Source organism: Heloderma suspectum, chromosome 4, assembly GCF_057233095.1.
Source record: "Heloderma suspectum isolate Gila_16-S chromosome 4, 16-S_ref, whole genome shotgun sequence".
NCBI lineage: Eukaryota > Metazoa > Chordata > Lepidosauria > Squamata > Helodermatidae > Heloderma > Heloderma suspectum.
In genome coordinates, this window is record NC_139461.1 from 170,356,951 (window position 1) to 170,645,308 (window position 288,358).

General features: G+C 42.7%; 4 protein-coding genes across 13 annotated transcripts in view; 3 read left to right on the forward strand and 1 right to left on the reverse strand.

Annotated features, from left to right (window-relative positions):
* RASAL2 (RAS protein activator like 2) overlaps positions 1-7,615 on the forward strand; it is a 280,500-nt gene extending 272,885 nt beyond the window's left edge. For 5 of the 7 annotated variants that reach the window (XM_084851229.1, XM_084851226.1, XM_084851227.1 and 2 more), the window contains one exon: positions 3,352-4,516. In XM_084851229.1, coding sequence (XP_084707355.1) covers positions 3,352-3,516 — 165 coding nt within the window. In that variant the 3' untranslated portion in view covers positions 3,517-4,516. Of the gene's footprint in view, positions 1-134; positions 166-3,351; positions 4,517-7,214 lie in introns of those variants that run through there. The other 2 variants (XM_084851228.1, XM_084851233.1) reach the window with 2 other exon arrangements.
* Positions 7,616-64,249: 56,634 nt separating this feature from the next.
* RALGPS2 (Ral GEF with PH domain and SH3 binding motif 2) lies at positions 64,250-241,202 on the forward strand. 4 transcript variants are annotated; one of them, XM_084851235.1, is made up of 21 exons: positions 64,253-64,576; positions 98,437-102,475; positions 111,745-111,879; positions 114,318-114,425; positions 120,778-120,828; positions 133,645-133,728; positions 151,133-151,222; positions 152,556-152,648; positions 156,311-156,437; positions 193,599-193,736; positions 197,432-197,522; positions 198,663-198,730; positions 200,277-200,412; positions 202,036-202,187; positions 211,040-211,094; positions 227,534-227,611; positions 229,033-229,138; positions 229,839-229,931; positions 235,731-235,836; positions 237,251-237,342; positions 238,639-241,202. In XM_084851235.1, exons 3-21 carry the CDS (start codon positions 111,823-111,825, stop codon positions 238,666-238,668), a joined length of 1,755 nt encoding a protein of 584 aa, XP_084707361.1. In that variant the 5' UTR covers positions 64,253-64,576; positions 98,437-102,475; positions 111,745-111,822; the 3' UTR covers positions 238,669-241,202. The 4 variants fall into 4 exon arrangements, with proteins under 4 accessions (XP_084707363.1, XP_084707361.1, XP_084707360.1 ...); XM_084851234.1 differs by lacking the exon at positions 98,437-102,475; XM_084851237.1 differs by lacking the exons at positions 98,437-102,475; positions 151,133-151,222 and having other exon boundaries at positions 64,250-64,576.
* Positions 142,855-151,109, forward strand: LOC146347738 (uncharacterized; the record flags this gene model as incomplete). Its single annotated transcript, XM_084848269.1, has 1 exon — positions 142,855-151,109. A coding segment is annotated over one exon (1,278 nt), but the record flags the coding sequence as incomplete, so codon positions are not given.
* ANGPTL1 (angiopoietin like 1) lies at positions 162,863-191,377 on the reverse strand. Its single transcript, XM_084851238.1, has 5 exons — positions 191,051-191,377; positions 176,585-177,420; positions 170,321-170,514; positions 167,746-168,016; positions 162,863-163,489 (listed from the first exon to the last, which is right to left on the reverse strand). Exons 2-5 carry the CDS (start codon positions 177,408-177,410, stop codon positions 163,302-163,304), a joined length of 1,479 nt encoding a protein of 492 aa, XP_084707364.1. The 5' UTR covers positions 177,411-177,420; positions 191,051-191,377; the 3' UTR covers positions 162,863-163,301.
* Positions 241,203-288,358: the final 47,156 nt, after the last annotated feature.

Consider the following 288,358-nt stretch of genomic DNA (forward strand, 5'->3'; position numbering starts at 1 on the left):
AGTCTGTGTTTGCTGGGTGAGGAGGGGGAGCCTGGATGTCACTGTTGCCCCCTCCCATGAATTAGCAGAGCTTCACTGTGCGCTAAGCTTCCATTTGTAATTGCAAGTGACATCACCACTGTGTTAAATTACAGGTCTTAAATGGGGATGAGATAATTCAAGCAGGCAAGTACACCCAATCAGTTCTTTAGCTGAGCACCGCCCTGCCCTGGCCTGGCGCACTCGCCTCCCCTTACACATTCCAGCTCCTGCCACTCCCTGAACCTCTTCCAGATGCTGTTGGAAACATCCTTGGATTGCCCTGCACTGGCTTTTTGAGCGAGGAGGTGTCATCGGGGCTCCCTCTTCTTGAACTCCCAAGTTCATGCCTTCCAGATCAATTTTCCTTTCTAAAAAATTGTCCCGTCACACACACAGATACAACAAAAGCCAAAGCAGTGGTGGAAGGGGAAAACATGCCCCCACGTTCAGATACTAAGAAAAGCAGGCTTGGCGTTAAAAAGAGACCCGCAGCATTATCTCAGTAAGAGTTTTTCAACTGGAATATACAGTCATTCTTTCCAGTTTGCTCTGAGTCTGCAGTGAAAGTACGTTGTGTTGAGGGAGCTCCCCTCAATAGGACTTGAAACTGACCTAGAAAAGCAGGCTGGACTAATCAAGGTGATAGTCATGGGACATCCCGAAATCCAGTTTTCTCCAGATTGTTTGCAATCCAGGCCCCTTGCACGCCTGTTAATGTTAAGGGCTTTTCGGTAGGACACCAGAATGGGTCTTAATATCATCAGACCACCTAAAAATCCAGTTTGTGGACTCTGCATTCTGGGTTCCAGTGAGACCTGTAGCATTGGGCATTCTCACTTGGTGTCATAAACATTTCAAAGTATTCTGTGATACATATTTTAGAAAGCTTGAGAATGCAATGATATGTTTTGGCAGGGAGGAGGAGGAGGAGGAAGACACCAGTCAGACACAGAATTGGATGTACAAACAGAGCTGATCTTAGCCAGGCCTCTTTTATGTGTGGCATATAGGTAGGTTTGCAGACTGCACCCCCAAAAAGTGTTGTGGCAACACAGTGGCCTTAAGCAGTGAGACCGTGCCTTCACAAATGCATCCCATCTATGTATTGCACATACTCCTTCCAGATGGCCACCAATGGCTAACCCTTCTCCATGGCTGGCAGTGACCAAGATCCACTTTGGACGTTCCAGAGCAGCAGTGAGAGAGGAAACCTGGGTGATGGGTGCGTCCCTTTCACATGTTTCCAGGCTTCATCCAAACTGGGAAGATGTGTAACGGACGTCTTCTCCCTTTGCATGAAACCTGGAAGTGTAGTAAGAGGAAACACAGATCCCTCAAGCTTCCTTTCACAATGCCTCTCTGCCATGCTCAAAGCAGCTCTGAGGTTATTATTTCAGTCATTCCCAGTCTGTGTGCTGGAACACACTAGTGTGCAGGGAGAGAACCGCTGGGAAAGTAAGGGCGTAATCCTGTCAGAATAGGCGTCCGCCTCTGAACTCAGAGGCAACCACCTATCCAGTGCAGGGCAGGAGAACCACGGAGGGGATCATCCCCTCCACACTTCAGCTGCCCTGCATTCTCAGCCAGACAGCTGATTTCGGCTGTCTAGCCACAGGAAGTTGGAGCCGGGGGGCCAGATGCCGGACGATGCATAGGAAATGGCACTTCCGCCCAGCACGCCCCCAGGATCTCCCCGTTTTTGCCGCTGCACACTCCTCTTTGGTGTGTGGGGCCGTTCTGCGCTGCCTACGAGGCAGCGCGGGAGGGGGTGGAGGTCAGTTCTCAGGGGACCGACCTATCCTGTGGCCGTCTAGCTGCTGACAAGCAGCCATAGGATTGCGCCCTAAATTAGTTAAATGAAGGCGCCGATGAGTCCAAACTACCCACCCCACTGAGAGCTCTGTGATAAGAACACCTTGCTTGTACTTAGGCAGAAGTGTTGAACCTGTCATGAAAGTTGGTAACTGGGAACCACTTCACATGTATCCTGGGTACATAGATCAGCGACAAACATATATGTCAGCCCTTTTCTCCCCTCCCCACAGACCACTTGCTGTGTTTTAAATTGCACATAGCCACCCCACATGGGAGGAAGTGCTGGAAGCTCCCTGGTTAAGCGTGCACTGTATAGCCGCTGTGCTGGAACCCTTTGAAGGGTGTAACTGAACCGCCTCGCTGCAGCGGGGCTCTTCGTTCCTATAGGGCTTGCACAATCCCCATCAGCACAGATGGCACATCAGTAGCAGCCCTTAGTGGGTTTAGTGCCTTTGCCGCCTGAGGGAACTGACTTGTTCATTCCTTCATGTTTGTGCCCTCTGTACGTTGTTTCTCCTTCCTTCATTTCCGTCATGCTGGGCAGAGCAATTGCATGCTGCATCAGTTGCTGCTGAGGTGGGAATGCTGTAACACAGCTTTGATTTCCCGCGAAAAGGCCCACCAGCCCCACGCTGTTGCTGTTTTTGGTTTTACATTCAGGTTAAACCAAAGCAGGTCCTTGGGCCTCTTTGATTTGGGCCTCCCCCTCCTACCATGCATATGGTTTACACGTCTGTTGTTCATGTGCTCAGGCATCCATTCCTGCAATGCAGAAGCCCCCAGTTTTGAATCAAAACCAAAAAGGGCTTTTTGATTCTGCAGAGTCCTGGAGTAACTGAGCTGGAATGGGTCTAAGGAGCCAGGTGCCCTGTTTGGTTTTTGTGTCTTGTCAATGGCATATTTCCCCTCATCCCCCATTCACATAAGTTTCCACTTTCTCTCCCCTTGCTCTCCCCACTCATAACTCCTTATTTCCAGCTTCTGGCTGCCGACCCCCCGACTCCCTCCCATGTTGCTCCTGCACCCTTACACTGCTGGCATCTGTTTGCAATTATAATTTTTGGTGTACCAGGGGTGTACTGCAAACCCCCTCCATGAGGGGGTCTCTGGAGGTCTCAGTCTGTACACACTGCCTACACTCTAGAATGAATCTGCACTCTCATTCCCTTCTACTGCCTTTTTCTGTTTTCCTGTCTGCAAAGACTAACCCTTAAACCTCTAGGAAGCTCCCTGCTCGCTTCTGCCTCAATGTTCCTACAAGATCCACCACTAAATTAATTTTCAGTACTGGCTAATTAATTGGCAGTTTCCACAGAACAGATGCTGGACAGCAGAAAGAGGCAGGCTCATTCCGTTCTTCTGCAGAGCATTGGCCAGGCTGGATCGGCCTAGGAAAAGCTCCTTAAAGAACTGATGGTCACCTTGAGACACAGATGTTGCAGGTTCTGAAGCTGTTAAGGCCATACAGCAGTGAAGCTGGATAGCTCTGATCTCATTCTTAGTGTTTTCTTGCAGGAAAAAAGGATCCTCTCTCTGGATTCAGCCAACACACGGCTGATGAGCGCCCTAACGCAAGTGAAGGAACACTACAGCATGCAGGCCCGGAACGGCATCTCCCCCACCAACCCCACCAAGCTTTCCATCACGGAGAACGGTGAATTTAAAAACAGCAGCTGCTAACAGCAACTTCTCGCACCAACAAAATTGCCAGCTTCTCATTTCTCTCCCCTGTTCCATGCCTGGCCCCCCAGCTCCCTCAGTGTTCCCCAGAGCTGCCTGCTTCAAAGCAGGAGGTTTCAGGGGAAATTGGAGGATAGGGATGCAGGGACTGTGACACCAATGTGGTAATTCCCCAGCCGGCTGCCACCACACACCCAGACACAGACCTGCCTGGTGTCCCTTTCAAGGTTGCAACTGATCATCAGGACCACCTTCCCAAGTTTGACCTTGCTGGATTTCCACCCTGCCTCTCAGGTGTTTGGAGCATGGCAGCAGCCTCCAATATGCTTGGTTGCAACCTGGGGCAGAATGGGCATCAACCATCACCTGCCCAGAACAGGTTGCTAAATTCTAACTGGGGAAAGGGGCTGTGGGAAGTCACAGCCTGCTGAAGAGCAGGGTAAACATACTCTACACACACTACCCAGTTAGCTTTGGAGGATAACTCTTATCTTGGTTGTAACATTGAACAGAGGGCCTATGAGGACTGGATGCATGTGTGACTATGCAGTGATAGCAGGTTCAGGGGAGCTCCAGCTTTTAAAATGCTGCATCAGTTACTGTCCTCACATCCCCATTTCCCAAACATCTCTGGAGCCTCCTGCTTTAAAGTGGGACACTTTGTGAAGATTTGGGGAGAGCATCTGTGGAATCTCCCCTCCTGATCAAAGGATGATGTGAGCATCTTTCTTCCCCACCCCAACCCTGGTCTCAAGACATTCACCCAAACTGTTTGCACATTGTCAGGGGCAGTTCCTTCCACTCCACTGCTGCAAAGCATTCCCCCCTCCAAATATGAAAGGCTGTTTATCTTTTTATTTATTTATTTTTTACTTTTATTGAAAATATTAAGGTTTTTAGTGATATAATATGTAAATTGCACCCATAAAATGAACAAAACCCTTCTGTTATTTTAGTTTGTTAATTACCTACATTAAAGCAGTATTTGTGATTGTACCCTATCTTCAGGTTTGTTTTCATTCCAAAAAAACTGAATAGCTGCCAGTTTTCTAGAAATATATGTACGGAATTTTTCTTGTTCACCCACATCTGAGTCATAGCAGTAAGCTTGCACATTAACCAGCTTTCCTACACCATTCCTCAGTGGACTGTTTCCACTAGTTCTTACTACAATTTTTTTACAATAATAATTTTGGCAGCTGTTAAGAAATGTCTGACTAATTCTCTGTGTTTCTTTTTAATATTCTTCTATGCATCATTTGAGGGCCAAATTAGACGTTCAGTGGGGAAACCAAGTCACCACTGCACAGCTACGAACGGTAGTGCACTTACGTCAGGAGTGGAGAGCCTCAGCCCAGGGGCCAATCCAGCCCACTGGGGATCCTCAGAGGGCCATGCCCCCTTCCGCTGGCCCCACCCCTTTCCTCCAGCCACTGATTTTTTGGTGGTTTAGTGGCTTTTGTGAAGTTTTCTCCCATTCTAAAAGGCTGGAATGCCTCTCCGAAGGCATCATTACTGATAGTACGAGCTTTCAGCTACATTGTGCTGGTATGTTTTGTGATTTTGCCCCACCCCTTTTGCTTTTGGCCCTGACCCGCACCACTGGAATGCGGCCCCAGAGAGCTTTTCCAAAACGGAATCCAACCCTCGGGCTGAAAGAACTTCCCCACCCCTGACTTAGGCCTTACAGCCCACCCCACCCCACCCCTTCAGATGGTAATGTGCATTACTTCACTCACTTCAAAACTTGTTAAGCCAGCCCTGTTGCATTTGGGGAACCTCCCGAGTGTCTGCCCTCAGTCCTGCTGTGAGTCTGTGGCTTCAAAGTGATGGGGGAAGGGTGCATTTGGAACAGAGAAGCAGTCTGTAGGTGCTTAACCCTTCCCCTGCCCACTGCTTTTCTCCTGCATCCCCTCTTCCCCCCACCCCACTCCCCAAACAGGCTTTTGGCCAGCTTGGGTTCTGGTGGGTGTTTGCCGCATTGCAGGAGAAAATGACAGGGAAGGAGGCTAGAGAAAAAGGGTGGGTAGGAGAAGTTTTCAACATCCCACTTACTACATTTATGCTGCAAAATTCCCTCACCCAACACTTTGGAGCCATGTATTGGTGACCCAACTTTGCAGATGTGGGTCTGTCACCAGACATCTGATTTGGCCTTAAGAGAAAAATGTGTGATACAAACAAAAGTACATCCCATTCTTTCCTGAATAACCTTTTGCAGCCCCTTTCACTAACATCTTACAATTTTACACAGTCACCAAATATGCAAGAATTAAGCCTCATTTGCTTGACACTTTCAGCATCTACCAGTGGTGATCCTACATTCTTTTAATTCCTGTAAGCATATTAGTACCACTAGAAGAGAATCTTACACAATTTTCCTTTTATTGCTACATTTAATTATACCATTGACCTGCTTTACAAATGTTTTTCCAGTGTTCTTCCGCTATTTTGGTTTGCAGATCCTTTTCCCATATCCATCACCTTGAAGTAATTCAAATTTTTGGAGATACACGTTCAAATTCACTCAGATCCCTTATGTCAACATTCTTTGCACTTTTAGATAGCTAATTCCTAGCTTGTAATACTGGAAAAACAAGGGAGATTGGTCTTGTATTTTATATCACTTCATTGTATGTGAAGTATTTTCCCAATATGTAAATCGTAAAACGTTGTTAGCTTAGCATTTTCCCATGCACAAAGTTACACAGTCTTTCTAGCTATAGAAAAATTGGTTTGATAAATTATAGAAGAGTGCAGTGATGGGATAGGAGTGCTCTTATATATGTTTATCCCAGTTTTTTATTATAAAATTATGTGCATAAAAATGTTTCTCTAGCATGATCCATTCTTTTAAGGGTATAATGAGACCTTGCTCATCTATAGGTGAACTAAGATTAATGCCCTTCATTTCGCCCCACTGATGCGTGCGCAGGCATACACTCACACACCCCAGTCAAAATTGCAGCAGGATGCATCTGGGACTGCCAACCCTTCTTTTAGTGCCTTCTGCTGCTTGTTCTTTGCCCCTTGGGACCTTATTCTTCCAAATAAAACAATGCATTAAAGATTGAATTAAGTCCTTAACTTCTGCTGTGGTATTTTTACAACCATGGTAAGAAAAAGGACAAAAATGTAGGCAATAAGTTCATTTTTATCATCACAATCCTACCCAGTCATCAGATGCTTAGTTTAAACCATATATTTTAAACTTGTCTTAATACGTTAACCTGGGAGTTAGCAGCCTGCTCCGGGGGGGGGGGGCAGGGCGGGGGGTAACTCTTAGCCTTCATCTGTACTTTGAAGGGAAGCCCCAACAGTCCTGTAGTGTTGGATTTGTGGTGGTAGCAGGTTGGAGAAGACAGAACCATTACAGTCCCTGCATCCCCGTGTTCCATATTTTCCTGAAGCCTTCCACTTGGAAGTGGAATGCTTTTGGTAGCATTGATGGCATTCATAAAGGGGAGGGGATCTTTGGATCTCTGTCAGCATGATGTCTCCAAGTGGGGTAGGGCTGAACTGGAGAAATGTGTTCCTCTTTTAGCCATAGGAAAGAGTGTTGGGTTTCCAGAAATACAAAGCTGTAAGCCACTCTGTGTTCATTGTGATCATGGCCCTAGCATCCCCTCACCCCCAATTACTTTGATTTTGGTATAGTGAAATCACTGTCCTTTCATTCGTTTTATCTCCTATAACAGAAGGCAGGGCGGCAGGAGAGGGTGAGACCTTCTTTGAATTCTACCTGTACAGTAGATCTGCTATCTCCAGGGCCTTAACAAGAATGTTATCTTACCGGACTCTTTGTTTTTGCAATGCTTGCTTTGAATAATTTATTTCAGTTTGGTTTAACCCTTAACACAGTACCCTTTTCCCTCCCCTTCCCTCCCCACCGCGTGTCTTTTTATGCCAGTAGTGCTGGACTTTGTGGGTCTCAGAGATCCACTTCTGCATTTCATTGTCTGGGTTTGTTCTAAAGAAGATTTATTTTTGTTCTGTGAATATTTTTGGACAGTTTCTTGTATATGTACAGATATAGATACATTTGAGGTCTTTTATTGGTATTCCTACAAAGAATTACAAAATAAACTTTAACTTTAAACAGTTTGGACTCAGCCTGTGTCTGCATTAATGAAAGTTTAAGTAGTTAAGAACTCAGTTTGGGATGTGGGTGATGGGAAATGTCTTTCCTAAGAAATCTCAGAATTGCAACCTCAGGCATTCATTCAATCAGGAAGCTGAAACTAGGAGTTTAAACCCTTAAAATGAAGATTCCATGGGAGACGGGAATAACAATTTAACAGATTGTATTAATGACAGGATGGAAAACCTGATAAGACCGCTCTTAAAGAAGCCCTTCTTGGATCCTCAAGTTCTGAACAACTTTCGCCTAGTCTCAAATCTGCCATTTTGGGGCAAGGTGATTGAGCGGGTGGTGGCGGTGCAGTTGAAGGCACACTTGGAAGAAACTGATTATCTAGACCCATTTCAGTCGGGCTTCAGGCCTGGGCATGGGACAGAAACGGCCTTGGTCGCCTTGGTAGATGATATGAGGAGGGCTCTGGATAGGGGTGAATGCTCCTTCCTTGTTCTCCTCGGCCTCTCAGCGGCTTTTGATAGATTTGACCACGGTATCCTCCTGGACCGCCTGGAGGGGTTGGGCATTGGAGACATCGTATTGCGGTGGTTCCGGTCCTTCCTCTCCGGCAGGTACCAGAGGGTAGTAATGGGAGAGGAGGTTTCGGACCCGTGGCCACTCACTTGTGGGGTGCCACAGGGTTCTGTCCTCTCCCCCATGCTATTTGACATCTATGTGAAGCTGCTGGGGGTTATCATCAGGAGGTTTGGGGTGCGGTGTCATCAATATGCGGATGACACGCAGCTCTACCTCTCGTTCAAATCTTCACCAAGGTTGGCCGTAGAAGCCCTGTCCAAGTGTCTGGAGACGGTGAGTGGCTGGATGGGGAGGAATAAGCTGAAGCTGAACTCCGACAAGACCGAGGTACTTTTGGTGGGAGACAAGAGGAGGCTGGGGGATGTTGACCTGGTGTTGAATGGGGTACGGCTACCCTTGAAAGACCAGGTCTGCAGCCTGGAGGTCATTTTGGACTCCCAGCTGTCCATGGAGGCTCAGGTGTCAGCTGTGAGCCGGACAGCGCTGTATCAGCTCCATCTGATACGGCACCTACACCCCTTCCTTCCTGACCATCTGCTCCCATCGGTAGTACATGCCCTGGTCTCCTCTCGTTTAGACTACTGTAATGTGCTCTACGTGGGGTTACCCTTGAAGATGGTTCAGAAGCTGCAGCTGGTACAGAACGCGGCAGCTCGCCTGATTAAAGGCAGCCGCTGGCAAGATCACATCACTCCAGTGCTGAAGGAGTTGCACTGGTTACCAGTTGTTTTCTGGGCCAAATTCAAGGTGTTGGTTTTGACCTTTAAAACCCTATATGGTTCTGGCCCAGCTTATCTTAAGGAGCACCTCCAGCAACACCAGACAGACCGCTTAACAAGATCAGCCTCGGGTGGTCTCTCTGTCCCATCAGCCAGGACAGCTAGACTGGTGGGGACGAGGGAGAGGGTCTTTTCTGTGGTGGCCCCCACTCTGGAACTCCCTCCCTAGGGAACTCCGCCATGCCACCTCTTTAATGAGCTTCCACCGTGCATTAAAAACGTGGTTGTTCAGGCAGGCATTTGGGGTGGGTTAGGGTATTTTAGAAAACGTTTTTGTAGAATTTTATTGTTTTAAACTGTTTCATTATACGCTGTACATCGCTCAGAGTGGCTGGGTGACCAGCCAGATGGGCGATTAATAAATGTAATAATAAATAAAATAAATAAAAACAAATAAATATCAAGCAAAGTCTGTTGGTCAATGCAGTATTACTTATGGTAGGAACTTCTTTTGTGTTTTCTTTTCTTTTTTTACTCTTCATAAAAGACCAACGTTTTTCAAAAGAAAATAAAGACAGTCCCAGGCAAGCCTCTTCCAGGAGGACATTCCATAAATAGGGTGCTACAAATGAGGAAGCCCCTATCTCCAGTCACCCTCCACCTTACTTCAGTTGGTGGAGGGACTCCAAGGCTGCTCTTTATGACTGGGCAGGCTCACAATATCCAGCATAAGACAAGTGCATCATTAAAAGGTCTGGGCATACTGAAATTTCATCCAGACAAGACAGACATATGGTTAAAAGGGAAAATAAGAACTGTCATAAGCAACAGCAGCTTCCACCAGGAATGCTATTTTCCTGTGCTAGCTTGAAGTTATATCTGATTTGATAGCAAAAGTAACATTGTGAAAGTGTATTTTCATTTTTTAAAGACTTGATTGATTACTGCTGGAAGAAGATCCAACACTAATTTGAAACATCCAAAGGGAACTGTGTGAAGTAAGGATGATGTACAAATTCGAGTGCCCTACAAAACAGCAGCGTTATCTACGCTGTTTTACTCTCTTCAGAGGCTGTGGATTGAAGAACCAATCCTTAGCACAAAACACACTGTCTTGGTGTACAGTGGAAGAAATTAACAACCGAAGAGGAAAAGAGTAATTAACACAGAGGAAATGTAAACAGACCCTTCATTTAAGGGGGGGCACACATTTTCCAACACAAAAAGGTCTGATATACCCAAATTCTGAGTACTTCTTAAAATGGAATCTTAGGGCTGAACTAGATGCACTGGCAAAGATTCATGAATACATTACCCTCTCTTCAGTTGTTTTCCAAGTAGTAGCTGTAGGGCGGGGGAGAAACCCAGACCAGAATCGCCACATGGCTTTCCTAATTAAAATCTCTCCCCCTGCCCCCAAGCTGCTATTTGACCTTCCAGGAAAACATACATGCACCTGTATGATTTTTCCCATTGGCTCAAATAGCAGATTCTGGGGAGAATTTTCATCAAGTTAAACCCCACTCCCTCCACTGTCCTGATCTGAACTGAGCCTATCCACAGTTGCTATTTTAAAAGAGAGGGAGAGATGCATTGAAGAATCTACATCGTGTCTAGCTTGGCTGTTAATTTTCTTCTAGCTTTCTGCTGCGTTTAAGTTGCCTGAAATAGCACAGCTACATAATAACTATGTATTATAGAGATGGGGTGACACCTTGTGGTAATCCAAGTAAAATACATTTTCCCTTTCTGACCTTTTCCACAAAAGTTGAAGTCATAGCTAGTGTCAATTTTTTAAGAAAGCACTAAAAATTATTCTTGCTAAAATCCCATTAAGAAATCAAGCCAACCAAAACAGTAATTTGGGGGGATCAGGGCAAATTCTTGCAATTTCAGTGCCCTGGAAGGGATTTACTTTTAACAGTGGTAGTGTGACTTCTGTGCATTCTTCTGTGAGAAATTTGGCCACTACCACTTGCAGTGACCCAGCTCCAAATCAGTGTTGTGGTGACCCCTCCCAATGCTTTGGAAATGATGTTTCTCCAGGACATAGAGTAACTTCAGAGGCATTCCAAGTTACGAGATGGCGGTGTGGGCCGCTATTTTTTAAAACCCGCACACACTGGCCAGGGCTTCAAGTTTCTAGCCTTTGTGCACATGCAGCAAAGTTCACACATGTACTGTCATTGTGCATTTTACACTGCTATTCCTGCCCTTTAAGTGTTCTCTTTCCATGAGAGAATATTGAAAGGTTTGAAGCATTCACGGTGCCTACTGATGTTTGAGATTAGCACTTTCAAACTGTGTTGTGAATTAGTCCATGCAATCCTACTCTTGATGAAAATGGTTTTCTTTCATGTGCCATAGCATTCTATCACATTAGGTTTTCTTGTTACACATTTGAAGATAGGGAACTGCTTGTTTACCTCCTGAAATACAGATAGTTTTAACTGTTGCAAACACAGGTTTAGAGATTTTTCTTGGACATGCGTCACCTTGGGTGTGGCTGTGCCACTTTACTGAGCCGTTAATTATTGGGCATGTTATGTGCTCGTTCTGCATTTCTGCCTCCACACAATACCCTCTAAATCTCTGGCTCACTCATCTTGAAATGAGTCAGCTCCACTGTTCCTCTTGTTGGGAGTTGCCCAGGTGGCATCTGAGCAAAGGCCTTTACTGAGGAGTATGTCACTCTGCTCTTGTTTCATAGGCAGCCCAGCTTAGCTGGAAGCTCCCTCTGGGGAATCCTCTTTCCAGCAGCTGTTTCACCTGGCACAATCAAAAGAAAAGCATTCAAAGAGTCATGTTTGTCCTAAAACAAACGCTTCAGTTAGACAGAGGTTCACATCATTTTTATTGTTGATTTCTTCCTGGAGTGCTTCCCGTATACCAAGCAATTCCACAGAACCTTTTTCTTACTAATTAGTCCATCCTTTGATATATAATTGAAGATTCCCCGCCACTCTGCTGCCATTAAGTCCAACAGGCAAAGATGTAACAGCCAGAAAGAGAATTAATGCCGATAATTGTCAGTATATGTAAAAATGAATAAGGACATGGTGGTGTACACTCACAACTAAGCACGCTGGGCTGTTGTTGTTGTTCAGTCATTCAGTCGTGTCTAATTCTTCGTGACCCCATGGACCATAGCACGCCAGGCCTTCCTGTCCTGCGCTCTCTCCCGGAGCATGCTCAAGTTCATATTCATTGCATCAGTGATGCTATCTAGCCATCTCATCCTCTGCCGTCCCCTTCTCCTTTTGCCTTCAGTCTTTCCCAGCATCAGCGTCTTTTCCAGAGAGTTTTCTCTTCGCATTAGGTGGCCAAAATATTGGAGCTTCAGCTTCATTATCTGTCCTTCCAATGAGCACTCAGGGTTGATTTCCTTTAGTATGGACTGATTTGACCTCCTTGCAGTCCAGGGGACTCGTAAGAGTCTTCTCCAGCACCACAGTTCAAAAGCATCAATTCTTCGGCGCTCAGCCTTCCTTATAGTCCAGCTCTCACAGCCATACATTACTACTGGGAAAACCATAGCTTTGATTAGATGGACCTTTGTCAGCAAGGTGATGTCTCTGCTTCTTACTATGCTGTCTAGGTATGCCGTAGCTTTCCTCCCAAGGAGCAAGCGCCTTTTAATTTCATGGCTACAGTCACCTGGGTGATCTTGGGTGATCTTGGAGCCCAAGAAAATAAAATCTGTCACAGCTTCCATTTCTTCCCCTTCTATATGCCAGGAAGTGATGGGGCCAGATGCCATGATCTTCATTTTTTTAATGTTGAGTTTCAAACCAGCTTTTGCACTCTCCTCTTTCACCCTCAACAAGAGGCTCTTTAGATCCTCTTCGCTTTCTGCCATTAGGGTGGTATCGTCTGCATATCGGAGGTTGATATTTCTCCCGGCAATCTTAATTCCGACCTGTGATTCATCCAACCCGGCGTTTCTCATGATGTACTCTGCATATAAGTTAAATAAGCAGGGTGACAATGTGCAGCCTTGTTGTACTCCTTTCCCAATTTTGAGCCAATCGATTGTTCCATGTCTGGTTTTTACTGTTGCTTCTTGACCCTCATACAGGTTTCTCAGGAGACAGGTAAGGTGGTCTGGTACTCCCATCACTTTAAGATTTTGCCAGAGTTTGTTGTGATCCACACAATCAAAGGCTTTAGCGTAGTCAATGAAGCAGAAATAGACGTTTTTCTGGAATTCTCTTGCTTTCTCCATGATGCAGCGAATGTTGGCGATTTGATCTCTAGTTCCTCTGCCTCTTCGAAACCCAGCTTGTACTTCCGGTAGTTCTCAGTTCGCATACTGCTGAAGCCTAGCTTGTAGGATTTTGAGCATCACTTTGCCGGCATGTGAAATGAGTGCAATTGCGTGGCAGTTTGAACACTCTTTGGCATTGCCCTTCTTTGGAATTGGAATGTAAACTCGCCTTTTCCAGTTCTTCAATTATGTTCTTCAATTTAAGCCGGAATTTTGCAACAAGAAGCTCATGATCTGAGCTACAGTCAGCTCCAGGTCTTGTTTTGACTGACTGTATAGAGCTTCTCCATCTTTGGCTGCAAAGGACATAATCAATCTGATTTCGATATTGACCATCTGGTGATGTCCATGTGTAGAGTCGTCTCTTGTGCTGTTGGAAAAGAGTGTTTGCTATGATCAGCGTGTTCTCTTGGCAAAACTCTATTAGCCTTTGTCGTGCTTCATTTTGTACACCAAGGCCATGCCTGCCTGTTATCCCGGTGATTTCTTGACTTCCTACTTTAGCATTCCTATGATGAAGAGGACATCTTTTTTGGGTGTTAGTTCTAGAAGGTGTTGTAGGTCTTCATAGAACCGATCAACCTCAGCTTCTTCGGCCTCAGTGGTTGGGGCATAGACTTGAATTACTGTGATGTTGAATGGTTTGCCTTGGATTCGTACTGAGATCATTCTATCGTTTTTGAGATTGTACCCCAGTACTGCTTTTCCCACCCTTTTGTTGACTATGAGTGCCACTTCATTTCTTCTAAGGTATTCTTGCCCACAGTAGTAGATATAATGGTCACCTGAATTAAATTCGCCCATGCCTGTCCATTTTAGTTCGCTGATTCCCAAGATGTCGATGTTCAATCTTGCCATCTCATGTTTGACCACCTCCAGCTGACCTTGATTCATTGATCTTACATTCCAGGTTCCTAAACAATATTGTTCTGTACAGCATCAGATTTTCTTTTCATCACCAGACACATCCACAGCTGAGTGTCCTTTCGGGTTTGGCCCAGCCGCTTCACTCTTTCTGGCGTTACTTGGAAATACCCTCTGTTCTTCCCCAGTAGTATATTGGACACCTACCGACCTGAGGGGGCTCATTTTCCGGCGTCATCTCTTTTAGCCTTGTGATACGTTCCATGGGGTTTTCTTGGCAAGAATACTGGAGTGGGTTGCCATTTCCTTCTCCAGTGGACCACATTTTGTCAGAACTCTCTGCCATGACCTGTCCGTCTTGGGTGGCCCTGCACGGCATAGCTTATGGCTTCACTGAGTTACGCAAGCCCCTTTGCCACAACAAGGCAGTGATCCATGAAGGGGTAGGTCCAGACTAATAATTGCCAATTTATGTAGAAATAAATAAGCAGCTGGGACTGTGTATCCTAAACTTTGGGCTGGATGTGCATATCATGGAGGATACTTGTCCTGGAAAGGTGGGTGGGTGGGTGCTTTGGGGTCACGCAAACCTTAGTTTTGGAGTTCACCACCCCAGTTCCTTATTCATGTATACATATATTATTGGTATGGAGGGACCATACGTCACAGTGCCCAAGCAAAGCATAGGACTGATCGCGATGCCAGGGCATCTGGTATAGGGCCCTCTCCAGGTTCTGTCAGTGTATGAATTGGGGTAGTCTGAAGCTTATTGTAGGGTATATACCCCATACATCACATGCACATACATTAAATTATTGGCAAGGGGGTATGATGCTTCTCAGAGTCTTGTGCCAAAATGAAGCATCGGGCCAGATATTTTGCTAGGGTATCTTATAGGGGACATGTTCTTGGAGGTGTAGGTGTATGATTTGTGCTGAACCCAAACTTAATTTGGGATACACACCGTATTTGTAAAGGAAAAGTGTTAGGGATGTTATGCAAAAACAACAGTTTTGATGGGGGAGAATTCTTCAGGACCTCAAAGGGGATAGTCCTTCAGTCATGGAGAGAGGTGGAATGCAAGGGGATATAAACTTAAATTCCTTATTGAAGCTGCTCATTCAGCTGCCTTTTGAACATTTGTGGGAATAAGGAACTGGGAATTATTACCCAACCTCAGCCTTCTATCTCTTTCCTTGGTAGAGTCTGTAAGTCACGTTTAGCAGAGCTAGTCTACTTAACCTATGCTTTCATGTTACTTTTTTAATAGCCCAGAAAGGGCTGGCCAATTTGATGTGGAATTGTCAAAGGTTAGGGGTTCTGGACTACAGAAGAGCATTGCACAAGCCTGAACAGAAACAATGTTCTATGTAACAGAAGCAATGCATGACACATGGGTGAAAAGTAACTTCACAGAGGTGTTTTGCAAGATTCCGTGGCCAGTGCATAGCCCTTTTGGAAGGGAGAGTTCTGGGGAGTGACAGTAGTATTGGGAAAGGATCTAGAAATGGTAAGGTGGGTCCAGAGGAGTCCAGAGCTACGCATGCTACACAGATCTGGAATAGATTGCATTGGTTCACATCTTCACATTGGGCATCTCTACACCAGCCTAAAATCATGCAATTAAAATGGGGCTTTCTGCTTCCGTTTTAAATGCAGGACCATAACAACTCCCTTTTTCACATGCTTCCTTCCCCCCCCTTCTCCCCATATCTGAGTCTTCCATTATCTTTCATTGATCTCATTCCTCCTCTTACCACTTTTACTCTTTTCACGGAAGAAACTGAAGCAGAACACAACGGGATAATTTGATAGCTCATTATCTGCGATCTACCTAAAAACAGAACGAAGGGCATTTAGTGAAGCAGGGTCACGGCATCATGTAAAGAGCCCGCAAACATCCATGAAAGAGCCATCTCAATCGCAGGATAAAAGCTGTGTGTGAAGAAAGCTGTAGTATTTCCCCCTTTCCCATAAATCTACTTGGATTTAATTTGACACATGGAGAAACACCACTTGGCCAAGACCTTGTGGAAGGCCAAGGTCTACCATTGCCTCCTGCCAGTGGCTTCCCCTGCACCTCACCCAGGAGTGGATCAATCAGAGAACTGTTTGGTGGGGTAGAAGAAACCAAGTCGACTTTCACGATCAGGTACATTGTACCTGTATTGAGAGCAACAGCAAAAAGAGCAGGATTAGCTGCCATGTGGAGTTCAGGGCTGGTGGGTCCCTCAGCCCTCTTTGGTATGGGTGTGCTGTGCAGAATGGTGGGTGCTCTTCTGCCCACTTTGTTTTCCTCCCCAGTGTACAAGGGTGCAATTCTATCAAACTAGGTTTATGTTGTTCACACACAACACTTAAGCATCTATAACAGGGATGCATACCCCATATTCAGCCCCCCCAGGCCTCGTGCGCAGCCCTCCTGCTGCTGCCGAGTCCCTCCCCGCACCCCAATTTCCTGCGAGTTTCACACAGATTGCTCTTTCTTCACTGCTCCTAGCAAGGAAGCAGATCTGTATGAGGATTGCAGGGCGGGGTGGGTGGGGGGGGGAAGGCTCTCCACACCCTCCCAGCAAGCAAAGAGGCTTGCTGGGGTTTGTGTGTGGCCCTCAACCCACAAGCCAGGCTCACATCTGGTCCTCAGGGATGAAAAGGGTTGTGCACCCCTCTTCATGAACCTAACATGTATAGAGGAAGCTAGTTGAAAAAGGAAGGTTCTCCAAATACCTGGCTGGGAATTGCTTTGTGCAGGATTCACAAATGGTCCAAAAAAACCACAGCCACCACCCAAAGCAGCTCCTGGGCCTCCGAAGGGACTGCTGAATCCAGAACTGGCTCCGCTTCTGATGCCTAGCCCGGAAAGACATTGAACAGGTGGGGGAGGTCTGGTAAATGGGACCACACACAGGGATGTGCTACAGTTTGGTTTAATGTGTTGTCAACAATAATCATATCCAGAGCACATACGGAACCCCCTTCCTTTCCATTTTACCGAGGTCGGGCGTGCTGCACAGCGAAGCTCGAGTCGCTCCTACCATCTTGCTGCCCTCAGAGTGCCTCTGAGCCCACAGGGCGCTCAGAGGCTCTCTGGGGAAATTAAGAAAGCAGGCACCACGGATGCTTTGCTGCACAGGCTGCCCAACTTCAGTAAAAAGAAATGAAGGAGGGATGAAAGGATGTTGCAGCATCCAGCGTCAGCCCTGGTATTTCCAGGCTGACTGCTGACATAGGGCCTCTTTGTTGCTGTGCTGCCACCCCATCACCTGCGACTGTGTCATCTGAGGGCCCTCTGGGCTTCTGGCCCCCAGACTTTGGCCCCGAGGTCCAGGCGTAATGGAGCCACTGTACCTAGAACTCATTTCTCTGGTCTGTCCCTCCCAACATGCGCCCCACCCTGCTTTCCTGATGTCTTAATCCAGCTTCATCACACTGGTGGAGGAGACAGGTCCGTGATCACTTTTCTGACTTCAGCTATCAGGTAGCAGGGGAGTACCTTTTTCTTCCTGGAGTTTCCTCACAACAGTTTCACAACTTTGGTCACACACACAGCATGCCTGGCAGGAAATTCCCTACAGACGCCCTTGAGTTTTCCCCTCCTCACAGATCAACTTGTTAGATAGTGTTGTAATTTTCTAGTTGCTATATATATACATATGTGTGTGGGTGGGTGTGGGTGTATTTCTACCTGAACTCGGTGCTATATTCTCTGGAATTCACAAGGTAGGGATGAATCTCTGGCTATTTACAGTTTGGGGCTTTCTCATCACTGAACAGAATTGTAGATTCGGGGGGGGGGGGAGTCTTCTGCCTGACCATGTGAACAAACTAGTAAGTATATCAGCTGAAGGATCAGAACAACTGGATGCACAAGCAGCAATTGAAAATGAATGCACTGCATTTGAGAAGTTAATTAAGGCTGCAATCCTATTCCCACTTACCTGGGAGTAAGCCCCATTGTACTCAATGGACTTACTTCTGAATAGACATGTATAGGATTGTGCTACAAGACTTGTGCAAAATTACAACAGAAAAGAAGGGTGCAAATGTAGCTAACTTCAATTTAAGCTTGTTAAATCTGTGACAGTAAGCAGTATATAAATATTAATAATTGTGGGATTATTGTGCAACATTTTTCTTTTTCTTTTTTTACTATGGTGCCATACAGCCTGTAACTACATTTGCCAAGGCCAAAGGGTCTCATCCACCCCAGCAACAGCCCCCCTGAAAATTCAAACATCTCTCCCCCCAAATTCAGTTCCTGGGAAAACACTGGTGCTGATCAGCCACAGGTACAGCCATCATTCCTCTCTCTTGTGTCACCTGTGGGGGGATCCATCAGAGACCGGCTCAGTCACTTGGCAGATGCACGCTCAGAAATGTGACCAGTGTACATTCAGCTCCTTTTAAAACTGTAGTGCCTCAGAAGTAATGAAAAGGTCAGTAAAACATACCCTATGTTTGGAGTCTCCTAAGCAAACATGCATCTACATCCAGCCCCAACACATTTGTGGGGAGTCACACCACACCACCACCCCAGGCCAGATCAAATCAGTTAAAACTGAGCTGGCTCAGCCCAGTCCCAAAGCCCAGCTCCCAGAGAATCTCTTCTGTCATACCTGCCAGACACAGCAAGATAGGCAGCAGCTCCCAATGCATCATTATGCCAGTCTCCTAGTTTTTTAGGACAGCAGACAGGAAGGCTGGATCTCTGTGTTAAGTAACGTGAGGGAGATTTGACTGACAGAGTCATGCCCACAGACAACTGAATCGGGCTGTCTTTGACAATCACTGTCCCTTGTTGTCCCTACATCTCCCTTTCACATCCCTTACGCACCCTGTATAAAATTACAGGCAGCTGCTGAGATTTGGTTCCCAGGACCAGCAAGAATTGACCCAGCCAACTCCCACACTCACCTGAATCTTTCTTGAGTTCAATGGGAGTTACTCCCAGGTAAGTGTGCATAGGATTGCAGCCCAAGCCAGATGTCTTATCTGTTAATTTAACAGCCAGCCATTGCTCCAGGCTGCAAGGGAGGGAAAAGTCAGCCCACCTGGCTCAAAAAACAGCTGCCATTTGGTTCCTCCTCCCCTCCCTAAATTATTGCCATTCCAGCTGGTCATGATTAGGACAATTATGTCACTTTAAGAACTGGGGCCTGAATGTGCATGTTTGTCTCTCCTGCTCTCCCTTTCCCTGTGAAAAGTTTTTAAAATCTCTGTATGATGCATACACAATTTGATGTGCTTTTAAAATGATAAATAATAACAAAAAATAATTATCATTTTGGGTTTCCTGCTGGAACTAGGAAGAAAAAGAGGGAGGGACTCCAGATGCCAAACAATGTATTTGTTGGCCCAGTGTGTTTTGGAAATCCTTTCTCAGGGGCATTAATAAAATATATACAGAATGGGCTAATCAGATAATGAAAACATAAACTACTGTAACCTTTTTGGCATCTGAAGTTCCTCTCTCTTTTTCTTTTCCTGATTGTGGTCCCATTCCATTTTTGTTATGGGTTTTTTTTGCTTCTACTGGGTCTAGGGACAGACAATTAATCACAAGCACTAAGAAACTGAGAGTGCCATCCTGTCTCTCGGCACAATCATCCCTTGATCGTGTGGGTGATCTTGGATCCCTTTTTTATGTCCTCCAGGTATCTGTGCTCTTCAGTGTGTTCTCTTCTCCAGTCATGAATATTTATAACTCTACCAGCCAAACAGCATCGATTGACATTTAATTACTCTCTAATTGAGAAACACCCTTTTCCCCCAGAAACTGCCAGCTCATGGGAAGTTCTGGAAGTTCAGGCCATTTAGCCTTCAAGTAAGTGATCTTGCATAATATTGCTGCATGTCTACAGAGAGGGCCAAACAGCAACCTGTCAACTTATAATTTGGCAGTGTGTTTGGTTAGACAAATGTGGGGTTTGGATTATGCTCCTACACTGTATAAAGGCTACTTACTATTTAGCTGCAAACCAATAGGTTTTAATTGTTATAACAACCAATTCAGCTTGTTCAAAATTATATTAATTTCCAAGTAGGAAACCTGATTTAAATCTGTCATTTAAATCAGTCATTTTCTTGGTGATATATATATATATATATATATATATATATATATGTGTGTGTGTGTGTGTGTGTGTGTGTACAGGGGTGAGCTACATCTGTGCCCCCATCTGTAAATATAGCCATAGTTATAATATGTTATTAACAATAAAATCATATACATGTCTATTCAGAAGTAAGCTCTCTAGGATTTCAGCCTAAGAGGCATAAAAGTGAGCATATGATATGCCCTTAAAAGCAACAAAGTGTTTTGTGTCCCCTTGAAGACTAACATGTTAGGGCACAATCCTATTGGGATAGGCGGCCGCCTATCCAATGCAGGGAGACGACCGCCTATCCATTGCAGGGCAGGAGCAGTGTGGAGGGGATCTTCCCCTCTGCGCTTCAGCTGCCCTGCATTCAGGGCTAGATGGCCAATTTCAGCTGTCTAGCCATGGGAAGTCAGAGCAAGGGCGGGAGGGGGGACACCGGGCAACACATAGGAAGCGTCGGACCGGCACTTCCACCCTCCCTGCCCTGGCATGCGTGGATCGTTTTGCATAATGATCCACGCTGCCTACGAGCCAACGCGGGAGAGGGTGGAGGTCAGAGGCTCTGAGGTTGGTTCCCGGGAACTGACCTATCCTCTGGCTGTCTAGCCACTGACTAGCGGCCATAGGATTGCGCCCTTATTCTGGCATACGATTTAGTGGACACTCTTCACTTCCCCCTGATGAAGCGGACAGTGTCCACGAAAGCTGATACCAGAATAAATGTATTAGTCTTTAAGGTGAAACAAGACTCTTTGTTGTTTTCGCTGCAACAGACTAACATGGCCACCCCTCTGGAATATGCCCTTAAAATACACTTTTTTCAATTTAATCCTCAATTTATTAATCTAATTTTTAAATTTAATATATTTAATTATCCTCTTCTGCATCTGGTTAGCTTTGTAAGACTGTACAGGAAAGCCTATTTTTTTTTTACTTTTTTCCTACAGGACTGAAAGCAAATACACAACAATGGGCACTAAATAAAGAAAATAAAATAATGCCTAGGCGTGCTCTGATTTGTCAGGCCAAAGAAGAAGAGGATGTCCACTGATCCTCACCTATGGAGGATAAATCCTTAAAAAAAAAAAGCACCATTTATTTGCTATGGAAAATTGGCTCCTGTTCTAACCTATTGCCCTGTCATGGGTAGCAATGGTTTGTTAAACTTTTTTTTTCCAAATATGGAAAATAATCAAAGGATGTACAAGCAAAGCCAGAGCCAAGCACTGCCTCTAGGGCTCCAATTTGCATCTGAAAACTCGGTAGAGAGCAGAAAGGGAATAACTCTAGAATTTCCATGGCTCAGGGGCCCTGCTGCCCCAAGGGAAAACATCTGTGGCTTTGAACAAGGAACATATTCAAAGCAAGCTGTTTGCTTCCATCAGCCCAGCCCCAGCTCTGCGCTAGGTGCACAGCTCCAAGGCAGGAGAGACATACAGAGCAAAGGAACTCAGACTCCATCCACTCCATTCAAAAACAAATCAGGTAACTCAGCAGGCCTGGAGCCTCTGTTCAAGGCTTGCTCTTGGGGGCAAATGCTGATTTGTTAGGAATATACATTGCTTTGATCACCCCATGCTGAAGTGTGCAATACGGGATCCTGAGATTTATTTTGCTGCAGATGAACAAAACATGAGAGCCTGAGACAGCCTTCCCCAGCCTGGTGCCCTCCAGATGGGTTGGACTACAATGTCCATCAGCCCCAGACAGGATGACCCGTGGTCAGGGATGATAGGAGTTATAGTCCAACACATCTGGAGGGCACTGGGTTGGAGCAGGGTGGCGTGAGGACAGCAGCTTGTTTCTGCTAGACAGAACAAATGGGAAGGCCCGGGCAAGGCTCCCTGCTTGTCCAGAAGTAGGCTTTGGTTCTGACAACAGGGGTGAGCTATGTCTGTGCCCATCTGTAAAGATCTCACTTCAGATGGCAGCTATCAGTCACTCGGGGCCACGTTTGTTGTGGCCAAAATTCCCAAAGGTTAGAAAAACGGTCCAGATGTCTGCAGAATCTGTCCAACAGGGGAAAAGCTGGTCTGCTGAAGAATCACTGGGTTGAATTCATAAAAATCTGAACTTATTTGATTCCGTTGCAGATTCCTGTGATATCCCTATATCCCACCTCTTCAAAAACTTTTTCAAGCGAGCTAGAAGCTATACAAAATAAACAGTAAAGAATCAGGTAGCAGATAGCACACTAATTTGGTCAGTTTCCAGGCAGCTTAGCATCCTGTTCTGGTTGATTATGGCACCCAGGTCCTACACCTGTGGCATTAACTGAATTGCTTGGTTGCATTAACAGGGTTTGATATCAGTCCCTGGCCAGCCTCTTAACACAGACCTGCAGCATAGTATAGTTTCTCTGAGGCCAAGGGGGAGTCTGGAGGTTGGGTTGTACTTCAGAGGAAAATGCACTGTGCCCAAGTACACAGGCATGTTCTCGACATGTTGCTAACATGTTCTATAGGACACATTTTCCCTTCAAACATGACAGGTGCATGGCCCAACAGGCATGGCCTGCTCCATGTGAACTGGCTGCACACAATCCAGCTGCCCCTATTGACTAGGTACCGTCCCTATATTCTGCTTCCTTGATCTAGTAAATCCCTCTCATTTGGCCCTTGGATAGGGATGTCAGATAATTCTGCCGCGGACTCAAATGAGGCTGGATTCCAGAGAATCCGACCTCTGGATTCTGTGGCGGAACGGCATCACTTACCTCCAGCTCTGGAGGATTTCCTGCGCAGCAGCTCTCTGGAAGGCAAAACGCTAATGGCGGCTGCCAGTAGCCTATCGCTAGGACAAATACAGACAAATGCCTGCTGATTGCATCTCATGCCTCTGCGTTTCTCAGTCGGAGGGAGAAGAGGGTAAAATGTCTCCCTGCAAAGAAGGGAGACACATCTGATCCCCCACCCCACCAAGCTCAGAAGCAACGTCCTCTGTTGTTTCAGAGCACCCTATTAAGTTCAATGGGGCTTACTTGAGGGTTGCAGACTTACAGGGTGATCTTATGTCTACTCAGAAGTAAGTCCCACTGAGTTCAATGTGGCTTACTCCCAAGTAAGTAAGTTCCCAGGATTGGGGCCACTAGAAAACAGTACAGCAGAAGTTAAGCTACCAGGAGAAGGGGGGGTAAGGGGAGAGGGGTAAGAGAGTGTGTGTAAAGGCAGTCAGTTGTGGTCCTGCATTTAAAACAAAAGAGGAAAACCCCATTTTAAATGCAGGATTTTAGGCTGGTGGAAGATCCATATTTTTTAGTCAGTGGAGGCAGATGTGCTCTGTGATTGGATACTGGTTTTGTGGCTCTCCCCTTTAAAAATCATATGAAATTATGAGGATCCCTTTTTTGATTTTATGTACCCTTGTTTTACCCAGTACCTCCCAACACATTGGCTCCCTGGGTGGATGGGGGAGTCTTCTTTTTCAGCCAAGCAGGAGAAAGCCTTCAAAGTTTGGATTTCACTGGCTGTTTAGGGCACAACCCTATGCATGTTTTGACAGAAAAAAGTCCCACAACCCCCAGCATTCCCCCGCCAGCATGGCTGGCGGGGGAATGCTGCGGGTTGTAGGACTTTTTTTCTGTCTAAACTTGCATAGGAATGTGCCATTCATGCAATTCATCTGGTAGAGCTTGGCATCTTTTAAGATATTTTTTTTAAGCAGTTGCTTTAGACACTACTGCTTGGGTGGGAAAGCAGCGTCTGTCACCTCCAATCCAGAAGGTAATTTGCTTTCAATGGGATTTCCCTCCCTCCTTGAAAAGAGGCAGACACAGGCAAACCTCTGGAGTTTGCAAACGGTGAACGGGAAACCCAGATCGGATTCAATACACTTTCTCAAATCACTGTGGATGACGGAACAAAAGATCCCTAACAAGCTACGAAAAAGAAACGGAACGGATTTCATAACATTCGTACATCACTACCTTTGGAGAGGTATTCCAAAACATTTGATGGCATGCACAGTTGTGTAGTCCCCGAATGTCTATAAGTTATATGTCAGGAAGGGGGGAGGGTCTAGTGCGCATGCATGTAAAAGTATACTCTTGAACACAAAAGGTCAGTATTTTCTGCCCCTTCCCAGTCCCTACTACCTATCCAAGTAGTCAACAATCCTGAATATGTCTGAGTTGCAGCTACTCCACAAGTACAATCAAGTAAAACATTGTTTTAATTTTTTTTTTAAAGAACAGGAAGCCAGTAACTATCAGTTTGCTCACCTGCCCTGCATTAGAAGCCAGTCCTGGACAGGCTATTGCAGAATACACCTCATATGGGAAAGCGGAAGGCAGCAACGAGGGAGAGGGTCTTCTCAGTGGTGGCTCCCCCATGGAACAATCTCCCCAATGAGGCCTGCGTGGCACCAACATTGTTGTCTTTTCAACACCAGATTAGGACCTTCCTCTTCTCTCAGTCATTTGGCAGCACATAATGAGTTTTTAATCAGGCCTGGATCTGCCTGTGGTTATGACTGACTGTTCAAAGTTGTTTTTAGTTAGATGTTGTCTTTGTGTATATGGTCTGTGTGTTTTATGTAAATGGATTTTAAACTTTGAAGATTGTATTTCAGTGTTGTAATCTCTGTAAACTGCCCAGAGAGCTTCAGCTATGGGGCAGTATAGAAATGCCATTAATAATGATAATGATGGTGATGGTGATGGTGATGGTGATGGTGATGGTGATGATGATGATGTGGTCATCCCAACACCTGCACATGCTCTCTTGACCCTTAAGCAGGAGCAACCATCCACTTCCCGCGCAGAGCGTCAGTTTCTGGAAACGCGGGGGAGGAGGAAGACACCGGAAGGACCTGAGTGCACATTGCACCATCTTCCTCAAAGGCCAAGGCTGCTTCCTTTTCTTGGGCACACTGGAAATGCATACAGCCCTTGCCCCCACCAAACGCCCCTCCTGGCCTCCCATGGCCAGCTGCGTAGTTTTCCCCTTACCCTGCCATCGCTGAGGACACTGCTGCCTGCCGTACATCTTGGGGCAGCAGCTGTCCCTCCTCCTCCCGCTCCAGGATCAAGGACTTCAGCTCCAAGGACTCGGCCTGGCTGGGTCCATCCCACAGTGGCCCACAGGCCACACTGCTCAATGCCACTGTCAACATTATGGGTTGGGGTGGAGAGGTTGCTCCAATCTCCGAAGGCACATACCCTACCTGCCAGTCACCCACCGTACAGAACCCCTTCGCTGGAGAATGAGCTCCAAAGAAAGGCACGTCCTTTGCCTCAGTGGCGCAGGAACGGAGAAGGCCATGCTTCTCTGACTCTTCCAGCGGCCTGGAAGACTTTCTGTTCCAGGTTGCTTCTAATTGACATTTCAGTGCTGCCTATTCATTTGCTACTATTTTTAATCTTTTAACTTTTCCGGAAGCTTCATTTTCTATGTAAACTATTTTGTATTGTTTTAATTTCTGCTGGTGTAATATTATTAGATGGTGCTTTTATATATGATCTAATGGATTCTGCATTTGCAATATGTGGTAGCTGCCTTGGGAAGGTTGGTCCTGAAACGCGGCATATAAACGTTGAAACACTGAGGGATTAAAAAAAAATTAAAAGAGTGAGGGTGATTTAGGAGGGTCACATACCAGAACACTGGGATGGGTTCCTGGTAAAACAGAGCCAGTTGGTACATAAACCAGTGACAAGACTGGATTGCTTCAGGGGAACGCTGCAGGGCCCAAATGTTACCCCAGTAGACACTCCTGTATTCCATCCGTTTTCTCTGTCTTCAGTCAGCAGCGAAGCCAGTGCTGACATGAAATTCAAGAGGAGGCCAAAGTTCGCCCTCACAAGGTCCAGCACCAGGACCAGCTGGTTAATTATTTTCAAGGGCCTCAGGAGAAAAATGGTTAAGAAGGGAGACGCAACTGGCATGATGCTAAAGAGGATTGTGAGGGTGGACGGAGATAAGTGCTCCAAAGTCATGATTGCCCTTGGAGCTCCAAGGCGCTGACTAGCACAGGAACAAGCAAGGCCCTTCTGACCACCACAGTTTGGATGATGATACAGGCCTTCCCTTGATCGTTTCTTCTTTTTTGCTTAGAGCTTCCAGGAGTTGGGGGATTCTCCACTACATGGCATGCAGGTGGAAAAGCGGGGCCTGCCTTACAAGGATAACTACATTCCATGTGAGCCTCTCTTCAATTCAGCAGCCTTTTAGAATGCTGGCTGTTTTTCTTACACGCAGCAAATACAGCAAAACGTGTGTGGTCCAATTTGTTTTTCTCTTTCCACTGGATGGAGCCAGAGCATTTCTTACTGTGGGGTGGAACATACTTTTTCGTTATTTAAGAGATCTTTCCAGGGTGTTGGGTTTTTCTTTTTTGCACAATCATTACTCATTTGTTATATGGAATCCAAACGGCTTTCCTCCAGTGAGTGCTTTTATGGGAGGGATAGTTATTTCCCCAGCATTCAAACCAAAACATGCTATCGCTGGGAGAATGTGAGTTTCTTCCTCATAAGCAAGTCCATTGCTGCACGTAGAATGAAGTACACGAGAGTCGTGGACACCTGCGAGGGAGCCCCTGTGACATCACTCGTGGTACAAATTCAGCAGCGCAACTCCAACGCCCACAGCTTCTCGCCACTTCTGTCATTTTGTGGGTGACTCTCTCCAAACCCTGAGGAGCCAGCCCGCTCTCCCTTGGCTTTCTCTCTCTGGGGGCCTTGCACAAATTGCACAGTGGCAAATCTGGGCATGCCAGCAAATGTGCCCTTTCCTGAGAGGGGAGCTGCAGCCAGTCCCAGCCTGAAATCAGAGCCACCAGCCTATTTCCAACCAACGGAGGCTGGACGCTCCAATTTCAGTGAGGCTGCAAATCGAAAATGAGTTAAGGACCGTGGAGAGCTCCTTTAGAGTTCTGGCTGGTTCTGACTGAAACCTAGAATGAATTCAAAGCCCCACTGAAATCAGAGCCACCAGCCTCCACTGCTTCCAATGCATATTTTTCTTACACATATGTTACACTCTGATAGTATACACTTGAAAATATTTAGGCCTAAAATCTAAAACCATATTCAGGCCTAAAACCATATTTAGGGCATAAAAGCATATGTTTATTTCTTTATTTAAAACATTTCTTGGCCACCTTTCAGAGCAGAAGCCCTACCAAGGCGCCTTACAGCAATAAAATACATAAAAACAATTAAAATATTACAAGAGCTAAAAACATAACAACACAAACAACAATAAAAACCAACAATAACAACGATGACGATAACGGTGTAACAGCAACAATAGCAGTCATTTCAAGAGAAGGCCAAGGTAAAATATGTGCTCATACATTCATATTTTAACATGAAAAGTGGGAGGGGGGCTGAGGAATATAGAACCCTCCCTAAAGTAATTCACCCAACCTACTTCCCATGCTCCAATACTGGAACTAGAAGTGAGCCAGACTGAGAGAAAAGCACCGGAATCAACCGAGCACAGGGAGGGAAGGCAGGGGAGGGGGCTATTTTCTAGGGCGGGGTTTTGATACTATCTAGAAGTACTAGTTTGGTGCTGCCATACAGGGCTGGTGTCAAAGGCAGGCATGCTTGGGCACCAGCTGAAGGCCCACCCTGCAACAGGGCCCCACTCACAGTAGCCCCCTTGCTCCTCTTCTTCACCATTACTTGCTCGCCTCTCGCTCTGGCCCGGACAATGGCGGTGGTGGTGAGGAGCAGCAGTGGATGCCTCGGCCTGCTTGCTCCCTGGCCCTCTGCCTGCCGAGCAAGCTGGTGGCAGCAGTGCTGAGAAAGCGGATGAGGAGCGATAGCAGCTGGTGGCAACGGCGGTCGGAAGGCTGACTCACTGCGGGAGGGGGCCCAAGGGCCCTCGAAAACCTTGGAGCCAGCACTGCCCCCTAGCTGCTGCCCAAGTGACAACATTCCCCATCTATTTGGATTGGCGTTGCGCTGCGTGGGAGCCCCATGGCGCTCGTCATACCCAGCTCCTGTCATGCTGGAGGGAAGGGAGGAGGCAAAGTGGTCTTCTGCAGAAACATAGCAGCAGAGTTCCCTTGCTGCTCAGGAACCAACGAGACTTGATGTGGGAGACTTGTGACGCGTCCCCAAAGGTGTGCAGAGGGGGGTGTTTTCTTTCAACACAGCTGCAACTGCTTGGGAAAGTTCCCAAGGGGCAGAGCTGGCCCCTCTAAGCCATCCTCCGTAGCTACACTATCAGGCCAAAACAGCACCCATCCTTTCAAGGCATCGCAAGAGGATCTGGAGGTGTTCTGAATCAAAGGATGGGAACATTAAAACCAATGGGGCCTCAGAGTCTATATGGAAGGACATGGAGTCCACCATTCATCAAAAAAGAAGAAAAGAAAGCTTCAGATCACCATCCCAAACAAAGTCAAAACTTCCATCTTATCATGATTCAGGCCGGGTCTCCACGACAACATATGGAGAAGGGAGGAGTGGCTTACCCACATTTGTCTAGGAGCCGGTTTTGCTCCAGGCAGGGCTCCACGAGGGTGTGCATCGCCCCATTTTAAGTCGCTTCACATAACATACGTCCGGGGCCGTGTGTGTGTGGAGAGAATGTCATCTGAGTGGCAGGGGCTGCTCAACCAATGCGAGAGGCTTCCCCCCATCCCAGGTGCTCCCCTCTTTCTCTGTAAGGAAGGTGTGAAATTAGTTTCTTCCTCTTGTGTGCATTTTGGGGACAAGCCTTGTAAGGAGCCCCAAGCTTTTTAAGCTATTGCTGCTCTTGATCTCCGCAAGTGAGGTGGGGAATTAATTACTTCCCATGTGCGCATTTGGGAGACAAGCCTCATTGAGCACAATGGGTGTTACATCTGAGTAGACACTAATTGGCTTGTGCTGGGAATCACAGGGACGGGAGATGGGAAACACCCCTTCACTGGGGTCACGATGAAAAGCACACTCCTGGGCAGGGCTGCCATACCCAAGGTCAATGCGGGGGGGGGGGAGTTGGGGCACACAGCAACTATACCAGGGAGAACCTGACCTGAGGAAAAGAATGGGACTTCAAGCAGTCTCAGGAAATCCAGTTTTTCCCTGATAAGCTCTGGGGTGGCTGCTGGATGGTTATGATGTCAGGTATCCCTAATGACCTCAACATGCAGCCGGCTCGGAGTAAATTGCTGGTGGAGACCCTCCCTCAGGTTTCGTTCACCTTCACCAAGACCATAACAACATCCAGGCATGACTTCAGGGGCTCAGCTGCTCCTCCTGAATTTTATTCAGAAAAAGAAAAAAAAAAGAGCTGGGTGTTATCAGCCTATTGATGATGCCCACTCCAAAACAAGAAACAATCTAACAGCTGCATGTAGCGGTTGAAGGGCCCTGGCCGGGGGGGGGGGGGCAGAACAAAATGTTGAGGCAGACCTCCCCAGGCAATTCCCAAGTGGTGGAGGAAAGGTCACCCGTGCTACTGTCTGCAACAGCAAGCAAGGGGAGGTCCGAACTAAAGGTGACCATGGGTCTTCCTGTTTGCTTCTTATAACAGAGGCAGACTTGTTGCTCTCCTGTTTCACACTCTTTATTCCTTCAGAGATGACCATTCAACTACTACTAGGGTTGCCAACCTTTGATTTCATCATGACTGGTCCTGCTGGATGGGGATGGGGACAGGATCAAGGTAGAATCTGGTAGATCAGCAGTGGTTCTTAAGAGCCAGGCTCCACGTGGCACTGCCTGCACAGAATGCTTAAGGCTCCTCTACCAATAGGCAGAGAAAGCCACAGGGGACACAAACCACACACACACACACACACACAGTAAGGGCGCTGTGCTGGCTGCCTTTCACCTCAATTGTTTTACCTCCAGAAGTGCGGACCTTCGTGACTGGCAGCCAAGTGTGTGAGTGATTTCCACTGGGGCCATAGCATGTTGTTTTTTGTTTTTAAGGGCGCACTCCTATGCATGTTTACATGGGGAAATGTCCTACAGCTCCCAGCATTCCCTGGGAGATGTAGGACTCCCCCCCCCCTCGCATATCACTGTGCCCTAATTCTGTTTGTTTTTTTTTAAACAACAATCACAACCACTTATAAAACCAAGAGATTCTTGGCACCATCTCAGAAGAGGCATTCTGTCTTCTCACTCACTCAGACGGGCGTGCCTCTTCTAAAGTGGCGCCTGCTGTGACATGGGTTTGCACTATCTCTACCAACAAGGAGAGTCTACTTCCTTCTTCGGTATTATTGTTTTATATTATAAGCAAATGTACAGAGATTCAATGGCTAAATTGAAATTCAATTGGCTAAAATGCATAGTGTGAATCTACTACAGTTTCTTTAATCTGCCCTTGTTTCTGCTGAGTTGACATCACATTGAGCAGTATGAAAGGCCTGCCTCTAGGTATTAGGTGGCAAGGGCTTATTTACACATGCGAGACGTAAATTCATTTTATGTTCAACAAGCGATGAACATCCATGTGTGGAACCCCTGCCCCCACCCCACCCCCTGGCGTTTGCAGTTAGTGTTATAGCAGTTAGTATATTTTTGCATTGCTGAATCATTGGATGTCATCAGAAACAGCAAAAAGTTTTGTGGCACCTTAAGGACTAACAAAAAATATCTGGCATAAACTTTCAAGAACAGTGTCCAGTTCAACAGATGCATCTGCTGAAATAGACAAGTGCCCATGAAAGTTTATGCTAGAATAAATTGGTTAGTATTTAAGATGCCACAAGACTCTTTGTTGTTTTTGCTGCAACAGACTACAATGGCTACCTCTCTAAACATGATTTCATCAGGTGTTTTCAGCTTGAAATGTCCGGCATTTGCTTGCTCAGGGTTTGCTTCAACACAGATGAAGCAAGAGTGAGCTTACGACACCTTTTGAAGCAAAGGGATCCAATTTACAGCCAACTTCTGCTGTTGATGAGGATGGAGGATCAGTGGTTTCTATAAACATCCTGCTTGTGGGTGTTGCACAGGGGTTGATGCAAGGATTTCTATGACTAATCGTGGGTTACTGCAATATACGTTTGCATGCAAAACAAGACATTGCACCCTCTCTGTTCCACAAGAATAATTGTCTGAAATTGTTTTGCCTAAGTTCTGTGCCGTATAGTGTTTACTCTAAAGTAAATGCCAACGATTTCCATGGTACATATTCCCAAGTGTGCTTAGGATTGTGCCTTTAAATTGTGCCTGGATGCTGGATGTCCAACAATTTCTAAAGTGTAGAAGATTTGACCGGTAGTAAAACATTAGATCTGTGATGAAATAAGCACGTGGCTGCTGCACATGGCAGTTGTTGGTACAATTCTGCTCCCTGACAAAAGAAGGAGAAAAAATATACAGAAAAGCCTTCTTTTCTACCAGTTCTATTTTATACCAGTGCAGTGTCTGAAAAATAGTTTGATAAGATTTGAGGGGTATAAATTAAAGAAGCCCTGCTAATTTATGTCCATATTAATATGCATATTTGTCCAAGTATTAAAAATTACTTCATGGAAAGTGGGTGTTGCACAAATAAAGATCTTCCTTGCATGCAGATGTACAAGCTCAATTAATATTGCACATAGGATGTACAAAGTTTATGTATGTATCCACAGGTGGATTTGAGCAAGTGATATTTCTTCAGTTTCCAGTCCTGTAAATCCTTGGGTGCTTCTAGATGAGGCTTTTATTGTGCAATCGCCCTGCCTCATTCATCAAATTCTACAGGGGTCCAGGCGGCATCATCTTCCTTTCGAACCCTCCTGTGTTTTCCAACTGCTTCTTCTGTTTCTTTTCTTTTCTTGCTGCAGAAAACCCATCAAGGAGGGAAAGACAGAAGAGCTGCATTATATGACAGCCCCCTTTATGCTAAATTTTACACAAAAAAGAAAGGGGGAGGGGGAGATAATCTTATGTTGCAAATGGCTCCCAAACAAGAAATGGGGTGGAAATGCAGGCCATCTTGTCAAAGAGCATTTTTACACAAGGCTTTTATTGCACGCTCATGACTGGTGGCTCATGGAACTTTGCGGGTCCTTTACATGACATCACCAACCTCTAGAGCGTCTCCCACGCTTTTTGAGCTTTATCCCGCTTTTTTAAAGATCAGAGATAAGCCAAGAACAAATGTTAATGAGAGATATTGGCAGTGTGTAATGACAGTGTTGCGCTATAGTACAGCCACTAGATGGTGCTATATAATGAAACATATAGAACATTGCAGAGAAAGGAAGTTTTCAATTCAAATCACGTGTCCCCCATGTAAAGGCGCCCATCATAATCCCACAAAGAAAGCAGAAGCAGAAAGCTTCATGTGATGAACCTCAAAGACAATGCAATGGAAAGACAGTCATGAACTCAATTACATAAGCAAATGGCAACCCCTGACAGCCAGCTACACACATAAGCATTCTGGGAAATTTCTTTGTGTAAATAAAGTATTACTAGGGCCAAAGTATATGTGACACTCAGTCACACATAGTTTGCCCCCAGCATGTTTTTGCTTTCCAAAATGCTGTAAACCAAACCGGAACACTGGTAGAGGGCGGGAAGGGGGGTCCTTACTCTTTCTCCTCATGTTGCTTTCTTGCTGATCTCCTCTGTACAGGGCTCCCCAAAACATTTTGCTGCCTGAGGTGAAGCACCAGATGACGGCCCCTCCCATCCAGGTACAGAAGCTGACTGGACTGGCAGATGACTCTTTCTTCGACATTGGTGATGGGACAGCATCCTCCGCTGCCCCTGAAGGCAGCAAGCCAGTTTAGGAGGTATAGGGCAGGCTGTATGGCCCACCCGCCCGCCTGCCCGCGCCCAAATAATTTTTTTTTGAAGTATTGTACACAGGAGCTTGTTCAATTGCATTCTAGGCAGCTGACTTTGAATATTGTTAAAGTTTATGAAACTGCAGGCTGATGTGAAATGGATGCTGCTCTGAGCAAAGTCGCTGAATCCAAAGCGCTAAATTCCACACTTCTGACACTATTTTGACTTTTCCTGGAAACCTCTTGAGGCAAGTTCAACTTCATTAAATGAAGTGCTGTGCTAAAAAATAGTTCAGCCCTGCTGCTGCTTGGAGTTCACAATGCTAAAGACGAGCCAAAAATGGTGATTGTTTGACACTACGACAAACTGCAGTGATACCCGTTAAGTGGTTGGCTTTATCCTAATGTTAACAATTGTTAACCAGTTTTGTGATTTATTGTCTTCTTTCATTACTTGCAGGGCTATATTCCCACAGCAATGTATGACAAGATAATGTGCTCAGATCCCAGGGAAAGGAAAGTCCCCTGGTGCTCAGGATGCAACTGTAACCATGCCTGCTGGAGTAACTGTTAGGCTCTCAAAGTCATAGCACAGGACCCGAACTATATCTCAAGCACTTGCTAGTCACAGACAAGTTGGAGGTTGGACATTAGATTAGTGAGGCCCAAGAGTGTCTCTGTTGTGTTATCCAATCAGACAAGCTACTCAGAATGCCAAACCAGCCTAAAAGAAAGGGTTTTATAAGGCCTGGTTCCTCTCCGCTGGGCTGCAAGGTCAGCTGGCCACTATCAAGCTATGGCATCACCTGTCAGAACCCAGGACAGTACCGCAGCCTAGAGGGTGGCACAAGAGGGAAGGTGCCAATGGCTGATTGCTGGAGGCCCTGGTTCAACACAAATACAGGATGCCTTCTACATGTACAGTGTCAATAAAAGGTTTGTGAACCCCTTAGGATTATCCCATATTTCCAACCTATAATGTTATTGACTCTTAATCTAACCCCATAATCCTAGATAAAGAACAACAGATATCCTGATTAACCAAATGACTCACAAACACGATGATTTTTCAACATTTATTTATCCACAACTGATTCAACATTCAATATCGATGTGAACCCTTATGAAAAAGTATGTGAACCCTTAGATTCAGTACCCCCTTGAGCAGCAATGACTTCAAGTAAGTGTTTCCTGTAACTGTTGGTCAGTCTCTCACATCGGTTTTCAGGAATTTTGGCCCATTCCTTCATACAGAACTGCTTCAACTTAGTGACATTTGAGGGCTTCCTTGCACGAACAGCTCGCTTCAGGTCCTGCCACAACATTTTTTGGGGTTTAGACTTTGACTAGGCCATTCTGACAACTTCATGGATCACTGCCTTGTTGTGGTGAAGGGGCTTGTGTAACTCAGTGAAGCCATAAGCTATGCCGTGCAGGGCCACCCAAGATGGACAGGTCATGGCAGAGAGTTCTGACAAAATGTGGTCCACTGGAGAAGGAAATGGCAACCCACTCCAGTGTTCTTGCCAAGAAAACCCCATGGAACGTATCACAAGGCTAAAAGGTATGACGCTGGAAGATGAGCCCCTCAGGTCGGAAGGTGTCCAATATACTACTGGGGAAGAGCAGATGGTATTTCCAAGTAGCGCCAGAAAGAGTGAAGCGGCTGGGCCAAAGCCGAAAGGACACTCAGCTGTGGATGTGTCTGGCGGTGAAAAGAAAATCTGATGCTGTAAAGAACAATATTGTTTAGGAACCTGGAATGTCAGATCAATGAATCAAGGTAAGCTGGAGGTGGTCAAACAGGAGATGGCAAGATTGAACACCGACATCTTAGGAATCGGCAAACTCAAATGGACAGGCATGGGCGAATTTAATTCAGGTGACCATCGTATCTACTACTGTGGGCAAGAATCCCTTAGAAGAAATGGAGTAGCACTCATAGTCAACAAAAGGGTGGGAAAAGCAGTACTGGGGTACAATCTCAAAAACGATAGAATGATCTCAGTACGAATCCAAGGCAAACCATTCAACATCACAGTCATTCAAGTCTATGACCCAACCACTGAGGCCGAAGAAGCTGAGGTTGATCGGTTCTATGAAGACCTACAACACCTTCTAGAACTAACACCAAAAAAAGATGTCCTCTTCATCATAGGGGACTGGAATGCTAAAGTAGGAAGTCAAGAAATAACTGGGATAACAGGCAAGCATGGCCTTGGTGTACAAAATGAAGCAGGACAAAGGCTAATAGAGTTTTGCCAAGAGAACACGCTGATCATAGCAAACACTCTTTTCCAACAGCACAAGAGGCGACTTTACACATGGACATCACCAGATGGTCAATATCAAAATCAGATTGATTATGTCCTTTGCAGCCAAAGATGGACAAGCTCTATACAGTCAGTAAAAACAAGACCTGGAGCTGGCTGTGGCTCTGATCATGAGGTTCTAGTTGCAAAATTTTGGCTTAAATTGAAGAACGTAGGGAAAACCACTAAACCATTCAGGTATGACCTAAATCATATCCCTTATGAATATACAGTGGAGGTGAGGAATAGATTCAAGGGATTAGACCTGATAGACAGAGTGCTTGAGGAACTATGGCTGAAGGTCCATAACATTGTTCAGGAGGCAGCAATTGAATCCATCCCAAAGAAAAAGAAATGCAAGAAAGCCAAGTGGCTGTCTGATGAGGCTTTACAAGTAGCTGAGGAAAGAAGGGAAGCGAAAAGCAAGGGAGAAAGGGGAAGATATATCCAACTGAATGCAGAGTTCCAGAGAATAGCAAGGAGAGACAAGAAGGCCTTCTTAAATAAACAATGCAAAGAAACCGAGGAAAATAATAGAATGGGAAAGACTAGAGATCTTTTCAAGAAAATCGGAGATCTCAAGGAAACATTTTGTGCAAAGACGGGCATGATAAAGGACAAAGAAGGCAGGGACCTAACAGAAGCAGATGAGATTAAGAAGAGGTGGAAAGAATACACAGAAGAACTATACAGGAAAGATCTGAATGTCCCTGATAGCCATGATAGTGCGGTCACTGAACTTGAGCCGGACATCCTAGAGAGTGAAGTCAAGTGGACCTTAGGAAGCATTACTAACAACAAAGCTAGCGGAGATGACAGTATTCCAGCTGAGCTATTTAAAATCCTAAAAGATGATGCTGTGAAAGTGCTGCACTCAATATGCCAACAAATTTGGAACACTCAGCAGTGGCCACAACACTGGAAAATGTCAGTTTACGTTCCAATTCCAAAGAAGGGCAATGCCAAAGAGTGTTCAAACTACCGTACAATTGTGCTCATTTCACATGCCAGTAAGGTGATGCTCAAAATCCTACAAGCTAGGCTTCAGCAGTATGCGAACCGAGAACTACCAGAAGTACAAGCTGGGTTTCGAAGAGGCAGAGGAACTAGAGATCAAATCGCCAACATTCGCTGGATCGTGGAGAAAGCAAGAGAATTCCAGAAAAATGTCTATTTCTGCTTCCATAACTACACTAAAGCCTTTGATTGTGTGGATCGCAACAAACTGTGGCAAATTCTTAAAGAGATGGGAGTACCAGACCACCTTACCTGTCTCCTGAGAAACCTGTACGAGGGTCAAGAAGCAACAGTAAGAACCAGACATGGAACAACCGATTGGTTCCAAATTGGGAAAGGAGTATGACAAGGCTGCATGTTGTCACCCTGCTTATTTAACTTATATGCAGAGGACATCATGAGAAATGCCGGGTTGGATGAATCACAGGTCGGAATTATGATTGCCGGGAGAATTATCAACAACCTCAGATACGCAGACGATACCACCCTAATGGCAGAAAGCGAAGAGGATCTAAAGAGCCTCTTGTTGAGGGTGAAAGTGGAGAGTGCAAAAGCTGGTTTGAAACTCAACATTAAAAAAACTCAGATCATGGCATCTGGCTCCATCACTTCCTGGCATATAGAACGGGAAGAAATGGAAGCTGTGACAGATTTTATTTTCTTGGGCTCCAAGATCACCACAGACGGGGACTGTAGCCATGAAATTAAAAGACGCTTGCTCCTTGGGAGGAAAGCTATGGCAAACCTAGACAGCATAGTAAGAAGCAGAGACATCACCTTGCTGACAAGGGTTCGTATAATCAAAGCTATGGTTTTCCCAGTAGCAACATATGGCTGTGAGAGCTGGACTATAAGGAAGGCTGAGCGCCAAATAATTGATGCTTTCAAACTGTGGTGCTGGAGAAGACTCTTACGAGTCCCCTGGACTGCAAGGAGGTCAAATCAGTCCATCCTAAAGGAAATCAGCCCTGACTGCTCTTTGGAAGGACAGATACTGAAACTGAAGCTCAAATATTTTGGCCACCTAATGCGAAGAGAAAAGTCACTGGAAAAGACCCTGGTGCTGGGAAAGATTGAAGGCAAAAGGAGAAGGGGACGGCAGAGGATGAGATGGCTAGATAGCATCACCGATGCAATGAATATGGACTTGAGCACACTCCAGGAGAGAGCACAGGAGAGGAAGGCCTGGCGTGCTATGGTCCATGGGGTCATGAAGAGTCGGACACGACTTAACGACTGTACAACAACAACAGGCCATTCTGAAACACAGCATTTCTTCTTCTTCAGCCTTTCTTTTGTAGGTCTGCTTGTATGTTTAGGATCATTGTCTTGTTGCATGACCCACTTTCAGTTCAACTTCAGCTCATGGATCGATGGCCTGACATTCTCCTCTAGAATCTACTGATATGCTGCTGATTTCATGGTTGTGTCAATGATGGCTAGCTGTCCAGGTCCTGAAGCAGCAAAACAGGCCAAAGCCATCCCCACCCCCATGCTTGACAGTTGGGATGACGTTCTTCTGTTTGAACTAAGGGTTGTTGTTGTTTTTGTGAAATATAACATTTCTCATTGAGGCCAAAAAGTTCTACCTTTGACTCGTCTGTCCAGAGAACATTGTTCCAGAAGTCTTGGGGATCATCTATGTGGTCTTTAGTGAACTTCAGACGGAAAGCAATGTTCCCTTTAGAGAGCACTGGTTTCCTCCTGGCTATCCTCCCACGAACACCATTCTTGTTCAGTCTTTTTCTGATCATTGAGTCATGAACAATCACATTAGCCAAGGCGAGAGTGGCCTGCAGATCCTTGAATGTTGCTCTGGGGTTCTTTTTTACTTCCTGGATGATGTGCCGGTTTGTTCTTGGATAGATTTTGGTAGGATGACCACTTCTGGGTAGAATGTCTGTGGTTTTGAACCTTCTCCATTTGTAGGGCATCTCTATACCAGCCTAAAATCCTGCATTTAAAACAGGGCTTTCTGCTTCCATTTTAAATGTAGGATCACAACAACTCCCTTTTTCACCCGCTTCCTTTCCCCCCTCCCCTTTCCCCCTCCTTCGTCCTGTATCTGAGTCTTCCATTATTTTTCATTGGTCCAGCTCCTCTTCTTGCCACTTTTCCTCTTTTCACAGAGTAAACTCAAGCAGAACACAAGGGGTTAATTTGATAGCTCATTATCTGTGATCTATTTTAAAATGGAACAAAGGGCATTTAGTGCAGGAGATGCCCTGGAGGGTCACTGCATCATCTAAAGAGCCTGCAAACTTCTGTGAAGGTGCAATCTCGATCGCAGGATAAAAGCTGTGAAGAAAGCCATAGACTGTCTGACAGTGGATTGGTGGAGCCCCAAATCCTTAGAAATTGTTTTGTAACCCTTTCGAGACTGATGAGCAGGAATAGCTGCTTTTCTGAGGTCCTCAGATATGTCTTTTGATCGTGGCATGACATGTTTCCACACAACCATAAGTTGAAGACCCAACTCACAACATTTCTGATCCTTTTATATGGTGGGGCCTCCCAAACTCACCCCTAAAGATCTACCTAATTACTTAAACACCTGATTCTAATTATTCCCTTTAATTGACCTGATGCAACCAGGGGCATGTTTCCATGGTATTGGCTTCATTTTGTTTGCAACATTATTATGATGTTTCCACAGTGCTTAAAGTCCTGGCTTATCATCACTGTAGCCTGGGGCTCTGTGCTGTTTCCACTGGGCTCTAATCGAATTATTTTCTTGATGGCTGGGTGGAGTCTGAGTGGAGTCTGGGTTGGGTCTGATTACCTCATCAGTGTTCCCGCCTCCTCGGCCCTGTTTCTGGACAAAGGAAGGAGAAACTAATGGAGGAGCATGGGATTTTTTAAAAAAGGAATCAGCATTGCTATGAAGAGAGGCTTTCCCCGTCTCCCCCCCCCCCTTTCTCCTTTCCCCTGAAAGTCCTGCATTTCAGGAGCAAGCCTCACTGAACACAATGGGAGTTACTTCTGAGAAGACACACATATGCTTGTGCTGGGAAAGCGGGGAGAGAACACAAAGAGGGAAACTAGCCCCCATTTTAACCCAGAGGAGCTCATTGACCACAACGGGAGTTACTTCTGATGAAATAGTAATGGGTTTGTTGTGGGAAAGAGAGCAAAACCAGCCCCCATTTTAACGCACAAGATCTCTGTATGGAAGCTGTGAACGAGTTACATCCTAAGGCAATGGACCAAAGCTTTGAGATAGTGCTTAATTGCATTTAAGGAATTGGGCTTTGATATGTGCAGTGTCAGTTGAGGGCCTTCTCTTATTATTTCTGTGGTGATTGAGAGGGCAAGTCTCGTTCAGCACAATGGGAGAAAACACCCCTTGACTGGGGTCATGGGCTGTGTTCTAGTGCTTATTTTCAATGATGTTTTAAAACTTGGTCCCTTGGTACCCTGCTCCAAAACGGTGATGAAACTTCTGGAAAACAGGGAGGGAAAGGGTTGGGTCACTGAGGTCAGAGTGACACACCCATAAAAGCTGGGCTACACGCCTCATGGGCAGGACTATGATACCAGACCCACTGCGATTATGGAAACAGGTCAGTAATGGAGCCGCAGTAAGCTGGAAAAGTCAGACTGTAAGCAGTCTCAGAAGAAGCGGTTTTTCAGCGATAAAATGCAGGGCTGGTGCTGAATGGCCACAACATCATGGAAACACAGAGACCTCACCGCACAGCCAGGTTGGAGTAAAATCATTGGTGGAAACAGCCCAGGAGTTCACTTACTTTTGCACATACCCTGACCCTTAAGTGCTCATTGTTTGCGTAATGTATACATTGTTTTATTTCATGAAACATGGAATTGGTTGATATAAACTCTACTGGATATTTAGAAAAGGTCTGGGTTTGCTTCACAGGGGCTATCATGGTAAAAGTATAGAATTTCCATGATTATCCATAATTATTAGGGTTCACAAACTTTTTCTCACCACTGTAATCTGATCACATGATTTTCATGAAAATGTCACTCCATCCTGAGTGGGGCTGCTTTGTGGCATCACTATTGGCCCATTTGAGCATAAGTTTGCATCAAATTAGTGGTCTGTTTTACTGCAAATGGGTGCCTGCCTTGCTCATGGGATGTTGTATTGAATGACCCTCCTCTACTTAGCTGAGTTGGGCAAGTTCCTGGAACATGAGAATACCAAAGTCCTGTGAAACAGGACAGGGTGGAGATGAGGGAATAAAGACTTCACATACCTGGGTAAGCAGGTGTTTCTCATAGAAACAGTAGGGTAACAAGCCCATGGATGGGCCTTGTCTGATCAAGAGATTAGCTCTGTCAGGATTCTGCTCTTGGATATGTGAAATAGTAAAGAACAGAGAGCTTCTGAGCATGAACAAAGTATCTTCACTGACTGATCATATCCACCCTTCACATTTCTGGGATTAAGGAGAAATGCATTCAGACCTGAAGACTGGCTTCCAGGCAGATGTGAGCCATGGCACATTTTTGTATTTTCTTCTCAGTAAAGAGGATCCAGGAACAAGGTTTGGATGTAAACAGAACTTCACTTTATTTCTAAACTCTAAATTTCTATCTGTCTTTTTTTCCTCACATCCCCCTTCCCCCCTTTCTCTTCCCTCCTCCTGGGACCCTCTAGGGACAAACTTATTGATAACTCAAAACAAGGAAGTGCACACAACTATTACAATACAGCACATCTCTCTCCTTCAAAATAAAGTTACAATTAATAAGAGCTGGGTTCAAAAGTTAGTCACACAATCTTCAAATCTTCTAGGCAGTTTCTTTTAACTTGTACTTCTCACATTTGGAGAAACAGCTGAAGAGCTGGAGGGCAGAATGCCCTCTGGAATCCTGTCCAGATCTTCCTCATTGATATCATCTAGGCTTTCTAATCCAAAAGAGAGACCACTATCTTCTTCATTTGTTGTCTGTTGGGCCTTAGCAAGTCTTGAGATGTTCCATTTCTTTCCATCCTCAAGAACAACCGAATCTCCTCTCATGTCAACAATCTGTAAAGGACATGAATACTTGGAGTGTCCTTTCTTGACTCTGTAAGGGAGTTTAACTTGTACAAAGTTTCCAGTTTCAAGATTATGAGCATTAACTCCTTTCTTTTGATCTACATATTGTTTTTATTTCTTTTGTTTATCTGTGACAAGTTCATAAAGTGCCACATCAGGAGGTTTGCAAGCTAGGTTGTGAGCTGGACATGTAGTTAATCTTGTGTTGGCTTTGCATCCTCTTAAAAGCTCAAAAGGTGATGCCCCTGTTGTTGAATGTGGAGTAGTTCTATAGGCAAACAGTGTGCTTCATAAATTATCTTCCCATGGTACCTTTTGTTGACTGGCCAGTTGTAGATTCTCTTTTACAAGTCCATTCATTCTCTCATCAAGCCCATTAGCTCTTGGATAGTTTTGTGTTTGACATTGCTGTGAAGATATGTCTGAATCTCTGTGGATGTTAACTGAATGCCATTGTCTGTTACAAGCTCTTTCAGGAACCCTTCTCTAGCAAATATGGAAATAATAAATGTAATCACCGTATGTGTAACTTCAGTGCAGTATGTAGGATTGATTCCATGCAGTTAGGATTTAATATCATCTGGAGATCTCTTTGATGGTTCCATCCTAGTATAGAGACACCTCTTTGGGTTCCATACACTTTCCCTCGTGTACTGCAATCTTCATATTTCAAATTTGCCATGAAATAGCCTTCAGTATTGATGAGAGACCCACCATATCCTTCTGGGCGTACATCTGGAAGATGCAAAGATGTAGCGGCAGCAAATAATACAGAATATAAATCTGAAGAAATAATGGTATATGGTGAGCCTGAGTCTGCTGGCATCCTTATCTTATGACCATTGGCTTGCATGAAGCAATGAGGCATGGAACGGTTTTGTGTGACACTGAGGACTGTGGCTGAAAGTTTTTCCACATGCTCTGCTTCATCCTCATCAGTAAGGCTTCCTAACTCTCTATACACTGCAGATCTACACACTCTGGAAAAATGTCCCCTTTTAGTGCATTTCTTGCATATTGCTGCCTTAGCAGGACAGCCTTTAAAGTCTGCCTTATGATTAGGATTTCCACAGCAGTAGCACTGGTAGTCAGTTTGCGGTTGCAAAGGTACAAAAGCAGTGTGCATTGGCTTGGCTTTTGGGGGGGGGTAGCTGTCTTATGTTGGATGGCATGTGCCTCACCTGGGTCTGAGCCATCTACTCTAATGGAGAATGATTTAGCACACTGGAGGGCACTTTCTACCCTCCGTGCAATTTCAGTTGTTTTTTTCCAGAGTTAGGTCCTTTGTCATTAGAAACTTTTCATGGATTTTACAATTGTTTGTTTTCATGACAATTTGATCTCCTCTGCAAAGGCTGCAAAAGCACAAGTAGGACTCAGCTCACGCAGAGCAGCTACATTCTGGTCAATGGGCTCTGGAGGTAACCGAGATCGAGAACAGAACGTAAAGTGTTCTGATACAACATTCAACAATGGATTAAAATGGTCATCCAGGGCTCTTATGGCAGCACCACATGGAGTAGTATCTGGTGGCAAATCAGGGACTGTAGATATCGGAAGATCCTTTGGCCTTCAGGGCCTGGGCAATGTAAAAGGAGAGCTTTCTTTTTTTCTGATGTAATGGCACTACTAACTAACCTAACCAGGGCTGACCCTGCTTAGCTTCTGAGATCAGATGAGATCAGGCACATCCCCTGACATAATTATTGAAATATGATTTCCCTTGCTTCCATGGAAGTGGCGGATCTCCAGGAGTAGGCAGAAAGAATGATGGAGGTGGAATCTGGGACATGGTGAAAATTTCTAGAGAGGTATGCACTCAAACACTTGAAGAAATGGGAACTGTAGAAGCAGCACAAAATGAGGCACTGTGCCTTTAATTGTGTAATGGTAAAGCCCTGCAACCACTCCAGGCAAAAACGAGAGTAAAAATTGCATGCCAGCTCACAGGGTCCAATGTCTCGTAGCCAAATCGTTTTGTATTTTCTTCTCAATAAGGAGAATCCAGAAAAAAGGTTTGGGTGTAAACAGAACTTCACTTTATTTCTAAATTGTAAATTTCTATCTATTTTTTCCTCACATCCTCCTTCCTCCCCTTTTTCTCCTCCCTCCTCCTGGGACCCTCGAGGGATAAACTTCTTAATAACTCAGAACAAGGAAGTGCACACAACTATTACAGGACACACATCTTTTCAAAATTGAGCTCTACCATAAACAGCTCCAGGGTGTGTTGTGTTCATAACTGGTATAACGGAGTCCCTGTGTTGTCTTGCCACTTATCTGATTTGGTATCCGATCTGCTGCCTTAACTCTAGGAGTAGAATGAAAATAATATTTGCCTTAAAATGATGTTTTGGGGATTAACAAGGTAATGCGTTTAAATTGCTTTGTACACTGAACTTACAGCGCAAATTGTCAGGATTCCACCTCACCCAGTGATCTCTCACTGACTGGCTGGGATCATCAGTTCTCTATCTCCATAGTGATGGGGTTGATGTAACAGTTTGCTAGTGAGTGACACATCACCAATGCAGGCATTAAGCAACAGGGCTTGTAGCCTAAATCCATTCTTGGAGTAATTTGATATACCCTTGACTTGTCAAGCCCGCAATTTTTTTAAACAAGATGATGTTAAAAATTGCCCCCAGTTTTACTGATAAGGGGGAATCATCACGTTGTGAAACATAAAATCCTTGACAATTATTACACCTCATCGGGTTTTATATGTAATTAAATTACCCAGTTATGCCGGAGCATGCTCCATGACCCTGAAGCCCAAATTAATGGTGCCTGAACACTTGTGACAAGGTCAGTCTGCGTGGCAAAACACAGTTCCAGGCCCCAGACCATTGCCTGGTGAATGGGCTGGCCACCAAGAAGACAGAAGTCAGTTTTCCCTGAAATAGGGCACAGGCGCCACAAGTCACATGGTGGTGCAGTTTTTTGGTATACCAAGACAGGAGCAGGTCCTGATTATGGCATAGTCAGGCCTGTGGAAAATAACTAAGGCAAAGCCATGTCGTCTTGGCTTCTTCATGCCTATGTGGCAGATTCCTCAAAGGCCTAGAACTGTCGTCTCTGTTTCTTCCATATTGAGGGAGAAACTGCTAGGACAGTAGAGACAAGTTATCTTGTTGGCACAGCAACTCACCCCACACCTGTGGATCATCGTGCTTCCAAAATAATTGGGTCATAAGTCCTGGGAAAATTGCAGGACTCTCAGGGAGGAACGGGGAGGTGGTTCAGTAAAAGCTCAGTTGATAATGACCAGACATGCGCGCTAGGCTTGGCTGATGTCACTTATTTAGCCACACTATGATTATAAATGTAACTGGTGAGTGTTGATCTGGGCTGCCTCTGTGTTGGCAGAGCTGCCTTCATTGTACACGAATAAACTCGAGTTGGATCTTACCCGTGTCTCCAGAGCTTAATTGGAGAACAGCTGGGCATGGACCTCTAAGTCCAGTTTTGGACTTTTCCCACAGGCCTACACTTGGGCCTGCCTTGCCTGTGTCTGTCTAACTGATTGTCTGTGTGTGAGTAACCTGTAGCATCTGTCATACTTTAATTATTAGAAGTTTGAAAACCAGCTATTGTGTGGATAGTGTCATTACATAGTTTAATCACTAGGTGGCCCTGGACGTGTATCTGGGTGGAGTTCTGTTCTTTTTTAAGAGTGACAGTGAAAGGTCTCCAGCTTTTTGACTGGCGTGTCCTCTAACCTTTCCATGACATAAAGCAACAGACAAGCAGCAACATGACAGCATGTAATAAGAGCCTTCTTGTGTTTATAAAATGCTGCAGTGTTGATGGATTGTGTCTTAGATTTCCACAGGAGCCTCTCAAAGATTTAGTTTATTACTTGGCAAATGTATAACTGGCAATTCAGGCTGCAGTTTGGAGCATTTGTGGCCCCAGCAAGTCTAGCACAAGTAATTATCTCAACAACAGGATCCATACACTGTCTTTTGGTATGCACTGGTCTGTTAATTCTACATATATTTAACACATATATTAGTTTAGCATCTGCATAAGACACAACTGGGAATGGGTGTAACCCGTGCATTACTGTACTAAGACATGCTGATGACCAGAGATGAGTTCAATTGTATGTCTTCAGTTTAGAAATCTCCAAGATATGTGAAGACAGGAGCCCTCCAGCTTTTAAGAGAGGAGTCAAGTGGCCAGACAAAGGAGGACTGGGCTCCCATGACTAGCTCCAGAAGATGACAAGGTGTAGCAAGCAATGACTGAAGCCCTGAGGCCAAAGAAGAGCCCCCATCCCCGAAGGTCTTAAGAAGCTGCACAAAACCTAAAGGTGCCATGTAGTCGTAGTGTTCCCCTTATGCTTAAGTAGGCTTATTGTTGCACTCGGACCAAAAAAGAGAGAGAAGGATGTCAAAATTGAATATAATCCTCCAGGGTAAAACTATATTGGCATGTAAGTTGGCTTCCAATATTCTCCTTGGTTTGCACATATCTTTGCTGGCTTTGAGGGCTCCTATACCATTAACAGGTACATTTTGGCAAGTGCAACTTGTCACGCAGAGGTGAGAAAAGTGGCATCTGCCAAATTTTCCTCTTCCTTACAAATGGATGAAGGGCCACTTATATTTATGAATCTATACCGAAGAATGATCAGTGTTTTCTAAATTTGCAAATCAAATTGTTTTCCCTCTAAACAAGGGCTTTTAATTAGATTTGCACACTGTGAATGCATTAGCGCTTTGTCACTGAAGTGGTCACACTTCCAGAGTGTTATTTTTGTTAAATCTAATTTAAGTTGTCACTGGAAGATCCAACTATAATTTTGAGAATCCTAAGGGATGATGCATTACAGAAACTATTCTGATGGATTTTGGATCTGAAGTATCTTCTTCGCCCTCCCAATATTAGCTCAGATGGCTTCTTTTTTTTTAAGTTTGGACAAATTAATGGAGGAATAGTCTTGCTTCTATGAAGTCTAGGAGGGAGGATTCTGTGTATATTGGGAATAATTATGAGTGGATGCAATGGAAAAAAAGGAGTTACAACAGAAAATGAAAATGTATGCAGAATTGAAGATTTGGGCAAAATGCAATGAGCAAATATTATTGTGCTGGGGAGGGTTGTTAGGGGTTATACTTTATTCAGATTATTTTTTGAAATATTTAATACTTATGTGTAAGTATTAAATTGGGAAATAATATTTTATGGAGATAAATACAACCAATGAATAAATCTTACACAAAATTCATCACATAAAATAGACAAGCATTATAGATGTAAACATATTGGGGTAAATCCAATGTTATGTGAGTGGACTTCTGCTCATGCAATGGAAATTTTCCTTCCTCTCCTTCCCTCTGCAGCCTACCACACGTCTGCTCTGGAGGCCCCCCCCCCCAATCTCTGGAGCAGATCTGTGGAGCACGTAGGGGCTGCAGGTTGGAGCAGAAATTTGCTCCACCAGCACTGTTTGTAGTGCTGGCAGAAGGACACCATTGGATACAACCATATTGATTACACTGGGCTGCAATCCCAGCGTCCTGCTTTCGGTTTCTTTGCGGGATTAGGAAGGGCTTCTTTACACAGCAGCCACCTGGTTTGAACTGAGGGGATGCCTCCCTCCCTCCCTGGCATGTATGCAAAGGAGCGGGTGGGTGGGGAGTCTTGTTTTCGTAGCTTAACTTCTGCTGTACTGTTTTCTCGCAGCCCCCAGGAAACCTCTGACTTACTTCTGAGTAGCCATAAAATGTAAGATTGTGCTATAAGTCTGCAATCCTTGGCACACTTATGTGAGAGTAAGCCGCACTGAACTCAATGGGACTTACTTCTGAGTAGACATAAGATCACCCTGTAATTCTGCAACCCTCAGCACACTTACTTGGGAGTAGGGTGCTCTGAAACAACAGGGGACATTGTTTCTGAGTTTGGTGGGGTGGGGGATCAGATGTGTCTCCTTTGGTTGCAGGGAGGCATTTTACTCTCTTCTCCCTCCAACTGAGAAATGCGGAGGCAGGAGTCGCAATCAGCAGGCGATTCTTGCCCTCGCGCCTGTCAAATCTGCTCCGGTCTCCTTCCATGCAACCCCGCTCCCATCCTCAGTGCCTTCGTCATCCTGACCGTGCCTCCAACAACTGTAAACAAATGCCCACAGCAGGCAGACATAGTAGTTTCTTCCGCTATTGGAGAATTTCACAAGGAGGTTATGGCGCTCCTGTTCCGTGGGCTGGAAAAAAATACCACATTTGTTGCATCTGGGGAAAACACAAGATAGGCTCAGGGAAATTGCGGGAGATGCCTTGGATGGTAACGGTGTCGTGTAAAGAGCCCACAAACTTCTGAGAGAGAGCCATCTCAACAGCAGGATAAAAGCTCTGTGTGATGAACCCCATTGGCTCTATGCCCTTCCATTTTATCTGTATGTTAAGAAATTGCTGTTGTGCCACCAATTACGTTATCCTAAACATCATAAGAAAACATCTCCTAAAGCATCGGGTGAGGAAAACTGGTCATTGTAATATACTGAGGTAAGTGATGATAGCCCTGGACTCAGCTTGTTTTTAGTCTATACCAAACATCAAGTATGCTTCTGATTGGAACATTCAGAAGGAATGTTCTGAATGTTCAGAAGGAACATTGTGTTTTTTTTAATCTTCAAACCATAATAAATTAACTAATGGAGTTCTAACTCCAGCTTGTTCCAAGTTAATTCTTTTGTGGTAAGAACCAGTCATCTAGTGCTACAAATTCTGAAGAAAAATAAAGTACCCTTCAGTGGGGAAAGGTCAAGGACTGAGGGAACAGGGCTGTTGGATGATGGTGGGGCTTCTGTGCACACCCATGTTTTTTTCCCCCTTTTAGCCCTCATGTGAGCAGGCTGAACACCTGCATAGGGCTCCTGTCTGCTGCCCTTAATGGCACCCTAAGATTAGGTGCTGGAGGCAACCACCCCACTTTGCCTCTTGGCAGTGCTGGCTCTGAAGGCCTCAGCAGATTTGGTGCAATATTTTTTCAGGAAGATTTCTTGTCTCTGCCATTTTGGATGACAGGATTTATGATTGTTTACTTCTCCGTTTCAAGTGGAAGATAAAGGGAAGAGGCTGAAGCTTCCCCCAAATCCATCCCTGTTGGGGCTGTTGGGCATGTTATTGTCATTTCACTTTGTCACCCACTTTATTCTATTTTGTCATTTTTATTCACATTGTTATGGGTCAGTGGCTATCTGAGCACAAGTTTTCCTGTGCTACAGCTACATTTTGCTGCTGCTGGCAGATAAGAACGGCATGGCTTCCCCATGTTAAATCGTTTAATGGCTGCCAACCTATCAAAGGCTCTGGTCTCTTGAACATGTATCCAACCTTCTTCCTTGTCACACGCCTTGTTCGGCAGCGTTGCTTTAAATCATGAGTAGCCTGTTGCCTAATCGAGTAGAGGTGGGGTAGGGGAGGGGAGGGAAACACTGGAAGAACAAGATTCATTCAGAATGAAGATGTCTTGAAGGATAATGCCTGCTTGAATTCAATGGCACTAAAGATAAATGGATCAGAGAATGCTGGAGCTATGAAGGAAAACAGAGGAACTTTTTGTCTGCTTCTGAGCCATTTAGGAAGAATCTGAGAGAGCATGCATACATAAATGCTTCTGGTAAGTTACAAAAAATGTTTGTTGCAGAATTTGCCTTTCAGTGACATCATTTCCTTGAAGCTACTAAGTCGATGATTCTCCAGAGCAAAACTAGGGCAGTAAGTGGTATGAAATGATAGTATGAAATTTTCAAAAGAAATGATGATGATGATAATGGGGATGGGGATGACAACAATGCCACATATGCTCATGATTACGCCTGAAGTCTTGATTATATGTTTTGGGTTAGACCGTCTAGAATGAGGAGTGAATGCAAGAATTGGGAACAATATTCTCTGGAATACACCAAAATGTTTAATTTTTGTTTTCCATAGGAATTTTTCCTTTCCTTACAGAGCACAAGAGTTATCACTTGCTTGCAATATCTGGTTTATGGTGTGTTACTAAACTTCTCCATCCAACCAGGAACATTTTAAATCTCTTATAGGATTCACTTTCTTCTCTTTGTAATTGGTACATTTACTAGATTCCAGCATCTGGTTAATAAGAACTGGTATAGCATAGTGGCTAAGAGACTGGGCTACAAATCAGGAAGTCCCTCATTTTAATCTCACCAGGCGGCCTAAGGCAAGCCACTCTCAGCTTCAGTGTCCTCTCTCATCCCCCAGTCTATAACATGGGGATCATAATACTGACATACTTTGCAGGCCTGATGTAAGGATAATGTCCTAAACATTATTACATGCTCATCTGTTAACCTTCAAGGGGTTGTAGTAGGTTACTTTCAGGAGTTGTACAGCCTTATGATGCTATTGCAGTGATCCCCAAATTTGAGGATCACAGTGTGCTATGAGAGGGGCTGAAGCGTGCCTTAGAAAAATTAATCCATCATGTTGGATGCATCCACCACCTTTGGAGTGGTGGACTCTGTCCAGCACTGATTCCATCCTCCCTGCCACTGTTTGGGCAGTGGAGTCACCCAGATAGTTGCACCAGGATTCCCAGAGTTAGTTCACACTAAATCTGACAGGTGTCAGGGACTCCAAGAAACATTGCCATGTTCCAGAAACTTAGGAATGGCCCCATCCCAGAGTCCAGACTGATTGGACAAAGGAGGAGTGCAAGGTGCAGAAGGCAATGCACTGGACCTAAGAAGGATGTTTGCCCATTATTCAAGGAACTGATTGAGAAAGAGAGAGAGAGAGAGAGAGAGAACTTTATTGAGTGTAAGGGCAAAGTATGGCTCTAGTTTTAAATCCAGAAAAAATGTGTCCCAGGTCACACCATTTAGGAAACAATGGTATATACCACCACCATTAAGCATTCAAACAATGTGCCAAATAACATTAATTTCCTCTTAACGCTAGTCATCAACCAGCTTATATGAAGGGTCAGAAGAGTTATATGCAGCCAAATCTGTATTCTTATGCTGTTAACTTACTTGGGATATCTTAAAAATATTGTTGAACATTTTCCTAGTGTACCCTTCATCAGGTACAACCACAAAGAATTAGACATGTTGTGCTATTTCTCTCTCTCTCTCTGGGTGTGTGTTTTAAATCCTTCTATCTGTTCTGTCATTTGTTGTGTTTTTTAATGAGTTACACAGCAAACCAAAGATTTGCCTCATTTGACAATGGCTGATAAGTATTTAGATCAGATTTGCAGCTTTTCAGAATAGCTCAAGAGAATAAGACAAGTGTTTGATCAAAATATTGTTGTGGGGCTTTTCTACCAATAAGGTAAAACAGGATTTCTTCCCATCCCAAATGCAGGGGCAGGGGGAAGACAGGGCTCATTCATAACACTGGGAGAGAAGTGGGATGCACAGTCTCAAAAACTGGGAAAAAATCTAAATGTTTCACAAAATAGGAGCACATTGCTGGGACTGTGTATGTATGTATGTGAGTGCGTGTGTGTGTGTGTGTGTGTTAGCCTTATATTAAGGGGAAAAACTGGGTGGGGGGAGAGACCCCAAAACAGCCCAACGAGGTCTCAAGATGCTCAGTGGCCACAGAATACTGACTGACTGTTAAGGCGGCGGGGGGGGGGGAGAAAATCTGATGGGAGGGTGAATGGAATGGAGTATCCTGGAGGAAGGCGTGGCTGACTGATTGGAATAATGAACAGGAGCACTCTGCGCTGTAACATTTTGTTGCAGGTCTCAGTTGTAATTTAAAATGTTCGCATAGTAGTGTGGACATGAGGGAGCAGTGGAATTGCATAATTCATTATTAGTAATGTCAGAGAACTGTCCAGCACTTGTCCGTGATATTAATGCAACCCCATTTCACACAACAATCTCAATCACAACTGATGTACTAAGGGTGCGGGGGCAGAGAAGTATATGTTTGTAGTAGTTGCAATGGCTACAGGAAGCAATATTGCAGTAGTTGCAATGGTTACAGTAACAATTCTTATTTACTGCTCAAAACAAAAAGTAAGGAAAGGTCTTATAAATATTTGCCTATAAAAACAATCAATCAGTTCCTTATAGAAATACATGAATATTAACCTTTCCCAGCCCTTGAGATCTTAAGCGCCACTTTGCTATACATTGTTTTCAAGTGTCAGAGTTTACATTTCTAGAAGACAAAATGCCCATTAACTCAACTGCTTGGGAGTCTAAATTGACTTTTAAATGCTCTGTGTGTAAGTACCAGGTGGCCCCAAAGTAGGTATACGGTTGTTTAGAATGTTGATGGGAGGGGGTGTATGTGTGTGTCCCCAGACACTGGATTAGAAGAGAGACAAAAATATATTTTGATGGCAGGGACTGGATTTCAGGAATTCATTTGTGGAGAATGTTTTGAAAATTTTCCAAAGTATACAGGAAGAACCCACTGCTAACCTATTTAGCAGCTGTCCCCAGTGGAGATTAGAAGTTAGGGCTCTAAGAACTTTTTGCTCAGCTGTTGCATATCGGATTACATTCTCACAGTATATACTTCCATCAACCACACATGTTCTTCTTTATGATTGTTTTAACTTTAGTGCCATAGATATGCCATTATACATTAGAAATCAGTTTGGCATTATGGAGAGATTTCCGTAAATAACAGTCAGTATAGGGTGGCCAGCAGCACCACTTTTTAATGTACAGTAACATTTTAAATTTAAACTGTGACTAAATATCAGTAAGTTCTAAACATGCATCCTATTGACTTGGAAACTGAAATGCCCATTCAGTATCCAGAATAGTGTTCCTACAATACGATATTCTTACATAAAATTGGTTCCATCTGTGTTTCTTTTGAATCTCTTCTAATGCTTGAACAACAACAACAAGCTTTCAGACAAAATCTGTACTCTCTGGCTAAAATAACTTGTTTCCCCAGTGGCATTCTGCCTAGTTATGGTACTTTGCCTTCTTATTTGATTTCTCTTGAGAGTATACAAATTCTCAGAGCATTCATACTTGCAAGACAAGCATTCCTGTGGTTCCCAGACCACATCCAGGGAGCCATAGATGTGTGATGGTTCTTTAAAAGACAATCTGAGATAGGTATTGGACAAATTCCAGCAGACACTGGTAAATGTTAGCAATATTTATCAGTGTTAAGATAATTACAATTTTATGAACATTAACCACAAAGCTAAAATACTCTAATATCCCTGTAACTCCTAATAACTCTTTAGCTACTTTATTGTAACAGTTCACTTTCTGGCTTTCTTTGTCATTGAAGATCTGTATCTTATTCTTTAGGACAGTTGATGATCTGTGTCTTTTTCTGGCTCGTTCTTTAGCTGCAGATCTTCCAATCTACCTGCTCCTCACAGCCATTCTGTCCCACATCATTCTCTCCATATCCAGTTCTTCACTGTCCACAGTCCTCTCCAAAGACAGTTCCTTCCCAGTCCTTCTGGCCAGTTCAACTCCCTCCTCACCCGATCTGGCTCAACCCTCCTCCCTCCTTCTAACCACCTCTTCTTACCTGTCCATCCTCCTCCTTCCCAGCATTCCATTATTGTAGTACTTGCCATTGTAGTACTTGCTGCAGATTTATTTTTATTAATTAATTAAATTTCTTAAACGCCCATCTGGCCAGTCACCCAGCCACTCTGGGTGATGTACAACAGTACAATTTAAAACGGTAAAATTACACATTAAAACATCATCTAAAAATACCCTAACCCACCCCAAATGCCTGCCTGAACAGCCAAGTTTTCAATGCGTGGCAAAAGCTCATTAAAGAGGCGGCATGGCAGAGCTGTGACCATGGAAGAGGAGATCTGATCGTGGCTCTCCCCGCCCGCCATTGTGGAAAGCTCTGCAGTGGCTCCTCTTCTCAGGTTGCTGTTGCAACTTTGGAAGAGGACAGGGAAGATGGAAAGGGGGGGGGGTGCCAGTAGGTGGGGAGGAGAGAAGAAGTGGATCTGCTGGATCCACAAGCCTCTCCATTTCTACCCCCACCCCCAGGAATGTAGGAGAGTTAGGTGGGCCTCTGAGCCCGTCTAGCTCAAAATGTGTTTATGAAGGAATGGGAGGCTAAATAGCCTATATTATTTCTTTAGCCCTGCCAGGCAGGACTTTGGATAGACAGAGGGCTCTGAGATTGGAGCCCTCCATCTAACGAACCTCAATCCTTTAGGATTGCACTCCTAGAGCTAATCTGGGCAATATGATTTACATTAGTGCTAATCCACTTGCACACTGGCACTAATGTAAATTATACTGCACTAGTATAAAGGACCTCAAGTACAATGCAGGGGCAACATAATTCATCTTAGTACTAGTGTCCAGTTGGATACTGTCCATAACGGTCTACCAACAGCAGTACTTCAAGTCAGATTTTTAAAAATTCCATTTCAAAGCAGATTATGTCCACGTAAGGCAGGAGTGCTTGAAACTCTAACACATGTACACTTATATTGTAATTTCTACACTGATTTCAGATGTTGTATCATTTATCCTCATCAGACTAGTTTTCCAGGGCAGCCAGATGAAAGATTGGTAATGCATTGGCTTGCAGATAATACTACATATTACTGAACGGGTGGCTATTTTTTTCTAATTGCCATGTGTATAAGAGTTCAACTGACTGACTGTATTAGCTAAACTGGAGACATTGTATTTTTGTGTTCTGTTATTCCTGTTTTGTATTTTAACCTGAATGGGTCATATGATCATAATAAAGTATGTATGTATGTTTGTACTGTCACTTCGAACCATTCAATCAGTGGATTCGTAAAATGGTTATTTTGAGTGTGAAGGGTTTGCATTTCCAGGTATTAAGGGGCAGTAGTAGGGGTTGTTTCCATTCCTGTAAATGTTTTCAGTAGGAGAGAGTTACAGTTTAATACTAAGGAGGTCTACTTGGAAGCATTTCTTTGCCATGGTCAGATCATTTCCTGTTGAGATTGAGGCTGGTGGTAACTATTGCTCTCTGCAGTGGTGCAGGACCTGTTAGGATGGTCCACCCTCAAAGTTACATGGATTCCAGAGGGCTCTGGGGGATTTTCCACCTAGTATGGCCAGTACTCTTGTCGAAGCCCTGGTCACTCTGTAGAATACACAGATGACCAGGCAGTTGACACAATTGCTCCACAGCATCCTCTCTTGCGAGGTCAGCTCCTTGGTATAACCTGAGCTGAGGGCAATGAAACGAGATGGGAAACTTCCAGTTTTTAAGCCCTGAGGATGCGAACAAGGTGTTTGGTCAAGTTCAACCCCTTGCTTGCTTCATGGCTTGTTACATCCAGTAGAGAGGGGATGAGCGACTGGATCCAAAAGCTTATAAATCCCTCTTCAAGACAGAGTAATCCTAGTCTCTTTAAAGAAGCTGGTAATGTGGCCACTTCTGAAAAAACATTGTTGGACCCAGATGACCTCAGAAAATATAGGGTGGTGGCGAACATCCCCTTCCTGGGCAAGGTGCTTGAGTGTGTGTTGGCTGTTCATATCCCGGAACTCTTGGATGAAACTGATTATCTAGATCCATCTCAATTGGGATTTAGGCTTGGTTTTGGCACTGAAACAACATTGATTGCCCTATGGGAAGACCTTTGCTGGGAGACAAGAAGTGTGACCCCATTGGTTCTCCTGGACTGCTTGTTGGCTTTCAATAGCATCAAACATGGTATCTGTCTCAAGAAGTTGCCTGACTTGCTGGTGCGAAGTATGCCTTTGCAGTGCTTCTGCTTATTTCATCTTGACCCCATAATATGTATGTTTTTGAGTCCCTCAATATTCCATCTTTTCCCCTCATGCTATTTAACATCTACATGAAACCGCTGGGAGTTTTACAGCATTGGTCTCCAAAGTGCGGTGCGTGCACTCCAGGGGTGTGCAACACGATCCATGGGGGTGTGCGAGCTGCCTGATCATTGAGGAGCCTCCCGCTGCTCCTACGAGGTGCGCAGTGGTGGCAGCAGGATGGGACAGGAGCCAAGAGGGAAGCTCTCTCTCGGCTCCCGTCCTATCCTGCCTCTGCTGTGGCCACCAAGAGCAACTGCTCAGGGCCGTGGTGCCTTCCTGCTGAAGGAAAGCGGGAAGGAGATTAACCCTTCCCACTCTCCTTTTGCAGAATGAAGCTGAGAAGAAAGGGCACTTTCCTTGGCCAAGCCACCAGTCAGCCAAGGAGTAGGGACTCTGCACAGGGTGCGGGGCTGGCGACCAGGACTCCTGGCTCCGCCATAGGAGTCCTTTCCCCTCCTTGCAAGTTGACAGTGGTGCCCTTGTGGATTTACAGATTATCTAGTTTTACCTAAACTAACCTTCACAAAATGGACAGGTGGCTTAAAAAGATTCCTGCAAAGAAACCATGGATTGAATATAATACAAATAATGTGAGCACGAGTGAGCAACAAGAAAATGGCAGAGCTGACACTTCTCCTCCTCCTAGTACGAGCTCTTCGTCAGCCACTTTACGAGGTAAAAACAATGATGATCTAATCAGTTCTGACATGTCGGCCAAAAACATTCTAAATTATTAAGAAGACTATTTGAAATATGGATTTACATCTACTGTCATTAAAGATGAACCACGCCCTAAGTGTATATTGTGCCTTGAGATATTAGCTAATGATAGTTTGAAGCCATCATGATGAGCAAGACATTTAAAAACTAAGCATCCAGAACATGAAGACAAACCTCTACAATTTTTTCAGCAATGTTTAAAGTCATGTGATACTCAATCCAGTACTTTACAGAATTTCATTACATTTAATGATAAATGTTTAGAAGCCTCTTTTGAGGTTTTCTACTTAATAGCAAAAGACAAAAAGCCACATACCATTGGGGAAACACTTGTTCTTCCTGCTGCAGTAAAGATGGCTGAAATAATACATGGAAAACAATATGGCGACAAACTAAAATGCATTCCTTTGTCAGCAAATACTATTGAAAGGTGCATAGAAAATATTGCTGAAGATTTAAAGAAACAAGTATTAGAACAAATTATGCAGTGTGGGAGGTTTGCTATACAGTTGGATGAAAGTACAGATGTTTCTAACATGTCTCAGCTTATGATATTTGCTAGATTCTGTTTCAATAATGAAATACACGAAGAACTACTTTTTTGTGAGCCACAAAATTAAAGATGTACCAGAGAAGACATATTCTCAACAGTAAATGACTTTTTAAATAAAAAACAATGTTTTATGGAAAAACTATGTAAGTGTAACCACTGGGAGCAGCTGTTTTGACTGCAATAAAAAAAAGGATTCCGGGGTAAGGTTACAGAGATAGCACCACACATGAAATTCATTAATTGTATCATTCATAGGCCAGCTATTGCAGCAAAGAAGTTGGAGCCAGAAGTGCACAAAGTGCTACAGGATGTCATAAATGTGGTTAATTTTATAAAAGCAAGACCTTTAAATAGTAGAGTCTTTCCAATACTTTGTAACGAGATGGGGACTGACCATGAAAAACTTTTGTTCCACACAGAAGTTCACTGGTTATCTCATGGCAAAACCCTTAAAAGAGTTCTTGAACTTAAAGATGAGTTACGCATTTTTCTTTTACAAAAAGACAACTGTTCCAAATTTGCTGACCTTTTCTGTGATGACAAGTGGCTGTCAGTAGTATGCTACCTAGCAGATATTTTTGAGAAATCAACACACACAGGCCGCAATCCTATTGAGATAGGTGGCCGCCTCTGGACTTGGGGGCAACCACCTATCCAATGCAGGTCAGGGGAAGCGTGGAGGGGATTGTCCCCTCTGCACTTCAGCCACTCTGCATTTACGGTTAGACAGCCAATTTTGGCTGTCTAGCCATGGGACCTCAGAGCACGGGAAGCGGCAGCCGGATGACACATAGGATGTGTCATTCCAGCATTTCCAACTTCCCCGCACCGATACGCCCCCAGGAATGTCCCAGTTTTGCTGCTTCGTGTTCTGCTTGTGAAGCAGCGTGGGAGGGGGTGGAGGTCAGTTCTCAGGGAACCGACCTCAGAGTGCGGGCTCTGCGGTCAGTTCCCGGGAACCGACTTATCCTATGGCTGTCTAGCCGCTGACTAGCGGCCATAGGATTGCTCCCTCCATCTGTCCCTTCAAGGTAAAGGTGATGTTTTAATGAGTGGGAAAGTAACTGCTTTTCAAAAGAAACTCACTTCTATGGAGAGAGCATTTTGAAAACTGATGTTTGGAAGTGTTTCTATTGGTATGTGATTTTGCTGCAAAAACGATGTAAGTGTGTCACCTATAAAAACTGTTATATCTGCACACTTAAAAAACTTGGAAGCAGAATTTTCTAACCTGTTTAAATATCTTCCAAACAAAGAGTTTCAGTGGGTTTTGAACCCATTTGTTAAAGATATAAAAATGAAATAACTTCCAATTCGTTTGCAAGAACAACTGATTGACATCAGGGAAGATGGAAATTTACTAGCTGAATTTCAAGGAAAAACCTTTGCAAAATTGGTGGATGGGACTGAAAAATGAGTATCATGATTTAGTAAGTGCAGGCAACAATGTACTTCTTCCATTTGGATCTACGTATCTTTGTGAGGTGTCTTTTTCAGCTATGACAGCCATTGAAACCAAGTATCGAAACAAACTGAACTTAGAACCAGACCTTCGAATCGCTGTATCACAAAGTGTTAAACCAAGATTTTCAAAAATAATGAAACATATTCAATCACATTGCTCTCACTAAAAACATTATTATTGATAATATTTTTTGAGAGCAAAAAGGGGGGTTGCGCCATTAATAAAGAAACAATATTTTTAAAATAGTTTTTTCAAATTTCATCTTTATCTCATCCTGTTTAATTTTTATTTTTGTGTATGTTTTATAATGCACTTAATACATTAGTACAGTAGTACATGTATATAATTTATAAATAAATATATATATATTGGGGTGCATGCTCAAAATTTTTTCACTGATAGGGATGCACAATCAAAAAAGTTTGGAGACCACTGTTTTAGAGTACAGTGTCATCAATGCAACGCGATACATGTTCTTCCACAATACACGAAATCTTGCTGTCCCCCCTCTGCCACAGGCTAGAATGAACAACACAAAAGCACCACACAACAATTGGGCCATAACTAATGTCCAAATGCCTGGAATAAATAAATACATCTTTGTCTGGCACTGGAAAGATGACAGTGTCGGCACCAGGCAAGCTTCCTGATGACACGCATCTCTCTCCCTGTCCTTTTCATCAGATCCACAGAAAGAAGTAGAAGTACTTAATCAGGCCTGGCCACAGTAAAGGACTGACTGAGGGTCAATAAAATGAAACTCAGTCTGGATAAGACAGAGGTACTGTTGGTGGGTGGTTTGTCTACTTGGGATAGTGGTATTCAGCCTGTTTTGGAGGAGGTTATGCTCCCTCTAAAGCAGGGATGGAGAACCTCTGGCCTAATCCAGCCCATGGAGGTTCCCCATTTAACCCATACTCCTCAACCTCATGCTTTGTCATTGGGGGGGGGGAGCATGCAGGGGAATCCCCACTGATCAGAGATAACAGCAAGATTGCCCTTACTGACTTCTACTTACTAAGTGGTTCACCTGCCCTGCATCCTCCTCAATGACCAAAGCATGGGGTTGAGGACTATCCCTCCAGCTGGCACCTCAGCTGGGGCTGCTTTGCGGCATGCGGGTTTTCCTTTGCTGGGGAAAGCCAGTGCGCAGCAAAGCCGGGTCTCCAGCCAGTGCTTTGGCTAGGGATCAACTGATGCCTGGGGCATGGACCCCCCCTCTGACTTCAACAGGCCCATGGAGGGCTGGGTGGGGGGTCATCCAGTCCCCGTCCCCTTCTAGTTCCCAACACCTGCTTTAAAAGTTGAAATTTGCTGTTTCAGGGTGTTTGTGGATCCATTTTTGTCTTTAGAGACCCAAGTGCCCTCTGTGGAATGGAACACCTTTTACCAACTTAGCCTGGGACACCAACTATGACCCTACCTGGATGATGATAGTTTGGCCTCAGTTATCCATGATAACCTTCTGCTTAGATTCCTGCAATACATTCTTTGTGGGGCTCCTTTGAAGATGGTCCAGAAACTTTAATTTGTACAAAATATAGCAGCAAGAATAGTGACTGGAACTGGTTGTTATGATCATATTATGCCAATAACGTTGACCATCTTCACTGGCTCCCAGTTCATTGCCTGGCCCAATTCAAAGTGCTGGTTTTAACCTATAAAGCTCTTTATATGGGATCATGGTTTCTGAAAGACTGCCTCTTCCCATATATTCCTACCTCTGTTCTGAGACTGTCATCAGTGGCCTTGTTCCAAGAACCCTTGCATACCGAGATGTGGAAAGTAGTTACCCAGGAGCGGACCTTCTCAGTGGCAGCCCCTCCAGTTATGGACTGCCCTCCCTAGAGAGGTCTGCCTGGTGCCTATTTTGTTATCTCTTCAGCACCAGGCAAAGTCCTTTTTTAAATCCTCTGTATATTTCTGCTCCTATGTTCTATTTTAAAGTGGTTTTTAACTCTGTATTTTAGATCTTCCTGGTGCCGATGCTTGTTAAATTTTAGTCACTGCTTCTTTTAATGGATTGTTTTATTACAATGCTTTTTGACTTTGTGTATATGGATTTGTAGATTTTGTGTTTTATTTTACATTGCCCTGAGAGCGATTTGCTATAGGGCAACTATGTGATCATACATTTGTTTAAGGTGTCACAAGATCTTTGTTGTTTTCAATAAATCTTATAAGCCCCATTGAGTTCAATGGGACTTACTCTCATGTAGAAAAGGTACGTATTCTTACCTTTCTACTGAAATCAATGAAACTTGATAAGTATTTAACTTTGCCTGGGTCATGCCCATGTGAAGTTGTCCTAAGGTCATTCCAAATTTCCCAAACCTGGAAAACTACAGCAATGCAAAGTTCAATTTACAGGATTTTAATAGGATCTTAATAAACCATACAAACCATGATTGTGTATCTGCTATAATTATTATGTTTGAAGTGCTTTCCATATATTCAACTTTCTGTGTATCCTAGAAACATTTTTCTGTGAGGTAAGAACACAAGGGTTCTTAATGCCACTTCTTGCTGGAGCCTTACGATGGAGCAAATGTTACTAAAGTAGCCCCTGAGATTTGGCTGCTCATATTCCATAGTGAGGAGGTCTTGGAGTTTGAGACTGTCTTCATAAAGAACCACAAGAATAGCAGCAGCCTTCAATTTTTAGATGGAGAAATTACCTTTATCTCATCTCTGCAATATAATATGGAAAATATCACCAAATCACTATCTATTTTCATCAGACCACAACTGAGAGATAGTTTGATCCAGTGTATTACAATGCTGGACCAACCTAGGAAACCTAAATTTATGCTTCAACTCAACCTCATTCCCCAGCTGAATTTTTTTCCCATTCCCTGTTACAATAGCTTACCAAAACCAAAATGGTCTATATAAATAAACAAGCATTCCCTTAAAAAGCTAATTAATTTACTTGCAGCCCTATTTGTTAACAATGTGAGGGGTGCAGAATGTGGAGGCTGAAATCTTCAGGGACTTTGAGCCCATACTGCCTGGCATGAGCTCCCCATCCAGAGGAGTTTGGTCATCTGTATTATTCTGCCAAGGAGACTTTTACCACACATCAGGTGGAGATGTGTGATAAAATGCTAACCTGATTGGCAGTACCCACCCTCTTGAATTCTTATAAAACGTAATGTGCCCATGTCTTATTTTCCTATACAGCCATAAGAACAGCAAATGTTGATGACTCCAAATCCAGGACAGATTACAAGTACTTGGTTTCATGTTAAAGCTGAAAATTAGTTCAATGGTTTCAGGAAGGAAGGAAAGAAAAACAAAAGCAGAAAACAAGAGTGGGAAGGAAAAGGTTTTTAAAAAAGAGAGTGGAAGGCAGAGGACAGCATGGACCAACGTACCTAAAATTTAACATGATATTGTAATACAGTACAGATGCTGAAGAGCTGAGGCTGAAGGTTATTGCCACAGACTGACTGTCTCTAATTAATTAAGGGAGCAATCCTATGACCACCAGACACTGTTTAGAGGGCCATAGGATATGCTAATTTCTGGGAACCGATCTCAGAGCCTGTGCTCTGAGGTTGGTTCCTGGAAAACTGACTGCCCCCCTCGTCTGCGCTGCCTCGGAGGCACCGTGGAGAAGCCCCGTCCTCCACATTCAGAAGAGGAGTGCGGAGCGACTGAAAAGGGGCATTCCGGGGGGCGTTCCGGGGTGGGGAGAGCGGAGCTGTGCGTATGACACATCCAATGTGTCGTACAGTAGCTTCCTCTCCCGGTCGGCTCCCCTGCAACTAGACAGCTGAAAACAGCTGTCTAGTGAAAAATAGCAGGGCAGGAGAGACGCAGAAGGAAAGATCCCCCCCGTACCTGTCCTGCCTTGCTTTGAATATGCGGTCACCTCCGAGTTCAGAGGCGGCCGCCTATCTTGATAGGATTGTACCCTAAGGGTGCAATCCTATGTGTATTGAGACAGAAAAAAGTCCTACAACTCTCAGCATTCCTCGCAAATCCAGTGAAATACATCTTCAGTCCTGTTGTCTATATAACCCAACTAGAAACCAGCTATATGTGGTCATTACAAAGCAGTCATTCATGACAGTAAGCTTATGCTTGATTTATTGTATTGGTTAGGTTGTAAAACTAATTTTCAGTATTGTAAGGCACAACGTCTTTTAATTTAAGAACCAACTATAGCCATGAATTAAAGGAGCAGGTGTTTTTCACAGTAGCTGGTTAATCACTGCCAGAGACTGGAAGAGTATGTGAGAACAGATGGTAAGGATTTAAGCAAAAGGACAGATGCTTTCATATCAGAGAGCTTGGAGGATAAATCTCTAGAATTCTTGTGGCAGACACAGTCATCACTTTGTTTACTTAAATGGTGAGCCATTACTATGTATGACTGGCAAGAGCTGTTGCCTTTGGGATCTGGCCTTCAGATAGTTAATACATCCTATCATATGTAATTATGTTAGTCCCTTATCTACAGGGTACATATCTGTAGGGATGCTACTATCTGCAGCCTTTATTAATATCTGCAGTTTTCAACACATAAGCTTGTATATGACAGCTTTCATGTATTTTTCTGTGGGGCATTCCTGACAAAAGGGCCAATCTGCATTTCACACTTTCTAGGCAAAAATGGTCCTCATGGTGCCATGTGAACATATATGGAAAATATTGAGCTCACTGAGTATGTGTGAATATGCTGATTCACACATACACATTCATTACTTGCAGCCGTAACAGATCAAACATCAGTGATGGAACGTTCATATTCATAGAAATTTAATAATAAATACATATAACAATTTAACTAAATAAAAAAGCAATACCTTTCAACATTCAGACATTCATTCAGCTAGTGTCAGGAAATAATCAAGTGGTGTACATGCATGTGTGAACAAACCCTCAATAATCTTTACATAGCTCCTTCATCCTCTCCCCGCCCCGTTTCCAATTTCTTAGGTTACCCCCAGGCACAGAACTGTAGCCTTTTTCTGTTTTTGCAAAAGCAACACCCTCTTGTGATATCTCAAAGCCTCTTTGTTGTTATTTACTTAAAGGCTCATTTTGTTTGAGGCAACTTGAGGTGATACAAAAGTTCTGTCTGGTGCTTGGTCTGGGATGGCTTATTCACACATTTAAGTCACCACTCGATGTGCAGCTATTAAATGATACACATATATGTGTGGAGAAGGGCCCTAGCTCAGCAGTAGATGTGTCGCATGCAGAAAGTCCCAGGTTCAATCCTGGGAACTTTAAGTAGTGCTGGGAAAGTCTCCTGTCTAAAACCCTGGAAAAGTGCTGCCAGATGATACTCAGCATGATGGATTCCTTATTCAATTCAATATAAGGAAGGTTCAAATGTACCCACTGATTAGAAAGGCAGCTCAAAACTTTCTGATGGTAATCTGGAGGAACATATTATGCCCATAAGATGGAGTACCTTCTGTGCATATGGTGTTGTAAATGCCTATGGGATCAATGGGACTCAGTGGAATCAGCAAAAGTCAGCACTTTGGAGCCTCGCTGACTTCAACAAAAGACATGCCAGATTCTCTTGTTGAAATCTGCAGGAACCATTGTGGACTGGGATGAGTATGTACAATCATGTACCAATTCTGTAATTTCTTCACCTCCATCAAAATACGCACACATTTAAAATGGCTTTATACATGATTTTGTTACAGAATATGCCAACTTTTATTTGGCCAAGTCTTCCCATTCTAGTGCTTATATAGCCAAAACCACACCAAGCACAAGTAAATAGTATCAGGTTTGCAAATGCTAAAAAAAAAGCACCAGACACCCCCCCTCCCACTTATTGTGGAACCAAATACTGATATTATCTTTAGTAGATTGTTTTATGTAATAAAAATATATTTTAAAAAGATAATTTTCACGTTATTAACAACACACTATGCAGTGTATATTTTTTTTAAGTATATAGCATTGTGTTTTAGTCATATTAATTTTAGATGTGTTAACTGATGAAAGCATATGGAATACTTATACATTCTCACATGAAATATGTTTTTTTTAATGAAATATGCCTTCTTCAAAATAGAGGAAGAGCTGTTAATAATAAACGTCATTGCTATTTTTAAACTGCATCTATTAAAACTATTTTTAAACTGCGTGCATATACAGCACGCGCCACGCTTGTTGTACGAGGTTTGCCACCCCAATCCCACGGTAGCGGCGAATTAGGAGGCCATGTTTACAGGCAATCCTACACATGTCTCCCGAAAAGCAAGTCCGATTTAGTTCAATGGGGCTTACACCCAGGTAAATGAATCCAGGATTGGAGCCTAAAAACTTTGGTGACTTTGACGGCAATACCGTGTAATAATGAATAAAAATTACTAAATAAGCTGCGGCGTAGTGGCTGTGAGAGCTTTAACGCACCTTTGCCCCTCAGGCCCGAGGCTTTCAGCTCTTGGCGAGAGCCGTTACAACCGCCGTTATATCTGTTAAGTCATTCAGAAAAACGGCTATGAGAAAGAGCGTGGGGGGAGAGGGAGGTCTTAGCCGCGACCAATCAGACGCCCGTGCACCCCGGCTCGCTCGCTCGCATTGCCTTCCCCGGGAGGCCTATATGGGCTCGGCTGCGCCTGCGCGCTCCTCTTTCCCGTCCGGCAGAATTCCGGGAGCAGGAAACGTGTGCGCATGCGTTTCCTTTGCCTCCCTCCCCTCCCGCCTTGCACGGGCGCGCGCAAGCGCCGGTATACGCGAGTGAGCGTGGAGGGAGATTCCTCCCCCCGTCGCTACAGAGGATCAGCGGCCACCGGCGCTGAGTGAGAGCGGGCGGCGGCACCAGCGACTGAAGCAGGCGGGCGAGGGCATCCAGCCGAACGGGAGCCGGCGGGGCGCCAGCGCTTTGCCTCCTGTCTGCTCCAGCAGCGCCTGGCCGCTTCTCTCTCGCCTCAGGTGAGCGAGCGAGCGAGCCGGAGAGAGCTGCGGCGGTTGTTGGCACCGGCGTGTGGGCGAACGCCGGCCCGTGGGCGCCTCACGAGGCCCTCAGGGCTGGCAAGGTTTTCCGGGTCTTCCGGGCGGCGGCTGGGGGTCTTCAGCCCTCCTTTGCCCTCTCACCCGCCCCGGGCTGCTTTCTGGCGTAACGTGCCTCGCTCGTCTCCCCTCTCCAGGCGAGGCTGGGGTCTGCGGGCAGCAAGCAGCCGCTTCTCCCACCTCCCCTCAGCGCCGTTCCTGTCAGCATGCTCTTGGGTCCTCCATTTAACCCCACTCAATCCCACCCTTTCCCCCCAACGAGCGCAGGCTCTTGAATCCCTGAGGAAATGGGGCGGACCGGGGGGGGGGGGGCTTGCAAAGACCTGTTGGCCCCTCTGAATCTCTCGCTCATGGGACGGACATGGAATTTGTTCGAGTTTTTCATCAGTTGGAAAAACAGTTCAGTTACGTGGATACAAATTAGAGCAACAGCAGCGCCCCGCCCCCACCCTTTTCTGGCTGTAGCCATAAGTCTCTTACCTGTAGGCTCTTAATCTTTTGAAGGCTAAATTAACAATTTGCCAAGGGAAAAAGAGACCGTCAGATATTTCATCTAATTTGAGTGAGAGTTATTAGCAAAAGCTTGAGTTGATTCTGTATTCATTTATGATATGTGTAATTCTGACACACCTACTACTGGCTCTTGCATTGGTTGACCTTTTGGCCTCACTTTGTAAAAAAACAAAACTCTTAAACAACCTAGTCCGGTTTCCTTTTCTCTGTGCTTAGGATGGGTGTATAAAATAAATATACATACACTTACCCACCCGCTTAGGTGGCCTGTCATGCATTTGATGAAATGGGCTCTGGCCTATGAAAGCCTAAGCCACAGTGAATGGATGTGTTTTTAAAGGCACAATCCTATGCATGTTTAGAGAGAAAAAAGTTCTAGCTGACTAGGGAATGCTGGGGAGTTGTATGACTTCTTTCTATCTAAACATGCATAGGATTGAGCCCCAAGATGCCAGAGGATTCCTTGTTTTTGCTGTTAGAGACTGACCCTTTAATGCTCTGTTTTGGGCAGGGTAAAGTGTTCTTTCCTATGATCTACATATTTAATTTACCCATGTATACATATACTTGGAGCCCTCTCCAAATTACATGGACTAACAAGTTAGATTCCACCCTCCCCTCCCCCTACTTGCCAGTATAAGACACTGAACTTTTATCCTGTCTTTCCCAAGCTTGAGGTAGCTCACAATTGTATAATTAGAATTATGGGCCCTATGTTGCTCTATATTGGGGTATGTGGTGGTTGGTGGTTCTGCATATGCCATGATGGGAATACAGTCTAAGCTCTCCCTGCTCCCGCCCTATGAAACTAAGGACCAAAAGAGGATTGCCAGTTGCTTCCTTCACCATTTTTAGGGCTAAGGGCTCCATCTGCCATGCACTGAGGAGGGGAGCCTCCAACTTCCACAAAATCCCACTGCTTCCCAGAGTCAGAGTAACCACTGGTTTAGCATCCACTCATCCCCATAAGTATTTGTTTTGCAGGCCAGCAGCTAGTTTTATTGGAAGGTAATTTTGAATAGGGATGGACAAATAATTAGGCCTATCCTTGCTCATCTGCTCCTAGAGATGTTATGAAGCCAACCCATGGATTCTGCAGCGAACCAGCTTTTCTTCTTAGAAGGATTCTGCGGATTTGCAGACTGTTTTGGGGAATTTTGTGCAAATTTGTTGTAGAAAAATAGACAAAAATTTTTTAAAGGCCAAAAATTAGCATTTTCCCCATAGGTGTAAGTGTAAAAATGTGTGTTTTGTGGGAATTTGCACATTGTGTGGGAATTTGCACATTTTTGCATGTGCAAATTGCACAAATTCAAATTTGTGCAAATTCGGAAAATACTTTCATTGATGGGCAGATGATGGAACCTGATAACCCGCGAAACACAGATGGAATGGAATTTACACAATCTGTACATCCCTATCTGCTTCCTTGCCAAAGTGCACTCATAGCAGGTTCCATAGACACAGTTGCTGCTTCTCCCAAGTGCTTGTTCTGCCTCTAGTTTGGCAACTTGTGTGGGCCTGATGATTCCCCTCCTGAAGCTGGGTGTGCTGCAGAGGCCACTAGTTGTCAGTACATAATAGAAAGCTGTAGCTGTATAGATAGTCCCAGGGAATTAGAGAAACCTGATTTATATTTTATTAAACTAGCTTGTGTTGGTGAAATATGTTCTTAAGGGAGCAGTCCTATGGGGATAGTCGGCCGCCTCTGAACTTGGATGTGACCATCTATCCAATGCACGGTGGGAGGAGCGTAGAGGGTATTGTCTCCTCCATGCTCCAGCCGCCCTGCATTCTCAGCTAGATGGCCGATTTCAGCTGTCTAGCTGCGGGACATCAGAGTGTGGGGTGGGGAGGCCAGACGACACATAGGAAGTGTCGTACTGGCACTTACGAATGCCCTGGCCCTGGGAACGCCCCCTTTCCCCCGCTCCATGCTACTCTTCCAAGCATGGAGCAGAGGGATGATCTGCACTGCCTACGAGGTGCTGGGGGAGGTGGTGGGGAGGTGGTTCTCTGGGAACTGACCAATCCTATAGCCATCTAGCTGCTGTCTAACAGCCATAGGATTGCACCGTAAGTTGCTTTTTGTAATGAAGAATTCTAGGGGCATTCTTCACAGTAGCTTCCTATGCTCTTGATTTGGTGCGTTGGCACACTGCTGGAGGTGCAGAAAACAACACCAAGAAAAACAGTGTTGCATATACTTTGGCACATCCTTCTGAATGAATGACCCCACATAATTTTGATTCTATTGATTCTGTCAGTTTGCCATATAGATCACTGGGGAGAACAATTTTACTGTAGCTACTGTAAAGCTTTTGCACTCAGTTGCTCTGAATTGGTGCAGGTGAACCCAAAGAAATACTTTGTTTGTCACTTCAGTTCACCAACAGACCCTTGTCCTGACAAAGTATCACCAGATCTGTATCTCCATGACTGAGTGGTTAAGAGAACAAGGTGGTAATGGAAGGCCCATTGTTGGAACAGAAGCCCTGTTCTGCTCTGTGCTTCTGGTGTGTGGGTTGGCTAGTTATACAGGCAACATGAAAGTGAATACAGAAGAACTCTCCCACTCTCAAACACAGGGCAGCTTAGTGCCAGTGGGCTTTCATATACATCCTCTCCCATGGTTAGGATGGAGTTTAGCAAGTAGAGGGGAGAAGTATGGATAATGGAGACTCAGGATATGTTAGCAGAAGCAGTTGCTCTGCGGGCTGAAGATTAGCCCACTAGGCCTCTTATCTTTGGCGCGATAAGCAGGAAGTTAAGCGAAGTACATGAGGAGAGAATGCTCCTCCTTAGGCATGTGCTCTTAATGCATTGGTGTGATAAAGGACTGAATTTCTTCCCTGACTTTTTGGTGTATATTTATGTACAGGCTGGTGATTTAAACAAAATTAACCTCCATTTCAGTAAAATATTTCCAAAATGGGAGTGTTTGTTACTGAATACTGAACCACAGAATAGTAGTTATTTCATATTAATGTCTGCAGAAAAGGGGAGATAGTCTTGTGGAAGTGCCTTTGAATCCTTTGTGCTATTTTTTACTTGATAATTTTGTGCTTCTGTATGTATGAGTAGTGGGAGAGGATCACCAAAAAATGAGACCATGTCCCAAGATGCTCAACATATCATTAGCATCTTGGAATGTGGTCTCGCTTTTTGGTGGTAGTTTTAGTGGAGGCTTTCCATGGTTTTTGGATTTGTTTTGTGGGAGAGGGTGTAATAATTCTGCTTAAATCTCCAGAAATGCTTGTAACTGTATTCCCTGTCCCAGTATATGATGAGGCAGTCAACAACATACCTCCAGGATGGAATATAAAGTTCAACATGGAGGAGAATTAGTATGGTGTGGTGCAAAGTGTGTGTGTGGTTGGGGTGAATGTGATCTGTAGGTGGGTGTAAAAACACATACAAAGGGAAAACAGAAGGTTTTAATCAATATAGAACTTGCATTAGTGTGAAGTATAATGTATCTTTGTATGGGAGTGTTTGGGATTCTTTTAGGATGTATTATACTTTGGCGACTGGGATTTGGGATCATGAAGTACATAGAGAATGGACTGAAGTATCACTATATCTGAAAGGGTCTTCATGGTTGCAGTAGGGAGGTATCGAACAGTGTGGTTATTTAGCAAATAGGAGATTGGAAGAGTACTATATGTACAATATGAAATTGTGATTGCTGATAGTATAGAGCAATCTAATCCTGTTACAAGAACTGACTACCCGTTTGGAAGAGATCTGTAGGACATACATAGCTCTGAATTGTTTGTGCAGAAAGGCTGCAACCTTTGCTCTTTAATGTGTTGTATGAACCTGCTATTCTACGTGTAGATAGCAGGTTTGCTTCTGAGAGATATCTTCCTTTTTCCAGCCCATTCTAATCATAAATATATGTGGACTTGATTTTCACTTTAAGTGAAAATACAAAGTCAGGGTTAAGACTGTAAGAAGTAAACTCCATTAATTTCAAAGTTGACAAATTGCTGTAGGGCAGGGGTGGGCAATGCACGGGCCACATGTAGCCCACCATGGCTGTTTGTATGGCCCCCCTAGTTCCCACTGCTGACGATATCCCAGCGATTCTGCTGGGAAACAAGGTATGCAGAAAGTGTGTGCCTCATTTCCCAGCAGAATTGGGCTCTCGGGAGTACGATTTTGTTGGAATTGCTAATTTTGCAGAGAAACAGGGTGCTTCCTTTGCATGCCCTGTTTCTCTGAAGAGCCGTTTCTCTGCAGAGTTCAAGCAGCTGTTTGGTGGGCTGCCAGAAATCCAATTCTGCTTCCTGCACACCTTGTTTCCTAGTAAAATTGCTGGGATTTCGGTGGCAGCAACAACATGCACTGGTGGACACCTCCAGCATCATGGGAGGGATGTGGCTCCCCAATCCCCAGGTGTTTCTTTGGAGAATTTTTTGAAAAGTGTAATTTTATTTTCTAACCAGTTTTTATTGGTCTGAGAGGTTGTTTTCAATTGCTATAATTAGTTTGCCATTTCCTTCAGTCGCTTCATGAGTTGCGTGGACTGAAGCAAGCTAAATTTTTGCCTTCACTATGCCATACATACACTCAAAGGAACAATAGGTATTTCTTACACCTTACCGATTGACTTTCTGCTTCAGTAAGGCTTCTATGACTGTTATTGCTTCAGCATGAACTAGGCAATAATTGATCTTCCTTGAAGTTTTAAACCCACAGCTTTTGTGAATTGTTATTGGTATGTAATGAGGTTGCTCAGGAGAATAAGGATGAACCATCAGGGCAACGTCTGCCTTAGCTTCTGTGATTCTTTCTGGCTATCCAGCTCCCTGGTGCTGGTTATTGAAAGAGGAAGTTAAGAAGAAGTTTCCCTGTAGCCTTGGGAATACTGTTTGAGCTAGGGCACAGCAATGCAGGTGAAGAATTTCCTATATTGCTGCAAGATTAATTAGCTCACTGTGGTTAGCTTTCCTTATCAAACGCAGGAAAAACTAGAGTGAATCTGGAGAACTGTATGTTTTCATGTGTGCACACTTCCTTTTTAGAAGATCCTCCTGTGTGAGGGAAAAGGAAGAAAAGTAGGAACAGAACTATGAAAGTGGAGGTTAGTGAACATGGTGGTTTCTGTTCGCACACATACCAGTACAGGCTGTAAGAACTGAGTTGCTGCTACTGTAAGAGACTTTTCCTCTCTCCCACCAAACTTTACATTTGTTGCTGGTTACAAATAACGATGCTGCCAAAACTCAAAATTTAGTCATTTTGCAAGTCAGATCTAATAGGCTTGTCATTCTCAAATGTATAATGAGACCTCACTTTGAACCAACAAGCTTTAATATTTTCATAATTCAAAGTGAGACTGATTCCAGATTAATTTATATGTATTGCATCTGTGCAGTCAGCATAACTAAGCAGCCAAACTCAGCCATCTCCTACCTCACAGTGTCAGCAACATGCCAAGTCCTGTAACAAACAGGCATTTTTCTGATTCTGAACTTGACACCTCTGCCTGTGGCTCGGTGTTCATCTACAATGGTAAACAAAGCACATGTGATAAGAGCCACTCAGAGAAGTAAGTATCATGACATATAAAACCATGATGCACAGGGCAGAAAATAACGTTTTATGCATGCCACATTACCAAGATGCACTTTACTGATGTACATGTGCAGAAATGCAAAGTTAACTTTAAGATCTAGTAATAACAGAGAACTTCTGTCCTAGTTTATAATGTTGGATTTCTAACTCGGAGAGAGCAAATTACAAAGTTGGGGTCAGTTTACCCATAACTAATTGCAAGAAGGTTACAGTAGTTCCCCTTTGCAAACCAGCACGCTCATTTTTCCTTGAGATTGAAAGATCTACATGACAGTCCAGCCTTTGCTACTATAATAGATTTCGTAAAAGATAATATATGCTTGGACAGCCCCATCTATTTCTCTTGTTCCTTGGTTATCATGGTTACAGTTCAGTTTGGTTTCTGTAGCCTTCATTCCTCTTGAGCCTTAACTGTGTCAGTGCTTCACCTCCTTAGGGAGCTTCATTTTTCTCAAATTTCATGGAAGTAATGACTTTTATACAGTTTATTAGTTCATGATTTCTGCAGGAAATTAATTAGAATTCAGTACTGTCTCATACAAACAATCCAGAGATTACTCAAGTGCTCAGATACAGGGCTGTGACAGAAAGGTGCCTCTGTGAGGTGTGTTTTGCATTTTGCCTAGAATCAAATAGCAGGCATCTTAAGTCTATTTATATAAAGCCTGAACCAGCTCTTCATTTTTAGAATTAGGATGGATTTGTGTGTGTGTGTGTGTGTATACTTAGCATGCCTAAGTTGTTTTTCGTCTAGGAATGCTAGCTCATAGCACAGGCTGACATGCCTGTTTGCATGTGTCAATGCATATTATTGTGTGCTAACATGCTATCAGAAATTACCCTCATCTGTGTGTTCTACTGGCATCTTATCACTGTCCGACATCACCTTGCCGACAAAGGTCCGTCTAATCAAAGCTATGGTTTTCCCAGTAGTAATGTATGGCTGTGAGAGCTGGACTATAAGGAAGGCTGAGCGCCAAAGAATTGATGCTTTCGAACTGTGGTGCTGGAGAAGACTCTTACGAGTCCCCTGGACTGCAAGGAGGTCAAATCAGTCCATCCTAAAGGAAATCAACCCTGAGTGCTCATTGGAAGGACAGATAATGAAGCTGAAGCTCCAATATTTTGGCCACCTAATGCGAAGAGAAAACTCCCTGGAAAAGACCCTGATGCTGGGAAAGACTGAAGGCAAAAGGAGAAGGGGACGGCAGAGGATGAGATGGCTAGATAGCATCACAGATGCAATGAATATGAACTTGAGCACGCTCCGGGAGAGAGCGCAGGACAGGAAGGCCTGGCGTGCTATGGTCCATGGGGTCACGAAGAGTCGGACACGACTGAACGACTGAACAACAACAAAATGTGTCCATGCGCTTTTATTCAGAGTATGGGCTAGCATTCTTGGAGAAGAAACATGTCTGAGTTGATGTACAAATTCACCCTTAGCTTGCATCCTCCTGTGAACAAGTGTTTTCTTTATAGGTGTGAACAAGTGTTTTCTTTATAGGTGCATCTTGAGTAAAGTTGGAAGAAACGATTTGTTGGCTTTGTAGAAGTGCAGTATGTTTGCTCTGCCTCCTCTGCCAAAATATGCCCTTTTCTTTGACTCACCAGGGTGCATTGTCAAAGTCAAAGATAGAAAAACAAAAGTGAGGTGCATATCAAACAATGCTGTAGAATAAATATCTCAGCCCCCCCCCCCCCATTTGCTGGTGCTGTTTGAACTTCTTACCTAGTTGCGAGTAGCCTATTTGAACTTGTCTGCTACTGTGTGTGTGTGTGTGTGTGTGTGAGAGAGAGAGAGGGGGGGGGAGGGAGGGAGGGAGGGGGAGAGAGAGTGAGAGAGTTTGCATTGTTAAAATGTATACCCAGCTTGATAGACAGTAGCCTACATTGGACTGTGGTAAAAGCTGGACACTGCTTACCTGAGGAGGGGACAGGGAGTCTGCTAGGTTACCTGACAGCATTCCCTGCTATAGTGTAGGAATCTTGTCTTCCTTACAGGATTTCATCTTTTATTTTATTATTTCTAAAACTTACATTTTTGCCTTTTCAATAGTCAATTGGCATTTGCCAATTGAGCATCTGTAAGGATGAAGGACAATTTATAAATTCCCCAGCAGCTATTGATATACTGCATCGGTGGGCAACACACGACCCATGGACAGCATGCAACCCCGTTCTGCATTGTCAAATTCAGCTGTGGCCACTTTTAGCGCTACAGAGTGCTGAAAGGGCAAATTTAGCTTCAGAATAAACTAAATCTAACCCTTTTAGTGCTATGGAGTGGTATGCTGCTGAATTTCAATGGCAATCTGCTGATTTGTTTTGGATTTACTATATAAGCTTAGTGAAAACTCTTTCAGCACCATCAAAAACAGATATTGGAAAGCAATCTTCCCGTGACATTCAAGTTATAACATTAGAAGGGCTCATTCACAATTACGCAGAACCGTAGAGAGCAGAAGTAAAAGAATCACTGTAAAAAGGTGGCTCATAGATCTTTCTTATGCTGAGATCTGTGACAACTTTACACACCAGAGCTGCAGTGGAAAAAGCAGAATTGCAAATCTCTTGCACTTTGCTTTCTCTAGTTCTATGTTAATGTAAAAAACAGCTCTTAAGGATCCACATTTTCCAAACAGATACTTCAGCTTATGGTCTTATTGCAATATTGATCAATGTTGGAATTTCTGATGCCAGGTCTCCCATCAGCATTATACTTGTGTATGTCTGAGGCAAGAACTCCACAAACCTTGTATTTTGGAGAACACTTAAGTATCTCCCTAAGGAAAGTTTGAGCAATGCAGCAGTTTGTTTAGACTACAGATGAAGCTTTTAAAACAGCCTCATAGAATGGTAGAATCATAGGGTTGGAAGGGGCCTACAAGACATAGTCCAACCCCTTCCTCAGTGGAGGAAGCCTGATTCCCAGGCGGTCTCCCATCTAAGTAATAACCAGGGCTGACCCTGCTTAGCTTATGAGATCAGACAAGATCAGGCACATCCAGCCACTTAAGGCCTCCTCCTCTCCATATGCATTTCCTGAACCAAAGCAGTATTTTACTTGACAAAACAATTTTATATTATAGGTCCCTTTTCCACACAAAAGCCTTCAAATCCACTTATAATAAAATAACAATATTAAAACACCAGATAACAGCTAAACGCACAAAGCAGCAGGATAATACAGCAATAAACCAGTATTGGGGGGGGGATAGAACAGGGTGGGCAACACCTGAGCTGTATGCGGCCCTCTGTGCTTTCGCAACTCCTGCTACTGCACTGCAAAAATTGCCCCTGCTTCCCCTCAGCAGCAGAAAAGAATTGTACGGAAAACTACTGCAGATCCTTTAAAAGGATAAATTTAGCTCTATTCAAGTTAAATTGGTACTTTTTACTTTTGCAGACCATTGGGGGGGTGTCTAGGAGTTGGAAAGCCCATGAAGTTGCCCATCCCAGGGTAGAACAACAGGAGACAACTTGGTATGCAGCATCCATCCCATGTACTTCATTAGCTTCTCTATAATCAGTCTTGGAATGGATATTTACTTGATGCATGTATTGTGCCTAGGATTGGGATGGTGCATGTAAGAAATGGGACTTGTTGGAACACTCTGCTGATATAATTGCATTAACACTGGGAGGTGTGTTAATACAAAGGCAGAAGTTTATTATCGAGTTCAGGTTGGCCAGAACGAGACACGACCTCTGTATGTAAAAATATTGTGCTAGTGCAACCATGGAGGACAAACATGTCTATTTCTGCAGAACCATGATTTGCCAATTTGGATATAATGGCAAACTATGTTCTGCCTGAAACTTATGAAAGCAGTTAGAACACAGGAGGACATTCCTTCAGTCCAGTGCTTGGACCTGTTATGTACCAATCAGTTCAATATATAAAAACCAAATATTATGGAAATTGTTACACTTACTTGTTTTCCCCAAGGGCTGTGTGAATGATGTACAAATAAAGGAGTCCCAGCCAGAGAGCAAAAGGAGACCTTTCTCTGTGTTATGCTGTGGGCAGGATGCAGACTCCTAAACCTACATCTCAAGGAAATCCACAGTCCTATTTATGTGGGAAAACTTACTCTCGGGAATCTTAAGTTATCTTACAGTCATTAAAAAACCCCCATAAAGGCACCTGATTACATTTCAGAACAAAACAAATGACCAGTAGTTGAGTCACTGGAACTACGTTATCATTTATCAGGAGGTGATCTCCTTGCTCAGGAAATACTTGCACATTAGTGTGATAGAGGAGGATGGTTTGAACAAAGAGAAAAGATATAGTAATAGTGCAATCCTATGCATATCTACTCAGAAGTAAGCACCATTGACTTGTGAGGCTTATTCCCAGGTAAGCGGGTATAGAATTGCAGCCTCAGTGGCTTAACCCAGCCTTCTTGGCCTAAAAAGTGTGAGCAGCCAATGTGGTATTAGTTTGACTAACTGACTAATGTTGACTAAGACAGTACAACCAAATGTATTTCTATATTGTTAACAAACGTTTCTTGTTTGTTATCCTGGTATTATCACTATCTAGGTGTAAGAACATCATAGTAATATTTGACAGGTGGTTTTATAAAGGGGACTACACCAGATGTGGGATTATAGAAATGAAAATTTGAGTCCAATTGCATATTAAACTCAATTAAAGGGGGAAAACCAATTATGAAATTACAATAGCACTGGGATTCAAATCAAATAAAAATCAGTGTAGTATATTCCATATACTGTAAATCCACAAATTCTCTTTTGAGGTGGCAGTGTTAAACAATCTACCTTTTTCTCTCCTAAACTCCATGAGTCAGATGATTTTTGCATAGATAGATTGTGAGGTGGTTACTTTTATGGCCACAGAAACTAAAGTGGGTGAATGCCCATATATACCAGTCTGAGCTCTTTGGAGAAAAGGGGTGAGATAGAAATGTAATAAATATGAAGCTTATGTTCTGTTAGTTTTGTAACCTTCTTGCCTGTAAAACCTATGTATCATCAACGGTGACTTTCAGAATAAGCTATCGTTTGTTGAAACAGTTCTCTCCTATTGTTTGCCATGTCTTAGATGTACAGCGGAAGAATTTTACAGGGTGCACTTAATTCAGTAATTGTAGCAAGGTTTAGCTAACAAAATTCTAACATATTTCTTCTGCTTTTGAGGATTGTTACTGAATGTGCTCCTCATGTACAAATTTGCACACATTCTCAGGACTAGCATTCATTAGACCATAGCAATAGCATGTCTTTGGCAAAGTGGAACCCAGTAATCTACACACATACACAAGCTTCTTCCAACGATAGGGAATTTATTAAATACAAGCAAGAATTTCAATAACATGGTAAAGCAGTTGTAATTCAAACAAAAGCATACAGATCAGCAAGAACCCTTAGAACCTGCGGAGTGAACTGGATTATGGGGAAAATAGCTTAGTTCTTTGAGGACTGTGTTTGGAGCTTGAACTAGGCCACTAACAATTCATCCTGCAATGGGATGGGCTTCTCAGTGTGAGATGTCAAAGAGTTGGTGCTAAGTAAACTGGAGCCCATAACGCTCTTGGGAACAGAAAATAAAGGTTTAGGATGAGGGTTGGGGGGGGGGGAGAAAGAAAACGGAGGTTTGTGCTAATAAACCAGGGCGGTTTGTGCTAACAAAAGAGGGTGTGATCAGGCTATTCATGATGCTTGGTGGCACTAACAAAAAGGGGTAAGGGAAGGAGGTTGTCTAGAGCTCAGACTGCATTGACTTCCAATTGATAGTGCTTTCTGTGCATTACTCCCTTCCCTTGAAATTACCACCCTCACTTGACCAAATGTTCCAGAGGTTCTAGACAAGCTAGGAGGGGCATGGAGAGGGAACAGGGGGAAGCAACCAGAGGTCTCAGTTGCAGTCCTTCCCATTAGTTCACCAGGGAAGACTGCACAAAGTGGCTGGAGCTTTGATCAAGTCCAGTTCAAAATTTGACCATATCTGAGCATATACACACACACACACACACACACACAGAGGATAAAGGGTGGAGGCTACCCTTTGTAGAAAGACTTCTGAAAACAGACCAGGGTTTAAAGATACCTCTCACTGGGTTGGCGTGACCTGTTCCTGAAGGTGAAGGCTGGGGTTCATTGAAACTCCTGAGTATCAACGGTGAAGAAAAAACATGTCAATTTAAAATTGAGCTTTTGCAGACCTTCACCCGTATGGAGGTGAGGACCTAAGTGGCCAGTCTGGGCAAAATAAGCAGTGGATGAGGGACAGAACCACAGTATCCAGCACCTTTTAAGCGGTTCTACCTGTGCTTATCTGAGGGTAATGGGACACAGTGCTTTGTTTCTACCTGAAAAGAAATTAGTTGGAGCTCTTGCCAGGACTTGTGTTGGCCAAGAGTCCAAAGCATCTAGCGAAGTCCCAGATGGTAAGGTCTATCAGCTATGGTTGGAGTCCACCACAAGCCGACACACTGAGGGCACAAAACTCAGGTTTTTTTATACATTTTAAACACAGACTTTGATGTCATGTCTATTAGCACCAAAAGCATAAAAGTGGAAGGAAGATTCTCAAATACCAAGAATGGCAGTTCCTCACTAAAACAATGCAGTTGACAGTTGATCACCCTCTACCACAGGGGTGGGGAACCTCAGGCCTGGGGGCCAAATTCCTCCTGAAATCCCAATCTGGCCCTCTAAATTTCCCCAGATAGCTGCGTCCCTTCCCCTGGCTCCCCCCTCTTTCCCCCAACCACTGATCATTCGGTGGTTTTCCACCTTTTGCGCGTTCCCTGCTTTTTTTCTAAAAGGTTGAAATGCCTCTTCAAAAGCTTAGTTACTGGCAGTAAGAGCTTTAAGCTATAATATGCTGATATTTTTTATGTTTGGCCCCACCCCCTTTTGCCTTTAGCTCCGCCCACCACTGGAATGCAGCCCCCCAAGAGCTTTTCTGAAATTGAATTCAGGCTTCATGCTGAAAGAGGTTCCCCAACTCTGCTCTACCAGAGCCTTCAATAAACACAAAAGAGGATGCTTCTGGGAGATGGGTGCTCTGCAGAACAGAGCTGTTTTGCAACTGTCAAAGTTGTGAAATCTTTATAAACTATAAATTTTCTCTTTCTACACCTGGATGGTGTTTCCTGTAATGCGTGTGTGTGTGTGTGTGTGTGGGGGGGGAATTACTCCAGGACTGGTTCTTTGCACATTTGATTTATGTTATCTTTTGCCTGCCTTGAGGCACTTCAGATATATGGAGCTTCGATTGATTTGGTAATGTTAGATCTAGCCTTGCACACATGATCTGAAGCTGCTGAGTACTCTCTGTTTATGCCAAACGTTTTTTAGAAAGACACCATACCTATGGCTGCCAGCATCAGGGAGGGGGCAGGGCATGCCCTGCTGCCAAGCAGTCTGCTAACAGAATAGAGCTAAATAAATAACAGGACTGGGACTAAATAAATTACCTGTTGTCTGATTTGTGAGAGGTTATGGTGTCAATTCTTACTTAAAGAAATTCTTGCCTTGATATAGGGGATGCTTCTGCAGGTCAGAGCAAAACATATTTCTGCTTTCTAAGAACTACCTTGACTATGAATTTGGCAACTGAGATTTTGATTTTAAACAGCAACAATTTACCATCTACAGGACATTTTTTCTACTTATCACATCATGCTGTATCCTTCTGTTGCCTCAGGTCACCGCAAAGTGAGTTTCCATTTAAAAAATCCTTAAAATGCATCCCTCTGAATGCATTTATGAAGTCTTTGGCTCCAGTATGCAGGACCAAGGGATAATGGTTGACTTGGAAAAATATAATATGCAGAAACAACTGGAAATATGTCATAAAGTTGTAGTGGTTAACCTGAAAAGCAATCAATGCCGTAAAAGGTAAAAGTGTCCCCAGCCAGTCGTGTCCGACTCTAGGGTGTGGTGCTCATCTCCATTTCTAAGCTGAAGAGCCAGCGCTGTCCGAAGACGCTTCTGTGGTCATGTGGCCGGCATGACTGAACACCGAGGTGCACGGAACGCTGTTACCTTTCCTGCCGAAGCGGTACCTATTTTTTATCTACTTGCAATTTCTTGCTTTCGAACTGCTAGGTTGGCAGAAGCTGGGACTGAAGACGGGAGCTCACTCCGTCACGCAGCACTCGGGTCTCGAACTGCTGTCCTGCCGACCTTCCAGTCTGCAGTTCAGCGTCTTAACCACTAAGCCACCGCGGCCCCAATCAATGCAGTAATCCTTTATTAAAGCAGCCAGGAGGCAGAATAAGTTCTTTATTTTTATTGTGGACAGTTCAAGGTCAGTTACATTTCGTAGAATTTGATACAATAAACTAAGAATCTAGGAAGGGGGCAAAATGTTGATGATCATCCCTTTTTAATAACTTCAAACTACTAATATCAGGCACTTACCGTAAACATGGGTAAACCTTTTTATGCCCTTCCAGATGCATTTAACTACTTGATTTTGAACAAGTTTGTCCAACTTCTGATACGTCTAGGGGGAAAGTGAGAATATATCAACTCTTGTTCTATCTGATTCAGGTTTCGAGTATAATCCAAAGTGCACATGATGATCAGAATGCACATAGGGACTTATCATTTCTCTTTCTGGCAGCAGTCCCCAAATGTCAGGTCTCTGGAATATTTCATGAAGTGTAAGGGGCTACCTCCCTACTTTATTTGCTTCTCTGGGCCCTAAAGACAGTGATCAGAATCGAGATATTTCAGTTTCCTGCTTTACAATTTTGTTGTTGTACATCTTTGTAAAAACAGGCAATTGGGCTTCATATTTCTGTTTTGGATTTCTTCATTTCTGAAACAGAATGATTAAAAACAATGTAATTGTGACGTTGCGGTTAGAGTGTTACACTGGGACTTGGGAGATCTGGGTTCTAGTCCCCACTCAGCCATGAAGCTCACTGGATGACTGACTCTTAGCCTAACCTATCTCACAGGGTTGTTGTGAGGATAAAATAGAAAGGAGGAGGACCATGTGAGCTGCCTTAGGTTGCTTGCAAGAGGAAAAAGGGTGGGATATAAATGTAATAATAATTTTAAAATGTAATAAAATTGTGTGGTCTTATCTCTAGAACTGAGGTCTGAGTATTTCTCTGCAGGATGGATTGATTTAAATCAAGTTTCCCACTGAATCTTTTTCATATATTTCCTGAAGAATGGTACAAATCTGACTACTAAGCCATGTTGATTTACAACTAAATAGAGTATTACTTACCCTGTTTCATTCTTACAAGTAGGCTTTGCATCTTTTTGTCTCACTGTATATATTTTGTGTGCTTTCCTTTTTACCTATAGAGGGAATGTCTTTAAAATATCCCCATATAGGGTCTTTCTTATGACTAGCACTCATGACAGAGGTTAACAGCACAACCCTATACTTCCCACCAATTAAATATGTTCCATTGAGTTCAGTGGGGCTTACTCCCAGGTAAGTGGGTATAGGATTGCAGGCTTAGTATGAGAATACAGGAAAATGCAGATGGGACAGTTTTGTCTTCTCTTTTTTTTTCCAGTGTTGCTCCTATCTGCTTCACTCTGTCTCGGCCTTCACAGAAAACAAAGTATCTAACACAAATGAAATGGCCATAACTGATAGATCAGAGCAAGGTTTGATAGTTACTGGGCTGAAAAAAGTCCAATTTATTTTTTTAAAAAAATTCATTTATTTTAAAAGCACCAATTTCTATCCATCCTGCTGTAGTGTCTTTCTGTCTTAACTAACGTCTTCCTTGCTTGGCCCAACTCCACCACGATATAAGCACAGAACAATCATATCTAGCCTGTGTCTTCATACATGTGACTTCAGTCAGAGAAACTGAAAGCCCAGAACTTTCAAGATGCAAGAGCTTGTTTGTTAGGCTGGACAGAAGCATTTTCATGAGATGAGAAACTGAAATTAATTACCATGTTCAATTGGTAGATAACTTCAGTTTTATGAGACTGTAAGTGTAGGTTTAGCATGTTTACAATGAGATTTAATTGTAACTGTTATTTTTTAAACTTGGAGATAAATATTTTATTTATGACTTTTTATAAAATAATTCCATTACAAAATCTGATTTAAATTTTAAAAATCTGTTTTTTTATTTTTGAAATCATCAGGTTTTATCCATGCTGCTTCTCTGCCAAAATGAGAGGCAACTATTAGATTGAATCTCTTACATGAGAAAATGGATGGGATCCACCACAGTAGCTTGTTGCATGGATTGCTGTTTTTTTATTTCAGACTTGTGGAGGCTTCTATGCTGGGCTATTACTTTTGCCACAGAGCAACATGTATTACTAGTTATAATGGGATTAAATATAAAATAAATATGTCTTATCGTTATGTTTTGTTGGAGTAGAGCTACCAGGCATAGATAGAGATGGCAGTAAATTTCTTTGATCATTTGTTCTTAACAAGGTACATCACTGAATGATTTTTTCTATGTTTTTCTTAACCAAGAAAAGAATTTTTTTTTACTGAAACAAACATAAAATTATGCTGGCATTGGTTGCAGTGTTCCTTATGCTCTTCATACATAAAATATGTGGTTTTAAAAATATCCAAACATGAGTTATTTAGGGCACAATCTGATGTATGTTTAGACAGAAAACGGTCCTACATGGCTGACTGGGGCATGCTGGGAGTTGTAGGACTTGTTGCATAAACATGCCCTTAATTTACTCCATCCCCTTTTTCACTGACATAAGCTGCTTTTCACTTCCTTAATTACTTCATTTCTGCTTCTTGCTGCCTGAAATATCCATTGGACTTTCTCTTAAAATACCTTAATTACAGGTACTTTATTCTGGGGGTTTTAAGAGTGCAAATTATAACAACTTTGAGGATTGTAACTTTTTAAAACTTAGGAGAAATCCTCAAATATAGGCACCACTGAAACAAGATCATTTTGTCTTGGAAATGAGTTACAGCACTGAGCTTACCTTGGCTAGTTTAGGAATGTGTGTTTCTCTGTGAAACATTCAAAATATAAAAATTACTTCGATTACCAGAAATAATAAACATCTGGAATGTATTACAGCTCAGTCAGAATTGTCTTATATTCTCTGGCCCAGTCTCAAAGGATGGAAGAGTATGTGTTTTCACGGCTTGCTTTTAGTTATGTGTTTGTTTTAAAGTATTTCTATATGATCCTTCATTGAGAACAATTTCCTGGCAGTTTACAGTACAGACATTTAAAAATATACAATTATAATAAATATTCACAAAAACAATATGATAAAACCAGCAGATAAAAGTTTACTTACTCGATTAGACATTGTAAAACATCTTAGGGTCCCATTCTAAAGCTGTAAGTGCTGTTCTGCTGGTGGAGAAGGCCCACTGGCAGGATGACACTTAGGCTGTAGATCCTTCAGGTATGTCTGTGGAAAGCTCTGTGGCTGTAGATGTCCCACTTGGGAGGGTGTGTGTGTGTATTTCCAGGGCATGTCAGGGGTGGCCAAGGATCCACAGAATCCTAAGACTTTTCATTCCCTCAACATGCCTTCAAAAGGAGCTGCAGTGGGAGGGAGGAAAGGTGAGAAAAAGCAACCCCTAAACTTCCTGCCCTTGTTAAAGGGGAATGGAATCTCTCCCCTCTAACTATACGTTTGTTCTGCTAAAGTATTCAAATATCTTTAAAATGTTCTAGCTCTCTGACATTTAACTATGCCTTTATTGCTTTTTGTGTTATGCATTCTTTTAAGTTTTATTTTTTTGTAAATCACCTTAATCGTTGGATATAAGGCTGTATAAAAATGTTTAAGCATTTTATTTATTTTAATCTGCTTAAACTGTCTGGGGAAATAAAAACATTTTTTGCCTGATTCCTAAAAGAAAGTAATGCTGGATTAGAAACTCCTTGGGGAAGATGTTTCATAAATGGAGCACCAGAATAGAAAATGCCCTCTTGAGTCCCCCCCCCCCCCCGCATACATCTTGCCTCTGAGAGGGAGTGCACAAAGAGAAGGGCTTCTTATGATGACCTTGGAGTATGGGCAGGTTGGTATGGGAGAAGGCACTCCTTCAGGTACCTGGAGTTTAAATCCCCAGAATATTCTGTACCAACCTATTTTATGCATGTTATTTATATTACTCAATATGGCTACTTAGTGGCTACTAAGAAGAGGGCTTTTTCTGTCATGGGCACCTGGGTTGAGAAATTAGCTTCCCAGAGAGTCTTGCCTGACGCCAACATTGTGCTCTTTTTGGCACCACGTGAAGATCTTATTTTCCCAGGCATTTTAGTCTTTGCAGTTTTGGTTTTAAATTTGTTACAGTGTTTTAAATCTTTGTACTGCTACTAGGTTTTATTTGGTTGTTATTTTTATTTTATACTGTAGTTTTATACTTTTGAACTTTTATATTGTATTTCATCATGTTATATTTTACAGTTTTAATTGTTGCAAACCACCCAAAGAGCTTCGGCTATTGGGCAGTTTAGAAATGTAATAAATGAATTAAAAATTAATAAAATGTACTCACATAAGCAAGATCCTATACCCTGTAGTATAGCAGGCTACTTCCTATCTGGCCAGGTAAGTCATACTCCATCCAGGTTTATATCATACAGGGTAAAGATATTCCTATAATTTTGGAGAATTTCTTTTCTACCCAGACTCTGAGTACTTTAGATCCTGCACTTGGGAAAGGAGCAGAAGCAACTAATATTCAAACATTATTGCAAGAAGCAAATACGACTTAGTAGAACCTGTTATTTATAGTGCACACAGATTCTTACATAGTGCCAAATTCATAACTAGAAAACTCTATAAGTTAGAAGTTGTTCCTCAGATTGTACATTTGGAATGTTTTGACAGTTTCTGAGAGACATAGGGGAGTAGTCAGAGGTTGTTTCCTTTTATTTTGCATTTTGTTTCCAAATCTACTGGGGTTTTGAACTAAAACCTTATAGAAAATTGAGATGCTCTGTAAACTAACCCCATGTCATGTTTCATGAAATTTAGTCATACATTTTAAATGTAAAGTTTTGTGTACAATGCTCGCAGCAAGATTCAGTGTATGGCCTATCTCCAGATAGATACCCAGGGCCAGTATGCTTGTGGGAGCTTGCTGTTCTCTTAAGGAAAAATCCCAAATGCTGGATGCCTGGACATTTAGAAATTCCAGATACTTTCCAACCGAATTGTCTAATGTTTTCAAAGTGCTCTTAACATAAATTAGCTTGCTTTATTATTCATGTTGTACAATTTGATTGGTATATAGAAGTAAGGAGAAGGGGAGCCAAGAGTTCTGTAAAGTGTCCTGGTCCTGTCTTTGCCTATGGATTCTCCATCCAGAACCTTCTTTCTACATGTAGCAGAAACTGCCAGACACGTTCAGGCTTTTGTTGACAAGCCTGGGGATTCTATTTGAGTTATCATGGGCTTTTTTTAAATTAGAGGACATTTCCAGCAGTGGTTAAAAATAATGTCACATGTCTTGTGAAGGTGCCATGAAGAAGCTGGTACCTAGAAATTTGAAATATTTTTCAGCCCTGCAGTGCAGCAGCAACAAATGGATTAGACTTCAAGATAGAAACCACCCATGCTAGCCTTCCCCAGCCTGGTGCCCTCCAGATGTTTTGGAATACAAATCCCAGCATCCCTGACTGTTGGCCATGCTGGCTGGGGCTGATGGGAGTTGAAGTCAAAACATCTGGTGGGCAGCATGTTGGGGAAGATTGAGCTATACATTAGAGATGCCGTAAAGGTTGTACTACTTGAATTGTCTCAGTTTATTCAGAAATTAATTTTGGATCTGTAGTTAAAGAAAATTTCCCATGTTTTCCAGGATATATAGCTACATTTCTGTGTGTAGTTGTGATCATCACTGGCTAACTGATTATTGCACTAGCACTACTTAAATGCCAGAACACTGCTTGCTGTGTAGCATAAGAATAATCATGTTGAATAATTCTTACAGTGCAAGTATGCTCTGTGCGTGTATTTGCAGCGACCAAACACTGATTAGTACTGTGAAGGACTGCAGAGTTATCATCACTGATGTAAAATAGCCACTTGAGGTTTTGCATTACTGGCTTGTAAACTGCCCCACCACAGAGTTTCTGAATCATGTAATGTCTGAAGAATGACTTACCCTGCAGAATGCTTAAAAAAAATATTGACCTGAGTTTTGGTGTTGTTCTAACATGTTTGGACGCTGATGTGGAAGTCTAGTACTTGCTGCAGGTATTCAGGTTTAGCTGCTATCCCATTGCTGCTACTATTCTGATGAATGCTCCTTAACTGATCAATGCCTTACTGAATCTATCTGTAAGTGGATTCAAGAAGATAAACATTCAAAATTTGAATCTATTGAAATATAGCTACATTTCACACAAGAAGAGAGTGTGACAGGAATAAAAGCAGGCACATTGTTAACCATCCTCCGCCATTCACCTGCAGGATTGGCAAGTACTCCCTTGGTCAGAGCTGGGAGGACTGGACTGAGTGTGATCATCAAAATGCAGGGCACAAGCAGGTGGAGAATGGGGAGGGGGACTAATCTTCACCAGGACCTGGAGATTCAGCCCCACCCCCCTGCCGACACAGGCTGCAACCCCATTAATGTAAGCAAACAAACTGAAGTAAAATTGCAGATCTTATTTGAGGATATTTATGGAAATTTATTTCTCTGTATCTGGGTATCTGTTGTCCAGATCTTGTGAGATTTGCTGGAGCCAATCAGAAGCCATGTTAGAGCAGAACAAGCAATGTTCTGAATAGTGAGTTCCTGGCCCAGGCCCTTCTCTAGACCAGAGAAAGCATGCTTGTGCAGTTACTAGTTACTAGACTTGTAGTTGGAGGGGCAGAGTTATTTGTGCTTCCCTGCGTGACATGCACTCTCATGAACTTACAAGTCCCAGAGTTTCTTGTGTAGGCAGCAGGGTTGGTGGGAGGGACAACACATCACAAGTACTGTTTGAGAATCACCTAGACAGTGGCACAGATAGGTAATTTTAGACTCCAATGTAATAGCCTTGCAGGGCCCCAGTCCTTAAATGTTAATAATATTCTCCCTTGATAGGGAGAGTGAGGCTTGAAGAACCTGACCCCACACTTGAGTGGGCTCCAGCAATGGGGTCCGGAGTGACACTGCAGGTCTATCTAAGGATAGACTTGATATCTGAAAAAACACTATCCAGTACTGCCGAAGTGATGGGAAAGAGAATGTCCAGTGCAGCCTAAGGCAATACAGGTGGAACACCTGGCCTGCCTCCTGGAACCCACCCTGGGGAAGCACGGGTATCCTCAGCCCATCCAGAGCCTTGTACGGGAGGTATTCAGCCTTTGTATGTGTGATGCACAGCTTCTTCTGGTCTGTGGGTTACTCTTCTGGTTAGTCCCAAAGATCATAGAATAGCAGGATTGGTAGAGGCCTATAAGTCCATCAAGTCCAACCCCCGATTGTAGTCTTTGTAAAGAGCTGGGTCCTGAAGGGGAAATGATATTGGAACAACTGACTTGGATTCATTCTGTAGCTTAGCAGGAGAGGTAGGCACCATTTTCACTGGACAAGCACCCTCATATATTCCTTGAGATAGTGGCTGTGGGAGACTGTCACCCAGAGGACAGAAAACATGGCTTCAGAGAACACAACTCCAGACATTGGGTACTCTCCCACTAGTACAGACTGTGTAGCAGTACAATTAAAACTAGGACTTGTAGTTTGAGAAGTAGAGATTTATGCTTGGTGACATGCTCTCTCAAGAACTATCAGTCCCAAGAGTTCCTTGTCTATCGGTAGAGTGGAGGGATAGCTGGTGGGAGGGAAAAAGCACACAATAAGCAAGGACATTGGTCCTAGGGATAGTGGAAGGTAATGGTGCTTCCCCAAAAGATATGTAAATATCTAATTCACACGCACCATGCTGTCATGTCTGGTGATATGTTGACACATTGATTTTTAAAACATATTCGTTGCAGTTTTAACTGCATAATAGCCCAAATTCTCTGGACGGCATACAATACATTAAAAATATACAATGCAAACAATGAAATTTTTAAAAAGTCCATAATAAAACCAAGATAAAACCAGCAGCCAAATAAAAGAGTGCTAAGATCTAAAAGCATTAAAAAGTTCTTAAAATGCCTGGGAGAATTAAAAGGTCTTTACCTGTCACTGAAAAGGCCATAATGTAGGTGCTAGGTGAGCCTCTTTGAGGAGGGCATTCCACAGATGTGGTGCCACCACCAAGAAGGTCCTCTCTCTTGTAGCCACCTGCCTAGTCTCATTTGGCAGAGGCACCTGGAGGAGGGCTTCTGATGATAGCTTTATGGTTTGCATAGGCAGATATGGGAGGAGATGCTCCTTGGGTAGCCTGGCACAAGCTGTATAGGGCTTTAAAAGTGACAATCAGTCCTTTGAATTGGGCCTGCAAATGTCCTGGTTGGCAGTGCAAATGGCAAAGTACTGGCATAATATGATCACATCAGCCAGTCCCAGTTAGTAATTTTGGCCTAATTAAAGTGTGTGGAGAGTTTTCAAGGGCAGTCCCACTTATAATGCATTTCAATAATCTGAACAGGAGGTTACCAGAATTTGAATATTTGTTGCAAGGCCATCTTTTTTTCAGGTAAAGCCATAGTTGGCATATCTGTCTAAACTGATAAAAGATGCTCTGAGCCACTGAGGCCACCTCTGCCTCCAGTGACAGTCTAAGAGCAGTCCCGAACCATGACCCTGCTCCTTTATGGGGAGTGCAAACCTGTACAGAACAGGCTGAATACCACAGGGATGACAGGCTAATACCTTTATTAGGACCAATCAAAATGTTACAAAATAGTCAGCAAGCTTTGTAACACTCTTCTTCAGGCTAGATGTTATGTTAGCCAAAAATAGCAAAGGTGTGTGTATTGGGGGGGGGGGGACATTTTGAGGCATGGTGGAAAAGCCTCAATGTGGGCCAAGGTGTAATTTCAGAAGTGTAAAAAACTTTTTTCTTTGTTTCTAAGGAGGACTTGTATAACGTTATTCATTTAAGAATCTGCCATGATGATAGAAAGAGGATGAAGTATGAATTAAAAACAAAATATAATTGTTGAAACTGTCATGATCTATTTAAACCTCTGCTTACCATGCGAACAAAGAGCCATCGGTGTGGTGGCTCCCCTTCCTATGGAATTCCCTGCCTTTGGAAGTTAGGCAGGCGCCAGTGTTGTGTTTCTTTCTGCACCTTCTGAAAGCACTGTCATTTCAGGAAGCCTTCCTCGAGCCATGGTTTATCAAACTTGGTTTTATCAGAATTCTGTCTCTTTTTAAACAATTAAAATTATTTAAACATGGTGTTTTTATTCTTTATCCTGTCTGCTATTCACCACTCCAAAGTCTTTGGATGTGGATCGGTATAAAAATATTATAAATAATGACAACAACAAGAAGCCTCCTGCTTTGCAATATGGTTTAAAAGACCACTGAAGTATGTTTCCACTTTAGTAAGGGAAAGTGCACTATATAGAATTCAGATGGTATTTAACGCCATTATGGCTATGGTATATTTGTAAAACTAATTCACATCTGTGTTGGAGAGGTTGTGGGAACTTTGGGTCATACTTCCTCATGTGGTGGGAATGTACACTAGTGACTAATTTTTGGCAGTTTAATACACAAAGATTGTTCTGCAAAAATGTTGAATTAAGAAACTGTTGAACTAATCTAGATGAGTCTTTTTATATATAAGGCTAAACTCAAAAATAGTAGTTCAGTTGTAGACACATTGGCTGTGTTAGAACATAATACTAAATCACTGTTTAGCATTACAAGAACGCTATGCAGAGAGTCTTGGTGCACACTCCCTGCTCCTCTGCAGCGAGTTTGGAAGGTTTAGCTTTAGATTAAACGCAGCTTGTTGTGATATCTGAACCCAGACAAACTGTGGTTGATCTTAACTATGACTTAAAAGCCAACCTGTAGATTATGAAGCTGACTCGTTTCAACAAAACACAGTTAAGATTAGCTACAGTTTAGAGTTTGGGTGATATGCTAAATGATGATTAAGCTGCAGTTGGAGTGTCTGCTCACCTCTCCGTGGTTATGCTGGAGAGTGGAGTAGGAGCAGGTGTGTGGGAGCCAAGGCTTGCTGTGGTTTATCCTCATAACACTAAACTATGGTTTACCATTGCTTACAGATGAAGCCATAGAGATATGTTAGTAAAATTCTGAACTTCTAGGATAGTTTTAAATACCATCCACTAAAGGTATATGTTAATGGTAGGAGGCACTGTACCGAGTGATATAGAATGAAGAGCCATCAACAAAAATTAACTTTTAAGAATCATACCAAAGCCCTTGAGGGCTAAATGCATTCCCTAGCACATTGTTTTAACTGTTTTATTATTTTAGATTTTAACTGGTATTAGTTTGTTTAGGGTACAATCCTATCGAGATAGGTGGCCACCTCTGAACTCGGAGGTGACCGCCTATCCTAAGCAGGACAAGACAAGCATGGAGGGGATCGTGCCCTCCGCGCTTGCCCTGCCCTGCTTTTTTGGCTAGACAGATGATTGCGGCTGTCTAGCCTCAGGAGCATGGAATGGGGAAGGAGGCTGTTGTATGACACATTGGTTGTGTTGTACATACAGCTACACCCTCGCCGCACTGGAACACCCCCTGCCACGCCCCTTTTTGGCCCCTCTGCACTCCTCTTCCGAGCGTGGAGGATGAGGCTGTTCCATGCGGCCTCTGAGGCAGTGTGGAAGTCAGGGGAGGTCAGTTTTCTGTGAACCGACCTTGTAGCATGGGCTCCGAGGTCGGTTCCCGGAAAATGGCATATCCTATGGCTTCTAGCCACTGTCTAGTGGCCATAGGATTGCTCTCTTAATAGTTCAATACGTTTTTAAGTGTCTAAAGTATTTATTGTTTTATACTGTTTAAATTGATTTTATCTGTAAGCGGCCCTGAGATCTTAATGATATAAGGCAGGATAGAAATGTTTTGAATGAATGAATGAATAAATGTAGAGGCCGTTTTCTAGCAAAACTACTTGGGGTTGAAGACCATCAGACTACAGTGATACAGAATATCAGTAGTGTCAGCTTTTTAGATCTTATAGAAAAAGAAACATTGAGGTGTAAAGAAATATAATTAAACTTAAATTTGAACTCCAGTGGAAGGGAAAGATCCTCCTTTTGTCAATTACCTTCATTAACGTGTGAGGAACTTGCATGGCTGTTTAGACAGAAATTAAAGTATTGGTAGGTATTCGTGTTCTTTAGTCTTCTGGCAATGATGTAAAAAATTTTTGGGTAGATGACCCTGCTGGTATGTATTGTGTGTGCGCGCATGCACACATGCATGTGTGTGTACACATGCATGCGTGCATATCACCCCTTCTCCAGAATTTATTTTATTAACCTATTTCTTTTCTGTATACATAGGTGGCAGTCCTTAAAACAGTATTTAAATTGTAACTATATACCATGTCAGCATATCCATTGATAAAAAGCATTAGGAATAGTGCAGACCATAAATTCCTACTAGTGGCATATATCCCAAATCGTGCTAGCTCCAATAATCCTGTAACATCCATGTGAACTTATGTCTAATTGAGAGCTTTTCTCTATCATTGGACCCTACAAGGGAGGAGTATTTTGTGTTTGTGTGCTTGAACATTTTTTCATCTGCAAGGCATTTAATCTCATGAATTGATACTGATTTTTATTGTTGATAAAAATCAATGATTTTTTTAAATAATAGAAATGGATTTTTAAAATTTAAATCGGATTTCAAAATTTTCTTAAAACAATTAGTAAAAAAAGAGCCTAGATGGAAGATATCATCATGAACACTAATTATATAATTTCTAATTATATCCTATGAATATATTAACAGCAGTTTATGGAGATGGGAGATAACTTGATCAGTCCTATTCTGCGCTGCAGGTGGTGTAGGAAGTGCATGTTCTCTCTCTCTCTCTCTCTCTCTCTCTCTCTCTCTCTCAGTTTTGCCTCTCTCTAAGTGCAAAGATAGAGAAAGTTAATGAACAGAGAATTTGGGGAGATGGAGTAGATCTGAACAAGGTGGAGTCTCGATTTAAATGCAAGGGATAGGGGAGCGGAATAGAAAGTGAAACCAAAAGTGAACAGATCGTATTCATACAGTCCTGGTGAAACTTCTGCTGCATGTATCCTCCACTGTGTATCTACCTTCTAATGAAACCTACATCTCTGCATATTTATTAAGGTTATATGAACGATACTTCTACTAAAAATGATTAAATAGAATCTTCCTCACTAGTGATTTCAGCTGTGGTTTAAGTCACTAAAATTGAGTCCTTCAGAGAAGCGATTTAAATCAATTTGATTTAAATCAAATAAACCCTGTACTGCACTGTAGGGTTATAATGTTGATAGTTATGTTTGATTCACCAGAGGTTCACAAAGCCATAACAGTCTCTGAGACCTTGTTATGCCTACTTTAACTTTACCTAGATACTATGTTAAGTACATATTTGCAAATTGGAATATAATTCAGTTGTTTAGGAAAGCTTATACTACCCTGAACAAGTTTTTATATCCAAGATTAGTTGTCAGTGCAAATTAGTGCTGTTTGTGCATTCCATTAATTTTAATGTGCCATGGAGATATCTTGTCTGTAATTCTAATGTCTGAAGGCTGCTTCACATGTTAAAACATGGGTACATGAAAAAGATGTATGTGTAAAAACAAAATTCTTCATAGCACAGAGTAGTAAAAAAAAGTGTGCCATACAGGGAGGTAGAGTTGGTCACAGCCTGCATGTATACATTTGCCATCACTTAGCTATTCTTCAAAATAAGAATAAAGCAGTAGCCTACTCATGATGTGGAAATGCAAGATGTGAATGGCATGTTTGTTGTTTCCAAGGAGTTTGTGTTTTCCTCCAGATAGTACATGCAGCCACTTGCAGTTAAAGTAAATATCAAAAATTGCCTAAGAGAAGGTTGTTAGCACTTGGGATACAATACACATACAATTTCAGGTTACAGATTGAAACTTGTTTTATGTGTTAGATTAATCTAGAAAACAATTTTTCCTTTTCATGGCTTTGATGTAACAACTTAACTTTACATATAAAAAGTATACATAAATAAAGAATGTATAAGTGCTTAATGTTTGAAATCAGCATATTTTAGAAACAGCCTTAAGAACTGCAATAGAATCTGTCACCAAGGGAGACAAAGAGATAATAGGGTTGAAAAACTGAGGGAAGGCAGTCATCACAGGCTGTTGCATGTTTCCTTTGGCTTGGTGCAGTTTTAAAGTTTCAGATCTCTTGATCATGGTTAGGAGATTGGGAGTGCATTGCAGGGTCAACTTCTGCTTCCCTCCCCACCCCTTTCATCAGATTTCCCACTCTTCCCTGGTTTGTTTTGCAAACCATGGCTATGTACACAGTACATGTAATTGCCCTGTGCAGACATAATGCTGTTGACCTCTTAATCACAAAGACATGGTAATGGGATAGGTGCCTCTCTCCCCTTCCATGGTTTTACTGTGGTTCTGCATTACATGTGCAGCGATAGAAACCATGATTGTCTTTATCAAACCATGGCTTGAAGTGGGTTTGCAATTGGTGTGGTAGTGGAGAATACTACTTAGGAACAGACGGGATGAATATGAAGTTTGTCTTTACATTTCTGTTGCCGCAACATTGTGTTTTTCCGGTGTGAGCATTGTAGAAGATTTAGAATATGTATGAAGTTCCAGACGTTGCCAGTTAATCTCAAACAGTTGAAGAAAGCGGTCCGGAAGTTTAATAGTCTGCTCCTTCAGAGTGGTAAGAGGGAATTGGAAGAAACTTGAGAATAGCAGAAGGAGGCAAAGGATTGGAAAAGCTCTGGTCAGTAGAAGGATAATTTTCCTTTATGAATTCATTTATATAGCAGCTCTTCTTCATACTGCACTTCTCTCTGTAAATAAGCTGCTTTGGGGTCTCTTATTTAGGCTGTGCATTCTGCTTATTTAGGAAGCCAAAATTCTAAAAGACCAGATGACCCTAGTGATGATTTTGAAGAAACCTGATTTGTGTTACCCATGATGTACATTGATGCACATGTGATACAAAACTGTACCTACCCTAGCAAATGAGAAATTATAAAATAAATTAATATTGCTTTGTTGCTCATGTGTGTCCTATGCCCTAATTTGGTATATGCCCTTTTTCTAAGGACTTAACATTTTTGGAATTCCTGATTTGAGATTACTTCTAGTCATATGTTATATGGATGTGCTCTAACCATTTGCTCCTTTATCTTAAAACTGTCATGTTTCTTTGAGAGTGGGCTCTTTCATGAAGTTGCTGATCTTCTAACACAAATAGGTAACATGTCCCTAAGACTGTCCTCTGAACCAGAGGACTAGAAAGTGGCCAATCCAATGCCAATTTTTTAAAAGAGATCTGGGGATATCCAGGAAATTATAAGCCAGTTAGTTTAATATCTGTTCCAGATAAAATGGAAGATATTATTAAATATAAAATTTATCAAGTAAATAGAAGAATGTGTCTTGCTGAGGGGGAATCAGCATGGCTTACATAAAGGGCAACACACTATTCATCAATATCCTGGTTTATTTAAGCCAGGATTTTTGGCTTAGCATTATATGTGAATGCAGCCAATGTAATTCAATGGAATGAGAATCTATTTTTGTGTGCCAAGAGAATATACTTATAATGGACTTCAGAAAGTAAAGTATGTTTGCCAAGAGGAAGAGGTTTGATGGCAATTATACAGCTATAGATTGCATAAATGATTATTGGAGTATTGATATAAATGCAAGAACAGCTTTTGGGAACAAAGAGCTCAGTAATGGTGAAATCTCAGAGGGATTCACAGTCAAGTAGAATGAAATTCTTATTTCTGAGTACGACAATGCATTATTCAGTTACCAAAACCTTTTGATTTAAACATATTTTGTTAAGGGCTTTCCATGTTCACTCAAGCTACAGAATGCTGGGAAATTATAGCTGTAAAGGGCCATGTACTTAATGGGCACATTATTTTGGCAATACACATATGGTATAGTATCCTGTGCTATGGCTAGTTCTAGTTTCACCACGGCTTTGGAGCTGGATGCCTGTCAGTGGCAAAGTGGTGGACCTAAGTCGAAGACTTGTCTGTTCACTGGAATAGATACATGGCATCTATGCAACTGAAGCTACCATTCCATATTACAAGTGGACTGCCTCATGCCTCTACTCCAGAGTAAAAATGAAAAGACAGGGAAAGAAGCAGCTGCTTCTTGTTGTTGTTCAGTCGTTAAGTGTTTTATCTCTAACACACAATTCAGAAGGGTAAGAATTCACATAGACACACTCATTTTATTTATTTATTTGAAGTATTTTTATGCTGTTCCTCTGCCAAAAGAAGAGGAGCACTCTTCTTAACATGCACTTTAACAGATTTTAAAGCACATTTATTAAAACAAAGAAATATCGTGATGTATGTATTTTAATATGAGCTGCTGAATATTATTTCAAGAAATTTAGCACTGTTGTATAAATGTGCAAAATTCTGAAATAATTTTTATCACAAAATCTCTGATAGGCTTATAAACCTGTAAATTAAGGATAGCTTATTTAGGGCGCAATCCTGTCAAGATAGGCAGCCGCCTCCGAACTTGGAGGCGACTGCCTATCCAAAGCAAGGCAGTAGAGGCACAGGGGGGGGGGATCGTTCCCTCCATGCCTCTCCTGCCCTGCTATTTTCCGCTAGACAACCGTTTTTGGCTATCTAGCCATGGGGGGCCGACTGGGAGAGGAAGCTGCTGTACATCACATTGGATGTGATGTACACGCAGCTTTGCTCTCCCCGCCCCGGAAAGGCCCCAGCCCCACCCCTTTTCAGTCGCTCCGTGCACCTCTTCCGAGTGCAGAGGACAGGAGCCAGCGTGGACGTGGGGGGAGGTGAGTTTTCCGGGGTCGGTTCCCGGAAAAGAGCATATCCTATGGCCCTCTAGACAGTGTCTAGTGGTCATAGGATTGCTCCCTTACTCACATATCTTCAGGGTAAAAAAAAAAGATTTCTGAGCCCTAGAAATTTAACAAAAGAAGTGGCTCCTTGCAAGTGCACAGAAAATGCCAGCATGAACTAAGGGACTGGGACGTGTAGTTCTTAAGAGAATATATCTCATAGGATAGCACACTATTCTCTGTCTCTCAAAAATGATGTCCTTGAGTTTCAATAAAGAAATATAATTCTATATACAGTCCTAGAGAGTGGCTGTATCAGGGAAAATACTGGGAAAATTGCATTTCAGAACGTGTTAAGTTTTTAATTATACTTTTAGGAAGGCCCATAGTTCGATTCCTCACCCCTCAGTATAATAAAGTAACATCATAAATAACTTTTTAAAGTAGAATTAATGCTGCAGCTATTTTCCCCAAAACCTCTGTTTCCCAACTACCTTAAACCTTATGTGACGTAATAACTTCTCCCTCTCCTGCTCCCTCTCCTCCCCTTCTGTTGCATCTCCCTGGTAACTAGTCATAATCCCTCTCATTCTACCCCCTTCCTCCTGCAAGATCATTCTGGGCATATCCAGGGAAGGATCTTATGAACTCTCATAGGATAAAATGTGGCTGGGGTTGGGAGGAGAAATCACGTTTTAATTAAACAAAAACAAAAAAACTCCATCCATGTTACAGTACTATTAGGGCACAGTATGTACTAGACCTTCCCCCTGACCTGACACAACAGTTTCCCAAAAGATGCTGTACAGATCAAGAAATTGGCCGATAGTTTCACTCTAGTGAAGTCTGTGAGAAAGTCATTCCTCAAACTTTAAGCTCCCATAAACAAGCAATTTTTTAACCTTTATACCTCAAAATTGGCACAGACCATTCTCAAACTGACCTCTCCTATGCTGCCAAGTTTTAGATAAATTATCTGAGCTGATTTCTGAGTGTAAGGAATAGAAGCTACTGCCCCCTAATTTCTGGTTATAACAGAACGTGGTTTGTCTGACTGACCCTTAACAGAGGGCCACAACTGTGGCCCCATAAGTACAATGTAGCTCTGGATTGCTATGATCAATGATTCATACTAGCCAACATTTTTTATTTTATTATCAGCATTTCTGATAATAAGAGAGCTGGTGTGGTATAGTGGATAGAGTGTTAGACTGGGAGTTGGGAGATCTGGGTTCTAATCCCCACTCAGCCATGGAAGCTCACTGGGTGACTTTGGGCCAGTCACAGGCTCTCAGCCCAACCCACCTCACAGGATTGTTGTTGTGAGGCTAAAAAAGAGAGGAGGAGGATTATGTAAACTGCCTTGGGTTCCTTAAGGAGGAAAAAAGGTGGGATATAAACTCAATCAATCAATCAATCAATTCTCTTCTGCTTTTCTATAGAAGTAAAAACAAGGTGGTTAACAAGCCAAAAATTAATAATCAAACAATAATACAATGTAATAAATTGTGTCTACATTTTGTGACATAGGGTGGATTCGGACATTTGGCATGCTTAAATGTCTTTCTTTTCCCTTGGTGTGGACTGATACCATGCGTTAGTATACACGTCTGCGTGTGCTAGCTTGCAGTTTCAGATGCCGATGACCTACTACCAGAAAATATCAATACAGCTATTGGGATATGATGATATCCCATGAGGGCTCTACCACAAAAATATGGCTTAGATAAGTATGTATCAGTCTTTCTGTAGGCCACTGCCTTTTTGCATTGATTAAAATATTTGCATAGTAGTTAGGGAAACATTTTTTAAACATCTTTTCTATTCATTTATCTACAAATACAATAGAATAAGAGACATATGATATAACAAATACAGTTTATATGCAATTCATATACAACGTTTTAATAGAAATAAAGAAGAATCTACTTTTACAACATAATAAAATAGGTATAATATTTTATATTTTGTTTTCCAAAAATCAGTGCCATTCTGTCACAAATGCAGGATTCTGTTGCCTTCCATCTTCCTTGCTTAGTTTTTACAATTGAGCTAACTGTCGTACTTAGCCATTCTCTGTAGATTGGTATTTTTGAAACTTGTCTAATATTTTTGCAATAACAATTTGTAGCCGTTAATACATTTGAGGCTATTGAACAATGTTATTTTCAGATAAATAATTTCTAATAGTATCATTTTGGGATCTAATAATTCATATCCATTGCTCAGTGTCTGTGTATTTGAATCTAAAAAGTTTGAATAGCAGGGCATGACCACCTGCTGTAACGTCCTGTTAATACATCACGTTTCCAACATGCATATATATTGGTATTGTATATCCTTATTTTCCTTGGTGTCACATTCCAACAGTATAACAACTTAGGATAAATATTTCAAATTAACACAAATTGTTGCTTTTCCCAACCCTCCCGTGCTTCTTCACTTTCCGTTCTGAGTCATTAATTGTAAAATGTGTCATCTGCTTCCATTGGACCTTAAAGTATTTATCTTCTGGTAAATATTTATCAGTATTTGATATATTCTTGACGGTAACCCTTTTGAAATTATATTATTTTTCATGGTCTCTGTTAACCACACATATCGGCTCTGCACTTGCGCTGAGCCTCAATTTGGGAAACTTCTATAGCTGAGGAATTTTCTGGGAACCCCTCCCCCACCATCCCACCATGCATATTCCAACAGGTTCCCGCTCAATCCATCAGTTCCTCATCGACTGCCATTGTGGTAGAACTTGACAGATGGGACTTCTTAGTCATGTGACTGTGCCGAGAGGATTTTCATGGTTTTTCCTACTTTCTCTTCATTCTTCTTCTAGTTTTTCTGTCTTTATGGTTATCTGTTTTGGTTTATTTTTGTTTCTTTCGGTTATAGGCAATCGTTTGATCATGTGTTGCCTTAGGGCATATGGCCGTGAAGGTTCCTTTTCGAAAGTGCATTTGTTGAGGGGTAAACTGCCTCCCACTGATGGTCACTCGCTGTGCCTGCGCTGCTTGAGTGAAGGACATATCGTGGAGGCTTGACACGATTGCATGTCATTTAGCAAGCAAGCTAGAAAAAACCATGCTGATAGACTCAAGGCAATTCTTTGGGAGAAGGCTTTGAAGGCAGCAGACACTCCTAAGAAATCTATGGCGTTAGGAACAGATCAGTCAGTAAGCGGGGCTAAGGGTGCAGATAAGCCTCCTCGGGAGGAGATTGTAGAGAAATCAGTGACTTCACCTTCTCAGCCAGCTCCGGCTCTAGCCAAGGGCCATTCTGACCCTAGCAAAGAAAATATTGAAAAATGCAAGGCTTTCCCGTTCTTCAGAAGTGCAAAAGAAAAAGAGGAAAGAGTCTAAAAAGATGGCTTCTCCAATTAAATAGCCCGTTCGTTTGCCTATTCCTCCTCCAGTGTTAGATTTGCCGATTCCAATGGTTTCCGCACCTTCAATATTGACATCGGTACCGGTGCCGATGGCGTCTATTTTGGAAGGAGAGATAAGAGGCTCAACACCGACTCGGGATTGAGGGGCTGTCAGGCAGGCTCCAGTATGGGAGCGTCACCATGAATTATCCCCGCAATCAGTCCGCAAGGCTTACTCTCGTAGGGGCGAAGGGGCAACTGCCCCTAGGCAAACTTAAAATCGGGAGAGATCTCAATCTTCCCATTCTGACTGGGATCGAAAATCAGATTTGTCTTTTCCCCCGAGACATTGCTGTGATTGGGCCTATTGGAATTACTATTTATTTATTTATTTATTTATTGCATTTATATCCTGCCTTTTTTCCTTTTTTCAAGGAACTCAAAGCAGCTTACATTATCCTCCTCCTCTCCATTTTATCCTCACAACAACAACCCTGTGAGGTAGGTTGGGCTGAGAGCCTGTGACTGGCCCAAAGTCACCCAGTGAGCTGCCATGGCCGAGTGGGGACTAGAACCCAGATCTCCCGGCTCCCAGTATGGTCACTATCCCTATCAAGGAGTTACACGACATCACATCTCTCCTCCAGCTTGAGCATCGGTTGCAGAAGTTTTTATGCCATCACCACCTCCTCTGCCAGTTGCGAGGGCACAACCTCCTGTGTTGCCAGTGCCTGCTCCTAAGGCTTCTACACGTCCTCTTCAACCATTGATTCTCCAAGGCTTCCAAGATGCAGACGGTAGATGGCCATAGAGTATCTTCTCTGCTTCCTCAAGCAGAGTCTTCTAAGGGTGACGAGAGAGAAGTTCAGAGGGAGTCCTCTTGTTCCCTGAGGGAGGATTACCTATCTGTCTCTGCTCAGTATCATCTGTTTCATTATTGCTTTTGTTGCCTGATGGTACAGTGGGCTCTCAAGATCCATCCTCACCTTCGGAGGGCATGGGACATTTTTCTAGACAAGTCTCTAGAATGGCCTAGTCACTTCATCTTGAGACTCAACAACTGGTAGAGAGAGTTAAAGAACTGGTATTAGATGTCCTTCATACCAACTGTAGTGCTCCAGTGGCTATTTCTTTTTTGCCAACTTTACTCCAGACTGTGCAGCTTTCCTGGAAGGCACCGTCCTCCATGACTCCAACTTCTAAAAGGCTGGAGACCATGTTTAGGATTCAGGAGAAGGATGTGAGATTTTTGTTTACTCATCCTCCACCTAGCTCAGTTATTGTGGAATCATCGCAGGGAAGATCTAATCGGGTTCATTCTTCTCCAGTAGACAAGGAGGGCAGGAGATTGGATTTAATGGGCAGGCGAATATACTCTTCTGCTTCCCTTGGTTTGAGCATCACAAATTACCAAGCAGCCATGGCGTTATACCAACTTTTTTTATGGTAGAAGATTGGCTCCCTGTGTGACTACCTTCCAGATGATCAGTGTGAGCACGTGTATTTCAGTCTAAGGTGACTAAGCTAGCAAGACAACAAATTAACACTGCTCGGCACCAAGCCAATTGTTCACCAAGGTGATGGTGGGAGCGATAGTGCTCCCGACAGCATGCATGGTTGAGATCGGCAGGCCTCACACAGGAGACACGCTACCAAATTGAAGACCTTCCATTCGACGGTGAAGATTCATTTAACTCTGATGAAGCCATGGACACTGTCCAGAAGGCGAGAACCACAGCATGAAAAATGGGACTGTCACAGGCACAACCAGCCCTTTGACAATGCTGCTGGTACCGTTAGTCGTCTTCCCACCGGCCGCGAGCTCAACTTAGATCAGCAGGTGCGCCAGCAACTAGTCTCTGAACAAAAACGTTAAATTGCCTTGACATCGTGGTTTCAGTTGTCTCATAGGAGAACAGACTATGCGAAGAAACAATGTCTTTTACTGCCTGCTTTCGTTACCCCTTCTCTTGGACCACTCTCCTCTCTGTGGCTTCTGTCTCACAGCCTTTTTTCCAGCATGGCAGCGAATAACAACAGACTCCTGGGTCCTCGCTATTATTTGTAGAGGTTACAAAATTGAGTTCAATGCTCTTCCACCCTTTTCAGGCATCGCAGCCATGACTTCATCTCCACTGCTTCTAGAGGAGGTGGACAAGCTTCTTTTAAAGGGCGTGATCAGACTGGTTCTTCCGTTGGAGATGTATGAGGGGTTTTATTCCCGTTATTTCGTGGTGCCCAAAGAAGACGGTGGGCTTCTCCCAATTCTGGATCTCGGAGGGGTCAATGTGTTCACTCCACCCCAGCAGTTCAGAATGACTACATTGAGTTTGATCCTACCCTTGCTGCAGAGAGGAGATTGGTTTGCAGCCATCGATCTGAAAGATGTGTATTTCCATATTGTAATAGAGGAGTTCAGTCAGCGTTTTCTCCAGTTTGCAGTCGATAGTCTTGCTTACCAGTTCAGGGTGCTGCCTTTCAGACTCACAGCAGCTCCATGGGTCTTCACAAAATGCATGGCCGTGGTCTGTGCCCATCTCAGGCTTCACGGGGTCCAGATGTATCCTTACATTGATGATTGGCTTCTAGTTGCTCAGTTGAAGGACTGTTTGCGAAAGGCAAGCTTGCCTATGTTAGATTTGTTGGAAAACCTTGGGTTGTATGTGAACACAGAGAAATTGTTTTTGGTGCCATCCCAAGTTGTCCATTTCATTGGAGCCTCCATAGATTCCCAGGAAGGTTGGGCATTCCTTCCTTGAGATCGAATACGAGTGTTCGTGCAGCTTGTGACAGATGTTCTAGCTTGCCATACCTTATGAGCCTACACGATACAGAAGCTACTTAGGCTGATGGTGGCTATAACTGCGGTGGTCCCATATGTCTGCCTTTGCATGAGGATGTTACAGAACCAGTTCATCAGAGCATTCAACCTGGGGAAGATGTCCAAAGAATCATGCTATGGCTCCCTTCTGCTGTCACGGCTTTGCTTCTCTGGTGGACGGTGTCATCAAACCTCCTACGAGGCTTACCTTTCCAGCTTCTGTATTGCCCTGGCCGTGGGCTGCTAAGGTTTGGAGGTGCCTAGATAATACTAAGCCAGACCCAGGTTTGCTTACAAGGAGCCTTTACTGAGTACTTACAGTACACAGGTGTACCCAATGGTTGGATCAGACAGCTTCTCTGAACTCAGAGCCGTGGGGTAAAATGGGTTTTATACCATACATGTCAGCAGTGAGGCAGCATGACAGCAGCAAGTGTTAATTAGCATTCATCTGCAGCTTTCCCAGCATAGGCTAACAGTGCTTGTTCAGAAGGAAAACAATCAGAACTTTCCCAGCACAGACACCTGTAGCTCGGCATAAACATAGCCTCACTACACAGGCACATCCTAGGCCCTGATAAGATACTAGCCTTTGTTAGCATGGAATGTGCTGAGGTCGCACTATCGACCTTTGACTCATCTCACATGCTCAGAGGCCCCTTTACCAAGGGAATTGCACTAATAATGAATCTAAGCAAAGCATTATGGATCTTTAGGCCCCTTTAAAACTAAAGGTGACTTGGTTACAGGCCTGGGGCCTGTAACCTTCCCAGCTTCTCACTCCCAACATTGATGGTCACGACCGATGCCTCAGTGTTAGGTTAGGGCGCTCAGTGCAAGCACCTCAAGGTACAGGGGCTATGGTTGAAGGCAGAGGTGAACAGTCACATCAGTGGCCTAGAGCTTCTTGCTGTCAACAAGGCCTTGAAGGTTTTCGAAATGGTCCTTCATGGTCATTGTATCCAGACAGCTTCTGACAACACGATGACGGTGTTCCACCTCAACAGATAGTGGGGGACTCATTCAGTGGCATTGATTTGGCTGATGATACAGATCTTCGAGTAGTGTATTGCCTGGGACATCAGCTTTACTGCAATTCATATTGCTGGCGAAGACAACTCCCTGGCCGATCATTTGAGTTGCTCCTTTCCAGCCTCCCATGAATGAGACCTCAGTCCAAGCGTCTGCAACCATTTGTTTCGTTGGTGGGGTCACCCCTCCTTTACGATGGAGGAGAATGCAGCGTGCCACAGTTTCTGCAATCAAGCGGGCAGAAGTGTGAGGTCTCTCGGAGATGCCTTTGCCAGGAATTGGAGGGGAATTTTCCTCTACATGTTTCCACCATTTCCCCTTCTCACCCGAGTGATAGCGAAGATGGAGAAAGACGAAGCGGAGGGCATCCTGATTGTACTGTTGTGGCCCAGGCAGCCTTGGTTTGCCAAACTCCTGCATCGGTTCAGAGGGGACTATCTTCGGCTCCCGTCAACACCAACCGTGTTGTCCACAGACAGAGGCAAGATGAGACATTCAGATCTACTTACTTTGCATCTCATGGTATGGAGGCTCCAGGAGGTGATCGAATAAACTTACCTGCTTCTCTGCAGTCTGTTCTTGGGGCAGCTAAGAAACCTGCTACCAGAAAACCTTATGCAAGTAAGTGGGCACGTTTTACTCTTTTCACTATAGACAGTTACTTCAATCCTGTCTGTTGTACTGTACAGGATATTCTGAAGTTTTTATTCTTCCTCCATGAGCAAGGACTTAAAAGTTCTTCTCTGAGAGTTTACATAGCAGCCTTTTTGGCTTCCTGTCTTTTTAATAAGTGTGGTAGGTGGCAGTATTGCAACCGAAACTCTCCCCATGACCTGAGTTTGATCCCAGCGGAAGCCGGGAGCCAGGTAGCCAGCTCAGGTTGACTCAGCCTTCCATCCTTCCGAGGTTGGTAAAATGAGTGCCCAGCTTGCTGGGGGAAAGGTAGTCACGGCTGGGGAAGGCAATTGCAAACCACCCCGCTATAGTCTGCCATGAAAACGCCAGCAAAAGCGGCATCCCTCTAGGAGTCAGCAATGACTCGGTGCTTGCACAGGAGGAATCTTTCCTTTCCAGTTTCCTTGCATCCTCTGATTCGTCAGTTTTTGAGGGGAGTTAGAAATCATGCTCCTCCTGTGAAACCTCCAGTGCCAGCATGGAGCATGTCTGTAGTATTGCATGCGCTTACCCAAAAACCATTTGAGCCACTCGCTACAACGGATTTTCGCCTTCTCTCACTAGAAGTCATGTTTCTAGTAGCCATTACTTCAGCCCAGTGCACTGGAGTGGACGCTCCATGCTTACGCTTTCATAGGGACAAAGTAGTACTTTGTTCTGACATTGCCTTCCTGCCTAACGTGGTTTCACGTTTTCATTTGGGTTAGTATATAGTTCTTCTTGCCTTTTTCGCCTCGCCCTTGACAGTGATTGAAAAGACGCTGAACGCCATAGATGTTTGCGGGGCTTCGGCTTTCTATAAAGCTAGGACGGAGTTGTTTCATCGATCTCAGCGTTTGTTCGTCTGTTATGGGGGACCCAAGAAGGGACTCCCTGTCTCTTCCCAGCGCCTGGTGTCTTTCACTTTCATATAACATTTGAAAGAGGGGTGTCAATACCAGATGTCTGTCAAGCTGCAACCTGGTCTACCCCTTCCATCCTTGTCAAGCATTATTGTCTCGATGTTCAAGCCAGGAGAGACTGCTCATTTGGCTGGATGGTGGTGTCAGAGGTTCTTCGATAAGGACACCGACCCACCTCCTGGTACATAACCCAGTTATTCCTCCATATGTGTGATGCACAGAGACCACAAAGAAGAAAGTCAGGTTGCTTACCTGTAACTGGAGTTTTTGAGTGGTCATATGTGCATTCATACAATCCACCCACCATCCCCATTTTGGAGTCAATGTCATGTTAGTGTTGGTACTGGGTTCCTTGGTTTTAAGGGGGCCACAATTGGCGGTCTCCTTGGAACTGAGGGATTGAGTGGGAACCTGTTAGAATATGTGCAATCGGATGGTGGGGGAGGGGTTCCCACCAAAATTTCTCAGCTATAGAAGTTTCCTGAATTGAGACTCAGCGCAGGTGAACAGATGACTACTCGAAGAACTCCAGTTACAGGTAAGAAACCGGACTTTTTTCATAATTTTTCAGACTGTGTAAGTTGGGTTCTAAGAAGGTTTCTCCTGGTTTCATTTTTAATATTTCTTAGTCGCAGAAATTGAAACTATTGTATTTGATGAGGTTCAAGTCTTCTTTGTATAGAACTCCAGGCTGGCATCTTAACACTGATAGAAATGGACATGATTCCTCATTTTGAGTATTTTCATTCAGTTTTGAAATTGTACAATCAGTTGTAATGGTAAACTTCATGTATCTAAACAAAAGCCATTGTGTTTGTCTCACTTCAGTTTGAGCTAGCATATCAGAGCACATGTGGTGTCTTGAGTTTTTTGTCTAATGCAACATTAACAATAGAAATTGAGTGAAATTCTGAAATACCTTTTATCTTGATGCTGTTTGTACATAACAGCAGCATTTGGTGACAAATCTTGGGTTAATTAATTAACTAATTAAACTCACAATTTGCTAGGGACGCGAAGAATACACAAACAACTTCCCAGTTACAAAACTACCTATAAAATGCTAACGTCTGAACCTGGACACTTTGGGTTATTGGTGGGTTAAATAAACGAAAGTTGACCTAAGAACATATAGTGGTTAACTTCGGGTTGCTTAACTCAAGACCAACCCAGTGTCCCATTTTGGGGATGTCACGCTAACAACTTATGAATGAGCTGATCATAGGTTGTTCTTTAAAAGTGGAAGAGGCAGGCGGGCAGGAGGCAGTGCACCTGCTGTCTCCCATTTGTGCATAACAACTCATGGGTTGCCATTACATGCGAACCACATCCTTGGGACTTCACAGCTTTTAGTGCAGATTCCATATAACAGCACCATGGTATACTGCCTTGAGAGGAAAGGCTAGGTACAAAGAGAAATGGTAATTTGTGCTGAAAGAAATGCTTGCTGTGTATAAAAGCGAGTAAGCTATGATGATGCATGCAATGAAGGATATGACTAGATCTTTGTATAATGACATATTTGTATCTAATTTTCATGACTAAACTATCATGTTGGATGTAATCCAGTAGTATTAATCATATCAGGTATCAGGCCATACATTTTCTCCACTGGGTATGCTAGTAATTGTAATATACTAATGTATTTTTAAAAAGATTGAGTGATTTCATTCCTCTGAGGTAATTGTGAATTGCCTTGCAATGAAGGTTTGCAAAGTACATTCTAAAATTAGAAACATCCCTTGGGACTTAAATAATGGCTTTGTGTTCCTTTTCTTGAAATTAGCTGAAGCAGCCTTCACCAAGCTTGTGACCTTCAGATTTATTTAGTTTTTACAACAGCTCCCAGCATTCCTGATCATCAGCCATGCTGGCTGGGGCTGATGGGAGTTGAAGTTCAAAACATCTGGAGGGCGCCAGGTTGGGGAAGGCTGAGCTAGGGGATGCCCTGTCAGTTCTGCCTGAATAGAATGGTTTACAAGCTCAAGATATATTCGAACTGTGAAAAATATTGAATATTTAAAATATGCTAATACATATTTTTTTAAAAAAAATTGCCACCTGTCTGAAGGACAATAAAGAAGGAGCTGACTTATCCTTCCTGGGCAGGTAATTCCATTTCCAGGGTGCTGCTACATCAAAAGCTATGTCTCTTGATACCCACCAACTTCACCTCTCTGGGTGGTGGGACATGTAATTGGGCCTTCGATGACAAATGCAAATTATGGGCAGATTCATACAAGAAGAGGCTATTTTTCAGATAATTGTGGTCCCCATCTGTTTAGGGTTTCGTAGCTAAGAAACTGGAAGCCAGTGCAGCTGTTTCAAGGACAGTGTTAACATGGTCTGTAAAACACATGCCAGAGAGCATTATGTTTTGCACTAACTGTAGTTTCTGAACACTTTTGAAGGGCAGCCTCACGTAGAGCATGTTACAGTAATCTAAATGTGAGGTGATTAAGACTTGTATCACTGTAACAAGATTTACCTTCCCCACAAAGGGGCGCAGCTGGCACAATAGCTGAAGCTTGGCAAAGCCACTCCTGACCACAGCTGCCATCTGATCATGTGCAGTGTGCAGATGTGCAGCTGCATTGATCAAGTCAAAGGTAATTTTATGGGCATGAGGATGTCTCAGATGGTTTTCTCATTATTGCATGTGACACCAATTTCCTGCATGCATTCTGAAATTTGCCATTAAGGAGTATGGTAGAAATATGAAAAATGAACAAACAAAATAATACCTCATACAAACAAGGATGTTGAAACTTAAGATGTTGGCATCCAGAACTAGTGATGGTGTCATTGTCCCTGTCATGTTCTCTGGCTTCAATCCCCTCTCACTCAGAAGAAATCTCAGAGGGGGAGGAGGCATTGGCCAATGAACTATTGCTAGCTGCTCGAGGACCTTCAAGACCGGAGGACAGAAGAACATAAGACCCATGCTGGATCAGACCAAAGTCCATCTAGTCCAGCATTCTGTTCACACAGCCAACCAGGAAACCCAGAACCAGGACATGAGCGCAACAGCACCCTCCTGCTCATATTCCCATGTACATAGGGACACTGCCTCTGATACTGGAGGTAGCATATAGCCATCAGGACTAGTAACTTTACCAGAATCTTCAGACTTAGAGGGAACTCCACCATGCAGTCTTCACTGCCCTTATGTTGAAGGAGCCAGCGGCTGCAGAATCAGGCAGTGGCCCTTTAAAAAACACACAGCTCATCAGAGGGTGAGGGGTTAGCAGGAGATCCAGGCCAATGAGCTTTCATAAGTCCTTAGAAGGCTTCTGCATGTTGCTGAGACAACTCCTTGGGTGAGTTCCAGCTAGCACCTGCCACAGTGATATGCCCAAGGTTGTGACAGGCCATGCCCTGTCTTGCCTGTTGTGATCCCACATAACTGAATATGATCATGCATAGCTTGATGTGAATCTGCCTTTCCAACAAGTGCTGTTGCTTCACATCAGCCTCCCTTGTGAACCTTGAGCTGAGCTAGGACATGACAGGCCCAGTTCAGACCTACATCTCCTAGATTGTAGCTGTCAGGAATTAATGTCAGGATACCCCCCTCGCCTCCCCAGTCAGCCAGTCTTGGTTAGCTTACATTACAGTTCCCTATATTGTCCAAAAGAGGGAATTGTGGTTTAATATTGGTTTACTAACCAGGATCTTAAACCACTTTTAGCAAGTGGGGATTATTCATCCAAATCAGGCCTTTCTGCTACACCAACACTTTGATCTCCCATGTACAGAAAACTTCCTTCCAAACATTTCTATGAAGATAAGAATATAGTCTGTTGCTTACTATTCACTATCTGCGAACTTTGTTTGGAATGATTAGTTGTGTATATTTGATGCCTGTGAAAGTGTGTGTGGGGGAAGATGAAAGATTTATTGAGGACACTTGTAAGATACAAGCCTCACAGTTTGCTGTTGGTTCAATATTTTGACTTGTTCTGAAATTGGTAACCATAGATTCCTGCTTTGAACAATGGTTAGAGTCTTCTTTGTTTGCTTCGACCTGTGGAGGAGATGTATGCATGAGCAAAAGACCTGTTCGTATCTTGGCTTATGATCATCCGACTGTGGCCAATATCTGACTAAAAATAAATGCATAAAGAATCATCACTGTGGTTGAAATAGGATGAATAAAACTTGTAAGGATCTGTTCTCAGCACAAGGTGGCACTAATGCAGCATCAAATGGAAGGCAGTCCATTTTTTTTTAAATAACTGCAGTTATCAAAGGTTTAAATTCTCCTTTTAAAGTGATGTCTAAATATCTGCACAAACATGCATTCTGTACAGTAATTAAAATAAACAGCACTCTTAACATAAATGATTCCATGTGTAAATGGGCTCTAATTAGCTGAGCAATTGGTGATAATCAAGCTAGTGTATGTTTTGCTTTTTCTTTAATTTCATCAAAGATATATATTTCCAACTACATATAAATTGCTATTCTGAAAAAAACCCTGTGAGCAGATGGAGATTTTGTGTATTTGTGGATGAACACTTCTCATATTGTATTATTTTTAGATTATGTTTTTATGGTATTTTTTTATTTTTTTGCTGATTATGGTTTATATTGATTTTGGGGTGTGTTTTTTTAGCCCATTATATTAATCATGGATTTCTGTATTTTGTGTGTAAGTCGCTTTGGGACTGCTTTTTGTAGTGGGAAGTGACACATAATTTTAATCAACAACAACAATAATACCCTAACCAAAGCACATCATAATATAAAATGACAAGAAACACAGAAAAATAAAGCTACACATAAAACAAAATACTGCAGCTGCCACATATCTGATGGAATGTGTAGGTTTTTTGTAAATTTCAAGGCAGAAGTAATTAACAGAAGACCCTTAGCAGGCTACTGTTGTGGAAGGCCGTGCCATAATTGTGACATCACAGCCAAAGACAATGTTTCTCAGACTGCCATAGAACAAGCATGTTTTAAAGATGCTGCCTTCTTAAAACCTATATGTTCATGCTTAGTATTTTTTTAATTATTTATTACAATTATTGCCTGCCTTTCAGGATACAAATCCTTTCAAGAAGGTTTATAAATATCATCAAAATACATTAATAAAATCACAATTAAAACTATATCAAAACATAACAACCCATCAGGATCATTCCCACCCACAATGTAGCTCATGTCAGTTGGCCTAGGGAAGGGAGAAGAGCAAAGCGTACTGGAACAAACTTAGAGATGGTCTCTTCTTGCCTCCCCCGCGCCGCCGTTGTTCTTTCCCATAGGTGAGTTGATGGTAAATGCCCCTGGTGGGAGGGGAGTCCAGCTGCAACAGGAGCAGGCGCCTACTTTTAATCTTGTTTATCTCCATCACCCTTTCCATCTCCATATAGAAGGAGGTGTTTTCTAATTATTTTAAAATCAAAATGAGCACCTCAAAGCAAGCCCAGAATCCATTTGGGACAGCTTCAAGGCTGCTAAGTGTGGCCTACAGCCAGTCAAGTCAGGTAGCCACGTACAGGATAAACTGAGGCTTCTTAATCATTGCGAAAGACAGTATTGTATAGTGCACATAGTGAATCCATCAATTACAAGCCCTTGGATGATAGTCGGATCTCTGTCTTAAGGATAAGGGTACAGTCAGCTATTTGGATGTCTCTGATGGAAAGCAGATCTGGCCACAGCTGCCATCTGGGTATCCAGGATCAAAGCAAAATCCTGATTTTAACCCAGACTGCAAATCTGCTTTGCAAGAGGAAGTGTTACTGCCTTCAAGAATTGGCAAACTCATCTTCCTGAGATGAAGCTTAGATATTCATATGGGACAGAATTTACTACAAGAAACTGACACTTTTTGTAGCTGTTTTGCTTGGTATGTCCAATATACTCTTTTTCTGGACATGTTACCATTTTAAAAGCCTTATCTGATATATCTGTTTTTGCACTGTACCCCTTCAGATTGTAGGTGGAGGATGAAATTTATTTACTGGCATTTTTATCTGCTTTTTTTAGGCAAGTAAGTTCAAAGCTGTTTACAAACCATAAAATCAAACAAAAATTAAAATTATCCAAACAGTTGCAACAGTATTTTAAAAACAAAAATCCATAAAGCCAGTTTAGAATGACAGTGTTTTGAGAACAGAATAATACCATTTTCACTACCTTTCTAAAGTTTAAAACAAAGCAAAACCCCCAAATAGCCGCTGCATGTACAAAATGAGTAGGAAGGAGGTTCAAGCCTAGCCTCCAACTCACGTGGCAGTTTTGTACATCAGAGAATTATTGTGATATGGGGAGCATTCAAGTGTTTGATACATTCTAGCAATATCTGTATTACAGGAGGATACTGATCATGTGCTATGTTAAAGGATTGTTGTATGCAGCCTTCTCCAGCCTGGATGTTTTGGATTAAAAATCCCATCAGCCCCAGATAGCATGGCCAGTGGTGAGAAATGCTGAGAGTGCTAGTCCAAAACATCTGGAGGGCATCATGTTGGAGAAGACTGTTTTAGACAATATAAACTGAACAGCTTATGCCCATCAATATGAAGCGACCATACAGATTTGGAACTGACCCTCCGCAATTTCTGTTGTTTCAAAACCCAATCCCAGCACACAACTGCTTTTAGTCCTTTAAATTTCACCTATGCACCTTATTTGGATTAAGCACCCCTTACCTCACATTCTGAAAAGTTATAACATTTACATTTTTCTAAGAAAAAGAAAAAAAGAAGTTACGTTTGGCAATAAGTAGCGTTTAAAATTCCATTCTCCAGGCTCACCATGGGAAGTGTCTAGTGTCAGGAATTAATCTGAGCGTGTGGAGATAGTTAACAGCTCAGACTCAGAATGGGAACAGCCTGAACCGGGGGAGGCTCCCTCCCTAATGAGCTCAGATATGGCAAGGCGTTCTTCTCAAGATTTTGGCACATAGATAGTTTGACCTGAAGGGCTCCCCTTCTCCTCCTCCATGAGAACCCAGATCTTCAGGGAGGAGGAGAGGGAGGGGTGCTTCCAGACAGAGGGCTCCTAGCACTAACAGAAGGCATTGTGAGCTATTCTTTCTTTCTCTCTTTAATTGAGTTTCTGTGACAAGAAAAATGATGAAAGAAGTGGTGAGAAAACACCAGAGGGTTACAAGTGGAACGTGATATCATCTGGACTCCTCCCATAAAATGTCATGAATGAGGCAGGACAATGGCACAATAAAACCTACGTCTGGAATCGCCCAAGGTTTCTATAAATGTGAACAGTATACTGAATAATTCTTCTCTTTGGCTGTCATCCTGAACACCAGAGTCAACCTACAGTTACAAAATAAAAGAAAAGACATTAAATCAGAAATAATGCAGAGCAACAGTAACTATTAAAAAACAAGTGTCAGTTTTTAAAGACACCTGTACCTCATATACAGGTCAATTCAAGCATCATAGCTTCATGGAATACTGCAGCCAACTTGGTGGTTAGTTGGCAATATTGTAGCATTTACTTGATCAGCATGTCAGTCGTACAATCCCTCCCATGTTCTCAGATTCTGACTTTTAAATCCATAGTTTAGCCTTTCTTATTGATCCAAGGGGCTACTTGAGTGATATTTCAATGAACTGTTTTTCCAAGCATAATCAAGAATGTACTGCAACATCAAATGATCCTGTTATCCATGTTTTGTGCTATTTCATAACAGCGCATTGAAGACTGAGCATGCTTGATGGACACTGGGAGCTACAGAATTTTGAGTGTCTATTGGAAAAGAAAAATGGACAACTGAGCAGGAGGGTGAATTGGCTTGTTTGAGACCCAAACAGTTATGGTATCCCAGAGGAGGGCATGACCAGCTGGCTGGAGCCCTTAACAGGAGCACTCATGTTAGGGGATGAGGAGACGCTGCAACATTTTGTTGAAGATCCCACCTGTATAAATTCTACAAAACCATCAGAAATTGAGATATTCCCTCTTAAATTAACAGCTCATATGTACACAGATGGAGTTCAGGTCTTTTACCATTTTGATATCCAAACACCTAACTATTTTCTTATTGCACTAAAAATTAAACTTTTAGATCATTGAAGGAAATGTCAGTTAAGTCCAATTTGCTGTTATGTATTATCCTGATATTTTTCCATAATCCTAAATGCTTCCAAAGAGTTAACTGTATTATAACAGAAAATCACAATGCCATGTTGCATAATCTGAAAATTTAACTCCACTCTGTTTGCTTTAGTTTAGGTTCTTTTTTTTAATTCTACAGTTTGTCAAAGATTCTTGTAGGGTTTCGTTGATCCTTGACTTCCTTGGCTTAAGGAACCCTATCTTTTCATTTTCTTTTAGGAATGATGACTCAGTTGAAGATGAATTAATAAAGCTGCTGCTGCAAATGTAGGGCAGAACACTAATGGTGTGGGCAATATGGACCTAATGAATGGGCAGCCCAGCAATGTAAATATTGCAGCTACTGCTTCAGAGGTAAGGAGTCAATAAAGAATCGCTTGTTTAGTCAACTTTTTTAAAAATGCAGGAGCATAATACATATATAGAACAACACAGTTTGAAATAAGTTTTTGCCTTCTAAAAATATGGTATGTAGTCAATTCTTATGTATTGGAATATTTTGCGCAGGGATCATGCAGCTTCTATAAACTTCTTGAATTACATAATTGTCTTATGTTCTACTTTAACTGAAGTTGCCTCTTATTTCCTGCTTGCTCTTTTGCAGCTGTTCTTGGCCAGTAAAAATACCTAAAGAAATATTGAATTGATTTTTATTGTACAGTACTCTCTTTTAAAACTTGCCTGGTTAGTAGCCACTCACCTGGTCATCTGTGGTAAGAATGTCATCCAAATAATCGGGCAGGAAAACTTTTACAAATTGGCAAGGTGTTATGTCAGAAATGACACATTTGTGTGTGTAGACAGACTAGTAAAAATGTTTGTGGATTTCTCTGCAAGGTTGTTCTAAATATCAGTTGGGTTGGGGTATCCTTTTTGCAAATCCCAGGTAACCTGTATGCAACTAAAAAAATAAGTCGCCATTAATGGGAGAGTTGGCTGGAACATTAGATAAATGTGTAAGAGCACTTCAGACCAGAAAGAAAGGCAACCTGAATTGCCAACAAGGGGAGAATTATTTCATGTTGTCCAATAGCCCCTGGCGAGTTCAGTAGACATGCAATAGACATTTTTATTTTCTCTCTTACAAATATATTCTTAGCATTTGATGGAAGGTTCAACTTCACACACCTCAGTTTGCAACAGTTCATTTATTCTCTTCCAAACGTTGCATTGGGAGCTTCCCTATAAACAAGAGATGCCCTGTTTGGCTGTTTTGGGACAGATGCTGATACAAGGGCTAGACTGGACATTCCTGGCTTAATAAACCATGGGTTATTAAGCTGGGAACGAGCCTTGGGCCTGCACACCCTTCCCCTCATGTACTGGCTTCTTTAAACTCCAGTTCCCCATTACGTCTGAAACAGAAAACTGTGGTTTAATGTTGGTTTACCAACCTGTTTGAGCCTGATTAGTAAACCAACACTAAATCACACTTTCCCATTTTGAATGTAATGGGGAACTGTAGTTTAAAGAGGCCAGGACTGAAGCACCATAGCTGTGGGAAGGAGTGTGTGGGACCAGTGCTTGCTCCTGGTTTCCTAAGCCATGGTTTATTGAGCCAGATATGTTACGTCTAACTAGGTCAGTAATAATATGTTTAACTGAAACTTATGAAACTTTGTGATCCTGCATCTTTTGGAGCCTCTCTTTTGGTTGTCAGATCTGGAGCCAGTGTTACGGGCTCCCAATCTGGTGGTATAACTACACCAACAAACATCACAGGATCATAGAAGCTTGCCTTATACTGAGTCAGGCCGTTCATCCATCTAGCCTAGTATTGTTGACACTAACAAGCAGTGGCTCTCCAGGGTTTCAGGCAGGAGTCTTTCGCAGTCCAACCTGGAGATAAAGGGGATTGAACCTGGGGCCTTCTGCATGCAAAGCAGGGGCTCTGCCACTGAACTATGGCCGCTCCCAGAGTCAGTTAAGTCAAACTAAAACTCAATATGAGAAGCTTGGAATGGGGAATTAGGTAGCCCATTATCTCTCAGCATGTGGAAAGTGGCATGGGAGTTAATCAAAATATAACTTGATTTCAGTTGGAAAGTAATTCCAACAAAAAGGTCTCTTGTACTTGTTAAACAGCCTCTGAGAAGTTTAATAATTAACATGAAGTAATCTGCATGTTGTTGGCCAAGATTAACCAAAAAGAAAAACGGTTACCAATAATTGGAGAGCTGCCTTGGTGGCCAAGAGATATTAATCACTAGTATGTTCTTACACAGTGGTAGCTTCTTTCAGGATGGAGTCTTATTATTCATTCTTGACACTTCATGCAGTATAAACACAGAACTCTTTATTGCATTAACTACTCTTGTTGTAGGGATAGCAAGCTTCCATATTGCACAAGAAGTCTTGGCCAAGCTGAGAGAGGTCTGAGTAATGCAAAAGCTTGAGTGGTTTGATACCACCAATAGTTGATTTGATTAAAACAACTTTCCCACTCCATCTCTTTCTGGGACTAAAATTAAATTTTTCCATGCCAGTTTTTAATTAGTGTGTTTGATTTATACATATATGAATATGATAATGCTCATGCCAGAAACACTTTTAAATGGTTTCTTAAAAGTTCTTTTTTTTTTAAGAACTGTTTTTTAAAGTAACTTTCTTTGAAAAAAATTGACATTTTAAGATTTCTTGTATGAGATGTCTGTTTCTAATCATCTTTGAATTGGACATTATCTGCTGGTTCCTATCTATTTCTATGTGGCATGCAACAGACTTGGTTATTGGAGCAGGTACGTAGTCACCTTTCAACCTTGTACTGAAAGAACGTCTTTCTGTTTTGACAGAAAAGTAGCAGCTCAGAGTCATTAAGTGACAAAGGTTCTGCTGAACTGAAGAAAAGCTTTGATGCAGTGGTATTTGATGTTCTGAAGGTTACACCTGAGGAATATGCAGTAAGTAATTAACAAGTAGATGTTTCGCTAATCTAATAGCCTTAGGACACAATCCTATGCATGTTTAGACAGAAAAAAATCCTACAATTCCTAGTATTCCCTGGCCAGCCATATTGACGAGAGAGTGCTGGGAGCTGTAGGACTTTTTTCTGTCTAAACATGCATAGGATTACTCCCTTAATTGCTTTCTCTCTGCCTGTCTATTATCTCTTCTCCCAATGTTTGTCACATTGATTGTAGCAATTGTGTTGAAAATCGGATCTCAGTTATATATTGGAGAAACAAGCCTTTCTTCCCTACCTTTGGCAAGTTGCAGTGTCTGCATTTCAGTTTTTTTCCTCAAATGAGCAGAAGGAAGTCCTAGGGGATACTGTATAGGACAGGGATGTAGAGTCAGTTCTGTTCTTATATAGAGTCTCCCACAGGGAAGGTATTTTAGCTGCAATCTGTTCTGGCCAGGTGGATGCATCAGTCCCGTTCTGTTAGTTTTGTGGATACAGAGGATCTGCGTGAGTATGGGGAGAGAAGATATTCTCCATGTCCTTGAAAAGTCCTGTCTTCTGTTTTTTGAGGCCCGTTTATCAGTCATCCAGGATAATCCTGCCCATGTTGTCATGTTCCCACACTATGTGGTGGAGTGCAGTTGCTACAGTAAATATGGTATATGCCTGGAGATTCCACTTCCATCAAGATTGACATTAACTTGAGCACAGTACTGTGCCCAGTCTTTTTTTCTTCTTTCCCTTCATCCCTGAATGTTTCTTAGGCTTTCAATGTTCCTGTAGTCGAATGCTTTGCAGATGCTAACATTATAGTCCACATTATAAAAAAAAATACTTATTCATATTTTTCAACTGAAGTGCCTACCATTTCTTAATTATAAACATTCATACTTATTTATTTTTATTTACGACATTTGTATGCTGCCCCATAACATAACCTTTTCTGGGCACCTTACAGTGCTTTAATTATGGAGATAAATGAGAAGTGAAGTTTCTGAACAGTTCAACTGTATTTCCAGAAAGTGATTTGTTAGAACAAATGAATTGATGTATCTGCGTGTTCATAACCAATTGTGCATTCATAATTTAATCTGGAATTGTAAAAGCAGGGCTAGGCAACCTCGTGTCCTCCAGATGTTTTTGACTACAACTTGCATCAGCTCCAGCCAGCATGTCCAATGGTCAATGATTATGGGAGTTGGAATCCAAAACATTTGGAGGGCACCAAGTTGCCTCTCCCTTATCTAAAATATGGTTTGAGATTTAGTAGGTCATGGACAATGAAAAAGAATATGGTAATTTAATTTATCACTCTTCACCTGTATAGTATAACTTTAGAAAATAATTTGTGTTTTATCTCTAGTTTGGCTGTTAAATCAAATCTAAGAAGAATGTTCCTCTTTATGACCAACCTGAGGATTCTAGGAGGAGCATAAAACAAGATATATTTCAAAAAATATATTGACTTGCATCCAGATTTCCATAAGCAGAAGGCTGCCTGTGTAACTGGGTGGGCTTCCCTCCACCCTCCTCAAAAGCCATTCCACAGGAGCCTTCTGGAGCAGTGTGGAATTCAGTGTTGGGGGCTGCAGTGGGAGGGGGAAATTGGCAAAAGCTGGGCAGAAGCAGCTTTGTACAAACTATTTTTTGGGACACGTCTCTCCTCCCATGCTTCATTCCATGCCATTCTAGAGGGCTCCTCAACCATCAGGAGTCACTTTTTAAGGGGCATAGGGTGTTGCAGTGGAGAGGAGTGAATGAGAAAGTCTTTGTGCAAGTCTGACTCCAAGCCTTTGTCTGCAAGGAATTCTTGTGCATTTTCTGTTGTATCCGTAAAAGGATTTTAAAAATCTAACAGATTCCTGTCACTTCTATTCCTCTGCAGCTGAGGTTTGTCTTGTTCATTCTTAGGAGCTATAGTTCCTGTGGAGGAAAGTATCTGTGGCTTTCTAAGACTGGTTTTGCAGTACAGCCAAGCTTAATTTTTTTTAATCTATTTCTCACCATTGCAGAGAGTTACATCATCCTCACTCTTGAGTAGTCTAGACAATGGCCTTCCTGTAGAAGCGCTAACTGGAATTTCGTTACGCACTTCTAGGGCAGAAAAATATTTCTCAACTATATCCTCCTTGAGGAACTTAAGCATGAGAGTTCTGTGCTTCATTTTGATTATGTGTGGGAATATCCCTTGGTCCCCTCCACATGGAACTATAGCTTAAAAATGGGAACAGCTTTTGTAGGCTAGGGGTAACACCAATGGGTTATGATATTTCCATATTGTGTTTTCCCATTACATGTAAAATGACTTTTGCTCTTTGGAACACCTAAGGAAGGGTACAGTGGTCGGTATTACCCCAATTTTACAAATATGAACAACAGAAAAGATTAATGCTTGGCCAAAGCTATCTAGGAACCTGTATCATATACAATGTTTGAACTTAATGCCCCCAATTCAAAATACCGTGGTCTGAATCAAATTAATATTCCAAATAGTAAACGCATCTAGAGTTGCTTTCGTTCATCTTTGAGCACTGCATAGTAATTGCTTTTCATGTTAATACCAAGAGCATACAGACACTACGCTGAATGTCAACAACTGGAGGATCCAGTGCCAAATCTGGTCCAGTGAGGAGTGCTGCCTAGCCCTCTAATTGTTTACTTAGGAGCGAAAGGAGTGGGTGGAAACAGGAAGTTCCCCAAATCAGCATGGGACACTTTGGGAAGTGGGAATAGTGACACCCCAAGTGGCCATCCAGGAAATCTCGTTCCTGACAAAGGTTATAAACTAACTGTAGGACCATTAATGCCGCACTTGATGATGACTGTTTGAAAACAACAAATAGCATGGTCAGTTAGATTTTTTCCCGTGTCCAGCTTATTTGCAAGGGCTTTGTCAAAGTGAGCACCACTTAAAATCATAAACACAAAATGAGTGTATAATTATAAACATTATTGTGAAATACATAAGCGGCACTTGCAAAATAATCACTTGGCTAATAAAGGTATAAAACGGTGTTTTATGCTAGTGATTCTGTAATTAATTTAGTGATTTAAAAATTCACAACATATTGTCCACTCCAGCCAGTGTTTCAGCAATCACTGGGCTAGTTCTTACGACATGGCCAGGCCATTGTGGGTTATTTAACTGGTCAGGCAAAGCGACCCATGGTCCATGTCTATAAATACTTATTGGTAAATGGTAAATCAAATAAATGCTAAATCAAATAAATATGTTATACAGGGTTTTAAGCAGGAATGGAATAGAGAATAGGATTGTCCCATTCTGCCTAATCAGTGGATCGCTGCTTTGGTGTCTATACCTCTCGTATCTTTGGATCTTAGGCTAAGTCTTATTCAGCAAAAAAGTTATGTTTCTTGGACACCACAATGTCTCTTTAATAAATGATTGTCTAATTTGGCTAATTGCTGGTGGTACAGTGCAGCCAGTGATTCTTTTAAACATACGTTTTGGCAATATCCAGTAGTAGTTGCTTCTTTTGGGGAGGACATTATTATACAGATAAATTTTGTACTGGAACAGTCTTTACTTGCTGATGTACACGCTCCTTTCAATTATTTACCTGCTTCATGGAAATTAATGAATAGTAAGCAAAATGGATTCTCCATGCCCTCTTGACAGCTAAAAGACTGATATTACGATATTGGAAGGATAAATACTCACCTCCTATAATGTAATGGATTGAGGACTCCATAACGCTTTCAACATTTGAGTTGGTGGCATATATAGATCCATATTCAAATGGATACTTATTTGGATATCTGGTCCACTTTTGTTGAAGCCTATGTATAATTGAGAATAAGTTCTATTTTCATATATATGCCTTTCATATGTATTCATTGCTATGGATATATACAAATTTATGTATGTATAGTAAAGAATTTTTTAAAAATAAAAAGAGAAAAACATAAATACATTTGGGGTTATGTATGTTTTGTGTTGGCTTACGTTGTACCTGTAACCATGCCGAACTTAATTTCAGTTGCATATAATAAGTATGTGAGGCATGTTTTAGAAGATATTGAAGGAGTGATCAGCTGAAGAGAGTCTTCAAAGCCTGAAAAATATGAGATTTTCTAGTGTACCAGAATTATCCAATTATATGATGCAGGTTTAACCTGAAATCCAGGAGAGAACTTTGCTCTCTGATAACACATACTGAACTATCCCTAGATGTTAAAAGTAGAGGGAAAACAAGGTGGATAAAAATCAATCATTTAAAAATAAAAACCAGAGGTTTGATTTAAAACGGATTTTTTATTTCAAATCAGTACAATACTAAATTTCTCTCTCATAACATAGTTATAATTAGTTTTCATCACAAATACGCTGTATCTACACTTTCAGTCTAATAAAAATATAGTTACCTACCAGTCAAACATGGGCATTCATTTCAGTTTTTCATCTCATGAAAATGGCGCTGGCCTTCCTAAGTACCAGCGCTTGCATCTTGAAAGTTCTGGGCTTTCACATGTGCAAAGACACAGGCTAGATATGATTGCTGTTCTGTGCTTGTGTGGTGGTGGAGCTGGACCAAGGAAGGCAGAAGTTAGTTAAGACAGAAAGACAATATAGGAAAGGACAGTCGGAGGCTGAGTAGAAAGAAACAGTGGAGTGGAGTGGAAAGAAAAAGTGTGTGTGTGTGATTTAGCTATTACCATTCCTAATGTACTGCTACAGCATCTGCAGCTTGGCAGAGGTAATGAGTATTGTATACTATTTCCTAAATTAATAAAAACCAAGCTAAAAATAGACAAAGTATTTCATCCTTGATTTTGTAAAATGCTTTATTGAGTTGAAAACTAACGTGTTTTATTGATCTATTGTTTAAGAAATATGTGAAGAACTATCACTGGCGAACTTTAAATCAGGGTTTTCTCATAGTGATTTAAGTCAGTGATTCAAATTGCCTTGAGTAAATCAATCCACCCTGAGGGGAAATGAGACTGGCTTGCCATTTTTGACTGCTGCACCATGTCATTTGTAACTTCTGGTTCTTCCCTGACTTTCACACATTATATAAATGGTTTGTGTATTCAAAATGCTGGTTATGACCTGTAAACATCTTAAACAGCTCAGGACCAGATTACCTGAAGGCCAGTCTTCTTCTGTACAAGCCTGCCTAGGTGTATATATCTTCGGGAGAGGCCCTTCTCTCTGTCCTGTCAACATCTAGCATGGAGGAGCAAGAGGGAACGAATGGACTGCGTGCACTAGCACACAGCTTATTTACAATAAGCCAGGGTTCTCTGTGCTTTAGTCTTAAAGGAATTCCCTTTAAGACTAAATCAAGTTATTTTTCCTCCTTTGGGTTTTATTTTATTTATTTATTTATTAAATTTATTAATTGCCCATCTGGCTGGTCACCCAGCCACTCTGGGCAATGTACAATAATAAAAACAGTTTAAAACAATAAAATTCTACATTAAAAACATCATATTTCTAAAAATACCCTAACCCACCCCAAATGCCTGCCTGAACAACCACGTTTTTAATGCGTGGCGGAAGCTCATTAAAGAGGAGGCATAGCGGAGTTCTCTAGGGAGGGAGTTCCACAGAGTGGGGGCCACCACAGAGAAGGCCCTCTCCCTCGTCCTCACCAGTCTAGCTGTCCTGGCTGATGGGACAGAGAGAAGGCCATCCAAGACTGATCTTGTTAAGCAGCCTGTCTGGTGTTGTTGGAGGTGCTCCTTAAGATAGGCTGGGCCGGAACTATATAGGGTTTTAAAAGTCAAAACCAACACCTTGAATTTGGCCCAGAAAACAACTGGTAACCAGTGCAACTCCTTCAGCACTGGAGTGATGTGATCTCGCTGGTGGCTGCCTTTAATCAGGTGAGCTGCCACATTCTATACCAGCTGCAGCTTCCGATCCGTCTTTAAGGGTAACCCCACATAGAGCACATTACAGTAGTCTAAACGAGAGGAGATGAGGGCATGTACTACCGATGGGAGCAGATGGTCAGGAAGGAAGGGGCGCAGCCGCCATATCAGATGGAGTTGATACAGCGCTGTCTGGCTCACAGCTGACACCTGTGCCTCCATGGACAGCTAGGAGTCTAAAATGTCACCCAGGCTGCTGACCTGGGCTTTCAAGGGTTCTCAGCATCCAGGTCATTGCCACTGTAATGATGGTTTGGTTCTTCTCAAAGCTATCCTTGCCTCTCCTTTATCCTTGTAGTGGCAGCTGAGATGACACATTGTGAGGTGGGGGACCGTGGGGAAGGCATGCCATCATTCAGATATGCATTTTTCTAGTATGAAATGTTAAAAAACATCCCCAGTCTTGAATACTGCATTTCAAAGGAATTTTCTTATATCTTTTCTTAAAGGGCCAGATAACACTAATGGATATTCCTGTATTTAAAGCTATTCAACCAGAGGTAAGTGGTTCTTATAAAACTCTTTTTACCTTGCATAACAGGGTCAAATTTCCTTATGACGTCGTCTTATACAGGATTGCATCGAATGTTAGTCCTACTTTGAGTAGACCCATTGAAGTGAATGGGACTTAGATTACTCATGACTAACCTCATTCCCATTCACTTCAGTGGATCTACGCTAAGTAGAACTAGCATTGGATATAATCCAAATTCTGGAACTGAAAATGTGTATATTTGTGCATGCACCAATTATTTGTTTTCCAACTCATAATTTTTAAACAGATTGTTTTAGAATGTTTTGATGTCATCCTGAGTTGATAATAAAGGTAGCAGTTTAACTGTCAGTAGGTAGCTAAAGAAGGTAATGGTAGAATGAAATGTATTTTGGGGATGGAGTATGCTAGAAATGTGAAGTTTTTTATAATTTTCCTGTATGTGTTTGCATAGGAAAGAAACGTGTCATAAATGAAGGTAAAATATTCTATGATAACATAACAAAGTGGAAAATTACAGTAACAAAAGCATTACGGTTATTAGCTAGCCATAATTTGTCATAATCACTGACTCTTCTACCCCAAGTCTTCTGTGTGTGCAAGAACTCCTGAGGCAAGGTAAGGGTGCTATGAATATCATACTAAACTTTGGATTAGGTAGAAACATCACACATTGCTTCAATTCGCTGGAAAGCTAGATAAGATAAGAAATATTTGAAGCAGGCAGTCTGCTTCAAAGCTCAGTGCAATACGAGATGGGTTTCCAGTTTAAGAAGGTAGTTGTATATCCATCTATGACAGATCTGGGAATGGTGAGACATTCCCTCCTGTATCCTTTGTGTACTTTTTGTATTATATTAAGCAGTAAGGAGCTTTGGATTTACTTTCCCAAAGCCTGGAGGGCACAGGACTTAACATGACTTTGTGAAATATCCTAAGAACACAAGGGTAGCTTATCTATTGTGCATTTTTAGTGAATTGGGAAGATTTCAGTGAGAAATATCAGAGAAATCTGATTTTTTAAAAACAAGCTGTGTGTGTGTGTGCACGCATGCGCAAGTTCACATAGAGGGAAATGGTGAGGGAGGGAGGAGTAAGAAAAAGAGCAAGCACTTCTCTCTCTCTCTCTCTCTCATGCACGCACGCACGCACACACGCACGCACACACACTGATGATTGCAAACAGAACCAATAAAGTCAATCTAATTTGGCTACTTAAATTTTATCTGCTTAAGTGGAATATTGGATTTCAGAGTATGTGCAGAGTTCCTTGCAGGCAAGCGGCCAAAAGGGAAATGGCTAAGTGGGCAAGGGTAGTGGTGAATGCCTCTTTACAAGAAGGCTTGATTCCATCATTCCTAAACGAGGCAGTGGCAACACCTTTGTTCATTTTTTTAAAGCCCTGCATGAACACCATATTGGATAATTTCTGGCCAGTCTCCAATATTCTATTCTTGGGCAAGGTGCTAGAGTGGTGTCTTAGCTCCAGGGGTTTCTGGATGAGGCAGATCGTCTAGATCAATTTATGAGACAGAGACTGCTTGGTGGACAAGGGGAGTGTGTCCCTGTTGGTTCTGCTGGACCTCTCTACAACGTTTGGTACCAATTACCACGGTATTCTTGTGAGACATCTTTCTGGGATGGTACTTGGAGGTCAATTACTATATAGTAGCTCAGGTTCTTTTTGGAGGGGTGATTTCAGAAGGTGGTGCTGGGGGACTCCTGTTCAACACTATGGGTACTGGCCTGTAATGTCCCCTCAGGGTTCCATCTTGACTCCCATGCTGTTTAAAAAATACATAAAATCACTGGGAGAGGTTGTCCAGAGTTTTGATATTTGGTGCCACTAGTACACTGATAATAGCCAACTAGAGATGTGAGGGCCTGAAGAAATGTATTTCCCCAAATTTACAGAAATGCCTGGAAAAATGGCTTTTTCAAAATTTTCCTTTCCTCCCCCAATTTCCCCCCAGTTGTTCTACCCCTTCACATCTTTACACCCACCTCTATCCTTTTCCATCTAAGTCCAAGGTAGCTGTTCCAGTTCTCAATCAGTATCTGATGTCCATAATGGACTGGATGAAGGTGAGTGAACAAACTGAAGCTTAATGCAGACAAGTTAGAGATTTTTCTGGTCATTCGAAAGACAGATCAAGGAATAGGGATTAAATGTGTACACTCCCCTTAAAAACTCAGGCTTACAGTTTGGGTGTACTTCTGGATTCAGACCTGAACCTGGATGCCCATGTTTCAGCGGTGACCAGGAATATGTTTACACAGCTGAGGCTAATGTGCCAACTGTGCCCATTCTTAGAGATGTCTGATCTGGCCATGGTGATACATGCTTTAGTTACATCCCGTTTAGACTACTACCCCACATCGAGCACATTGTTTTAGTCTAAATGGGATGTAGTCTAAATGAGATAGTCTTTGAAAACTGTTTGGAAACTTCTGCTGGCCCGGAATACTACCGCCAGATTGTTAACCAGGTTCAGTTATGGGGGCATGTGACTCCCTTGTTAAAACAGCTTCACTGGTTACTGGTCTGTTTCTGGGCACAGTTCAAAGTGCTGGTTATGAGATACAACTTGGGACCAGGTTATTTGAAAGACTACATTCTCCCATACAAGCCTGCCCAAGTTTTAAGATTTTCAGGGGAGGCCCTTCTCTTTGTCTCACCACTCCTAGAGGCATTTTGGTGGGGATATGAGAATGCGCCCTCTTGGTGGCTGCTCCCAGGCTCTTGAACTCCCTACCAAGGTTCCCAGTTTGTAGTTCTTCCACTGGCAGGAAAAGAGGTTTTTATTCAGGCAGGCCTTTGGCATGTAAGCTGGTTTGTTGCTGAAGGGGTTTTTAACTGCTTAAGTGCTGTTTATTTCTTTTTATTACAGTGTTTTTAATTGTGTTTTTATTTGATTTGTTTTAATTGTATTTTAACTGACTTGTTTTTATGTTTGAGCTGAGATTGTGTTGTTTGTATTTTATTGTTAACTGCCTTGAATGCTATTTTTGGTGGAAAGGCAGGGTATGAATCAAATAAATAAATAAACAAACAAGCAAATAAATGGGTCTGAGAGAGGGTGAGGATATATTTTTGGACTCCTGATTTGGATCGTTTCAGGAAGACACAGACTGTGGGTGAAGCCTTTTATATTTATGGGAATCTGAAGCCAGTAAAAGCTGGCCTTGTGAAGACAGGTTCTTGTTTGGTCCAATAATGAGAGAAACTACATCTCTGATCTAAATGGGGCAAATAGCCAATCAGAAATTTATTTAGAGGTTGGTCTCACCTCTTTATACTACTGGGGAAGAGCAGAGGGTATTTCCAAGTAGCGCCAGAAAGAGTGAAGCGGCTGGGCCAAAGCCGAAAGGACACTCAGCTGTGGATGTGTCTGGTGGTGAAAAGAAAATCCGATGCTGTAAAGAACAATATTGTTTAGGAACCTGGAATGTCAGATCAGTGAATCAAGGTAAGTTGGAGGTGGTCAAACATGAGATGGCAAGATTGAACATGGACATCTTGGGAATCAGCGAACTCAAATGGACAGGCATGGGCGAATTTAATTCAGGTGACCATCATATCTACTATTGTGGGCAAGAATCCCACAGAAGAAATGGAGTAGCACTCATAGTCAACAAAAGGGTGGGAAAAGCAGTACTGGAGTACAATCTTAAAAACGATAGAATGATCTCAGTACGAATCCAAGGCAAACCATTCAACATCACAGTAATTCAAGTCTATGCCCCAACCACTGATGCCGAAGAAGCTGAGGTTGATCGGTTCTATGAAGACCTACAACACCTTCTAGAACTAACACCAAAAAAAGATGTCCTCTTCATCATAGGGGGTTGGAATGCTAAAGTAGGAAGTCAAGAAATCACTGGGATAACAGGCAAGCATGGCCTTGGTGTATAAAATGAAGCAGGACAAAGGCTAATAGAGTTTTGCCAAGAGAACACGCTGATCATAGCAAACACTCTTTTCCAACAGCACAAGAGACGACTCTACACATGGACATCACCAGATGGTCAATATCGAAATCAGATTGATTATGTCCTTTGCAGCCAAAGATGGACAAGCTCTATACAGTCAGTCAAAACAAGACCTGGAGCTGACTGTGGCTCAGATCATGAGCTTCTTGTTGCAAAATTTCAGCTTAAATTGAAGAACGTAGGGAAAACCACTAAACCATTCAGGTATGACCTAAATCATATCCCTTATGAATACACAGTGGAGGTGAGGAATAGATTTCAGGGATTAGACCTGATAGACAGAGTGCCTGAGGAACTATGGATGGAGGTCCGTAACATTGTTCAGGAGGCAGCAACTCAATCCATCCCAAAGAAAAAGAAATGCAAGAAAGCCAAGTGGCTGTCTGATGAGGCTTTACAAGTAGCTGAGGAAAGAAGGGAAGCAAAAAGCAAGGGAGAAAGGGGAAGATATATCCAACTGAATGCAGAGTTCCAGAGAATAGCAAGGACAGACAAGAAGGCCTTCTTAAATGAACAATGCAAAGAAATCGAGGAAAACAACAGAATGGGAAAGACTAGAGATCTCTTCAAGAAAATTGGAGATCTCAAGGGAACGTTTTGTGCAAAGACTGGCATGATAAAGGACAAAGAAGGCAGGGACCTAACAGAAGCAGATGAGATTAAGAAGAGGTGGACAGAATACACAGAAGAACTATACAGGAAAGATCTGAATGTCCCTGATAGTCATGATAGTGCGGTCACTGAACTTGAGCCGGACATCCTAGAGAGTGAAGTCAAGTGGGCCTTAGGAAGCATTAGTAACAACAAAGCTAGCGGAGATGACAGTCTTCCAGCTGAGCTATTTAAAATCCTAAAAGATGATGCTGTTAAAGTGCTGCATTCAATATGCCAACAAATTTGGAACACTCAACAATGGCCACAAGACTGGAAAAGGTCAGTTTACATTCCAATTCCAAAGAAGTGCAACGCCAAAGAGTGTTCAACCTACCGCACAATTGCGCTCATTTCACATACCAGCAAGGTGATGCTCAAAATCCTACAAGCTAGGCTTCAGCAGTATGTGAACCGAGAACTACCGGAAGTACAAGCTGGGTTTCGAAGAGGCAGAGGAACTAGAGATCAAATCGCCAACATTCGCTGCATCATGGAGAAAGCAAGAGAATTCCAGAAAAACGTCTATTTCTGCTTCATTGACTACGCTAAAGCCTTTGATTGTGTGGATCACAACAAACTGTGGCAAATTCTTAAAGAGATGGGAGTACCAGACCACCTTACCTGTCTCCTGAGAAACCTGTATGAGGGTCAAGAAGCAACTGTAAGAACCAGACATGGAACAACTGATTGGTTCAAAATTGGGAAAGGAGTACGACAAGGCTGCATATTGTCACCCTGCTTATTTAACTTATATGCAGAGTACATCATGAGAAATGCCAGGTTGGATGAATCAGAGGTCGGAATTAAGATTGCTGGGAGAATTATCAACAACCTCAGATACGCAGACGATACCACCCTAATGGCAGAAAGCGAAGAGGATCTAAAGAGCCTCTTGTTGAGGGTGAAAGAGGAGAGTGCAAAAGCTGCTTTGAAACTCAACATTAAAAAAACGAAGATCATGGCATGTGGCCCCATCACTTCCTGGCATATAGAAGGGGAAGAAATGGAAGCTGTGACAGATTTTACTTTCTTGGGCTCCAAGATCACCGCAGACGGTGACTGTAGCCATGAAATTAAAAGACGCTTGCTCCTTGGGAGGAAAGCTATGGCAAACCTAGACAGCATAGTAAGAAGCAGAGACATCACCTTGCCGACAAAGGTCCGTCTAATCAAAGGTATGGTTTTCCCAGTAGTAATGTATGGCTGTGAGAGCTGGACTATAAGGAAGGCTGAGCGCCGAAGAATTGATGCTTTCGAACTGTGGTGCTGGAGAAGACTCTTACGAGTCCCCTGGACTGCAAGGAGGTCAAATCAGTCCATCCTAAAGGAAATCAACCCTGAGTGCTCATTGGAAGGACAGATACTGAAACTGAATCTCAAATATTTTGGCCACCTAATGTGAAGAGAAAACTCTCTGGAAAAGACCCTGATGCTGGGAAAGACTGAAGGCAAAAGGAGAAGGGGACGGCAGAGGATGAGATGGCTAGATATCATCACCGATGCAATGAATATGAACTTGAGCACACTCCGGGAGAGAGCGGAGGACAGGAAGGCCTGGTGTGCTATGGTCCATGGGGTCAAGAAAAGTCGGACATGACTGAACGACTGAACAACAACAACAACAACTCACCTCTTTAATTATTCTGAACAGACATTATAAAAGAAGTAGTCAGTTCTGTTTTGGTTTGGTTATTGTAAAAAAAAAAAAGAAAGAAAAAGGACTAGGCTGAGACTGTGCATTTGAAAATAAAGCTAAAGGTATTTGCCTGTTCAAGCCTTCACTGCAGGGGTTCCAAATCCCAGACACTCAAGGTAGTGTTGTTGGTCTACATCAGAATAAAGGAATAGTCACCCCATTGCATAGTTGTGCTTCTGTCTCTAAAAATGAACCTGCTGTATGGACAGGAGTACCCGAGGTTCATGGTTGGCCGAAAGGCATTGAAGTCATGTTGGAATTTCTCCAAGGCCTTCTTTCTGTGGGTCCAGCTGATTGTCATTGATGTATCTTGAATAGAGGTCTTTAGCAGAGATGTATGGATTTTGTTAAATCCAGTCTGTGTTCATGGATTGCCAGGCATCTTTCATTTCATCATCTGCTCATTGATGGAATCTGACTTTTTTTTTTTTTAGGGATTTGCAAGAATTTTGTTTCACTTGCGCAAGTGCGCATTAGCACAAACTCCCTCAAAAAGTAAAAACAGGCCCTCAAGTCCACGGAATCCGTGTGACCTGGAAAAAGCCAGTCCACTGCAGAATCCATATTGTACAATTTAGAATCAGACTAAAGAGAATAGGGAAGACTCACAGATCAGTTAGATATGAGCTCACTAATATTCCTAATGAATATGCAGTGGAGGTGAAGAATAGATTTAAGGGACTAGATTTAGTAGATAGGGTCCCGGAAGAACTATGGACAGAAGTTTGCAACGTTGTTCAGGAGGCGGCAACAAAAAATGTCACAAAGAAAAAGAAAACCAGGAAGGCAAGATGGCTGTCTGCTGAGACACTGGAAGTAGCCCAAGAAAGAAGGAAAGCAAAAGGCAACAGTGATAGGGGGAGATACACCCAATTAAATTCAAAATTCCAGAGGTTAGCCAGAAGAGATAAGGAATTATTTTTAAGCAAGCAATGCGCAGAAGTGGAAGAAGATGATAGAATAGGAAGGACAAGAGACCTCTTCCAGAAAATTAGAAACATCGGAGTTAAATTCCAGGCAAAAATGGCTATGATCAAAAACAAAGATGGCAAGGACCTGACAGAAGCAGAAGAGATCAAGAAAAGGTGGCAAGAATATATGGAAAATCTGTACAGGAAGGATAATAATATCGGGGATAGATTTGATGGTGTGGCCAGTGAGTTACAGCCAGACATCCTGAAGAGTGAGGTTGAATGGGCCTTAAGAAGCATTGCTAATAACAAGGCAGCAGGAGATGACGGTATCCCAGCTGAATTGTTTAATATCTTGCAAGATGATGCTGTCAAGGTGATGCATGCCATATGCCAGCAAATTTAGAAAACACAAGAATGGCCACCAGATTGGAAAAAATCAACTTATATCCCCATACCAAAAAAGGGAAACACTAAAGAATGTTCAAACGATCGAACGGTGGCACTTATTTCACATGCCAGTAAGGTAATGCTCAAGATCTTGCAAGGTAGACTCCAGCAATTCATGGAACGAGAATTGGCAGATGTACAAGCTGGGTTTCGAAAAGGCAGAGGAACTAGAGACCAAATTGCCAATATCCGCTGGATAATGGAGAAAGCCAGGGAGTTTCAGAAAAACATCTACTTCTGTTTTATTGACTGTTCTAAAGCCTTTGACTGTGTGGATCATAACAAATTGTGGCAAGTTCTTGGTGGTATGGGGATACCAAGTCATCTTGTCTGCCTCCTGAGGAATCTGTATAATGGCCAAGTAGCAACAGTAAGAACAGACCACGGAACAACGGACTGGTTTAAGATTGGGAAAGGAGTACGGCAGGATTGTATACTCTCACCCTACCTATTCAACCTGTGCGCAGAACACATCATGCGACGTGAACACTCCAAGGCTGGAGTTAAAATCGCTGGAAGAAACATTAACAATCTCAGATATGCAGATGATACCACTTTGATGGCTGAAAGTGAGGAGGAGCTGAGGAACCTTCTGATGAAGGTGAAAGAAGAAAGTGCAAAAGCTGGGTTGTGGTTAAACCTCAACAAAACCAAGATTATGGCAACCAGCTTGATTGATAACTGGCAAATAGAGGGAGAAAACGTGGAGGCAGTGATAGACTGTGTATTTCTAGGCACAAAGATTACTGCAGATGCTGACTGCAGCCAGGAAAGCAGAAGATGTTTACTTCTTGGGAGGAGAGCAATGACAAATCTTGATAAAATAGTTTAGAGCAGAGACATCACACTGACAACAAAGGTCCGCATAGTTAAAGCAATGGTATTCCCCGTAGTAACCTATGGCTGTGAGAGCTGAACCATAAGGAAGGCTGTGCTTTTGAACTGTGGTGTTGGAGGAAAATTCTGAGAGTGCCTTGGACTGCAAGATCAAACCAGTCCATACTCCAGGAAATAAAGCCAGACTGCTCACTTGAGGGAATGATATTAAAGGCAAAACTGAAGTACTTTGGCCACATAATGAGAAGACAGGATACCCTGGAGAAGATGCTGATGCTAGGGAAAGTGGTAGGCAAAAGGAAGAGGGGCTGACCAAGGGCAAGATAGATGGATGATATTCTGGAGGTGACGGACTCGACCTTGGGGGAGCTGGGGGTGGCGACGGCCAACAGGAAGCTCTGGCGTGGGCTGGTCCCTGAAGTCACGAAGAGTCGGAAGCAACTGAACGAATAAACAACTGCAGAATCCACAGTTTGGTTTCATATAAATCTGAACACATTTGAATCCATTGCAGATTTCTCCACCATTCCTATTGTTAGGAATGCTGGCCTGCTGTTGAGTCCTGCAGGCACCCATGGCAATGCCACTGATCTGAAGATAGCTGTCCCCAAATTGAAAATAACTGGGTGAGAACAAAGTGGCAGGTTTACAAGTAAATGCTAAATCTTTTTTATATATTTCCTAAAAATATAAATTGAATTTAATATGGTTCTATTCTAATTGCAGTCTGACAAGAATATCAGCATGCACAATTGCATTAAGTAAATACATTTGGTTTTTGTGGTGCCCAGTTTGATAAAGTTATTCCTGCACAAATAAATATTTTGTTTTATCATTAAATTTCAGTTATTTAGCCAATATCCTTAAAAGATTACTTTCAAGCTACTATGTAATAAGCGGTTGCTTAACATAAGAAATCCAGTTTCGAATGTTATTTATTTATTTTTATCTGAATATGTCCTCAATTTGCCTTATGTTTAGGATTTGCAATGTTTGTGGTATACTTAATTGCATGTGTACTTTTTAAACGCACACATTCTCCAAAGCAAATGAACCTCTTCCAAAAGTAGTTTCTTATAGGAACTAACACTGTACCTCAGTGTGGTAAATATGTCTTTCATGCTAATACTGTAGGTTTATTGTAAGAGCCTGGTAAGTAGAAGCTGTATTGGGAAGATTGTTTATAAAACATCAGACATTCTTCTAATCTAAATTAATGAAAGTTGCTACTTTAAAATGTATTCCTGGATAAAATGTACCTTGGAGTTGTAGTTCTACATTTGTAATAATTAATCTTCTATGTATAAAATGAGTTCATACATATACTGTCAGCAGGATTTATTATCCAGTGCCCTTGTTGGTACAGAAACCTGAGAAATGCAATTTACACACACATACATGAACATCTTCCAGTTCCAATGAGCTGCAGCACTGTTGTGGGTCACGTGGCATCTCTTTACACCAAGAATTCCCAGATAAAGTACAGAGTTAAAAAGCAAGGGGAGGGATGCAGAACAGGAGAGGCATTGCTGCAGGAAGGACTTACAGAAAAGCAAAAGACACTTGTAGCAACTGGAAAGAGGCAGGGATAAACCATTCCATTTCTTTCATCTGAACTCCCTGAATTGCAGTGTTGAGCTTTGTTCCAGGTTAGTGCCGGCAAACTAGGTTTTGGTGCAGAGATTGCAGTTGGTGGGCCAGTGATGAGGAGAGTGCTTTCTTCCCTACCAAGTATCTCTAGATGTTTGGGGTCCTGGGATCAGACCTAAGCTGTACCCCCTGAGGTATGCTTACAGCTACAGTCCACGACCTCTGAACTGTGTAGAGACTTTGCAACATTGATTTGTGGTACAACTCTTCAAAGCTTAAGATGCACTGTGAAGTTAAAACACACAAAAAATCCCAAACACCAAGTACCAGCAGCCATATTTCATCTTCATTTAAAACACACATCGCTATGTTCTGTGGGCATCCTATGTTAAATTTCTAAGATCTTCAGACATGTAGGACTGCATATCAGGCAGCTACTGTTAACTGTTGAAAAAGCACTGTTGGGATGGTGCTGACCTTGTTGGTTTCGAGCACAGTGCTTGAAGAAGGCCAAAAAACAGGCCTGATTTAATGCCATAGCCAGGGCTATAGGCCTTCGTACAACTATCCAGAAATGCCACAAACTCCCTTTGGTAAGTTGGCCATCCGTGTTCTAGACAACAGTAGTAAATTATTTATATTATAAAATCATTGTTCCATAATAAACATTTTATTGATTAGTATTAGTTTTTGTTTCCCATTTAATGCTTGAAAAACATCATTGTTTAACAATATTGGACCCCTTCTCTTCTTTTTGCATGCTCTCCTCCCTTTCATTTCCTACTTTGAAGTGGGTTTCCAGTTACTGTTGTAGACAAACTATAGTTTGCAGAAACCATAGTTTGCACAATTTGCTTGTAACTGAAAACTGTAGTTTGATCCAACCAGAAAATGAGCAGGGTGGGGTGTATGAGTGTGATGTTCAAGCATAATTAGCCAAACTGTGCTTTGCCACTATGTGTGAATCAAGCTAATGACAATACTTGTTTACTAGCATGCATTAGTTAGACATAATGGACTATAGAAGGGGTTCTCAAACTTTCTACTCCAAGGGCCTACTTAAGAGAGCTTAAAATGACTGAGGCTTGTCAGTCACAAAATGGTGGTAGACGGTTGGAGCCAGGGCTGGATTATTCATTAGGTAGAATAGGCACAGTGCCTAGGGCCTACAACCCCCCCCCCCAAGACCTATGAAAAAGTGTGGGGCCTACAAAAAGATTCAATTCAATTAAAGCAAATTATTGTTTGACTTAGTTTACTCATACAGGTATACCATCTCAAGTAATTGTAAATTATACATTAACTTTGTGCGTCTTTTTGTTAGAAAAATTGGAGATTACAATTTTAAAATTCACTCTGCAAAAACTCATTCTCAGTTGAGAGTAGTGCAAGTGAAGATAGCCATTCCTGACCCATGTTTCTGTCCCGTATAAGACAGTTCTTTATATGTTTCTGCCTTGAAAAAGAGCACTCTCCTTCACAACTTGTTCCAAAAGTGGCAAGATACATTCTAAAAGCAATGTTGACATTTGGAAAACTTGTCACCAACTTATTACTTAATTCTGTGCAGTTATCATTTCTGCCACAGCTTTCCTGTCAGCATACATATGTGAGAACAGTCGAAATACATCTGTGAATGCATGTTCAAGATCTGATGAACAGGTGTCTATTTATCCCCTTGCTCTAGAGGTTGCTTCATCACTGGACATAGACCTATCCACAAGGAAACTAAACCTTTAATTGAGTGTCGCATATGGTGCTTGCCATCTGCCCATCTCATTGATAAATTTATCCATTATAGGAGAGAAGGAATTCCACTGTGTGTAGAATTTGCCACTGGCAGTCAAATCTGAGTCAATATTATCCATGCCAGTGTTATGTAGTCTCCTTGTAGTTGGATGGTATGAGTTCTTTTGCAGCAGCATTCCCATTGGCTAATGGCTCGGCAAGGCAATCAGAGCTTAACTTGCCAAATTTTGTTAAGGGTGAGTGTAGCCAAGTGTCCTGTCTTACCTGGCCAGTGTTTCAAACCGTATTAATTATTTTAAATATTAACCTTCCTCTCTGTCTAACTTCCACTGCCACACCTGCCTATGCAGTGTTTTTGGTCTGGCCAGGGCACAGGCCGGTTGAGCAAATAGGCACTGGGCAGCTTGAAGCACTGAGACCCACTGGTGGGTCCTGGTCCACAGTTTAAGAAACAATGGACTATAATGATCATTTGGGGCATTTCATAAACTGAGGAAATGAGTTGAGAGTGCTGAAGTGCACCTACTTAGGAGAATATCAAAAACAGAGAAATGCAACATTGAGCTATTCATGATCCATTCAGTTAGTTCTTATTTCATGGATCATTTTTCTATTAAATAGTCTAAAAATATTATTGGAGAATGTAGTTGAAACAAAATCCTGCACCATGCTATTCTTCCTGTAAGCCTGAAACATAATATATTGCTAAAGGTATAGCTTATTAAAAGATTGAGTCAGAGCCCATAGCATTTGAAGAGGAAATAACACTCAGAACTCAGGTTTTTATCCAGCAAATCCAGCCTTACTGGTACATTTAGGGAAAATGTAATTTTATGTACAGTGTACTATTTCACTTCACTAATAAAAGAAAAAAAACTGATATAGTTTGAAATATGAGTAAACCATTACATCTGTCTTAAACTATTTCACACTGTTAATCCAGGAGTTGTCAAGCTGTGGTTGGAATAAAAAGGAGAAATACAGTTCGGCACCAAATGCAGTTGCCTTTACAAGAAGATTCAACCATGTAAGTTTCCTGTCTATATGTGGCACCCTATCTATATGCATCAAAGCATTCCTTTTTATGTTTTATTTTAAAAAGAAGCCAACACCATCCATTTCTTTTGTTAAATGTTGCTGTGAATTTAACAAACAGCTTTTAAAATTTAAAGCTTCAACTCTGGCTGCATGTATGTTTCTTTATGTGTAAAGTGTTGTTTTTATTAAGCTAACTTGTTATTTACAAGTCCTGTTTAGTGATAAACCATATTTAGAATAGTATGCTGGATACATTCACAGTCTGTCAGAAAGCCAATTGAATGCATTTATCTCTGGGGAGCAGATGATTTAAACACCCCCTCCCCCGGTTGGGTCAAGGTATTGATCTGTCCATTATATAAAAATCTCACAAGGCAGGCATGTGTCCACTCTCTCCATCCCCCCAACTGAGCATGAAAGTTTACAAGTGTAAACTGTCTTTGGCAAAGTTGTAAGAAATTCAAATAGCCATTTATATGCCAGATATCTAGTTTAGGTCTGAATAAACTCATACCCAAGTTGGGAATGTCCACAATCCCTTTTGAACCATTTTAAACTAATCGGGGAATTTGAGTTATTCCTTAGGGTCCCAAATATCTGCTAAAAATGCATCTTTTTATTTCTTTTTCCACCTTCCCCAGTCACTGAACCTAGGCCCAAAGTTGTGACCGTGAAGCAATACAGTTAGAAATAAAGTCCACCTAGCAAACCCCTTGACAATGAACAATTGACAACTTGACAGTGAACGGAGAAGGAACAGAAAACAGGATGAGGAAGGCAAAAAGTCTCTGGCAAAAAATCAGCCAGTAAATTAGGAAAATTCTATCTCAGCCCTGCAGTAAAACCAGTAGCTAACAAAAGCCTCAAACAGCAAGAAAAGCTGATGGAGGAAAGTGAGATAAACAGGGAGGCCTGGGCTTAAGTAGCAGTCATGAGCCTGTTTCATTTGAGGTCTGAATGGCTGAGCTAGATGCGCAAGTGATGCTAAGCTATTTAAGACACCAAGTGTGTGATTGAAATTTCATATCAAAAATCTGTGCTTCTTTCTCCTACAAGAACTGCCCCCAACAGACTTCAAACAAGCAATGGCTGGCAGATGTTTATCTTGAGAAATCAAGAATGGACCCTGTAGGCTAGGTAAATATGGAACTGAAGAGAGATGGGGTGAATCGACAGGATCTTGAGCAGTTTTACCTGACAGGCATAAATTTGAGAAGAGATGGTCAGAGACCATAATGGCTTTGTTCTGATAAACTTTGAGAAGTCCCCAAGTAGTCCCTCGGACAATGAGGTCATACCATGAAGTGGTGTTTTGTGTTGGACATGATGAGAATGATTTTGGGATGTGGGAGGTTGATGCTATACCTTTATTAATACCTACACCCAACTCTCCAGAGTGGAGGCCTGTTAGAATGGTCTGCTCCCCAGAGAGAAAATGACCCAATTGGGATTCTCATAGACTGCTAATTTGTCCACTATGCTATTTCATATATGACTTACCACTAAGGAGCACTCACAAATAAAATGTTAATGATTTTGTTATCTGGAATTAATTGTGGAGATTACACTGACCCAGTCTCTCTCGTTTATAGCCTTTCTTTCAGTTCTGCCTACAGCCTTGGTATAAAAATTGTCTTCACCCCTTTCCATGTAGATCCCCTGTCATTCTCCCTTAAACTACAATATAAGAAAATTGAGGATTGGATACAATCATAGTGCAACCTTGGTACCAGAGAATTTCTATCTAACTTATGTAGTTGCTCTAAAAACCTATGAATTCTGCTTGGATATATAACAAGGTTTACTCATTTTGTAAAATAATGGATTTTCTACTTCAGTTTTGTACAGTAATTTTACTTCAGGACTACTTCTAAAAATATGTGATACACTGTATATTACCTTCTATCTTTCTTCCACTCTCCCCAAAAATTATGACTAGAGTTCAGATTTGGCAAGGATGGGAGTAGTAAATAGCTTACAGATGGCTTTTAGTAAAAGCACTCTGAAATTTAGATGTAGCAGGGGTATTGTGTAGTGGACTGCAATCTGTCAAGAGGAGTCTAGCATTTCCACAGCTAATTATGTAACTACTTTTACATCTGTAGATACCAAGCTAAAGTAAATAAGTAACCTATAAATGCAGATTTTGAGAGGGGATCAGATGGAGGAGGGGGTCAGTGATGCAAAATGCAGTTTTCACATATGATGCACCTTTCACGTCCCATTCCTGAAGAAAAGCTTGCTGTTAATTTCAGACAATGAGAGTCTGTGTTTTTAATTTCTGGAGCTGCTGCTACAGTGGTCTCCATTCTGAACCCCTGCCTTTTAACTGTCTTTGACAGCAGTGAGATGTGGCTATGAAAAGATGTTCATAACTTTTACTTTTAAAAGATTAAAAATACCAGTTATTCAGAACTGAAACACTGACTTATCAGTTCTGGTTGACATCAAGAAAAATAAGTTCGACCATTCTTGCACTATTTAAGCTCACAATAAGGAACAATGTATCATGAGTGGAATAGCATCAAAGAACCTTAATAAATATGCTGTTCTTCTGAATCTTTATTTTGATAAAACCATGCCAATATGTAAGAGCTTTGGAATATATAAAACTGAAGCAAACTCCTAAATCATGTCTCAAATAATACCTTGGAAAAGAACTCAAGAAACAGTGGGTTGGGCTCCAGACTAAGTTAGTTGTACTTAGTTCCCATTGAAATCAATAAGAATTGAGTTATTCCTGACTAGGAATGTATGAGGAAATTGATTTCAGTTAATTTTTTATCAGGATTTACCCAGTTCACATCTCCAGAACTGAACACAGACTTGAATGCTGTCTGTGGTTGAAGTCCATACATTTCTGAGCTTGTGATGTGATTCACAGACAAAAAAAAATGAGTTGGACAGCATGTGTACATATGAAAAAATGTACATGGAATGTGTACTTTTGAAAAATGCACACAAATGCATTTTAACCAATGGGAGAAGAATGCGTACATTTCAAAGATGTGTGCAGTTGATGCATATATTTGGAAAAATACAAATGTCAATGTGAAAAGGAAAAAAGATTGTAATCTGATACCTTGAGGTGGAATTCGGAGCTTGAATTTTGCTTGTACGCAGATTCTTATTTATGACTAACTTTTCATATTGATTTCAGCAGATACTAGGTGTGATTTCTTAATCTGACCCCAGCCCATTGAATAGAATGAGGGAATATTGTGGGTATCTGTTGGATACCCTTAGGAGAAAGGAAGATGTATAGGTGCCAAAGAACTACCACTGGGAACTCTTCTATACCTTCCCTTCTTATGAAAAAAACCTGCATTTCTTCTTCATGGTCTCTGTGCATCACACATTTGGGCTCTGCACCTGCACAGATCCTCAATTCGGGAAACTTCTAAAGCTGAGGAAAAGTTGGCGGGAACCATTCCCCCACCATCCAGTGCGCATATTCCTAGCGGGTTCCCACCTCCTCCCTGAGTTCTCTTCAACCAGCATTGCGTGTGCCTCGTGGGGAACTTCTCTCTCTTTGTCTCTGGCAAAGCGATAAAATATATTTTTAAAAGCTGGGGTTTTATTCTATTTTTTTCTCTACTATTGTTTTTTCTGTCTGTCTTGTTTAAAATTTTTTGTTGCTCTGTTCACATCTTGCGCGATTGCCCTCACGGGCGTATGGCCCTCCAGGCACGCTTCAAGAAATGCACCTGTTGTGGGGCGAAGCTCCCGCACAAAGACAGACACAGTCTTTGTCTTTTTTGCTTAGGAGAAGGGCATATTGTAGAAACCTGCCATCACTGCAACACTTTCTCTAAACAAGTGAGTAATAATTGCTCTGATCGGCTTAAGGATGCTTTGTGGAAAGAAGCGTTAGAATCCATTGAGGGCCCTAGCAAAATGTTGGAGGCTGTTGCCCCTACTCAGCTGGCGATATTGCAGCTCTTAGCATCGGGGTTCAAATCTCAATGCCGTGCTTCACCAGGCAACCAAGACCGCCCAACACCGGGTCAATCTTTGGCGTTCACGTTGGCAAAAAGACTTTTGAAAAAAGCAAAAGTTTAAAAAAAAAAGTCTGCCCTGTCGACTTCTGAACATAAGAAAACGAAGTCAGGCAAAAAAGTTTCTGACACCACTTGGGACCAAGTGAAAGCAGTTCATTCAGAATCGTCGCCTCGGGGGCATTCCTTGCCACCAGTGGGCACGCCGGTTCGAGATGAGCCTCCTGCTCCCATCCTGACGACACCTCGGGGTCAACACATGGAAATACAGACTTCAACGGTACAGCCGTCCATACTGACGCTGCCACTTCTGTCATCTCCTATTCTGTTGGTGTCGGCACCACAGGAGGAGCCTCCTTTAACATCTACATCAGAGGGTGAGATTAGGGAACGTTCCCCTTTTCAGCCCCCTCTGGGTCTGCCTCGGCCAAGACATGAACTGTATGAACCAGGATGGGATAAGTGTCCACATTTGCCTGAATCCGTATATTCCATGGCATCTTACCATAGGTCTTATGAATCACGCAGACGAGACCGTTGTTGGTACCGAGATCCCTCTAGGTCACCATGTTCTGAATGGGACAGACCTCAGTATCCCTATGGTTCTTTGGGACCAAGACAATGGGTTGAGTATGGCTACAGTGGGAGGCACTATTGTCCCTTGACGGAGTGCCCGAGATGGGCAGAGAGGCGTCCTCATCATAAGCTGCTTGCTACTGTATCGATGGCTTCAAAAGACCCTTTACTGCCTTTGGCTGAATCAGTGCAGACCTTTCCACAGCTTGGTCTGCCTCCCCCTGTGCATAGGTCTCCTCTGATTCGACCTCCGGCACCAGAACGACAGGATCTAGTCCAAACCATGTTTCACCCGGTACCGCCTCTGACAACTACATTACCTCAGCCAGCTTCTAAGTCACCACCGCACATCTTGGAGACAGAGGACTATGAGTCTGACTCATCTTCTCAGTCGTCCAGACCACTGTTGCTTTCTTCCCCAGGTACTCTGGTGGGAACCAACAAATCCATTTTCCCCTCAGAGGATTTGGGTCAGTTTGCTGACCAGGTTCTTAGAATGTCACAAGCCCTGGGACTTGAAATGCAGCAAGCGGCACCTTTGATCCAGGATCCTGTATTCAATGCCATTAAAACTAATGCACATAGGCCGGTGGCTATTCCGTTGCTTTCTACTCTCAATGGCACCATAAAACCATAATGGAATACCCCTTCCACTGTACCTCCGTTATCGAAGCAGTTGGAGGGTATGTACCGTCTGCAGGTCACTAACACAATATCTCTTCAAGCACCCTGCACCTAATTCTGTGATGGTGGAAGCTGCACAGGGCAGGTCAAAGAAAGCACATTCGTCCCCCACCGATAAAGAGGGACGAAGGCTTGATTTACTCGGCAGGGGGCTTACTCATCTGCTTCAATGGGTTTGAAAAATCACTAACTATCAAGCGGCGATGTCGGGTTACCAGTTCCTCCTGTGGGATAAAGTCAGCAAGCTCCTAGATTTTTTGCCAGATGATAAAAAGGAGCTGGGTTGCCTTTTTCAAACTGAAGCTTTCAAATTGTTGAGGCAGCAAATAAATACATCTCACCATCAAACAGGCTGTACCTCAAAGATTCTGGTTAGCTCAGTCACACTTAGATGCCATGCTTGGTTTCGATCCTCTGCCCTCCCACAGGAAATAAGAGCGAGGATAGAAGATCTACCATTTCATGGGCTGGGTCCCTCTAAAACAGACGAATCGCTAGACACAGTCCAAAAGGCTTGGACTACAGGCCGCTGGATGGGGTTCTTCCTGCAACAACAGCACCAGCAACGGCACCCTCGGTATCAATGATGGTACCAATCTTCTGCTCCTCGATACCAACCATACAGTACTGAAGTAGGTCAACAGCATCCACAGCCTAGCATACAAGGAAGGCCCTTTCAACTCACCAGATCGTGCAATTACCGTAGGAAACTGGACAACAGAGGTAAACGGCGTCTTTGACTTCCTGCTGGTTTATCCTCCCAACTGTCTGACTTTATTTTTTGAAACACGCTTGGCACACTACCATCACATGTGGCACGACATCATGATGGAACTTGGGTGTTGACTGTAATCCAAAAAGGTTATCGGATCGAATTCGACACCATCCCTCCACTTGGTACCGTGAAGGTTAGTACTCCATCTATAACTCTTCTTGCAGACGTTTCTGAACAAAGGAGCAATCCAACTCGTACCAACCAACCGATGGATGGGTTTTACTCCTGGTACTTCACGGTACCGAGAAGGGATGGTGGCCTTCGACCAATAATAGACTTGAGGCTGATGAACAGTTACATCTCACCTCGAAAATTCTACATGGTTACACTGTCGTCCGTTCTCCCCCTCCTGTCCCGAGGAGACCAGTTTGCCTCTATCAACCTCAAAGACGCTTAACTTCCATATTGCAATAGAGTGTTTCCATCATTGTTACTTGCACTTCGCCATCAGTACCAATGCTTACCATTTCAGAGTTCTCCCCTTCGGCCTCACCACCGCTCCTAGGGTTTTCACCAAGTGCATGACAGTTGTATGTGCCCATCTTCAATCGAGAGGTGTAGAAGTCTACCCTTACATCGATGACTGGCTCCTGGTGGCTCCAATGCGGTTGCATCTGGTATAGTCAGTAGAGGTGACCTGCGGTCTCCTCAACTCCTTGGGTCTATACATCAACGTGGAGAAATCTCAACTGACCCCTACTCAGAGGTTAACATAGGGGCACTGTTGAACTTAGAAGTGGGAAGAGCCTTCCTGCCAATCACCAGGATGGAGACATTAGTCGCTGTTGCTTCAAACATATTGGACAACAAGATTCAGTGGTTGCTGGGTTTCGTGGCAGCAATGACAGGTATGGCTATGGATGTGGCCCTTACAAGGTTGGTTTATCTGTCATTTCAACAACGAGTTGGACACTTGCTGAGTACGGCTAATGCTTCCACCGCCAGTCAGGGACGCACTGCGATGGTGGTTAGTACTGACCAATTTAAATCAAGGGCTACCTTTCCTCATTCCTTCTCCATCTGTGGTTCTAACGACTAATGCCTCCCTTTCAGGTTGGGGAGCACATTGCCGAACACTGACAGTGCATGGCAAGTGGTCTCTCAGCGAAACCACTTACCACATAAATGTTCTGGAGCTAAGGGCTGTGTTCAAAGCACTGCGCGCTTTTGAGTTGGACTTGACGGGCAGGTCAGTTCAGATAGCATCGGACAACACAACGGTGGAGGCATATCTGAACAAAGAAGGAGGAACCAGATCATTGCTACTTGTGGCTCTAATGCTCCAGATATTCAATTGGTGTATACCACGCCAAATAGTGTTAGTGGCGATTCACGTGGCAGGTGTGGACAATTCAGTTGTCCACTGAATTCAATTCGGCTTTTCAGTTCAGCCGAAAGATGCTTTTATCCCACAAGTGGGATATGGACAGGACGGTTCTGTGCCGCCTCTTCCAGCAGTGGGGAATGCCACAGATTGATCTATTTGCAACACCAAATAATGCAATCTGTCATCGCTCCTACACCAGAGCAGGATGGAGCAGGACTTCCATGGAAGATGCCTTTGTTTTTGCTTGGGTCAGGACTCTGTTTTACATTTTTCCTCCCTTTCCACTAATGACTTCCCATTTCCTAGAGTAATAAAGGAACTAGCAGAAGAACTCTCAGAACCACTGTCTATTATCTTTGAGAAATCATGGAGGACAGGTGAAGTGCCAGATGACTGGAGGAGGGCTAATGTTGTCCCTCTCTTCAAAAAGGGCAAAAAGGAGGAACCTGGGAACTACAGTCCAGCCAGCCTGACATCAATCCCTGGGAAAATTCTGGAGCAGATTATAAAGCAATCCATCTGTAAGCACCTTGGAAACAATGCAGTGAGTACTCAAAGCCAACATGGATTTGTCAAGAACAAATCCTGCCAGCCGAATCTGATCTCATTTTTTTATCAGGTCACCTCCCTTGACTGTGGGAATGCTGTGTACATAATGTACCTCGACTTTAGCAAAGCTTTCGACAAAGAGCCCCATGATATCCTGATGAGCAAACTAGCTCAAAGTGGGCTAGATGAAACAACGATCTAGTGGATCCACAGTTGGCTACAGAATCGGACTCAAAGAGTGCTTATCAGTGGGATCTTCTCAAACTGGGGAGAGGTAACGAGCGGGGTACCGCAGGGCTCAGTCCTGGGCCCAGTGCTGTTCTACATTTTTATTAATGACTTGGAGGAGGAGGTTCAGGGAATGCTGTTCAAATTTGCAGATGACACAAAATTGAGCAGGATAGCTAATACCCTGGAAGACAGAAACAGAATTCAAAGTGATCTTGATAGGCTGGAGCACTGGGCAGGAAACAACAGAATGACATTTAATAGGGGTAAATGCCAAGTTCTGCACCTAGGAAAAAGAAACCAAGTGCACAGTTACAAGATGGGCAATACTTGGCTCACCAGTACTACAAGCAAGAAGGATCTTGGAATTGTGGTAGATCACAAGCTGAATATGAGCCAACAATGTGACTGGAAAAAAGGCAAATGTTATTTTGGGCTGCATTAATAGAAGTATAGCTTCCAAATCGCGTGAAGTACTAGTTCTCCTCTACTCAGAACTAGTTAGGCCTCATCTTGAGTACTGTGTCCAGTTCTGGGTGCCACACTTTAAGAAGGATGCAGACAAACTGGAGAAGGTTCAGAGGAGGGCAACAAAGATGATCAGGGGACTGGAAACAAAGCCCTATGAGGAGAGACTGAAAGAACTGGGCATGTTTAGCCTTGAGAAGAGAAGACTGAGGGGAGATAGGATAGTGCTCTTCAAGTACTTGAAAGGTTGTCACAGAGGAAGGTCAGGATCTCTTCTCTATCATCCCAGAGTGCAGGACATGGAATAATGGGCTCAAGTGTCAGGAAGCCAGATTCCGGCTGAACATCAGGAAAAACTTCCTGACTGTTAGAGCAGTACGACAATGGAACCAGTTACCTAGGGAAGTAGTGGGCTCTCCCACACTGGAGGCATTCAAGATGAAGCTGGACAGCCATCTGTCAGGGATGCTTTGACTTAGATTCCTGCATTGAGCAGGGGGTTGGACTTGATGGTCTTATAGGCCCCTTCCAACCCTACTATTCTATGACTTGGGTCCTGGCAAAAATTCCTTAGGACAGTACGGCTTGCGTCCTGATAGCCCTGTGGTGGCCGCGTTAGCCTTGGTTTGCTCCTCTGATGCAGATGGCCCAAGGTTGATACCAGCAGCTACCATTAGCTCCGTCTCTCCTCACCAGGGAGTGTGGTCGGATTTGACACCCAAATCTGTCCACTCTTCACATGACAGCTTGGAGAATCAGGTGATTGACAATCCTGTGATTCCCGATGAGGTGGAGAGGATATTTGATGCTGTGTGTAAACCATCTACACAACGTTCCTATTCAAAGAAATGGGCTACTTTTGTGGCATTTGCTCAACAGCAGTCCTTCCATCTGAGACGATGCTCATCGCATCATGTCCTGCATTTCCTAGTTTCACTTTTTGAGAAAGGACTCAAACGTTCCTCTCTTAGGGTTTACTTATCAGCTGTTTCGGCCTTTCACCTTCCAGTTGAGGGTTTTTCAGTTTTTTCGCATTCAACTGCAAAAAAGTTCTTGAAGGGGATTAGGGATTTAGCGCCTCCACTACACTCTACAGTACTGAGCTGGAGTCTGTCGGTCGTGCTAAAAGCACTTTCTACTAAACCATTTGAGCCTCTCGGTACTGTGGACGTGCACTTACTTTCTTGGAAGGTGATGTTTCTGGTTGCCAAAACATCTGCACGTCGTGCTAGTGAGATCTGTGCACCCAGGGTTGACCAGTCATATCTTCACTTTCATCGAGATAAGGTGGTGCTTCGACCTGATCCAGTTTTTCTTCCTAAGGTTGTTTCGGAGTTTCATTTAAATCAGGATGTTGTGTTGCCGGCTTTCTTTGGCTCTCCATCTACTCCTCTGGAATCGACCTTGCACACACTTGATGTGCGTCGTGCCTTGGCCTTTTACAAGGCAAGGACTGAACAATTCCAACTGTCGCCTTGTCTTTTTGTCTGTTATGGCAGTAAGCAGAAGGGTCAACCTCTGTCCACGGAACGCCTTGCTTCCAGGATCATTCAGACTGTCAAGCTTTTGTATGAGTTTACTGGACTCAAATTTTCTGCCCCAATTAGAGCTCATTCCACTCATGCTATAGTGATGTGTGTCGTGTTCGACAGAGGGGTTTCTATTCCTGAGCTCTGTTGTTCAGCTACATGGTTGACACCACCCACCTTTATCAAGCATTACAAACTGGACATTCGGGTGAGAGTCAACTGTGCCTTTGGTCGTGCCATCCTTTCATCAATGTTGTAGTAGGACACTGACCCACTGCCTTTGTAAATAAGCTTGTTAATCACCAATATGTGTGATGCACAGACACCACAAAGAAGAAAGACAGGTTGCCACCTGTAACTGTAGTTCTTCGAGTGGTCATCTGTGTATTCACGCAACCCGCCCACCGTCCCCACTTCGATGTCACACTCGAGTTCAATGTTGAGTACTGAAGTGTACACTTCTCTGGGTTATGAGGCCGCAATGTCGGTCTCAAGGAACTGAGGGAGGAGGTGGGAACCCGCTAGGAATATGAGCACTGGACGGTGGGGGAAGGGTTCCTGCCAAAATTTCCTCAGCTTTAGAAGTTTCCCAAATCGAGGCTCCGCGCAGGCACAGAGCCTATATGTTTGAATGCACAGATGCCCCCTCGAAGAACTACAGTTACAGGTGGCAACCTGTCTTTACTGCCCCCACACTGCTAACTGGGAGATGCTTGCCCTTGTGAAGTGCAACATCCCAGTCTTAAACATTTGCACCCATGTATCTGCCTGTGGTGCCACCACAAAAGTCCTTGCACTGCTACCATATCTTCACAATTTATACTAATGTGCTACTGCAGCAGTTGGTGTGTCCTTATCTTAAATGACATTTTAGTGTCCTGATCCATTAGATAGGACTATTAAAAGTATATAGCACCTTCTAAAACACAGTAAAATCTTAACAAAATGGTGCATCTGATCAAAGTAATGTATCAGTCTTGTAATGTTGTGACTCTTTGGGAATATTTATATTAACCGATCAGTGAGAATTCTGCAGCATTAGCCAGGCAATTGGCAGATACTTGCCTGCCTTTATATTTACTAGCAAACTGGGCATTAATTGCCAGAGTCAGAATTCCTTACTCACTTATGTCCACATGTCCCTTGCACAAGGACAGATAACATTAATAGTAAATAATTTTGGTGTCTGAAAAACAGTTGCATTCTTCTGCTTCAAAACTCTTTCATACATTCATGTTTACAGCAAATGTATTTTAAACATGTCAAAATTTTCAGTTCTCTGGACAGTCCCATAGTACAGTTTTTCAGAGTTCAACAACAAAATTACTAATTCCTGAACATAATTAAAAATGAGCTTCTAATTACAATTCACATGGTGCTAATTGTTCTTGTTCAATTTTTTTGAGCTATGTAAAAAGGAACATTGCAGTTCCTCAAAGGTTTTTGTCAGCCAAACATTTTTTATGCTTTTTCTGTAAAGTAGGGGATCTTTACAAGACACTGCCCTGTGGACTTTTTGTAGTATATTTAGTTGTTGTCCTCTGCAGACAGCAGTATTTCTTTGGTTGCTGTAAATTTTAACACAGTTGTGCAGTTGATTTTCCAAATAAATGCAAAACACATTGTGGCAGATCAAGCAAATCTTTCATATTTGCATGATCTTACCCCTGCTGCTCTACTAGGAAATTCTATAATCAAATGCCTCCAAGAGAATTCTGGAATTAAAAATGAGATTCCAGTGCCTAATACCACCCAGTATGGTCTTCTCACCCAAGAGTAATTAAAATGTCTTATCTCTGAAGTTTGCTAGATGAGAGACAATTGTACCAGGCCATTAGAAAAAGATCATTAGTACCCTTTTACTGTTTAGAAAGGAATCCAGATAAGGAGGTGTCAATGTTAAATTTAGGGTTATGACTTCCACTTAGTAGAGTACTGTAAAGCTATTAGGTCAGATGGGCCATCAGATAAGTGACCAAGAGGCCTCACTGGAGACTAAATAGGGAAGAAAAAGAGGCTCACAAGACAGGATAATGTCAAGTGAATATGTTTGTGTCAAAAACATACCTGTAACATGTCAAAGAAAACTAAAATGATTAGATAAGTACGTCGGTATGCACATTAATCTAGATAGGAAACTTCAAAATTTGATAATCTTATTTAGACATACGAAGTTTTAGAATAGAAAGGTTATCTTTAAAATTCTTGGATAAGAATTTCTTGGATAAAAACTCAAATATGAAATTACTGATCTTCTAACCAAAATATGCAAAATATGCAACATAGATCAGCCTCTATACCAGAGGACTGGAAGATGGCCAATGTAACATTGATTTTCAAAAAGGGATCCGGGAAATTACAGGCCAGTTAGCTTGACATCTGTTCCAGGTAAATTGGTTGAAGGCATTATTAAAGATAAAATTAGTAAGCACATAGAAAGGCAAGCCCTGCTGAAAAAGAATCAGCATGGCTTCCACAAAGGTAAGTCCTGTTTCGCTAACCTTTTAGAGTTCTTTGAGAGTGTCAATAAACATGTAGACAGGGGGTGATCCTGTAGACCTTGTTTACTTGGACTTCCAAAAGACTTTTGACAGAGTACCTCACCAAAGGCTCCTGAGCAAACTTAGCAGTCATGGAATAAGAGGACAGATCCTCTCTTATGGATCAGTAACTGGTTAAAGAACAGAAAGCAGAAGGTAGGAATAAATGGTAAATTCTCCCAGAGGAGGGAAGTAAATAGTGGGGTCCCACAAGGATCTGTATTAGGACCAATGCTTTTCAACCTGTTCATAAATGATCTGGAATTAGGAGTGAGCAGTGAAGTGGCCAAGTTTGTGGATGACACCAAATTATTTAGGGTGCTTAAAACAAGAAAGGATTGTGATGAGCTCCAAAAGGATCTCTCCAAACTGGGAGAATGGCATCCAAATGGCAAATGCAGTTCAATGTAAGTAAGTGTAAAGTGATGCATGTTGGGGCAAAGAATCCCAACTTCAAGTATAGCCTGATGGGATCTGAGCTAGCAGTGACCGACCAAGAAAGAGATCTTGGGGTTGTGGTGGACAGCTCAATGAAGATGTCAACCCAATGTGCAGCCGCTGTAAAAAAAGGCAAACTCCATGTTAGGCATAATTAGAAAAGGGACTGAGAATAAAACTGCCAACATCATACTGCCCCTATACAAATCTATGGTGCGACCACACTTGGAATACTGTGTACAGTTCTGGTCACCACACCTAAAAAAAGATACTGTAGAGCTGGAAAAAGTGCAGAAGAAGGCAACTAGAATGATCAAGGGGCTGGTTCATCTTCCCTATGAGAGAAGGTTACAACTTCTGGGATTGTTTAGCTTGGGAAAAAAGGAGAGTAAAGGGAGACATGATAGAGTTGCACAAAATTATGCATGGTGTGGAGAATGTGGATAGGGAGACATTTTTCTCCCTCTCTCATAATACTAGAACCCAGGGTCATCCCATGAAGCTGATTGGTGGGAGATTTAGATAAAAGGAAGTACTTTGTCACACAGTGCATAGTGAAACTATGAAATTCACTACCACAGGATGTAGTGATGGCCACCAATTTGGATGGCTTTAAAAGGGGGTTAGACAAATTCCTGGAGGAGAAGTCTATCAATGGCTACTAGTCTTGATGGCTATGTGCTACCTCCAGTACCAGAGGCAGTGAGCCTTTGTACACCAGTTGCTGGGGAACATGGGTGGGAGGGTGCTGTTGTGCTCATGCCCTGCTTGTGGGTTCCCAGTTGACAGTTGGCTCGCCACTGTGTGAATAGAATGTTGGACTAGATGGACCCGTGTTCTAATCCAGCATGGCTCTTCTTAAGTTCTTATGTTCTTATGAAATATAAACTGTAGTAAAAAATATTTTAGACATATTTTATAGTATCCAAAAAGTATATAAAGGAGACTCAGAACACGCAACAGTGGAAGCTGTCCTTTAGGATCAGCTTTCCTTAACGTGTTGCCTGTAGAATCAAGCTGGTAAGCTTGGTATTGATTATCATTAAGAACTTGCAAATGTACTTGACTCTGCTTAGAAGCCTTGTTTAAGAATGATGTTAGGTGTTCCATGTGTTTGAATTTCTGCATGCATAAGCTCTTTTATCTAGGACTGTTATGCTAATACTTCATAGTAAAAGACAAAAAGACAAATCTTGTCTGATTTTTTTTTTAAAGAACTAGAATTCTGTATTACCCATATCAGAGTGAAGTATTGAACTGGCTCTAGATGGTATCTGGTTGTAAGAGAAAACTGGCTGTATACACAGTAGACAGATGATCAGTGGTTGCCAGCTGAACCAGGCATATGCCACAACAAGAGTTTCTTGACTAATACTTGGTGGCACGTGAGTAGATAGATGTACAAGGAAGGTTGAATGTATTATCCCAAGATTTAACCTGTTATTTAAGGTTTCTCCTCCTTTATTAAGTGCTGATATAAAATAAAGACCTAGTTTAATAATATATCTAGAAAATTCATAGTCCATGAGTTGTTCCATGGTTTGAACTGGGATTGAAGTGGCTCCAGTTCTGAAAAAAGGCTTTTCTACGTGAGGCTTTTAACCAGCATGTTTACTTTTACTTTTACTTCTGGATTCTTTGCGGGATTAAGATTGGCTCCTTTACTTGTCGCCCTCGTCCCGGGGGGTGTGTGTGTGTGTCTTTCTCTGTCGTTCTATATGTTCCATTACACAACCACTAGGTATAGCAGAATTGCACAAAGACACAAAGCTTCTATAATGCCATTGAGAAAAAATGCCAGACTTTCCTCATCTGGGGAAAGAAAAAACTGCAATAATGGCTGCAGTTCATGGGAGAGGCTCTGGAGAATGATGATGTCATATAAAGGACCCACAAACTACTGTGAGTGAGGAATCACTAGCACAAAATAAAAGTCTCACGTAGAAAGGCTGTTCATGTGCTTTTCACAGTCTAACTTTTTCTGCCAGTCATCTTCACTATTTTTCAAGTGAGAACTACTGTATGTATATATAAATAAACGAGTATCGCCCTTTCCATTTATGAAGGGATATTATGCCACCATTTTGAGTGATCTAAAAGTTTGGTATTCCAAATTGGTTTTTAAAATTGGAGTAGCAAAATATTTATATATCTCTCAATATGTTTTATGATATTGTAGTAAGAAGCAATTCCTGAGTTTGAAACTTAAACCATGTAAAAGAGTTTTATATTCAGTGTGGAGCAAATTTAAAACAAGTTGACCCCAAGATGTCTCCTTAACAGCAATTTATTATAATCTGGTGATTGAAAACGAGGGTTTTTAAAAACGGTAATATTCAGTTATGACTTGATAATGAATTTGTCGAAATCTGGAAAATTTGGCAAGAGGGAGAGGCAAGGACTTAAACTATCTGAAACTATGGGTCAAAGATCTTAGTTATGTCAATATTTTTCAGGTTTTAAATGTATTCCATGGTTTATTTAGGAAGCTTGGCCATCTACTGGAATGTAGTGATTTTGAAGCAATGATTTTAAGCAGGCCTTTGGCATGTAAACTGGTCTGTTGTATTGGGTGGTGCTTTATCTTGTTACTGTGTTTTTAACTGTGTTTTAAATGTATTTGTTTTACTATTGTTTTATTGTAATTTCTTTTACTTCTTATGATTGTTAGTTGCCTTGAATGCCATTTTCTTTGTGAAAAGGCAGAGTTCTCCCCTACCCCCAATCAGGTATATGATTAAGGCAAGGAGAATTCTGAGTCAAGTTCATGAGAAAGGATTTAAATCCACCCATGTATCACAAATTGAAAAGAGAAATAGGAAAAGGAATATCAAAGGAGAAATGGATTTGGATGAATGTGTTGTTTTGGAAATGGATTTGGAAGAACAGAAAACTCATTTTCTATGAGTTTTAATTAAGAAAAACATTATTTAGCTGATACTTCACTCCATTTACAGAGCAATCCTATGGGTATCTAGCAAGAGCCAGGCAGGGTGGGAGGAATGAAGGAGGTATTTTCACCTCCTGTTCCTGCTTAAAAACAATTTAGAGGTAGAAGGGCCTCTAAGCCCACCTAGCTTGCTAACATGGCAGTTGGTAAGGACAGGAACAGAGAGGCTTTTGAATCCAGTAGATCCCCTCCTCACCTATCAGCATGCTGTATTTCCACCCTTCCTATCCTCATCCATGGTTGCAACAGGTGTAACCTCAGAAGAGGAGCTGCTGTAGAGTTTTTCTCAGTGGTGGAGAGGCGGATAATTCCCTGCTCAGATCTCCTTGGGAGGGGAGATCTGACTGTGGGCTTGAGGGGAGGAATCTGCCATATAGCCTCTGAGATACCCTCCCAGGAATAGGATTGCTCTGTTAAGTAATATTTACCCAGGCATTAGTTATGTATGGTGGCGATGCAGTGCAGTATAGGCAGACAGACAGGCAGATTTGAACTATATTTACTGCAGTGTCCTAAGATTGTAGAATACTGGAAGTTGATCCTCTATGTAATAGAAGAAATAACAGGATATAATTCATTACTGGATCACTTGGTTCTGTATGGTCTGTTGTGCTACTGGAGGACAGACAAGTAGTTACAGCTTGCAAAATTGGCTATTAGTTTTAATGGGGAAAAACCAGGCCCGCTGTCAGTAAAATATTGGTTGTTAAGAGTGTGTGATGTGGTCTATGCATGATTAAACTAACTAATATATTTAAAGTAAGATAAAGTAGACAAATTGATGATAGATTTGTTCAGAAGTGGAGCTTCTTTATAATGAACTGGAATCCAAGAGTACAGGATGTTACTCAACCTTATGCTGTACTTGGAGTGGCTTGATGCTTCTAAATGGATATAGTATTTATTGTTATTGAAATATGTATTTATGGATGTTTGAAGTTGATAGATAGATAGATAGATAGATAGATAGATAGATAGATAGATAGATAATGTATGATGGTACTATATATGAATTCAGATCTATTAATACTTTTAATTATTAGTACTCTGTATTATGCACTTTTATCTTTGAAATAGGTTTACAGTGCATGCCATTCTGTTGAATATATACCCTATAAATATAATGAATTTTTTAAACTATTAAAATGCTCATAGTAGTGAATGAATTTGCAAGTGTTTGGGGAAATGGCTGCTAAACTGAATTAGAATGTCAAAGACGTTTATAATATGAAAATATCGCTTAATAATTGCAAATTCTCCACACTTCTGTACTATCATCATTTTTTTCCTGGCCTTTTATATGTGTTACTACAGATTCTTTTTGTTTTTAGGTAAGTTTTTGGGTTGTTAGAGAGATTCTTCATGCACAGACATTAAAAATAAGAGCTGAAGTTCTAAGCCACTATATTAAAACTGCTAAGGTAAGAAAATCTTGTTGAGCGCACATCAAAATTAAATTTTCATACCTACGTTCAGAAATAGACTAGATAAATGTTTGCCTCCATTTACTTTTGACATGAAGACGTGTTTGGATGTATCATTTATACAAGATGCAACTTGGAATATTGGAACAATATTCATTGATAGCAACTGCTGATTATTTTGTGGAAGAGTAATTAAAAAGTAGTAAAAGGTGATAGTGCTAATGAGTTTGCTTAGGGAGTGGAATGGCAACAATAATTACCTTAGATACAATCCAGAGACATTTGTGCTTATGTTCCATTGAAACTAACAGTGTATTTGATTCCAGTGAGACCTGGAATTACTTGGAATTAAATCCCACTGAAATTGGACTGACTTCTATAGAAATATGTTTAGGACTGAGAAGTGTACAACTTTCTCTGGACTTCGTTTTTTGAATGATACACTGAAAAATGTAGATTACTGGAAGGCTTTAAGTTACTTTCAAATTGCAACATTTCTTTTTTAGATTTTCTTGCTTATGGGTAATGTGTTTCTGTTATCAAACTTCTCCAAACAGAGAGCTATAATTTGGATTCTAATGACATCATAGACATGGAGAATTAACTGTTGAAAAGAAGAGGGCTTGGTGGAGACTTTAGATAAGGAAGGTGCTTTGCGGCACACATGTTCATCCTTCATTCTGCTCTCTCCTGCTCAAATTCTTCCCCACCTTCCCAATTCAGGATTGGCCATTGTTAACCTTAATGCAGATGTTAAACTATCCATGTTTAACATTAAAAGGAGTGAAGGAAAGAGTGTGCTCCTGATCTTTTAACCATGGTTAAGATATTGGTCAGTGTTAAGTCTGATCCAGACCAAGTTCACACACAAAGAATTGGATCTAGATATTTGCCCACAGAAACTCCTTCTGCTACACTCAGAGAAGGTGCCTTTGCTCAATTTTCCACAATCTTCCCTTTCCCAGTCAGCCTCATGCATCACAGACCACCACTCCACTCAGTAGGGTCCCCCAACCCTCAAGGAAGCATTTTCAGTGGGCTCTGTGCAGGTGGGAATAGGAATAGGCATGAAATTCAGCTTCTGCCCTGTCTGTAGGCAGGTATCTGGACTGAAACAAAGATAGGTTGTATAGAACAACATAGCCACAAAGCTTTGCTCTTCACTTAAAACTTGTAATAATCTGGGGTGCTTTAATCTTTTAATGATCAGTTGCTTTCTGATAGTGTCAGTTTTTTGTTCATAATGTTCCTTGTCTTGTATAAAATAGTTGATAATTGAAGTTGTAATAACATTAATAGATAATGAACTGCTGTATTTTGTTCTTCTCAGAAACTCTATGAGCTAAATAATCTACATGCTCTTATGGCTGTGGTGTCTGGATTACAAAGTGCCCCCATCTTCAGGTTGACTAAAACATGGGCGGTGAGTGAACTATACAGAGCAATAACTGATTGCTTTCCTTTTTTAAATTACGAATCTTGAAAATAGTGGCAAAGGTATCAGCAGTGGCTAAGATGTCCAAACATGTTGCGAGACCTTGCTTGCATTTCTCACCACCAATGGTCTCTCTGTACAGAAAAGCTGCACACTATAATATCATGCCCTGTCCAGAGTTGTTTACTTCTGACCAGGCTAGCGGAGACACCAAGAACAGCCACAAAGGCTTGAAATTGAAACTGGCTGGGTCAAGGGATGGTTTGGTGGTATGTTTGGTTAATTGGGCCCAAAAACTTTGATGTTTCTGGGAAACAGGGCTCTGATCTCAGAGCCCAGAACCCGCCGCCCCTCTCCCCCCTCACAGCCCGGATACAGGGGAAAAGGAGCAGCCTGGGGGAGGGGAGGAGACTGGGCAAGCTGTGTTACATAGCTTCTTATGCCCGCCCCAGCCGTCTTCCCTCCTGCTTGGAAACACCGTGGCTAGATGGGCAAAATTGCCTGTCTAGCAAAAATGCAGAGCAGCTGGAGCATGGAGGTGTAGATTGCCTCCATACTCTGGCTGCCCTGCATTGGCTACTCGGCAGCCTCTAACTTCAGAGACTGCTGACTATCTCCATAGGATTGCACCCTAACTGACATAGCAGCAGTGATAGATAGATAGATAGATAGATAGATAGATAGATAGATAGATAGATAGATAGATAGATATTTTCTGTTGATGTTTTTGTCATGGTTTTGCCTGTTGCCCATAGTTTGTTATAACAGAGCTTTGTGACATCCAAAGAATTAACAGGTTTTTTTATGGTGTAAGCTTCCATAGGCTGCTAGAGTCAGTTCGTCAGATGCTGATGCAGACTACCAAGGTTTGTCATAATAAATGTGCTGGTTTTTTAGATGTCAAAAAGCTCCGGTTGCATTTGCTGTAACACAGCAGCACAACTATCCCTCTGGTAGTCTTTTTTTTAATCCAAATATCTTTATGAAATATATACGTGTGTAAAGATTGGGCATTATGGTTTGTAGTCTTACCTAAATCGCTAGAGTTTTCGGAGAATATATCCTTATTGGTGACTGTTCATACTCACTCATGCCTAAATGTTTGATTTGAAAGAACAGATGTTTTACTTTCACAGAAAATATATATTCTAAATGTTTTTTCTTCATGTCTGCCTATCTTGGTCCTCTATTAAATAAGACTCCTAGTGAGTTATTCAGTGCTACCTCTGTTGATGGTCATTCAACCATTTTATAATTTGTCATGCTCCTGTAAATATGATTCATTTATAGTCCTGGGCGAGAACTATAACTGACTTTCAGTAACTATGTATGACATGAAATTAATTTTGAGTGTGTGTGTGTATGTGTGTGTCTTACCCACACAGAGTCTACTCAGTATATACTTGGTACTGCAGTTTATGCTTTCAGCTTGCTTTGAAACTGTAATACTCTTTAACTAGACTAGTTAAACCACATAGTAGCTTTTTGTTCCATTGATACATAGAATCATAGAGTTGGAAGGTGCCTCAGAGGTCATCTAGTCCAACGCAATACTGTGCAGGAAATGAGGATTTTTCTGTTAGATAGTGCAATAATAGTATTGTTCCTTTAGAAAATATCCTGATTATTTAGCAAAGTTTGGGTTCATGGATCATGGCTTCTAAGCTTTTTATATGACTAATTATAGTAGGGCAGTTAGAAGAAGAATAAAACAGGATTTTGGTAGAAAACTACACTGTCTAGAGCCTAGAAAATAGGCCCAATATCCAAGGGTAGTATTGTCTGTTGCACAGCCCTCTGTACATTTGTATGTGCACTGGCATGCTATTTTGGTGCCAGAACAGTAGTACCAGTATCAAATATATATTATGTCAAAACTTATTCCGAAAGTCTAACACAATTGCATTTAATTTCAGAAGAAGGATTTTAAAAAAGAAGGATTTAGTTTAAAGGAAATTGAAGGGGAGAGTTGGGAAAAGCTGTTCAGGAGGGTTGGGGGACCCTTTAGAGCAGCATGAGAGGTGGCATGGAGGACCTTAGGGGGAATTGTTAAAGATCTTCCCTGCCACCGTCTTCCAGTGGGGAGCCTTTGCTGGATCCTGGTGATTTCCATTCACAAAATGGCTAATCTAGATCCAACTCACAGATCTTTTTTCTCCTGACCTCTTTTCTCTTTTCTTTGCTGTTATTTGAGTTATATTATCTGTTGGTTGTTCATTGCTTTGAATTTATTTTACTAACTTATATTTTGGATTGCGTTTTGCCTTGAGAGCCTCATATTGAGGCAGAAAAACTGGATAGATTATCTTTAAAATAAATAGTGGATGCAGAAATGCTCCTTTGCCCCCATCCCCTGAGACAGCTATTTAAAATGAAAAGAAGTTTTGCATAATCAAACTACAGATTTAATGTAAAGTGTAGTGTGGCCTTGAGTTCTCTGGAGTCTCAGAGAGGGCAGTTCTTGACATTTGTTTGGTGCCTTCCTCTGGAGCATATAGGCAGAGCCACTTGTTGTCTTTCAGTCCTCCCAACCAGCTCTGCCTTGTGAGCCAAACGGTCAAGCTGAGCTGGTGCTCCTGGGAGATGAGCTCTAGCTGCTTCTCAGTTAGATTTTTGTTGTTGTTGTTGTTTGTTTTCACAGACTTTTCCCCTGCTCCCCATATCCCCTCCCACATGTCTTAGCAAAGGACTGAGGTTTTTTAGGGATTGAAGGGGTGGCTAGTCGCGAAGGATTGGGAACCTGCCCAAAAGACTGAGTACAAGGCAGAGATTTCTTTAGCTGCCCCAGCTTACCAGACAGAAGTGACAGCAGTTTCTTTTCGCCCTTTTTCTTGGTGGTGGGGTGTGCTGCAGGGGAAAGCATTGGCCTGCAGCTGCCTGCCACTTTCATTTCCTAAGAACCTCTCTGAGCCCCATGTGTGGCCCAGAGGCATTTGTGGGAAATGAAGATGGCAGCAGCTGATTGCCTTCACTTAGCTTGGAAGCAATCCCAGCTGCTGGTAAGAAAATTTGTTAATTTTTTCAAAATTGAAAGTCAGAGGAGCAGGGCGTCTTGGCAGGCACTGAGAAAGTGTCCAGGAATGCCCTGATGCCCACAGACACCATGTTGCCTACCCCCGACAGTGGAACTTTATTTCCTCTGGGGCCTGTGTACAAGCCAGAGGGATAGCTGACCCCAATGACTGGCTAAACCACAGCTGTGTTGTCTCCTGCATTCTACAACACCTTTACCAGTTGAGGGAAGACAGAGAACACAGAGCTTCACAGCTATCCCACATCCTTGGCTGGAGGGGTTGCTTGCTCTTCCAGTCTGGCCTATGAGACAGCATGGCTCCTCCCCCTGAAAAGCAACAAGTGGCTCTGACTGTATGCTCCACAGGGGAGCACCATCCTGAAATCAAGGAATGTGCTCTGTGAGGCGCTGAGAACATAGAAAATTGATAGTAAGGCATGCTTCAATTTTTTCACGATTAACATGATTTCAAACAGTGTGCTAGTCTTCTGATAGAATCATTACCTAATTTTCACATCAGTCAATCATAACTTTTCATTATTTCTTACGTAGTTCAAAATAATTGTTAAATTGTTGGAGAACAAAGGCATAGCTTTCACAATAATGATTTTTGGTTCTTTCCCCCCCCACAAAAAAGTTATTGAGCCGAAAGGACAAAACTACTTTTGACAAGTTGGAGTATGTAATGAGTAAAGAAGACAATTATAAAAGACTTAGAGACTATATTAGCAGCTTGAAGATGACTCCTTGTATTCCTTATTTAGGTAAGATAAACATTTTAACTTTTTAAGCTACATCATAAAAATATTAATACCTGTACAGTGCCTGTGAACAAGACAAATATTTTCTCATAAACCCTCCAAAAACTGTTTTGTCAAAACTTGTTTCTCTTTAAGGAGAATATCTTGTGAAACTTGTTTCTCTTTAAGGAGGATATCTTCAGAATTAGTGTCTATTTGTTTGATATTCTAGTTCCACCTTCCATTGGGCCAGATTCACACAGCTGTTTCTTAGGATTGTTTCAAATGGGGTTGACCTTCAGCCTGGTTTAAATAAGTATGTCACGGCTGGTTATGTTAATAAGCGTTCTTTGTGTCTAATAGCCAGCGTGCATCAGCAATTTATGCTCAAAAAGTCGGCTTTACCCTTATTGATGTACAGGTATTCTAGGTATGTGGTGAAGCTTTCACACAGATGCAAATTGTACAGATACAAACCAAGGTATGACCTTGGTTTGAAAACCATGTTGTGAGTTATGAGAGGCTAAATCACATAAGTGGTCAATGATTTGACAGCTGTGAAGTTTAGCAGCCTTCAAAGAACCAAACACACTCAGTGATGTTAAACCTCTGTTAATGTCCAGTGTTAAACTTCTGTCAGTTTCAGACAGAAGATTAGATGCTGCATTTATAATAAATTTAACTTGTAAAAAGGACATTTGATTTTAAGGTTTGATGGTGTAAGCAAACTACCCTGTTCTTTTGAAGATGGCTCCCAGTAGTATTCACATTTATTTTAATTAAAAGCAACTCCACATAAGTATCAACTATGTGACATTTCTGTTGTAGTGATGATAGAATATTCATTAACCATTGTTTATTCCTGGCTATGTTAAACATCTTCATAACATGGACATACACATTAAACTTTCTGGGCTGGTGAAAATGTAATGGGGCCAATCTCTTCAACTGTGCTTAAGGAAGTGTCGACACCAGCCTTAATCATGGTTAACCCTGACTAGGTTTCCTCTTAAGCAGAGGCTTATTGAGGAACTTCAAATGCTGGTTAACTGGGGGACTTTGCTTGCATTAACTACAGTTAAGGTGGGAGGGAAGGGACTATGGGTAGGGAGTGCATGTTAGCATCACTGATGCTATGAATATGAACTTGAGCACACCCCGGGAGAGAGCGCAGGACAGGAAGGCCTGGCATGCTATGGTCCATGGGGTCACGAAGAGTCGGGCACGACTGAACGACTGAACAACAACAACAAGAAATTGAGGCTCGTGTATCTACATTGGCAGTTTGTACATGACAGCTACTTTTTTTGTAATACTCTTTGCTGGATATACGGTAGTGTTTAAGAACGAGTGTGTTATTTGGCTACTTGGCTGCAAGATTTTGTTGGTGACAAGGAAGATGCCTTTTATGTCTCCTTTTGGATATTCACGAGAATTGTGTATTGCAGTATGTGATATTGATTGTGTCGTGAACTTCTCTTGAAATTAAGTTGATAGGAAATTCAAATTTTAAAATGTCGGTAGCTTGACTACTTCTTTCAAGATGTGACACTTCTTACCCTTTAACGATTGTATGTTGATTAACAATTACTATTCACTGAAGGTGGTTACTTGGCTACAGTGTGTTGTTCTTTAATTCTTTATAAGCAGGGGTCCACCAATAATGCCTGAGTTTGGTGGGCAACCATTATTTCTATTGGAATATCTTAAGTGCCTCTGAGCATATGCAGAGTGCGATTCCCTTTCCACCGAACAACTGCAACCTGTCCCCTCCCTACACTGCACTATGGTGAAGGGCCTACAGAGCAGCTGTCATGGCTCCCACACAGGCCTGAGTTCCTGCACCTCTCTTTTTAGAAATTCAGCACTTCTTCCATATCCCTTGCTAGTATACTGTATATAGCTAGGCAATAGTCTCCCTCAAGAAAAAAAATCCAGTCCTAGTTTTTCCCATTTCCCGTCCAGCAGCTCTTTAAAAAAAAATACTTCTCCCAACCTTTAATTTGTTCCTCCATTTGTTGCTGCCATCTCCCCTTCCTTGTAGCAACTCAATTCTTCACAAGCTAATCTTTAATAATATTAATTAATTAATTATCAGCCAGAAGGGATGACAGAGCAACTGAGGCTAGTTCCTGGCTAGGAGCTTGAGTTTTTCCCCTTTGTTAAAGAAGTGGGTAGAGGCCAACAATGGAGGCAGCTTTTTACCTAAATCTGCAAGTCTGTTCTGCTGGAAAGGCAATTGGGAAGGAGACAACTGAGAATCAGGAAAGAATGAGAGACCCTTCTGATATGGCATAGGGGTAGGGCTGAAGGCAGCAGACAAGGCAGGCACACATGGAAGCAAGAACTAAAAGTAATGAGGGGGATAAACAGAAGATTTTAACATCTCTGCTATGTCAGTTAATAAGAAGCAACGTTCAAGACTAAGCATAGTCCCCTATCTGGTAACGTGTTAATGCTGCTCAATAGGAAAAATGCTGCTTCTCTTTTAAAAAGAATCATTCTAAATACCATGGTTTCTCCTTGCTGGAGGCTATGCCGCAATTCTGATAATCAGAATTATATCCATGGTTACCATATGCGTGCCTTCCTGCTAATTAGTTAGTTATGTAGAACAGAACAAGAGGAGTGGTTTGAATGGCTCTCTAAATTTATTGGCAGTTACCTCAATATGACATGAGAAGCTGTTACAAAGCTATGGTAACGAAGTAACATGCAGAAGCTTATTGAGAATTTTATCACCATATTATTTGTGCATATAGAAGGGAACTGTAGAGAGCTAGTTATACTGTAGAAGTTATACTCAAGGAAAAATAGGTAATGGCCCGTGTTAATTTACAAAAGTAAATTGAAGCTGGGTGTTGACTCAGTGTGCAGCAACTTCCAAAAAGAAGTTTTACAATGTAATTCCAAATAAAGCTTTAGATATGGCAGGCAGGCAGAGCACAATTTAACAAGTTACAGCAAGAAAAACAGTTTTATTGATGTTTTTTGAGGGGGATGTGATTTCATACATTACATCCCTTCAGATACTGTTTGTTTAACTGAAAGTGGTGATTGCTGTACAAAAATGTTGACATGTCTATGCTAAAATGTTGAGATTTCTTAGAGTGAGGAGACTGTAGAGAGCTCTAGTTTGGCAATTCCTAGGAAGAAAATTGATAGCTCTATATTACAGCTTTGAATAAGAAAACCATTAAGATTTGTTCCTGTAATAAACTATAGGAATTGGCAATTCATAGATCATGTTCTGTAGGACAGAAAAATAAAACAGTGATTTAGAACATGGCAAAAATTGCTTCATGAATTACTTTATCATCCTTTTATTTTGTTCATAAAACAGTGAGACAGCACACTTCATAATCAAGTTACTACCCTGAGGGAGAAAAATCACGGGGGGCGGGGGGACACACACACCATACATTCCAAATCTACAATACTGTATTTTAATGTAGGATTTTATGTTTTATGTGCATGCTCTTTTCCAAGGGTAAATCTTTTTAAATAAAAGAACTACATACAAACCTTCTAGGTCTTACACACAGTAGCCTACTACATGTTTTTTGTAGAAGCCTGGCTACTTTCATTTTCCTTCCATTGTCCAGGATCCAAAGAGGACCATGGGAACGTGCAAAATTCTTCTGTACATGCAAGATGTGTGTTTGTATGCTGTTTTTTTCCCTTCTGGCGGCTGCCGTTGTCCCACCCCAGAGGGTACAGGGTCCCCAACTTTTGGCTTGCCTCACTAGAGAGCCAAGATCTGTGATAGCCACTGACCACTTCTCTTGATGAGGTTTCTTCCACTCTTGCTAGACTTTGGCAGGAGCACCAAAAGCAATGTGGTGGTGCTGGCGCCTCCTGTAAAAGCCCCAGTACAAGCAGGAGAAACCACCCCTCTTTACATCTCTCAGATGTTCAACAGAGAAGTATGTTTGTACGTTTCTCCCAGTTGCACTGGGAATTTTGTGCTGGTCTTGCGGGATGGGCAGAGGTGCTCACACTGCTGGTGAGAAGATTTCTGGAAATGGGTGGAAAAATCCTATTGCATGGCCTTTTCATTTGATTTGAAGAAGTGAGTTGCCTTGTTGAAAAGATATTCCAAAAATCCTGATTTTTAAAGTAATTAGTCTTGGGCTGCTGCCGTAAAACAAAATATATACACTACAGTTTTGCGTGCTTGTAAAGATAATTTTAGAAATTTGTGCAATATCTATTAATCACATAGTTATTAATCATGGGTTTCTTGCAGTCAGTGTTAATAGTAATATATTCTAAAATAAGAGATTTGAGTAAAAACTTGAGGTTCCCAGTGTTGGGCCAGGTGAGAATTACTTCACACAGTGCTCTTTTGCAGATCTTACATGTACTAGGCAGTGGCTGCAGACCACCTAGCTTTAAAAAAAAACCTAGTTAAACCCTGAAAAAATGTTGTGTGGCTCTGTCAAAATAATGCAAAAACAAAATCGGCATTCATCTGGCTACTTGAAATACTTTGCTGCTTCTCCTGATTGCTGGAAATAAGGTTTAATGAGGGAAGAACACCCAAGTTAAAAAATGTAGCTCAGATACATTTTGGCCTTTTCAGTAACCTGTAACCATTCAGCCTTCAGAACTTCAGATTAATAGACTGTGATCCCCAGACCTCTTTCCGGCCCAGCGCCTTGTTGTCTGCTGCACTGCAGTGGAAGGAAAAGGCAACCATGGACATGTGTTTCCTTAACATGGAGAAAGTAAATGTGAAGGAACCACTTCTCAATCAGAGGTTGGCAGTCCCAAGTACCACATTCAGTATGATATAATTGTATAGCAGACAGAGCAGTTGTTAAGAGACTCTTTGGGCCTATCATTTGGATAAGGAAGAAGGCAATCACTGCAGCAGTCAAATTACCAGTTAATGCTTAGGATTCACTGTTTTCCGGTTGTTTTAAATTGTGTAAATGCCAGGCTTCTAGGAAATATGACAAGTAAAACCGTTGCAACTCTATGTGAACTTCATTATTCACATCTTCAGCATTCATGGCACACTTGGGTGTGGTTTGACGTATCTGAATTATTTAAGAAACTGTCTTTATAACAAGCAAACGTTCATTTTCAGGGAAAATCTCTCCTATAATTTCAATATCTGTTGCAATATTCTGTTAGAAACAAGTTCCTATACTACTTGTAGAATGTCCTTTACACACAATGTTTTCTGTAGCTTGTATAACAAAACAGTGGTTTCCAAGCTGGGTTTCACTTGAGAAATCACTGTACAATGGAAGTTGATGTGTGTGCAAGTTAACTTACATATTTAATTTAAACAATTCATGTCCTGGTAGCTACAAATGGCATTTGATCATTTGGCTTTTCCACTTCAGTCTTTTTGGCAATCTAAGAACTATGTTGGAATGTTTTCCAGAATACCCAACAATAAATGAGAATTAGTAAATTGAATGTACTAGTTGCTACCTATACATAACTGTAGGTTATGAACATTTGAATGTTGGATTACACAGCGGTGCTTTAGACATTGGGAGTACTATTAGGTATACAACATCCATGTGTCCTTAATATTCTGAATATATTTTTAAAGACGGGTAACATCTGTGTCTGCATTAGTAATATACAGTTCCTGTTTCCTAGCACCTAGATCATTGCAAATGCATTGTGCAATTATAAGAACTGCTGAGAATTATTTATTTTCATGAAATATGTGTAGTATAGTTTAATGAGTTAAGACAGGGATCTCTAACATTTCTGGGTCAGTGAGTATATTTGCAATTTTGAGAGGATGTTGTGGATACTCTCACAAAATGGCTAGCATGGGGCTTATCCATTCATAAGATGGCTGACATGCAGGGCATGGCTGGGCACAAAACACTCATTTTCCAAAAGGCAAACTGGTGAAACTAGAAGTTAAATAATTTGCCCAAGAGCCTAAGTACAAGCAGAACTGGGGTCTGAGCACCAAAATACAAATCCACTCTTGAACCCAGCTAAAGATGTGGTTAGAGGGCAGAACTTCACATTACAGCTGGCTGCTTGAAATACTTTACTGTTTCCCAATTAAAAAAAAAAATTAAAAATCTTAAATAAAATAAAAATCAGTCGAGGCAGGGATCCTGGTAGATGCTAAAAAGAGGTGTCCACAGGCATATTGTTGCCCACAGGCACCATTCTGGAGACACCAGGATTAAGAGCATGAACTAATTAGCTTAAAAGCCCCTGGATCAGTTCAAGCCTTCACTCATGTAGGGCTAATAATGTTAGCCTACCTCACAGTGTTCTAATGAATTACTGAACATCTGTGAAGGATGTTGAGCACTTAGAAAAAGTGCTGTATAAATACTATTAACAGTTTTTTGGTTTTTTTTAAAGGATTAAGGTGTAAACTTGATGCCCCTTATCCCAAGGGCAGCAGGATTAATGTGTCCAATAAAAACTGTACTTATACAATAGTAACCACTGCTATGTTGACATAATGTTTTATTTGATGCAAAATATGATTGCAAAACCAGAGCTTTTCTCCAGTTCTTTGTCTGTTTTGGGACTCATTTTGCATCTACATCTCAAAATCGGATTTCCACTGGAAGTAATCTTTGAAACAAAAACATAAATAGCTTTAAACCTATGAAAATTAATTGATTTGCACACTTAACACACTTTCTCTGTAGCCTGCAAAATTGGTAAACTTAATTACTCATTAAAGCCATACATCTTGTATTGACACATATTTATTTTAAATGCAGCCTCCTGCTTGCTTTGTGAGCAATTAGAACTTGTATAATTAACATATACAATATCGCAGTAAGAAATGCTTAAAATAATACTTTAAGAAAATCTGCAAAACAAATGCAACATCTGTTTGAAATTCAGGGGCAAGATTGATTTTTAAACATTTTGGGTGTCTCAGTCAATAGGTCTTATCATCATCTGAACTGCTTTTAGAGAGTATGAGCCCCCTCTATACTCAGCCCAAAAAATCCCATCCTGGTGCTTGCTTCTGTAATGTCCTCCTCTGTACCACACTCCATTGAGATTAGAATGAGCACAGGCATTGTACCACCAACCTCCTTTATGAAAGTGAGCACAGTTTCCTGTAAGAACAAACAAAACATTATGTGAAATTTCACAGTACAAGCAACCTATCTTAACATTCATTGTATTTTCAACCAGTGGAAAATTAAACTTACAAATAGATGTACCTCCTATCTGCAGTCTTGGAAACTACTCTTTCCCCCAGTTTAGTAGAAGGTGGCATGGTATCACTGAGCAGGAAATTCATTCCATTTGACTTTGGAGGTGGGGTTAATATTTTTTTTAAGTCCTGTACCTCTGGTGAAGAAACAATTCTTCTCCTGCCTTCACCACGAGAGCAGAACTTTTAGGCAGATCTCTGTAATAGAGCCAACACCCCCCCACCCCCACCCCCCGGTAAATCTAACTTCTATCTCCCACATCATCCAGATTGGCTAGTTAGCATGGAGAGATGTATAGCCTTAAAAATGACCAAAATAAAAGAAACAGCAAGAGAAAAAGAGCAACCATGTACTACACAACAAAAATATCCCAATGAAGGCAATGCAAGCAGGAAATGGAAATCCATATTCCAGACAATAAATGTGTCCCAAGTGAATTCCTTTCATGTTTCTTCATAGCAAAGAGGGATGGACCCTCTGGACCACTGCAGAGACATATCTTACCAAGGTGAGGAGAAGGAGAGAGAGTGCAATTGAAATACTTCATATCTGCTCAGATCTTCACTGTTTCAAAGAAGTATGAGGATGGGACGATCATCATTGACCTGAAGTGCTTGAATTGTCACCTCAAGAAGCAGGAAATTCTGCTTAGAGACCCTGCAGTCCATTGCACATGTACCTCCCAGAACACCTTCCCGAGGACAAAAGAGATCTTGCTCAGGTGTTTCAGGGTGAGTTCATGAGCCTGTCTAGGCAGCAGATCAACATGTCTTGGCACCAAGTGGACTGCGATGCTAAAGTCCTAGTTGGTGCAGTTGCTTTGCGGCACCACACCTGGCTGAGGTCAGTGAGTTTACCCCAAGAGGCTCGGTCTTGTATCGAGGACTTACCATTTAGTGGCCAAGATCTTTCAGTGCTAAGACCGATGAGGCCATGGGTTCAGTCCAAAAAGCACGAAATATGGCACAGCGCATGGGACTGACCAAATCTCCACCTCCCTCATATAAGCAACTCCCCACGACACGGTATCCCTACCAAAAACCAGGATCAGGGCAAGTGTCTCAACACCATGCTTCAGTGCCAGGGAAGGAGTACTCTTTAGCGAAGTATAGGAGCTTTTGCTGCAAGGGTGATGCAGGCAGCAAGCAGCACCTTTGACTCGCCTCCTCTCTTTCTCCATCCCTCTGCTCTACCCTCCTGCCTTCAGAACTTTCCTGTCTTCTTTTCTGCCAGCCTGGACCAACATAACATCAGACTCCTGGGTCCTCTCCATCATTCAAAGGCGCTACAGAATTGAGTTCAATGCCCTCCCTCCACTTGAGACCTTCAGACCAAGGTCTTTTCAGACCTTCAGAAGTACAAATCCTCTTGGTTAAGGGTACTATGGAATCTGTTCTGTCTTGTCATCTCAGTGATGGGTTTTACTCCTGGTACTTTACAGTACCAAAAAGGAATGGAGAGCTTCATCTGATCCTGGATCTCAGGGACATCAGCACCTACATTATGGCCAGGAAGTTCCACATGGTCTCCCTGTCATTGATCCTACCACTGCTGTCCCAGGAAAACTGGTTCACCTCGATCAACTGAAGGGTGTCTACTTTGCCATTGCGATCGGGAAGTCTTACCAACAATTCCTCCACTTCGTGATCGGGACCGACATTTACCAATTTCACATGTTACTATTCGGCTTCACTACCACCCCGAGGGTCTTCACAAAGATCATGGCAGCAGTTTGCACCAGACTTTTGGGTGCAAGGGTAGAGATTTATCCATATGTAGATGACTGGCTATTGGTAGTGTCAGCCAGGTGCCAGCTTCTTCAGTCAGTTGAAATTTCTTGCAATCTTCTAAACAAGTTAGGCCTCTACATCAACAAGGAAAAGTCACATCTGCAGCCAGTGCAAAGGCTCCAGTTCATCGGAGCCCTCCTCGACTCACAGTCTGGTCGTGCAGTTCTTCCCGATAATTGGGCCCGCCCTCTAGCTTCTCTGGCAACCAAGTTACTTGCCCAGACGACTATTACAGTGTTCCAAATCCAGTACCTGCTTGGTTTGATGGTGGCGATAATGTCAGTCGTACAGTACGCCTGCTTGCATATGTGGACCTTGCAAAACTGGTTCCTTCACTTGTTCAGCATTGAGTACCCAGCTTCAAGCCCCTTCGTGGGTGAAGGCTTTGTTGTAATGGTGGATGGTGCATGATCACCTTACTCAGGGTGTTCCATTCCTTCAGCCCTCCCCATCCTATATAGTGACTATGGATGCATCCCTCTCAGGATGGGGAGCTCCCTGTGGAGGCCTTATGGTACAAGGAAGCCACTGAAGACATCAGCCTGCTGGAGCTGAGAGCAGTCAACAAGGCTCTCGAGCTGAACCTGGTGGGCAGACTGGTCCAGATAGTGTTGTACAATACCACAGTTACTGATTACTTGAACAAGCGGGGGGGGGGGGGACACACACGACAAGATCACTCCCTCTGATCTTCCTCACCCTCCTGATCTTTCAGTAGTGCTTGTCTCAGCACATCAGTCTGGTATCATTCCATGTGGCAGGTCTGGACAATGTACTTGCTGATCAGCTCAGTTGGACCTTGCTGACCTCCCACAAGTGGGAGATGGACAGAGAAATTCTGCAGCCAAGTGAGCATGGAACCAGGGGTTCAGAACCTAGCTCCTCCAATCTGACGGATGTTACTGATTTGGAGCCTTTCTGTCAACTTGCAGACCTTGTCTTCCAAGCCTTTCAAGTCAATAGCAACTGTAGATCTTCACCTCTTGACTTGGAAGGTGGTTTTCCTGGGGGCCATTACATAGGCACGACACTCTGGTGAGCTATGCACCATCCGCTTAGATCCTCCTTACCTCAGTTTTCACAGAGACAAGGCGGTTCTCTGTCCCAATGTCAGTTTCCTCCCCAAGGTGGTGTCTGACTCTAAACGAAAGCATCATTTTTCCAGCTTTCTTTTTTCACTGTCTACTCTACTTGAGTCAACCCTTCACACCATGGACGTTTGTAGGGCGTTGGCTGTTTACAAGTCAAGGACTGAATCTTTCTGACAATCTCCCCGTCTGTTACAGCAGCAAGCACAAGGGCCTACCTGCCTTGACACAACACTTTGCCTCGTGGCTTGTCAAGACAATCAAACTAGCATATGAGGTGACTGGTCTTGCACTATCTGCCACAGTCTGAGCTCATTCCACTCATGCGGTAGTGACATCGGTCACATTTGACAGGAGAGTCGCCATCCCTGACCTGTGTAGGGCTGCAACCTGGTCAAAGCCATCTATGTTCACTCAGTAGTACCACTTCGATTTTTGGTTCAAGCACATTCACCCTTCGGTATACTTTGCACATCCACCTTCTGGTATACAATATGAGGCATGGTATGTATGTGTCTATGCGTTTTCAATTCCCTTCTATCCCCATTTTTAGGAGAAAGAATTATGGGGAATCGGCTATTCACAAGTAGACTCTTTATTGCACGTTAACATTGTACATGTGGGGTAGGAGGCACATACAGGTCAGCTGCCCCATCATAAGTATATTTCAGGCTGACAATTTATTTATCCTTAGTCAAATACTTGCCTTAGGGCATCTTGAAGTTGTGTATTAGATGTCTGAGGCTGAAGTAACTTTATGCCAGTCTTCATGATTTTACATCACTAATAATTCAAAAGTTACTCTTCTAACAAATGAATTAGTGTTATAAAGCACCGTTCTCTATATTGTTAGCAAACAGGAATGTGTGCATTTGCAGTCTTCTTTAAAGCCCAAATAATTTACTAAATCTGGGCAGAGTAAAATCGAATCACCACAAAGTGATTTTACCACAGTGCCCGAATATAGCGAGAGGGGTACTTTGCCATGATAGAGCAAGACCTAGAGGTACAGTATTTATTCTGGAATGGTAAATGCTAGCTCTCAGCACATGTTTTACCATTGTCAAAAGCAGCATGTCAATTGTACATATTTATGGGCCATCCTGCTTGAAGATACTTTGTGTGTGAGCATGCATTGTCCATATTAAATTGAGGGTGTTTTTTAGGATTTTATTTTGGGATGCATTCTAAACTTTCCAGTGCTAGATCAGAATTATTTCCTTAGTCTTTACTTGAAATAGGAGACAGTAGAATTGTAACCTGTAGTATTTCCTACCTGTGTACATATCTCTGTCTCGGTCCAGTGTTGTAAATTGTTTTCCATTGTGCCAGATCATGGAGTCACCAGCATTCCCTTGGTAAGTACCTAGACGCAATCGATAGAATTCACTTTCTGGCTCTAATCGGAAACTGCTGTATTCTGCATATACTTTTTTATTACTCCAGTCTTCTAGTTCGATCAGAAGTCTGTAATTGTCTTGATTGGAAAGCAAGTAAATATTTTCCAATCCCAGCCAGTATTCTCCAGCAACATTTCCAAATCCTTTCTGTTAAAATGAAAACAATTCTGATTAGATTGCCTTGCATTTGACAGTTAGAAAGCTCGTAACGTATATTTAGCTTGCCACAGAAATATCCTTGCCACTCTTAAACTCTTGGGGTAGATTTATAATTAATACTTTCCCTTGAGTAGAGTCACTGATTTTGTCTGAATTCACAGGTAGGCATGTACTGTTCTTGATCTCCCACCTTGCCCTGTGTTCTGCCGTAATTAGGCTGTATATTTCCTCACATTGCCTCCTATGTTACTGATTAGTGGGGGCAGAGAAACTCACAGCATAAACGATGTTAAGACACAGGATGAGGTACTGTTCTAGATGTTACAAGGGTTGGATTGATTAAGTGACCCAGTTAGCACAGTCAAAACAAGCCACTGTAGTTTAAATTCCTGGCGCGTGCCAGGCACCATTTCCCTAATTACCTGCCCGAGTGCACCTCGTTGTGTCATCCGAACCCAAGCAGCAAGGCTTGTTCGAGGGGGAAACAACCCTCTAATTACCCACAGGCTATTTGTTCAGCAGCACCCCTGTTTCCAGTTTTGTTTTGTTCTGCCCTTAGGGCACGTATGTAGAGAGTCTCCTCCCCTCCATGCCAGGTAGGGATCAGAAATATTATTCAGTGCCTCCAGTTTCTGCAAGCTTCACAAGCTAAGCCCACGTTGGTGGGTTACATATCTGTACAGTATACAGGGATGAAAGCAGGACAAGCACAGATATTCTGTCTGAATAAGCCAGGATGTCATAAGGATGCGAAATTTCACTTGACACTTTGCACATGCTTTTACAAACTGCTTCTCCTCTGTTTCCAGTTATTTTTTTAATAATTAAAATATTAATATTAAGAATAAATGTATTAATATGATTTTTACTTATTTGTAGGGCTGGAATATTTTATCCATTAATTGATTACAAGCTTTTGATCAACTCAAAAAGTGCTCCAATTAATTGGGCAGCCATTTTTAAAATTATCTTATTTTGAATACATGTATTTATAAAAACTGCAGATGGCAAGCTCCATCTCAGAAGAATCATTCCCTCCTGTGTTAGAGAGAAGGGGGAATGCCTCCTTTTAAGATGCTTGCTACAATGCACACAGTCATCATCTAAAAAACTGAATCTACATATTATTAAAAACCAAGAGTTCTGAAGAGAAAAAGCTTACTTTGTGTTGATTGTTTTTAATCAACTAGCAGCACAATCCTATTCATGTTTACTTGGAAATAAGTTGCACTGTGTTTAGGACTGCATACTAAGGGTGCTTCCAGGCGAGACTTTTATTATGCAATCACTCTGCCTCATTCACAGTATTTTACAAGGAATCCAGACAAAAACATTTTCAGTTTGTAATCTTTCCATGTTTTCCCACAGTTTCTTCCATCTTTTTTCTCACCAGAAACAAATAATTAAGGAGGAAAAGACAGAATGCCTGCACAATGACTTTTGATTGGTAGCACCAGATCCCCTCCATCTGAAAGCACCCTAAGATTTCTTTATTTGGATGACAATCTATTTATTTGTACAACATTTACAATAAAGTGCTTAATAGAGAATTAAAAGGTAACATTCTGCCCCAAAGCTCACAATCTTAAGTATCGAGAAGATAAGAGGAAAGAGTTAATGAGATTAAACTGCAATAGCAATGCATAACTTTTATGAAGATGACATCTTCATGAAAGCAGACATTGGCCTGGTTTGCACATCCTGATTACCTATGCCTTAAACAAACCCTGGGTACCCTGCTCATACATAGGCAGGAACATGCAAGCAAGCTGGTGCCTGCCCGCCCACTTCTGCTGAGTTAAACAATCCAGGGACACTCCATCCCTGGGTTGTTTATCATGACGTCCAAACCCAAAATTGAAGTTTGTTGGGGGAAAAATCCAGACTTGTAACTCATGGTTTGTTCTCGGGTTACAAGTCTGGGTTGTTCCTCCCCCAACAACCTCTGATTCAGGGTTTGGATGTCACAATAAACCACCTAAGGACGGAGCATATCTTGGTTGTTTAATTCATTGGGGGCAGTCAATCAGGAGTCAGCACACTTGCTTACTTCCACTTCATTATCAACAACCCACAGTTAAAAACCATGGGTTGTTTGTGGCATGTGAACCGGGTCAATCTCTGTTAATGTTAATGGACATTAAAATGCTGAACCAGGCACAAAAAAGTCTTTGGTCCAGCCATACCTTTAAATTATTCTGAGTAGAGACATGTAATTTCCATTTTATATATGCAGTATGCTATAATGTGTTGCACCCCCCCCACACACACACACTTTTTTTTAAAGGTTACCTTGTAATTATCCCAATTTGTGAAGAAGTTCACAGAACCGTCTGTTCGTTTTTGTATAACTGTCCAGCCCCCAGGATCAAGGCTGTTCTCACACCATGATTGCACAGGCCCATGGCTGTTTTCAGGCTTGATCATATAAATCCCGCTGCTGGAATAGCCAGCTTGTTTGGCTTGTTGACAGTCTTTGAATGGGCCTTGTGAAAACAATTCGACATTAAAAAAATACATTGGAGTTTTGTGGTGCTTGCATTGGTAGTATAATAGTTGTTGTTGTTAAGTTGACATGTGTAAAGATGACCAAATATCAGGTGCTATTATGCTTTATTTTATGAACAGTATGGTTTATTTTTGCAAAGACTAGAAACTGAAAACTAACAGTTATTGGCTCAACTTTTTCAGACGATTCTAATGTTACGGATTTGACCTTTGTTGAGTGTTTTCAAAGTATAGTTTTCAGTATTTAGGAAGCCTTTGGCTGACAGTTTACTTATAGCTGATCAATACACTTCAAAGCATACACCAAAAATGTTCTAAGTGGATTCAATTTTGGTTTTGTACTAACAAGAATTAGTAAGGAAAAAAGTTTGATCTATTTTTAATTAGAAATATACTAGTAACATCACATCAAAATCTAACGTGCATAAAATAAAAACATTTCTTGCTGTTAAACAGAGCATTGCTACAGACTCTTAGATCTTAATAGCTTAACAGGAAATATAATTTACTCAACATCTCTTGTGCTTAGACTTCTAGTCCTAATAGATTTAAAAGGAGAGATCTAATTTTAAGTACCAAGTTTCCCATTTAATTCTGAATAGGCTATTTAGCTGTCAGGTACACAGACCTGGTGAGCTTCTAATAAGAAACCTGCTCATTCAAAAATCAGTACATACTAATTATACCTTTCTCTGTGGAGATTTATTTATTAATTAAATTTCTTAATCACCCATCTGGCCGGTCACACGGCCACTCTGGGCGATGTACAATGGTACAATTTAAAACAGTAAAATTATACATTAAAACATTACCTCACAGCTAATATTATTTACTGTCCCATAAATTAGGGCTTGCCATCTTAATTACCTTACGCTTACTTAAACATTAAGTAAGCATTAAAACATACAAAAACATTAAAACATACAAAAAGCATACACCTTTTAGGCTAGATGTGATCAGTTTTTAATTAAACCTAAATCTATATTTTTTAGACATCTATATATAACACTTTTTGATGTGTATACCTCACACAATATTTTTTCCTCATTGATTAATAAGTGAAAACTAGAAGTATACTTTTGACCTAGAATAATAGTCTTACACCTGTTCATTACTGAAATAACTCTTTGACCCAAGTGATAGAACTCTAACTCAGCTTTTTCTCTTTGCATCTTGACAACTGTTTGTTATGCCAGTTACCCAGTGCTCTCTACTCTTATTAGTAATGGCTGCCCAGGTTCTCTCACAGAGATCTTTTGTAGCCCTGCGACCTGAGGTATGGCTTTAGATAAGCTACTTTCTCTCAGCCTCCTTGTTTTCCAGCTTAGGCACAGCATCTCCCATCTTTCCAAGTCAAGGGGAAGAGAATGTCTGGGATGAATGCACAAGAAGAATCTTGCACTAGTGGCTCCAGTTTCAAACTCCCCCTCTCCTATCCCTCATGCCTTCTGGGAAATCTGAGTGGTGAGAAAGCTGGTTGGTAAGCCATAGGGTCAACTGAATGAGACTGCGGATGGGTGGGTTTACAACCGTCTCCAAAACATTTTTGTGTGGCCTGCTGCTTCTTTTTAAACCTCTAATATTTTTTGTATTTCAAAGCCTGTATGTCAGCTGGGCTCCTCCCACCATCCTAGACCTGAAACATTATCACATGGAGGGTATTTAATAACTGCTAATAGATGTTGTTAGTCTGCAAAGATCAAGTACTGACTTTCTCAGGTGCATTAACTTTTTCTCTCCCCCACACCCCTTCTTGGAAGGGCTCATGTGCACTTTTATGATCATTGTGATTTGAGAAAAGTCAGTTGATGATGGGGAAACCTTCATTAGAAGACATTGTACCCCTAGAGAAAACATGCAAGTAGATTAAAAACTGTTGCAAACATTAGGATTTAAAGGGTTGGTGCAACTTTGTGTGAAATAAATAAAAGAGTGTTTAATTTAGAATGCTAGATATTGGGAAGAGCAATCCTGTGGCCCATAGACAAAATTGGGGCAAGAAGGGAATAAGATACTTGAGATTCCTGGATCCAAGGTCAGAGACAGCACTCCAACCTCAGACCCAGGAGTCCGAGTCTCCCCCCCCCCTTGCAGCCAGCACAGAGAGAACTGCTGGCTGCCTCTCCAAGGTGACAAAGGTGACCTCGGAGAGGACAGAAAGGGGGCATTCCCATGGACAGGGATGGGGGGACTGGGGAAGTGGGGATACAAGCTATCCCTAGCCCTCCCCAGTCTCCTTCCCCCCTCCCCTTAGCTAGACAGGCAAAAATGCCCATCTAGCTAAAATGTAGAGCAGGGGGAGCACGGAGGCAAAGATTGCCTCTACCACTCCTCCCACTCTTCATTGGATGGCCATAAGCCTCCAAGTTTAGAGACTCATGGCCATCCCCATAGGATTGTGCCCTAAATCACTTGGTTAAACTATTAAATTGACTGAAACTGTTCTGTGAACATCAGCGTTTGACCAAGAAACAGAAATTCATGCAGCTCTTATCCTCAGTAATTATAAAACATTCAGTGCCTGATTAGCTCTTCACTGTATACAAAGAAACCTTGAGTTCACAAAATAAGCATGACATTAATGTTACTGATGATAATATGGTTACTTGTCATTAAGATGGTCACTTAGCAGGTTTCAGATTGGAATAACTAAGGAAGCAATCCTATGGCCGCTAGTCAGTGGCTAGATGGCCATAGGATACGTTGGTTTCTGGGAACCGACTACAGAGCCCGTGCTCTGAGGTCGGTTCCCTGACCTTCCCCTCCTCCCGCTCTGCCGCACAGGCCGCTCGGAACAGCCCCACACTCAGAAGAGAAGTGCGGAGCAGTGAAAACGGGGCGTTCCTGGGTGCGTTCCAGGGCTGGGAAGGTGGAAATGCTGGTACGACACATCCAATATGTTGTCCGGCAGCCGCTTCCCCCGCTCTGCCTTCCCATGGCTAGACAGCTGAAATCAGCTGTCTAGCCGCAAATGGAGGGCAGGTGGAGGGCAGGTGAAGTGCAAAGGGGATGATCCCCTCCATGCTTCTCCTGCCCTGCATTCGATAGGCGGTCGCCCCCAAGTTGGGAGGTGGCCCCCTATCCCGGAAGGATTGCTCCCTCCGTGAATTAAGTAAATATTTTGTAATGGAATCTTAAAGATTACTGTGATGCAGTATCAGGTCCAGGCACTGGTAATGTTGAGACTGGATTACTACAAGGTGTTCTATGTGGGACTGCCCTGACAGTACATCTGGAAGCTACAGCTGGTGCAGAATGAGGTGGCGCATTTGTTGATGGGTCAGCATGTGACATCTAGGTTCAGCATGTGACACCTTTGCTGAAGGAACTGCCCTATTTGTTACCAGGCCAAGTTTAAGTTTTTGTTAGTATTTAATACTCTAAAAAACTTGGCACCAGGGACTGTTTGACCCCCTATGTTCCTGTCCAGTCATCTATAGAAGCCCTCTTGGTAGCTCCACATGCTCCTGAGATTCACCTAGCTACTAGTTGGACCAGGGCTTTTAGTGTAGTCGCACCAGTTTATGTAAGTTTCTTCCCATGGATATAAGGTGTGCCCAAACAATATTGATATTTTGGTACATATTCTTATTCACTCAAGCCTTCCCAGAGGAATGATATTAACATGGTATATTTATGTTTGTATTTTATTGTTTTATTGTGTGTGTGTGTGTGTGTGTGTGTATATATATATATATATAAAAATAAAAATTAATGTTAAAGGTGGGGCAGCAATGATGCTGGCTCAATAAACTGTGACTGTTGCCTGCATGCTTCCCCTTTGACGCTCTCCTCCTCTCCTCACAATGACTGATCCTAGGTTAATATTGTGGTTTGGAGCCCAAGATTAAACCACAGTTACGCATTTTGGATGTAATAGGAAACTCTGCTTTAAATTAACTATAAGGTGGAGTGCTTGGGCTTAATGCTCATTCCCCAGCTCAACAAATAATGGTTTATTAATCCAGGACCATTACATCTAAATTGGCCCGATGCTAAAGTGAAGTTCTGCTGTTGCAAGTCAAGGCTTCTTCAGTCTTTCAGGCTTGTTAAGATTTATTGTTTAATTTTTGGAAAGTTATTTTAGCTACTTAGCAATATCTATATTAACTGAGATGTATATAGTAGATGCCTGCAATTTATATGCTGCATCTCATGCCTTCCCTGCATTTCAGTAAACGTTAAATGCATGTTGTATATTAGATTTCATTTTCAAGCCATTACCAGATAAATAGGAAGTTATGTTACTAAGGCTACAATTCTATCCACACTCACTTGGGAGTAAGTCCCATTGAACCTAGGGGGGCTTTCTTGTGATTAAACATGCATAGGATTTTTCTGTAACTCTGATCCCTTTGGTGTTTTGTACCTGTTTTCATTTGTCACACTTAGATCCAATCCACATTTTATGCAGCAGCCACTGTTCATTGATGTTTACCATGGTACACCTGACAAGTGTCCCCAACACTGTGGGGACACATGGCATAAGTGTTCCTTTGTTGCTGTATATCTAGACTTCATCACAACTTTAACGATTAGCTCTGTTCCATTTGTGTTATATATAACACAAAGAATTACATTCTATTGACATCTAGTATTTCATTTGTAGTATATCTTACTATCTCTCCAGGCCTCTACTAAAATAGCCTCTTTGTATCCGCAGCTGTCTATTTTGAATAGATTGTGTTCCTCTAAATGCTAGTCAGATTCGCCAGCTGTGACAAAATACAAAGCTAGGCATTTCACTGTACAAGAATATAACGTGCAAGAATAAATTATTTCACAAACAGAAGAATGGTAGGTAATAATGTGTAGGGTTTAGAAGCCTGTCTGTTAAAAAAACACTTCAAAATTTGTTTCAGGTATGTTATAAATCATAACATTTGTGGAAACTTTCTGAAGTTCTTGCAATCCCCACATTATTCTTGGTTGCTAAGTAAATTGTCACCAAGAATGTGCTGAATGAAGCAGGATGATTAACTACAATATTCTTGCATTCACCCTGCCCTCCTAGTAATATATACTCTATTTCTTTATTGGCAGGCATCATTACCAAAACACTCTTAGACTATAATCCCTTACAACCCCTTAAAAGATTGCAGTAGCCAAGTATATGCCATCAAACAAAAGCAGGAATATTAAGCTCAGTTTCAATTCTCCCTTAATTCTGATGTGTTTTCAGCTAATCCGTATCATCTGCAGGAATGTTTGGTTTCCACGAATGACCGACAGTTTTATTCAGACAGCCATTAATTGTCTGAATACTTTGTCTTTCAAATAATTTCAGCCTTTATGGTTGTGGAAACAAATACTGCCGTCAGCAGTATTTCCTAGATTCAGCCATTACAGAGGCTTGCAGCCATGAGGGACATTCCTTGTATACATAAATATATCTTACTCAAGCACAAGTATGAGGAAAGGGTCTCAGACACTGGAGTGAGGCCTGTACTGCCTAAGGTGCAGCTGGAAAGTAATTGCTTGCAGCTACTAGAACAGATGAAGCAGATAAAGGGGGGGTCGAGAATAGCCCTTATTACTTCCCTTAATAAGCGCCATAACAAAATGTTGGTCTGTTGTAGGAGCAAGCAACATGGGGCCTGTGGGCACCAGTATATCCCTAGACACCTTTCTTGGTGCCCACTGAGGTGCCCTACCCCCTTCCACTTTTTTAATTAATGTATTTTTTATTGGCAGCTGGGGTTGCTGTGAATAGGTTTCTGTTGGTGCTGAAAACTGTAGGTTCAGAGTTGTTTAGTGTGTTGGAGCTCAGATTCCAGTTCTACCTTGTACTCAGACTTTGAGCAGGTTACTTGTCCTTTGCCGCCCCTCCCACCATATCCATTTTGTGGTGGTGCCTGGGATAGTTTCTCAGATTGCCAGATGTGCCCCACAGCCTAAATGTGGCCTATCTCAGGACTGTTGGGTCAGAATACAGTGTATGCAGTTCCGTACAAGTTGCTCAGTGCCCCATTTTTGAAGTTTTAGTTAGTCAACCCTACCTGAAAGCAATAAATATAAGTAGTTCTAGAAATATAGTTAATGTCTTACCTTCATTGATTAAAGTTAGTGGTGGGATCCTGAAAGGGCTTTTTGTAGGAGAAGTAGCTGGATCAGGAGGTGGCCTTACATCTCTGTCTCTAGGATAGCTTGGATCTCTCTGAATTTCATTACTTCCCAGGAGTCCTGGAGTATACTGTTGGCCGTTAGGAATGTGGTGAGGTACCACTGGAACTAAAGGTGGAGAACCATGTGTGTCCTGCCGTGAGAATATTCGCAGGCATTGTTCTTCCAACAATGAGATGATCACTGATTGATTATTTACGAGATCAGTTAGTGCTGCATATTTTATTTCAAGCTCTCTATACCTTGATGTCATCTTCAACATTTCAGTTGTGACATTGAGTATTTTATTTTCCAGCTGGGACAGCTCGAGTGAATTGTCCCGTTTGCGGATTATTTCATGCAGGAGCTGCATATATAGCTGAGTAACCCGGGAATTCATGTTACGGCTCTCTTTTCTCAGCAGTTTTACTTCATTTACTATATTCCCATCCACATCTACCACTAGCTGCAAGAGATCAATCTCTCTCTTTTGTTTGGATAATACATCCTTCAGATTCTCGATGTCCATCCTAGTAATTTCATCTTTTTTGTTCTCAGGACCTGGGCCTCTGGTATTGACACAAATTGGTCCAGTTATTTTTTGTTCAGGGACAATGAATGTATAGCCACACTTTTTCCCTTCCTCTCCCGCTTCTGTAGAACGTGGGTGTCGTCTAGGAGAGATTTTATTGAGTTTTGACTGTTCTGTGTGGTGTCCATTGGATAATAATAGTAGTATCAGCAAACTCAAAGTCCATGAGAATGTCCTCATTTTCAATAAGCTAAATGGGGGAAACAAAATAATAAACCTTATCTATTGTTATATGAAAAGTACTATCAGTCCATCAATCATCAATGATAGATTAGTGCAAAACTATACCAGCAAAAGATGTGATCTCTGATCCTGCAGTGGTGGATGGTATACAGATTACAACTGGCAAAACTCAGAGTTGTAAATATTAACTTGCCTCTAGTCACTTGCAGCAAATAAGAATTACTACTAGGACATCACAACTAGGGTGTTGTGGCACCCCGGCTCTGGAATGAGCTCCCTAGTGAGGTTCGCCTGGCGCCTACATTGTACTCCTTTCGGCGCCAGGTGAAGACCTTTTTATTTTCCCAGGCATTTTAGCTTTCTAAATTTTTATCTTTGCTGTTTTAAATCTGTATTTTAAACTCCTGTACTGCTGCTAGGTTTTATTGTGGTTGTATTGTTATATTGTGGTTTTAATGTTCTATATATTTTAAATTGTTTTATTGTGTGTTGTTTGGTTTTAATTTTTGTGAACCGCCCAGAGAGCTTCGGCTATTGGGCGGTATAGAAATAAATAAATAAATAAATAAAATCAGGCATGGAAGCGTTTGGGTTTTTTTAAATTATTATTTCAGTCCAAAAATAAGCCCCCTTTCACATGTATTCCCTACAGTGTGGGAGCCACTTCAACATGATACAATCCCATGCTGCAGGGCTAAGCGTGTGAGTAGCATGGCCATCTGTGTGCGTGAGGCAGTTTCATGGGAAAGACCCACACAGTGAGCCCCATCCATTTTGGTTGTGTTGTTCGTGTGCTTTACCCCTGAAGCATGATGTGTCACCGCTGAAGTGGCTCACGCTGCAGGAGGTATGTGTGAAGGGATCTTGAGTAACATATGTGCAGATGGCCAGGCATTTGTAGGCTAGAAACTTTTATAGCCCTATTTGGAAGGCTGGCATAGCTAGCAGCTTCCAGTTAGCTGCTTGTATGTAAAGCAAGCCTAGCTGCTTAGAACCTGCTATGCAAGGAGACTTACCTGCAGCAGTAGGAAAGATGACATCATAAATGTAAAGAAGCAGTTGAGTTTTACAAATGAACGAATGCCAATATGGCAAGTATGATTTGAGGTATGTTATGATAATTGAGGATATTAGATATTACTGTGTCCATCTTTATTTTCAAATGTAATACTGATTGAATATGTTCTCATTTGTTCTTTCTTTCTTTCTTTAAGTGATATAAACAAGGAAATCAAACGAAAATTGCTTGCTTTGTACTTGCACTGGCTCTAATTTGGCTTCCTTTGAGATCATAGAGGAGACTTGCCTTCTGGAAGGTGCTATTCTTCAAATGTTCAACATTTTGAGACATTTCTTGTCTCTTGTACCACCAGCAAATTCCACGTGCATAATTCAGATGTTCCCCTAGTGTCAGATGAACTTTAACTGATTAACGGCACAATCTTATGGCCGCTAGACAGTGACTAGATGGCCATAGGATTTTTCGGTTCCCAGGAAACATGCTCCTTGCCCCCTCCCTTGCTGCCTCTTAGGTGGCACGGTATATCCCCGGCTCCATGCTCGTAAGAGCAGTGTGGAGCAGGCAAAAAGGGAGCGTCCCTGGGGGCAGGGAGGGGAAAGGACTGCAGAAGCACCGTTATGATGCTTCCTATGCACTGTTTGGCCTTCCCCCACCCCCGCTCTGACGTGTCCCAGCTAGACAGCTGAAATCAGCTGTCTAGCCACAAATACAGGACAGCCGGAGCATGGTGGAAAGGATTCCCTCCATGCTCCACTTGCCCTGCATTGGATAGTTGGCCGCCTCCAAGTTCTTAGGTGGACGACTATCCCCATAGGATGCGTCCTAACTAGTGTCAAATGATACCCCACCTCCCCCGGGGGGATATGGCCCATAGTAATATGTGAAATTGACTAATATTTTTCTATAGCAACTCTTCTTCTCCCAGCCCCTACTTCCCACCCCAACCCCTTTAAACAACCATTGTAGCTTATCCTTTTCATCAGAAAAATACCAGATGATATATTTACATAAACAGTAATAAATTGGTTACTACAGTTTTTTTAAAAGACTGCCCAAATACTTTATACAGATTGAAGAGAAATATCTTAGATTCTTTCTTGCCATTCATAATATGAAATAAAAGTGGACCAGTAAAGCTGAACATTATCCCGCATATTGGCAGATTAATGCTATGGCAATGTCATTCCTTTTTTCACCTCCCATAGTTTAGCGATCGATTCAGCTGCCTGCAAGAACTCAACTTCATGGAGATGGACCTGCATGCATTCGTTAAATTGCATGTGTTATCTCATGTTCTGGCCTCAAGGCCAGAGCAAAACTCTTGCCAAATTAGTCTGAACTATTTCAGTGAGAATTTTCTACCTCCTTCCGAAAGCCTGTTCATTCAGCTAGTAATTGGCTAAGGAGGCTCACCTCACATTTGTCAAAGGCTTTTTAATATAAAAGGGGGCAGGGAGAACTCTGGTTCTTGTATGCCTTTCATTCCCCTGCCCCCCCCCCCATAAATTAACACCTATTTCAAGGTTTGTGTATGCTTCCTTCCAAGTAAGCCTTGGTACTAAATCCAGAGCCTTCTGCTTGGTTAATTGCTGCTGTTTCGGGCTTAGGGCTTGAAATAGAAAGAGCCAACTTGGGCCCTTATTTCTAAGCCCTAGGAGTATCCTGTAAGATCAGAGAGTCCTCTGGCTCAGGGAGAGGTGGATGTAAGAGGTGGTGACGGTCTACCTTGGTAATTGTTTGTCCCTGCCTATGTCAGGAGCTAGGGCAACCCCCCTCCTTCCCTTCACAGTCTGCTTATCTAGAGGGTGGGAAATTAGCATTCCACTGTCAGATCTCTGTAATTTGTGATTATTTCTCAACAGTAACTAAATTTGTCACTACTTTTTATCTGAGAACCCAAAGAGGATAACTTATCAAATGGAACCAGAGTTAATAATATTTGTTCTGTTATATTGACATTCTCCAGCCAGAACATTTTAGTAGGAAAGACCACCACACTATGAAAAAAAAGCTATGAAAAGTATCTATACAACCTCCTTTTTCTATTGTGAAGGACGATAGAGAACTTTGTAGGAAGAACTTCATCTGTAAAGATCTTATCAGTTGACATTACTTTTACGTAAGTGTGCTCTGTGGAACATCACAAGCAATATTTATGTAAGTATGTACTATATTTTTAATCTGTTCTCTGGGCGGATTGCAAGGAGTTAAAAGACTAAAATGCAATACAAGCGGATAAAAATATAAAAGACAATGCAAACATGTGAAAGAATAAAGTACAACACACAACAGTGAAGAGCACAGGAAAAGATAAAGATATATAACAGCCATAAAAATCTAGAATTACGTCTCTAAAATGTCTGTGAGAAGAGAAAGATCTTTCCCTGATGCTGAAAAGATGTAAGCCCCAGGTAAACCTCTTTGGGAAGGGCATTCCATAAGTAGGATGCCACAGCTCTTGTAGCCACCTGCCTAGCTTCCTTCAGTAGGGATACCTAGAGGAGAACCTCCAAAGATGACTTAAGGGTCCAGTCAGGTACCTAAGGGAACAATATAGACCTGTACATACAGGTCCAGTATGATGAAGCATGAAAGGCCATGTTTAAGCATGGTGGAAATAGTCATATTCCCTTCACTGTACTACTATAAAGATTTGGTGGTGAGCTTCAAACTAAGCTGGTAACCATCAATGATCAGTAAAATTAATTATTATTGTTTACTGCAATCCATATGCATATACTGATAAAATTATGCTACAATTCGCTATAGAAGTTAGATTAGCACATCCATATCCCCCCCCCTCTCTCTCCTAGGTTCCTCCTACTGTGTTTCTTCCTCTGCCATCCATACCACTACCATGGCCATCACCCACCCCTCTTACCAAGCTTTATCCTTATTGCTACCCCCACAACTGTTTCTAGTCCAAGAGAAAGAGAACAGCTTTATAATAGCCACACAAGCACAGTCTCACTCAATTCAGACTTTAAAGTGGGGATAGACAGCTTGCAGGCTATATGCAGTCCTCTGCCACTCTCCATGCAGCCTGTGAGCCCCAGGAAGCTCCACCCAGTTTCCCCCACAGCCCAGCTGATCAGCCCCCTCCCGGAGCAACCGTGGCAGTGAGGTAACAGTGATCTCAGAGAGGATCACTGGCAGGTGGGAAAGACTTTAACGTCCCCACTCCACAAGCAATCCCATCTCAATGGGCAGGGAAGTGAGGTTTAAACCCCATCCCTGTTTTTTTGAGAAGTGGATAGGTGAGGGGGAAGAGTTTGTGGCTGTCTGTGTACATGTGCAGCCCCTGATCCACTACCCAGCACTGTATGCACGGCCTCAGGGCCAAAATGGCTGCCCACCCCTCCTTTAAAGGGATACTGGTCCTTCAAAAAAGGGAAAGAGCATACACAGGCATGGTGCATTTTCTTTTATTGTAAAATCTTTTACTAGCAGTGCTGGCCACAACAGAGAGAGGAATGGAAATGGCAAGGTAAGAGGGACAAGTGGCAGTAACCAGTGGTTAGGAAAAGGGTGCAGCAACTGTATAGGTGCACTTTGTCATAGCTGCCTGCCCTAGATGAGTGACAGTGGCTGACTTAGGGAATTCTCAATAACTGCTTAAAGATTCAGCGATCCAGGCATTCGAACTCTTGCCTCCCAGCTCCCAGTTTAGCTTCCTATCCAGTACTCTTTATGAAGAAGGCAGATTCAGCTATAGTGACACATGCCTTAGTTGCATCACAACTGGACTACTGCAGTGTGCTTTACATGAAGCTGCCATTGAAAAGTGTCTGGGAACTTCAGCTTATTCAAAATGCAGTGGCTAGAATGCTGACTGCCTTGTTGTGGCAAAGGGGCTTGCGTAACTCAGTGAAGCCATAAGCTATACCGTGCAGGGCCACCCAAGACGGACAGGTCATGGCAGAGAGTTCTGACAAAATGTGGTCCACTGGAGAAGGAAATGGCAACCCACTCCAGTATTCTTGCCAGGAAAACCCCATGGAACGTATCACAAGGCAAAAAGATTTGACACCGGAAGATGAGCCCCTCAGGTCGGAAGGTGTCCAATATACTACTGGGGAAGAGTAGAGGGTATTTCCAAGTAGCGCCAGAAAGAGTGAAGCGGCTGGGCCAAAGCCGAAAGGACACTCAGCTGTGGATGTGTCTGGTGGTGAAAAGAAAATCTGATGCTGTACAGAACAATATTGTTTAGGAACCTGGAATGTAAGATCAGTGAATCAAGGTAAGCTGGAGGTGGTCAGACATGAGGTGGCAAGATTGAACATCGACATCTTGGGAATCAGCGAACTAAAATGGACAAGCATGGGCAAATTTAATTCAGGTGACCATCATATCTACTACTGTGGGCAAGAATCCCTTAGAAGAAATGGAGTAGCACTCATAGTCAACAAAAGGGTGGGAAAAGCAGTACTGCGGTACAATCCTAAAAACGATAGAATGATCTTAGTACAAATCCAAGGCAAACCATTCAACATCACAGTAATTCAAGTCTATGCCCCAACCACTGAGGCCAAAGAAGCTGAGGTTGATCGGTTCTATGAAGACCTACAACACCTTCTAGAACTAACACCAAAAAAAGATGTCCTCTTCATCATAGGGGATTGGAATGCTAAAGTAGGAAGTCAAGAAATCACCAGGATAACAGGCAAGCATGGCCTTGGTGTATAAAATGAAGCAGGACAAAGGCTAATAGAGTTTTGCCAAGAGAACACACTGATCATAGCAAACACTCTTTTCCAACAGCACAAGAGACGACTCTACACACGGACATCACCAGATGGTCAATATCGAAATCAGATTGATTATGTCCTTTGCAGCCAAAGATGGACAAGCTCTATACAGTCAGTCAAAACAAGACCTGGAGCTGACTGTGGCTCAGATCATGAGAAGCTTCTTGCAAAATTTTGGCTTAAATTGAAGAACGTAGGGAAAACCACTAAACCATTCAGGTATGACCTCAATCATATCCCTGATGAATATACAGTGGAGGTGAGGAATAGATTTCAGGGATTAGACCTGATAGACAGAGTGCCTGAGGAACTATGGACGGAGGTCCGTAACATTGTTCAGGAGGCAGCAACTCAATCCATCCCAAAGAAAAAGAAATGCAAGAAAGCCAAGTGGCTGTCTAATGAGGCTTTACAAGTAGCTGAGGAAAGAAGGGAAGCACAAAGCAAGGGAGAAAGGGGAAGATATATCCAACTGAATGTGGAGTTTCAGAGAATAGCAAGGAGAGACAAGAAGGCCTTCTTAAATGAACAATGCAAAGAAATTGAGGAAAATAACAGAATGGGAAAGACTAGAGATCTCTTCAAGAAAATTGGAGATCTCAAGGGAACGTTTTGTGCAAAGACGGGCATGATAAAGGACAAAGAAGGCAGGGACCTAACAGAAGCAGATGAGATCAAGAAGAGGTGGAAAGAATACACAGAAGAACTATACAGGAAAGATCTGAATGTCCCTGATAGCCATGATAGTGCGGTCACTGAACTTGAGCCGGACATCCTAGAGAGTGAAGTCAAGTGGGCCTTAGGAAGCATTACTAACAACAAAGCTAGCGGAGATGACAGTCTTCCAGCTGAGCTATTTAAAATCCTAAAAGATGATGCTGTTAAAGTACCGCACTCAGTATGCCAACAAACTTGGAACACTCAACAGTGGCCACAAGACTGGAAAAGGTCAGTTTACATTCCAATTCCAAAGAAGGGCAACGCCAAAGAGTGTTCAAACTACCGCACACTTGCGCTCATTTCACATGCCAGCAAGGTGATGCTCAAAATCCTACAAGCTAGGCTTCAGCAGTATGCGAACCGAGAACTACCAGAAGTACAAGCTGGGTTTCGAAGAGGCAGAGGAACGAGAGATCAAATCGCCAACTTTCGCTGGATCATGGAGAAAGCAAGAGAATTCCAGAAAAACGTCTATTTCTGCTTCATTGACTACGCTAAAGCCTTTGATTGTGTGGATCACAACAAACTCTGGCAAATTCTTAAAGAGATGGGAGTACCAGACCACCTTACCTGTCTCCTGAGAAACCTGTACGAGGGTCAAGAAGCAACAGTAAAAACCAGACATGGAACAACCGATTGGTTCAAAATTGGGAAAGGAGTACGACAAGGCTGTATATTGTCGCCCTGCTTATTTAACTTATATGCAGAGTACATCATGAGAAACGCCGGGTTGGATGAATCAGAGGTCGGAATTAAGATTGCCGGGAGAATTATCAACAACCTCAGATACGCAGATGATACCACCCTAATGGCAGAAAGCGAAGAGGATCTAAAGAGCCTCTTGTTGAGGGTGAAAGAGGAGAGTGCAAAAGCTGGTTTGAAACTCAACATTAAAAAAACAAAGATCGTGGCATCTGGCCCCATCACTTCCTGGCATATGGAAGGGGAAGAAATGGAAGCAGTGACAGATTTTATTTTCTTGGGCTCCAAGATCACCGCAGACAAGGACTGCAGCCATGAAATTAAAAGACGCTTGCTCCTTGGGAGGAATGCTATGGCAAACCTAGACAGCATAGTAAGAAGCAGAGACATCACCTTGCCGACAAAGGTCCGTCTAATCAAAGCTATGGTTTTCCCAGTAGTAACGTATGGCTGTGAGAGCTGGACTATAAGGAAGGCTGAGCGCCGAAGAATCAATGCGTTTGAACTGTGGTGCTGGAGAAGACTCTTACGAGTCCCCTGGACTGCAAGGAGGTCAGATCAGTCCATCCTAAAGGAAATCAACCCTAAGTGCTCATTGGAAGGACAGATACTGAAGCTGAAGCTCAAATATTTTGACCATCTAATGCAAAGAGAAAATTATCTGGAAAACACCCTGATGCTGGGAAAGATTGAAGGCAAAAGGAGAAGGGGACGGCAGAGGATGAGATGGCTAGATAGCATCACCGATGCAAAGAATATGGACTTGAGCACACTCCAGGAGAGAGCGCAGGACAGGAAGGCCTGGCATGCTCTGGTCCATGGGGTCACGAAGAGTCGGACACGAGTGAATGACTGAACAACAGAATGCTGACTGTAGCCAGGTATCAGGGTCACAGCTTCTTTTTTGTTTCTGGGCCCAGTTCAGAGTGCTGTTTTTTACTTTTAAAGCAGGCTGAGAAGCAAGGTCTTAAGGATGGCATCTTCTCATATGAGCCTGCCCACACATTAAGATAATCTACAGAGGCCCTTCTTTTGGTTCTAAATTCATATTGCTGTGCTAGTCTTTCTAATTTTCTTCCTAAAGAGATCTGCTTTGCCCCCTCCTTATTGGCTTTCCACTGTGGTGCTGACCTTTCTATTACAAAGACCTTTGGCTTTCAAAGATCTGACTTTAGCACCTGGCCTGTGCCATTCTTGTGGGGTGGGGGAGGTTATGATCTTTTATTGTTGTCATTTTAATTGTTTTTCTTTTGTGATCTGCTGCTCTGGTTATTATAGTTTGTTTCCATTGTAAATTATGGTCTTTTTAAGCAGCCTTGAACTTTTATCAGGAAAGATGGGGTATAAATATTTTAAATAAATAACCATAATAACTTTAACTTATGAAGAGGTTTTCAATAAATAAGTGCTCAATACATATGACTGGGGAGCATGTATGAATGGCAGTTTGGCTTTGCATGAAATGATCTGCTAACAGCAAATAGCACATTTCTCTGCAAAATGAATGTACTACTATGTTCTAGAATGGTCCATCTGTGTTTTAATACAGTTGTTTAACATCATGCAAATATATTCTTCTGTAAATTCTAATGGGCAACATTCAAAAGGGATGAGCTACTGACAAAACTTTAAGAGTTGCGCAAAATCTGTCTTGAACCATGAGTTGACTGCTATGATGGCCTGCAAAGTTTGTATCACAAATTCAGTTCTTTCTATACAAAGTAAATACCTATATGGAAAGGAACGGTTCACATCCAGTTGTGATCATTTGCAAGAGAAACCCAAGGTAATATCACTCACTAATCATCTTTTTGTTTCGCCGGGTTTCATTTTGTTCAAAGTCATTCATGATGCCTGAAGTTGTAATATAATGAAACCTCTGAAACATCTGAATGTGGATCCAAAATCTAAACACAGTCTGCCCAGTACTTCTGTGGATGCAGTCTCAGGAGATGGCATATGAAAAAGAAAGTTTATGAACCACTTAAATTTTCCTGTCATTCTTTTCATGTCTGCTCCAAAAACTAATGTAGGTGCTTCCAGGTTTTGGATATAAAAAATTCAAGCGGCCTTCCAAACATGCATTATTGTTAGCTTTGACCTAGCTTTCAGAGAAGATATAACAAAGGTTGCCTGTATCCTGGCTTGTAGTGTGCTTTCAGTTGAGAATAGGGATGTCCGGAACGCTTACCTGCCGTTCCGGGGGGGGGGTCCATTCCTCCCCCCCGGAATCCTCTTCAGCTAGCTCCACTCTGTGGCGATTCCGCGGAGCCGCCGGCCGGCTCCAAAGCCCCAGTGATACGGCCGCCATGGCAGTATCGCTGGGGTAGGCAGGGTGAGTCTCTGGACGCAAATGCCGTCCGGGATGCCATTTGTGGCCATAAAGGCCTTAGTTTAAGGCAAATGCAGCTATTTACGGCTGCATTTACCTTAAACTAAGGCCTTTACGGCCGCAAATGGCATCCTGGATGCCATTTGTGTCCGGAGACTCACCTTACCTACCCCAGTGATACGGCCATGGTGGCCATATCGCTGGGGCTTCGGAGCCTGCAGGGAGGATCCGCCGGTGAGGACTTCGCCCTCCTGGAGAAGGTAGGGGATCTGATCCTCCATGGCCTCATTGGGGTCCATGGAGGATTTCTCCAACATCCCTAGTTGAGAATGTCTTCAAGACATACTGAATTTCTGAGAAAATGCTATGATAGGTAGCTGAGTATTTTGAGATGTTCCCTCATAGGTACACAGAAGAGAATTTCTTGGCTTTTTCCCAATCAAGAGCCCGGTCCAAGCATAAACCAGTCTTGAGTACAACTTGTCACTTCTTACAAGTAGAAGCTGTTGGATAGATTCTATTGTCGTTGGGCATGCTGTGCACAATATACAAACTGAAAGGCCTCAACCTTTTCCTCAGGCAAAGACACTTGTGAGGGACCATTGTTGTTGTTTTCCATGACTTTAGAAATCAATAATGTTTGTCCTCCGTATGCAAATATTTCTTAACATTCCATCATAACAGAACAATGAGCATTTTCTCAGTTTACCAGTTTAAAGACTCCAGGATTATTCTTGAATTTCTTTCCTTCTGTTTTCAGATATATGGACAATACTGTTTTCCCTCCTCAGATTCCTTGTAATATGTGAAGAAACCCATACTGTAACACTGTCTTTCCATCTTATGCTTTATCAATGTCTGTAAAATATTTTTTCTTTAAAAAAAAATATATTTCATTTAGCCTTTTATGTCCTGAGGTAAAGTTACTGAATTGAACTTGTTCCACTTTGTGTTACTGTGGAAACAAAGCAAGCAACTAATATGTATCTGTTCATTACTTTCTTAGTTCTCTAGATATGCTCAAATAGATCGTTATTGTGAGCAAAGATTTGGTTAGAGTACCATAGCGATTTTTTTTCTGTGCTATTTCTTGAATCTGACTTGATGAAATTTGCTTTTTCTTCTGTTTCTCACTAAGCGTTTTTTGCTGACATTTAATTAGTAACAAATAATACTTTAAGAAAGCAAAGCTAGCCTAAATGAATTGCCAGAGTTCAACAAAGGCATCTGTTCAAGATTCATTAATATTGTGAAAACCCACTTGTCTTGTTTAAACTGAACCTAGCAAAAATAGGTTGCAAGGAAATGGTAAGTGTGAAAGGTATTTTAGCATATTTTAACATGTGCACAAAAAGCCATTTGTTGCTTGAATGACGGTCTTCATATTAAAGTGCAAGAACCTTAGGTGTGGATGCTAAGCTGCAATATACATCTATATTCAGTTTGCCATACATGGGAATGTTTCCATTTCTCATACCTTTCTGCACCACTGAATCTGGCAATGTTTTGGATATCTTAAAAAACAAACACCTCAATCCCTGCCAAATGTTTATGGTCTGAATGAACTGCAGGTTGCTTACTTAATTACAGAATGTGTATAGTCTGGTATAGTGATTTATGAGGGTAGAATGTAATCTTAGTAGTGGCTTATCACATCGTTTTAATTGCATGTGTTTGACCTCAAATATTATATTAAATTGTATCAGCTATTTAACCAAATACTGCTGTTTTAGTCATTGGGAGTTAATTCATCATATCAGAAAAGTGATTCGCTGAATGGAGATATATGCTTTTCTTTAAGGATCATCATCAAAACTTTTCATTTACTTTTCATTGTCATTTACCCTGATTTCTCAGGAAGTAAACCACAACTTGAAAAGAGGACTTCGTACATACAGATTAGAACAAGGCCAAATACACATTTTTGTTTACTATTCAAGTGTGCTTTCAGTTAGGTAATATACTTTTTCACCAGGTACTGTTCTTATAGCATGAAGAACTGATGATGTAGTATTGAATTAAACTGCTGGGGCATAAATGAAATTTTTTTCAACAAGATTTATTCTGAGTTGTCTTTGTTGATTTTTAAGCTATCTTGGTCTAAAGTTCTTGCTGTCTCTTTCAAAGTTCTAAAAAAGCTTAATCCTAAAATCTATAGGTCATAACTCATGGTACATGCATCTACCATTGCATATACATCCCTCTTCAGCAGCTGCTAGGCTGAATCCTATACTCTTAGGTAGAGTTTAGAAAAGCTCTTCATAGTTAAGTGCAGGCTTAAAAGGAAATGTGTTGCAGGTGGGGGGAACCCAGGCTACTTAAATGTTACTTGTTGCTTTATTTCCTTTGTTGTGTTGTGGTCATTATCTGATAGTACATTCTGCTGAAATGAACTGGGCATCTTTCCACATAATGGCAACTATCCAGCAAACAAGAGCCACAAGTGCAAACATAGATCTCCCATTGTCAACTATGAAATAGCCAGCACTTGAATTGATTCCTTTATCTCTTATAGATTACAGTGAAGCAAGTCTTGGAATCACTGTCAGTGTGAAAGTTGAAGCAAACATCTACTACAACTAAATAATAATTTTCAAGGAAATAGTGTTGTAATTTAATTTTTACTAACAGGTAACATGCTTGTATAAGCAGACTTACTGGCACACTTGAAGGATCTATATAATTTCCTTTAAAATCATTATTAAAAGACCTGAAGGTTTCGAATTTTAAACGCTCCTGAGAAACCAGAATTACAGTGTGTCAAAGTACAGTCAATCAAAAACTTGATAGCAATTCATGGAGTCATTTATAGTTGCTTAAGGCTCTGAAAGTATTTTTCATGTAACTCTAGACCCTAAAGCAACCTTTCCCAACCTGGTGCTCTCCAGATGTTTTAGACTTCAACTCCCATCAACCCCAGCTAGCCTGGCCAGTACTCGGGAATTCTGGGAGTTGTAGTCCAAAACATCTGGAAGGGACCAGGTTGGGGGAGAGTGTCCTAAAACAATCTAGTTTCTCAGCTAGCTGTTCTAATAAGCTTAGGAACTATGCTCCATTTTGTTGAGAAAACATTGTTATAAGAATCTGAACTACTCTCCACAGCATGCATTTGTTTTATGTCCCATGGTACCTTCTGAAATGGGGCGCAAAGCACAGTTTTAAGAGCCAGTTATTTTACCCAAGTGTTTTCATGTGTAAACTGTATTATGTAAGTGTCTACCCCACTGTAACATGAAACTTCATTGTTACTGATTTTGTGCTAGTTATGAATTTTAAAGAAAACTTTGAGTTTGTAGTCACGTATTACTCTTTATGATGTACAGTGAGAAGTACAATGTTTGGGTGATCTTGGGCTATAAGCATTCAAAATGAATAGTTGTAGCCCAAGATCACTACCAAGTTGTACTGGATTTTTTCTCCTTACATGCTACTTAGCAGTTTTTGAGTTTTTCAGGGAGCAAATACCACTCCTTGGGGTAAATTGTTTCATATGGGTTAAAAATGCTCCACAAATAAGAACATGTTAAATTGCAATGGAAAATGCAAGTATATGCTTGTGAAGCAGCATTTCTAATGAGTAAGTACCCCTGATCAAAAGTACTTGGCTGTACAATATAAAGAGTTGTTTATGAACAGGGAAAAGTTAAGGCTTTAATTATAGATTCTCAGAGTAATATAGTTGAGGAGAAACCTGTGAGGGGTGCTGATTTATTAGTTTCATTTCTTTTAGTAGGACCCCCTAACCTGATGTTTTAGTTCTAAGCGACACCAAAGAGTTTTGGTGGAGGCTGATGGCAGTTTAAATTGCTTTTTTATTATTGTAATCAGCCAGATTTCCCCCCAAGTCAAATTGTAAATGGGGAGGAAACTCCGAATTTTCCCTTCCTGTATAAGCATGACACAGCTCAGTTGCTACTGGTAACATTACACATACTTTCTGTAATGGAGCACCCTAAAATGAGTTGGGTGCAATAAACTCAACCTAAACTGGATGTATATTTACTTTGATCGCATGTAGTATATAACAGCAGTCTCATCCATATGCAGTCTACAGACACTAATGACTGCAGAAAAGTTGCAATCAGATTGACAAAGAAAATATGTAGACACCAACCTTGCAAGGACTTTTTCTTCTAAAGTAGAGTAAAAATCCAGAGGCTTTTCCTGTGTATATCCTCCTCCTAGAGCCAGAACAGTTGTCCGGTAACTGATGTCCTTTTAGAGAGAACTGTTGCTTTGTCTTGCTGTATATTACAACCAAGTATGTATCACCCCATTTAGTTTAATAAGAGAATTAACTATCAAAATCATCTTCTTCTACTCCAGAAAATGCAGAAATGTTTTGAAGCTGCTCTCCTTTTGCCTTGCACTTGCATGCTGAAATGTACTAACCAGCAACAGCTGACCTTGCTTCCATATACAGCACACTTGGATGTGTTTCTTAAATAAACTCATGCCTAGACTTAAAACAGTCAGCCCATATATGATGTCACTGAAGAACGGGGTTGGGGGGGGGGATGGGACGACTCCAATCTACAACCTTTGGAGAAGGGATTTCCTATCCTCAGCCTTTAGAGGAGGGATAGAACTGGAGGGAGGGCAAGAACCCACAGTATGAACAAGGAGAGACTGTTAGCTCATTGAAGGGAGAGCAGCAGATGGGGAAACAATATGAGTTCAGGCAATTGCAAAACATTTTTATTGTGCTGCCTGAAGATGCCTTTTAAGTTGTTTCAGTAGTGAGCTTAATTTAGAGGAGAGATTCTTTTGGGCGGATAAACTCAGTTTTCTGTTTCCAGAATGAAAGAAACGGGTTGCATTTATATTTATATAAGAGTAACATGAAGCATTTATAGTCCTGAAGAATGCAGACCAGAATGTCACATTCAGTACTTTTAAGTGTACTTAATGAGAAACAGTTCTTACTGCAATAGTAATAAAGGAACTTGTGGAAGAAAGATAGTATTAACTCTTTTTTGTGTTACATAGGCATAGAAATATGTGTTGGGGGGCGGGGGGAGAGACTTTTGGTTAGTAATAACAGAAAGAGCCACTCTCAGCTCGTCAAATTTTCAAATAGCAAAAGATTCCAGCTTCAGCTAAAGCTGCCACTTGACAGCTTGCACACAACAGAGGGCTCACTTCATTTTACAATATTTGCAGAAGAAAATAAAATAATGTGAACCTAATGGTGTGTTTTTAATCAATTAACCTAGGTTGTATGCTTAGTTATATATTTGTTTAGGCTGGTAAATAATTCCACACACTTCAAGCGAGAACCTTGGGCATTTTAATATGATTAGGGAGGAATTAGCCATTTATTTTTTCCCGCAGAACCTACCCCCACCCAAACCCAGTCCCATCAGCTGCCACCATTCTGCCAAATCTGTAAATTTAACAAGCAGGCCAAGATGACTCTTAATGAGCAATGAGCAGTTCAAGGCCTACAGACTAGAGGTTCTGCATCCCTGGAAGAATCTTGCTGAACCAAATGTCAGTTAGAGAAGGTCATTCCCACAGGATCAAAACCTTGTTGGGTTGTTTTCTTGATATATTTGGGAAGGAGAAACTATTCCGTTTGTCCTCTGAAATTTACAATATAATTAGTATCTGTTGCAAGCTGGTGTTAAGCATATGATGGCCTTCCACCTCCCCCCCAGTATTTTTTGTTTAGAGGACATGTTGGCAGACCATGGCCTGTTCTCTGTGAGGCCTGTGGAGCCCTCCCGCTATACCCCACAGCCTAGCTTGATCAGCCATCAGCTGGCCTGTAATGAACATATTGCTGTTTTGCTGTTGCTAATAGCAGGTGGGTAACAGTATCTTGCCTGCATCAGGATCACTGGGGCAGGGGCATTAAAGGCTTCTGCTTTGCCCCCAGTAATCTTGATGAAGATAGCTGGGCAGGAAGAAGCTTTAACCTCCCCCCCCCCCCCCGTGATCCTGATCCTGTGTGTGTGAATGAATGGGTATATGTGTGTGTTCTGGCCCAACCCACCATGTGTCTTGCCCACCCCTGGTTTAGAGAAGTAAACTTAATAACAGAACTCAGGATATGGATTAACTGTTAGAGCATATCAACTCTGCTATGCAACAGGAGTTTGGCAGTTATGGTAAATGTGTTTAGAGTTTTCAAATAGGGTTTTTGTGTGTGTGTGTGGGGTTCAGAAAGTGTGTGTGGGGGGTTCAGTGGGGGGTTTTCTTTCTGCAGAAAGACTTCATGACTGTGGAATATATCTAGAAAGTAAAAAACCTGAGGGTAGCAGATATTACTGAGTAAAAATAAGGCTTATATATCTCAGTAGTATGTAAAGTGAAAGGTGATATCTGATCACTTAGAGGTGATCAGCTTAACTAAACTAAAACAGCTAAACTAAAAACTAAAACAGCTTAGTTTTTTTATAATTTGTCAATTAATTGAATACTTTTCATGTGGAATTATAAGCATATTTTTATGTGTATAGAATTCTATTCTTGTAACATTACGTTTTCAGATATAAGGGCAGAACTACATGTTCTACCACATGTCTTCAAAGCTCAACTACCTATTCTCCAGGCTAAAGTAGGGCTGGGAAGGTGTGCTTCTGAGGAAATATTTTGAATTCTCTTTATTTCAATGCCCTAGATGAAAAAAAATCTCTTTGTGATCTTCTATTGATCAGGTATTTATCTCTCAGACTTGACATACATTGACTCGGCGTACCCATCAACGGGGAGCATTCTGGAAAATGAGCAGAGATCAAATTTAATGAATAACATACTTAGAATAATTTCGGATTTACAGCAGTCTTGTGAATATGGTAAGTTCTGTTGTGCATTTATAGTACAGCATTCTCATTTTGAGTAAACAATTAATAAAGTTGTTTGAATGTGAAATTCATTGAGGCTTCATTAGGCATGTTGTTCTCTTTGATTAAAAAGAGAGAGAGGGTGGGCTAGGATACAAAGAACCACACAAACAAGGGAGCTTTGGACTTCTCAAACAGCAGCCATACCCCTCTGCCATCTTGTAGGCCATTTTTTAAAGAGAGGGAATGTTCAAAACATTTTGAGATAGGGGTGGGGACATGTCTGCTGTACAAACTAAAAAGCCAGAAATCTCACCAGACATTCTCAAGTCTTTGGGCAGACCTGGAGTATCTCTTTGGATTGTTATTGTAACTTGAAGGTGTAAATTTAAAGGGACTTAGCATGCTATTGCAATAGCACCAAGACTAAACAAACTTCTATTAAGTAATAATTGTGTCCATTATAAATCTTCTCAAATTAACCTGGGCTTTTAAAAATAATTAATAGTAATAGATAAGTTTTATGTTGTGACTATGATTATCTCCCCTGGAGGCTACTTGCCTCCCTTTTGCAATAGCACTGAACTGGTGGCACTGAATCAATTAAATTCAATATTATCTATAGAATTAACTTTGCTTTCTTTTATATCTTTGACATTTGAGGATGACAGAAATCACTAGCGGAATGCAACCAAGAGACTTGTAACATCTTGGCTTAAGCTTTTGTGGACTAGAGTTCACTTCATCAGACACATAGTGTTCTTCACAGTTAGAAGGGGTATGTGTATGGGGGGGGGGGAATCAGTAATGGGGCCAAATGACCATGAAATCCCAAATGAGGATAACATTTCATGTAGCTAGTGAGGTAGACCCTAGTCAACAAAGACTTATAACACAAGATGTCTGTTAGACCGCGATCCTAAACAGCACGGGTGCAGAACCTCTGGTCTACAGGCCTAATCAGGCCCACGGGGAACCCCAATCCAGACTGCATCACTTTTTGACCTTCCAGGGGTGGAGCTTAGGACCCAAGCCCCACCCCTGAGGGATCCTCTCAGAGGGCATTCCCCTGCTGCTGCTGCTACTTCTGATCTGAGATCGGAGATAACAGTGGAGATTCCTCTGCTGGTGCACAGCATCAGTGGAACCCCCAGTGCTCTCTCTGATCTCAGATCAGACACAGCAGCAGGAATGTGGGGTGGTAGGCATTGGGACTTGTCCATGCTGGGAAGAGCAGCTGCTCTTCTCCACATGGGTGAGTCTCCTGCTTTGCCTGCCCCACCTCCTTCTGGGGCAGGCGAAGCGGTAGAGTCTCCTTCACTTCTTCATTCATTCATTCATTCATTTCATTTCTCTACTGCCCAATAGCCAAAGCTCTCTGGGCAGTTCACAAAAATTAAAACCACAAAGTACAACATGAAATAATATAAAATATGAAAGCTTAAAACTAGAATATAAAAGTACAACCAGAATAAAACCTAGCAGCAATGCAGAGATTTAAAATACAGATTTAAAACAGCAGAGCTAAAAGATTAGAGTGCTACAACACTGGAAAAATAAAAAAGGTCTTCACCTGGTGCTGAAAGGAGTACAATGTAGGTGCCAGGTGAACGTCTCTGGGGATCTCATTCCACACCCAGGGTGCCACAGCAGAAAAGGCCCTCTTCCTGGTAGCCACCTGCCTCGCTTCCTTTGGCAGGGGCTCCTGGGGAAGGATCCCTGAAGATGATCTTAGTGTCCAGGCAGGTACATATGGGTGGAACCAAACCTTCAGATAACCTGGCCCCAAGCCATTAGGGCTTTGAATGTTAATACCGGCACTTTGAATCAGGCCTGGACATGGACTGACATCCAGTGCAGCTGGAAAAGTACTGGTGGAATGTGATCTCATTGGCCAGTCCCCATTAACAATCTCACTACCCTGTTTTGGACCAGCTGAAGTTTCCAGACCATTTTCAAAGGCAGCCCCACATATAATGCATTGCAGTAATCCAAACAAGAGGTTATCAGAGCATGGATAACTGTAGCTAGGCTATCCCTATAGCTAGGTTATCTCTGTCCAGATAAGGGCATAGTTGGTATATCAGCCTAAGCTGATAAAAGGTGAGGAGCAGTGGGAACCCAGCTGGCTGTGTTTCACCCATCCCATTTCCTTCCCCCATTGTGGGAAGGAGGCAGGGCTAGCAAAATTGTGTGAGCCCCCCGTTGCTCCTTGGAGAAGCGAAGGGGACTTGGCTGGTTTGGCATCATTATGTGTGGACTTTTCCAGTTAGAGAAGCCCTGTGTGCAGCCAAGCTGGCCATGTCCCCTTCAGTCCTGCAAAGGAGTGACAGGGAGGAAAGTCTGGTCCCTGGCACAAGTTCTGGGTGGACAATCTACATGGTGCTTGGGCCAGCGAGCAGATGACATCAGGTGGACATAGCCATGCCCACTGACGTCATATGGCCTGTGGAGAGCTGGGTGGGAGACTCCCCACCCAAAACTAGTCCTGCACCCCTGCTATACAGTATACACACATAACTGGGAGTAAGTACTATTTACTTCTAAGTACATGTGTATAGGATTGCACTGCACATCTTTAAGGGTAGGACGCTGTCACAAGGCTCTGTTTTGTTTTCATTGTAACAAACTAACATGGCCATTTCTTGGAAGTTGTTACTATAGCTGTATACCACTCTGCATATAGTGTGTTATTTCACACAATAGTGCATTAATCTACAATTTTCTACTGTTGTTTGTATTTGTTACTTTTTTGAGGGGTGATGTAAAGTATTTTGTTGGGCAGAAATTTAGAGGCTGTGAGTAAGCATGAGGTGAGTACTGAGTGAGTATTTTTAGGGAATCATATAATATAGTGTGTCTATGTGGTAAGCTATACATCAGTTTAAATATTTTGTTCTTTATAGTGGTGGTCCCAGTTCTGTGCATACAAGAGATCCATCTCTACACACTTAAAAGTGTCTCCATAGCAGTCACCAGCAATAGCTTCTAGTGTGACTTGCTCATTTGAGCCACCAAATTGGTTTCTATATTTTGATTGGTGGATATGGTTGCTTAGTTTCACATTAGAAAGTGCTGCCAAGCAGGACTGTGAAGATTGCAAGGCTGTGTGGACGTACAGCTTCTGTATGCACAATTTTGGGTTGAGGCCAGTGTAGGAGGGATGGGAGTACATGTGATATTTGAACTCGTTGAGTTTCTTCAAATTTCTCCTTGAAGCTCGATTTTCCTCGTTTGAATTCCCAAACGTGACCATTTTTAAAAAGCACATTTTTCCTGATCAAAACTGTGATAAAGCATGGAAATGCAGATTTTGGGGATATGTGTATTTGCGCACTTGCGCAAGTGCACATTTTTGATCACAACCACACGTTTGGGAAATTGTGAAAATTTTCAAGAATTGTGTTCTTGTTTGCATTCAGGGTTGCGGGTGGGATGCATGATATGCTACCAGGAATGAAATTCACGTATATCCCTACAGTGTAGTATTAAAAAATGGAGCTGCTTCCCCCCTCTCCCTGTTTATTGCTATTTAGATTGCTTTATATTACAGACTACGATCTCAGTTCTGTCACGACTCTACTTTGGGGGACAGTTGTTAGCCAAATGCTTGCTTATGTGTGAGAAAAACAAAACATTTATGGCCAAATATGCAGACACACACTGGTAACGGATACAAAATGACTGAGATGTTGCTTGCTATCTAGATATTCCTGCATTGCCTCACGTTCAAAAATACCTGAATTCTGTTCAGTATATAGAAGAACTTCAAAAGTTTGTAGAAGATGACAATTATAAGTAAGTATAAAGTCAAACATATTATAATATATCATTTAATTTTGGGGTTTTTTTTGTTTTTAAAGCCAAGTAATATTTCATAAAGAACAGTAAATGTAGGCAAGAACAAGCACCTGCCCTTTCTTTCAGGACTATCTGAACTTTTTGGGATCTCCCTGAATTGTATGTAGGTGTCTATTTTTCATAAATTCTTCCCTGCATCTCCCCTGATTTGTAATTGAAAGATAAGCCTATATTAGTAATGGAAGCCTTGCAAATAGTTATCCAGGGGGATGTTGACCAGTTCTCGGTTGCCTGTATTGATGCCTCTCTCCTTCTCCCTCACTCCCCGCAGCTACTACTGCCTCCGTGCACTATCTGCCTACAGTGCAATATCCACCAATACAAATCAGCACTGGTCCTCTTAAAATCAAGGCTGGCAGCCACCGTAGGACTGAGACCTTACTATTAAGTGGTGGTATGGCAGCTGCCCTTGAGTGCACATCCCGTAACGTCAGTATATAGGGCAGTAGGGAATTCTCAGGGAGCCACAGTAGCATGGAGGCATCTCTGCACATGGCCATTCAAAATCACCAATAGGATGATTTTTAAAAAAATGTTTCATATCTTGCCTATCATGGTTTTGACAACTTGCGGCGTGGCACAAATTTTGGGTCCTGGGGAGAAAATCTAGTTTCAGAAGTATGATTTTGTTCATGATGGTAACAACATTTAGCTGCTGAAACAGTTATATTTAATTTCAGGCCATATGTGTTTTTTTACTATTTCAAATATACAAAATCAAATCTATTGTGTGTTTGGGAGGGGAAACCCTCCATTGGAGCACTTATCAAAACTCTTATTTTTAAAAACTGGACCTAAATTTCATATCCTAATTTGATATCTTTATTACAGATACACCTAATGAATACCACAAGCCATTAGAAAGTTATTTACTATTTAAAACAGATAAATATTGTTAGTGCATTCTCTTGAGTATATAAGAGTGGAAGTCAAATGGTTCAGCTTTGGTGTCCTATACAGAGGTCAAAAGGAATAGTAAATGTATACCTGGGTTTTCTTAAGAATAAGATGACTGATTGTCTTCCACCTACACTGTGATATTGGCAAACATTTTTTTCTTGTTGTTTCTAAATGCAGGCTTTCATTAAAGATAGAACCTGGGACCAGTACCCCACGTTCTGCTGCCTCTCGTGAAGATTTAGTAGGTAAATGTTTATCAGAGAGCATTGAAGTTCAAACATTTTAAAACCTCCTTTAATTCCATTTTAAAATGATCTGTAAATCACAAAGGTGCACTGAAAGTCACATATTGCTTTTAGCAATAGAAGTTGAAGGCTTTTAAAGTCCTGTGACTCTTCTTCAGGGGCAAACGATGTTCTGCGGCATCCATGATCCATGGCCTTTCAGGACCCTCTTCCCACCACATTTATCTTTATGTTAGTTTAATGTTCCTTAATTCTTCAGCATTGCCAACATAATTATATTCACCCAACTGTATTTGCCCAGAGGGGGGAAAATGTACCAGGTTGAAGGATTTCAGTTGTCTTGTTAAGAATACCGTTTTTAAAATGCTAATTTACAAATATGATATAAAATGAAATATTTTCCAGGTACTAAAAACAATACATTCAAAATTGTTAACTTTTTTTGGCAACATTTAAAAAATGGTAACCAAAAATTATTTGATCACATCTCTTTGTTAAAGATGGCTTCAGGCACTGCTTCATAGTTCTGTTTATTTTGAAAATGAAATCCTTGCAGGCCTGGAGAAGTATTTGTTGCATTGTGAATGCAATGAGCATTCTAGAGATCTCTTGCTATATTGTTAAAAGAGAGAGAGAGAAAAGAATGGAGACTTGAGCTCATGGGAGAAGGACGATAGGGATAAGGGGGGGGGCAGGCCATTGCTGCATCTAGAGTTCAGGAGACAAAGTGTGACTCACAGACGTCATCTAGAAATTCATTTTGGGTCTTCAGAAGGCCCTTCATCTGAACATTATTCATTCTCTAGATGTAAGTCAATACAGAGTTAGATCAGACTTACTAATTCTTAAAGCAGACCTTCTGAAATCAGTGGGTTTTAAATAGGTCAGGACAAACTTAAGTCCCATTGATTTCAGTGGGTCTGTGTGTGGGAAAGTTCAGCTGGTCCAGAATGCAACAGCCAGCCTGTTGACCGGGGTCAGTTATAAGGGAACATGTGACTCCCTTGTTACAACAGCTTCACTGATTACTGGTCTGTTTCCAGGCACAATTCCGAGTGCTGGTTATGGCCTGTAAAGCCCTATATGGCTTGGGACCGGGCTGTCTGAAAGACCGCATTGTCCCATACAAGCATAACTGGGTTTTAAGACCTTCGGGGGAGGCCCTTCTCAGTGGTTGCTCCCAGGCTCTGGAACTCCCTGCTGAGAGAAGCTAGCTTGGCCCTTCTCTGTCCTTTTGCCAGAAGGCACAGACATTCTTATTCAGGCAGGCCTTTGGCATGTAAGCTGGTCTGTTGCAAAAGGGGTTTATAACTGGTTGCATCCTGTCTGTCTCTTTTATTGTTGTGTTGTTAATTGTGTTTTAACGGATCTGTTTTTATGTTCGTTTTTAATTATGTTTTTTAAATCTGTGTTGTATTATTGTTAACTGCACCATTTTTGGTGGACAGACGAGATATAAATAAAATAAAATCAATGTAATCATCAGTATTTGTCACACTCAGCTAGAGCTTGCTATTCTCATTTCTTCCTTTATTTTTTTTTGCAGGCCCTGAAGTTGGAGTTTCCCCACAAAGTGTACGAAAAAATGCTGCAGCGGAAGGAGCATTGCTACCACCAACTCCTCCATCCCCTAGGAACCTGATGCCACACGGGCATAGAAAATGTCACAGTTTAGGATACAAGTCAGCATTTAATTTATAATTCAGCTTAGATACAGTGGCTGCATTAGCAGACCACTGTATCTGTAAGTCAGGATTTGTTTAATCATAGTTTGTTGAGCAAGACAGAGTCGGTGTTGCAGAGGAAGAAAGTAATCACTACTTGTGCAGCCAGCTCCTGTTTTGTTTTCCTTTAGCGCCTTCTGCCCACAGCCAGCAGTAAAAGACTGTTTTGCCTGTGTGTTTGTAGGTGTGGTTTGTGGAAGTGGTGAGTGAATGGGAGGCTGCGCACTCGCTTGCTCCCGCACGCCCTTGCCAATGTCTGGGTTAAACAACCCAGAGATTGGCTGAGATGTGCAAACTAGGTCACTGACAGGTAACCGTTAAAGCAAGCCAGGATTCCAGAACAACTTCAAACCATGGTGTCAAATTGGGGTTTGTGCCTGGTGTGAGTTTAGATGTTCATACAAACCACAATTAAACAAATCCTGGCTTAGCATTATGTGCAAAACAGGCCAATGTGTTTGTATCCTGATCCCCATCTGTTATTGCTTTAATCTCATGAGACCCAAAATGATGATTTTAAAGAATTCTTGATATAAAGGTATTCTTGATACGTTCTTTGCCATTTATTTTTTAGTATTTATTTATTTAAAACATTTGTATCCCACCCTATATCATTAAGATCTCATTTGATTTTAGCACTGAATGTGTATAAAGTTACTTAAATATCCCTTGGCACATTTGTAACTTTTTTGTTATAGGTAAAATAATTTTTGTTATAAACAAAGCAATATCATTGTGCATAGGAGGAAAATATGACTAGTTAGTGGAATATGGCAAATGTTGTGCCTTTTAGGATTGAATGGCATAGAAAATTCTTTCTGTGTTGCAATCCTGCACTGTGTGTGACCCACCAAATGGGATATAGGTCACCATCAACCATGTTTGGAACACTGCCAGGGACTCGATAAGCCTCCTGTTCTTGCTACCTTCTTGGCCTGCAAAAAAAGAGCGTCTGCTATCTGGCAGGCCAAAGTACATAGCTGGTGGTCTGCACTTGACCTGATGGGTCCCAATTTTTGCAGGTTTGCTCTGTAGGAAATCTATTACCATATGAAGGATTCCTTAGTGTCTCATGAGTTGATCTAATCAAAATGAAGATCTAAATCAGGTCATCCTTATTAATCACACAAAAATTCATGAAGAATGAAGCTATGTTAGGAAGTTTATGAACACCGAAAGGGCTTATTGACACTTTTTAAATGTGGGTCCCCAAGGTTCTAGGGTTTAAATGGGAAATTACACACAGCTCAGTGTGCATTGAGAATGGCAGTTGTAGCAGTGTCTATCACAGGGAAAACTCAACCATTTAAACATGTGTGGTTCATTGAGGGCACCAGACATGTATTTTGCCACTTTCACGTGGGTGATTCTTGTGCCCAGGTTCAGAATGTAAAGTGTGATTCTACTCTTCAGCAGTCCATATCATATATTCTTGCCAAATGATTTGTGGAGATATTATATAAATATAAATGGATACTTTATAGGTGGTGAACACTGTTTTATCTTGTATATAGTAACTTTGCTGCTATGATATATTTCAATGTGGTAAAGTAGTCTCTGCATCCTTTGTTCTTTTTCTAGTTTCATTCATAAGATGAACACAGCAGAGTTTAAAAGTGCAACGTTTCCAAATGCAGGACCAAGGCATCTATTAGATGACAGTGTCATGGAACCACATGCCCCATCACGAGGGCAGGCAGAGAGCTCTACTCTTTCTAGTGGAATTTCAATAGGTGAGATTTTAAGTCAAGAGTATGAACCTATTTCAGCCTGAGGGCCAAATTCCATTTCAGGGAAGCTCTTGCGGGCCAATGGTGGGTGGAACAAAAGGGGCAGGACCAAAAATACTAGCATATTTTAGCTTAAATCTCTTACTGCTTTAAGAGAAGTATTCCATCCTTTAGAATGAGGGGTGGGGGTGGGAACTATACAAAAGCCAGGAAACCACCAAACAATTGGTGGTTGGGGAAAAGAGAAGGAGGCATGGCCATTTGGGAAACCCCAGAGGGCTGGGTGGGGACCCCAGGTGGGCCAGATTTGGCCCCTGACCCTGAGGTTCTACTCCCATGTTTTAAGCCTACTGAACCAATGAAAAAAATTTCTAGGTATGTTTACAAAAGCTTGCACAGGGATAGTTCTCCTGCTATGAATGGTAGAGCTAAATAGGATAAGTAATATAGAAAATATAAAAACAATAAATACATTCCAGATACTTCTGACATGCTGTTTATTCATTACATTTACATTCTACCTTTCCTTCAAAGAGCTCAAAGCAGCATACATAGGGTTCCCAGGCAATCTCCCATCCAGACATTGACCAGATCTAAACCTACTTAACTTCAGCAAGATGCCTTCAGGTCATGCCCTGATTTAGTGTTGTGTAAGATTTCATTTATCTCTAATCTTGAATTACTGAACAGCCCATTAATGTACATGATATTTTTCAAGTTACTAGCAACGCAAAGTATATATTTGTTTTAATTTGAAAGATCGTATATGCATGTTTGAAAAATAGGACCCCTTGCCCTTATTGACTGCAGACAGTATAAAAGACAGAGCTCATAGTTGAATGGTTTCAAAGTAGGTCCAACTTAGTTATGTCCATTGAAAAGATGGAGTGCTTTTAGGTCCACCTTAAAAGAAGTGGGATGGCATCTTGAACTCTGGTAAGAAGTATTGAAAGAAGACATAGCCTTAGAGTTTAATTTTTAAAAGTTGGGCCAGTCAGTGTAGCAGAAACGTTTACTCTTGCTTTTCTGAGCACGTAAGTATATATTTTGTCCAAAACACAACTCCTAAGGGCGCAATCCTATGAGGATAGGTGGCCGCCTCTGAATTCGGAGGCAACCGCCTATCCAATGCAGTGCAGGAGAAGCACGGAGGGGATCGTCCCCTCTGTGCTTCAGCCACCCTACATTTGTGGCTAGACAGCCAATTTCAGCTGTCTAGCTGCAGGAAGGTGGAGTGGGGGAAGCGGCTGCCGGACGAGACATAAGATGTGTCGTACAGGCATTTCCACCCTCCCCACCCTGGAACGCTGCCCTGGAACGCCCTGTTTTCACCACTCCGTGCTCCTCTTCCAAGCGCAGGGCCTTTCCAAGTTGCCTGTGAGGCAGCACAGGAGGAGGGGAAGGTCGGTTCCCAGAAACCAACATATCCTGTGGCCATCCACCATTGTTATTGCTGCTTATACTCACCATGCAGCTGTTTATAGGCTTGCAGACCAGCTGGTATCACAGGTGCCAGTTGTACGAATCAGTGTCTCCACATGGGGGTGGAACATGTGATTGCTGTGACATGCACAATCATGGCAGGTCAAAACGGTTCTGCTGAGCTGTGCAAATAGTATCCAGAGTGAGGCTCCAGTTGATATAGCCAATGCCTCCACACACTCCTAGCTGGGTCAGAAGCCTGCCAGAAGCTGCACACATTGGCTAAAGTTTGTGCGGGGCCAAGACCTGCCTCAACCAGTATATAGAATTCTTTTGCAAGCATGGATAAAGGCTATAAGAGAAGCTGCTAAGATCATGCATGAGCGTATGCATGGAACTCCAGGACATGGAACTACAGCACCAGAGAATGATCTTTACTCCCTAAGAATGTCGGCCTAGAGGCATTTGGGGAAATGAAGTTGGCTGGAGGCTGGCACTTTGCTTTGCAGGACATACAGACACAGGGTGTATGGTAGGGGGCCTTGGAGGTGCCGAGAGAGCGGTCTGTTGGCACTGTGATGCCCACAGGTGACACACTGAGGAAAACAGGTTTAGGGAGTGAATTCGTAGCTGTGTACAATTGAGAGGTAGTGTATGGTTGAAACCGTAGAATCTCAATCAGAAAAAGTAGCTTTTGAAAATTAGAGTGTAATGTTCTTTAAATATTTCTGTATAGTCCTTAAATATTTGAGGCTGGGTGGACTTGGGACTCTTTCTAACTTTAGGCTTCAAATCATCACTAAAATTAACATCATAGGAAATTAAACAGTAGGAGCTAAAATGCCTTCCATTTGTTCAAGAATTGTTCTAAGACCATTAGTAATTATGGTCCTATTTTGTATTGGATGGTGCAAAGATTGTTTTGCAATGCTCATATAGTTCAAATTAATGCTAAACACGTAGCGAACTATTGTTTTTTTTTATTTCCAAAGGAAGATCTTTCATTTGCCTATCTGTCTCAGAACACCTCTGTGTAGTACAATACCATTTTGTACAAGGCACAATTGAAACCTAATTAGAGCTTCTTCTCTCTTTGCAGCATGGGTGCAACTGCAGTGTAGCCTCAGGAATCAGTTGTATTCAAAGTTCCACTCTCCTTTGGTTGTAATTATCCCCTCATTTATTTTATGAGCACTTCTATTTTCTGCATGTTGCTAGCATATGATTTGGTACTTAATAAATGTGTAGGAGTTATAAATATTCATGAACAATATAGATTTTGCCCTTAAAATTAATTGGGCATTGCCATTTCACCTTCTGTTCACATCCTCCTGCCATCATATCCCTATTTTTGTTTTAACTTTGCCCAGATCACTTGATGGCCAGTCCACAATCTGCATTCATGTGCACACTAGTAGTATTAATATTTTATAGGAAAATGGCCTGAATCAGCCCTCCCCAACCTGGTGCCTTCCAGATATTTTGGACTACAATTCCCAGCATTCCTGACCATTGGCCATGCTGGCTGGGGCTGATGGGAGCTGAAGTCCAGAACATCTGGAGGACACTAGGTTGGGAAAGCTGCTCTGAATTCTTTTGTTCTGTCTAACTTGAAGCCTTTTTAAAATGTCATGATTAAGAATCTGCCTATATCACAATTTTTACATCTTTATAAGGAAGGCTTCATTGATCATTTTTGCATGCAAACTCTCCCCTAAGAAGATTTGTTGGAAACTGCATGTAAAAGTGTAGGTTCCATCTAAGCTGGAAGACACTACTCGCTTGCTCTGAGTGCAAGTTGAATAATTCAGAAAATTAGTTAGGAGAAACACTTCTGTCTTCTCACCTCTGTCCAGAACTCTGATGCCATAATCATTCACTCTTGTTGTTCAAACCATCTAACACTCTTCCTTAAACCCCTACCTTGGCTTCATTTCAACTCCCATATCCACTGCAGCATTCTTGTCTTTATCTCCAAAACCTTTCATGGCTTTTTATTTCTCTGCCATCAGTATTCCCATGACTCCTTGAACTCCATCACCCTCAGTATCCAAAGATGCTCTGCTTCCTTAAACAACAACACCTCTTCTGCTTGCTGTCTAGAGTCAAAACATATATGTGATGTTGCCTCTTTTTTGTTTCAAATCCCTCCAAGACCCACCTTTTCCATGAAGCCTTTTCCAACCCAGTGGTGGGAAACCTGAAGCCCTAGGGCTGCTTGTGGCCCTTGGCCTAATTTCGGGTGACCCTCCGCCTAATTTCAAAAATTTCTGTAGCTTCTGTATGCAATCAGTTCAGACCTGTAGTAAGAGTGATTTATCTTTTCCCTGGCAGCCTGCTGCCGGAAGGGAGAGAGAGAATGGAGGTGGCAGAAAGAGAAAAGGGGTGATCCACCTGCTTTTGGCTCTGGCCCTGCCCACAACTGGCATGCAGGCTGTAACAGATGACCCATGAGGGAATGTGACCCCCAACAGAAAAAAGGTTGCCTAACCCTAGCTTAAATCTGAGCTTTAGTATGTGGAACTGAACTGAAGGCATTGCCTCCATCTTCCTAATCTTTTCTTGCCTCACACCCTTATCAGGGGGCAGGGGGAGGGGTTGCAAATATTGCAAAGACCACAGTGCAGGGACCTATCATATTGTTCATTCCTCCACCAAGTGCTTTTGCACATTGATATACTACATAATAATAACATGCATTAATGCTTTAGGCTTCAGTGATAATTATTAATACATTCAAATCCTGTCCTCAAATACATTTTTTCAGGGTGGGTTGTACAACCTTCAATTTAAAATAAGATCATAAAATATACTAACTACAATAAGAAAAATAAAATCACAGATAGCACAGCACAAAACCAGGCAAGCTTCAGAACTAAATACTTTTTTTAAAAGCTTGGGGAAATGTGGTCTTTGCTTGGCACCAAAAAAATTACAATGTAGGTGAACCTCCCTTGGGATCGTGTTCCATAGGCGAGCACCATCGCTGAGAAGTCTTGCTCTCTTGAGTTAAGCAGACTTAATTGCACGTAAGAGAGGCATTTTGTTTGGTTTATGCTTCATTTTAGCTTGTTGTTGTTATTCAAATTTATATATTGCTTTCCACAAATATCAAAGCAGTGAACATAAAATATGAGGGTATAAAAACAACTATAAATTCTAACAATAAAAAAACACAATACAATTAATCAGCAATAAAACCGCACACTCATACTGTGTGCAACAAAGCATAGCTGGCTGGGTCACACTTCAGGGAAAGCCTCTGTAAAGAAATGAGCTTTAAGAAGACATCTGAATGTCAGAACTATGGCAGCCTGTCTAATGTCAATTGGTAAAGTGTTCCAGAGGGTGGGTGCTGCAACACTAAATGCTCTACTACAAGTGCACCTGAGGCAAAACTCCAGAGCATGTGGCATAGGAATAATGTGTTTAAGATACTGTATCCACAGATATTTGGTCCACAGGTATTTGGTTTCAGAATGGCCCCTCAAAAGCCTTCCAGCAAAATAAAGGAAGAGCGATCTTGACAATCTTAACATCAGATGAAAGGAAGTATTAGGTGCAAGTCTACATTCTTGTCCCCAAAGCGTGTGGAAATCGCCTTCTAAAATCCCCAAATCTGGAGAGTATTACCAATAAGGAAGCTAATAGGATGGATGTTACTTAATCAAGCATGCTGCAATCCTGCATTTTCATAGAAGTTTAGATGCTGTATTTATATAATTCAAAGTAGCCAGATTATTTAGAATTATTCCTGAACACAGGGTCATTTAAATTATAGTAGTATAAGAATTTATGAAGGTGGCATTTCACATAATTTTGAAGTAAGTTTCCAGTAGAGGTGGTTAAATCAAATAAGAGATGTAAGCCAACTTGGATGTTTACATTCCAAATAATATAATTATTTAAACCTGGGAAGTTGAACACTTCTCCAGAATTCTTCCCCACCCATCCCCCGGCTGTGTTTCGGAAATCTTTTTAGCTTTATATATTGGATGTTGATTCTGGCATTCTTTCAGACATCATAAAGTCAGTCTAAATTAGCAATATGGTCACTGAACAAATTTGGTGTGCCCTTCAACATATCTGGGATTCTAAGGTGTTTGGGTTTGTTGCTGTACGAGGGATTAGATACTTATAATGGCATCTATCTTAGAAACTATCTTGAATAGAGTATAGTTTTTTAAATCTTCAAAAGTGTTTTTCCTCTTCATTAGGATGTTTGAATTAAATAGAGTATATGTTATAAGAGGTACACATTTTGACCTTAAGACTAAATTCATAGGACATTTATATATATAGTAAAAAGGTTTAAAAATGTGACTGCAGTATATTTTAATTATTTCAACAAGAAGCTTCCCTTTTAAAATGTTGACTTTTTGAAGGACTGGGTGTTTTAAATATTTGAGGATTATAGTACATAAATTAAAACATAGATATTTTTGCCAGTTAGCCCACATGCATCCCAGCATGTTGTCCACAGAATGTGGCACTGAGTATTGGAGTAACTAACAAGGCAGGAGTTTCTGATGCAAAAGAAAATCTTTGGTCTTGTGCACAGACCTGGTATGACTTGTCATTTTCAACAGTAATTTCTATTTTTTGTTCAGTTAAGCTAATAATATGGAATTACCTCATTAGTCAAATAACCTTGGTGTAGAACTTGAGGAAACGGAGGGGAAGGCATAGAATCTATTGCAAAGAAGTGAGCTTTCTGGAAAGAAAGCCAGACAGAAGTGGTAAGAACAAATGAGTGCATTCCAGTATCCTCAAACAATTAAACTAGAACAAGCCAAAGTTCTGCCTTCTTATGGGGGCACCATTGTGCCTAGCCTGGGATTGTGGGGGACAACAAGTTTGGGAGAAGGAGGGCAGCAATGTGGCCTTGGCTTCTCAGTCACTGGGTCCACAGCCTCACTAATCTTGCCCTAGGAACAATCAGCTTGGCACTGCCTGGCCCATGGGCAGGTTGGTTGTGGGAGACAACCAAGACGCTGTTCGTGCCATTTGCCACTAGGGCACCTAGTGACCATACCTTGGGACAGTACACCACTCAGGAATATACCTTGCATGGAGTTAGATATATTGGGCCAATCCGAAGCTCTGCAACACAGAACCTGCATGTAGTAAATCTGCTTTTTAGCAAGTAGCTGGAAAGACCTAGACCAAGGGTAAGTAACCAGGTATCCTGCAGATGTTTTGGACTATAGCTCCCATAAGCCACAGTCAGGGTGGCCAGTGATCAAGAATTACAGGAGCTGTAGGCCAAAACATCTGGAGGGCTTCAGGTTGTCTACCTCTGACCTTCAAAGCTACTAAATCTGCATCAAGGAAGAGAGCATTGTGTGTGTGTTTTGTCTTGGATATTTATATTTCAGCCAGATGTCAGTAAAGAGTCACTAACCTATTTGTGTTGACAGACTATTTTTATTTTTATTTAATTTTTATAAAAATGGGTAGCTGTGAACACTTCAGAGTGAAGCACTGGCCTCCAGCTGGCTGCCATTTTTATTCTGCTGAATGCCTCTGCACTCCACGTGGTCTCAGAGACATTCTTAGGAAGTAAATACAGTGGGCAGCTGGAGACCAAAAATAAGGCAGGCAAGAGTTGGGGAGCCTGGTAAGGATAGCAGTAGGGAAACTGGGAGAGGGCTGGGAGCGATCCAGCATAGTGGGAGGAGGAAGCAGGGAGACTGGGGCTGGGCTGGGCTGGGCTGGGCTGGGACGGGACAACCCAATGGTATGGGATGAAGAATGGGTTGGAGGGCTGGAGGGGAGATGCAATGAAGCGTGTGCGTGTGTGTTTTGGGGTGATCCTGAATGGGACAGAAAACTGTGGGTTCAAAGATGTGGGTTTATTATTTTGGGGCTCAGACACCACCTCTGCCTTGTATTGAGGTTCTTTGGCAAATTACTTGCCTTGTATTCGCACCAGTTTGCATTTCTGCAAAATGGATGTTTAGTGACTGATTGTGTCCACCACAGCAGCCATTTTGTGATGACGTCCATGACACTTGCTCAAAAAACGAAAGGATGGAACAGTATCATAGGAAGGGATCTTTGATATTTAGAGTTTCTTGGTATGATTTGAGTTATGGGTTATGAATAACGTATAAGATACCTCTGGAATGTTTATTGTCAATTATTAAAAGTACTGGCAATATCTACATTTTAAGAATTATATAATACTCGGGACCCAAGATGAACTTGGTCATCCAGTGTGGGATAGTGGTTAAAATGTCAGACTAAGACTGGAGAGGCCCGGGTTCACATCCCCAATCAGTTATGAAGTTTCACTGGATGACTTTGAGCCCATCACTGTCTCTCAGCCTAATCTATCTCACAGGGCTGTTGGGCATCATCTCCTCTTTGGAGGAATAGTGGCACATAAATGCAGGAGGAGGGGGGGATTGTTGTTGTTGTTAACAATAACCAAGAGCAAGAGCTTAATTGTTGAGTTCTTTGAAAACAGTACTACCACCATATTTGTTTGAAACAAAACTTAACCTGGAAAACAGACATGAGTTGATGTGCAGCTATGAATGGCTTAACAATATATTTAATTTAACATATAAATCAAAACCCAATACAATTTTGTGAGGAGGTCTGCCGTAGTCATCAGTGTGTTCAGGTATGACATATTGATTCCCCTATCAGAATCAAATGTTGGCATTTCAGAAACTATGGATAGAGAAGATAAGGTCTACCCATAAATTTATGTCTTTTAACAGGTGAGACATCCACCAGAAAGCTTTCAGCGATAATTAAAAAAAACAAAAACAGGAGGAGAGCATAGCTAGGCAGCCATCTGAGAAAATTCTGTCTGTTTCATAATTCAGTCTATGTATCACTTCCCAACCAAGGTTCCTGAACTGGCATACTTTTTTTTAAAGATTAAAATACAATAATGAATCATACATCTTGATGTATTCCTCTAACAGCAAGACCTCAGGGCCTGTGTTTTCAACATGCATAAACTCCTTGAAAGATGCACAAAATGTATGCAAGTCTCAATTTTCTTTTTTGGGAAAGCTAGGAAGCTAAGCTCACCATATGAGGTGATTTGTACTTGCATTGCTGATTTCTGGAATAAGGTTCTGGCGGGTTCTTTTATGAGAAGGATAATGAGAATTAACCTAGTAAGAAACACACATTTTCATTTTTCTAGTTGCCTTAAATCTTCCATTCCTACATGGTAGATATGACAGCAGCAAAACATTTAATTGCAAGATATTAGAGCAGCAGCACAGTATTGTTTCCTTTTCTCAATCTCATGATCTTGGACTTCCATTTCCTCTTACTAAAACTGTTTTATGCTATTTGCCTTTATTATGGGCATTTCCGCAAGTGTTTCCTAGGACTTTCTGTCATGATTGGCAATGGTGTTATAGAATGAGAGAATTTGTTAATTCACACTTGCATTCTGATTTTAGGTAGCAGTGATGGTTCTGAGCTCAGTGAAGAGACTTCATGGCCAGCATTTGAAAGGTAAGAGCAGCCACTATAACTTTGTTTCGTTCAAACTGAGGGGCTGCTTCACATAGGAGAGTTCTACATTTTCATGTAGGAGAAAAGTGTACAAAATGTGCGTGGAACTTGTACAAGTACACATTCCAGTGTGGTTGGTTTTTGTTTAGGGAGCTGTTTTTGGCTTTGTTTTCCCTACATGGGAGACCGTATCTATGTAGGAAAGAATAATGTGTGAAGCAGCCCTAACTATATCATGTAATTGTGTCTAGAGAATTATATGGCCCTCAAGGAACCTTTTAGAAAGTGTGGCTGTTGTGGGAGCAAACTACCACCGACGGTCATTTGTTGTGTCTTTTCTGTCTTGGAAAAGGCCTCGTTGTTGAGGCCTGTCCTCATTTCCAAGCGTTTTCAAAACAAGCTCTGCTAAATCATGCGGATTGGCTGAAAGCCATGCTTTGGAAGAAAGTGCTTGAGGCAGTTGCAGACCCACTGATGGCTCAAGTGCCTAACTCCCCAGCTGGGAATAGTCCTGCCTCACCACAGCCTGTGCAGGTGTCGGGGGTGTCTTCCCCTCAGGATCCTGCACAAATATCACCTAGTGGGAATAAACCCCCTAACCCGGGGACGTCACTGACACTTCGTTGGCCAAAAAGCTGACTAAAAAGGCCAAGGCTCCAAAACAGGCGACTCAGATGAAAAAAAACTTCTAAAAGACTACCAGATTTCTCTCAGGACCAAACCCGGCCACATTCCTCACCTCAGGATACGTCTAAGTTGCCGACAGTTCTTATTGACACTTCCGCAAGGCCTCAGGATCAACCACCATCTCCGGTACCAAAGGTGATACCTGCTGCTCCACCAATGCTTTTTTCATCTATCCTGTTGGCGGTATCAGTGCAGAGATTGGACCCGATTCCGATTACGTCGACCTCAGAAGGTGAGATCCAAGACTTCTCCCCCCCCCCCGAACTAGCCACTCAGCCACCTTGTCTACAACATTCCACAAGGGGCGTCGATTTCCAGGATAGATGCACAGGTTCACCTGGCTCCTCCTTCTCGGTCACCTCCGTCACACAAGAGTCAGCCCCCTAGGTTTTACAAGTGATCGCATGAGCGATTGAAATCCCTGTTTTCAGAGTGGGGCAGAGACTACAACTGGGACTTCCCACACAGAAGGCCAAGGGACTGGGATTATTGAAGAGATGGTCTTTACAGCCAGAACTGATGCTTCCCTCACGAAGGACCTTCAGATTGAGCACCCCCTTGATACTGACCATCGGTTACAGTTTCGAGATCTCCTGAACCCCAGGAGATGTTTCTTGCCCCTCTGCCAGTTACAGAGAGCTGCACAGGCCGGTGGCTCCTCAGGTGCCCCACCACACTCACCATCTGTGCAGCACAGACCACTCCCAGCCTCAGCCATGATACCATCACCCACTTGGACGCCACCATGTCCATATGACCAGGTCACTGAGCAGGCCGATCTACCACTACCTACAAAATGATGGGCACAGAGAGCTATGAGTCTGATTCCACATCTCTATCATCCCAACAGCCCTCCTTATCTCCTGGCATTGCAGTTGGGTCTCAAGACACGATTTCACCTTTGGAGGTTCTTGGGCAATTCTCAGACCAAATCATGAGAATGGCTCAATCATTGGGACTTGCTACCTGAGAAGCTACCCCTACAGTACAGGACCCGGTTTTGATGCCGTCAACACATACACAACCAGAATGGTAGCAATCCCACTTTTACCTGCCCTGCAGGATACAATCAAACAAACATGGAAGACCCCCCTCCACTGTGCCTCCCACATCCAAGTGACTGGAGGGAATGTATCGGGTGCAGGAGACGAACCCTGAATCCCATCTTAACCACCATGCCCCAAATTCGATTGTGATCAGAGCGGCCCCAGGGAATCCCCACAGGACTCACTCTTCAGTGGCAGATAAGGAAGGCTGGCAACATGACTTCCTGGGGAGGAGAACATACTCATCTACTGCACCTTAAAGCTTCCAATTACCAAGCTGCTATGTCAGGTTATCAGTTGTTCCTTTGGGACAAGGTAGGGAAGATGTGTGAGCATCTCCCTGAGGACAAAAAAGGCCTAGCCCGAGTGTTCCAGAATGAGGTGATGAGATTTTCCAGGCAACATATAAACCCTCGAGACACCAGGTGAAGTGTGATGCTAAACTCCTGGTTAGCTCCATTGCACTCTGGCGACACACATGGCTTAGATCAGCGGGGCTCTCCCAGGAAGCTCAGTCCTGAATAGAGGACCTCCCCTTTGACGGTCAAGGTTTATTCAGTGCCAAAACAGATGAGGCATTGGATTCAGTTCAAAAAGCTAGAACCACGGCCTGCAAAATGGGTCTTCAACCATAGCCTCCAGCCTCGAGCACCTCACAACAACACCAGCCCATCCAGTTGAGGAAACCCTATTCAACATTGAAATACCATCCCTTCTGCCAAAAGGGTAATGGAAGAAATAGACAGTGTCTTTGACTGCCTCTCCATTTCTCTTCATCCAGCTCCTTGGTTCCCCATCTTTGGAACTATTCTGTCCCAAATCCTCTCTGCCTGGACCACTATCTCCACAGGCTCCTGGGTGCTTTCTATCGTATGGAGGGGTTACAAGATTGAATTCGATGCCCTCTCAGTATCATACGAGTAATGGCTCCATCACCCATTCTCCACCAAGAAGTCATGACACTTCTCGAGAAAGGAGCCATCGTGCCTGTCCCACACTCCCCTCTGAGTGATAGTTTGTACTCAAGGTACTTCATAGTACTGAAGAAGGATGGAGGGCTCTGCCAACCCTGGATCTCTGGGGATTGAACCTGTACGTATTCCCCATCAAATTCCGCATGGTCTCCCCAACGTCTTTCCTACCACTCCTCTCCTGAGGAGATTGGCAGATCAACCTCAAGGATGCATATTTTCACATCACCATAGAGGAGTCGCACCAGCGTTTCCTGCACTTTGCCATTGGTACCAACACGTACCAGTTCAGAGTGCTACCCTTCAGACTCACCACAACTCCAAGGGTATTCACCAAAAACATGGCAGTAGTCTGCTCCCCTGTGGCTACAAGGTGTCAAATTATACCCTTACGTAGAGGACTAGCTCTTGGTGGCATCCACACAGTATTGTCTCCAGTCAGTAGAACCTGCAATCTCCTCCAGTGCCTGGGACTTTGCATCAACAAGGAAAAGTCCCATCTGCAGCCCACTCAAATTTATCAGGGGTGGAAATGCGTGGCCCAACCTGGAGTCCACCCCACGATCGCATGGAGGTGCTGGCTTCTTTGGCAGCAGAAGTCTCTCTCTGTAACTACAAGACAGCATTCAAGCTTCAGTGGTTGTTGGACCTCATGGCGGCAATGACGCCTGTTGTTCATTATGCTCAGTTACATATGAGGTCACTCCAGTGCTGGCTCATACACAACTTTGATACCAAGCAGGACGCCTGCCCAACCACGCTACAGATATCGGGAGCTCTCTTCAGTGGTGAATGTTACCAGCCAACCTCAATGGAGGTATTCTATTCCTCCAACCCTCTCCATCCAGAGTAATCACTATGGATGTGTCACTCTCGGGATGGGGAGCCCACTGCTCAGGTCTCACGATCCATGGACGCTGGTCAGTTGAGGAAGCCAGGCAGCATATCAGCATCCTGGAGCTCAGAGCAGCGTACAAAGCTCTTCGAGCATTCAAGTTGGATTTGGTGGGCAGGCTAGTCCAGGTCACTTTGGACAACATGACCATCATCGTGTACCTGGACAAGCAGGGTGGTGCCAGGTCGCTTCCACTCCTTGCCCTGATGCTCAAAATCTTCCGTTGGTGTGCACCCCATCTGATCAGAGTTGTTGCAATTCATGTTGCTGGAACCAAAAATGTTTTGGCTGACCAATTCAGTCGGACCAAGCATACTTCTCATGAGTGGGAGATGGACACATCAGTCCTGAGATCACTAATACGGCATTGGGGTATGCTATAGGTAGACCTGTTTGCCATAAAGGACAATACCATTTGCCCAAAGTTTTGCAGTTGAGCGGGCCAGGACATGGTATCGATGGGAGATGCCTTCCTTCTACAGTGGACAGGGGCACTGTTTTACCTCTTCCCACATTTCCCACTGATTCCGAAGGTCCTAGCAAAAATTGCGACCGATAACTCCGTGGTGGCCCCATCAGCCTTGGTTCACCCTGCTGCTCAGGATGGCACAAGGTTGATACTACCATCTCCTGTCACATCCATCCCTGCTTACCAGAGAGAACAGCCTGACTTAGTGACTCTACTCCTGCCAGCATGGAAGATTGGGTGACAGAGACTGAACTGGTTCCTCTATCGATTCAGAGAATCTTTGATGCCACTCGTAAGCCTTCTACCCGGTGTTCTTCTGCTAGGGAATGGACTGCTTTCTTTTTGTTTGCCTGAGCTTAAGGGTTTCACCTGGTCTGGTGCTTCTTAAACCAAGTCCTCCAGTTTCTCCTCTCCCTCTTCAAGAAAGGACTCAAAGTGTTATACCTAAAAGTTTATCTCTCTGCTGTCTCTGCATTTCACCCTCCTGTTGAGGGGTTTTCAGTTTTTTCGCATCCGACAGCGAAGAGATTCCGGAAGGGGGTCAGGAATCTGGCACCACCAGCTCACTGTATGGTACCGAGCTGGAGTCTTTCTGTGGTGCTAAAGGCACTCTCATCCAAACCCTTTGAACCACTGGCAACCACGGACTTGCACCTCCTTTCCTGGAAAGTGGCATTTTGGAGGCTGTTACTTCTGCACACCATGCCAATGAACTTTGTGCGCTTAGGGTAGACCAGCCTTACCTCATCTTTCACCAAGACAAGGTGGTCCTCAGGCTTTACCCCACTTTTTTGCTTAAGGTGGTGTCAGATTTTCATTTAAACCAGGACATTATTTTTCCTGCTTTCTTTGTCTCTGTCTACACACGCTCGATGTTCAGAGTGCTTTTGTTGTTGTTCAGTCGTTAAGTCATGTCCGACTCTTCGTGACCCCATGGACCATAGCACGCCAGGCCTTCCTGTCCTCCGCTCTCTCCCAGAGTGTGCTCAAGTTCATATTCATTGCATCGGTGATGCTATCTAGCCATCTCATCCTCTGCCGTCCCCTTCTTCTTTTGCCTTCAATCTTTCCCAGCATCAGTCTTTTCCAGTGAGTTTTCTCTTTGCATTAGGTGGCCAAAATATTTGAGCTTCAGTATCTGTCCTTCCAATGAGCAGTCAAGGTTGATTTCCTTTAGGACTGACTGATTTGACCTCCTTGTAGTTCAGGGGACTCGTAAGAGTCTTCTTCAGCACCACAGTTCGAAAGCATCAATTCTTCGGCACTCAGCCTTCCTTATACTCCAGCTCTCACAGCCATACGTTACTACTGGGAAAACCATAGCTTTGATTAGACGGACCTTTGTCGGCAAGGTGATGTCTCTGCTTCTTACTATGCTGTCTAGGTTTGCCATAGCTTTCCTCCCAAGGAGCAAGCGTCTTTTAATTTCATGGCCACAGTCACTGTCTGCGGTGATCTTGGAGCCCAAGAAACTAAAATCTGTCACTGCTTCCATTTCTTCCCCTTCTATATGCCAGGAAGTGTTGGGGCCAGATGCCATGATCTGAGTTTTTTTAATGTTGAGTTTCAAACCAGCTTTTGCACTCTCCACTTTCACCCTCAACAAGAGGCTCTTTAGATCCTCTTTGCTTTCTGCCATTAGGGTAGTATCGTCTCCATATCTGAGGTTGTTGATAATTCTCCCAGCAGTCTTAATTCCGACCTGTGATTCATCCAACCCGGCATTTCTCATGATGTCCTCTGCATATAAGTTAAATAAGCAGGGCGACAATATACAGCCTTGTCGTACTCCTTTCCCAATTTTGAACCAATTGGTTGTTCTATGTCTGGTTCTTACTGTTGCTTCTTGACCCTCGTACAGGTTTCTCAGGAGACAGGTAAGGTGGTCTGGTATTCCCATCTCTTTAAGAATTTGCCACAGTTTGTTGTGATCCACACAATCAAAGGCTTTAGCGTAGTCATGGAAGCAGAAATAGACGTTTTTCTGGAATTCTCTTGCTTTCTCCATGATCCAGCGAATGTTGGCGATTTGATCTCTAGTTCCTCTGCCTCTTTGAAACCCAGCTTGTACTTCCGGTAGTTCTCAGTTCACATACTGCTGAAGCCTAGCTTGTAGGATTTTGAACGTAACGTTGCTGGCATGTGAAATGAGCGCAATTGTATGGTAGTTTGAACACTCTTTGGCATTGCCCTTCTTTGGGATTGGAATGTAAACTGACCTTTTCCAGTCTTGTGGCCACTGTTGAGTGTTCCAAATTTGTTGGCATATTGAGTGCAGCACTTTAACAGCATCATCTTTTAGGTTTTTAAATAGCTCAGCTGGAATACTGTCATCTCCGCTAGCTTTGTTTTTAGTAATGCTTCCTAAGGCCCACTTGACTTCACTCTCTAGGATGTCCGGCTCAAGTTCAGTGACCGCACTATCATGACTATCAGGGACATTCAGATCTTTCCTGTATAGTTCTTCTGTGTATTCATTCCACCTCTTCTTGATCTCATCTGCTTCTGTTAGGTCCCTGCCTTCTTTGTCTTTTATCATGCCCGTCTTTGCACAAAACGTTCCTTTGAGATCTCCGATTTTCTTGAAGAGATCTCTAGTCTTTCCTATTCTGTTGTTTTCCTCAATTTCTTTGCATTGTTCATTTAAGAAGGCCTTCTTGTCTTTCCTTGCTATTCTCTGAAACTCCACATTCAGTTGGATATATCTTCCCCTTTCTCCCTTGCTTTGTGCTTCCCTTCTTTCCTCAGCTACTTGTAAAGCCTCATTAGACAGCCACTTTGCTTTCTTGCATTTCTTTTTCTTTGGGATGGATTGAGTTGCTGCCTCCTGAACAATGTTACGGACCTCCGTCCATAGTTCCTCAGGCATTCTATCTATCAGGTCTAATCCCTTAAATCTATTCATCACCTCCACTGTATATTCATAAGGGATATGATTTAGGTCATACCTGAATGGTTTAGTGGTTTTCCCTACGTTCTTCAATTTAAGCCAAAATTTTGCAACAAGAAGCTCATGAGCTCCAGGTCTTGTTTTTACTGACTGTATAGAGCTTCTCCATCTTTGGTTGCAAAGGACGTAATCAATCTGATTTCGATATTGACCATCTGGTGATGTCCATGTGTAGAGTTGCCTCTTGTGCTGTTGGAAAAGAGTGTCTGCTATGATCAGCGTGTTCTCTTGGCAAAACTCTATTAGCCTTTGTCCTGCTTCATTTTGTACACCAAAGCCATGCTTGCCTGTTATCCTGGTGATTTCTTGACTTCCTACTTTGGCATTCCAATCCCCTATGATGAAAAGGACATCTTTTTTTGGTGTTAGTTCTAGAAGGTGTTGTAGGTCTTCACAGAACCGATCAACCTCAGCTTCTTTGGCCTCAGTGGTTGGGGCATAGACTTGAATTACTGTGATGTTGAATGGTTTGCCTTGGATTCGTACTGAGATCATTCTGTTGTTTTTGAGATTGTACCCCAGTACTGCTTTCCCCACCCTTTTGTTGACCACCTCCAGCTTACCTTGATTCATTGATCTTACATTCCAGGTTCCTAAACAATATTGTTCTTTACAGCATCGGATTTTCTTTTCACCACCAGACACATCCACAGCTGAGTATCCTTTCGGCTTTGGCCCAGCAGCTTCACTCTTTCTGGCGCTACTTGGAAATTCCCTCTGCTCTTCCCCAGTAGTATATTGGACACCTTCCGACCTGAGGGGCTCATCTTCTGGCGTCATCTCTTTTAGCCTTGTGATATGTTCCATGGGGTTTTCTTGGCAGGAATACTGGAGTGGGTTGCCATTTCCTTCTCCAGTGGACCACATTTTGTCAGAATTCTCTGCCATGACCTGTCCGTCTTGGGTAGCCCTGCACAGCATAGCTTATGGCTTCACTGAGTTACGCAAGCCCGTTCGCCACAACAAGGCAGTGATCCATGAAGGGGTCAGAGTGCTTTGGCCTTTTACAAATCAAGGACTAAGCAGTTTCGCCTTTTGCCTCACCTGTTTGCTTGCTATGGTGGCAAGCATCAAGGTCAAGTGCTTTTGACTCAACACTTCGCATCCTGGGTTGTCAAGACCATCAAGCTGTTTTATGAGCTGTCTGCCCCAGTCTGAGCTCATTCTACTCATGCAGTAGCAACATTGGTTGCATTTGACAGGAGGGTTGCCATCCCTGAATTATGCTGTGCGGCAACCTGGTTGACACTGTCCACCTTCATTCGTCACTATACACTGGATGTTTGGACTAGAGCTCACTGTACTTTTGGTCATGCAAACCTTTCCTCTGTGTTGTAATGGGACACCAACCCACCACCTTGTAAGTTAGCTTGCTGCTTGCCCGTATGTGTGATGCAGAGAGGCCATGAAGAAGAAAGACAGGTTGCTACCTGTAACTGTAGTTCCTCAGCCTTTGTGTTCACACAACCAACCCGCCATCCCCACTTCAGTGTCATACTTGAGTTCAATCTTGGGTACTGAATATATTTCTTCTTGGTTCCAAGGCTACAACATTGGTCTCAAGGAACGGAGGGAATGAGCAGGGACCCGCTAGGGACATGTGCTCTGGGACGGCGGGGGAAAGGTTCCCAGGTGCAGAGCCCTTACATGTGACCACTCGAAGAACTACAGTTACAGGTAGCAACCTATCTTTTTATTTCAATGTAGCTCAGACCTGGCTTTGAGAGAGAGAGAGAGAGAGAGAGAGAGAAGGCAGCTGATGCTACAGGGTCAAGAAACTAGCAAACTGGAGAATTCAAGGCCAAGAGGCACAGTGCCCTTGAACTGGAGACTTCTATTCCATTTGCCACTGTGGCAGCTTGCAAGTGAAGGGAACTGCTGGCTAGGTCTCAGTTGCACTGCAGCTTATTGGTACTGCAGTTCCCAGCCCAGCAGAGATCAGGTGACATAAAAAGCCAATGAAGTCTCATCTGACTCTATAACGCTATGGACTCTAGCTGAGCACCTTATTGTTCAGGTGCAGGCTGAACTGGTCAAAGACTGCTTCTCTCTGCTGAACCACCTGCCTGTAGGCCAGCAGCCTTGATAGTGAGTTTCTACATATGACTTACATGCAGCAATTGACCAGTCTGTTGGTGTAAATCAAGATGCGTGGATGGAGAGCTCTTGCGTGAAATCACAATGCTTGTGCCCTCCTCACTGCTTATACTTGAATACTGAATCAACTGTGTATTGGTATGAGAGACATTTCTACCCAAGTAACATCCATCATTATCTCTCTGTTGCCTGGCCACTCTTGCAATTAAGGAACTTTCTATCCCAGTTCTGAAAGCTGCACTGAAGTTGGCCTGTATTTCTGACACCATCTTGCTAAAGGCAAGCTCAGTAGGAAGTGCTTGGAAGGTAGCTATAGGTCTTAGTAAATGTGATCGCTCCACAGAGTGCCATGACCTATTTGATCCATTGTACAATCCTGCTCTTCCTATGAGACAGATGTAGTCTCTCTAAGCAAAACAAGGTGTTGCAATCTATACCCTGCTACCATTTGCCCACCAAATGGCATCTTAACCAGGAGCCATTGATACCATCTACCCAGGTGAGGAGAAGCTACCTTTGGACACTAAAATCTTCTGTTGTCTGGGGTTTGTGTTTGGTTTAATACTTCTAAGGTGAGGTGGCTATTCCCGTGTGGCTGCTGAGGGCCTGGCAAAGCAGCAGAAGGGCTGGGGAGAGGATGTCTTATGTCACTGGTCATCCAGCATCTCCAGCAGTCTTTCACCACCAGGAATTCTGAGAGCCAGGAGCCATTGGACCTATGAGACTCAAAGAAGAGTGCACATAAAACTAGTGGAAACTTCAGAATTAAGATTATTTAGACTTTTTAAATGTCTTCCCTATTTTACTGTGTAAACCACTTTAAGAATGCTTTATTGAGAAACAGTATATAAATATTCTAAACAAATAATACATTTATGTTGTGGGATTGCAGGCTGACTGAGGTACACTGTTCTAATACAATGGTCTTTCTCTGTGCAAAACATATATTTAGAAAAGAGGGAGAGCTAAGAGCAGGAATGTTGATGTGGCGGAATAGGAAACTTCACGTCCATCAAGACACAGCTCTTCTAATTTACAATACCTTTGACAATTGTCATAAGTAGGAGACCCAAGATTGCCCTCTCGCCACCCCTTTCACTCCCATGTAATCCTTTGGCCTTTTCCAGAAGAGAAAGCCAGGGTGTAGAGTAGAATCAATGTAAGAGGGGATCTGTGTGTTTTCTGAGGTGATTACATTGTTGTCCTATAAACAATCCCCATCTGAACACCTCCTTAGTCTCCTGCACTTGGACTTGACCCTCAGAGGTACCTCATGTTTCATTTAATGTTCTCTCGTCTTTGGCAAGTCTAGTCTCTGCTCCCTCCCTGATAGTCTGAATTCATGCTAGTGCCATTCCTGGAAATAACAGTAAATAATAATGTCATATCGGTACTCTTATTGAATGGGATATACAAGATCACTGTATTACTCTTTCAGTGCACTAGCGAGGATGGTTACTTATTTCGAGGCTGCAATTTCTAGACAAGAATTTTTGTTGGCAGGAGGCCTGACTCAAGAAGATGGGCATCTTCTGCTCCCACCCTGTGCCTAGATTCACTTCGATGTTTGAGATGGGTATATTTTTGAAGCTGACTTAAGCTCCCTCTTGTTGCCCACATTGCTTCAGCCAGTTTCCTCACTCCACAATTGAAGCCTACCCTCACAGTAGAGCTGGCCCTTTTTACTCATATCCCTCGTTGTTTGAGAGACATTTTTAAGGTTTCCCGCTTGATAGCCAATCCATCTGGCCATTCATATACACATTAGTGTGAATGAACACTCTCCAAGCATAGCAGTGATAGGAAAGCAATTCTGTTTTCTTCAAAATGGTTTGTAGTGTTGTTCTTCCATAACATCTAATATATTTATTCAAGCTCATGAATGTTTTCTAGATGTCAATGGCTTCCTCCAGCATAATTCTGAGTCTTGCTTTAAAAGCCTTTTCTACCTTATATCCTTGTTAACTCAGAGTGAAGGCAGTGGGAGGTTTGTCCTCAGCAAAATCACATAGTCAGTGTCACATTATTATTATTATTATTATTATTATTATTATTATTATTTACATTGCTATACTGCCCAATAGCCGGAGCTCTCTGGGTGGTTTACAAAGATTAAAAACACAATATACAGAGATTTAAAACCATTTACATAAAAAACACATGAACAGACAATATACACAAAAGAAACACATATCTAAACAACTTCAAACAAACAATCTCAGAAACAAACAACCATAACCATAAAACATTCCAGGATCGATTAAACACTTACATACAGCCGAAAAGATAACAATGTTGGCACCAGGTGGGCCTCGTCGGGGAGAGCATTCTATAATTTGGGGGCCACCACCGAAAAGGCCCTCTCCCTTGTCACCGTCTTCTGAGCTTCCCTCGGTGTAGGCAGCCGGAGGAGGGCCTTAGATGTTGAGCATTGTATATGGGTAGGTTCGTGTCGGGAGAGGCACTCCATCAGGTATTGTGGTCCCAAGCCATGTAAGACTTTATAGGTTAAAAGCAGCACTTTGAATCAGGCTCAGAAACATACAGGCAGCCAGTGCAAGCGGGCCAGAGTCAGTCTTATATGTCCGGACCTTCTGGTCTCCGTTATCAATCTGGCTGCTGCATTTTGCACGAGCTGTTGTTTCTGAACCACCTTCAAAGGCAGCCCCACGTAGAGTGCGTTGCAGTAATCTAACTTGGAGATTACCAGAGCATAGACAACTGAAGCCAGGTTATCCCTGTCCAGATAGGGGCATAGCTAGGCCACCAACCAAAGTTGGTAGAAGGCACTCGGTGCCACTGAGGCCACCTGAGCCTCAAGTGACAAAGATGGCTCAAGGAGAAGCCCCAAGCTACAAACCTGCTCCTTCAGGGGAGTGCAGCCTCATCCAGAACAGGTTGAGCACCCTCCACCTGGTCAGAAGAACCACTCACCAACAGCATCTCAGTCTTGTCTGGACTGAGTTTCAGTTAATTAGCCCTCATCCAGTCCGTTGTTGCAGGCAGGCACCAATTTAGCACATCCACAGCCATATAATTCTGGCTATATTTTGTCATGACATCCTGTTTCTTACATGGTCCCTGGATGCTGGGATCATGCAGTAAAGCAGGTCCTTCAAATAAAAAGTGTCACAGCCATTAGTACATTGGAGAAATTATAACTCTGAACAGGTGCCAAAAAATTGCAAGTTTCTTCCATATACACTTTTGTCCTTCTGAAATGGCAAGTTTTGGTTTTTCACTTGAACCACATGAAAATTTGCACAGCACTAGTAGGTGTCATGGATTCTAACCCCTCACGCTGAGTAGTGGGGCAACAGAGACTTGCTGTGCAATCTGCAAACTTTTATTTATTTATTTATTTATTTATTTATTTAATTTCTATACCGCCCAATAGCCGAAGCTCTCTGGGCGGTTTACAAAAATTAAAACCAAACACACAATAAAACAATTTAAAATATATAGAACATTAAAACCACAATATAACAATACAACCACAATAAAATCTAGCAGCAGTGCAGGAGTTTAAAATACAGATTTAAAACAGCAAAGATAAAAATTTAGAAAGCTAAAATGCCTGGGAAAATAAAAAGGTCTTCACCTGGCGCCGAAAGGAATACAATGTAGGCGCCAGGTGAACCTCACTAGGGAGCTCATTCCAGAGCCTGGGTGCCACAGCAGAAAAAGCCCTCCTCCTAGTAGCCACCCGCCTCACTTCCTTTGGCAGGGGCTCACGGAGAAGGGCCGCTGACCATGACCTTAAGGTCCGGGCAGGCACATATGGGAGGAGGCGATCCTTCAGGTAACCTGGCCCCAAGCCGTTAAGGGCTTCAAATGTTAACACCAGCACTTTGAATCGGGCCCGGAAATGGACTGGCAGCCAGTGCAGCTGGAAAAGTACTGGCGTAATATGAGCTCGCAGGCCAGTCCCTGTTAACAATCTTGCTGCCCTATTTTGGACCAGCTGAAGTTTCCGGACCATTTTCAAAGGCAGCCCCACGTATAACGCATTGCAGTAATCCAAACGAGAAGTTATCAGAGCATGGATAACTGTAGCTAGGCTATCTCTGTCCAGATAAGGGCGTAGTTGGTATACCAGCCTAAGCTGATAAAAAGTGCTCCGTGCCACTGAGTTCACCTGTGCCTCAAGTGACAGTTCTGGATCCAAGAGCACCCCCAAACTACGAACCTGATCCTTTAGGGGGAGTGCAACCCCCTCCAGAACAGGTTGAATACCACCTAGCCGGGCAGAAGAACCACCCACTAACAGTACCTCCGTCTTGTCTGGATTGAGTTTCAGTTTATTGGTCCTCATCCAGTCCATTACCGTGCCCAGGCACTGATTCAGAACAGCCACTGCTTCACCTGGTTTTGATGAGAAAGAGAGGTAGAGCTGGGTGTCATCTGCATATTGATGGCACCTCAGCCCACACCTCCGGATAACCTCCCCCAGCGGTTTCATGTAGATGTTAAACAGCATGGGGGATAAAATAGAGCCCTGTGGAACCCCATGGCACAATTGCCATGGCACAGAGCAATAATCCCCCAGCACCACCTTCTGGAATCGGCCATCCAAGTAGGAGCGGAACCACTGTAGTGCAGTGCCTCCAACTCCTAACCCAGACAACCTATCCAGAAGGATACCATGGTTGATGGTATCAAAAGCCGCTGAGAGGTCCAGGAGAATCAACAGGGTCGCACTCCCCCTGTCCCTCTCCCGGCAGAGGTCATCCCACAGGGCGACCAAGGCAGTTTCCGTTCCAAAACCAGGCCTGAAGCCCAATTGAAATGGATCTAGATAATCCGTTTCATTCAACAGTGCCTGGAGCTGTCCAGCAACCACCTGCTCAAGCACCTTGCCCAGGAAGGGGATGTTGGCCACTGGCCTATAATTGTTAACATCCTCTGGGTCCAGGTTAGGCTTTTTCAGGAGTGGTCTAATTACCACCTCTTTTAAAGCGGCAGGCACCACTCCCTCTCTCAAGGAGGAATTTACAACCTCCTGGACCCAGCCGGACAACCCCTCCTTGTTTGATTTAATAAGCCATGAAGGGCAAGGATCAAGCACACAAGTGGTCGATCGGGCTTGGCCAAGCACCTTGTCCGCATCCTCAGGCCTCAGTAACTGAAACTCATCCAATAAAACTGGACCAGACGGTGCTCTGAACACCTCTACCAATGGAACTGCATTAATGGTGGTGTCCAATTCATGACGAATCTGAGCGACTTTATCCTCAAAGTGCCGTGCAAACTTGTCACAGCGTGCTACCGAGGGTTCCACCGTCTCTCTCCCTGGCCCAGAATGTAGCAGGCCGCGAACCACTCGGAAAAGCTCCGCTGGACGACACTGAGAAGATGCAATGCTGGTGGAAAAGAACTGCCTCTTTGCCACCCTCACCGCCACAGAGTAGGCTCGATAGTGGGCTCTTACCTGTGTTCGGTCAGACTCAGCACGGGTTTTCCTCTACCTGCGTTCTAGCCGTCTTTTATTTGAAACTTTTATTCAGTGAATAGCGCCTCTTCACACATGAAGCAACTACAAAGGCTGGAAGCTGTCCTCTAGGCTTAGTTAGCTAAATAGTGCTTTTGTAAGAGAACTACTGAAAGCAGCGCAGGTGCCTTTCAACTAATAGACAGGGTTCCCACCGTGTTGGATAGGCTTTTTCTGGGCCTCTCCCTTCAGGGAGGATCCTCTTGATCCAACTTCTGACAGGCAGCCAATCTGGTGGAACACTTCCTGCCTCCTCTCAGCTCTGCCCACTTAGCTCAGCAGAGGGCTCTGGCATCTGACAGTTCCGCTGCTCCCTCCTCCCCCAACAGAGGCCGAGTTCCCATGGAGAGGGAGGAAGACAGTCGCTCCTGCTCAGTAAGCCCCTGGGAAGGTTCTTCACTGAGTCCTCAAGAGTCTTGGGGGAATTTCCTCTCCTGCTCCCTGCCTCAGCTGGGCTTCTTCTAGCTCCATCTCTGAATCTGAATCCGAGTCAGAAACCAAACTAGAGACCAATCCTGACACTAGTCTTCAAATACAGAATGACTGCTGACGCACTTCAGTGGTTTCCAGAACTTGGTTAGATACAACAATTGCTTACAAATAAACCCCAGAAACTAATACTCTTTTTAACTGGAGTGTGCCAGTAAGAGTGGAACAAGTGCTGTTAACCTGTAGATGTGGTTTTAAAAACAAGCATTCCCTTATTGTATTGCCTGTGTGCTGTGTTGACTTTATTTACTTTTCTGTAACATTGGGTCTAGCTAGACTCAAGACTTCTCTCACTGTTCTTAAGTAACATATGGTTCTTTACACTAGAATAATTCTGTCAGACAAGGTTAGGTAGGATGGTAAGAGTGCTTTCAGGCTCTTCAAATGTGCTGAATTCTTTTTACTTGATGTTACTAGAATTATGGTTTCTACTGAGCCTTTGTATCATGCATAGCATTAAAATCTGGGCTAAGGGTACAGTATAACCCCTTTTATCCAGAATCAAGACTCTTTCAAATGGATGACTTTGCTGAAACAACATTTGAGTACAAATATTAACGTGGGCTACGATCAACACATGTGCCTCCTGGTGTTAAATCTTGCAAAAAGTGTAAATATTGTTTCTTTGCCTGAGGCTTGTCAAAGGATGACTGAATATTTAAGACAAATATCATTTCCTTTTAATATACCAAGCACTGAAGTTCTGTCCAAGTGAGCTATATATCTGGTTGTACTTTTCTTTGCAAACTCTTGACTTACTGTTTTAAAATTGAAATGGTGTAATTACTCAAGATGTAATGTAAATTCAGCCTCTTCCATTTGCTGTTTATTAAAAGTATTGTGTCATGTGATAAGAAAAATGATGTATTATAATTTTATATGGTCAGGTTATAAAATCATAGCTGTAATTATCACATCAAAAATAACATTAATTTCCCTGAGTTAGCATATTCTTTCCTTGCAACAACAGGCAAAACATAGGGGTCTTGTTACCATATGTTGCTTTCTTCAGAGTTGTAGTAATGGCTTGTCATAGTAGATTTAGCAGCATAGTGTTCTGTTGTGGGGGGGGGGGGTTAAGATAAGTGGTAAAGCAGGGGTTTTTTTAATTCATAAGCCATTCCTTGGCATGGCAGTAAAAATAGCCCAGTGCTCTGTGGGCTCATGTTAAAACCATGTGTCCAAATAATAAAATGATTTTTCTTAATGAAATGTGCTGTTGCTTGCAGAAAGAGAGGTAGTATTAATGAGGCAGAGAGGAAGCTTATTACAGTGTTCTAACAAATGATGATGACTATGAATTCAAAACATGTAATACATACAATTTATAATGGAATTCAACAGGAACAGATTATACCATTCTCTTGGTCCGGTGACAAGAATGGCACGAAATGGCTATCGAGGCCACATGAAGGGCAGCAGGTACTAACCCCTTGTATTTAGGGGTCAGACTTTTTCCTCTGGTGTTGGTGACTGACTTGATATTGAAGTGGTTGTAATTTGACACTCCTGATCTTTCTGACTTGTTTGCCAAATCATGCTGGTGAACTTTCCCTTTAAAAATAAGCCTTCCTTCTTGTGTGACTTAATCATATCTTTGTAGACTGTGGCTGGCTTGTTCTAATATGCAAATCCAATTTCTTAAAAGTATTGCACTGTTATCTGGAGAAGCCTCAAGGGGTTTTTTAAAAGTACTTTAGCACTACATGATGCTGGAAGTAATGGAGTGACAAAAACTATGTTGAGACCCGAGCCCCTTGCATTCAGAATCTTTTCTTTACTAAGACTTTTGCAAAATTTGTGAGCCATATAAAGGGCAAGATCGTGGCAATCATTGGCTAAATCCCATTCTGAATGGCATTTTATGCAAAATGACTTGGAAGCTTCCAGACACATCAAACTGTTTTACATTCCTAATTAAACTTCAGCCTCTGTGGTCTTCTTGTCCAAGAAACCTAGTTTGAACTACTGTAAAAATCAAACATCATCTGGAACTGAGTTATGCATTGGGTTCCTTGTAAATCTGTGGGCTTTTGACAGGAGGCTCCGCTTGTCAGATCTCTCTGTTTACATTTGACAAACAGATGAAGAGTGATTGGAAGAATTTTTCCAAGACGTTTCAGAAATTCTTATTCCCTCAGACTGCCTCTGGAGAATTGATGGCTGTGCCCACATAAGTTGCTTGGCATGCACTGACACAAACAGTTACGTCAGTCAAATATTTCCTGTTGTTAAAAGCTGGTCAGCTGCTCACTTGTTAGAACACAAGCTACGTTAAAACAGCTTCAGTTAACTGCTCTGGGTCAGGCTTTCTGCTTTCCTGCTGCTTCTGTTACTGCTTTCAAATACCTTGGTATGGTATTGTGCATGTATTGAGCTCTTGCTTTTTTCTGTTTCAGTAACTCAAATGAGTACAACAGTCCAGTCTTTCTACTGGGTCTGGAAAAGTCCAGAAAGAACAATTTAAAAATCATATGTTCAAGAGGAGCATCTTTTTTAAAAAACGTGAAATTGAATTTGAACCATTTGCTAGTTAGAATACATGTAATTGTATTATTTTTATCCAGAGTATTGAAAGTTATTTTTATTTATGTCACTTGCTGAACTGAAGGGCTTTCTTAGCATTACTTATGCTTCTGAGAGGAAAAATCCATAAAAGGAGCCCTTCTAATAGTCAAGGCTTCTTTCCACAATGAAATCCAATAAATGAGATTTTACAAATTGAACATTTTACAGATTGAAACACAGACGTTAATGGCAAGTTAAGTCATGCTTGGAAAACCACTATTGGGATATTTTGTATTTCCAGTACTTCACTCCTGTTTTTTTTTATATATATATAGTTCTGCAGAATCTGAAGATTTAGCTGTTCATTTGTATCCAGGAGCTGTTACTATTCAAGGTGTTCTCAGGAGAAAGACTTTATTGAAAGAAGGCAAAAAACCTACAGTAAGATATTGAATAAATTACTATGTATGCTCTTTTGAGATGGCTTTTCTCTTCGTTGTGGTCTTGGTGACCCACATCATATTGCTCTCTCTATTTTCTTGGAGTTTGTCAGTTCCTGGACTTGGAAAAAGTATGACCATTACTAAACAAGGTGTTTTACCTTGCTACAGTGATTTGCCCTTGGGGAAGCTCGCTACATCACAGTTTGAGAATTCTGAGTACTAAATATTAGTACAAGTAATAAAAATTTGATTTCAAAATAATGACCTAACCCATCTTTTTAGTAATCTAGGCTAAAGGCTAGGATGTATTTTCAGTCTATAGTAGATACTGAGCAGATCACTGCAGCGCACAGTGGCTTATTTAAGAACCCACGGGCTGTTTTAGGGTTGTGGGTGGTTTGTTAACCATGCCAACAACACACCCTCACCAGGTTCGGACAACACGACAAGCCACTGTCATGACTTCAATATTCAAAATGGCCACCCGTACATGCTGCAGCCCACTGTGGCTTATTTAAGTGGGCTGCTTGATTGTGCAGACCAGCCCATTGTGTATTATAGCTTAAAGTGTTTCTGTTTTGAAAGTGTCATTCTGCTCAGAGTCCTTGAAATAGTGTAAGGCTAAAAATCTAAACAAACAAAATGAAGATGAAATGACATGGGCCTCTTGGATTTATTAATCTGATGATTGTCTGCAGGTAGCATCTTGGACCAAATACTGGGCAGCACTGTGTGGAACCCAGCTTTTTTACTATGCTGCAAAGTCTTTGAAGGCAACAGAGAGAAAACATGTATGTATTGTGTTATAGTACATCTCCCATTGGTATGCTTGAACTTAACCCAGAGGGATGATCAAAATCAACAGATTTTCTGGATATTAACACTCAAAATGTGTTCAATCTTTTGAGCCTTAATTCCCTGTTTTCCTTCACTCTTCACTGTTGTGAGTAGTTTGGCTTCCTTGCTTTTTAATAGGACAGTGCTCTGCATTTTTCTCATTGGCAGTAAGATGAACATTTTTCCATTCTCCCTTCCATTGGGAGTGTTATATGTTCAACAACCATTAACCTTTTTGCTGATGTTTTTCCTTTAACTGTTTTTACTGTGCCCACTTTCCTCCCTTAGTTCTCTATCTTAACCACTGCATCTTTATATTCTGCTGCTAAGCAGCTTAGCAATCTTGAAAAGCAATTCTAAAATCTGTAAATCTTCCTGCTGAAAAGCCCAAATCTGACAGGCTGTGGAAGAAGTCTTATGAGTTCAGTTGGATCACTTTGCATGCAAAAAATGCACAAGAAGCACAATGTAGAGTAGACTGTAGCTATTAACCAGAATAAAAGTAGCCCTGGTGGTCCCCCTGAGTCTTGGATTCTGTCATTGTACATTTTGTTAGCACTTTGAATTTTCCAGGTCTCTGAAGTGCAAGCCCGAAATTGCAGCACTCCAAATACTACTCTTGTCTCCAATGTTATTGAACTGGTCTTTATAAATTGATTGTGTTGTGGGTTTTTTCTCTGTTTTCAAATGATCAGTTACTTTTACTTGAAGCAGAACCATGAGATTAATTTTTAAAAGCTCTTCAAATGATTTCAGACTGAGAAACAAACTCTTACTACCAAGTAGTATAGTAGTATACCAAGTAGTATAGTATAAATTATTTCTGCCATCTGTTTTCACTCATTCAGAATCAAGTACATTATATCAATATTCCATGTAATTTTAACACTTCTCCAGATTCATAAGGGTATTTTATGTTAGGAGTGGAGAGACAACCTTATTTCCATTCAAATGAATATGAAACACACTACAAGCTGCAAACTATGTCTCCCTTTAATATGCCCTTAATATGTGGCAAACACGTCTGCTGCATAAAGTGTGGATCACTTCTCAGTTAATTCTAGTTCAAAGTAGCAGCTAAGAAAGATGATATGATGCTGCTGCTGCCTCTAGTAGTGACTTGCAGTGAGCAGAAATAAATGTCAGTTCATTCTCACACAGGCTAGATGTGCCTTCACAAGCCACCTTATCTTAAGGTTGATTCACACATACATACTTATCTCTTGATTTCTCGTTACTCAGTTCGCAACTGTTTGTGTGGATTTATGACGTTAAAAGGAAGAGCATCCATAACTCAGTTGCAGAACGTGTGCTTTCCAGAAAGTCTTATGTTCAGCCCCTTGCAGAGAAACGATTATTTCAGGCACACAAGTTGATTCTGAGACTGATAGGTATGTGTAATGCATTCCCAAATCCATTGACTCAGACTGGAAGTGGGCATTTTGCTGTCTTGAGCAGTGGATTAGAAGGCAACAAATAAGGATTTAAAGATTCTAAAACTTCATCTAATATAGATTCTGGGGGCCTTGTGCTCACCCAGAGTGTGCCATTCTTTCTCCTTGGCATGCTGCAATTTAGGGTAGAAGCAGTTCTTGAGATCTGATGATAGCTAAACAGAACCTCTCTATGTTCTGAGGCAGTGTGCCTGAGAACAGGCAGCCTGAAGATGATTTTTGATGGACTCAAAAGCTTGCACACTACAGTACGATTTTTGGTCTTTCCTAATGAAGGCATTCCTGAATGGAATTTAACCAAATTTAACAATTCATGATGTGGGTCATTCCAGGTTTAGTCCTAACTAGTAGGTCACCATAGGAGCAACCTGGCTCTGGCTCTCCCTCCAGCCCCCACAGTAACTTCTCCCAGTCCCATCTCCTCCACAACATTCTTTATCTGTTGTATGAATGATGTCTTTCGAGAACCATCACCTGTGGCAGTTGTTCCATCTTTAGTCTGTTACACAGATTGGCTTGGATCCTAACTAGGCTTCCACAAAGAAAACATCTCCTTCCTTTCATGGATGGAACCAAGATCCAGCAGAGAATTCTGCCAGCAGAAGGGGGAGGCCATTTTTTTTTTCAATTCCCCTCTTCCCTTCCAGCCCCCTCCCCATTGTTCCAGAGGGTACCCCAACCGACCGGAGCAAATTTTCAGGGGGCATAACAAGCTACAGAGGAAAGGGGGATTGGTAAAAGTCACCCCTTTCTACTGGTGTGTGCAACCCGTGAGTGGAACTCTGCTCAGGGGATGGACCCGCCAGTGGGAGCAAACTCAGAATCACAGCCATAGTTAGAATCATAGAATAGTAGGGTTGGAAGGGGCCTACAAGACCATCGAGTCCAACCCCCTGCTCAATGCAGGAATCCAAGTCAGAGCATCCTTGACAAATGGCTGTCCAGCCTCGTCTTGAAGGCCTCCAGTGTGGGAGAGCCCACCACCTCCCCAGGTAATTGGTTCCATTGTCGTATTGCTCTAATAGTCAGGAGGTTTTTCCTGATGTTCAGCCGGAATCTGGCTTCCTGTAACTTGAGCCCATTATTCCGTGTCCTGCACTCTGGGATAATCAAGAAGAGATCCTGGCCTTCTTCTCTGTGACAATCTTTCAAGTACTTAAAGAGTGCTATCATATCTCCCCTCAGTCTTCTCTTCTCAAGGCTAAACAGGCCCAGTTCTTTCAGTCCCTCTTCATAGGGCTTTGTTTCCAGTCCCCTGATCATCTTTGTTGCCCTCCTCTGAACCCTCTCCAGTTTGTCTGCATCCTTCTTAAAGTGCGGTGCCCAGAACTGGACACAGTACTCCAGATGAGGCCTAACCAGTGCTGAGTAGAGGGGAACTAAGACTTCCTGGGATTTGGAAGCTGTGCTTCTATTAATGCAGCCCAAAATAGCATTTGCCTTTTTTGCAGCCACATCACATAGTTGGCTCATATTCAGCTTGTGATCGACAACAATTCCAAGATCCTTCTCGCTTGCAGTGTGGTTGAGCCACGTATCCCCCATCTTGTAACTGTGCATTTGGCTTCTTTTTCCTAGGTGCAGAACTTGACATTTATCCCCATTAAATGTCATTCTGTTGTTTTCTGCCCAGCGCTCCAGTCTATCAAGATCACTTTGAATTTTGTTTCTGTCTTCCAAAGTATTAACTATCCCGCCCAATTTTGTGTCATCTGCAAATTTGATCAGCATTCCCTGCACCTCCTCCCCCAAGTCATTAATACAAATGTAGAACAACACTGGGCCCAGGACTGAGCTCTGCGGTACCCCACTCGTTACCTCTTCCCAGTTTGAGAAGGTCCCATTGATAAGCACTCTTTGAGTCCGATTCTGTAGCCAACTGTGGATCCACCGCATCGTTGTTTCATCTAGCCCGCTTTGAGCTAGTTTGCTCATCAGGATATTATGGGGCACTTTGTCGAAAGCTTTGCTGAAGTCGAGGTATATGATGTCTACAGCATTCCCACGGTCTACAAGGGAGGTTACTTGATCAAAAATGAGATCAGATTTGTCTGGCAGGACTTGTTTTTGACAAATCCATGTTGGCTTCGAGTAATCACGGCATTGTTGTCAAGGTGCTTCCAGATGCATTCCTTTATCATCTGCTCCAGAATTTTCCAAGGGATTGATGTCAGACTGACTGGTCTGTAGTTCCCAGGTTCCTCCTTTTTACCCTTTTTGAAGATAGGGACAACGTTAGCCCTCCTCCAGTCATCTGGCACTTCCCCTGTCCTCCATGATTTCTCAAAGAGAATAGACAGTGGTTCTGAGAGTTCTTCTGCCAGTTCCTTTACTACTCTAGGATGCAGTTCATCTGGCTCTGGAGATTTGAACTCATTCAAAGTAATTAGGTGTTCCTTGATCATATGCCTATCGATCTCAAGCTGCAATCCTGCCCCTTCAGCCTGTACTTGGCCTTTGCCAGGGGGCTGATAGACCCTCTTTTGGGAGAAGACTGAACTAAAGTAGCATTTGAACATTTCTGCCTTTTCTTTGTCATCTGTTATCGTTTTGCCATCCTTATTTAACAGCTGAACCACCATTTCTTTCCTCTGTCTTTTACTATGCACATATGTGAAGAAAGCTTTTTTGTTGTTTTTAACATCCCTCGCTAACCTCAGCTCATTCTCAGCTTTAGCCTTCCTGACGCCATCCCTGCAATTCTGTGCTACCTGCCTGTACTCTTCCTTTGTTCCTTTGGCCTTCTTTCCACTTCCTATATGTGTCCTTTTTTGTTTTCAGGTCATCCCTAAGCTTTTTGTGAAGCCCCATTGGCTTCTTCTGTTGTCTTCCACCTTTTCTTCTTGTTGGAATTGTTTGTGATTGTGCCTTGAAAATTTCCTTTTTTAAAAGCTCCCACCCATCTTGGACTCCTTTTCTCATTAGCGTCGCTTGCCATGGGACCTTACTGATCATTGTTCTGAGTTTATTAAAATCAGCTTTCCTAAAATCCTGGGTACGCGTTTGACTACACTCAGATTTTGCTTCCCTTAGAACCAAGAACTCAAGTACAACATGGTCGCTTTCCCCCAGAGTTCCTGTAACTACTACTTTATCCACTAAGTCATCTCTGTTGGTTAGGATCAAGTCAAGGGTAGCCGATCCTCTAGTTCCTTCCTCTACTTTCTGTAGGAGGAAGTTATCCGCCACACAAGTCAAGAATTTCCTGGAGGGGCCATGTTTTGCAGAATTTGTCTCCCGACAAATACTGGGGAAATGGAAGTCCCCCATTACTACTACATCATGCTTCCTTAAAACATTGGCTATTTGCTTTTCAAAAGTTCCATCCTTGTCTTCTCCTTGATTGGGTGGCCGGTAGTAGACTCCGACCACCAGGTTCCTTTTATTCTTTGCTCCATTTATTTCAACCCAGATGCTCTCGATGGGGCTACCAAGCTCTTCCTCCTGTATTTCTGTGCAGATATATGTATTTTTCACATACAGTGCAACCCCACCTCCCTTTCTGTTCCTCCAGTTTTTTTTTGAACGAGTTATATCCTTCAATTGCTGTATTCCAGTCATGAGAGTCGTCCCACCAAGTCTCAGTTATACCTATCAGGTCATAATTTCCCTCTTGTATTAAGAGTTCAAGTTTGTTCTGTTTGTTTCCCATACTCTGGGCATTAGTATATAGACATCGAAGACCATGTGCTTCATAGTCTGGCTTTCTTCCTACATGTGTCTGAAGACTATTATTGGGCGCTATCAGAGCTGTTCTCTCCGTTGCAGTGCATGCGCCTACATCCATTGTTACCCCCAACATTACATCTCCCTTCCCCGTAGGATTCAGTTTAAAGCCCTCCTGATGAAGTTCTTCATGCTGTGGCCAAACACATTCTTCCCATCCTTTATGAGGTGCAACCTGTCCCTAGCCAACAGCCCATCTTCCAGGAAGTATAGCCCGTGGTCCCAGAATCCAAATCTCTCTTGTCAGCACCACCTTCATAGCCAGTCATTCACCCGGAGTATTTTTTGTTCCCTTTCTATCCCTCTTCTAACTACTGGAAGGATGGATGAGAAAACTATCTGGGCCCCAAAGTTCTTGAGTTTCCTTCCCAAAGCTTCAAAGTCTGACGTGATCTCTTCGTAGCTCCGCTTGGCGGTATCATTTGTTTCAGAATAACTCAAACTTTATGTAAAGTAGCATCCCTAATGAATGTTTTACATCTCTTTTGCAATGTAATAGCTGAATGGCAAATATTGGTGAACGCTTTTGCTTTCCATTGATTTTGTGACTTGTTTGTGTGTGTCCCCCACCAGTTCAAATCTACACCAAGTAAGAATGTGTCAGTAGTAGGGTGGATGGTCATGATGGCTGATGACCCAGAGCATCCAGATCTCTTCCTCCTCACAGATTCTGAGAAAGGTCAGTAACATCAAGACTCCATTTCCTTAGAAGCTTTTCATTATGATCATTAGCAGTGGAAACGATTAGGGTGTCATCTTGGGTTGAGGGTGTGACCGCCTTTTGCCATTAGTTGTGGAAATAATTGAAGCTAAGGGCAATATTTATCATCTTCATATAAACTAAGTAACATGTATACTATTCAAATTATTATTTTTAATCACCAGTCTGGACACTCGGAAATCTTTTGAGAGGAAAATTACTGTTGATATTTTCTTTAAAAATGTATATCTATCTTACAGTCCAAAAAGACTGTTGGGGTGGCTTACAAATAGTTAACACATACAATAAAATACTGTAAAAACAGAAACAGCCATATGAAAGAAATTAGCTTAGAACTGCTTCCAAATATTTGTGTGACTTTCCAATTCGCTTTCCAGGGCCTGTTGGAGATGCTATTTTTTAAATTATATTTTGAAATAGTTTATTTGAAGCATTTCTTCAAGGTAGCACTGTAGTTGAGAATAATTTCAGTCCTAAGTGTTAAAAACCATTCGTGGTTGCTTATTTATCTGTTGATATGTCTCTAGAACGTTTCATGGAATTACCTTATTTGAAGACAAAAATCTGTTGCCAATTCCCCTGTTGGGAAGTGGCAAAGGGAATATGGACTGTGAGCGGTGTGCGTCTAGAATTCCTCCACCCACCACGGCAGTGATTTTGATGTAGCCATCCCCAATTTTAGCAGCAAGTCCTGAGCCCCAGATCGTCAGAATACAGAACGGGCAGAGCTCATCAGCTCAAGACCTCTCAAGACATGGGCCAGGAAGATGAGTCTCAGGGGGGTCATGCCTGCTCAGCAAGTAGTTTTACCCTTTTCGAGTGGAGACCTAACATTTTCAAGGGTCCTGTTGCATGAACTGAAATATTAGTCGTGCAACTACAGCAGCCCAAATACTTTCTTCCTTAATTGAGAGAGAATATTTTTCAGTCTTATGTAATATTGTGAGTTTCCCTTCACGTTAACAGTTTTTATATAAGTGACACACCATACATTCATACTCTGTATGGGAATCACTTTGATAAACACCTTTCTACTGCAAATAACTATTTGTTATTGTTATTTGTTATCGGTGTGTAAGCCCGAACACATCTTAGTTATGATTTCTTAGTAGCAGACTTCACTTTTGCCTTGGTTATGTTTGAATTGTGCTTGTGATACTTTCTACATACAGAATTTTTATTATATCCAAAGAAAGCAAAATGGTTTTATATTGACCAAGGCTATGTTGATGATTATCAGACATCAATATTATATATAGAATGTCTTATCGTTGTATTCATAAATATGTGTATTTTAAAATAGCTTAACTTGAAGTACTAGGTTCTCTTTAATTATTCATAATAGGAAGTTTTCCCTCCTTTTGTCATTTAGGGAACTCATATAAGTTTCAAGCTGGTAACAGAATGAATGCAATGTTGTGGTTCAAGCATCTGAGTGCTGCCTGCCAAAGCAACAGACAACAGGTGAGAGAATAAGAATTATGAACTACTGTACTTTGGCACCTAGCAGTGAGAGCTGAGTTAAGCAATTCCTTACTAAAATCAAAACAACTTTGCACTGAATAACCTATTCAGTTAACATAAAAGTCCCTAATAGCCCCTGAGATTAGTGAAGATAAAATGGTTCTGATCTTTCTGATAAGCAACTTAAAATAATGAGTATGTGTCAACATATTTAAATATGAGTTCCTGGTCTGTATTTATTTCCCATAAGATACATTTGAATATATGAGGAATCAAAAGTGCAACATGAAAAGAATGTGTACCATTTCTACATATAAACCATGAAATTATCAGCTACTATTGCCTGAACTAGAGGAGGGTTTTTTTAAAAAAAGATCTTGTTTTGTGTTCTTCAGCAGGGTTGTGAAAAAGAACTTAAGGATTCCACTAATAAATCAGTACTTTAAAAAATAGGTTCCCGTATTGTAAATCATGTACGTATTTCTTTTTTATCCAACAAATAATTTATAATGATTACGTGACATAATTTGAACAATTTTTCAGATTTTTTGCCATGTGAAACTAATCCTCCTTCCTCATTTCTAATGCCCCCCTTGATATCCATAATATCACTCTTGTATAGGTGTAATATTACTGAATCCTGATTCAGTTCTTTATCATACAATTCTAGGAATCATCTTCAGATTTTGCTATAGTTACCCATCTTTTATTCCTTCTATATGTGCTCCACTCATATGATAACAAAGACACTTGTTCCAATATCTCCTGTTCAAAAATGTAGCAAGATATACTTTTCCATGGACACAAGATCAATATTTTGTTACTAGAATTTCTCTTGATGTCAAGCCCACAAAAGAATGGAATGTAACCCAGACCGGGGTTGCGGGAGCGGGGAGACTTCCCCCTTCCATCTGTCCTAATTAGGGCTACAGGTTAAAGTGATTCCCACTTACAAACAAGAGAACAAAAATAGTCATTTGTCTGCATTTTTCTACAGTTAACTTACATTTAAAAAATCTAGGATTCTATAAGAGACATAGGCCTTGTTCAGACATAACAAGAAACATGGTTTCCAGCTCCATGGATGAACCTTGGTAAACCTCGAGGTGTGTTCTTAAGCCATAGTTTAAACAAGCCACAGTTCTACAAGATTGGATGTTATGGGAGTAGCACAAAAGCCCAAGACTCCTCATGACTTGCTCACATAGCAGGAAATCATGGTTTCCCAATGCTTCTGAACTGGGCCATTGTGTCACCTTTTCATTTGTCCTACAAAACCATTGCATGTGTTTTTAGGTTCCTGCCAACTTGATGACTTTTGAGTGACGAGCTTCTTCAGAACCTGGACCAAGATGAAACTTTTGAATGCTGTCTGTCTCATAGTTTTAGGAAGGAAGTCCTAGCAAAAGCATGCCAGCTATTCTTCTGTGCCAGAACAGAGATGGTAAACCGAGTTTCAACTCTCTAAAGTACTGAACAAAAAAAGCACTAAGAGTTCAGGGGATGGAAATACAACATGAACTGCCATGGACCATGCTGCTGCTTAATATTCTCTGAACTGATCTGTGGAAACCACTGCCTTAAAGAGTGAAAGGAAAACCAACACGGAACACCAAATAGTGTGTGTGTGTGTGTGTGTGTGTGTGTGTGTGCGTGCGCAACCTCTGGCGGTGCTGTGCTTAGGTGAAATAGGTTGTAGCTAGTTTGCATTTGTGTTATGTTTGTTAGCTTTTAATTTAAAAGCCCAACTTTTTTGCAGTTCGTGTAAAAAGGAGTAAATCCCATACTGCATAGGGGTGTCAAGGGTTTGCAAGGATGTCGTGTGTGTGTTCTTGAAGAGTGTGTGGACTATACCTACATCCCTCTATACCAGCTTTTGTTGGGCTCAGAAGATTTGAAACGCAATTTAATTTGTTTAGGCTTAGAATGTAAGAACTGTAATATATGCAAGTTTCTTCTCTTTTCACAAAGCACTGACTTTGCAGAACTTGGGACTGTATGGGGATTTTTTTTCCTGCAAGTGGCACAAAAGCTGAGTGTTTAAACACTACACTCCCCTTTTCCTAGTTTTTGGTTATCAATTTCCTGGTAAAAATAGTCTGCAGGGTTTTGTAAAGCAAGCTCTGGGACATGTCAGTGGGTCAGAACTGAACTTTTCTTCCCCAGTGTATTTTTAAATGGGCTACACTTATTTTCCCACAAACACTTTAGATGCACCTTCTAAAGCCCTTCCACATGCCTATTTACTGTTGAAAGCCCCCATCTCTCATATATTAGATAGCATTTTGCAGGTGACAATCTTACTACATCTCTCTCCATGCAGATTGAAAAACGTGTGCCTGTATTTATAGTTGGAAATGGGAGTTCCATTGACCACTTCTATAACAGATACAGAAGCCAGATCTCTGAGGCTTAAGCATCGACTATTAGACTAGCACTCATGAAATACAACTCCCAGATCATCAAGAAAACAGTAAACTTAATAACATGTCACAAGAAAAGGTATTCATGGAGTAAAAATCAAATGGGATGAATTATTTCCTACATGAAAATTAATTTTGTCACTACACCTATTTCCTGAAAGAAATGTTTTTAACCACATTTCTGAAGAATATCTTGTGCTCTAAATGTGATGCTTTTTTTCAAATACTTTGAGGCCACTTCAGAACCCTCAGATGGTGTTCCTTATTACCAAATGTAAACAAGTCAGATAGGAAAAGATTCCTTCAGGACTGCAAGCTATTTAATAAAAGAGATGATCTTATTCTGTCTACAGATTGCGAAAGAATTTGCTCTATTCTTACTAAGTTTATTCACAGATGAGTAATTTTTTTTAATATTCACTGGCTCATGTTTCCAGAGTCCACACAACTTTTTCTTCCTGTCAGTAGGATAGGGCAGGGAGTAGCAGCTGTCCACAGAGGGAAACAATAAAGCTGGAGTAAAAGCTGCACTCAAACTGTTTGAAATCTGTTCCTTTTTCTTCCTATAAGATTGTGCACAGGGTTTAAATACCTTTAATTTGTCCCGTTCTATATTCTTGAGGAATGAATGTTCAGTTCTGACCTTGTAGTGGTGTATGTTGCAAAGGGAGGCTTGCTTGTTCAGAGTCACTTTTAGTTTACATGTCTCCCACAATAACTCACGTAGGGTGTTTCATAGAAACATCTTCATAGCCAGCAGTATTACTGTACAGAGTTTGCACAACTTATTTTCCATTTTTTTAAAGTTACTGTGTGTTTCTTTTCAAAGTAAGTTCTTTTAAAAAACAAAAACGAAACCAACACTATGTGTGCTTTTTTTTTAGTATTATGGAAGGTGACCCTGTGGAATTTGCTTTTTAAAAAAAGAGCAGAGGAACACTAATGTAGATACATTGCAGGCATATCAAATTTGTTCTTAATGTTTTTATGAGTGGAAAGATGCAGCTGGGAGCCACAGTGTCATATGATGCAGGTTTGCTAAAGATAGAGCATCAATTCACGCTACAGCTTTTCATGTGGCAACTTCATTACATTTCAGCATGTTACATGGGTCTTTATGGAAGTTTCCAATAGTCTGTCCAGATCATAGCACACCATATCCTCCTTCAGTTGTTCTTTAAAAGTTTTCTCAGGATGTGGTTTGCTTCAACCTAGATAAGCTTTTGTAGTATTAACAAGAATAATTCATCCCATCAAAATCTACTTTGTATGGAGATGAATGTTTCTGTGAAGGCAACACACACAAAATGGTCACATGATCAGCTCAAAGCCCCGTTGACAACTGGTTTGTTTTTCTCCCAACATGTTTCTTGTATATCTGTGGAGTAAGTTCCAAGAGCAGTAAAAAAAAAACTTAGCAAGCAGTGATGGCTACCTTCAGCTATATTTTTATCCAGCTTCAGATGTAATACATCCATGTGAAAACTTTGGTTGAAAATGAAGCTGCTTAATCTGGTTTCTGGGAATAATAGAGAAAGCTGTGACAATTTCAGGGGTTTCAGCTAACTTACATACATTCCATACATTTTATGTTTTATCTCATGGTCATTTAGATTATTTTACAACATCACACAAGTGCTGAGACATTCCAGCTTTTTGTGGTGGTTGATTTGTCAATAATAAATTTCTTAAATCTTTTTACATATAGCCAGATATGCCCACCCTCCCCTGCAAAAAAACTGAGATTAAAAAAATAGTTTTATTTAATTAGATATCCTTTATACTTCCTCTTGTAAATGAACTTTAGTTTTTTAAAAGTTAGTTTTATTAGAAAGAACTATTTAACTTCTACAGTTCATGTGAAAATTATTGTGTTAAATTCCAATGACATAAAACTTCACATCTCAGTGCTATGCATTCCATTAGATTTATATATTTATTTTGAAAGGGATGGCTTTAAAACAAGGCTTGCATCCAGAAAATCTTAAATCAATCTGTGTCTGAATGAAGCATTTTGACTGCTACCACAAATACCCTTTAGTTGAGCTAGCTGTCTGAATTTTAACACTAACAGGGATTCTATATCAAATTTATTTGACAGTCAGTTATTGAGAATAAGATGACTTGCATTTTTCCCTATATTCTAAAATACTAGCTACTCAAATATATACCCAAGTTTATCTAAGGATGTGCTTTTATGATTCCACCTAAACCTATTCAAGCAGTTCCAGTGTCCTTAATTAAAATATTAAGAGTTTTAACAAAATGATTGATACAACTGGAGTTCACAGTGTGAGTCATGTGCCTGATTTCTGTGAGTACAAAGAAAACAACAGCATGAGAGCATTGCTTGTACTACAGTGACTCCGTTTGTATTTTGAGTCTAGGTTGAGTCACTTTCTTAGTAAGAAGCGTTGACATTTCCTACAAGAAACTTTTAATTCTAAGGGGGAAAATCTATTCTGTTAAGAATTTTTTTAAAAAAGAAAAACCTTACTAAACAGTTTAAAAGAAATATCAAAAATATATCTTCCTGTTTTGCCAGTTTCCTACTTCAATATTCCTGCATTGCTTTTTCACCATAATACTTCGACTGGAGAACTTCTGTTGCACAGCTCAAATTTGGGCTGATTTTACAAAATCAGTATATCGGTTTTCTTTATTTTCCATACAATAAACTGCAGGGATCATTTGTTTTGCTTGGTTGTATACATTCTGCCATCCTGGATCAGTCATTTTTGTCTTGTTGCCTTTCAGTTAGCCAACTGGAGGTAGGTTGAATAATATAGCATCAGGATGTTTTCTTGTCAAACCTCAGCCCAGTAGCCAAGGGAGTTTTCCATGTGATGAAACTGCAGCTAAGGCTGCTTCACACCTGACTTTTTCCTGTATAACCTCAATGTAGATGGGGAAAATACATGATTTAGTATGAAACTGATGAGTGTTACGCTTGTACCTTTAGGCAGACATTTTTTTCCCTGCATGGAGCCTGTAAGAAAAAGGACTTGAGAAAACATGCTCATGTGGATTGCACTTGAACCATAAATGCTTGTTGCAGATGTTGCTGTTAGAGGCTCACCACTACCAGATATAAAGAGCAATGTAAAGTAATACTGTAGGGTTAAGTGAAGCCCATGGTTTACTTGTTGATTTTGAAGCACATTCCTATAACTTAGTCTATTAGTCTGTGATACGCAAACCTGTTTCAAATTAAGCTTGGTCACAAGGTGAACTTCCTATGGCCCTTCCAGTTACATCTTTCTTCCTCATCTTTTTCTACATATTTCTTTTGTATTCCTAAGCATTATTAATCCTGATCTATTCTTCCCACTTGATATACTGCCTGCTATGAAAGCTTGAAAACACTAACACTGGTACTAAACAACCAATTTGCTTTTCCCTGAAAATTCAGCCTTTCAAGATATTGTGAATTCCAAGTTGCTCTTTTCCCCTCATTAAAAATGGCTTGTGTCCTAAGGTTAAAAGCCGCAATTAAAATTATAAGCAAACACGGAATGTTTCTTTGAAGGAGAATAGCATTTCCTGCCCATCATAAGATGATGGGCACTTCATAGCTACATAAGATTTTTGTCAGTGCCTTAACTACCTGTTTGAAGACCAAGGGGGCAGTCCACCAAGTACTGCTGTTATGCATTCCCCCATTCAGGCAAATTGGGTTTTCACAGGAGCCCCACACAGGCCCCGTTAAATGAATGGACCTTGTGCAGCCAGCAGACTAGCGATATTGTGCTTGCGTCCCTTTTGTTTTGAAACTCAAAATTGCTATAGTAGTGGACCCAGTGACTTTTCCCCTAAATTTGGGCAAGTTTCCATTCATGCCACTGTTAACTTTTTAAAACAAGGATTTAGAGTTGATTTGGGAGCCAGTTCAGACATTTACTCTGGTGGGTGAGCTCCTGTGTGTGCTGGGAACCAGGGCTGGGCCTCAGGAGCGTGTGCATGTGCCACCACACAGGTGATGTTGCATGTGAGCTGGGTATTAGCCCAGGCCTGCCCCCCATCACCACCAATGTAGGAGCTTTACATTGGAGTGAATGCCTGAGTCAGCCTTTTAAATAACCACCAATATCATTTCTGGAGTTTTTTCTTGATTTTAGAATTGGGGGGTTAGGCCAGCAAAACCAGTTTCTTTAAAATTAGTGGTCTCCACGTGTATGAACTAATTAAACTCTCTTCTCATGATACTGCAAGTTTCAAATGCCTGTCATACTGGCAACCTAAGATCAAGTCATATGTGAAATCTGACCTCCAGTAACTAAACGTGAAGAATCACTTCAGTGTTTCAACGTTTTCATTGCTCATTTTTTATAACTGAGTTTTTTAAGTTTCCAAATGGCACTCATGAGGAAATCAGAACTATATTCTTCCTATTTGGTTTTATGTGTTATTCAAACTCATTTGTACAGAAAGTGTGTTTCCATTTAAAACTTGTATCTATGATGGAAACTAGTTTAGAAAAATATCCTTCGTGAAACCTGGTGAGTAACTTAACTCATTTCTCCTTAAGCCAGGATGGGCTTCCCACCCCCCTCCACAGGCTGGATGAGGTAACAGGATGTGGCCACATGCAGTTATGTCATCATTCCCTGCCATTGGGGTTGCTTCACCCACACCACATTCTCCCCAATAGGGAAAGGCACAGTGGCTGGAGCACTTCAGCCTTGGCTGGGGTGGCTTTGCCTACACCGCATCCTACCTGATGGGAGATGCCCTGCACTAAGGGGAATTCCATCACTGATCAGAGATAACAGAGTGAATCCCCTCCCCAAGCCTCTAGTAGCCTCCAGGGGGCTTGGGGAGAGGAATCCCCTAGTTATCTCTGGTCAGTGATCAGAGATAATAAGGGGATCCCTGCCCTTTCCCAAGCCCCCAGAAGCCTCCTGGCTTGAGCAGGAGGCAAGGCCCACAAAGCCGAAGTCTTCATTGGCCGAATGAGGCCTGCAGGCCAGAGGTTCCCCTCCCCTGCTTTAAGCTTCAAAGTATTTCAGTTTTGAGAACCAAAATTAAACTAGAGTAAAACTTACAAAGAATTCAGAAAGCCATATCCTTTGGACAATTCGTGTACATTTTTCCAGACATTATAAGAGAAAATTACATTTCCACAATGGGATTCATAACTGAATATATCTTAAGCAATAACGGCTACATCTCAGTTGCAGGTATGATGGGCCACAGAAGCTGTTCATAGCTGCAGATTATGAAGAAGAAAAAAAAAGATTGACATCTAGAGATGGATATTACAAGTACCATAGGAGCCTTTCTTCGGGGCAGAGTTGCATATAGCTGGGGAATGGTACAGCCCACTTTCTCATAGTTCTTGTGTCTGTGCCTTGTTGACCAACCAAGAAGCAAAGGATATATCCTGTTTCTTCTCTGCAATTGAGAAATTAGCATCTTCTCCTCCAGGAGGAAGAAGCACATCTTGAATTACCAAATAATTTCTTGCTTACCCTAGTTACTCATAAGCCTATTACAAGCTGATCAGTGGAAAACAGGAAAAGCAGGGGCTTAGTGTACCCTTTCTAGCCTTTAATAGTCAAGAGAGACAAATATAGCCATTGAAATTGTATTGTAATTCACATACATACAAACCATTCAAGATGCAAAGCCTACATTATGCTAAACAAGCCATTTTTAATGTTGACTCGAAGCACCATTTTGATGGGGGTTGAATGCACTATGACCTCTCTGAGTGATGTGCAGTTTGGCTGTTCCTTGTCCTTTTTTTCTCCTTCTGATTTTTAATACTTTATTGTGTGTATGTGTGTGTTTGAATTGTGTGTTTGCATAAGCTGTTTCAGGAAGGCTTAAAGTATGAACTTAAAAATAGAATTTTCCTACTGAAATAAATTACTTAAAATTTGGACTGTGCGCATTGTCATTTTACATAATCACAGTTGTCTTGTAGCAAGTCTCAAGTGCTGAGCCAGTTTTCTTTAAACGGAGTGACACCTTGGATCAACTGGAGTTTGGCTGTCATGAGCTGTTTTTAAGAAGGGTAGAAGGCAATATGGAAATTTACCATTGCCAATAACTGAAACAAGAAAATAGATTTTGTTCATCTCTCTAGAGCTTGCTGCATCCTGAGAGTTGGGATGTTTAATGGTAATAGTTCAACAGTACATAAAATCCAATTATATCTGCTAAAATGTTACAAATACTAAAATCTCAAGACTCCTGTAGAATCCTTTCAGAATCTGGAAGGAAGCTTTTAAAAGCATGGTCTTGGAACACTTCCAGAAGATGTCTAGAGTTTGTTGAGCTTCCAAAGGGACAGAGTTGAGGGCAGCTGGAGTATCTTTCAACAGGCCATACTTCCACGCTAGGAAAGGCAGCAGCAGTATTTCAGGTCTGTCTTTGCCAAGCCATATTGGGGTTCCAGTGATCAAATTTCACCCCCTAAATTAACTCCAGGCTATAACAGCAAGCTTGGAGCCTTGATATATATTGTCCCAGTGAAGCACTCTTATTTATTTTCAAAGAGACCATGGGCCATTAGCTTCCAGTCATCAAGGGCAGCCCCAAGAAATGTCCATTAAAGTCTTCTGGACCAATAAGCAGTATACACCATGGCCAGATAATAACTTCCTTAAATATATATCAAAATCATAAGGAAATTATTTTAATTCCTGCTTTCATTGGAATCTTAAGAACATTGTAAACAAATTATATATTTATTTGTCTAGTAGTCCAGTAGGAAGCTGCCCAAGGTCCAGTCAGTAGCAGACCCCTGAGGCTGAACAGTGTTCTAGATTCAAATCAGTGAAAGTATGAGTGACAGGTGCTAAGTAGCAATCCAACAGATAATGGACACAGACCTTTCATCAAATAGAATTGAAGACACAAGCTCCTGGATACCTCAGTTTGATTAATTATAGGACAGGGAGTAGAATCAGTGACTGGTGTCGTCGCTCAAATGACAGGTCTAGCTGGCCATGGTTACTGAGTTCACCTTCAATCTTTTCACCCACAACTATGAACAGATGAGCAGTTAAGTATTGGAACAGCTATACCTGTGCTAGATGAAAAGAAAAAATCCATCTGGGTGTCATCAATTTATTGATGGGACAAAATTCTATAACCAGTTAGGTGTGCCCAGTGAAATCAATTGGATTAAGACCCATGTCTTTATACAATCTCACCAGCAGTTTTATATAAAATTGAATATAATGGACTTCTGTGGAACTGGAAATCAAAATGGAAATTTGATCAATATCAAAGGTTAAAGAAAAGCCTAATATTACATGCAGTTAAGGTAAGATGAACATGTTGAGGAGAATATGGTGGTATATGATAGAACTCCCTACTTTACTTTGCATTAAACCATCTTGGAATATACCAAATCTCTTGCCGAGAAATGATGGGGATGAATGTTTGTCAGGCAGGGACTCTAAAGCTCCCTTCTACTTTATTTCCTTGATGGTACTATATACTTCAAGGCTCACTGTTGGTTTTGTTGCATTTTTAATGAGACAGAGCAGAGTTTTCATTATTTCCAAATTATGGAACTTTTTACGATCCTTTAAGGTCTTTTAATACTGTTAAAAAGTAATGTGGAATTAATTTGTCTGAAGGGTTTTGTCCATTTTTTTCCAAGGATTTTTTCCCCTCATAAAACCTTTCAGTAGTGTTCACCACAACAGAATTTGGTTGTCAGATGTTTTGACAAGACCTGCTTCCAAAGCATACACACAGCTTCTTTTCCTGTAGACAGACAGTGTCTGGAACACACCTAGGACATCACTGGTCAAATACTGTTGACATGGGAGCTGTGTAACTCTTGGCTGAGATGTGTGTTTTTAGAATATCTCAAGGGACGTCTTTTTTCACCTAACATCCCTTTGCATAATAGCCTTGACTATTTAAATTTGGCATGCTGTTCTCCTTTGTGTAATAGATTTATCACTTGTATATCACAACTTTCCACTAAAGAGCTGAAGGCAGCATACGTGAAAATAGGTAATATTTTCATAATAACCTTGTAAAGGCATTTAAGGGTTGAACAATAATGACTTTCTCAAGGCTAACCAATGAGCATCATGGCTAAATGGGGATTTGAACCCAGGTTTCTCTGACCCAAGTCCAGCACTTGATCCATTATGGTACACTGACAGCTTCATCAACTTGAGTTAGTCAATATTTTCATATTGACCAGGCACTTACAAGAGAGAGATGACACAATGAGTTTACAATTAGGAGCTTGAGCACACATTACCATCCCCATATGGAGGCCACTGGAAGAAGACTTGGTATCACTAATTTCCAGACTTTGTATTCAGATGAGTGTATGCCACACGAGGGATGAACTGGTGAGACTTGAAAAAATAAGGTAGTACGTTGAATGCATTCTTTAACCCAGCCTTCTCCAACCTGGTACCCTCCAGATGTGGACTTAAACTCCCATCAGCCCCAGCCAGCATGGCTAATGGTCAGGAAATCTGGGAGTTATAGCCCAAAACATCTGGAAGGCATCAGGCTGGGGGAAGGCTGCTTTAACCTCTGCCCTTTGCATCTGGAACATGTAGAATTCATGCCCCCTCCCTCTGCCAGTAACCTTTTCCTAAGAAAAAGAGTAAGACCACATGGAGATTCCTGAAGATGGTCTTTGATACAGGTGACTGTTATAGGGAAAGGCCTGGAAAATTCACACTTCCCCAGAAAGCACTGTCTTATCCTTGAGCTGTAACTGGACCAAGAGGAAGATGGGATGCTGAGAAACAACGTTAACTAAGCTATCTCTTCATTGCAAGGAGGATGCCTCCCAGTTGTGGAAACTTCCTATGCCAGTGCTGCTATTTCTAGAAGGTGGGCCATAAACTCTCCTCACCAGGCTACACAATGACATGGTAGCTTGCACTATGCATTACAGCTGCAGCAAATATGGTGTATTTTATTTATTTACCATATTTTTATGGCTGCCCATCACCTTATCTTTTCTTACAAAATTGAAAAATGTTTTGATGCTGGCCCATAGGAGCCTAGAAAGCCAGCACAATGGGGCGCAAGAAGCATGAGCCTCTGGAAATGGTGGCTAAGGTGAATGCTATAGGGACAAAAATGCTAACCTGGGATATTTGCCAGGCAGGCAAAGCCAACCTTCTATAGCCCTAGCAGATCAGGGGAGACCAATGGTCTGCCTGGGTGGGTGGAGGCGCCTTGGAGTCTGCCATAGTCCTGGGAGCTCTTTTTAGTGGTTCACCACAAGGGGCAGAAGAGCACAGACCCAAAGGTTCCCAGTTCTAGCACAGTGGCTCCCATCATATAGAGGCCATTTCCAGAAGCCTCTTGTGAAGTGTTTGCTGCTGTTCTGTGAACATCCAAGGGACGGGGGAGTGTTTTATTAGCACTGAAAAGATGTGAGGGGTGGCAGAGGACAACTGGTGGTAAGTGACAGTGAAACAGTGGTCCTGAAAGAACAGCAAGGTCCTTGTTAGAGGAAGTGAAGTTCTCAGACACTTGAAACGGGAATGTTGTGAGGAAGTTAACGCAGGCACGGGGAGCAATAAGGAAGAATTATAGTCGGCTGCTTGTGGAGAGAATCCTAACGTGATGAGATGAAACTACATGCAAAACAACGGTGGAAGGGTGGTAGGTCTTATGAAGGCGCTGAGGATAAGTTATTAGCTGGTAGCAAGACAGCAGGAGTTGCTCGCCTGCGGGAGGAAACAGCCTGAATTGGAAGGAGCCTTAGGCATTCATGCAAGTTATTGTGTGATGATGCATGTTGTTACAGAGTAGTGAACATGCATGTGTGAACATACCTGTACCCTTGGCCCTGAAACTAAATGGATAAGGCAGTCAGTGGCACCATAGAGGTCATGGGACCTTAATAACTCCTGCTTGGCAAGGATTCATATGGGACATTCTGCAAAATTTGGGGTTTCCCCCAAGGCTGCCAGTACCTTCTCTCTTGTGCATCGATGGTACCATTTGGCTACGTAAACCAGGAGGCGCCAACCTTTTTGGACCTGTGGGCACATATGGGAATTTGAGAAACTGCTGTGGGCACCCCCACAAAATGCCCAATCAGAGGATTGCTGCTTTGGCATCTACTGTTGTGTCTGTGGATCTTAGGCTGTGACTTATGCAGCAAAAACGTTTGTTTTGTGCCTATTGGACATTGCAAAATCCCTTTAATAAGGGATTGTCTAATTTGGCTAATTGCTGGTGGTGTAATACAGCTAATGCTTCTTTTAAGCATATGTTCTGGCAGTGTCCGGTAGTTGCTTCTTTAGGAGAGGAGGTTATTACACACACACATTCTGTACTGGAACACTCTTTAATATTCGCTGATGTGCATACTGTTTTAAAGTATTTACCTGCATCGTGGAAATTAATGAATGGATTCTCTGCACCCTCTTGACAGCTAGAAGATTGATTTTACAACACTGGAGGGTTAAACACTCACCCCCTATAATGCAATGGACTGAGGCCCTTACAATGCTTTCAATATTCGAACGGGTGGCATATAGACACCACCTTCAAATGGATACTTCTTTGGATATTTGGACCACTTTTGTTGAAAGCCATGTATAATTCCTAGAACGTTGTATGCATTTCACACAAATCCATGTATATATATTTTTAAAATGGAGAAAATTTAATTTAAAAATAATTGGGTGCCCACGGCACCATGTTTACCATTGGAGGTGCCTGCGGGCACCGTGTTGGGGATCCACAGTTGCCACTGGAATCTAGGAATAAGTGATCCATGGGTTGGGCACATGTGGCCCTTCAGATGTTGTCGGACTGCAATTCGCATCAGCCCTAGTCCGCTTAGCCCACGGTGAGGGATGCTGCCGTTCAATGTCTGGTGGGCCCCTCATTCCCCATCCCTGCAGTAATCTATGCACCTTTTAATCTTTTGTCCCTTACCCATCCCTCTTCTCTTACTTCTAATCCTTTGGGCAGGGTCATGTCATTTTTGAATTCTCTATAGAGCACCTAGTTTATTTTAGGCACTATACAAATAAACCATAACAATAGACTAGGGAAGGTGAGGAGTAGATAAAGGTCAAAGAGGTACCTCTGCTGTGGGTCCAGCAAAATCTTGGCTTTAGGTGCTGGGGAACAGGAGCATACGTTTGGGACAGCCAATCCAAAATCTTCAGTAGTCCTCTACGAATAAAATAGCTTCCAGTTCCATTACTTCACTGACTCCTGCAGAAGACTTATGGTTTTGTGATTTTGTGATTCCTATTGCTATAAATGTGTGTTTATTTTCCTGTTCTCCCTCCCCTCACTGCTGTTTTGAAGAACTCATACAAAGAAAGCCAGCTAGCTTCACAATAGAGGAGAGAAAAACATAAGGTAAGTCAAATGCATGAAAGGAAAAACTGGAGGAAAACCTTGTATGTAGGAGTAGACGAGGAAATTAGCTACACAGTTACATAACATCACCAGATCTTTCAGCTCTTGTGTAGAACAGGAGGATGCTGCTGCTTCACCCATTGCATAATGCTACAAGAGCTTCCCTTGTGAAATTAATGAGCGGCAAATATTTGAAATAGGCAAAGCAAACAGTATTTTGCACAGCTCTCAGATGAACTGTGAAACCCTCTGACATAGGATATGGCAAGTATCAATAATGTAATTAAGAAAATTAATAGTAACCATGTTTATGGAATTGCACAGCAAGAAGAGAGAAGTACTTCCCCTAGAAAGGGTTGCACTCTCCCTAAAAGGTCAGGCTTGTGAGTGCTTCTTGAATCCATGCCGTCCCTGGAGTTGCAACAAAATCATGCCACAATGTTTACACATGCACGCATGCACGTACGCATGCATGCATGCGCGCGTAAACCCTGACAAATTCTGCAACATGCTTCTTGGCATTTGAGTGGTAGATGCTGATTTCAACACAGGAAATAACAGACCGTGGTAAGTGGCCCATGAAGGGCATCCTTGCCTTGGCTCTAACGATAGCATTCCTTGCAATAGTTTACAGCTGGAAAAAAGGGACACACTTGTACCTTCCCATACCAAGGATTACTCCTTGTGGGACCCTCTGGCTATTCAACTCAACTCTGTCTGCTGTATTCCTTTACTTTGCAGTACTCTCTCTCAGTAATCCTTATAGCAACCTTGTAAGATCAGCCAGTATTATCTTCATATTCTATGATATAGTATCTGTATGATGGTGACAGGGGCTGAGATAAGAGCGGCTTTGCTTTAGGCCACCTAGTGAGTTTCTGGCTGAGCCTCAATGCTACACCACCTCTATAGGAGCTTGGCCATCTTGCTATGCTGTCATTCAATGGCAACTACATGGCATTAAACTTGGGGGCCTACGGTGGCCATGTGATCTTACTTATTTCTAATTTGCCCAATAACCAATGTTCTCGGCAGATTTTTGGATGCTGAACAGGCCAGTTGTGGTCAGTATTGCTCCTCTCATCCTCTTGCCATATCCATTCCGCCTACTCACTGCTGTGCAATAGCTTTGCACCATTATGGTCGGGCTGCCAATGCCACCACAGTGCTGCAACATCAACGTAACAACACAGGCTGACAATGCAATGACACAACCGTTGTGCCCCATGGAGCATGCTTATTTGCCAGCCTAGTGGTTCCTACAGTTTGATCCATTAACAAAATGTCTTGTTGATATGTCTCTGTGTTGCCAGCTCACAGCTCTCTGCACAGAAGGGGAGTGATGCACATAACTGAAGCTTTAGGCTTGGATTAGGAATCAGCAGAACCATTTGTGAATAAATACGTCCATCATGGGATAAACCGTGGATGTCTGGTACCCATTAGGTTAAAGCAAATTTGCTACTATGGTATCCAGTAAATATCTCCTAAACAATGCCTTGCTTGAATCAAGGTCTTGGTGCTGCTGTTCTTCCATCTTCCCTAAAGTGCGCAAGAGCTGTCAGAAGAAAATAACTTGCTGGCTATCCGTTCAGAACCTGGAGAAGCCACTTCTTCCATCCATCCATGCCAGTACATTCCTGTTCGCTTGTTGGACTGGGGAGACAGACATAGTTATTAAGGAAATGGAACACAGTATGAGAGAGGCTTAGTTTCATGTTGTACACATGCTCATTTCTTTTATCCATCCTCTACTCAAACAGGTTTTTGAAACAATAGGAAACCCTGGACGACCTATGAACAGGCACAATTGTGTGAGTGAAGTGGATGAATGCATATCCCAAGCGGTAATGCTTCAGGGCCTCTTCATACCTAACCTTTTTTAGGCGTACACCTAGAAAAGATGAAGTGTGAATGTAGTGAACAAGTATTTGAGCATGCGCTTATCATACAGGCATGCTCATTGGAAAGTGGAGATTATCTCTGGCTGCCCTACCATTGCACACTTGTGGGCAAACCCAGGTTTGTTCCCAAGTAATGTATGAAACAGCCCCTAATTATATCACCTTTAGCTTCCAAAAAAAAGCTGTTGTCCTCTTGATTGTTGAAGTTGAGTTGTTGAGGTCATGCAACATAGTTTGCCTTCTCTGTCACTGTGCTGCTACCTTCAGTATTGCCTCTCTACTCCTTAGGCACGCACCTATATTTTTTATAAGAGAAAGACCACCAAGATTCTTCGCATTCGTTGTTTAAATTTGGTGGCATTTAAACTTTAATCAAAGATATGGAGTGGTGTAAACACCCTAAGGGTGCTGATGGATGACAGTGTTTTCCAGAGAGTAGAAGGCCGTGTGTGACAGAGCTGTTATTGCACACTATGTACATTTGCTCTGCCCCACTATCATCTCTGTTCAAACAGATTTCACAAGTTTGTTTGATGCTATAAGACTCTACGAAGCCTGTTTGCCTAGAGAGCTATCAAACCAAGAAGGAGGTTATCTAGAACAACCAAAAGGGCCAATGATGTGTAATGTATCAATGAAAAATATATTAATGTTTTTAAAGATTCAAAATACATGTTGTACGCTATTTGAGTCCTTGTGTAATATGAATTTATAATGTACGGATATTTAGTGTGATTTTATCACCATGTGTGTTTTGAATCAATATTTTTGTATGTATGAAGAACTTTATCAGGAGGGCTTTAAACTGAATGCTACAGGGAAGGGAGACATAAAGTTGGGAGTAACAATGGACAAAGGCTCATGCACCTCAACGGAGAGAACAGCTCTAATAGCCCCCAATAATAGTGCTCACAAACATGTAGGAAGAAAGCCAGACTATGAAGCATATGGTCTTCGATGTCTATATACTAATGCCCACGGTATGGGAAACAAACAGAACAAACTTGAATTCTTAATACAGGAGGGAAAGTATGACTTGATAGGTGTAACTGAGACTTGGTGGATGACTGTCATGACTGGAATACAGCAATTGAAGGATATAACTCGTTCAAAAAGAACAGGAGGAACAGAAAGGGAGGTGGGGTTGCACTATACGTGAAAAATACTTATCTCTGCACAGAAATACAGGAGGATGAGCTTGGTAGCCCCATCGAGAGCATCTGGATCAAAATAAATGGAGCAAAGTATAAAAGGAAGCTGGTGGTCAGAGTCTACTACAGACCAACCAATCAAGGAGAAGACGAGGATGAAACTTTTGAAAAGCAAATAGCCAATGCCTCAGGGAAGCACGATGTAGTAGTAACGGGGGACTTCAATTTCTTCGATATTTGTCGGGAGACAAATTCTGCAAAACATGGCCCCGCCAGGAAATTCTTGACTTGTGTGGCGGATAACTTCTTCCTACAGAAAGTAGAGGAAGGAACTAGAGGATCGCCTATCCTTGACTTGATCCTAACCAACAGAGATGATTTAGTGGGTAAAGTAGCAGTTACAGGAACTCTGGGGGAAAGGGACCATGTTATACTTGAGTTCTTGGTTCTAAAGGAAGCAAAACCCTAGTGTAGCCAAACCAGTACACTGGATTTTAGGCAAGCTGATTTTAATAAACTCAGAACAATGATCAGTAAGGTCCCATGGCAAGCGACTCTAACAAGAAAAGGAGTCCAAGATCGGTGGGAGCTTTTAAAAAAGGAAATTCTCAAGGCACAACTACAAACTATTCCAACAAGAAGAAAAGGTGGAAGACAACAGAAGAAGCCAATGTGGTTTCACAAAAAGCTTATAGATTACCTGAAAACAAAAAAGGACACATATAGGAAGAGGAAGGAAGGACAAGCAACAAAGGAAGAGTACCGGCAGGTAGCACAGAATTACAGGGATGGCGTCAGGAAGGCTAAAGCTGAGAACGAGCTGAGGTTAGCGAGGGACACTAAAAGCAACAAAAAGGCTTTCTTCAGCTACGTGCAAAGTAACAGACAGAGGAAAGAAATGGTGGTTCAGCTATTAAATAAGGATGGCAAAATGATAACAGACGACAAGGAAAAGGCAGAGGTGCTCAATTCCTACTTTGGCTCAGTCTTCTCCCAAAAGAGGGTCTACAACCGAAGTACAGGCTAGTAACTACATCCTAGAGTAATAAAGGAACTGGCAGAAGAACTCTCAGAACCACTGTCTATTCTCTTTGAGCAATCATGGAGGACGGGTGAAGTGCCAGATGACTCGAGGAGGGCTAATGTTGTTCCTATCTTCAAAAAGGGTAAAAAAGAGGAACCTGGGAACTACAGAACAGTTAGTCTGACATCAATCCCTGGGAAAATTCTGGAGCAGATTATAAAGGAATCCATCTGGAAGCACCTTGAAAACAATGCAGTGATTACTCAAAGCCAACATGGATTTGTCAAGAACAAATCCTGTCAGATGAATCTGATCTCATTTTTTGATCAAGTAACCTCCCTTGTGGACTGTGGGAATGCCATGGACATCATATACCTCGAGTTCAGCAAAGCTTTCGACAAAGTGCCCCATGATATCCTGATGAGCAAACTAGCTCAAAGTGGGCTAGATGAAACAATGATCAGGTGGATCCACAGTTGGCTACAGAATCGGACTCAAAGAGTGCTTATCAATGGGACCTTCTCAAAATGGGGAAAGGCAACGAGCGGGGTACCGCAGGGCTCAGTCCTGGGCCCAGTGCTCCTCAACATTTGTATTAATGACTTGGAGGAGGAGGTGCAGGGAATGCTGATCAAATTTGCAGATGACACAAAATTGGGTGGGATAGCTAATACCTTGGAAGACAGAAATAAAATTCAAAGTGATCTTGATAGACTGGAGCGCTGGGCAGAAAACAACAGGGTGACATTTAATAGCGATAAATGCCAGGTTCTGCACCTAGGAAAAAGAAGCCAAATGCACAGTTACAAGATGGGGGATATGTGGCTCAACCACACTACAAGCGAGAAGGATCTTGGAATTGTTGTAGATCACAAGCTGAATATGAGCCAACAATGTGATGTGGCTGCAAAAAAGGCAAATGCTCTTTTGGGCTGCATTAATAGAAGCATAGCTTCCAAATCCCAGGAAGTACTAGTTCCCCTCTACTCAGCACTGGTTAGGCCACATCTGGAGTACTGTGTCTAGTTCTGGGCACCACACTTTAAGAAGGATGCAAACAAACTGGAGAGGGTTCAGAGGAGGGCAGCCAAGATGATCGGGGGACTGGAAACAAAGTGCTATGAAGAGAGACTGAAAGAACTGGGCCTGTTTAGCCTTGAGAAGAGAAGACTGAGGGGAGATAGGATAGCACTTTTCAAGTACTTGAAAGGATGTCAGAGAGAGGAAGGCCAGGATCTCTTCCCGATCATCCCAGAGTGCAGGACACGGAATAATGGGCTCAAGTTACAGGAAGCCAGATTCCGGCTGAACATCAGGAAAAACTTCCTGACTTGTTAGAGCAATACGACAATGGAACCAGTGACCTAGGGAGGTGGTGGGCTCTCCCATACTGGAGGAGTTCAAGACGAGGCTGGACAGTCACCTGTCAGGGATGCTCTGACTTGGATTCCTGCATTGAGCAGGGGGTTGGACACGATGGCCTTGTAGGCCCCTTACAACCCTACTATTCTATGATTCTATGTAATCTATTTTATTGACTTGTTATCCCCAGTGCAGGCCTAGGGATTTCTGCCCAACAAAACTGAACTTGGCCTGTCCACAGTCTCCAGGTTCCTGCAGTTGCAGCCATGCAGCATGGCAAGGCGGTTTCTCAAGCTCCTGGACGACCATTGATGCTGGTGAGGTGCGTTGGGCTTGCCAAGTCTCCAGGGGTGCAAGGCTCCGCCTAGTAGTTCACTTTTTGCCTTTTGGCCAGAGATGATGGCATCTTTGGATGAAAGAAACGAGTGTGCATACTACAGGCAACCATAGTTCTACAATCCTTACAAATAATTACTTCTGAGTGAAAGAGGTAACACTAATACCAGGGAATAGTAGCTCCCCCTGGATGTAATGGTATTTTCTGTGCACACCTGCAATCTCTTAAGATCTGTAAAGACAGGTCAGGACCTTGTTTTCCGTTTGATTCAGTAATGAGAAAGCTAAGGAGTTGACTCTTGCAGGTTGCAGCAAGATGCCTGAAAGTAAATGTCTTCCTTTTTCCTTTTTCAGAAGCTTTAGTTCATATTTTCTAATAATTTGGGGTGTTGTGTGAGTTTGGTTCTTGGTTTGTATTTTACTCTTCATCGAAAAAGAATTGTCTAAGGTCACAATCCTATGGGATGGCTTCCTGTTAGATGGAAGCCTCCAAGCTCTGTGGCTTCTGAAAATCCTATCCCCTGCCAGGCTGTTGCCAGCAGGGCAGGAAGAATGACAGAGACAGTCTTGCCTCCTGCTGCTCCTAAAAAACAAAATTCAGCTAGACGGGCCTCTGAGCCCATCTAGCTCACCTACTGGCAGGGGGTAGGGATGGGTGAGAGCTTCCTGGACTCTCCTTCCCCCTCCCTAACCCACCCACTAGTATGACCCCTTTTCCACCTGTAGGAGGTCGTCCAAGGTCACTGTTGCGACCTTGGAAAGCAGCCACCGCAGTTCTTTCTGCTGTAGCTGTAAGGGGACAGGGAACGGGGATCTGGTGTTGCATTCCCCCTCCCGAGGTCATTGGCCACGGGAGGGGGGAATCTGAAATATCCTGTTGTTCCTGGCATGCTCTCCCAGAGACTATAGGATTGCTCTGTAAGTCCACATTCTTCAGTTGGTTGTTCTTACAAGAAAATAATTTGGTGCAAATTTCTAATACATTTTTTTCCAATGGCCTGAGTTTTCTGTTTTTTAACTCTGTGTTTACCTGTATTTTTATGTATTTTTATTAATGCTTTTAGATTGCCCCCGAGGAAGTAAACATTGTTTTCCAAAAAGTATCAGGCTTTAATAAATTCTGGCATTTCCGAGAACTGTTTCTCCCTTGCTCACTTTCTACAACACCACCATCATGAAAATCTGTAGTCTGCCTCTAGCCTTAGTAATGTCAATTCTGCACCTTCCTGTTTTTAATCAACTGAGCACACATGGAGACTGGAACCAAATCTTGAAATCTCTTGCCTTGACTGTAATGTGTGTCTAATTTAGAAGTATGATGATCTTTAAAAAGCAAAAAAACTAGAACAAAACCAAACCCCGGAATTCTCCTCTGGCTTAGCAAAGGTTCAACAGCGCCAACTGATTTTTCTTTTCCATCTAACCCTCTTCAGCTGTCATGCTCTATTTTAGATGGAAATAACTTTGTTTTAACATTGCTGATGCCACTTGTGAATTTTAATCCCCCAGCCCCCCCCCCCCATCCTATTTTTTAGAAATTAGGGAGGCTTCATGGCAGGGAAGTCCCGTGAATATAGTTTCAAGGAGATCCATTTGTACTGAAGGAAAACTCGCCCTGCTATACCAGGAGTAGCTTACTGTCACAGTACAGTCTCATAGGTTAGGTTAGGTCAATGTTTATTTTTATGCCACTGTTCAGCCAAAGGCCCAAACTGATGTACACAAGATTAAAATACAAATAATGGTGTTAGTGCAGTCTGAGAGTGAACTGCTGCTCTGTAGGAAAAAGAAGGCAGGGTGATTTGCATCAATGCCAACACCCCCTCTGCAGTGGTTACTTTCCTGTCCTGCTTGCAAAGTAAAGGCAGTCTTCACATTGCCCAAAGAGTGGGGATGCAGACTGTTATTTCATGGGCAGTGCTAAGGAGAGCCTCTCCCTACCGCTTAACTCCAACCTGCAATAGGAGGCCCATATAAACTGCGCGTGTGGTTGGGTCCAGTCTAAGCTGGTTGAACTGAGATCCCAATCATTCATTCATTCATTCATTCATTCATTCATTCATTATATTTCTATACCGCCCCATAGCTGACGTTCTCTGGGTGATTCACAAAAATTAAAAACCATTAAAATACATTATATAAAATATAAAACCATCCACGTAATAACATAGAACAAATAACACACACAACAATATTATATATCTAAAACAAAAACAATCAGTGAGAGACAATCAAGACACTCGTTATATGCTGCCAAATGCCTGAGAGAAGAGGGCAGTTTTAACCTGGCGCCAAAAAGATGACAATGTTGGCACCAGGTGGGCCTCGTCAGGGAGATTATTCCATAAATGGGGAGACACCACCAAGAAGGCCCTCCCCCTCATTGCCACCCTCTGAGCCTCCCTCGGAAGAGGCTCCCAGAAGAGGGCCTTAGATGCAGAGCGTAGTGTGCAGGTTGGTTCATGACGGGAGAGGTGTTCTGTCAGGTACTGTGATCTCAAGCCATGTAGGCCTTTATAGGTCAAAACCAGCACTTTGCATTGGGCTCGGAAGCACATAGGCAGTCAGTGCAAGTGGACCAGAATCGGTCTTATATATTCAGACCTTTTGGTCCCTGTTACCAGTCTGGCTGCCACATTTTGCACAAGCTGCAGCCTCCAAACCATCTTCAAAGGCAGCCCCACGTAGAGTGCGTTGCAGTAATCTAACTTAGAGGTTACTAGAGCATAGACAACTGAAGTCAGCTTATCCCTGTCCAGATAGGGGCGTAGCTGGGCCACCAACCAAGGCTGGTGGAAGGCACTCCGTGCCACTGAGGCCACCTGAGCCTCAAGTGACAAAGATGGCTCCAGGAGGGCCCCCAAGCTACGGACCTGCTCTTTCAGGGGGAGTGCAACCCCATCCAGAACAGGTTGAGCACCCTCCACCCGGTCAGAAGAACCACCTACCAACAGCATCTCAGTCTTGTCTGGACTGAGTTTCAGTTTATTAGCCCTCATCCAGTCCATTGAAATCATGTTAGTCATGACAGGAACCCATTATTTTTACCTTTTCACCCCTAGGAACATAAGAATAGCCGGCTAGAGCACACCCATGGTCCACCTGTTCCAGCACCCTGTTTCCCGTAGTGGCTAACCAGCTGCCTTTGGGGAGCCTCCTGTAGGGCTTGAATGCAAGAGCCCTCTCCCATTGCTGCCCTTAGGAGCCCTTTCCCTTATGTTGCCCTGTATTCAGTGGTATAGTGCCTTTGAACCAGGAAGCTCCATATCACCATCATGAACAGTAGTCACTGATAATCTTATTCACCATGAATCTGGCTTATCCCCTGGTGGCTATTGCTACATTTTGTGGCAGTTAATATCCTGTTCTTCTAGGGTTAGAGGCTTGCAGGGGTAGTGGGAAGTGGAAGCGGACAGGCCAACTCTCCCTGGAGCAAGTTAAGTCAGGCAGGGTCAGGTCCAGTAAAGCAAAGATCAGGTCAAGGCTCTGTTAGCAGAAATCAGAGAAATCAGAACAGTGGACAGCTCCCAGTGGGCCCTACCAGCTGGAGTTCTCCCTGCTATTGCAGCTATAGAGGGATGATGTCTCAGCAGAGAGCTGAAGCCTAAATATAGGCTGACAAGGTCTGTACCTTGGTGATACCTGCCTAGAAGAGCTGGTGAGATGGTGCTCTGTGGGAACACAAACAATGGACATGTGTGTATCTCTGTTCTTTTAGGGGTGGGGGGGAGACTGTAAAGTAAGTCCCTGTGATAGCGTAGTGGTGTTAAGTATAAAAAATACCTTGCGAATACTTGGTCTTATTTCCCCCAGCTCTCCTCACCCTTAGCCGTGCCTATCTGTGGCCATGCTGGTGATTGCAGTGCTTGGAAAACTAATTCACCTTCTCTTCATTCATAAATCTCTCTTCCTGATTATTAAAGCCAGTTGGAAAGAAAACATCTTGTACTGCTTCCAGAAGAGAGAAGTCCTTTGATTCTGGCAGGTCCCCATGCGGAAAGAATTTCAAAGTTGAGCAGTAGCTAATTTTCTTGTGCCCCTGGATAACATCTTTCTTTGTGCCCTTGTACTCCTGACATGGTGCATGAATTGTGTACCTAAGAGACTATTCTCAGTCCATTGTTGCGCAAACTAGGGGGTGGAAGCAGTCTTTTAAGTACGCATGGACCAGGCCACGAAGGCACCTTGCAAGACCATAAGACAGCCTGCCAACTTGCTTCATAGCCATAGGTAACCAGAAATGTCACGCCCATAAATGCATGGAATTCTGTGCAGGTGCGGGAGGAGGTTGGTTGGACAGAGGTTGGAAGAAGGACAGAGCTCTCTGTTCCTCCTCCACTTGGTTACCATGCTAGCTGTAAAGCAAGGAAAGCTCCTTTCTCTGCAACCCGCACAGAAATTGAGCATGGTCATGGAGGAGGGATGGATGGCTCAGCCTTCCTCTGCTAGTTCACCGGAGAGATGGCAATTTTTTAAACTAGCCTCCTAAGGGACTAGTAGCCTGCATTTCCATGCTAGCTGTGGAGGAGGTGGCTTCTCTTCCTCTGCATCCAACATGGAAATTCAGGCTCCTAGCCTCTTAGCACGCTAGTTAAAAGTGTTGCACGATAGTAACTCTCATGAGCTTATGTACATAATGCTGCCAGAAGCCCAAGGTAACTCAGGGCCTCCCAAAAATTAGAGCCAACTCCAGTCTCTTGGCTTCCCTCGTTTGGCCCAACATGGTATCCATTAAGGGCTGTAATCCAGCATGAAATCACTCTTTTTCCTTCTGTTCCAAGCAAACAGCTATGATTTGTTTTGTTTTGTGGTTTTAATTCCTGCTTGGAATCGTCCACAAAATGGTTGAACAATGCGCTCAACTGATTCCAATACTTCTCCTTTGCTATTTCAAGGAAAGGCCGTGATGCCCCCACTGGGGAGTCCCAGGCCTTCCCCCGTCTGAGCAGCCCAGGGCTAGCTTCCAAGAACATTAAATTCCAGCTGCCTTTTCCACTCCAAGCCTGGTTAGTTTAGTGTCCCCCCTCCCTTTTCTTCTCCGGGTCTTTAAAGTAGGAGATACTCCAGCCAAAATATGCGTCATGTTTCCAAACTTCCCTGCTGCTTGATTTATATCCTGAGAGCGCCAAGGGAAAGATTCCAGAGTCCTGTGCTGAGTGTGAACTAACTTACCTGCAGATGTACAGCCGTGTGTGCTAGTGCGGCACGGCCAACTCCGTCCTGAGCTGTCCACTACTGTGCCTCCACAGCCAAATTGTCCGGACTCAAATGAAGGCATCGCCATTTCATGTTTGTAGATTAGAAATCAAAAGCGTGTGGCTCAAATGCAATCTACGATTCTCAGAATGCCTGATGGTGTACCAGACACCGAGTTCCTTACTTGAGAGCGTTACACGCTTCATGTTTACCCAAGTGGTGAGATGTTGAAGGCACCGTGTTACTTGGCTTGCTTTCCTTTGTCGGGCAGAGCATGTGAAACTTAACAGGCCTGTGTAATAGTTGCTTCATGCCTAACACAATGTGTAAATCCGGGGAGGGGGGGCAACATGCAAACATCGCTCATTTTAGAAGTGTGGGTAGAAAGGGCGGGCTTGGAGGTTGAAAACCTAGACCCAGTTCCCTGCCATGAAGGTGAGGGGCAGGGTGGAATGAGCATAGCTAAAGGAAGAGGCCTCACCTCTGTATGGTATTTGTCCCTTGCAGGAAGACATGTTTTCATGTTCTGACTCTGCCCTCCCAGTTTTAGATCTGGCACATGCTTTAAAAAAGACAGAGCACCATTCTAACCATAATGTATTTTGTCTTTATCCTTATACACCCAGATTGTAGTGCTTATATATGCTTCAAGGGTCTCAATTTACCACAAAGAGTCCCCATTTTCTGATACCTGTCCTTAGTAAATTCCTGTCCTTTTAACATTTCTATTTTGCCTTTGGGGGATGCCAGTGTATGGATTTTTTTTTTAGTGGGACTGCTAGACTTGTCTGTGTTCAGGTTTCATTCCCTCTACAGGTGCTCTGAGGACGCACCTATGGTACACATCCACATAAAATGGATGTGCTCAGATATTTTTTTAAAAATCAGAAAAGTGTGTGGGGCAGTACAGATGATGTCATGGGAGGGGAGGGTCTTTGATGCAGGGCCCATCCCCCTTGATGTCATCTGGCCTGCTGGCTTAGTCTGTAGGTTAATCCAGCCCCCAGACCAAATGTGCCTCCCTTGACGTAAACGTGGGTGCATGAACAGTAAGGTACCATGTTGCATGCATCCTTGTTACTGCACGCAGTACAGGGGCTAAGTTGTATTTTGAACTGTTCTGTTGATAATACTGTAGGATAATTGTGCTTTTTTTCTAGTGTATCTTAGCAGAACAAATGCTTCTTTGATTTCAACTTAATACACAACAGGCTACAGCAGAGCAAATGAGGGCAGCACGTAGAGTAGAGCTTTCAGCTATGTGTAATAGTCACTGTGTGGTGCAGCAGCAGCAGCTCTGGAATTTATCCGTACAGGGATGGAAAACCCCATATAGGAAACCCCATAAGTTTTGCACGATCAAGCAGCCCACCTTGGCTTATTTAAGCTATGGTGGGTTGTGGTGCATGCGTGCAGCCATTGTGAAAATTCAAGCCGTGACCACAGCTTGTCAAGTTGTCCAAATCCAGGGAGGGTGGGTTGTTGGCATGGCTAACAAACCACCCAGAACCCATGGCCTGTTTTAGGGTTGTGGGTGGTTTGTTCATCACGCCAACAACCCACCCTCGCAGGGTTCGGATGACACGAGAAGCCTCAGTCACAGCTTGAACTTTCAAAATGGCCGCACGCGTGTGTCACAGCCCACTGTGGCTTAAATACGTCACGGTGTGGGCTGTGGTGATTTGCAAACCAGGTCAATGGGTTTGGGGCTTACACCTCAGGGACCAGGCAGCCAAATCATTGGGAGGTGCTTCTTCAGTTTCTCTGGCCCACACACTTAGAATTAGAGCTGCATTCCAGGCCGGATGGCAGGGCTCCCACGCAGGCCTCAGGCCTGAGCCCTTCCGAGAAGAGAAGCACTGTCTCCCAACTCCACTGACAGCATTCCGAGGATGTGCCCCAAGGGTTTATAGCTTAGGGTGGTACAAGTATGCTTCTACTATACTAGCCTTCCCCAACTGTGTGCCCTTCAGATGTGTTGGATTACAACTACCAGCATCCCCCAGCAAGCTTAGCTGGCTGGGAGATGCTGGAAGTTGTAATCCAACATATCCAGAGGAGACATTGCTGGGGAAGGATGCATGATACTGTATGACGATAAACAAGAGTTACGAGGCTGACATAAATGAGACAGACCTGACAGGCTGGTGGTTAACTGGCTTTGCTGATTCTTAAGGCTGCTCATGACCAATTTTTGTCTTGAGCCTAACAGGTGTTGTAAAAAAATTGGTAAAAAATTCCTGCAGCTTGGATCACAATCTACACACAATCCTGTTCCGAGAGCCTCTTGCAGGCTCTTTCCTTCTCCTCTATGACTTTTCATCTTTCCTCCCCCAAGAGCTCCTTTCCCCTTTTATTCCAGCAATGACTTATGTAAGTAACCAAAACGGAAATTAGTAACAGGCTGAAGCTGGCTGCATTTCATTCTTGTGAGGGTGTGATCTTAGCAGAAATATTTTTGCTGCTACCAAATACTGACGTTCCCCTCCAGAACTGCACTTAGCCACTCTAGTGCAGGCGTTATGTCATAATATTTTGTGTTGGAGAAATGAGTGTAACACTGAAACAGCATTATATAATGAGGGCTTGCAAACTTTAATCAGTAGATCAATCAACTCAAGTTTTAGTTCAGGGATCACTACCCTCTAGATGTCATTAGGCTCCAACCCCTATTATCCCCTGATAATAAGCTGAGCTTGATGGAAGTTGGAGTCCAACAACATCTGGAGGGGCATGGGTTCCCACACTGTTGCTTTAGTTGATTGATATCTGAGAGGGATATTACACTTATTTTCATTCTATTTTTGTCCTGTTTGATTACTATAAAATGGAATAATAATGTGTAGCACTTATATCGTGGTCCAGAGTGTTCAACGTATTTCAAATATATTATCATGTTGTAACTCTTACAACACTCCTGTAAGGTAGGCTGTTTTATTTGTGTGTGTGTGTGTGTGTGTGTGTGTGTGATAACTTACAACATTTATAAACTGCTCTACTTCCGCAAGCAATGAACAGTGGGGAGGAAATGACAAAATACAAAAGAATAAAAATAATTAAAATCAAATGATACCAATAAAACCGTGGCTGGCCTTATACTCATGAAATGCTTGTTTAAATACAAAATATCTTTAGCAGATGCTGAAAACAAAGGAACGTTGGCGCCTGCCTGACATCAGCCGGCCGGGAATTCCACAGAGAGGGAGGCAGTGTGCGAAAAGCTGTGAGGGGACTCTAAACGGACCTCAGGCCCCCATGTGGAACCATCAGGAACACCTGGTCAGATGACCTCAGTGACCAGGCCGGCTGATAAAAGAGAAGGCGCTTTCTCCAAAACAACTCTCTCAAGTTGTTTAGGACTTTATATACCAATAACAAAACCTTAAACCTGACCCAGCAGCAAACAGGCAGCCAGGGCAGTTCCTCAGCAAAAGGAGTTGCATGCTGACAAGGGGCAGCCTCCGACAACAACTGAGCGGCTGCATTCTGCGCCCCCTGCAGCTTCCGGACCACCCCTAGGGACAGCCCCATGCAGAGGGTGTTGCATTAATCTAGTCTTGAGTTTCCTGGTGCTATCTCTGTTGAGGAAGTCGTAGCCAGCATGCCAGCCGAAGCTGATAGAAGGCACTCTGGGCCGTCATGGCCACTCGGGCCGCCAGCAGGAGAGACAAATCCAGAAATACCTGCAGACTGTGGATCTGTTCTTTCAGAGAAAGTGCAACCCCATCCAGAACAGGCAATGAGCCTATCTCCCACACTCACGAACTGCTCACCCACAGGGCCTCCGTCTTGCCAGGATTCAGCTTCAGTTGATTGGCCCTCATCCATCCTATCGCTGAGTCCAGGCACTGATCCAGCCTCACCTGATTCAGATGTCACAGGGAGATAGAGCTGTGTGTCATTGCCATAGTGATCGCATTTTACTCCAGATCTGCTCCCAGCAGCTTCATATAGATGTTAAACAACACTGGGGACAAGATGGTACCCTGCAGAACCCCATAGCTCAGTTGCCAAGGAGAGGAGGAAAAGTCACACAGTATTGCTCTCTAAGACCGACTGCGCAGGTAGGACCAGAACCCCTGGAATACAGTGTCTCCAACTTACAACTCACAGAGCTAGTCCAAGAGGATACCATGGTCAATGGTCTCAAAAGTAAGGTGGCCAAGTGGCTTACTTTGCACAGGACAGTCCTCTGTTTGAAGGTGTCCAGTCCAAGAGCAGTTTAAAGTCAAAGGACCATAAGGAGGGAGAGCAGCAGGGGCCCTGGAAATTCTTCATCCACACTTAGCAGCTGGACAGCAGACTGAGGAGGCACATTGGTCACCTGGCCAGTTTTCTCCACGATAGTAAGATTTATTGTAATTCCGTTTGAATCGTAGTTATCATTTCTACATTTGCACCTATACATATAAGCTTACATATTCACATTTGTGTCCCCTTTTTGGTGATGCAATTCTTCTTTTCTGGTAATGTGTAAGGGGCCACTCTAATGAAAAACTGATGAGAGATCAAGCAGAATTTGTTAATCGCACTCCCCCTGCCCCGGTAAAGGTCATCCGTCAGGGTGACCAAGGCTGAGCCAGTCCTATAACCAGGCCAGAACCAGATCGAAATGGGTCTAGAGCATCGGTATCCACCAGGAGTGCCTGCAGTTGCCCCGCCAAAACCCTCTTGAATACCTTCTTCAAGAATCTGTACTCATAACCAGGCAGTCGTTGTCAAATAACATTGGATCCAGCGTTGTTGCTGTCGCCGTACTGCAGATGGGGAGCTGAAACTGAGAGAGTGTCTTGTGTAAAGCAGCCTCATGAGTTCATGGCAGCAGCAAGATTTGAACCGGAGACTTCAGAATTTGCAGCGTTGTTTCTTAGCCATCTCAATGCAGTGCTGCTCTTCTACCAGCCCCATTAATTTAAGTGGAGGAGAGCTTTCAGGTGGATTGTGCCCACTGCCTGTGAAATTGTTCTTCTGGTGGATACATCTTGTGATCCTGTAAAGGACCACAAGCTCTGCTGAAGCTCTGCTGTACAAAATGCTTGATTCTCTGGGAGTGCTTAATGAACGCCAGCCCCTTTCCTTGCCATAAGCCCTGTTAGCGTGTTAAATGTGCCTTTGCTTTGTTTTCCAGTCCCTGTGAGATCACTGGAGCATAAAGAGTTGGCAGATTTTGATTCTTAGGTTCATAACGGTGTGATTTAAGACTGTTTAAGACTAAAGAATCACTTGACATCATGAATTATTTGCTGTTAGCATTATTCCAGTGAGGTTTGTAAATAAATGCAGTCTGGATTTTCAGTGGAGTGAGATCTTGCCTTATAACAGAGGTGGGGGAAACTGTGGCTGACCAGATGTTGCTGGGGTACAATTCCCATCATCCCTGAGCATTGGCCATGCTGGCTGGAATGGATGGCAGTTGGAGTCCAACATGTATGGGGGCCACATGCTTTCCACCCTTACCATATGGTCTTCATATTTTTGCTTTGGGCAAAGGATCTCAAGATCTATGGCAGCAAATATTTCCTTGTTTTCCCTCAACCACAGCCCTGCAAAGTAGGTTAGTGTTTGCTCCCCTTTTACGAATATGAAGATAGAGCTGATGATAGTTCTTAGCATCTATTTAGTACATTATGTCAGTAATCCTAACGACTGCCCTTTAAGGCAGGCTTCTCCAACCTGGCACCCTCCAGGTGTGTTGGACTACAACTTCCAGCATCCCCCAACCAATGGCTGGCTGGAGATACTGGGAGTTGTAGATCAACACATCTGGAGGGTGCCAGGTTGGAGACAGCTGCCTTCAGCAATGTCAGTTTTATTATCTCTGGATTGCACATTGTTCTGGGATGGAGCTAAGGTTGAGAGAGCAGTGCCTTGCCTAACACACTGGGGAGAGCAATCGTACGGCCCATGGGCAGTGTCTGGAGGGCCATAGGATAGCTCGGATTCCTGGATCTAAGGTTGGAGACAGCGCCCCAACCTCAGACCCAGGAGTCCAAGCTCCCCTCCCCCTTGCAGCCCGCACGGAGAGGACAGCGCCAGCTGCCTCTTCAAGGTCACAAAGGCGACTTCGGAGAGGAGGGAAAAGGGGATGTTCTGTGGGCGGGGAGGGGAGGAGACTGGGGCGGCCAGCTTACAAAGAATCCTTTGGCCTCCCCAGCCTCCTTCCCTTCTGCTCCAATGCATCCCAGCTAGATGGGCGAAAACGCCCGTCTGGTGAAAACAGAGTGGGAGAAGCACAGAGGTGAAGATCGCCTTGCTGCTCCTCCGGCTCTGCATAAGATGCCCGTCAGCATCTGAGTTCAGAGGCTGGCAGGAATCCCCATACGACTGCGCCCTTTGTGAATTTGTGACAGAGGTGAAATATGAACCAGCGAATTCCCAGCTCCCAGCACAGACTCCAAGACACCGCTACACTCTTGCTTTTATTCCCAGCTAGAGAGAAGCACCACAAGAGCCTTCAGAGCGTGCTGGGAGGAGCCTGTGCAATAGTTTATAGCGAAAGGTTGGCAGTTTGTGGCGATGTCCGAATGTCACGCACAGCTTTCGGAGGAAGGCCTGAGGCTGCTGTGCAAACCGCCACCTGACTCTGCAGATGATTTATTAATTTATTAATTTTAAATTATTTTTTCAGGTGGCTTTAAAGGCAGAACCCTTTTTAACAGTAGATTAAACTTGCGTTTTTGCCAGTCCTCACTGTATGCTTTCACAGAACCCAAAGCATTTGAGATGTGCAAGGGATCATTCAGGAGCATGGACGGACAGACGGATGGATGCAATTTTATATTGGAATAGGGGTGACGCAGTTCAATTACTGGGGGCATCAAAGGCCTGCTCCTAGACATCACCAAGATTAAATTATTGAAAGGAAGTTTATTTTGCAGAGCATTTGTTGTGGCTACCTTTTTGCTCTCATAATGAGAGATATCCACCTCTTAAATTGTATTTCCCTTGGACTTAAAACTTTGGTGAATTTTCTGTTTCTTGAGTGAGTTGTGAGTATTGTACTAAACAATAATTAACAAATTCTTAATAAAAATAATTAATAATTAATTAGATGGGCTTATATCCTAGCTATGTATACCAAAGACCCAAGTCCCTTCACAATTTAAAAAAAACAACTCACAGCAACATGAAACAGGTGACTGACTTGTGCTGATAACACTGCTAGTACACACAACAAACATTCTTAAAATAGACTGTTTTTTTGTAACATCATCTTGGTTGTATCCACACATGGCCCTTTGAACTTGGATGAATCTTGCTCCCTTCAAAATCTGTCTCCAATACAACAAAATCCCAAATGACAGTGATTTAAAAAATATATATTTTTATTATATATCTAGAAAACAAAAAAAGGGGGGGGAACCAAAGACAACATAACAATGAAAAACCTCTGAGAACAGTCCCCTAACAACTGGGGCACAATGGGCTGTTACCAGAAACTTAGTAATACATACATAAATATAATAAGCATGCTGTATAATCTTCGTTTAGTTGCTATAATGTCCAGATGCTCAGGGCAGAAGTGGGCATATATTGTTGTAAATCCGGTAGGGATGTATGTTGAATAAAACTCCTCCATATGGCATAAAATGCTAGTGGTTCGCTCTTTCCTTGAATCAAAAATAAACCATGAGTTATTTTTTTCTGATATTGCTACAGATCATATTTTCTGGTACCATGCAGGTAAGTTCAAATTGTCCAGTTTTTTCCACTGCCATGTAATTGTCTGGCGAGTGGCAGTTAACAAGAATGACAGCAAATCTTTACATTTAATACTGTCATTAGATCCTTTATATAATAATAGTTTTAAAGATTCTGGTTCATACACACTCGTTCCTCTGGTAAGAGTCATTCTTTCTCTGTGTACCAGCGACCAGAATCCCTGTCTTGGTGGGCAGGTCCACTGTAAGTGAGAACACGTGCCTTCTGCCCCGCAGCATCTCCCGCAGAGAGGGCAGCACACTGAAGTAATGCGCGGCAGCTGGATCGGCGTGTGATACCATCTGTGCAGAACTTTCAAGGAGGTTTCTCGGAAGCCATGCCTCCGCCGGGTGCAGAGTAGGGTTTATTATCATGCTAAACATAGTTTAGTTAATGCTGTCACACTAAATAGAAACCCAACGAATTTGGGAGACCTTTTGCAAGATAATTATCAGAGTCCGTGTGAAGAAACTATTATCTCCTGTCCCAGTGCGTGCTTGGCTCACTCACAAATTTCCTGCAGTCCAGAACATGGTGGCTGTCATCATACAGGGTTGGGCATTGACTCAAGAGAGCTTCAAGGGGAATTGGGATTGCTTATATCTGATTTCTGTACTGGGTGAACCTGGGGGTAGACCACCACGGATGGATATTGGAGGAGGGCTCTGTCAGAGCAGGCAGTCTGTAGTACCAACAGTACAGATCCTCTACCTCTGCAGAAAAATAGTTTGTAGAGGGGTCAAACTGGTTCCTCCACCCAGCCAAAACTAGCCTATGGGTTAGTGCAGGCTGTTGGGTAGAGGTCACCAGCTGCCATAGCTAGTGAGCATGCGCTAGCCATGGCCTGTTGGGGCATGGAGGAAGAATGCTGAAGTACTGGCGCAGGGGGTGACCTGCTCCCCACCCCCAAAACAGATTCTCCCCTATGCTCGAAGATCTCCGAGGACATGACAGCCTGACAATGGACTCCACTTGTCTGCGGACGCCATGGTGTTAGGGGATGGAGGAAGGAATCTGCACCAGGCAGAACTCTGCCATGATGCCTCCTGGGCTGCATTGGCCAAGCATGGGCACAAAAAGGGCATGGAGTGACCCTAGGAGGGGGTTGTGGCTGGCAAATATGGCCCTAGCCACAGATCCCGAGTGTGAGCCCAAACGTGTGAGCCTGTCTTCAGAAAGAGCTGATGGACTGGCACCTTTGGCAAGGAAATGCCACAGACTGAGCCAAAACCTGCATCACACATAATACAGGACTGGATCCCTGTCTGTGCAACAAAGCACTTTTAATTGTGATTTTTTTAAAAAAAATTATGGAACACCATAGTTGCCAGAGCACGTGCCACTTTTCTCTTTTGATTTACAGCACTGGGGGTGACATTAAAGAAAGTTGCAGCCTCCCCCCCACATCTGTACATGCGTGCAGTAGATTGATAGAAGCACATTTGTTTCTATACCCTCCAGCGCTGCTAAATGACCCAAATCAACCCCCTCTCCTCCTTTGTCCCCCACTCTGTGTTGCAATTACTTTCAGAGCTGACAGCATATGACAGCTGAAAAAAGTAATGATTTAATGGTTCATCATGTAAAAATGCATTCTCATAAATGGATTCTTATGTTTGGAGCAGCCATCCGAGGAAGTTATTTATATTTTCTTTGCAACGGGTTATACATTTGTTTTTGGTTCTTTATCTGGGTTTCTTTAGTCTCTGACTTGATTTGGATTGATTGCCTCTTTGTCTAGAATCTAAAGCAGTGTTTCCCAACCCTTTTTCTGGACTAGAATGGGAGACGCACTGCACTTGACCCTCAAAAAGATACCTGGTTTCCTGATCACCCCCTGAACAATGGGCTGGGGCTGAGCAGCCTCCTTGTGTGTCAGATCCTGGCTTCCCAGAGAGGAGGCACAAGTCACAGTAAACCCTTTTATTGCAGCAAATCCAGTAAATAGTTATCAGCTTTTACAGTCCCAATAAAGATGCACAGTTCACAGTTCTCAACATAAGGCTTTCTTCACATGGAGCTTTTATCCTGCAACTGAGATTGCTCCTTCATGAAAATTTGCGGGCTCTTTACATGACGCTGTGACCCTCTAGGGCGTCTCCTGCACTAAATCCATTTTTAAATAGATCGCAGATAATGAGCTATGAAATTACCCCACTGTGTTCAGTTCCCTCTGTGAAAAGAGTAAAAGCAGCAAGAAGAGGAGTGCAAGCAACGAAAGGTAGTGGAAGACTTAGATACGGGGAGAAGGAGGGGGAAGGGAGTGGGGAGAAAGGAAGCAGGTGAGAAAGGGAGTCATTGTGATCCTGCATTTAAAACGGAAGCAGAAAGCCCTGCTTTAAACGCAGGATTTGAGGCTGGTTTAGAGATGCCCAATGTCCTTGATCAGAAGCAGTCCATCAGCATCACAAGCAAACAGCATTACAAGCAAACAGCCCTGGGTACAGCTCACAAAATAAAACCGCCCAGATCCAGAGTTCCAGCGAAAGCGGGAAGCTTTTCAGGTGATCAGAGTGTTGCTTCCAACGAAGTCTATTCTGGTTGCTCTGGTTTAAATACGGGGGAGTGGCTAGTAAAGATCAGTATCAAACATTTGATCCCGGCAAGGAAATCAAGCTCTTAGATAGTTGCTACGCCTCACGGGGCACCTCTGCTCGACCCTCTTTGGTTGATGCCAGACTAAGGGAGGTGTTATGTATCGGGGGGGGTACTGTGGGTTAGGTACTGTTTTTGAGCCGTGGCAGCTCCTGTAGAGTTGGGAGCAGCAACCCTGGTGCAGTTTCTGCTAAGCCCTCACTTCTGTGTGTGCTGAATAAAGAAGAGTTGTGTTTGAGGCCTGCTCATTCTTGCAGTCATTGCTACTGCCTATACAACAGGAGGCATCCCCAGAACCCCTTCTCCTGCAGAGACCTCTGCCTTCCATCCTGTTCCCATGGAAGGTGTCTCTGGTTGAGAAGGAGGGGCTCCACCAGTCATGTCTCCTGGCTGTGGGAGATAGGCCATATCAGTGTCCTGCATCACAGCCCCTCCCAGCCCACAAGTCAGTGGGAGGTTCTCAGGGACCTGGGGCTCATGTCTGTTTCCCGCCTCCCAGCTGAGCAGAGCAGAGCAGAGCAGAGGAAGCTGCACCATCTGGTCCAGGGACTACAGATGCAAGCAAGCTCTCAGAGAGCGAGCTCCCAGAGCAAGCGACCAGGGGGAGCAAACAGGAGTTGGCCAGGGGAGTTGCAGTGGTAGAAGAAACAAAGGAGACAAAGGAGACAGAGGCAAAGAGCTGAGTCGGCTGCAGGAAGCCCAGGGGGCTGTCCCTTTTTCCTTCTGAGTGGCTGTGAGCTCACCAGGTGGTAGAAGAGACAAAGGAGACAGAGGCAAAGAGGTAAGTGGGCTGCAGGAAGCCCAGGGGGCTGTCCTTTTTCCTACTGAGTGGCTGTGAGCTCACCAGGTGCTCCTGAGAGCTCCAACTGAATTGGGTGTGTGTGGCCTGAGTACTCCCAGCAGCTGAGGGCAGGAAGCTTCAGTCTGTTTCCCGCCTCCCAGCTAAGCAGAGCAGAGCAGAAGAAGCTGCTCCAGCTGGTCCAGGGACTACAGAAGCAAGCAAGCTCCCAGAGAGTGAGCGACCAGAGCGAGTGAACAGGGGGAGCAAACAGGAGTTGGCCAGGGGAGTTCGGTAGGGGAGGTCAAGGGGGAGGCCCCTAACATTTTTTTCTTTCTTTTTTAAAAAATATTTTTCTTGTAACACACACGTCCACACCAGTGAGACTCTGCTTTTAACCTCTACTGAGTAGAGGAGCAGGCACAGGCTAGTCTAGAACAATCACAAAGCTAGACACAAAAAGGGAAAAGAGGCTATGGAAGGACAAGACTCTCCAGTGGTGGTGACCTGCAAGGTGTGTGCAATGTTTGTTTTCTTGCCTGAGAACAACATGGCCTACACCTGCAACAAGTGCAAGTTGATCACGCTGCTGGAAGAAAAAGTAAGTGGACTGGAGCAGTGGCTGTTGACCCTCCAGGGAATAAGAGAACATGAAGAGTTCTTGGACAGAATGGTGGAACTACAGCAGCAAAGTGAAGACCAGAAGCTTTAAGAGCAACAGCAAGCTGAGGCAGAAGTGGGAAATGCTGAAGTGAAGAAAAATGGAGTAGAGGATACTCCTTGGAAAAGGGTGACAGTTAGGAGAAGAAGAACTAGATGCCACTCTGCACCAGTGGAAGCAGTGGAGCTGTGGAACCAATTCCAGGTACTTGCAGATGAGACTGGAGGACAGCCTGCAGAGGAAGAATTACAGGGGAACCTGCATGAGAGTGAGCAAGAGGCTAAAGGTCAGTCAAACAGAGGCGATGAAACCCAGGCCTACAAGAAGAAAAAGAGAAGAGTGGTAGTAGTGGGAGACTCCTTGCTGCGTGGAATCGAGACCCAAGTATGTCGAGAAGACCCGTGGACTCACCAGGTATGTTGTCTCCCGGGAGGACGGATTAGAGATGTGACTGAAAGGTTGCCTGCACTCATAAAGCTCGCTGACAGGTATCCCTTTCTTCTCATCTGTGTGGGAACAAATGATACCGCCAAGCGGAGCTACGAAGAAATTACGTCAGACTTTGAATCTTTGGGAAGGAAACTCAAGAACTTTGGGGCCCAGATCGTTTTCTCACCCATCCTTCCAGTAGTTAGAAGAAGGATAGAAAGGGAAAGAAAAATACTCGGGGTGAATGACTGGCTATGAAGGTGGTGCCAGCGTGAGAGATTTGGATTCTGGGACCACGGGCTATACTTCCTGGAAGATGGGCTGTTGGCAAGAGATGGGTTGCACCTCATAAAGGATGGGAAGAATGTGTTTGGCCACAGCATGAAGAACTTCATCAGAAGGGCCTTAAACTGAATGCTACGGGGAAGGGAGATATAAAGTTGGGGGTAACAATGGATGAAGGCTCATGCACCGCAACAGAGAGAACAGCTGTAATAGCGCCCAATAATAGTCTTCAGAAACATGTAGGAAGAAAGCCAGACTATGAAGCACATGGTCTTCAATGTCTATATACTAATGCCCAGAGTATGGGAAACAAACAGAACAAACTTGAACTCTTAATACAGGAGGGAAATTATGACTTGATAGGTGTAACTGAGACTTGGTGGGATGACTCTCATGACTGGAATATAGCAATTGAAGGATATAACTTGTTCAAAAAGAACAGGAGGAACAGAAAGGGAGGTGGGGTTGCACTATACATGAAAAATACTTATCTCTGCACAGAAATACAGGAGCATGAGCTTGGTAGCCCCATCAAGAGCATCTGGATCAAAATAAATGGAGCAAAGAATAAAAGGAAGCTGGTGGTTGGAGTCTACTACCGGCCACCCAACCAAGGAGAATACAAGGATGAAACTTTTGAAAAGCAAATAGCCAATGTTTCAAGGAAGCACGATGTAGTAGTATTGGGGACTTCAATTTCCCCGGTATTTGTCGGGAAACAAATTCTGCAAAACACGGCCCCTCCAGGAAATTCCTGACTTGTGTGGCGGATAACTTCCTCCTACAGAAAGTAGAGGAAGGAACTAGAGGATTGGCTATCCTTGACTTGATCCTAACCAACAGAGATGACTTAGTGGGTAAAGTAGCAGTTACAGGAACTCTGGGGGAAAGGGACCATGTTATACTTGAGTTCTTGGTTTTAAGGGAAGCAAAAGCCGAGTGTAGCCAAACCCATACCCTGGATTTTAGGAAAGCTGATTTTAATAAACTCAGAACAATGATAAGTAAGGTCCCATGGCAAGCGACGCTAATGAGAAAAGGAGTCCAAGGTGGGTGGGAGCTTTTAAAAAAGGAAATTCTCAAGGCACAATTACAAACCATTCCAACAAGAAGAAAAGGTGGAAGACAACAGAAGAAGCCAATGTGGCTTCACAAAAAGCTTAGAGATGACCTGGAAACAAAAAAGGAGACATATAGGAAGTGGAAAGAAGGCCAAGCTACAAAAGAAGAGTACAGGCAGGTAACACAGAACTGCAGCGATGGTGTCAGGAGGGCTAAAGCTGAGAACGAGCTGAAGTTAGCAAGGGAGGCTAAAAGCAACAAAAAGGCTTTCTTCAGCTACGTGCATAGTAATAGACAGAGGAAAGAAATGGTGGTTCAGCTATTAAATAAGGATGGCAAAATGATAACAAATGATGACAAAGAAAAGGCAGAGGTGCTCAATTCCTACTTTGGCTCAGTCTTCTCCCAAAAGAGGGACTATGACCCCCCTGACAAAGGCGAAGTGCAGGCTGAAGGGGTAGGATTGCAGCTTGAGATCGATAGGCATATGGTCAAAGAACACCTAATTACTTTGAATGAGTTCAAATCTCTGGGGCCAGATGAACTACATCCTAGAGTAGTAAAGGAACTGGCAGAAGAACTCTCAGAACCACTGTCTATTCTCTTTGAGCAATCATGGAGGACAGGTGAAGTGCCAGTTGACTGGAGGAGAGCTAATGTTGTCCCCATCTTCAAAAACAGTCAGAACCTGAGAACTACAGACCAGTCAGTCTGACATCAATCCCTGGGAAAATTCTGGAGCAGATTATAAAGCAATCCATCTGTAAGCACCTTGAAAACAATGCAGTGAACAAATCAAGAACAAATCCTGCCAGACGAATCTGAACTCATTTTTTGATCAAGTAACCTCCCTTGTGGACCATGGGAATGCTGTAGACATCATATACCTCGACTTCAGCAAAGCTTTCGACAAAGTGCCCCATGATATCCTCATGAGCAAACTAGCTCAAAGTGGGCTAGATGAAACAACGTTCCGGTGGATCCACAGTTGGCTACAGAATTGGACTCAAAGAGTGCTTATCAATGGGACCTTCTCAAACCGGGGAGACGTAATGAGCGGGGTACCGCAGGGCTCAGTCCTGGGCCCAGTGCTGTTCTACATTTTTATTAATGACTTGGAGGAGGAGGTGCAGGGAATGCTGATCAAATTTGCAGATGACACAAAATTGGGCAAGATAGCTAATACCTTGGAAGACAGAAACAAAATCCAAAGTGATCTTGATAGACGGGTGCGCTGGACAGAAAAAACAGAATGAACTTTAATAGGGATAAATGCCAAGTTCTGCACCTAGGAAAAAGAAACCAAATGCACAGTTACAAGATGGAGGATACGTGGCTCAACCACACTGCAAGCGAGAAGGATCTTGGAATTGTGGTAGATCACAAGCTGAATATGAGCCAACAATGTGATATGGCTGCAAAAAAAGCAAATGCTACTTGGGGCTGCATTAATAGAAGCATAGCTTCCAAATCCCGGGAAGTCTTAGTTCCCCTCTACTCAGCACTGGTTAGGCCTCATCTGGAGTACTGTGTGCAGTTCTGGGCACCACATTTTAAGAAGGATGCAGACAAGCTGGAGAGGGTTCAGAGGAGGGCAACAAAGATGATCAGGGGACTGGAAACAAAGCCCTATGAAGAGAGACTGAAAGAACTGGGCATGTTTAGCCTTGAGAAGAGAAGACTGAGGGGAGATATGATAGCGCTCTTCAAGTACTTGAAAGGTTGTCACAGAGAGGAAGGCCAGGATCTCTTCTCAGTCATCCCAGAGTGCAGGACACGGAATAATGGGCTCAAGTTACAGGAAGCCAGATTCCGGCTGAACATCAGGAAAATCTTCCTGACTATAAGAGCAATATGACAATGGAACCAATTCCCTAGGGGGGTGGTGGGCTCTCCCACACTGGAGGCGTTCAAGACGAGGCTGGACAGCCATTTGTCAGGGATGTTCTGAGTCTGACTTGGATTCCTGCATTGAGCAGGGGGTTGGACTCGATGGCCTTGTAGGCCCCTTCCAGCCCTACTATTCTATGATTCTATGATCTACACCAGGCTTTCACTCCAGTTCTGCTCCGCCCCCAAGTCAATCATGTCAGATGATGCACACCCCTTCCCGTAGCTAAGGCAGCATTTCTTGCCCTAAATCTGAGGTGGGGGGTTGAAACTATATTTTCAGTAGTTTCCGCCTGGAGAGGTTGGGCATTGGGGACACCGTATTGCGGTGGTTCTGGTCCTTCCTCTCTGGCAGGTACCAGGGGGTAGCACTGGGAGAGGAGGTTTAGGACCCGTGGCCACTTACTTGTGGGGTGCCACAGGGTTCCATCCTCTCCCCGATGCTATTTAACATCTATGTGAAGCCGCTGGGGGCTATCATCAGGAGGTTTGGGGTGCAGTGTCATCAATATGCGGATGACACGCAGCTCTACCTCTCGTTTAAATCTTCACCAAGGTTGGCCGTAGAATCCCTGTCCAAATGTCTGGAGACGGTGAGTGGCTGGATGGGGAGGAATAGGCTGAAGCTGAACCCTGACAAGACCGAGGTACTTTTGGTGGGAGACAAGAGGAGGCTGGGGGATGTTGACCTGGTGTTGAATGGGGTACGGCTACCCTTGAAAGACCTGGTCCGCAGCCTGGGGGTCATTTTGGACTCCCAGCTGTCCATGGAGGCTCAAGTGTCAGCTGTGAGCCGGACAGCGCTGTATCAACTCCATCTGATATGGCGGCTGCGCCCCTTCCTTCCCGACCATCTGCTCCCATCGGTAGTACATGCCCTGGTCTCCTCTCGTTTAGACTACTGTAATGCGCTCTACGTGGGGTTACCCTTGAAGACGGTTCGGAAACTGCAGCTGGTACAGAATGCGGCGGCTCGCCTGATTAAAGGCAGCCGCCGGCGAGATCACATCACTCCAGTGCTGAAGGAGTTGCACTGGTTACCAATTGTTTTCCAGGCCCAATTCAAGGTGTTGGCATTGACCTTTAAAACCCTATATGGCTCCAGTCCAGTCTATCTTAAGGAGCACCTCCAGCAACACCAGGGACGCCACCCAATGAGATTAGCCTCAGAAGGCTGTCTGTCTGTCCCATCAGCCAGGACAGCTAGGCTGGTGAGGACTAGGGAGAGGGCCTTTTCTGTGTTAGCCCCCACTTTGTGGAATTCCCTCCCTAGTGACCTCTGCCATGCTCCCTCTTTGATGAGCTTCCACCAGGCTTTGAAAATCTGGCTGTTCAGGCAGGCATTTGGAGTGGGTTAGGGTTTTTTTTTTAGAGCAATGTTGTTTTGTTGATTATATTGTATTTTGTGTTATTTGTATTGTACACCGCCTAGAGTGGCTGAGTAGCTGGCCAGATGGGCGGCTAATAGATCTAATAACTAACTAACTAAATAAATAAAATACTCATTTGATGACATTCAGTTCTACTCATTTGCCCCATGCAAACAGATTTTTTAAAATGTATATGCATTACTGGCTACTATTTGCCCCGGGAAGAGCTAACCCGATTTCATGAAAATCTGTATTTAAACAGAACCGCCTCAAAACCTGTTTCCATGTAGATCAGCTCCTGGCTTCCCATGGCTGGGCCTGAACCTACAGCGTCCCCTTCTGACTCAGAATTGATGTCAGGGTGACTCTACACAAGCAGTTTATTGCATGCTTGTGATTGGTCACTCACGGAAGTTTGCAGGCCCTTTACACAACGTCGTCAACCTCCAGAATGTGTGCCACACATTTCCCCCTTCATCCCACTTTCAAAAAGATTGGAGATAAGTCAGTAATAAAAGTTAATAATGCCATATCAGCAGTATGTAATGCTGGCGTAGCGCTATGAACTTGCCAAGGAAAGACTTCCCTCGATTCAAACCACGTGTCTGCCATGAAAAGGTTGAGCGAAATGTCTCCCTGCAATGAAAGGAGACAGATCTGCTGTCTCGCTCCTCCAAGCTCAGAATCAACATCCTCTGTTGATTCAGAGCACCCCATTAAGTTCAGTCGGGCTTACTCCCAAGTAAGTGTGTTGAGGGTTGCAGACTTACAGCGCACTCTTATGTCTACTCAGAAGTAAGTTGTAGCTTTCTTGGGGGCTGTGAGGAAACAGTTCAGCACAAGTTAGCAATGAAAACAAGAACCCCGTCCCCTCTTTTGCACACATTCTTTTGCACTCGATTCAAACCACATGTCTGCCATGCAGGGGTTTTTGCTAAATTTAGAGACACCCTCAGAGGCTATGGCTCCCCATGAAGTGTGGCGAGGTCTCCCATTGTGTCTGTGGGAAACACAGGTTTTTTTCATGATGTTATTCTTTTATTTACAAACACAACAATAACAACAACAGCAACAGCAACAAAAAAAAGCAAAAAGGGGGAAGGATTTAACATTTCGATTTCAAATATGTATGTTACTATAAGCAGACCATCACCTGTTTTGCACAGCACAACAGCCCACCATGGCTTAAACTACCCACAGGGACTGTTGCTGGCTTGCTGCATCTTCTTGTGTCGTGTGAACCCAGGAGGCAGGAGTTGTTTGAGGCTTATTAGGGTTAGACAACCTTCAGATAACTGGTGGCTTGTTTAAGGGTTATTTGAGGTTGTCTGACCCTCAAGCAACCCCTGCCGCCTGGGTTTGCATGATACAACAAGCCATGGTCAGTGGGGTGTCCGCAGGCGCCATGAAAAAATGCTGCCCACAGCCACCTGGCACAACAGTCCCCAGGTGTAAATTAAGCCACGGTGGGCTATCTTGTCATGCGAACCAGGTCCATATATTGAAATAAGCATCCATACAAAATTGATGGCTGTAGCAGATACGGTCAAATGAAACAAGAGCAGTAAGATCTTCAGTCTGCTGAATGACCGGTGGTGGATGTCTGTCCTTCCAACCTTGAAGTATAAATCTCTTTGGAACTTTAAGGGCTCTCAGTATCCACTTTTGCCACCCATCCCTACAGCACAGGGATGTAATTTAAAATTGCATGGACATCAGCTATTATCACAGCTTTATCAAGGACAGAATTTATGCGACCAATGATTTCCAACCAAAAAGAAGCCACAACCGGACATCAAAAGTCTCAACGAGGCCTTGTCTTCATTACATCACCAGCATCTTCTTAACAGGCCTCTGTGGTGTCCAACATCAATTTTCATTGAATCAACCTCAGTTTTAAATCTACAGAAATAGTATGTATGGAAGCTAAGGCAACTTGGTGTAGTGGCAAGAGTGTTGGACTAGGAGCTGGGAGATCCGGGTTCTAGTCCCCGCTCGGCCATGGAAGCTCACTGGGTGACTTTGGGCCAGTCACAGACTCTCAGCCCAACCCACCTCACAGGGTTGTTGTTGTGAGGATAAAATGGAGAGGAGGAGGATAATGTAAGCCGCCTTGGGTTCCTTGCAAGAGGAAAAAAGGTGGGGTATAAATGCAATAAATAAATAAATAAACTTTCCATTAATTAGATTGTATAAAACATCCCAACTCCTTATTCCATTCTTCTCTGATAATCTGAACATCTACTTTACTACATTCTAAAAGATTTTTATAAAAAGCTATAATAGGCTTTCTTTCTCTTCAGTAAAGAGTCAGTTAATTCTTTGAACAGTATAGGACGTGCTGAAGCACTCATTGCTGATGGCCAAAATATAGATGCCAATAAATGAGGTAGCTGAATGTACTGCTGACTAACACTAGCTGGTAAATAATATCTAATCCGCAGTACTGAAAATGGTAAAAATTCATGATCTGATCCTACTAACTGATCTTAACTATAAATTCTACTATCAGCCCAACTCCTCCACATAAAAGTCCATGTCCCTATTTTCAAAACTGGATTCTCGCATATTAGAATATGGATCAAACTGCAGCTGATAAGACGTCAAATTCCAAGTCTCTCTCACGGCTAAAATTGTTACTGGAGCCATTCCTTTCTTTTTCATACACCTAGATCCTAACTAACACCATTCAGCCAAAAAGAGGTGCCAAATAATTTTACTCCAAAACAACCCATGGAGGAGTACTAAAAGAAAAAGTTATTTTTCAGTCATTAGTGTTGGTTATCAAATAAGCTTTATGACAGAAACGAAGATCTGGAAAATTAAATCCTCCCTGTTTAATTGACAACCGCATCCTCTGCAGCAAAAAATGCAGAGGGGAGCCCCCCGACCCCAAACTTCTGAAATCCTGCATAAAGTTTTTGAAAATATGTTTCAGGAATAAAGGTATACTATGTAATAAGATAAATTACCCGTGGCAGGACATTCATCTTAAGTATGTTAGCCTTGTCCCAAGTACTTTAATTAAGTGATGCCAATCTTTCCAAGTCAAGAGATATTCCTTCTAGTAACACACCTATTCAGTTTAACCATTTGTGAGATATCTCTGTGCACCAGTATACCAAGACACTTCATCACTTCTGGGCTGAAGAATGAAACTGCCATTTAGTAACTACTTTGGATGTCTTGATACTAGCTACAGGCATTAATTCAGATTCTGACCAATTAACAGTATAACCTGAAAGTGTACCAAAGGTATCAATTAATCTTATTAATTTCAGTATAGAAGACTCTAATCTACTGATAAACAACGACAAATTGCCTGCACATAAAGCCATTTGATACTCGACCCGCTCTTGCACAAAGCTGAAAATGTCTCTACTCTGCTTAATCACACACACTGAAGCTTCCAAGCACAAATAAATATCAAGGGAGACAGGACAGCCCTGCTCCAATCTAAAAAAAACACCTTGAAAGAATACCATCTGTCAATCGCTCGCACTTGTGACACAGGAAAAAGATATAAAATTCTAATCCATCTTTAAAATTTCTGTGGAAACCCAATTTTTTTCCAAGGCCACAAATGAACTCCCAAAATAATTTGTCACACTTCTCAGCATCAAATAGTTTGATTATAATAATCAAATAATCAAATAATTTGTCACACTTTCTCAGCATCAAGTGAAATAATTGCAGCCAAATCTGTTCTTTTAGAATTCAAAGTGATCAGGTTTGCTGCCAGCCTTAAATTATCTGCACCCTGTCTCTGGTGAATAAATCCCACTCGATCAGGATGTGCTACTTTATGTAGCACACGCTGAAGTCTATTAGCCAAAATTGCCATTAATATTTTAGCATCCACATTAATCAAGGAAACTGGCCTATAAGTTGGACGGTTGGTATAGCCTTTGAAAAGTTTAGGGATAACTGACATGTAAGCATCGTATAAAGACACAGGTAATATCCCTGATTCAAAACCCTTAGGATAAAGACAGAAAGATTAGGAGTCAAAAAGTCTAAGTGTGCCATGGGAAGTACCGTCCCTGTTGGCTCCTGGGGTCCTCTTTGCCATGTCAGGCAGGACTGGAGTCGTATTTCCTGGGCAATGCTGGTGCTTTGGGATTCCCACACACCTGTGGCCTGTGGCAGGGACACCCAGGGCATCTTTATTCCTGTCTCTTGATGATATCATACATTGGCAAAGAAGGGCTGATCAGGTCTCGGGGAGCTCTGTTGGCAACAGGCATATTTGGCTGGCCATTTTTCAAGACAGAAGCTCCTGACCTAACCCTCTAAGGCAGGGGTGCGCAACTCTGGCCTAGGAACCAAATCCAGCCTTCTGGCAGTCCCAATCTGGCCCTCTGGGATTCCCCAAAAGGCTCCACCCGCTACCCCTGGCCCCACCCCTTTCACCCGGCCACCAGTTTCCCAGCTTTTGTGCAGTTTTTTCCCGGTTCCAAAAGGTGAAAGGTGAAACACCTCTCCTCAGTCTTTGTTACTGTGAGGGATGAGTCCCAGCCTCTTCAGATGTCTGACAGCTCCGATTCTGAATCAGAGCTAGAACTGCTAGATCATGGGGTAGAGACCCTCCCTAGAGTGCCTACATGCTGGGAGGTTTTCCTCCAATGGCCTTGACAGACAGATGACCCAGGCTCAGTCCCTGCCCCCTCCCTCCACCGTCGGAACTCAAGTTTCCAAGGAGGAGGAGGAAGAGGGCTGTGACTTGAGAGACGCTAGAGCACATCGCAAAGCTAAGCAGGAAAAGTTAAGGGCGGCGCTCAGACGCTCTGCCCAGATAGACACTCATGGAAGCCAATGCAGGAGGGAGCCACCCTAAAGGAGGGGCATCACTGCAAAGCTAGCTGGGCCATGGGGTTTATACCCAAAGTGCCGGCAACTTCTCTATCCCCTGGTTCATCTCCTTTGCTTAGAGATTGTTGATTAGCTGTTAGGGCCCGAGGCAGTCTGAGAGTTTCCTTGAATCTGCATTTGTAGAGAGGCTAGTCCCTAGCAAAATAAAGCCATATTAGCCTGAAGCTGTGTCTATTGTGATGTTGATTGCGAAGGGAAAAGATGATCCATTCTTGGCAGTCACTGGCAGTCAGAGCTTTAAGCTGAAATGTGCTGGTATTTCTGGCCCTGCCCACCACTGGAACACACCCCCTGAGACCTTCTCCAAACTGGAATTCAGCCCTTGGGCTGCAAGAGGGTCTCCACCTCTGATCTAAGGGTTCAGGCTTCATGAAAGCAGATATGCAGACGCACACATGCTTGGGGGATGAGGCAGACAGAGAAGGAGGCTGCAAGAGGAGGTGCATTGCTCTGAAGAAAGAGGCAACATTCTCATGAAGGAATGAGGGAAAAGATGCAGTTCCAAACTGATGTTTATTTGCTCCCTATAAGGGGCCATTACTCCGTTGACATGACAGCCTTGCTCCTCCATGCAACACATGCCAGAAAGAGGTCTGGCTCAGGGCCATGCCTTTCTGCTTAGCAAGATATAAGCCTCCTCCCTTCTCAAGAGACCTGTGTGACCCAGAGCCGTTTGTGCATCTCATGGTTAACTGAAGGATGTGATCTCGATGGTGGGTCCACGTGGAAGATGACTCCAATGTGCTGGCTCAATTTTCCAAGGCACACTTTACAGCAGGGGTGGAGAATATGTAGGCTGTGGGCTGCATGTAGTCCTCAGATGCCTTTTGTGCAACTCCCATGTGTCCCCTTGCTGCCAGTTCCCCATACCCCGACTGGTTAAAGCAGGGGTGAGGAACCTTTTTCAGCCTGTGGGCCAAATTCAATTCTGGAGAAGTTCTTGGGGGCTGCATTCCAGTGGTGGGCAGGGCCAAAGGCAAAGGGGGTGGAGCCAATTCCCCAGCATATTGTTGCGTAAAGTTCTTATTGCCAGTAACTCAGCCTTTCAACCTTTTAGCATGAGGGGAAAAAACTGCACCAAAGCCGGGAAACCCCAAACGATCGGTGGTTGGGAGATAAGGGGTGGTCCAGGGTAAGGGAGTGTGGCTCTCTGAGGAACCCCAGGTGGGCCAGATTGGCACCCTAGGCCTGATGTTCTCCATCCCTGGGTTAAAGCCTTCACCCCAGTGATTCTGAGCCTCCCCCCCCCACATGCATGGGTGTGTATACATGTGTGTGCACCTGCCCATGTGCTTGTGCACCCCCAGCCCCTCAGCTGATGCCAGATGTGGTCCTGTCAAGGTTCCGCTTATGACCTGGACCCACTGAGCAACTCCCTAAGGATCTCTTGCCTCCTTAAGAGTCCCACCTTCCTTTAAACTTCCTAATAATGTGGGGTTTGGGCTGTAGGTGAGGGGTGACTGACACTCTAGACACAGGGTTTAATCACAACACTTTACTGGTAAAGTTAAAGCTAGCAAATCAGAACTACAGGTATTTACACAATAGAGCTGAGTGATACAAAAGGCCTTAAAAGAAAATAAAAGTTGCAAAACGCAAGTTCCTTTACCCTAGCTGTACTTAGACTTCTCGAGGCTGCTTCTTCCTGTTCACTCTTCAGACTCTGCTCGCTTCAGGCTCTGGCTGTCTCTGTTACTGTCCCTCTCTCTCTCTCTCTCTGTGTACCGTCCTCCCTCAAAACCAAAAGTACTGCTTCAAACCTGATGAAACTTAAGTGGAGAAATTAAGCTGACATTTAACTGGAGAAATGAAACTATTCCTCACAGGGCTACTCCCTCCCAACAGAAAACTCCAGGCCTCTAAGCCTGACCTTTTCCCCCTTTGCCTCTCTAGGCCTCAAACCTTCACAGGCCCTCAGGGCCAAAAAGGTAGCGCATCCTTTCTTTAAGTCAAGCATGAGAGAGTGCCCGAGATTTGTATTTTCAAGCCCACAAAAACGAGTCTTGGGGACAATTCTAGAAACAAAGGGTGGGATTAAATAAACGTCTGCCTTCCTCAGTGCTGCGTGGGATGATGGGAGTTGTCGTTCAACACATCTGGAGGGCATTAGGTTGGTAACAGCTGTATTATACTATTCTGTTTCAACCCTCTCAGTATCTATTCTTTGTCTCTGGCAGAAGCCCGGGAAATGTTACTTCATAATAACTGATCCCTGACTATAGTGTGGGTTGCATTTGAAGATGGCTTTCATTGGGAGGGCAGGGCACCTTCGCTGTATATAGTCACATTCTGCTTTAAGGAATAACAAAAGGCAAGAGGCCCCGTGGCTGTGGGCCTGAGAGCATCCTACAGATTCTAGGTCACTTGTCTTTGGCAGTCAAAGCTTTTTATGATTTTCCCTTCTATTTGTTTTAAATTCATACCACAATGTGCTTGGACTCCCAATGGGCCGCAGCAGGAGCTGCTGCTACCCTTGAGAGCAACTGGGCCACCTCTTCGGTCTGACTGCCCTGAACATGATTTGAGGGGAAATAATTCATTCTTCTGCGTTCTGAGACCGAACTGTCATTGCTGGTTCTGAGGTGGGTGGAGGAGGTGGCTTTCTGTGGTATTTATGTTTATAAGTTGGAGGCTGATGTCAGGGCTGAATATTCTCTATATGAAAAAGGGAAAACTATTGTTTGTGGTATATTGAATGTATCTTTAAAGGAGCAATAAAGGACCAGGCCCTTCCCCCCTCTCATACTCGCCTGGTGTGGTTTAATCCCACTGGGGTTGGCTCTGGTTTGTTCTGTCCCTGTGTGTGCATATTGGCGTGGACATAGGGCTGTATAAGCTGCTTCACCTTGCTGCAAGATAACGGCATTTCCAGGTGTTATTGCTAATAAAAAGGTAGCTGTCTGTCAGCCTACCTGTCTCTGCTGAGTGCTGACCTGAGAGCAGAACTTTTGGGGACATGAAAGCCAGAGTAAGTATGGAACCCATGGAACGCACCCATAGAACGCACAGGCAGAGAGGAAACATTGCTATGGCAAGAGGGCATCCCCAGCTTCTGGTCCTCAGAGGTATGCTGCTTCTGCACATGGAGCTTCTATTTAGCTGTCACAGGTGCTGATAGATCTGTTCTCCATGAATTTGCCTTATCCTTTCTCAAAGACATTTGCTGTCACCCAGCCTTCCCCAATCAGTTGCCCTCCAAATGTGTTGGACTACAACCTCCATTATCCCAGCCACCCTGGCCAATGGCTGCTCTAGCCATATGACGTAGGGAATTCCATCACTTCGCTATATGTGCTGTGAAGTAATAACAGCTGTTTTGTCTCTTGCTGCCAGTTAACTTGATTGACTGACCCCAGGCTTTAGTAGCATGAGAGGGGGACAAAAATGCCCAACTACCGCTCATTCTCTCCACACTATTCATAAGTAATGGAGAAATAGTGCCACAATCTGAGGACAGAATGACATTTTACATTAAATATGTGGCTGCCACTGCAAATGGTGGGTGTGCATTTAACCCCCCCCCTTTCTTTCATAATGCCCAGGACAACTTATTTATGTCTTGCCATCATGTGTTTCCACATCGTTGCCCCACGTCAATCGCTGCAGGGGGGGCAGGTAGGCAAATGCACATCACTGAGGAATCAGGACATGGGTAAGTTGTCCTAGGCCAGCTTTCCCCAACTGGGTGCCTTCCAGAGATTGTTGGACTACTAGTCCTGATGGCTAGTAGTCAATGGCTACTAGTCCTGATGGCTATGTGCTACCTCCAGTACCAGAGGCAGTGAGCCTATGTGCACCAGTTCCTGGGGAACATGGGTGGGAGGATGCTGTTGCGCTCACGCCCTGCTTGTGGATTCCTGGTCGACAGCTGGTTGGCTACTGTGTGAGCAGAATGCTGGACTGGATGGACCCTTGGTCTTATCCACCATGGCTCTTCTTATGTTCTTATGACTGCAACTCCCATCATTCCCAGCCAGCATGGTCAATAGCCATGGGAGCTGCAGTCCAATGCATCTGGAGGGCACTCGTTGGGGAAGGCTGCCCTAGACATTAGGGGAGAGGAGGGGGAATCAAATACACGGTTGACGCATATTCCATCAGGAGTTTTGTGACCTCTCCCTCCCCAACAGAGATTTTTTTCTTTTTAAGTGCAGGAGGAGATTTGGAGGGATGCAAAGCCTTGATGTGAGGATCTAGGACACAAACCGTGGGACGTTCTTTTGCACAAGCCCCACTGAACAAATGAGAGCTGCACAAGAGCATGGCAGTGCTCTTGCCCGGCACCCCCTTGTTTCAAGGGGTGCCTTCACTGGAAAAGGACCCAGTGGAGAGTACTGCTAATCTTCTACTAATTTGGCCCATGCCTAATGACGAGCTTCACGGCTGGGTGAGCTCTTCAGAGCGCCAAGGCTGATCAGCATCAAACCTTTGTGAAACCTGCTAAGAAAGAGAGGTTGCTCAGTGCTCCGTTGATGAAGTACATTTTTGTACCCCTCTGAGTGCATTGGCTATTTGGATAAATGTACACACACCCTGATCATCTGTTGTTACTCTGGTCTACTGACACAGTTTCTCTGCCATGATTTTGACAGAATACAGCCTGGCTGCCATGGTTCCTCCAACTCTCTAGACCTGCTGGTGATGGG

Coding starts and splice junctions, on each gene's coding strand:
- RALGPS2 (XM_084851235.1), top strand. CDS start 111,823: ATGGACCTAATGAATGGGCAGCCCAGCAATGTAAATATTGCAGCTACT. Junction 152,649..156,310: donor GGTTGACTAAAACATGGGCG/GTGAGTGAACTA, acceptor CCCACAAAAAAG/TTATTGAGCCGAAAGGACAA. Junction 211,095..227,533: donor TCATGGCCAGCATTTGAAAG/GTAAGAGCAGCC, acceptor GGAATTCAACAG/GAACAGATTATACCATTCTC.
- ANGPTL1 (XM_084851238.1), bottom strand. CDS start 177,410: ATGAGGACATTCTCATGGACTTTGAGTTTGCTGATACTACTATTATTA. Junction 168,017..170,320: donor CAAATTGGGATAATTACAAG/GTAACCTTTAAA, acceptor TCATTTTAACAG/AAAGGATTTGGAAATGTTGC. Junction 163,490..167,745: donor AGACAGAGATATGTACACAG/GTAGGAAATACT, acceptor TTGTTCTTACAG/GAAACTGTGCTCACTTTCAT.